The sequence below is a fragment of the Lates calcarifer genome, linkage group LG5 (genome assembly GCF_001640805.2).
Source record: "Lates calcarifer isolate ASB-BC8 linkage group LG5, TLL_Latcal_v3, whole genome shotgun sequence".
NCBI lineage: Eukaryota > Metazoa > Chordata > Actinopteri > Centropomidae > Lates > Lates calcarifer.
The window spans coordinates 5,095,190-5,383,547 of NC_066837.1; the positions used below are offsets into that span (position 1 = coordinate 5,095,190).

Consider the following 288,358-nt stretch of genomic DNA (forward strand, 5'->3'; position numbering starts at 1 on the left):
AGCAGAGTTGAGAAACTACTAGGGGCATTGGAAGCAGCATTAAACATTTTACATAATTTATATGACCATTTATCTAAATTACTAATTAAGTAAAACTCACTTGAGCAAAAGGTGTGACAATAAAGTCCTCTGCTGTGTGCCTGAGAGGAAGAGGAGGAGGAGAAGGGACAGTTTAAGGAGTTGGAAAAGAGAGAGAGAGAGGGATCAGAGGTGACAGGAATATTTGAAACAGTAGTTGAAAGTATCAACATTTAACTGCACACATACAGACTCTCCCTTCCTCTCACTCATTCTTTCAGTCTTTCTTCGTGAGCCTCACCCTTCACTGGCGAGGGAGGAGTTACGTGAGACCGTCTTGGGCGACATGTCGTAGTCCGAGTCGGAGCGGTAGAGGAAGGACTCTCTTCTCTGGCCCTGGGGGAAGGAGGTGTGCAGGGTGAGGCCCGGACTCTGCGAGCCCAGGGGGGTGTGACCTGGCGACACGCCATTCTCTGCTTCATAACTGGAACACGAGAATGATGATTAGGGAGGACAGAAATGAAACTTCCTGCAGAGCGTTCTGCAAGCTGAAAACAGTAGAGTGAGGAAAAGTTTAATAGCTGTGTGTAAACCTGTCAGCATCTGCTTGCGTGATGGAGATGCGTGGTGGGATTCGGAGAGGAAGAGTTGTGGGACGTGACATGTTGCTGAGGACCTCTGGTGAACGGGTGCGATCCCGAGGACGGAGCCAGCAGGGCACCTGTACAGTTAGGAGTTTGTATTATAGAAAATGATGGACACCAGTCGCTTTGCAGGAGCACAGTGCAACTTGTACCATCAGCATCTCTTCCATCCAAGCCCAGATTATGACCAAAGCAAACAACTTCCCCAAATCCACAAAATGTTCAGCGTCATCTGGTCTAAAGTAATCAATATTATACAAATGTATTAATAGTGCTACACTGCTGCTGTAATTCTAGTCTAGCCAAGATGTAAAAATGTGTTTCCAAGTTTGAATATTTTCAAATACTTTCAATTAAGTTTTATATTGTTAAAAGTATTTTTATGTACTTCTAGGCAGCCATTGGTTTCCATTCTTTTACATATGGTATAAACAGTTTTAAAACTCATTTAATGCAGAGTTAACACTTTAAAATCAGTGCAACAAACTGTAAACAACAACAACAAAAAAACAACACTGACAGAATGCCCTATTATAAAGTTGCATGCTAGCCAGTTAGCTACTTCCACACTAAACTGAGACAGAGTAACATTACCATTCATTTGGCATCACATTTGTGTCTACTTGATTAATCTAAGTCTAATATTCGCTCTTCTTTTAGCTTTGTTTTGGTCTCCACAACCTCTTAAAATAAATCTCTCTTCAGCTGATAAATGCTAGTTCACCAGCTAGCCGCTAACATTGTCTGCTAAAACAAAACAGTAGAAATGGAGGCGATAGAAACAGAACAAGTGTTAGGTGATGTTTGTCTGTTTCTACGAGGGATTGTTCACATAATAAGCTGATCTATTGTTACTATTAAAAAAAATAATGATTAGTGCAGCTTCAATCCATCACAGTGAACATCGAGCCTGCATAAAATGTTCTCAGTGTTACATTACTGCTGCATGGTTACATACTGTATATTAAGCACAGACTGATTGCACTGCATTTTTTTTACAAACATTTACAGCACATATTGCAGGGCATATGCTCCTGAATAAGTCTGTGTTTACTTGGAGGCACTTGGAGACAGGTTACATATGTAGAGCAGGAACAGGAAGCATGGCTGTCAACAGGGGCCAATGGCTCATTTCTGCCCCACAGCACCTGAGCTGGTTAATGCGCCCAAGCTTCCTGTCAGTACCTGGAGACTAGACGAGAGTCTTCTGCTCCTCCCTCTGCGTAGCTCGGCCCCCAGCGTGGCTCCAGACGTATAGGATCGGCTGTAGCGAGATGACTCCGCCTTCTCCCCAGCACCTGTTATATCTGTGTCATTACCCTGTGAGGAACATGGGGAAATGGAGCGACAGAGGTACACCTTCAGAGGATAAAACAGCATCTGTACACATTGGATTGTGCATCTAACAATAAAAAAAATTGATTCAGTAATACAATTTTTTGTCATTTTGTCAGGTTTGTCATTTTGGCACATCTATGTTGATGTTTCATATTTGAATACAGATGAGAAAAGAAATTCCCACAAAAACACACACTATAAATCATCAATGTATGTGTTTTTGCATGTGTGTGTATGTGGCTGTGGCGTGTGTTCGGCTACATGCGTGTGTGTCAGTGTGTCTGGGATAAGGCCTCTACAGACTGAGCTCTTGGAGGCTGATCTGCACTGCAGTACCGTAGCAACAAAACACTGGGGGAATGGTAGCAGTTGCTAGGCAACAGTGCCGTGTTGCTTCCATGCTGCGTTTGATGTCGTCCAGACCCAGATGTGGAAAGATGCTCACATTCACACACACACACACACACACACAGACACATACAGTACACACACATATTCACCAATGTATGGGCACCCGCTCAGCATAATCAATAAAAGAGCCCTTGAATAATGCATGGAATTATGTCCTTCAGCCAAGACGTTACCTTCTAAAAGAAAACTGCTCATTTACATAGAGGACTGTGACTGACTGAGCAGTTCACACTGTGTGAGTGGAGGCTGGAGGAGACAAACTGTCCACTGACTTCTGAGCGTCTTCACACATATTGACGACAAGAACAAAGGGAGCTGGGACGTGTGAAAGTCACGAGGTTTGTATGTTATGGTGGCCATTCAAGAAAACACACACACACACAGCTGAGTGTGACAGTCTGCTCTGCCCTGCATCTACTCTCACTGTAAAAAGTAACAAAGTTAGCAGGGTTTCTCACGTACATCCCAGATTGTTTACAGACTCACCTCTTCTCCAGTCACCGACAGCACGCTGCGGCTCTTCTTCATTCTGATTGGCTCGTTCTGGGCCCCAGGGCGGAGCGTTCCCGAACCCAGGCAGCAGAGCAGGTGGAGAGCCAGGACCGGAGAGGTCAAAGGTCACTGCAAGGTCAAACCGGGGTCAGACCGGGTCACAACCGGCCCCCATTGGAGCTGACTCAGCCAGCCAACCGCCTCGCTCACGTTCTGTCCACACCTCAGACGGCTAAAACCGAGCGTCCTCCTGCCGCAAAACAGTAATGGTGCATTAATGTGCCTCCTCAGAGGCTCCAGGTTCAGTGTGAGGTCAATGACCTTTGTTTTGACCGGCTGTTTTGTTTCCAAGCCAAAGATGGAAGAAAGAAAAATCTCACTCCATTTTAGTGTAAGCTACAAGTTTCTAGGAAAAATTACATCTGCCTTCATGTCGTCTTCCGTTGGCTAAACAAGCCATTGGGATATCCCAGTCAGAGTTCATGATGTCGCTGCTGAAGAAAACCTTGTCCCAAGATTTCTAAAACAATCATCCAACCTGGAGTATTGTTCACATGATGCTTCCCAGTTGTAAACCTGATCCCACATGAATGCAATTTCCCAACAATTAAAAACCCCAAAAATCCAGAGGAATTGTGGGAAAATTTGCACCAGATCTTTCCCGTCTCAGATCAGTTTTTCCATCATTTAATCAATCACGTGGATCCAAATTCTGCACTGGGAAAAGTGGTTGAATATGATCAGCTCATCTGAGAAGTCCAGATGTTAAAACTCCAGGTTTGATTTGCTGGGATCAATCCTTGCACCGGACTCAGTGTATCCTCTTCTGTGTAGACTCCCCTGTCAGAAAACAGAAATTAAGAGTTAGTGTGGGAAAAAAAGCGAACTAATTTTCTCTTTGAGTCATCTCTCCTCCCTCGATTTAGAACTAACTGTCCCGCTTTCATGTAATGAATTCATTTTATGCATCATCAAATGTGAGAGAACTCTTTACCCATGCTCTTTACTCTAGCATGCCTTTAGTAATACACACCACCTTGGAGATATATTTGGGAACAAATGCCAATTGTTTATAACAATGCAAAGACTAAGAAGCATTAAAAAACACTGAAAATGGATGAAATACGTCAATAAAAATCCCAATTTTTTAAACTATGTCCAAACAAATGGTTGGTCGAGTCATAAATTAATCAGAGAGAGGACAGCCCTGAGAAAATATTTTGGCTGCCGTGGCCTTGCAGGAGCTATACCTTCAGTTTGGCTAATTCTGAGCAGATACTGCAACACCAAAGCTCTCTGATGTTATATAATTACTCTGAGCAGTCCGAGCTGACCTAATTCCATTGGATAGGACAGATTCAGCATATCGGAGTGTTTCTGATTGAGCTGGTGCACAGACAGATAGTGGTGGAGACGACTTTTACCAGGGTCACCAAGAACACACCCACTCAACGAAAAGGACTTTCACACCAGAGTCTGCAGAGTAAAAAAAAAAACAGGTCTGTGCAGAGAAATCAACAAATACACAGTGACACAGTGACACATATATATGCACAGACAATGAGGAATTTGAGCACATACACACACACACACACACACACACACACCATGGCTGCCACCAGTACCACCTCCAATACAGATAAAGCAGCTTATAAAACCAAGCAGCAATGCATCAATATGCAGCTCAACTAGCAGCCGGTTCTTCTGGTAAAAAAAAAAAACACCCAACACACACACACACACACAAGCCACACACATTGAAAACATGCATATGTGAGGACTGCCCTGCCATCACGCCTGCCTGCACACGCACTGCAAGAGATATGTCTCACACACACACACACATACACACACACACAGTCAGGCTGCAGCATGTAAGAATAAAAACACACTCACCTTGATCGCCTCAAGATCAATGGCAAGATGGGCTGGGCCTTGTCTTGCTTTCACTTGTCTCCTTCCCCTCCTGTCTTCCCCACTCCTTCTGTCTCTCCGCAGACTAGCAGTGTGTCACCACGGCGAGAGGAAGGGAAAAAAAAAACACTTGGCGTCTTCATGAATATCCGCGGCTTCACCAGCTTCCCTCCCTCCCTGACTCTCCTCTCCCTCTCCCCTGCCACAGTGGTCTCCCCCAGCCACCCCCCACCACCACCACCTCAACCACCACAGCCTCCGTGGAGAAGCCCATCTCCCCTCCCCTCCCCTCCCATTCCTCCTCCCGCACAGACGCACAGTGTGTCCATTAATCCCATACAACAGCCTCCGCTCCTCCTCTCTCCATCGGTACCCCTGCTTTTTTTCCCCCTCTGGCAATGCCTTTTATTTTTTCTCTTATTGGCAGCCACACGCCGATTCTCTGCTTCAACAGTCAGGCGTCATGTCTCTCCATCACACTCACCCACACACACAGCAGATTTTTATTGGAGCACACTGCTCGTATTAAAAAAAATCACAATAAGGATTCATGTCTCCTGTTAGTCACTCTATTTTCTCCCACTCCTACTGACTATGTCCTTTTACAGTCATTCAAGGACATGCAGAACGTTTGTCCGTTTAAGCCCTGAAACTGAAACAGTTTGAAATAAATGTGAATATGGACACTAATCTTCCCACAGCTGAAAAGACACACAATTTACATGGTTTGTATTTAAGCTACACTTGATGAATTTACTGCTTCAATAACAAACAGTAGGGTTGCAGCTAACAATCATATTCACTATCAATGAATCCTGTTGTGAAAACTGCCAGTTTCAATTTACCAGAATCCCAAGTTGACATTTTAAAATAGCTTGTTTAATCAGTTCAGCGGTGCAGAACTCAAATATATTCAGTGTACCATCACTGAAGACGGAGAAAACCAGCAAATATTCACTTCAACTGGACTTCTTTGTAAAAAAATTACTTATTAATCACTAAAATTGTTGCACATTAATTGACTAATTGATTAATCAACACGTCGTTTCCGCATTTCAAATCAAGACGCCATAAAGCAAACTAAGGCTGAAACTGTTACCTTATTGTTCTTATTGTTCATTGTTATTAAATTATCATGGTTTGATCTATTACATGTTATAAAATGGTGAAAAATGCCCATCATAAGAGTCCAAGAGTCCAAGATGACATCTTCAAATTGCTTGTTTTGTCTGATCAATACTTCAAATAACTACTTAGTATATAATGTGACTGTAATGTAGGGCAAGTAAAGGAAGAAAATCTCCATATCTGAACAGTTGTAATGAGAATATTTGACATTTTTGCATGTAAAAGGACTTGAATTGATCATTTATCAACATGGGTGCAGATTAATCTTTGGTCGTTCAACGAATTGATTAACTGACTAACTCTCTCAGCTCTACAAGACAGAGACTGTGTGTAGAGCAGCCTCTGATGATCACTGTATACATTCAAAAACTAAACCTGCACTGACTAATGCTCAGCTGCAGTCACACATTGATGTAAACTGACCATCAGCACACAAATAAACACACACAAGCAGTTCTACATGAAGCTGTTCTGTTAGCCTCCCTTTGGCTTTTATAGGCATTATCTAGATTTGATTTATGCCCTGCGCCTGCGCTGATTGTTTTCTATTTACAAAAGTGACTGCACAAAGAAGCTTTGCCTCAAAAAAATCCTGCACAGGCCACTAAATCAAACCCACCAATTAATTATGAAGGAGAGAGAGGACGAGAGAGCGACCCAGCAATTAATTATGCAAGTGAAAAAGAGAGAGAGAGATGGAGAGAGAAGTATGGCAGGAAATGAGTCAGGATTCACAGCGACCAGAGGAGAAGTTAGTAAACTGAACAGAGACAGTTTGTGAACAACAAAAATGAAGCCTGGTTTATTTTACAAGTTCTACAACACAACTTAAAAACAATCTCATAACTAGGAGGATAAATAGAAAATGAGACGTACTGCTTGTAAAACCTCCACACAAAAACTATTAAGTTACAAAGCAGCAACAATAAACCTGTTTTATTTGGACAAACTCTTTTTGATCTTAAAATCATTTCTAGAATTTATGTGATTAATCAACTAAACCATCAGTGGATCAAGATTAATCAGCGACTATTCTGAAATTTGATTTATCATTTCAGTCAATTTTCAAACAAAAATACCAAAAAAATCTTTCTGGAAAATCTTTGGGTCTTGAACTGTTGGTTGGACAAATCAACCTGAAGTTGTCACCTTTGGTCTTGGGAAGCTGTGATAGGCAGTTTTTCAAAAATTTTTGGACGTTATAGCCTGAAAGATTAATCGATTAATCAAGAAAATAACTGAACAATTCCCAAACCTAGGCTCAGGCTTTGAGATTAGAATTGAATCCAACTGACAGGTTTACTCTGAGATAGCTGAAGCTCCTATTACAGCCATGACCACTAAGGCTGATACCAAAACACCTGATAATGGAATGTATCGGCTAATATTCATGTTCACTATTCACAAGACTTCTGACAGTCACAGTCAAAAGTTAAAGTTCACCTAATTAGTATTTAACGCAGGGCTGCTGTAACCTACAGTAAGGTGTCTGTCATTGTGTCCACTAAACACAAGCCTACAGATAAGTTTGAAAACTCTGACCTGAGAACCCTAAAGGCAGAGAGCTTTAACAATTTGACTTTTACACACACTTTGTACAAACTGTTGGTTATGCTCCTGTCATCTCAGGACCCACTGATTTTGCCTGGTATTGATTACAAATGGAATCATCAGAGGACCTGATATTTATCACTATTCACCTTTCATGCTTCTGATGTCATTTATAGGCTGCATGTCCACAAACAGACTTGGGATGGCGCTGTTGTCCACAGTAGCACAGCAGTAACCACACTGTTCCACCTGTAAGAGCCTGAGAGGAGATGGTGTCAGACGTATGAGCCAATGTCTCAGAGATCTTATAAAAAAAACAGTTTTTATTCCAGTTGGTACAACTAAGAGGCCAGGTGCATTGGTAAGGTTTGTGAAAAATGTAAAAAGAGTTTGTTTTCTGATCTTTCAAACTGCTCTGACTTCACTCAGAGGTGTGAGACATATCTATGGTTTTAACATTAAAATAATGTACTGAGCAAAGTTTGAAATTTACACAGTATAGTGTTTTTCATATTTGGACATAAAGAAGCAATCTTCAAAAATAAAATGAGTCGATCAAAAAAATCAGACGGTGTGGTGGCTTTTGCAGAGACTCTTGTGTGAAAACTTTTAAAATGATTAATGAATAATAATTGTGTTTGCTATCAAACCTGCACCCTGCTTCTAAAGACATTAATTCAGTAACAACCTTCTACAAAAATATAAAAACAGACCCTAACACTAACCACTAACCTTGAATCTTTTATGCAGCTGCACAAAGTAGCTTAAAACTAAAAGAACATTGCAAATCCAGTCTAATACATACATTTCTTTTTAAATCACATGGTTCAGTCCTCATGCTTATTAAATATTCAGATATTTAAAACATTTATACATTATACATTTTGATACACATAGATTTAATATTACCTAGTATACCTAAATATTATGACTATGCACATTATGTTGTATGTATGAACAATTACTCACACACTGTTGGACCCTGACACATGAGCTTTCTAATACAAACAAAGTATTTGAGACATCTGCAAACAAATTACACAGAACACAGAGTCATTGTAAAGAGATGGTGTGGGTCAAAATGGCAGGAAAGAACAAGTATATCAGTTCAACTCAACCCCAGACACATTATCCCCCTGCCTTTAGCCAATTGTTTAGCTTCATCCTTCTACTCTTAACCTTCTTCCTCATCTTCTTCGTCCTCTTCGTCACCTTCTCCTGAATCTGGTACCCACAATCCAGAGTCAATGCACCTCCTCAGGTGGTATCTTCCTTCCTGTAGAGAGAAACACAGTGATGTCAGTTCAAGATAGAATGAATGAATGAATGAATGGGTGAATAAATGTTGACTAGAAAATACTATTTCAGGGTGAGTCCCACTTACAAACATACTCACCTCAAGGTCCAGTTTGTTGATGGCCTCCTGCAGCATCTGAATGTTCTTCTCATCAAAGCTCCTTTGTATTTCCTAGAAAATGAAAACTGTCCAAGTACTAATGTGATGCAATGAACCCAGTGAACTGAATCTGAATGAGATGAGGAGGAGAATGCTTTCATTGTCATCTTTAAAATCACTTTAATATGGACCTCGCTTTTCTCCAGTTTTATTAAATTGGGCTTAATCTTGTTGTTCTAAAGATTTCCGTAACAGTGAAAACAAACCAAAGCGATTTACCGTGTACAGAGAAAACAGTCCATACGGCTGAGCTGCGTATTGACTTCTCTGGTTATTCAAATGGCATCAATAGACTGAGCAAACACTGAGTTCAAAGTTACAAACAACAATCTGATGTCTGCAAAAAAAAGCAGTCTCTCGCACCAAGTAAATGTCAAAGTAACATTTTTGTTTTTAAACATGTCGTTGAATTCTGTACAGTCTTTAAAACCCCTTTCAAACACATATACCCTTGAAAAGAACGATTTCAAAGACATGTATGAGATGTAAGGCATCAAAAATATATAACATAATACAAAACTTTATAGCAAGAACATACTATGATATTTTGAGACTTTCATATTTTCAGGGTCAAATCAAACAAACTCATGGCTCAGGAGGAACAGAAATGTTTCCAGCCAAACCTTCTAACAAAGGATGACTGGACTGCAATTGTCCATGAAATAAACTGTACAGAAAAGTGACCTTTACCTTGTGACTCAGATATTATCAATAGGTGAAATCCTGTAACAATAGATTGGCATGGATCTAAATTCCTTCTTACACTCTGGACACTATTGTAAATAAAACAAATCTTATGTGTATTTTAGAAATGAACAACACAGTAACTTGTAGCCAGGCGGCTAATGCTACTGTGTAAAGGCTCATCTGCAGTATTGACTTTTCTGTCTTGTAGCTTCAGTTGGTGCAACAAGACAAAGTGTTGGATTTGATGTGCTGTGTAAACTGGATGAAATGGGAGACACACTAACAGGTCTGCTGTTTTCTCTCACTGCCTCGAGGGATGTGGAGCAGGGCAACACACACTTTTTTTTACTTGCAGCATAGAGCTACATTAAATCTCACTGTTACAGTGGCTGTGGAAACCTCCTATCTAAACATGCAATGTTAGTTACTCGATGGAAAGAGATTTACTATGCTACAGTCTTTAAGGGATTTACTTTATATTAACATGCAGATATCTATATAACAACATCATATATTGTGATCTGCTCTACTGAAACACAACACACAAATGGTCACAGAGACAGAGACGCTGAAGTGGGTAGAATAGCCGACCCCTAATCTGCCAAAAATAACATTTTTGGAGTTACATTTTTCTGACTGCATTCACCTTTGAATAACAAACACCGCTTTGTAAAAATAATCTTTTCTTTCATTTCTTTCCGTCCATTAAGGCATATTAATCTGCTGTTTTCACACACCATTCACCTGAAAACAGAGCTGACATCATTTTCTCCATATCAAGAAAACAGCAACATGTCCCTGAAATTCTCAGAGGTGTATGTGTGTGTGTGTGTGTTTGTAGTTACCTTTGGCAGTGACTCATAGACCTCTACAGGGTCTAAACCACCTGGGCCCAGTCTCTTCTGCCTCTCCTCCTCCTCCACCTCCTTCATGGCGCTCTCCATACGAATCTGTGCACAGCTGCATACGCGCTCCTTCAGCAACTCCAGCTCATGGTTGAATGCATCTTGATATGGCTTATCTGCAGTCTGACATGGGGTTATGAAAGGAAGCATTTAATTTCTTCTCAGATTATTTCTACATATTATCCTCTCTTACAGTGACGCAGAAACATCTACTTCCCTGTTCCCTAATATAAAGAGATCTGAGTATTGAATATATGAAAGACAACCGGCAGGTGGCTTTAGGTTTGATTAGATCTGCCTTTACATGTAACATATTAAGGGAGACTCAGTGCAAGATCCTACACAGGCTGCAGATCACTCCTGTTAACATGCACATAATAAATCAGACTCTTTCTCCTGTATACATTAACTGCCACTCAGATATTTTGGAATGTAAACCACCTTCTAGGATTCTGGGTATTTATTTTCAGGGAACTCAGTAGGGAAAAACCCTGAGCTCCTTCCTCTTCTCCTCCAGGGAACTGTATCTCTTCTCGTCATGGTACAAACTTCCTGATAAGTGAACCAAAGATACCACACCTAATGTTACTCTGGCAAAGAGATCTTCCCATATGAAAGAATGTGGGAGGAAAGGGAATGATGGGCTGTTTCTAATTACTTAGCTCAAGACCTGAAAACCTTTCTTTTAAAAAGTCAGTCCTCATTAGAGTGGAAGACTAACCTCAGGCACTACATGATACAGAACATGATGTGGCTCCTCATGTCTGGTTATCTTATACTCAAATATATAAAATGGACTGGAGACTGTATGGATTTGTTTTATCAATTTGTTTATTGTCTATTTGTGTTTAATATATGAGACTTTTACTTTGTTTTTTGTTTGTTTTTGGTTTTTTTTCTCGTTGACTTGGTTGTGTGTAAATGCGGTTTGATTCTGTTGGATGTGCTGACTGGCTCTTGGGGTGGGTGTGGTTACGGGGTTGTCATGCTTTGTTCTGTTGTATGTGCTGCTTTCTTCTTAAAGTCAGCTAAATTTGAATGGTTAAAAAAATCAGCAAATATATAAAATTAGGTCTCAAAATCATGGAAAAATGAGGAGCTCTCTCTGCTCTGAGAGGCTGGGGGTGTGTCCGCTGAAGGTGCTGAAACCACGGCGAACGCTGCAGCTCAGTAACTATTAGTACCCTGTTAGCACCATGACCTGAAAAATAGATACTAGCAGCCTTGGAGTTGAACAGACGGTAATATTTGAGCCACCTGAGCCAGAGTCAACTTTGGAGCCTGAGGACAATTTGTTGTTGATTTGGGATGTGCAGAAATTGTAGTTTGCAGGGAGTGAATTCCTGTAGTTTCAGGTGAAAGTTTGTAAAACTAACTGGAGTGAAACGGTAACGGGTGTTAGTGGTGTTCCTCAGCTCTCCATCAGCATGGCTCTTCACAAAATTGATCAACCTCCTCTTAATGACTTTGAAAATTTAAATGAAGCAACCACTGAGCTGTTCTGCAAACTCTGGCATCCAGGGAAGATGCATTTGTGGGACGACAGCATAACTAGCTAGCATAATAACTTGGGGTCGAGCAGGAGAAGTACTGATGCTGATGCAGCACTAATATTTATATATAGAGTTTACAGACTTTATACATGTGTTCAGGAACTATTTTCTGATATAAATAATTTGTTTAGAGACAACAAACAAAAATAACTTTTCCTTGGGAAGTCACAAAGAAAGATGCAGGACTTCACATTTAATTACAGACCTTGATCTTAGAGAAGAATTTCCTGAAGCAGCCTCTTGGGTCAACCTTCAGCGTCCGAGCCAAATCCAAGATGAACTGCATGACGATGGCCTGGTGGGCCACCTGCTCCATCAGTGCATGTTTCTACAAGCACATGGAGAATTTACAGGATGTTACCTGGGTGAATTAGTTGTTTTTATCCAGAGCATGCATCCACACTTATCTCACAGCACTCACCTCATCTATCTCAAAGTCAATACAGATGACAATGAGGCAGTTAGCAGTCTCCTCGCACACCAGATGTGGGTTGTCTGACAGATACTTCTGACTGTCGTCCCAACGCCGCAACATACCTGGTGCACACACAAACAAATCAAGCAAAATGCTACTTTCAACTGGACCAGAGGGATTTTTTTGTCACGAGAAGTCAGGTAAGTTCAGTGTTCAAATGGCTTAGGTCATGAAGACACTCTTGCTTCCCTGTTTCTTTTTCATCAATGGTGATTTTAGCATCAGACTAGGAACAAGAAAAGAGTAATAAAGAGAAATTGGTTGTAAAACTAAGGGTCATTTCACTTGTCATTCAAAGTCATCCTCTAAAGAAGCTTTGTCGAGTCTGAAATATGATCCTTGACAATATCATCTGGGTTATCTCAGCTTGGGTTTAGGGAGCACACATTTTTACAAGAAAGCCTGAGTTACAAGCTAGAGGTGCAGAATTTGAAGGATGTGGGAGTTTACCAGGAAGGAAAGTTCTCTCCCCATTCAGGGGGGAGATTTAGTTGTTTACGATGGTGAACTGATTCTGCCCAGGTCATTTCATGTAAACACTACTGAGCTGTAACATGTGAAACTGAGGCTCTCCAGCGCTGAACTAATTTCAGCAGAAAAACAGTGAAGGAGGGATGACACTTGGTTGCAGTGAGAAAGTGTTTGATAAGACGCTGTATAATTTACAAACCATGGAATGCTGTTGTTAGCCTGCTGGCTAACCTGCCTCACATCTTAGGTTTAACACTCAACCAAAAGTATTTCCTGTTCCACTTGCTGTTTAGTGCACATCATACAAGTATATCCCAACAGGCAAAATCCTTTCTGACCACACCTTTATGAAAAAATGCTATTGATTGCATCATGGGAAATGATAGGATCATGGGTTTTTTGAAGCTTTACTCATAATAAGGATGACTGCAGTGAAGGATATTCCAGAAAGCAGGTTTAGTGAAAGCTTTTTGTTAACCCCAGAGTTGAAGGCAAGTCAGAGGTTTCAGTTCCAAAACAAAGATCACTTTAACTCTGGCTCAGTTACTGTGGTAACTCACTTTGTGAATCTAATCTGGCCTTTTCTGCACTAAACCCTGAATTTCTCCCTGTCTCCTCCCCTCTGCTGAACCTGTAGGAGTCAAGTCAGAGAAAGACAACATTGAAAATACACAGTCCACATCAAAATGTAAGCAGTAATGTCTGACAGAGCATTTCATTTCCTTACTCACAGAATTGGCGTCAAAGAACATATCAGACCAAATTAATTTGTAGACGTTTACGTCAGGAGATGATGAAAATGGACATTAATAGCTTGTTACTCACGCCTGTCTTTACTAACACTTCTGCTTTAATGATGAGTCAGTCATCACTGTCAGGACAGATCAATCAGTTCCCATGCACTGAAACATTACTGCAGTAACCTCTGTAAGTCCAGGCCCATCTATGAAGAATCCTCTCTCTTCTTTCATGTTGTGATTGGCTGTGATTAGGGAACATTCCTGTCACAGTCATATGATCATACTGGAGATTTTGTGAATCTTTCTGGGTGATTGAAAAGAGCTGAGTGAACTGATTCTATGCAGCTGTCCTGGAAGCGAAAGCCCTGAGTTTCCAGTTTTAAGGTTAGTCAACTCCAGAGTTCAGAGTTTTCAGGACAACTTGGCTTCTGTTGCCTCAGTCTTTTTTTATCTGTCTATTTTGAGTACTTTATGGAAGTGAAACAATAAATTGCTTGAGTTACTCTTTAAAACCATCTGTCCACATCACGCCTCATTAATTTGTAGCTATCAGACTTACAAAGTTATAAATACCCAATAATACAGTAAACACAAACCAATGTAAGGACACTATATGCCACAAATAGAGTCAATAAACCCTAAAAAACACACATTTTACAAATATGTCCTAGAGCCCAAAACTGTTCACTGTTTGCTTTGTATTATGTTTCTCACTCTGTAGTGTTGTCAAACTCCACTGTATATAATGGAGACAATTATCCAACAGTCCAACATAAAAGGTTGTAAGAGACAACTAGCATCATAGATTGCACACAAACAAAAAAGGGGATTGGAGAGAATGATTGAGTGTATAAAATATTTTTTTCTATTTGACCCAATGGGCATAGAACTCACTATACAGTGAGTGGGAAATAGTGAATGAGTTAAATATTTTCAGTCCATGAGATTAACTGGTGTTCTTGAAAATCTTGGGGCATCGACTAGAGATTAAAATAAAGGGAGTTTGTACAACCCACACCTCCCATGTCTACATAACATGAAAACTGAGTGTGTGGGGTTTAAGATGGTTTAGCATGCAGAAGATGGCAGAGTATATTTCAAATAAAAGGACAATGTGCGTAACTAAAGCGTACCAAAGTGTTTAATTTCCTCTGCATGCTTCTCCACAAAGGTCTTGTGCTTCTCGACCTTTTCCTCTTCTGTTTCCTCTTTTGTCACAGGCTTGATGTTGAGTACACTCTAGTAAACAGGATAAAAAAAAAACGCATGAATCAGCATAGTGACAAGTCATGCTAAATCTTGGAAATCTCATGACCTCACGTTGCACTTCACCTTGCTGAAACCCTCTTTGCTGATGGTGTCGACATTCCAGGGCTGTTTCTTTTCTTCTCTCTGGTATTCCTCGATCATTTTCTCAAACGCCTTTTCATCCTTTTTCAGTTTTTTCACCTCAGCCTGGACTTTCTTCAGCTCAGCCTCTCTCTCCTCATCCTCCTCTCCCTCCTTCCTTCCCTCTTTTAGCTCTCTGAGTCGCCCCTGGGCTTGCTCTAGTAATCTCTTGCACTCAGCAGAGTTGTTCTCCAGGTCTTCCCCTCTCTGCTGAAACTCAGCCATTCTCTCCAACCGGGCCTGTTGAGGCGAGCCAGAGAGGACGAGAGCAAAGACATTAAATAAAAAAGAAACATTTAACACCGGTGGTGGGAGTTGAAATGATGAAGGATCACAAGTGAAACAGAGAGGAGACAATGAACACTGAAGGAGATCAGGCAGGGAAAAGTTAAATTAGGATAAAACTGGATCACACACATTAAAAACAAAAGTGTGCATGACAGGAAACTACTAAAATACTGAAACTAGTCTCCATGACATGAGACTGAAACAATAACTAAAAGCTCCATCTTGCATTGCGCAGACTGCTTGGTTTATTTAAAAACTACATTCAATCACTGCTCGATGTGGGAAAGGAATCTCAAATATCGTGTAGATATGAGGTGTTACTGACACACAGTTAAGACTGTCTCTACAACACACAGACAGCCAAATATGTACACTCACAAACTGAAACTACATTTCAGACATGGCAGCCAGTGGTGTTATTTGAACTTTCTCACATCTCACATTCCCATATCTCCACATAAGCTTTGAGTCTGCACAGTTATCAGATTTAAGAAGTGCAGGAATGAAAACAAAAAAAGAAAAGAAAAAAAACAGGGGAAAGCTGGACAGTACAAGACTGTCAAGACTTAACAAGTCACGTGACAGCTGAGCACCAACAAGTTAAGCTTATTACCCAGAGTCAGAGCCAAACAAACAGAGCCTGACCATCACAGATGCTGTAGCAATGATAGTAGTCACATAATTTACACATTTTTTTCCCACTAACCTCTGACGTTTGCCTCATTTTTTGGTCTCTAACAAAAGTGATAAGGAGCCTGACAATCAATGCATATACAGTTTATTTAAATTACGTTAGTTAACAGCTGAAAAATAAACTTGTCAGTGACATCTCCACTTATTAGCTTTTTCCAGAGCTTTCCACTGCAGCTAATCTTCACTGGTGGATGGAGACAGACAAGTGATGAAGACAGCGAGATTCTGTGGAGAGTTCTGGAAAAAGCTAGTAAGGAGACTGTGAGATGTAGTAAAGAGCTAGTAAGTGGACCTTCAGTGGAGATTCTTTAGTCAAACACTAAAGTATTTGAAAAATAAACTCTCATGCTTTATGCCAAACATAATTTTGACTTTTCTGTACAGCAATTTCTTATTTGTCTGCTGACTTATACACCAACACAATACAAAATATGGGATATGCTAAAACCAGCCAGTAATAACAGCTTGGTGGATTTTCCCCTACATAAAATGCAAAACCAACCATAACTGTGCCAAACAATACGACTTGACTTGAGCACAGCAGTTTCAAACCAGGCCCCATAATATTTAAATGTGGTTATAAACTTTGATGGCTGGTAACAAATTGTGCACTGTGTTATCAAAGATTGTGACCACATGGTATTTAAATATGGTGCCTATATTTACAGCTGTATCATCAGAAGCTGGTAGCCACCAGTAGAGTCAATACTGTCAAACTTTTAGTCTTTTTCTTCTGATTTCTTGATTTTATAACTTATGGCCTAAAGTCTACTTGTTTTCAAATGTTGTCCTCTCTTCCATCCCCCTCTCTTTCCTTTCCGTGCGACACATCTGTTTTAAAAAGTGATTGATAAATAGTTTCCTTGCTAGTTTTTAGCTAGCAGATCCTTTAGCTGCACAAGATCAGAGGGGTCACAGATTTCTGTGTAACACCTGCAGGTCAAACCCCGTTTGAATGGACCGCTCTGGTTATCAAACTGTTACTAAAAGTCACCTCTACTGTTAAAACTAACCAGGTATAAGACTCCAAACTTCACGGCTACAACAAGTTTCACTGCTGACCCGGTGTCTCATTCTGAATAAGCTCGGCGTGTCGACAAACGGACTGGTAATATCTTCGTCGTCTGACACATAGATGTGATCCCAGGCGCTGTAGTCGACGCCCGCTCGAGTGCTCATTTTCCAGCCAGTTTCTGCCCCCTCTCTCTCCCCGGGGTTTTCCAGTTTCAGTTACAGCGGAGGGGGAAACCGCAGGGGGCTGACTGTTCAGCTGAGACACTACACCGACGAGGCGTCGCTAAAGTGAGCAAACGAGACAGGAATTGATCGTTTCCCAATCCTCTTAACGAGACAGACTGCCATCAGCCGTTTACTGGAATCCCCACTTCAACGGGCAGCTGCGCGCGCAGCCAGGGAACCCAAACAACAGACGTCATTAAGATGGGCAAAATGTTTGTTTTGTTTGTTGTGTTTTGTCTGGCTTTGGCTGTTTTTACTTTGTTTTGTTTAGTTTTAGTCAGATGTATGTGAGTAGGGGGAAAGTACACCTCTGCGAATACAATAACTGGCAAGGCGATAACACAACTCCCCAAATACCCTGCCAGTCATTTATCGTCACCACCGTAGGCTTACACAAAGGCATGACCTTTTGCCACCATAAACACAGCGATACATTAGGAAAGAGGACGGATGCACATGTGTTTCCTCTACAAGTGTTTTCGCTTTCTGGATTAGTGATCATAGATATTAAGTCATAGTTTGCAAAAAAAAAAAAAAAAAAAAAAGTGACCTGTCATTGCTCCTCAGCTGTAGGCTTGTTGAGCATGACATTTAATATTATAGATACTATAGATAATAAAGCCTACAGGTAAGTAGGCAGCAGCAGCAGTTGGGTGACAGCACAGATATTGTGGCTTAAGGCCTCATCAGCTATGACAGTCAATAGATTATCTGTTTTCAACATTTAAGAATAAAATAAACTGTTTCCTTATGTCCTCCTCTTTTCCTCCCCTCATCCAATTTGAATGTCTTCCCAAAAGAGGAGGAGTAGCAGTACGAGGAGGAGGAGGAGGAGGAGGAGGAGGAGAGGGGGAGTAAAATATTTCTGGGCAGCTGTGGAGTTTCCCGTAAAAGCCTTAGAGATCCAGAGTTCTGAGGAAGTTAAGCTGGCAATAAAGAATCTGACAAACAGGAAAACTGTAATTACTACATCCACTTCTTTCAGTACATCTGGAGTTTACTATAATTGACATTTTGTCACACTGTTTACCTCTGCAAGAAAGTCTGACAATTTATACATGAAGCAAGGTCAGATTCTTACATTCAATGACTAAAAAAGGCCAATCTCTGACTGTAAGATTTAAAGTTACATATTTAGAGGGGGAAAAGCTGATAATAGAGATTACTTTGTTCCATGCAACTACTGCAATAAAATATCAATGAAAGAGATCAGGAGGAAATGCCATTTATTCATGCTTTAAAAAATGTACTTGGTCAAAGCTCATACTTCCTCATTAAAGTTCCAGTGTGACGTTCATCATCATACTGCTTCTGCTAATTCCTTTTTTTTTATTGTCACTCAGCAAGCCACACAACCATAGCACACACACATACATTTATTTATACACGTACACAGGAACTAACCCACAGCCACTGACTGCTGGTCAGTGGCTGTGGGTTATTGCAGAGTAACGCTCAAGCTTTCTGCAGTTTAACATACAGCTGTGAACACTGAATTTTCTAAATGTAGCACCTCTCTAAATAGTTATAAAGTTCGTTGCAGTGACAAGACCAAAATAAAATAGTGAGAAACAGTAAGACAGCACGTTCATGCGAACAAATGAACAACACATATTACTGACTTGTTAACGTGGATGTTTATCTCTTTTACTATCCTGTAACTAAAATTTGTTACATGAATGTAGACTTCTTTATTTATAGACTACTTCCACTCTTGAGCCTCAGCTATATACATAATACTATACTTATTATCAAACAATCTGCACCATTTAGCATACTTACAGAACTTCAAATTTAGTCTTTGAATACTCTACATCCACAATAAACTGTGATCCTGCTTAAAACTGCAGCTGAAACTGGAGCTTATTTGACAAAGCAATAAAAAAGCACATTAATCTACATTTCTAGTGCCAGTGTTGGTCAAAGACTGTTTAGACATACAGACACAGAACAGTAAGAAATAATAACAGCAGCTGCAAAAGAAGCAGTGTTATCTTTAGTGGAAAACTTGCTGAATGGCAGGCCTTCTTTGTAAGTACCAAACTCATACACCAGTTCAAGCATATGGCTGGTGGTATTCATAGTTTTCTAATTACATTTTCATAAATAGACCAACACAGGGTGCTAATTTTACTCAAGGCTAAGTTACCGCGAGGCTCCAGAGCATCAGGGGCCTCGAAGAGGTGTCTGTGTGGCGATTATTTTGTGGTAATTAGTTACAAAAAATACACCACAAAAGCACAGTTATTTAACCTAAGTTAAATAGGAGGCTTAATTTTGAGTAAATACAAGAATATTTACAATTCACTCTAAGGCCTGATACCTAAGTTTAACCAGCTGTGGGTTAAACTTCAGACACAGAGACTGTGCTTCAACAGTAAACCAAAGCGCCTGCAAACACTCCAGGAGAGGCAAGTGCCTTGTTCCATTCAGAGCTTAGGTTACATGAGCTGAAACTTGACCTGAAGTCTCTTTTAACATATGATTTTTTATGTCATCTGATAGCGTCAGCAGAGAGGTGACAGGAAATGAGGGGAGAGAGAGACTGGTCCCCAGCCAGGCTCAAACCGTGGACGCTGCAGTTGATGGTCGGCGTCTTAAACTCTGATGCTGTTCACGTGACATCTTCTCCAGACTGTCCATACACCTCTCATATCTTCTCTATAATGGGCACGGCAACATGTTGTGCTTTCAAACGAAAAACGTCCTTCATACTGTACTTTCCCATCCGGTAGCGTTTGTAGTACAGTATAACTCCTATTAAAAGGCCGCTGATAACCGCGAGACCAACCAGTGCTGCGATGGTTACAATGAATGGGATGATGTTGGCTGCAGAGAATTGGGTGAGGGGTAGGGGTAAGGAAAAAAGGAACAAAGAATATTAGACGTCAAACCAATGACAAAATTAAAAAAAAAAAAAAAACACCAAAACAGTCAGAATGAACTTCCTTCTTTATATCACATGAGTTAGAGTCAATTCTCAACAACTGTGAGAAAGCAGTACTGAAAACAATGCTGTGGGGTTTTTTTTCCACTGACTTAGTGAGTCAGTGGAAAAAGAATCCTAATACTGAAGGCTGGATGTTACAAAAAGCTCACACTTACGTTTGACATCCACGTGAAACATCACAGTGACATCCCCCATTATGTTACTGACTTCACAGGTGTACTGGCCCCCGTGCTCAGAAGCTACAGATTTGATGGTGAGAACATTGCTGTTGGAGGGCAGGAGGCTGGATGGTGGGAGCACCCAGGTGTACGAGGGGCTGGGGTTTCCAACAGCTGTGCAGTTCAGCTGTAGAGGGCTTCCTTCTGTGATGGTGATCTGATCTGGATGTGGTGGGACCAGTAGCTGAGGCTTATCTGTGTGTTGATGGAGGGGAGAAGAAATGCGACACGTCATTACAGCAACATGGAAACAATTTTGAAAGAATAAACAGCTTATCTGTCAACACAATACAATGTAAAAGAGTGGTGGTGGAAAGTACCAAATTTCTTCCTCCACAGCACGGTCCCCACCAAACTGTTTAACTTTCAGTTTCTGCTACATTTCAAAAGAAAATCTCCTAAATTTAGCTGTAGTTAAGAGTTACCTTACTTTTCATCTCACTGTATTAAATACTGTAACAAACTGGAAGTGACATGTTAGGAGTTATCATTATAACCTGGCTCTGCTTTTTGGTCTCCACTAAATGTTCCATTGTGTTCACCAGCCAGTCACCAACTTTGTCTGTCAGTTGTTTGCCTGATGAGTGGGTGGTTTTTACAGTCTTTTAATCTGATAACTGCTGTTACCAAAAATGAGGCTGATGGGAACACTGAGAATAAACCAAACCAGTAAAGTTGAGGGTCCAAAAAAACAAACAAACAAAAAAAAAAACAAAAAACAAAAAACAGCAGTGAGATAAAAGATGCTGTAGGTTGAAGAGATGGAGATCCAGGTGATAATTATTACACTACTATACTTACACTTACACTACTATATAAAAATATGTTTAGTGCAGCTTTAAATAACAGATAAAGGAGGCCAACATGATAACCAAAGACAGTTTTTTGAAAAAGTTGTGTGTTATAGGTTTTGTTTGTTGCAGACATATGATAAGTTTTACTTCTTGGCTGAAAACTGAGGTGTGTGTTTGTTTGCTGTCAGACTCACAGAGGACAGTGGCACGGATACGTTGATGTGATGACAGCACTATAGGGGGCTGTGGTCCTTCAGGTCCCAGTTCCAGTTCGGCTTCACACCAGTACTGGACTCCATCATCCTCTTTACTGGTGTTGATGTTCAGAGTGAAGATCTCAGTCACTGGTTTCTTCTCTGTGTTGTTGGACTGTAGTTGACCCAGTGCTGTCTGTCCTCTGTAGAAGGTCACAATGAGGTTTTCAACAGGAGCAACGTTGTGTACTTCACACTGCAGAGTGTACTGATGACCCTCTAACAACGGTCCAGAGTGATTCCTAAAGCTGAAGGACACACTGTCTGGAGGCTCTGTGGAGGAGGGAAGAAGAGATAAGCTGAGAGACACACACACAAAGCAGTAGTATAAATCCTGTTAACTGTATATTTGAAAAAGCATGTGAATGTGAATGTGAATACTTTGTCCAACAGGAAGTTAACTTACTGTACACAGTTATAGGCAGCGTGCTGCAACACTGGTGATCAGCATGTTCATAATAGCACATGACAAATATGTCCCATTCAGTCATGTTTTGAACCTTCCATAAAATTTTTGTTCCATTTGTTGTAAGGTCTCCTTTGGATTTTTCCAAACTAAAAATCTCATAAACATTTTTTACAGAGCAGGTGGCAGAGGTTGGGTCACCATGTTTCACTACCAGTCTGGACGGTGTGAACACAGGTTTATCTGCACAGTTTTCATCTGTAAAAACAAACACACAAACAAAGAACCACTGTGTTGGGATTTTAAAGTTTCATGTAAAATATGCAAATAAATACACTATGAAAGCATGTAAAACACTTAACAAACCATAAGTTAATTAGTGCTATATACTGAGTCTTTTACCAGAATTTTTCTTCTAAGAGTATTTTTCTTATAACAGAGTTTTTGTTTGTTCATTCAGCCTGTCCTAATTATAATAACCCTCTCATTTATTGCTCTAATGGTGCGTTGCCAGGCAACTTAAAATGGCCCGTGAACCTAACATTGGCAGTTGTCCTGCTTTCATGTCAACTGGTGCGTACACACTCACAATTTTGAAGGTATTTAACAACACTTTCATTTCACATCACGTAGCCACGTTTTTCCGAGTAAATCATCTCTTTTCTGATCAATGTTTGAATCAGTCAATAAGGTTATAGGTTATAGATCTATGGCTATTTTCCACTGATTTAAACAAGTCAAACCTTTCACTGACTGTTACATGTAAACGGCAATCCAGTTACTTTGGGTTAGTGATATAAAGATATTGCTATCTAGACCTACACTGCGACTGTTTTGATAATCTATTCCAAATTCAAATTACAATTATTATTAAAATTATACAGTTAAGTGGGCTAAAGTTCTGCCAGACTCGGTTGTAGGTTTACAATAAGTAACCTATAATGATTCAAAATGTAGCCTTAGGAAAGAAAGATATGTAGTTTGTACTTTACCACACAAACTATAAACACTATATAATACTATAAACGCTATAGATCACACACTACAACTATATATTAAACCACAAAATTATGGAAAAACACATTTGGCAACACATCCTTAAAAAAAATGAAAGGATATACGATGAAACAAAACGTGTTTTAAGCATTAGGCACCAGTTATCACTCCATCTGGTAACAGGCGCTGAAAATATAAAGTAAAATATAACAATGGCAGAAAACACTCACCACAACTGGACACATGGAATCCGGGCAGATAAGTCGCCAAAGAAACAATCAAAAATATGTAACACAAAAACATGGTTTCCCGTTTTAGAGAGCCGTGCCCGATGATATGACCGGTCGAGATCGAGTCTGGTCAAGAAGTGTGGTGGGATTTGAAAGTAAAAGCAGATAAATAATGACCGCTGTTATTTTCAATGGGGAAGAGGCGGAGAATCTGAATGTCCCACAGCAGGCTGCGCCCTGAGTACAAGCCTTTAAACTGAAATTGAAAATGATCAGCATTGGGGAAATCCCGGTACTATCACGAGGAATGAAATCACTGAAAATTTTCTGACATCAGGGGCTCTCCTGTTTCGTAGTGGGACAAACTGACACGGTAACACCTTTTTTAGTCAAAAGTGTGAACGACCACAAGCGAAGGCTGGTGTGAACACAGATAATCGGAAATATTTCAGTCGAAAAACCCTTAGAAGTGTCCTTACATTATAAAGCGTTATAAGCCATTTATGAAATAGACTGTTGCTGTTCAAGCTCAATCCTTCTTATTTGTGTGTAATGACCTAATGTAAATCCCCACAATATGTAGCTTTGCAAAACTCCAACTTGAGTGATCAGACACAGCTGTGTGGATGTTCAGCTGCTCTATTTTATGAATCAGTCACGTGTTTTTGTAGGTATTCAGCCAAAAAGTGCAGTGTTTGACCCACTGGGGTAGAGAGTATCCAGGTAAAGTACAAGTGCGTCGAACTGTGCTGGAGTGTTTCACAGTTTTCCACTGCTCTAGTCAGCACTGTCATTCCTGAGAACAGTGTCTCCTTCCTTCCAGAAAAACAAGACAAGGACTCTTAATCACCTTTATCCTGTCTCCCTACATCTTCCTCTGATCCCTCCCTTCATACTCCAAATATTATCTACGTGTTTTCTCATTTATTCTTTGCCACCAGCTAGTTATTTTTAGTTTGTAATAACCTACGCTCCAACTCCAGCTTGTAGCCAGAGGAATGCAGGGGTCCATATCAGAGGCCCAGATATTTTAACAGCACTTGGTGTAAGGAAAAGAGCAGCAGAGCCACACACCCAGAACACAGAGAGGTGGGATGTGAAGTCTGACTTCCACCAACCAATGAAAACCCTCAGTGAACTGTGGTTTGCTGTATGTCAATGATTAAATGCATCTGAACCACTCCTTACCGGAACCAATTTCTAAAAAAACACTCTTTATAAAGGGTCATTGGGTTGTACTAATGGCTCTACAAGTCATTAACTTTTTTAATATTCAAAAAAATGTGAGCTGCCAGGTCGTGAAAGATGAATTTGATTTGATTTAATAATGGATGGAAAACAAACCACAATAAAATTTGCTTATTATTATAAAATAGAAGATTGATACTCTCACATCTGTACAGTAAATGTGAAACTACAGCTGGGAGACAGTTAGTTTAGCATAAACACAGGAAATGAGGAAACTCACTTATCAACACGTTATACCTAATTTGTGTGGTGAGTTCAAAACAAAAAACGTGTTGTGGTTAAGTAGCTGACATGCTTCCCCCCATAAAAGCACATCATGACACTTCCTCTTTGGCTTCTGTTCAAATCTAAATGAATAAGCCTTAATGTCTTGGTAGAAAATCAAATAGGAAATCAAGACTGTTTCTAATGGGTGTTGGCCTCTGCCAGGGTTGTCATCAACCCTGTCTGTGGTTTTCAAGGACAGGATTTCAAGGCACAGCAAAGGGAAGGAGAATGTCCGGTTTGGAGGCCTCAGAACTGCCTCTCCACCATTTGCAGACAATGTGATTCTGTCGGCTTCACCTTCAGTGTGTGCTGGGTTGGTTTGCAGCCAACTGTGAAGTGGCTGGGAGGAGAGTCAAAATGTCCAAGTCAGAAGCCATGGCTCATGGTCAGAAAATGGTGGATTCTTCCCATCGCGATGGGGCGGAGTTCACGCCCCAAGACTTGGCAGCATCAGCAGTAAAACAGGTGTTGTACCAGACCATTGAGGTGAAGAGGGAGCTGAGCTAGAAGGCAAAGCTTTCATTTAACCAGTTGATGGTCAAGGCTCAGCCTTAGATATAGGACGAGGAGCTCTGATATCCGGATAGATGGAAGAGAAGAGAAAGAAGCCTTCAGGTTGCTGAACACCTCACTTAATCAATAACCTGTCACCTCACTTCATAATAAATAAGATCTAATTCTAGCTCCAGAAGAAAGCTTGCCTCTGCAAAATAACAGGCTCAACAGGCAGCCGTTGTACAAACCAGGTTAAAACTCCATTGTTAATCTCCATGTCTGTCATTTTATTACTCACTGACCTTTTCGAGCTTGCCTCTACATGTTCTTTGGCTGAAGGTGGTGTAATTAGGTGTATTCCAGTCAGGCTAACAGTCAGGATTTAGTTGGAGCAGGGGACAATCGAAAGAGAAGCTAAATCAGATATGACTGTAGATTTTCTCTTCCCCTGCATTCATGTGAAATGACTGGATAAGTGAACTTTGAACAAGGAGTTATATACAAAAAAATACATCTCTCTGCCTGAAGTCAGTGTTAACGTTAGTTACTGTAAACACCTTGCATGGTTTATACATTGGGAGAAGTGGCTAACCATTTCATTCTACCATCATTTTGTTGATTCTTTTGGGATGAAAGTAAGAAATTCAACAGAACTGCATGCATTTGAATTAATTCGGGGTGATAATCTCTACAGTATAACGTATGAAGTTTCCAGTTCTTCACAGAACATAGAAGTGATACATGCTCTTAGATGCACCATGGGGAAGTTGACTGTGGTTGACATTTTGCCATTTAAGTGTCAGGGGGGCGTGGGGGGAATTTCATAGGAAATATTACTTAACTTCACTGCCTGAACCGGACAGGAAACCAGCATGCTGTTCAAACAATCCAACAGCTAAATTTATAGTCATGCACAACATGTATTACTGCAATGTCATGTCACAGACTGTGTATTCAGTGAGGTCATATAGTTTAGTCATGAGTACTACATCAACTCTTACTCAGAATGATGAAATTTAAAGGGAATATATGGATATTTTTTACCATGTTGTTTGTTTTTTTAGGACCAACTGAAAGTTTCCATCGCTTACAGCATTTTAATCTCTGGCTAAGGTCACGATGTACTTCATTACATGGCTTTTCTAATGGACCAAACAATGACCTACTGAGGTCTAGCTTGTTATAGTATTCTCTCTGTGCTCTACCTGCCTGTAAAGCTAATTATTACTCTAGCCCTCCATCCTAATTTCTCAAAGTCTTAGATACACAATTAATTTTGTAATATTTTTCTTTTACACTGATGTATTATTGAAGAGGCCCAGTGGGCACAGGGCAAGGGACCTGAGGTCAGGCACTGAAAGAAACAAACCAACTACAAAGAGGTGACAAAATAACCACAATGACGAAAAATAGATGCAAAATGACTTCACAACAAAATGACTGTAAAGCAGTACAACATGACCACAAAGAGACACAACAAACCCCAAAGAAATAAAAAAAAAGAAAAGGATAAAAAGAAATAGACCCATAACAACTAGAATGACTACAAAGAGATGCAAAATGACCAGAATGAGATGCAAAGCAGCTTAAAAATTAACATGAAAAGATTAAATATAGATGCAAAACAACCAGAAAGTGTGGGTGGTCTTTTGCCCAAGGGCCCACTGTGTCACGGTCTGCCCATGGTCTTTTAGTACAGCCTCAATGGCACACTGCATTTTACTGCATGTAGGCTATTGCCAGTGTATGTGACAGATAACACTTTGAATCCTGGAATCATTACATGAATCATTACATATCTTATTAATCACTGTGACTGTCTTTTGGTGAAACAACACAATTCTAGATAACTGGAGAGGTAAGAGGGGTGAGGACTGTACCAGTCACAACGTGCCCATTTTCCACTTGATTCACATGTGTCATTTACTCAACATGAGTCACATGAGTAGACTTCTTTCATTTCTTAACTAAGTTTTAAATTACAATTAACTATACTGAAAATGATAGTGAGAAGAAAAAGTCATAATCAGATAGTACGTTTATAAAATGGCACCCCCCAGTGGTAGTCTGAATACAGACACTGTGGCAGACGGCTGATTGGAGGGGAAATCCCCACTCCTGTTATAAGTTTACAAAAACCACAAAACCTTTTCTGTCAAGTAGAAGTAATGATGTGAATAATGTGCTTATTGATAATATTAGTAAAAGAACTGAGTTTTATGTATGCACAGCCATGCCTAAAAACTATGGGACAAGAGCACAATCATGTTTATTTTTTAGCCAGGGAGTAGTTTGGCATATCAATGACAGGAAATGCTTTTGCTTTTATGTAACTGTGTACTAGCTGTGCTTTGATTGTAATCTCAATTCAAGATTAGAGATTCATATTAACTGTTGGTGTGGATGAATACTGAATGAAAATACAGTATTTAACTGAATAAAACATAAACAGGATGCATTTTCAAAGTTAGGAAAATAATTGTGGCAATGGAATTGCGCTTACTGACTGTATTATTATTTTTTAAAATAATCCTTTTTGTTTCTTTAACTTGACTTGTGAAGTTGTGAATCACAGCACCTCTCCAATACTTACATTTTTCATTTTTACTCTATGTATTTGATTCACTGTAAATTATTTTTAATCCAATATGAAGGTGTAAAAGTTTTTTTTTTTTTTTTTTTTTTTTTACTTAGCATCAATTGAAGTTCCTTAAAAACATTCTTAGTCAAGATTTTTTTAAAGACTGCTCATTTATTTTTTGGATCAAATTTCCTGATTTAAATAACAACACCGTTGTAACTTTAGATGTTATTTTATTTCAGAAAAAATCCTTATTTATTACTTTTTTAGTTTGGAAAATAGGATCAAAACACATTGTATGACGCTGCACAGGCACCAGTACCCATACCAAGTCCTATCCTTTTATTTGTTATTAATTTTTTGTCTGGCTAAATATACTAATACTATTAAAATGTAAACGTCTCACACATTGCTAAAATCCTCAATTTCCGAGGAGAAAAAATACGAAGGACATGACCTATTATCTTACACACTGTAAGCTTAACACTTAAACACTGCTCACTTTGCAGATTACAACACAGTAATATATCAGTATTACATGGTGGAAAATACGTTTTCTGTTCCACAGACAGCAATATTTTGACCGTGTTTTTCCAAAATCAAAAACAAAAAATATTTTAAAAAAAAGGAATTAAGGAATTTTTCTGAAATGAAATGCATTCTGCAACATTTTTACTGTGATTTCAAGTAAGCGCTGGTCTACATGAACAGTAATTCAAGAAAAATATTGCATCTAAGTGAATTTGTATATGTATAAAAGCCATTACTATTATTTCAAAAACTGCTCATGTTATAGATTACACACTACAGCACTCTAGTGGTTGAATATCAGTACTGCACTGTGAAAACAAATGGCTCACAACAGGTTGCGTTTTCATTTGAAGAACAGATTAAGCTATGCTGGAGATGGTGGCTGTTTATCATGTTATAGCTCTGGAAACAAACTGCCTCTTAATAACTGTGTGAATGAACTCAAACCAGAGAAAAGGATAAAAGCATGAAGCACATACTGAAGCTGGGAATAGGTGTTGAACTGGTACTGGGTATGGTCCAAGGGGAACTGAATTTTTCTGATGTCACCACCAGAAGGGGCTGTGGTCCTTCAGGTCCCAGTTCCAGTTTGGCTTCACACCAGTACTGGACTCCATCATCCTCTTTACTGGTGTTGATGTTCAGAGTGAAGATCTCAGTCACTGGTGTCTTCTCTGTGTTGTTGGACTGTAGTTGACCCAGTGCTGTCTGTCCTCTGTAGAAGGTCACAGTGAGGTTTTCAACAGGAGCAACGTTGTGTACTTCACACTGCAGAGTGTACTGATGACCCTCTAACAACGGTCCAGAGTGATCCCTAAAGCTGAAGGACACACTGTCTGGAGGCTCTGTGGAGACAAACAGAGAGATGTAGAGAGACAGACATGAACACAATAAGATAAAGGCTGACAACAGCTGACAATTATTATCACTCATTTTGATTATAAATGATCAAATCATCACTCGCAGCAGTTCTTTGTTCAACAGGAAGTTAACTTACTGTACACAGTTATAGGCAGCTTGCTACAACAACAGTAATGAGTAGCATTAATATGACAGCATTTGGTTAATGTCCTCCATTCAGTCATGTTTTCAACCTCCCATAAAATTGTAGTTCCATTTGTTGTATGGTTTCCCATAAAGTTTACCAAACCCAAAAAATAGTCTTGGTAAGACTGGCGTATCGAGCATGTGACAGAGACTGGGTCACCATACTTCACTACCAGTCTGGATGGGTTGAACACAGGTTTATCTGGACAGTATTCATCTGTAAAAGAAAGACAATAAACAACTTGATATAAAATTAGCAATTAGATACACTAAAAAACACATGTAAAACTGTAATTCTACATAGTGACATTGCCTACCTCATTTAGCCTAATTATTTACTATTGTATTGTGTACAGAACACCTCAAATAAACCACATAAAATCAACTTTTAATGTAATGTAATTATGCTGCATAGGTTTTTATTTATCCAAGATATTTACTTGTCTCCGATCAATTAATCAGTTGCTGAAAACCAATTATATACTCACCATGCAGTGATTACGAATCCATGTGCTACTATTATTACAAATATTGATAGTCATAGTCATAATAATAATGATAACTACTTACTTTGTTGAGCTTTAAAAGAACTAAATTAGAACTTAAATAAAATACAGGAGGATAAATGTCCAAACAAATCACAAAAAGAAGAGTACAATCTCTATATAGGTGCTTCTGAGTTTTTAAGACTAAGATTCAGCAGCAACAGCACAGTTTTTCTCAGAACAACCAGTATTGATCATCATACTAATAAATAATAATCTAATTTATACAGGGAATAACCTGATGACAATAAAACCTTTTTTAAAGGTGGATTACAGATGGAAACTCTTCACTTACCACAACTGGAGACATGGAAGTCACACAAAAAATTCATCAAAGAAACAACCAGAAGGATGAAAAACATTGTTCCAAGTTATTCTCTTCAGAAGCACGATTTAAAGAATCATTAAACCACTTAAAATCAAAGGTGGTCAGAGAGTGAAAGCACTTTAACAATTCACTCCCTCTAATTTCCTACTGCAGTAGAACAATGCTATCAGTACAGCCTGTTTTCATATTACACATCCTGTCTAAATTTTTTCCACAGTAATTTCTTCAAAGTTGGTAACTTGTGGAAATGAAAGTGCTGCATTGTACAATTACAGATAAGATAAGACACCTTTAGAAGTTCCTCCCTTCCTATTCATTTTTAAAGGTACTTTCCATAATATACATATCAATATACATATCATCTTTAATCCACTGACTCTTATCTTATCTGACTCTTAGCCTAAAAAAGAGAAAGAAAATCTAAAATATGTCAACATTTATTTAGTTTAAATACATTTCAATAGCAGTTTTTTGTTTTAAAAAAAGTGAAGTGTCTGATTTTGCTGCCCACATCAGCCATGACATGATGGCATTTCTACTAGGACAGAAGCTACAAATCATCTTAAGGCCAATTCAAGGAAGAATGATACAAAACCCTGTCCACATAATCAAGAAATCAAGAGGCAGAAACCAGAAAAATATAGGTCAAAAGTCAAAGGAAAAAACAACATAATTCAAATTAGAGAAAGAATCCATGAAATACAAATCTGATTCAGGTTACATTACACTTTATGAATGATACAGATGTAATTTCTCCCACCTTAAAAGCTGAAGCAAAGTTAACAGGAGACTGAGGAAGATGTGAAGGACACATGGAAGCCTCATCAAATCTCATTAAACAGAAAAACATTATTTGCAATTGCAGTCTTGTACAGTCTTGAAGTGGAAGTGCAACAAATATTATGTCAAGTTGTCATTATTTCCCAGTGATGTGTTCAGTTTTAACAACTACCACAAACTGTCACAGACATATTGAAGTTTTTGTTTTACATGTGTAATGAGAGGAAACATGCTTGAAGAATAATGTATGTGTATATTAGATATGCCATGACTGTGATTTCAAATGATTTAACAGAGAATTTTTACCTTGAGTTCAAGTAACTGTCAGTCTACTTGAACAGGAATCATTGCATGTTGCATTTAAGTGAATTAGCATGCATAAAATCCATTATTATTACTTCAAACATTGCTCATGTTGTAGATTACAAACTACAGCACTCTAATGGTTGATTATCAGTATTTCATTGTGAAAACAACTTGTGCACAGCAGATATAAGCTATACAGGAGAGTGACTGTTAATCATGTTACAGCTCTGGAGAAAACTGCCTTTTAATAACTGTGTGAATGAATTCAAACCAGAGAAAAGAATAAAAGCATGAAACACATACTGAAGCTGGGAATAGGTGTTGAACTGGTACTGGGTATGGTCCAAGGGGAACTGAATTTTTCTGATGTCAGCACTAGAGGGGGCTGTGGTCTTTCAGGTCCCAGTTCCAGCTTGGCTTCACACCAGTACTGGACTCCATCATCTTCTTTACTGGTGTTGATGTTCAGACTGAAGATCTCAGTCACTGGTTTCTTCTCTGTGTTGTTGGACTGTAGTTGACCCAGTGCTGTCTGTCCTCTGTAGAAGGTCACAGTGAGGTTTTCAACAGGAGCAACTTTCTGTACTTTACACAGCAGAGTACACTGCCTGTATTTAAGCATCCGGCCATAATTAAAGCCGATGGACACACTGTCTGGTGGTTCTGTGGAGATAAACAGAGAGAGATGTAGGGTGTCTTATAGTATCAGGCACTAAGATGTTAGCAGCAGATCCTTAAAGTCCTGTATGCTGTGAGGTGGGGCCTCTATGGATGGACTTGTTTTTCTAACATATCCCACAGATGTTCATTTGGACCGAGATCTGGAGAATATTGAGGACAAGTCAACACCTTGAACTATTTATCATGTTTGTCAAATAATTCCTGAATTATTTTTGCAGTGTGGCAGGGTGCATTATCCTGCCACTGCAATCATTTAAATGTACTAATTTAACAAATGCTTCTGTTCAAAGTGACTTACAAGTGATGAACAATACTAAAGGTTCAGTGCAGTAAGAAACCTTAAAGTAAATATTAAGTGCTAATCTATAAGGCAAAGTGCAAGGAGATAAATTAAAGAAGTGCACTACAAGTGCATAGTAAGTGCTATTGTGAGGAGATACTCTCAAAGAGATGAGTTTTCAAGAGATTCTTGAAGTTAGGGAGGGATGTTCCTGCTCTGATAGCATTTGGTAGCCTGTCCCACCATCTGGGAACCACAAATGAGAACAGTCTGGACTGTGAATGCCTAGTATGCAGGGATGACAGTACCAAACGGCGAGAGAAAAACATGACCTGTTGGGTTGCATGCTGAGACAGGTAAGGCCTGATTTTTCTTATGTTGTATTGTGTGAAGCATCATGACCAGGAGACAGATGCAGCATGGTCAAGGATGGATAGCTTGTCATCAGACATGACACCTTGGTTTCTAATGACCTTGGCTGGAGTGAGAGATGAAGAGATGATTTTGATTTTGATATTGTGATGGACAGATTGATTGGCTGGGATGACAAAGAGTTCAGTCTTGGAGAGGGTTAATTGAAGGGGGTGTACCTTCATCCATGTGGATAGTTTGAGAGACAAGCTGAGATTCTCACTGAGACAATGGGGTCATCTGGTGGGAATAGCTGGGTGTTGTCTGTATGGCAGTGATATCAGGAGCCATGCAAGCGGCTAATTCGACCCAAGGATGTGGTGTATATTGCAAACATAAGGGGCCCCAGTACTGATCCTTGGCTACCCCTCTTGGGGGGTGGGATAAGGATGTTTGTCATTGCCAAGACACATTGAAGGAGAACCCAGTGAGGTAGGACTCAAACCAAGAAAGCACTTTGCCTGAGATGCCCATATTGGACAGGACAGATTGCAGGATGTGTTGGTCCACCATGTCAAAGGCTGCTGATAGGTCCAACAAGATACGAATGGAGGACTGAGCTGCAGGTTTGCAAACTAAATAAAACACAAAAACGAGACAGATGTGAATATAGCTAAACTAAGCTTCACTGAGAGAATGGAGAATCATGGAAAATATTGCATTCAAGTGAATTTGTATGTATATATTGTAGATTACAAGCTATAACACTCAAGTGGTTGAATATCATCATTTCATTGTGAAAATGAATCTCTCACAACGGGCTGCCTTTTCATTAGAACAGATATGAGCTATACAGGAGATTGGTGGCTGTTTATCATGTTATAATTCTGGAAGCAAACTGCCTTTTAATAACTGTGTGAATGAACTCAAACCATAAAGAAGAATAAAAACACGAAGCACATACTGAAGCTGGGAATCATGGGAGTTGCCCCAGAGGCAGTACTGTTCACAGTGGCACTGATTTTTTCTGACATCACCACTGGAGGGGGCTGTGGTCCTTCAGGTCCCAGGTCCAGCTTGGCTTCACACCAGTACTGTCCATAAAATTTCTGTTCCATTTTTTGGAACTCACTTTCCAGTAAGAATCCTAACACTGAAGGCTGGATGTTACAAAAAGCTCACACTCACCTTCAACATCCACGTGAAACATCACAGTGACATCCCCCATTATATTAGTGACTTCACAGGTGTACTGTGCCCGGGGTCAGAAGCTACAGATTTGATGGTGAGAACATTGCTGTTGGAGGGCAGGAGGCTGGATGGTGGGAGCACCCAGGTGTACGAGGGGCTGGGGTTTCCAACAGCTGTGCAGTTCAGCTGTAGAGGGCTTCCTTCTGTGATGGTGATCTGATCTGGATGTGGTGGGACCAGTAGCTGAGGCTTATCTGTGTGTTGATGGAGGGGAGAAGAAATGCAACACGTCATTACAGCAACATGGAAACAATTTTGAAAGAATAAACAGCTTATCTGTCAACACAATACAATGTAAAAGAGCAGTGGTGGAAAGTAATTTCTTCCTCCACAGCACGGTCCCCACCAAACTGTTTAACTTTCAGTTTCTGCTACATTTCAAAAGAAAATCTCCTAAATTTAGCTGTAGTTAAGAGTTACTTTAACTGGAAGTGGAAGTGACATGTTAGGAGTTATCATTATAACCTAGCTCTGCTTTTTGGTCTCTACTAAATGTTCCATTGTGTTCACCAGCCAGTCACCAACTTTGTCAGTTGTTTGCCTGATGAGTGGGTGGTTTTTACAGTCTTTTTTTAATCTGATAACTGCTGTTACCAAAAATGAGGCTGATGGGAACATTGAGAATAAACCAAACCAGTAAAGCTGAGGGCTAAAAAAACACAGAAATTAGATAAAAGATGCTGTAAAAGGTTGAAGAGATGGAGATCCAGGTGATAATTATTACACAACTATACTTACACTTACACTACTATATAAAAATATGTTTAGTGCAGCTTTACATAACAGATAAAGGAGGCCAACATGATAACCAAAGAGAGTTTTTTGAAAAAGTTGTGTGTTATAGGTTTTGTTTGTTGCAGACATATGATAAGTTTTACTTCTTGGCTGAAAACTGAGGTGTGTGTTTGTTTGCTGTCAGACTCACAGAGGACAGTGGCACGGATACGTTGATGTGATGACAGCACTATAGGGGGCTGTGGTCTTTCAGGTCCCAGTTCCAATTTGGCTTCACACCAGTACTGGACTCCATCATCTTCTTTTCTGGTGTTGATGCTCAGAGTGAAGATCTCAGTCACTGGTTTCTTCTCTGTGTTGTTGGACTGTAGTTGACCCAGTGCTGTCTGTCCTCTGTAGAAGGTCACAGTGAGGTTTTCAACAGGAGCAACGTTGTGTACTTCACACTGCAGAATGTACTGATGACCCTCTAACAACGGTCCAGAGTGATCCCTAAAGCTGATGGACACATTGTCTGGAGGCTCTGTGGGGACAGGGAAGAAGAGATAAGCTAAGAAACACACACACAAAGCAATAATATAAATCCTGTTAACTGCGTATTTGAAAAGGCAAGTTAACTTACTGTACACAGTTACAGACAGCGTTCTGCAACAGTGGTGATCAGCAAGTTCATAATAGCACATGACAAATGGGTCCCATTCAGTCATTTTTTCAACTGTCCATAAAATTTCTGTTCCATTTGTTTTAAGGTCTCCCAGAGATTTTTCCAAAATAAAAATCTCATAAACATCTTTTACAGAGCAGGTGGCAGAGGTTGAGTCATTATACTTCACTACCAGTCTGGACGGTTTGAAAACAGGTTTATCTCTACAGTCTGGATCTGTAAAGAAAAAGACATTAAAATTATCAACCAGATACACTATAAAAATATCTACAACTGTAATTCTACAGTTATGACAATCAGAGCTATTTGTCTTTGTAGCTTTGTTTGTTCATTTTTAGATGTATTTCCTGCACGGTAAAGTTGCCTGGCAAACTGGCCAAGTCTTTCATGACAAAGTAAGTACAAACAAAAACAATGCCTATGGTAAGTATTTATTCAGCAGCAACAGCGCAGTAAAGGTAATTTTCTTTGTAGGAACAATCATTACTGATGATCATTCTAATATTTAATAATCTAATTTATACAGGGAATAACCTGATGACAATAAAAGCTTTTTTAAGGTGGATTACAAGATGGAAACTCTTCACTTACCACAACTGGAGACATGGAAGTCACACAGAAAACTCATCAAAGAAACAACCAGAAGGATGAAAAACATTGTTCCCAGTTATTCTCTTCAGAAGCACGATAAAAAAACCCACTCAGAGAATGAATGCACTTTAAGAATTCACTCCCTCTGATTTTCTACTGCAGTAGAACAATGTTATCATTGTTACCTGTTTTCGTATAATACATCCTGTCTGAATTCTTTCCACTGTAATTTCTTCCACAAGTTCATAACTTGTGGAAATGAAAGTGCTGCATTGTACAGCTGCAGATAAGATAAGACACCTTTAGAAGTTTCTCCCTCCCTATTCATTTTAAAGGGTACTTTCCATAATACACATATTTTTTATCTTCTCTGACTCAGCCTAAAAAAGAGAAAGAAAATTTAAAATAAAGCACAGTTTATTTAGTTTAAATGCATTTCAATAACAGCCTATACTAGGACAGGAGTTACAAATCATCTTAAGGCCAATTTAAGGAAGACCTGATACAAAACCATGTCCACATAATCAAGAAATCGAGAGGCAGAAACCAGAAAAATATAGGTCAAAAGTCAAAGGAGAAAACATCTCCATTCAAAGTAGAGAAAGAATCCATGAAATACAAATCTGATTCTACAACTAATACTTCAATTTAACAGTTCAGGTTACATTACACTTTAACAGTAAGAATGATACAGATGTCATTTCTCCCACCTTAAAAGCTGAAGCAAAGTTAACAGGAGACTGAGGGAGATGTGAAGGACACATGGAAGCCTCATCAAATCTCATTAAACAGAAAAACATTATTTGCAATTGCAGTCTTGTACAGTCTTGAAGTGGAAGTGCAACAAATATTATATCAAGTTGTCATTTTTTCCCAGTGATGTGTTCAGTTTTAACAACTACCACAAACTGTCACAGACATATTGAAGTTTTTGTTTTACATGTGTAATGAGAGGAAACAGGCTTGAAGAATAATGTATGTGTATATTAGATATGCCATGACTGTGATTTCAAATGATTTGACAGAGAATTTTTACCTTGAGTTCAAGTAACTGTCAGTCTACTTGAACAGGAATCATTGCATATTGCATTTAAGTGAATTAGCATGCATAAAATCCATTATTATTACTTCAAACATTGCTCATGTTGTAGATTACAAACTACAGCACTCTAATGGTTGATTATCAGTACTTCATTGTGAAAACTACTTGTGCACAGCAGATATAAGCTATACAGGAGAGTGACTGTTCATGTTACAGCTCTGGAGACAAACTGCCTCTTAATAACTGTGTGAATGAATTCAAACCAGAGAAAAGAATAAAAGCATGAAACACATACTGAAGCTGGGAATAGGTGTCGAACTGGTACTGGGTATGGTCCAAGGGGAACTGAATTTTTCTGATGTCAGCACTAGAGGGGGCTGTGGTCCTTCAAGTCCTAGTTCCAGTTTGGCTTCACACCAGTACTGGACTCCATCATCTTCTTTACTGGTGTTGATGCTCAGAGTGAGGATCTCAGTCACTGGTTTCTTCTCTGTGTTGTTGGACTGTAGTTGACCCAGTGCTGTCTGTCCTCTGTAGAAGGTCACAGTGAGGTTTTCAACAAGAGCAGCTTTATGTACTTTACACAGCAGACTGAACTGCCCGTATTTACGCATCTGCCCATAATTAAAGCCAATGGACACACTGTCTGGTGGTTCTGTGGAGATAAACAGAGAGAGATGTAGGGTGTCTTATAGTATCAGGCACTAAGATGTTAGCAGCAGATCCTTAAAGTCCTGTACACTGTGAGGTGGGGCCTCTATGGATGGACTTGTTTTTCTAACATATCCCACAGATGTTCATTTGGACTGAGATCTGGGGAATATTGAGGACAAGTCAACACCTTGAACTATTTCTCATGTTTGTCAAACAATTCCTGAATTATTTTTGCAGTGTGGCAGGGTGCATTATCCTGATACTGCAATCATTTAAATGTACTAATTTAACAAATGCTTCTGTTCAAAGTGACTTACAAGTGATGAACAATACTAAAGCTTCAGTGCAGTAGGAAACCTTAAAGTAAATACTAAGTGCTAATCTATAAGGCAAAGTGCAAGGAGATAAATTAAAGAAGTGCACTACAAGTGCATAGTAAGTGCTATTGTGAGGAGATACTCTCAAAGAGATGAGTTTTCAAGAGATTCTTGAAGTTAGGGAGGGATGTTCCTGCTCTGATAGCATTTGGTAGCCTGTCCCACCATCTGGGAACCACAAATGAGAACAGTCTGGACTGTGAATGCGTAGTATGCAGGGATGGTAGTACCAAACAATAATGTCTCAAGGAACACAATTGCATGCTGAGACAGGTAAGGCCTGATTTTTCTTATGTCGTATTGTGTGAAGCGTCATGACCAGGAGACAAATGCAACATGGTCAAGGATGGATAGCTTGTCACCAAACATGAAACCTCTCTCACAACAGGCTGCCTTTTCATTTGAAAAACAGATATGAGCTATACAGGAGATTGGTGGCTGTTTATCATGTATAAAAGCCATTACTGTTATTTAAACCATTGCTCATGTTATAGATTACACACTATAGCACTCTAGTGGTTGAAAATCAGTACTGCATTGTGAAAACAACTCGTGCACAACAGGAAGCCTTTTCATTTGAACAGACTAAGCTATACAGAAGATGGTGGCTATTTATAATGTTACAGCTCTGAAAACAAACTGCCTCTTAAAAAACTCTGTGAATGAACTCAAACCAGAGAGAATAATAAAAGCATAAAGCACATACTGAAGCTGGGAGTTGGTGTGGAACTGGTACTGGGGGTAGTCTCAGGGGCAGGAGTACTGTTCACAGTGGCACTGAATTTTTCTGAGGTCACCACTGGAGGGGGCTGTGGTCCTTCAGGTCCCAGTTTCAGTTTGGCTTCACACCAGTACTGGACTCCATCATCTTCTTTTCTGGTGTTGATGCTCAGAGTGAAGATCTCAGTCACTGGTTTCTTCTCTGTGTTGTTGGACTGTAGTTGACCCAGTACTGTCTGTCCTCTGTAGAAGGTCACAGTGAGGTTTTGAACAGGAGCAACGTTGTGTACTTCACACTGCAGAGTGTACTGATGACCCTCTAACAACGGTCCAGAGTGATTCCTAAAGCTGATGGACACACTGTCTGGAGGCTCTGTGGAGGAGGGAAGAAGAGATAAGCTAAGAAACACACACAGAAAGCAATAGTACAAATCCTGTTAACTGTATACTTGAAAGAGCAAATAAAGGAAACCATCACTGGCATAGTTTAGTGTAAGTAATTTGTTCAACAGAAAATTAACTTACTGTGCACAGTTACAGGAAGGCTGGTGCAGCACAGGTCTTTAGCAGCATTAATATAATAGCATATGGCAGATGTGTCCCATTCAGTTATTTTTTCAACTGTCCATAAAATTGTAGTTCTGTTTATTGTAAAGTCTCCCACAGAATTGTCCAAACCAAAAACATCAGAAATATGTAATACAGAGCAGGTGGCAGAGGTTGGGTCACCATACTTCACTACCAGTCTGGGTGGTGTGAATACAGGTTTATCTGCACATTTTGGATCTGTAAAGAAAAAGATATTAAAATACTCAACCAGATACACTATAAAAACATCTACAACTGTAATTCTACAGTTATGACAATCAGAGCTATTTGTCTTTTTAGCTTTGTTTGTTCATTTTTAGATGTATTTCCTGCACGGTAAAGTTGCCTGGCAAACTGGCCAAGTCTTTCATGACAAAGTAAGTACAAACAAAAACAGTGACTATGGTAAGTATTTATTCAGCAGCAACAGTGCAGTAGTCATTTTCTTTGTTGGAACAATCATTACTTATCATCATACCAATATTTAATAATCTAATTTATGCAGAAAATAGCCTGATGACAATAAAACCTTTTTTAAGGTGGATTACAAAATGGGAACTCTTCACTTACCACAACTGGAGACATGGAAGTCACATAGAAAACTCATCAAAGAAACAACCAGAAGGATGAAAAACATTGTTCCCAGTTATTCTCTTCAGAAGCACGATAAAAAAACCCACTCAGAGAATGAATGCACTTTAAGAATTCACTCCCTCTGATTTTCTACTGCAGTAGAACAATGTTATCATTGTTACCTGTTTTCGTATAATACATCCTGTCTGAATTCTTTCCACTGTAATTTCTTCCACAAGTTCATAACTTGTGGAAATGAAAGTGCTGCATTGTACAGCTGCAGATAAGATAAGACACCTTTAGAAGTTTCTCCCTCCCTATTCATTTTAAAGGGTACTTTCCATAATACACATATTTTTTATCTTCTCTGACTCAGCCTAAAAAAGAGAAAGAAAATCTAAAATAAAGCATAGTTTATTTAGTTTAAATGCATTTCAATAACAGCCTATACTAGGACAGGAGTTACAAATCATCTTAAGGCCAATTCAAGGAAGACCTGATACAAAACCATGTCCACATAATCAAGAAATCGAGAGGCAGAAACCAGAAAAATATAGGTCAAAAGTCAAAGGAGAAAACATCTCCATTCAAAGTAGAGAAAGAATCCATAAAATACAAATCTGAAAAAACAATTGAATAATGAAGTGAGCCATCATCAATGTTAGTTACACATGTGTTCTGCCTGATGTGGCAGGTGAAAATGGCTGCAATTAAATTTTCACAGTGTTCAATGCCTGGTAAGATCACAAATAAGTAAATAGGATCAACCATGAAGTATTACAGTTACAATCAGATGATCTGAGAGGAGTAATACAATTAACAAAGCAATGAAGTTATCTAGAAACATAAAGGTCTACTGTACATGAAAAGACATTATTATTACGATGGTTTCTGTCTGAAAATATTTTTAAGGATGAACTCTATTGAGGCAAACAGTTTATTAGTATTAAATGATAATAATTTGTGGCGCTTCAGAGCTAAATGTCTTTGTAGCTTTGTTTGTTCATTTTTAGATGTATTTCCTGCATGGCAATGTCGCCTGGCAAACTGGCAGTTGTCATTCATGACAAAGAAAGTACAAACAAAAACAATGACTACAGTAAGTACATTTTTCATTTTCTTTCTTGGAACAATCATTACTGATGTTTATACTAATAATTAAAAACTGAATTTCTACAGGGAATAGCCTGATGACAATAAAACCTTTTGTAAGGTGGATTACAGATGAAAACCTTTCACTTACCACAACTGGAGACATGGAAGTCACACAGAAAACTCATCAAAGAAACAACCAGAAGGATGAAAAACATTGTTCCCAGTTATTCTCTTCAGAAGCACGATTAAAACATTTGGAAATGCATGTATAAAAGCCATTACTGTTATTTAAACCATTGCTCATGTTATAGATTACACACTATAGCACTCTAGTGGTTGAAAATCAGTACTGCATTGTGAAAACTACTCATACACAGGAACAGGAAGCCTTTTCATTTGAAGAACAGATTAGGCTATACAGAAGATGGTGGCTATTTATAATGTTACAGCTCTGAAAACAAACTGCCTCTTAAAAAACTCTGTGAATGAACTCAAACCAGAGAGAATAATAAAAGGATGAAGCACATACTGAATCTGGAAGTTGGTGTGGAACCGGTACTGGGGGTAGTCCTAGGTGCAGGAGTACTGTTCACAATGGCATTGAATTTTTCTGACCATCTCACCATCTCTCACCATTGTAGGGGCTGTGGTCCTTCAGGTTCCAGTTCAAGTTTGGCTTCACACCACTACTGGACTCCATCATCCTCTTTTCTGGTGTTGATGCTCAGAGTGAAGATCTCAGTCACTGGTTTCTTCTCTGTGTTGTTGGACTGTAGTTGACCCAGTGCTGTCTGTCCTCTGTAGAAAGTCACAATGAGGTTTTCAACAAGAGCAACTTTCTGTACTATACACAGCAGACTGTACTGCCCCTATTTACGCATCTGCCCATAATTAAAGCCGATGGACACACTGTCTGGTGGTTCTGTGGAGATAAACAGAGAGATGTAGGGTGTCTTATAGTATCAATCACTAAGATGTTAGCAGCAGATCCTTAAAGTCCTGTACACTGTGAGGTGGGGCCTCTATGGGTGGACTTGTTTTTCTAACATATCCCACAGATGTTCGTTCGGATTGAGATCTGGGGAATTTGGAGAACAAGTCAAGTGCTAATCTATAAGGCAAAGTGCAAGGAGATAAATTAAAGAAGTGCACTACAAGTGCATAGTAAGTGCTACTGTGAGGAGATACTCTCAAAGAGATGAGTTTTCAAGAGATTCTTGAAGTTAGGGAGGGATGTTCCTGCTCTGATAGCATTTGGTAGCCTGTCCCACCATCTGGGAACCACAAATGAGAACAGTCTGGACTGTGAATGCCTAGTATGCAGGGATGGTAGTACCAAACAATGATGTCTGGAGGAACACAATGGCCGATAAGGAGCATAATCCTGTATGACTGAGTTCAAGTAGATGGGTGCAGACCCAGAAGTGACTCTGTAGGCAAGCATTAGTGACCTGAATTTGATTCTGGATGCATTTTGGACCATTTGCAATGGTTTCACTGCCCATGAAATAATCTCATTAAACAGAAAAACATTATTTGCAATTGCAGTCTTGTATAGTCTTGAAGTGGAAGTGCAACAAATATTATATCAAGTTGTCATTATTTCCCAGTGATGTGTTCAGTTTTAACAACTACCACAAACTGTCACAGACATATTGAAGTTTTTGTTTTACATGTGTAATGAGAGGAAACAGGCTTGAAGAATAATGTATGTGTATATTAGATATGCCATGACTGTGATTTCAAATGATTTGACAGAGAATTTTTACCTTGAGTTCAAGTAACTGTCAGTCTACTTGAACAGGAATCATTGCATATTGCATTTAAGTGAATTAGCATGCATAAAATCCATTATTATTACTTCAAACATTGCTCATGTTGTAGATTACAAACTACAGCACTCTAATGGTTGATTATCAGTACTTCATTGTGAAAACTACTTGTGCACAGCAGATATAAGCTATACAGGAGAGTGACTGTTCATGTTACAGCTCTGGAGAAAACTGCCTCTTAATAACTGTGTGAATGAATTCAAACCAGAGAAAAGAATAAAAGCATGAAGCACATACTGAAGCTGGGAATAGGTGTTGAACTGGTACTGGGTATGGTCCAAGGGGAACTGAATTTTTCTGATGTCAGCACTAGAGGGGGCTGTGGTCCTTCAGGTCTCAGTTCCAGCTTGGCTTCACACCAGTACTGGACTCCATCATCTTCTTTTTTGGTGTTGATGTTCAGAGTGAAGATCTCAGTCACTGGTTTCTTCTCTGTGTTGTTGGACTGTAGTTGACCCAGTGCTGTCTGTCCTCCGTAGAAGGTCACAGTGAGGTTTTCAACAGGAGCAACTTTCTGTACTTTACACAGCAGAGTGTACTGCCTGTATTTAAGCATCCGGCCATAATTAAAGCCGATGGACACACTGTCTGGTGGTTCTGTGGAGATAAACAGAGAGAGATGTAGGGTGTCTTATAGTATCAATCACTAAGATGTTAGCAGCAGATCCTTAAAGTCCTATACGCTGTGAGGTGGGGCCTCTATGGGTGGACTTGTTTTTCTAACATATCCCACAGATGTTCGTTCGGATTGAGATCTGGGGAATTTGGAGAACAAGTCAAGTGCTAATCTATAAGGCAAAGTGCAAGGAGATAAATTAAAGAAGTAGACTACAAGTGCATAGTAAGTGCTACTGTGAGGAGATACTCTCAAAGAGATGAGTTTTCAAGAGATTCTTGAAGTTAGGGAGGGATGTTCCTGCTCTGATAGCATTTGGTAGCCTGTCCCACCATCTGGGAACCACAAATGAGAACAGTCTGGACTGTGAATGCCTAGTATGCAGGGATGACAGTACCAAACAATGATGTCTGGAGGAACACAATGGCCGATAAGGAGCATAATCCTGTATGACTGAGTTCAAGTAGATGGGTGCAGACCCAGAAGTGGCTCTGTAGGCAAGCATTAGTGACCTGAATTTGATTCTGGATGCATTTTGGACCATTTGCAATGGTTTCACTGCCCATGAAATAATCTCATTAAACAGAAAAACATTATTTGCAATTGCAGTCTTGTATAGTCTTGAAGTGGAAGTGCAACAAATATTATATCAAGTTGTCATTATTTCCCAGTGATGTGTTCAGTTTTAACAACTACCACAAACTGTCACAGACATATTGAAGTTTTTATTTTACATGTGTAATGAGAGGAAACAGGCTTGAAGAATAATGTATGTGTATATTAGATATGCCATGATTGTGATTTCAAATGATTTGACAAGAGAATTTTTACCTTGAGTTCAAGTAACTGTCAGTCTACTTGAATAGGAATCATTGCATATTGCATTTAAGTGAATTAGCATGCATAAAATCCATTATTATTATTTCAAACATTGCTCATGTTGTAGATTACAAACTACAGCACTCTAATGGTTGATTATCAGTACTTCATTGTGAAAACTACTTGTGCACAGCAGATATAAGCTATACAGGAGAGTGACTGTTACAGCTCTGGAAACAAACTGCCTCTTAATAACTGTGTGAATGAATTCAAACCAGAGAAAAGAATAAAAGCATGAAGCACATACTGAAGCTGGGAATAGGTGTTGAACTGGTACTGGGTATGGTCCAAGGGGAGCTGAATTTTTCTGATGTCAGCACTAGAGGGGGCTGTGGTCCTTCAGGTCCTAGTTCCAGCTTGGCTTCACACCAGTACTGGACTCCATCATCTTCTTTTTTGGTGTTGATGTTCAGAGTGAAGATCTCAGTCACTGGTTTCTTCTCTGTGTTGTTGGACTGTAGTTGGCCCAGTGCTGTCTGTCCTCCATAGAAGGTCACAATGAGGTTTTCAACAGGAGCAACTTTCTGTACTTTACACAGCAGAGTGTACTGCCTGTATTTAAGCATCCGGCCATAATTAAAGCCGATGGACACACTGTCTGGCGGTTCTGTGGAGATAAACAGAGAGAGATGTTAGGTGTCAGGCACTAAGATGTTAGCAGCAGATCCTTAAAGTCCTGTACGCTGTGAGGTGGGGCCTCTTTGGATGGACTTGTTTTTCTAACATATCCCACAGATGTTCGTTCAGACTGAAATCTGGGGAATTTGGATGACAAAGCAACACATTGAACTATTTGTCATGTTTGTCAAATAATTCCTGAATTATTTTTGCAGTGTGGCAGGGTGCATTATCCTGATACTGCAATCATTTACATTTGCTAATTTAGCAGATGCTTCTATTCAAAGTGACTTAGAAGTGATAGAAAATACTAAAGCTTCAGTGCAGTAGGAAACCTTAAAATAAATCTTAAGTGCTAATCTATAAGGCAAAGTGCAAGGAGATAAATTAAAGAAGTACACTACAAGTGCATAGTAAGCGCTATTGTGAGGAGGTGCTGTAAAAGAGATGAGTTTTCAAGAGATTCTTGAAGTTAGGGAGGGATGTTCCTGCTCTGATAGCACTTGGTAGCCTGTCCCACCACCTGGGAACCACAAATGAGAACAGTCTGGACTGTGAATGCCTAGTATGCAGGGATGACAGTACCAAACAATGATGTCTGGAGGAACACAATGGCCAACAAGGAGAGTTCAGTCTTGGAGAGAGTTAATTGAAGGGGGTGTACCTTTATCCATGAGGATAGTTAGAGAGACAGGCTGAGATTCTCACTGAGACAATGGGGTCATCTGGTGGGAATAGCTGGGTGTCGTCTGCGTGGCAGTGATATCAGGAGCCATGCAAGCGGATATTTGGACCAAGGATGTGGTGTATATTGCAAACATAAGGGGCCCCAGTACTGATCCTTAGTTATCCCTCTGTGGGGGTGGGATAAGGATGTTTGTCATTGCCAAGACACATTGAAGGAGAACCCAGTGAGGTAGTATTCAGACCAAGAAAACACTTTGCCTGAGATGTCCATATTGGACAGGACAGATTGTAAGATGCATTGGTTCACCATGTCAAAGGCTGCTGATAGGTCCAACAAGATACAAATGGAGGACTGAGCTGCAGGTTTGCAAACTAAATCAAACACAAAAATGAGACAGATGTGAATGTAGCCAAACTAAGCTTCACTGAGAGAATGGAGAATCATGGAAAATATGAATGCACTCAAACCAGAGAAAAGGATAAAAGCATGAAGCACATACTGAAGCTGGGAATCAGTGTGGAACTGGTACTGGGGTTAGTCCCAGGGGCCGGAGTACTGTTCACAGTGGCACTGAGTTTTTCTGACGTCACCACTGGAGGGGGCTGTGGTCCTTCAGGTCCCAGTTCCAGTTTGGCCTCACACCAATACTGGACTCCATCATCTTCTTTTTTGGTGTTGAAGCTCAGAGTGAAGATCTCAGTCACTGGTTTCTTCTCTATGTTGTTGGACTGTAGTTGACCCAGTGCTGTCTGTCCTCTGTAGAAGGTCACAATGAGGTTTTCAACAGGAGCAACGTTGTGTACTTCACACTGCAGAGTGTACTGATGACCCTCTAACAACGGTCCAGAGTGATTCCTAAAGCTGAAGGACACATTGTCTGGAGGCTCTGTGGAGACAAACAGAGAGATGTAGAGAGACAGACATGAACACAATAAGATAAAGGCTGACAACAGCTGACAATTATTATCACTCATTTTGATTATAAATGATCAAATCATCACTCGCAGCAGTTCTTTGTTCAACAGGAAGTTAACTTACTGTACACAGTTATAGGCAGCTTGCTACAACAACAGTAATCAGTAGCATTAATATGACAGCATTTGGTTAATGTCCTCCATTCAGTCATGTTTTCAACCTCCCATAAAATTGTGGTTCTATTTCTTGTATGGTTTCCCATATAGTTTACCAACTCCAAATAATAGTCTTGGTAAGACTGGCATATCGAGCATGTGACAGAGACTGGGTCACCATACTTCACTACCAGTCTGGATGGGTTGAACACAGGTTTATCTGGACAGTTTTCATCTGTAAAGAAAAAGACATTAAACACTGTGATTTTAAACAGCTTGATGCAAAATTATTAACCAGATACACGATAAAAACATGTACAGCTGTAATTCTACAGTTATGACAATCAGAGCTATATGTCTTTGTTCCTTTGTTTGTTCATTTTTAGATGTATTTCCTGCATGGCAAAGTTGCCTAGCAAACTGACAGTGGTCCTTTATGACAAAGTAAGTACAAACACTGACTACAGTAAGTAAAGATAATTCTCTTTCTTGGATCATTAATCATTACTGATCATGATACAGTAAAAGCTTTTTTAAGGTGAATTACAGATGCAAACTTTTCACTTACCACAACTGGAGACATGGAAGTCATGTAGAAAACTCATCAAAGAAACAACCAGAAGGATGAAAAACATTGTTCCAAGTTATTCTCTTCAGAAGCACGATAAAATAAGCAAAACAAAACAAAACAAACGAACCCCCTCCCCCCCCCCCCAAAAAAAAAAAAAAAAAACACAATTTAAAAAATCATTTAAACCATTTAAAATCAAAGGTGGTCAGAGAGTGATTGCACTTTAACAATTCACTCCCTCTGATTTTCTACTGCAGTAGAACAATGCTATCAGTACAGCCTGTTTTTATATTACACATCCTGTCTACATTTTTCCCACAGTAATTTCTTCAAAGTTGGTAACTTCTGGAACCGAAAGTGCCACATTGTACAATTACAGATAAGATAAGACACACTTAGAAGTTCCTCCCTCCATATTCATTTTAAAGTATATTTTCCATAATATACATATCAATATACATATCATCTTTAATCCACTGACTTATCTTCTCTGGCTCTTAGCCTAAAAAAGAGAAAGAAAGTCTGAAATATGTCAACATTTATTTAGTTTAAATACATTTCAATAGCAGTTTTAAAATGACTTTGTTTTTTTGTGTATTAAAAAAAAGATTCAACAAAGTGAATGATTTCGCTGCCCACATCAGCCATGACATGACAGCATTTCTACTAGGACAGGAGTTGCAAATCATCTTAAGGCCAATTCAAGGAAGACCTGATACAAAACCATGATCAAGAAATCAAGAGGCAGAAACCACAAAAATATAGGTCAAAAGTCAAAGGAGAAAACATCTTCATTCAAAGTAGAGAAAGAATCCATGAAATACAAATCTGATTCTACAACTATTACTTCAGTTTAACAGTTCAGGTTACATTACACTTTATGATACTTTATGATACAGGTGTCATTTCTCCCACCTTAAAAGCTGAAGCAAAGTTAACAGGAGACTGAGGAAGATGTGAAGGACACATGGAAGCCTCATCGAAGGATATAAGCTATACAGGAGAGTGACTGTTAATCATGTTACAGCTCTGGAAACAAACTGCCTCTTAATAACTGTGTGAATGAATTCAAACCAGAGAAAAGAATAAAAGCATGAAGCACATACTGAAACTGGAAATTATGGGAGTAGTCCCATGGGCAGGAGTACTGTTCACAATGGCACTGAATTTTTCTGACGTCACCACTGGAGGGGGCTGTGGTCCTTCAGATCCCAGTTCCAGTTTGGCTTCACACCAGTACTGGACTCCATCATCTTCTTTTCTGGTGTTGATGCTCAGAGTGAGGATCTCAGTCACTGGTTTCTTCTCTATGTTGTTGGACTGTAGTTGACCCAGTGCTGTCTGTCCTCTGTAGAAGGTCACAGTGAGGTTTTCAACAGGAGCAACGTTGTGTACTTCACACTGCAGAGTGTACTGATGACCCTCTAACAACGGTCCAGAGTGATCCCTAAAGCTGATGGACACATTGTCTGGAGGCTCTGTGGAGACAAACAGAGAGATGTAGAGAGACAGACATGAACACAATAAGATAAAGGCTGACAACAGCTGACAATTATTATCACTCATTTTGATTATAAATGATCAAATCATCACTCGCAGCAGTTCTTTGTTCAACAGGAAGTTAACTTACTGTACACAGTTACAGGCAGCTTGCTGCAACAACAGTAATCAGTAGCATTAATATGACAGCATGTGGTTAGTGTCCTCCATTCAGTCATTCTTTGAACTTCCCATAAAATAGTGGTTCCATTTTTTGTATGGTTTCCCATGAAGTCTACCAAACCAAAAAAGTAGTCTTGGTAAGACTGGCGTATCGAGCATGTGACAGAGACTGGGTCACCATACTTCACTACCAGTCTGGATGGGTTGAACACAGGTTTATCTGGACAGTATTCATCTGCAAAAGAAAGACAATAAACACTGTGATTCTAAACATCTTGATGTAATATGAACAGCAACAGATACAGTACATACATATGTAAAACTGTAATTCCACACTTAGAACAATCAGAGCTATATATCCTGCAGGTTTGTTTGTTTAATTTTAGATATATTTTTGCATGGCAGAGTTGAGGTACAAATAAAAACACTGACTAAAATAAGCATTTAATCTACTTTAACATATCTTATTTAGCCTAATTATTTTGTACATATACACAGTTATGTACAGAGCACTTTAAATAAATTATATAGAATAAACATTTGTCATGTAATTGTAATTATGCTGTATAGGCTTTTTAACCTATTATATACGCACCAGGTTTACCAACCCATTTACAACAACCATTACAAATAATAATGATAATAATAACTACGTGCATTTTTCTTCACGGAACAACCAGGACTGATCATTATGGTCCATCCATTACCTATACTGCTTATCCTTTAAGAGTCGCGGGGGACACTCTGGACAGGTCTCCAGTCTTTCCACAACCACTCACACCTACGGGCGATTTAGAGTCTCTGGTTAACCTAACCTGCATGTCTTTGCAGTGTGAGAGGAAGCCGGAGAACCTGGAGGAAATCCACGCACAGGCACAGGGAGAACATGCAAACTCCACACAGCAAAGCTCCGGGTGAACCAGGGTTCAAACCTTGAAGCTTCTTGCTGTGAGGTGACAGTGCTAACCACTGCTCCACTGTTCCCCCTCAGCTGATCATCATAATAATAACTAATTATCTAATCTATACAGGGAACAGCCTGGAGACAAGAAAAGCCCTCTAAAGATGGATTACAGATGGAAAACTTACCACAACTGGAGACATGGAAGTCACGCAGAAAACTCATCAAAGAGATCACCAGAAGGATGAAAAACATTCTCTTTAGAAACACGAGAGATAAAACCATCAGACATTCAAAATCAAAGGTAGCCAGAGAGTGATTGCGCTCTATTTTTTACTGCAGCAGAACAGTTGGCAGCGCAGCCTGTTTTCACTTCATTAATCCTATTCCAGCTATGTCTTTTTTCATAGTAATGTTGGTAAAATTGGCAACTTGAGGAAGTGAAAGTGCTGCGTTGTACAGTTGCAGATATGGAACTACGCACTGTGCGTAGGGCCTCGTACAATCATGCGCGTCATAGTGTCACCAGCAAGGCCTCCAAGTGAAATCAGCTGAGCGAGTCTGAGACGAGAGGGCAGGAAGCAGGGGAGGTCTCAGGTCTGTCATCTACGGTATCGCACGCATTGCTTCAATGACTGACATCTGACCAATCAGTGATCAGAGCAGGGCACTACTGCAGGAGAAGAGATGTCGTCTAAGACGCAGTTTGAATCCGTCTCAAGCCAGAGAAAAAAGAAAGTAAAAGAAGTGGATGCCCGAGCTTCACTCGAAGATGAATATGTTGTTTATGTGAAAATGTAAACATCTGGTCATGTTATGCACTTCAGCTGCAATACAAACATTTTGGTTAAAATAGTTAATTGACAATCTGTTTCTGTAACATTTTTGAGGATTAAACCTATCGAGGCACATAGAAAGTGGAGCTTCTGCCCTCGCTGCATGTTTGGACATGAATAGTATGACTCAATTTGAATCCAACATATTATTAACTTGAACTTCCTCATGTCTGTTTATTATTATTTATACTAAAACCATCTTAAAGGTGCAGTACCACCAACAGGCTGTGGTGAACTGTAAGTGCTTTCAACAACAGATATTCTGACACAAACAGAGTCTGTGACAGTTTGTGGTAATGAGAGGAAACAAGCCTGGAAAAATATTGATCTGGAATGATTTTACTGAGACTTTGTATTTTTATTTCAAGTAACTCTTGGTCTACTTGAACAGGAACCATGGAAAATATATCTTTTAAGTGAATATGCATGTATAAAATTACTGTTACTGTTATTTAAACCATTGCTCATGTTATAGATTACACACTATAGCACTCTAGTGGTTGACAATCAGTACTGCATTGTGGAAACTAATACATAATAGGAAGCCTTTTCATTTGAACAGATTAAGCTATACAGAAGATGGTGGCTATTTATAATGTTACAGCTCTGAAAACAAACTGTCTCTTAATAACTGTGTGGATGAACTCAGACCAGAGAAAAGAATAAAAGCATGAAGCACATACTGAAGCTGGGAATAGGTGTTGAACTGGTACTGGGTATGGTCCAAGGGGAGCTGAATTTTTCTGATGTTACCACTAGAGGGGGCTGTGGTCCTTTAGGTCCCAGTTCCAGCTTGGCTTCACACCAGTACTGGACTCCATCATCCTCTTTTCCGTTGTTGATGTTCAGAGTGAAGATCTCAGTCACTGGTTTCTTCTCTGTGTTGTTGGACTGTAGTTGACCCAGTGCTGTCTGTCCTCTGTAGAAGGTCACACTGAGGTTTTCAACAGGAGCAACTTTCTGTACTTTACACAGCAGAGTACACTGGCCGTATTTACGCATCCGCCCATAATTAAAGCCAATGGACACACTGTCTGGTGGTTCTGTGGAGATAAACAGAGAGATGGGCTTGTTTTTTTAACACATCCCACAAATGTTCGTTCGGACCAAGATCTGGGGAATTTGGACGACCAGTCAACACTTTAAACTATTTGTCATGTTCCTCAAACAATTCCTGAATTATTTTTGCAGTGTGGCAGGGTGCATTATTCTGCCACTGCAATCATTTACATTTACTAATTTAGCAGATGCTTCTATTCAAAGTGACTTACAAGTGATGGACAATACTAAAGCTTCAGTGCAGTAGGAAACCTTAAAGTAAATACTAACTGCTAATCTATAAGGCAAAGGGCAGGGAGATAGATAAATTAAAGAAGTGCACTACAAGTGCATAGTAAGTGCTACTGTGAGGAGGTGCTCTCAAAGAGATGAGTTTTCAAGAGATTCTTGAAGTTAGGGAGGGATGTTCCTGCTCTGATAGCATTTGGTAGCCTGTCCCACCACCTGGGAATCACAAATGAGAACAGTCTGGACTGTGAATGCCTAGTATGCAGGGATGGTAGTACCAAACAATGAAGTCTGGAGGAACACAATGGCCGATAAGGAGCATAATCCTGTATGACCAAGTTCAAGTAGATGGATGCAGACCCTGAAGTGGCTCTGTAGGTAAGCATTAGTGACCTGAATTTGATTTTGGATGCATTTTGGACCATTTGCAATGGTTTCACTGCCTATGAAAGAAGGTCCGCCAGAAGGGCATTGCAGAAGTTGTGTGAAGCGTCATGACTGGGAGACAGATGCAGCATGATCAAGGATGGATAGCTTGTCATCAAACATGACACCTTGGTTTCTAATGACCTTGGTTGGAGTGACGAGATGAAGAGATGATTTGGATTTTGATATTGTGATGGACAGATTGATTGGCTGGGATGACAAAGAGTTCAGTCTTGGAGAGGGTTAATTGAAGGGGGTGTGCCTTCATCCATGTGGATAGTTTGAGAGACAGGCCGAGATTCTCACTGAGACAATGGGGTCATCTGGTGGAAATAGCTGGGTGTTGTCTGTATGGCAGTGATATGAGAAGCCATGCAAGCGGATAATTGGACCCAACGATGTGGTGTATATTGCAAACAGAAGGCCCAATACTGATACTTGGCTACCCCTCTAGGGAGGCCATGGGATAAGGATGTTTGTCATTGCCGAAACACAATGAAGGAGAACCCGGTGAGATACTCAAACCAAGAAAGCACTTTGCCTGAGATGCCCATATTGGACAGGACAGATTGTAGGATGCGTTGGTTCACCACGTCAAAGGCTGCTGATAGGTCCAACAAGATACGAATGGAGGACTAAGCTGCAGGTTTGCAAACTAAATAAAACACAAAAACAAGACAGATGTGAATATAGCTAAACAAAGGTTCACTGAGAGAACGGGAAGTTGACCTTGATTCTGAGAAAGATATTACTTAAGTGATGTGTGTGTGTGTCTTGAATGAAGTCTGGGGATTTCACTGAAAGTTTTTACTTTTTAACAGGTATAAGATATACAGGAGATGGGTGGCTGATTATCATGTTATAATTCTGGAAGCAAACTGCCTTTTACTAACTGTGAATGAACTAAAACCAGAGAAAGGAATAAAAGCATGAAGCACATACTGAAGCTGGGAATCAGTGTGGAACTGGTACTGGGGGTATTCCCACTGGCAGGATTACTGTTCACAATGGCACTGAATTTTGCTGACGTCACCACTGGAGGGGGCTGTGGTCGTTTAAGTCCCAGCTCCAGTTTGGGTTCACACCAGTACTGGACTCCATCATCTTCTTTACTGGTGTTGATGTTCAGAGTGAAGATCTCAGTCACTGGTTTCTTCCCTGTGTTGCTGGACTGTAGTTGACCCAGTGCTGTCTGTCCTCTGTAGAAGGTCACAGTGAGGTTTTCAACAGGAGCAACGTTCTGTACTTCACACTGCAGAGCGTACTGATGACCCTCTAACAACGGTCCAGAGTGATCCCTAAAGCTGAAGGACACAGTGTCTGGAGGCTCTGTGGAAGAGGGAAGAAGATACAAGCTGAGAGATGCACACACAAAGCTGTAGTATAAATCCTATTAACTGTATATCTGAAAGAGCAAATAAAGGAAACCATCACTAGCATTGTTTAGTGTAAGTAATTTGTTCAACATGAAGTTAACTTACTATGCACAGTTACAGGAAGGCTGGTGCAGCACCGGTGATCATTATGATCATCAAAATAGCACACCCAAAATGTGTCCTCTTCAGTAATTTTGCTAACTACCCATGCAATTTTATATTTGTTTAATATAAGTGGTCCCAGAAAAATGTCATAAGAATGTAATGTAGAGCAGGTAGCAGAGGTTGGGTCACCATGCTTCACTGCCAGTCTGGATGGTGTGAACCCAGGTTTATCTGCACATTTTAGATCTGTAAAGAAAAAGACATTAAACACCGTGATTTTAAAACAACTTGATATAAAATTATCAACCAGATGCATCTACAACTGTAATTCTACAGTTATGACAATCAGAGCTATATGTCTTTGTAGATTTGTTTGTTAACTTTTAGATGTATTTACTGCATGGTAAAGTTGCCTGGCAAACTAGCAGGGTCCTTCATGACAAAGAAAAGTAAGATTTTAAGATGACTATAGTAAGTGTTTATTCAGCAGCAACAGCATTTTCTTTGTTGGAACAATCATTACTGATCATCAACCAATAATTAATAATCTAATTTATACAGAAAATAGCCTGATGACATTAAAACCTTTTTTTTTTAAGGTGGATTACAGATGGAAACTCTTCACTTACCACAACTGGAGACATGGAAGTCAGACAGAAAACTCATCAAAGAAACAACCAGAAGGATGAAAAACATTGTTCCCAGTTATTCTCTTCAGAAACACGATAAAAATAAAAAAAATTAAACCATTTAAAATCAAAGGTGGTCAGAGAATGAATGCACTTTAAGAATTCACTCCCTCTGATTTTCTACTGCAGTAGAACAATGCTATCAGTGCAGCCTGTTTTCATATTACACATCCTGTCTAAATTTTTTCCACAGTAATTTCTTCCACAAGTTCGTAACTTGTGGAAATAAAAGTGCTGCATTGTACAGCTGCAGATAAGACACCTTTAGAATTTCCTCCCTTCCTATTCATTTTAAAAGGTACTTTCCATAATATACATATCAATATACATATCATCTTTAATCCATTGACTCTTATCTTATCTGACTCTTAGCCTAAAAAAGAGAAAGAAAATCTAAAATAGAGCACAGTTTATTTAGTTTAAATGCATTTCAATAACAGCCTATACTAGAAGTTACAAATCATCTTAAGGCCAATTTAAGGAAGACCTGATACAAAACCATGTCCACATAATCAAGAAATCAAGAGGCAGAAACCAGAAAAATATAGGTCAAAAGTCAAAGGAGAAAACATCTCCATTCAAAGTAGAGAAAGAATCCATAAAATACAAATCTGATTCTACAACTAATACTTCAATTTAACAGTTCAGGTTAATTGTAAGAAAAATAATAAATAATGAAGTGAGCCATCATCAATGTTAGTTACACGTGTTCTGCCTGTTGTGGCAGGTGAAAATGTCTGCCATGAAATTCCCATAGTGTTCAATGCCTGTTAAGATCACAAATAAGTAAATAGGATCAACCATGAAGTATTACAGTTACAATCAGATGATCTGAGAGGAGTAATGCAATTAACAAAGCAACCAAGTTATCTAGAAGCATGTAGGTCTACTGTACATGAAAAGACGTTATTACTTTGATGGTTTATGTCTGAAAATATTTTTAAGGATAACACCCATTGAGGCAAACAGTTTGTTAGTATTAAATGATAATAATCTGTGGAGCTTCTGCTTCAAATGCATGTTTTGACATGAACAGTATGATTCAAACTGAATCCAACAAGTTATCAGCTTGAACTTCCTCACATCTGTTTATTATTATTGGTCCTAAAACCATCTTAAAGGTGCAGTACCAACAAACAGGCTGTGGTGAACTGTGAGAAACACTTGGCTTCAAAGTGAAGTGTGTAGTTTTCTTGTCTGCTTCCTGTAGGCTTGTGAATGTGCTTTCATGTGTTAGTATTGGCATGGACCACTGTCCTGGCTGGTTAGACCTCTGTACAGGTAGAAGGTGGGTGAGCTATATGTTGGTTATTACATAAGGTCACTGGATATTGTACCAGTAAGAATGATAAAGGTGTAGTTTCTCCCAGCCTAAAAGGTGCAGCAAAGTTAGCATGAGACTGAGAAAGATATGAAAAACATTTTCAATTGCAATCTTGTACAGTCTTCAAATGGAACAATTGTTTTGACAGTGCTTTCAACAACAGATATTGTATCAGGTTCTCATTCTTCAGTTTCAACAACTACCACAAACTGCCACAGACTTCTGTTTGTGACAGTTTGTGGTAATGAGGAAAAAAGCTTGAAAAATAACGTACTGTATGTGTAGATTAGATATGCTATGACTGTGATCTGGAATTATTTCACTGAGACTTTGTATTGTGATTTCAAGTAACTCTTGGTCTACTTGAACAGGAATCATGGAAAAGATATAATTTAAGTGAAAATGCAGGTATAAAATTGCTCATGTTATAGATTACACACTATAGCACTCTAGTGGTTGAAAATCAGTACTGCATTGTGAAAACAACTCGTGCACAACAGGAAGCCTTTTCATTTGAACAGACTAAGCTATACAGAAGATGGTGGCTATTTATAATGTTACAGCTCTGAAAACAAACTGCCTTTTAATAACTGTGTGAATGAACTCAAACCAGAGAGAATAATAAAAGCATGAAGCACATACTGAAGCTGGGAGTTGGTGTGGAACTGGTACTGGGGGTAGTCCCAGGGGCAGGAGTACTGTTCACAGTGGCACTGATTTTTTCTGACGTCACCACTAGAGGGGGCTGTGGTCCTTCAGGTCCCAGTCTGGCCTCACACCAGTACTGGACTCCATCATCCTCTTTTCTGGTGTTGATGTTCAGAGTGAAGATCTCAGTCACTGGTTTCTTCTCTGTGTTGTTGGACTGTAGTTGACCCAGTGCTGTCTGTCCTCTGTAGAAGGTCACAGTGAGGTTTTCAACAGGAGCAACGTTGTGTACTTCACACTGCAGAGTGTACTGATGACCCTCTAACAACGGTCCAGAGTGATTCCTAAAGCTGATGGACACATTGTCTGGAGGCTCTGTGGAGACAAACAGAGAGATGTAGAGAGACAGACATGAACACAATAAGATAAAGGCTGACAACAGCTGACAATTATTATCACTCATTTTGATTATAAATGATCAAATCATCACTAGCAGCAGTTCTTTGTTTAACAGGAAATTAACTTACTGTACACAGTTACAGGCAGCTTGCTGCAACAACAGAAATCACTAGCATTAATTTGACAGCATGTGGTTAATGTCCCCCATTCAGGACTCAAACAAAGAAAGCACTTTGCCTGAGATGCCCATATTGGACAAGACAGATTGTAGGATGCATTGGTTCACCACGTCAAAGGCTGCTGATAGGTCCAGCAAGATAAGAATTGGGGACTGAGCTGCAGGTTTGCAAACTAAATAAAACACAAAAACAAGACAGATGTGAATATAGCTAAACAAAGGTTCACTGAGAGAACGGGAAGTTGACCTTGATTCTGAGAAAGATATTACTTACAGGATGTGTGTGTGTGTCTTGAATGAAGTCTGGGGATTTCACTGAAGGTTTTTACTTTTTAACAGGTATAAGCTACACAGGAGATGGGTGGCTGATTATCATGTTATAATTCTGGAAGCAAACTGCCTTTTACTAACTGTGAATGAACTAAAACCAGAGAAAAGAATAAAAGCATGAAGCACATACTGAAGCTGGGAATCAGTGTGGAACTGGTACTGGGAGTTGTCCCAGAGGCAGGAGTACTGTTCACAGTGGCACTGAATTTTTCTGACGTCACCACTGGAGGGGGCTGTGGTCCTTCAGGTCCCAGTTGCAGTTTGGCTTCACACCAGTACTGGACTCTATCATGTTCTTTTCTGGTGTTGATGCTCAGAGTGAAGATCTCAGTCACTGGTTTCTTCTCTGTGTTGTTGGACTGTAGTTGACCCACTGCTGTCTGTCCTCTGTAGAAGGTCACAATGAGGTTTTCAACAGGAGCAACGTTGTGTACTTCACACTGCAGAGTGTACTGATGACCCTCTAACAACGGTCCAGAGTGATCCCTAAAGCTGATGGACACACTGTCTGGAGGCTCTGTGGAGACAAACAGAGAGATGTAGAGAGACAGGTATTCACACCTTAAGATAAAGGCTGACAAATACTGACCACATGAAAGATCTTCAACTAAATACCCAAGAATGTTACTCTAAGTCCCTTGTCCTCTCTGCTGCCTGCCTTCCCAATTCGTCAGTCTTTTTTCAGGCTTAGTATCTTGTATATCTTTTTTAGATTATTTGAGATTGTTGTTTCAATGTTCATTTATTTATTTATCTATTTATGTGGTAAGTACACCCCTGGTCTGCAAAGAAAATAAAAGTCAAAGACAGATGTGAATGTAGCTAAACTAAGCTTCACTGAGAGAACGGGTAGACCTTGATTCTGATGAGAATATTACTTTTGTGATCTATGATCTTGAATGAAGACTGGGGATTTCATTGAGATTTTCTTTGATTCCAAATAACTGTTGGTTTACTTGAATGGGAAACATGGAAATATTGCATTTAAGTGAGGTTGTACAATGTACAAATAACATTTTCCAATGGGAAGGCTTTTCATTTGAAAAACAGATATAAAGTATATAGGAGACAGGTGGCAGTTTGTCATGTTGTAATTCAGGAAACAAACTGCCTCGTAACAACTGTATGAATGAACTCAAACCAGAGAAAAGAATAAAAGCATGAAGCACATACTGAAGCTGGGAATAGGTGTGGAACTGGTACTGGGTATGGTCCAAGGGGAACTGAATTTTTCTGACATCACCACTGGAGGGGGCTGTGGTCCTTCAGGTCCCAGTTCCAGTTTGGCTTCACACCAGTACTGGACTCCATCATCTTCTTTACTGGTGTTGATGTTCAGACTGAAGATCTCAGTCACTGGTTTCTTCTCTGTGTTGTTGGACTGTAGTTGACACAGTGCTGTCTGTCCTCTGTAGAGGGTCACAATTACGTTTTCAACAGGAGCAACTTTCTGTACTTTACACAGCAGACTGTACTGCCTGTATTTAAGCATCCGGCCATAATTAAAGCCGATGGACACACTGTCTGGTGGTTCTGTGGAGACAAACAGAGAGGGATGTTGGTTGTCTTATGGTATCAGACACTAAGAGGTTAGCAGCAGATCCTTAAAGTCCTGTATGCTGGGCTTCTATGGATGGACTTGTTTTTCTAACACATCCCACAGATGTTCGTTTGGACTGAGATCTGGGGAATTTGGAAGACAAGTCAACACCTTGAACTATTTGTCATGTTCCTCAAATAATTCCTGAATTATTTTTGCAGTGTACACTGCAATACATTTACTAATTTAGCAGGTGTTTTTATCTAAAGTGACTTACAAGTGATGGACAATACTAAAGCTTCAGTGCAGTAGGAAACCTTAAAGTAAATACTAACTGCTAATCTATAAGGCAAACTGCAAGGAGATAAATTAAAGAAGTGCACTACAAGTGCATAGTAAGTGCTATTGTGAGGAGAAACTCTCAAAGAGATGAGTTTTCAAGAGATTCTTGAAGTTAGGGAGGGATGTTCCTGCTCTGATAGCATTTGGTAGCCTGTCCCACCATCTGGGAACCACAAATGAGAACAGTCTGGACTGTGAATGCCTAGTATGCAGGGATGGTAGTACCAAACAATGAAGTCTGGAGGAACACAATGGCTGATAAGGAGCATAATCCTGTATGACTGAGTTCAAGTAGATGGGTGCAGAACCAGAAGTGGCTCTGTAGACAGTTGTATTGTGTGAAGCGTCATGACTGGGAGACAGATGCAGCATGGTCAAGAATGGATAGCTTGTCATCAAATATGACACCTTGGTTTCTAATGACCTTGGTTGGAGTGAGACATGAAGAGATGATTTGGATTTTGATATTGTGATGGACAGATTGATTGGCTGGGATGACAAAGAGTTCAGTCTTGGAGAGGGTTAATTGAAGGGGGTGTACCTTCATCCATGTGGATAGTTTGAGAGACAGGCCGAGATTCTCACTGAGACAATGGGGTCATCTGGTGGGACTGACTAGCTGGGTGTTGTCTGTGTAGCAGTGATATGAGAAGCCATGCAAGCGGATATTTGGACCCAAGGACGTGGTGTATATTGCATAAGGGACCCCAGTACTGATCCTTAGTTATCCCTCTGGGGGGGTGGGGTAAGAATGTTTGTCATTGCCAAGACACATTGAAGGAGAACCCAGTGAGGTAGGACTCAAACCAAGAAAGCACTTTGCTTGAGATGCCCATATTGGACAGGACAGATTGCAAGACGTGTTGGTTCATCATGTCAAAGGCTGCAGGTTTGCAAATTAAATAAAATACAAAACGAGACAGAACTGAATGTAGCCAAACTAAGCTTCACTGAGAGAATGGAGTATCATGGAAAATATTGCATTCAAGTGTATTTGTATGTATATATTGTAGATTACAATCTATAACACTCGAGTGGTTGAATACCAGCATTTCATTGTGAAGATGAATCTCTCCCAACGGGCTGCCTTCTCATTTGGAAAACAGATATGAGCTATACAGGAGATAGGTGGCTGTTTATCATGTAATAATTCTCGAAGCAAACTGCCTTTTAATAACTGTGTGAATGAACTGAAACCAGAGAAAAGAATAAAAGCATGAAGCACATACTGAAGCTAGGAGTCGGTGTGGAATTGTTACGGGGGGTAGTTCCAGAGGCAGGAGTACTGTTCATAGTGGCACTGAATTTTTCTGACGTCACCACTGGAGGGGGCTGTGGTCCTTCAGGTCCCAGTTCTAGTTTGGCTTCACACCAGTACTGGACTCCATCATCTTCTTTTCTGGTGTTGATGTTCAGAGTGAAGATCTCAGTCACTGGTTTCTTCTCTGTGTTGTTGGACTGTAGTTGACCCAGTGCTGTCTTTCCTCTGTAGAAGGTCACAGTGAGGTTTTCAACAGGAGCAACGTTGTGTACTTCACACTGCAGAGTGTACTGATGACCCTCTAACAACGGTCCAGAGTGATTCCTAAAGCTGAAGGACACACTGTCTGGAGGCTCTGTGGAGACAAACAGAGAGATGTAGAGAGACATCTGAGGAAGATGTGAAGGACACATGGAAGCCTCATTGAATCTCATTAAACAGAAAAACATTATTTGCAATTGCAGTCTCTCACAGTCTCTAAGTAGAACAATGCTTTCAACAACAAATATTATGTCAAGTTGTCATTATTTCCCAGTGATGTCTTCACTTTTAACAACTACCACAAACTGTCACAGACTTATTGAAAGTTTTGTTTTACATGTGTAATGAGAGGAAACAGGCTTGAAGAATAATATATAGGAATAGGAATCATTGCATATTTATTTAAGTGAATTAGCATGCATAAAATCCATTATTATTACTTCAAACATTGCTCATGTTGTAGATTACAAACTACAGCACTCTAATGGTTGATTATCAGTATTTCATTGTGAAAACTACTTGTGCACAGCAGATATAAGCTATACAGGAGAGTGACTGTTAATCATGTTACAGCTCTGGAGACAAACTGCCTCTTAATAACTGTGTGAATGAATTCAAACCAGAGAGAATAATAAAAACATACTGATGCTGGGAGTCAGTGTGGAACTGGTACTGGGAGTTGTCCCAGAGGCAGGAGTACTGTTCACAGTAGCACTGATTTTTTCTGATGTCACTACTGGCGGGCGCTGTGGTCCTTCAGGTCCCAGCTCCAGTTTGCGTTCACACCAGTACTGGACTCCATCATCCTCTTTACTGGTGTTGATGTTCAGGGTGAGGATCTCAGTCACTGGTGTACTCGTTGTGTTGTTGGACTGTAGTTGAGCCAGTGCTGTCTGTCCTCTGTAGAAGGTCACAGTGAGGTTTTCAACAGGAGCAACGTTGTGTACTTCACACTGCAGAGTGTACTGATGACGCTCTAACAACGGTCCAGAGTGGAAGAGGGAAGAAGAGATAAGCTGAGAGATGCACACACAAAGCAATAGTAAAAATCCTATTAACTGTATATCTGAAAGAGCAAATAAAGGAAACCATCACCAGCATTGTTTAGTGTAAGTAATTTGTTCAACATGAAGTTAACTTACTATGCACAGTTACAGGAAGGCTGGTGCAGCACAGATCATCATTATGATTATCAAAATAGCACACCCTGCTCCCTTCAGTCATTTTTTCAACTATCCAAAAAAATTCAGTTTTGTTTATTATAAATGGTCCCAGAAAAATGTCATGAAAAATTGGTCTATAGCAGGTGGTAGGGTTTGGGTCACCATGCTTCACTGCCAGTCTGGATGGTGTAAACCCAGGTTTATCTGCACATTTTAGATCTGTAAAGAAAAAGACATTAAACACTGTGATTTTAAAACAACTTGATGTAAAATTATCAACCAGATACATCTACAACTGTAATTCTACAGTTATGACAATCAGAGCTATAGGTCTTTGTAGCTTTGTTTGTTCATTTTTAGATGTATTTACTGCATGGTAAAGTTGCCTGGCAAACTGGCAGAGTCCTTCATGACAAAGTAAGCACAAACAAAAACAGTGACTATAGTAAGTATTTATTCAGCAGCAACAGCATTTTCTTTGTTGGAACAATCATTACTGATCATCAACCAATAATTAATAATCTAATTTATACAGAGAATAGCCTGATGACAATAAAACCTTTTTTTTTTTAAGATGGATTACAGATGGAAACTCTTCACTTACCACAACTGGAGACATGGAAGTCGCACAGAAAACTCATCAAAGAAAACACCAGAGGGATGGAAAACATTGTTCCTAGTTATTCTCTTCAGAAGCACAATTTAAAAAATCATTAAACCACTTAAAATCAAAGGTGGTCAGAGAGTGAAAGCACTTTAACAATTCACTCCCTCTGATTTTCTACTGCAGTAGAACAATGCTATCAGTACAGCCTGTTTTCATATTACACATCCTGTCTGAATTTCCACAGTAATTTCTTCCACACGTTCATAACTTGTGGAAATAAAAGTGCTGCATTGTACAGCTGCAGATAAGACACCTTTAGAAGTTCCTCCCTCCATATTCATTTTAAAAGGTACTTTCCATAATGTACATATCAATATACATATCATCTTTAATCGTATCTTATCTGACTCTTAGCCTAAAAAAGAGAAAGAAAATCTAAAATATGTCAACATTTATTTAGTTTAAATACATTTCAATAACAGCCTATACTAGGACAGGAGTTACAAATCATCTTAAGGCCAATTCAAGGAAGACCTGATACAAAACCATGTCCACATAGTCAAGAAATCAAGAAGCAGAAACCAGAAAAATATAGATCAAAAGTCAAAGGAGAAAACATCTTCATTCAAATTAGAGAAAGAATCTACAAATGACAAATATGATTCTACAACTAATACTTCAATTTAACACTTTGTGTTAATTGTAAGAAAAATAATGAATAATAATGAAGTGAGCCATCATCAATGTTAGTTACACGTATTCTGCCTGTTGTGGCAGGTGAAAATGTCTGCCATGAAATTCCCATAGTGTTCAATGCCTGTTAAGATCCCAAATAAGTAAATAGGATCAACCATGAAGTATTACAGTTACAATCAGATGATCTGAGAGGAGTAATGCAATTAACAAAGCAACCAAGTTATCTAGAAGCATGTAGGTCTACTGTACATGAAAAGACGTTATTACTTTGATGGTTTAACACCCATTGAGGCAAACAGTTTGTTAGTATTAAATGATAATAATCTGTGGAGCTTCTGCTTCAAATGCATGTTTTGACATGAACAGTATGATTCAAACTGAATCCAACAAGTTATCAGCTTGAATTTCCTCACGTCTGTTTATTATTATTGGTCCTAAAACCATCTTAAAGGTGCAGTACCAACAAACAGGCTGTGGTGAACTGTGAGAAACACTTGGCTTCAAAGTGAAGTGTGTAGTTTTCTTGTCTGCTTCCTGTAGGCTTGTGAATGTGCTTTCATGTGTTAGTATTGGCATGGACCACTATCCTGGCTGGTTAGACCTCTGTACAGGTAGAAGGTGGGTGAGCTATGTGTTGGTTATTACATAAGGTCACTGGATATTGTACCAGTAAGAATGATAAAGCTGCACCATAAAAGGTGTGGGAAAGTTAGCATGAGACTGAGAAAGATATGAAAAACATTTTCAATTGCAATCTTGTACAGTCTTCAAATGGAACAATTGTTTTGACAGTGCTTTCAACAACAGATATTGTATCAGGTTCTCATTCTTCAATTTCAACAACTACCACAAACTGCCACAGACTTCTGTTTGTGACAGTTTGTGGTAAAACAACAGTCCAGAGTGATTCCCAGAGCTGATGGACACATTGTCTGGAGGCTCTGTGGAGACAAACAGAGAAATGTAGAGAGACAGGCATTCACACCTTAAGATAAAGGCTGACAAATACTGACAACATGAAAGATCTTCAACTAAATACCCAAGAGTGTTACTCTAAGTCCCTTGTCCTCTCTGCTGCCTGCCTTCCCAATTCGTCAGTCTTTTTTACAGGCTTAGTATCTTGTATGTCTTTTTTTTAGATTATTTTAGATTGTTGTTTCAATGTTCATTTATTTATTCATCTATTTATGTGGTAAGTACACCCCTGGTCTGCAAAGAAAATAAAAGTCAAACACAGATATGAATGTAGCTAAACTAAGCTTCACTAAGAGAACGGGTAGACCTTGATTCTGAGAAGAATATTACTTTTGTGATCCGTGATCCGTGAAGACTGGGGATTTCATTGAGATTTTTACTTTGATTTAGGGATAGACCGATTATTGGCCCGGCCGATTATTAGTGCCGATACTTGGCATTTTGACACATATCGGCATCTGCCTTTTGTTTTAATCTGACTGCCGATAAGAGATCAATTTAAAACTGGGTTACTTTGGCTCTGATGCAGCCGCGCCTCTCTGTTTGCAGTCACTACTCTGTCTCCAGCATTGTCCCACCCACAGCACCATCTGATTGGTTACATGCAAAGCCACGGCCATGAGAAAAAGTTTGAACTTAAACAAAAAACAAAGATAAGTGATAAAATAATATTTCAGTTATATTGAACTTTTGGAAAACTTTATTTACTGTAGAAAACTTTAGGGAGCTATTTATTTGTTTAAGTTTTCATTTAACTTTATAAGACATGATGCTGAGCCTGGGAGCTCCCTGCACTTTTTGTTAGAATTTTAAAACAAAGATGTCTATTTTCTAAGATAAAAAAAAAAAAAACTTTAACATGTTGCAAATCTGAAAAGCTGTTTAATAAACATATGCTTAAAGGCTTTTAAACGAAGTTAAGTGTTAGAGTTTGTATTATTCAAAATTTTGACGCCAGTATTTTCACTTTTACTGCAAATGAATATCGGCTCCAAATATCGGTTATTGGCCTCCTTGACTACTAATAATCGGTATCAGCCCTAAAAAACCCTATCAGTCTATCTCTACTCTGTAGGTAACCATTAGTGACCTGAATTTGATTCTGGATGCATTTTGGACCATTTGCAATGTTTTCACTGCCCATGAAAGAAGGCCCACCAGAAGGGCATTGTAGAAAATGAGGCGAGCCATTACTGTTATTTAAACCATTGCTCATGTTATAGATTACACACTATAGCACTTTAGTGGTTGTAAATCAGTACTGCATTGTGAAAACAACTTGTGCACAACAGGAAGCCTTTTCATTTGAACAGATTAAGCTATACAGAAGATGGTGGCTATTTATAATGTTACAGCTCTGAAAACAAACTGCCTCTTAACAACTGTGTGAATGAACTGAAACCAGAGAAAAGGATAAAAGCATGAAGCACATACTGAAGCTGGGAGTTGGTGTGGAACTGGTACTGGGAGTTGTCCCAAGGGCAGGAGTACTGTTCACAGTGGCACTGAATCTTTCTGATGTCGCCACTGGAGGGGGCTGTGGTCCTTCAGGTCCCAGTTCAAGTTTGGCTTCACACCAGTACTGGACTCCATCATCTTCTTTACTGGTGTTGATGTTCAGACTGAAGATCTCAGTCACTGGATTCTTCCCTGTGTTGTTGGACTGTAGTTGACCCAGTGCTGTCTTTCCTCTGTAGAAGGTCACAGTGAGGTTTTCAACAGGAGCAACGTTGTGTACTTCACACTGCAGAGTGTACTGATGACCCTCTAACAACGGTCCAGAGTGATCCCTAAAGCTGAAGGACACATTGTCTGGAGGCTTTATGGAGACAAACAGAGAGATGTAGAGAGACAGACATGAACACAATAAGATAAAGGCTGACAACTGGTGACAATTATTATCACTCATTTTGATTATAAATGATCAAATCATCACTAGCAGCAGTTCTTTGTTCAACAGGAAGTTAACTTACTGTACACAGTTACAGGCAGCTTGCTACAACAACAGTAATGAGTAGCATTAATACGACAGCATTTGGTTAATGTCCTCCATTCAGTCATGTTTTCAACCTCCCATAAATTTGTGGTTCTATTTCTTGTATGGTTTCCCATATAGTTTACCAACTCCAAATAATAGTCTTGGTAAGACTGGCATATCGAGCATGTGACAGAGGCTGGGTCACCATACTTCACTACCAGTCTGGATGGGTTGAACACAGGTTTATCTGGACAGTTTTCATCTGTAAAGAAAAAGACATTAAACACTGTGATTTTAAACAGCTTGATGCAAAATTATTAACCAGATACACGATAAAAACATGTACAGCTGTAATTCTACAGTTATGACAATCAGAGCTATATGTCTTTGTTCCTTTGTTTGTTCATTTTTAGATGTATTTCCTGCATGGCAAAGTTGCCTAGCAAACTGGCAGTGGTCCTTTATGACAAAGTAAGTACAAACACTGACTACAGTAAGTAAAGATAATTCTCTTTCTTGGATCATTAATCATTACTGATCATGATACAGTAAAAGCTTTTTTAAGGTGAATTACAGATGGAAACTGTTCACTTACCACAACTGGAGACATGGAAGTCATGTAGAAAACTCATCAAAGAAACAACCAGAAGGATGAAAAACATTGTTCCAAGTTATTCTCTTCAGAAGCACGATAAAATAAGCAAAACAAAACAAAACAAACGAACCCCCCCCCCCCCCCCCCCCCCCCCCCAAAAAAAAAAAAAAAAAAAAAAACACAATTTAAAAAATCATTTAAACCATTTAAAATCAAAGGTGGTCAGAGAGTGAAAGCACTTTAACAATTCACTCCCTCTGATTTTCTACTGCAGTAGAACAATGCTATCAGTACAGCCTGTTTTTATATTACACATCCTGTCTACATTTTTCCCACAGTAATTTCTTCAAAGTTGGTAACTTCTGGAACCGAAAGTGCCACATTGTACAATTACAGATAAGATAAGACACACTTAGAAGTTCCTCCCTCCATATTCATTTTAAAGTATATTTTCCATAATATACATATCAATATACATATCATCTTTAATCCACTGACTCTTATCTTATCTGACTCTTAGCCTAAAAAAGAGAAAGAAAATCTAAAATATGTCAACATTTATTTAGTTTAAATACATTTCAATAGCAGTTTTAAAATGACTTTGTTTTTTTGTGTGTTAAAAAAACGATTCAACAAAGTGAATGATTTTGCTGCCCACATCAGCCATGACATGACAGCATTTCTACTAGGACAGGAGTTGCAAATCATCTTAAGGCCAATTCAAGGAAGACCTGATACAAAACCATGATCAAGAAATCAAGAGGCAGAAACCACAAAAATATAGGTCAAAAGTCAAAGGAGAAAACATCTTCATTCAAAGTAGAGAAAGAATCCATGAAATACAAATCTGATTCTACAACTATTACTTCAGTTTAACAGTTCAGGTTACATTACACTTTATGATACTTTATGATACAGGTGTCATTTCTCCCACCTTAAAAGCTGAAGCAAAGTTAACAGGAGACTGAGGAAGATGTGAAGGACAGATGGAAGCCTCATCGAAGGATATAAGCTATACAGGAGAGTGACTGTTAATCATGTTACAGCTCTGGAAACAAACTGCCTCTTAATAACTGTGTGAATGAATTCAAACCAGAGAAAAGAATAAAAGCATGAAGCACATACTGAAACTGGAAATTATGGGAGTAGTCCCATGGGCAGGAGTACTGTTCACAATGGCACTGAATTTTTCTGACGTCACCACTGGAGGGGGCTGTGGTCCTTCAGATCCCAGTTCCAGTTTGGCTTCACACCAGTACTGGACTCCATCATCTTCTTTTCTGGTGTTGATGCTCAGAGTGAGGATCTCAGTCACTGGTTTCTTCTCTATGTTGTTGGACTGTAGTTGACCCAGTGCTGTCTGTCCTCTGTAGAAGGTCACAGTGAGGTTTTCAACAGGAGCAACGTTGTGTACTTCACACTGCAGAGTGTACTGATGACCCTCTAACAACGGTCCAGAGTGATCCCTAAAGCTGATGGACACATTGTCTGGAGGCTCTGTGGAGACAAACAGAGAGATGTAGAGAGACAGACATGAACACAATAAGATAAAGGCTGACAACAGCTGACAATTATTATCACTCATTTTGATTATGAATGATCAAATCATCACTAGCAACAGTTCTTTGTTCAACAGGAAGTTAACTTACTGTACACAGTTACAGGCAGCTTGCTGCAACAACAGTAATCAGTAGCATTAATATGACAGCATGTGGTTAGTGTCCTCCATTCAGTCATTCTTTGAACTTCCCATAAAATAGTGGTTCCATTTTTTGTATGGTTTCCCATGAAGTCTACCAAACCAAAAAAGTAGTCTTGGTAAGACTGGCGTATCGAGCATGTGACAGAGACTGGGTCACCATACTTCACTACCAGTCTGGATGGGTTGAACACAGGTTTATCTGGACAGTATTCATCTGCAAAAGAAAGACAATAAACACTGTGATTCTAAACATCTTGATGTAATATGAACAGCAACAGATACAGTACATACATATGTAAAACTGTAATTCCACACTTAGAACAATCAGAGCTATATATCCTGCAGGTTTGTTTGTTTAATTTTAGATATATTTTTGCATGGCAGAGTTGAGGTACAAATAAAAACACTGACTAAAATAAGCATTTAATCTACTTTAACATATCTTATTTAGCCTAATTATTTTGTACATATACACAGTTATGTACAGAGCACTTTAAATAAATTATATAGAATAAACATTTGTCATGTAATTGTAATTATGCTGTATAGGCTTTTTAACCTATTATATACGCACCAGGTTTACCAACCCATTTACAACAACCATTACAAATAATAATGATAATAATAACTACGTGCATTTTTCTTCACGGAACAACCAGGACTGATCATTATGGTCCATCCATTACCTATACTGCTTATCCTTTAAGAGTCGCGGGGGACACTCTGGACAGGTCTCCAGTCTTTCCACAACCACTCACACCTACGGGCGATTTAGAGTCTCTGGTTAACCTAACCTGCATGTCTTTGCAGTGTGAGAGGAAGCCGGAGAACCTGGAGGAAATCCACGCACAGACACAGGGAGAACATGCAAACTCCACACAGCAAAGCTCCGGGTGAACCAGGGTTCAAACCTTGAAGCTTCTTGCTGTGAGGTGACAGTGCTAACCACTGCTCCACTGTTCCCCCTCAGCTGATCATCATAATAATAACTAATTATCTAATCTATACAGGGAACAGCCTGGAGACAAGAAAAGCCCTCTAAAGATGGATTACAGATGGAAAACTTACCACAACTGGAGACATGGAAGTCACGCAGAAAACTCATCAAAGAGATCACCAGAAGGATGAAAAACATTCTCTTTAGAAACACGAGAGATAAAACCATCAGACATTCAAAATCAAAGGTAGCCAGAGAGTGATTGCGCTCTATTTTTTACTGCAGCAGAACAGTTGGCAGCGCAGCCTGTTTTCACTTCATTAATCCTATTCCAGCTATGTCTTTTTTCATAGTAATGTTGGTAAAATTGGCAACTTGAGGAAGTGAAAGTGCTGCGTTGTACAGTTGCAGATATGGAACTACGCACTGTGCGTAGGGCCTCGTACAATCATGCGCGTCATAGTGTCACCAGCAAGGCCTCCAAGTGAAATCAGCTGAGCGAGTCTGAGACGAGAGGGCAGGAAGCAGGGGAGGTCTCAGGTCTGTCATCTACGGTATCGCACGCATTGCTTCAATGACTGACATCTGACCAATCAGTGATCAGAGCAGGGCACTACTGCAGGAGAAGAGATGTCGTCTAAGACGCAGTTTGAATCCGTCTCAAGCCAGAGAAAAAAGAAAGTAAAAGAAGTGGATGCCCGAGCTTCACTCGAAGATGAATATGTTGTTTATGTGAAAATGTAAACATCTGGTCATGTTATGCACTTCAGCTGCAATACAAACATTTTGGTTAAAATAGTTAATTGACAATCTGTTTCTGTAACATTTTTGAGGATTAAACCTATCGAGGCACATAGAAAGTGGAGCTTCTGCCCTCGCTGCATGTTTGGACATGAATAGTATGACTCAATTTGAATCCAACATATTATTAACTTGAACTTCCTCATGTCTGTTTATTAATATTTATAATAAAATCATCCTAAAGGCGCAGTACCACCAACAGGCTGTGGTGAACTGTAAGTGCTTTCAACAACAGATATTCTGACACAAACAGAGTCTGTGACAGTTTGTGGTAATGAGAGGAAACAAGCCTGGAAAAATATTGATCTGGAATGATTTTACTTTGTATTTTTATTTCAAGTAACTCTTGGTCTACTTGAACAGGAATCATGGAAAATATATCTTTTAAGTGAATATGCATGTATAAAATGTACACTATAGTACTCTAGTGGTTGACAATCTAAAACTAGTACACAACAGGAAGTCTTTTCATTTTAACACATTAAGCTATACAGAAGATGGTGGCTATTTATGATCTTACAGCTCTGAAACCAAACTGCCTCTTAATAACTGTGTGAATGAACTCAAACCAGAGAGAATAATAAAAGCATGAAGCACATACTGAAGCTGGGAATAGGTGTTGAACTGGTACTGGGTATGGTCCAAGGGGAGCTGAATTTTTCTGATGTCACCACTGGAGGGGGCTGTGGTCCTTCAAGTCCCAGTTCCAGCTTGGCTTCACACCAGTACTGGACTCCATCATCTTCTTTTCTGGTGTTGATGCTCAGAGTGAAGATCTCAGTCACTGGTTCCTTCTCTGTGTTGTTGGACTGTAGTTGACCCAGTGCTGTCTGTCCTCTGTAGAAGGTCACAGTGAGGTTTTCAACAGGAGCAGCTTTCTGTACTTTACACAGCAGAGTACACTGCCCGTATTTACGCATCTGCCCATAATTAAAGCCGATGGACACACTGTCTGGTGGTTCTGTGGAGATAAACAGAGAGATGTAGGGTGTCTTATAATATCAATCACTAAGATGTTAGCAGCAGATCCTTAACGTCCTGTACACTGTGAGGTGGGGCCTCTATGGATGGACTTATTTTTCTAACACATCCCACAGATGTTCGTTCGGACCGAGATCTGGAGAATATTGAGGACAAGTCAACACCTTGAACTATTTATCATGTTTGTCAAATAATTCCTGAATTATTTTTGCAGTGTGGCAGGGTGCATTATCCTGCCACTGCAATCATTTACATTTACTAATTTAGCAGATGCTTTTATCTAAAGTGACTTACAAGTGATGGACAATGCTAAAGCTTCGTTCGGACTGAGATCTGGGGAATTTGGACGACAAGTCAAATGTTAATCTATAAGGCAAAGTGCAAGGACATAAATTAAAGAAGTGCACTACAAGTGCATAGTAAGTGCTATTGTGAGGAGATACTCTCAAAGAGATGAGTTTTCAAGAGATTCTTGAAGTTAGGGAGGGATGTTCCTGCTCTGATAGCATTTGGTAGCCTGTCCCACCATCTGAGAACCACAAATGAGAACAGTCTGGACTGTGAATGCCTAGTATGCAGGGATGGCAATACCAAACACTGACGTCTGGAGGAACACAATGGCTGATAAGGAGCATAATCCTGTATGACTGAGTTCAAGTAGATGGGTGCAGACCCTGGAGTGGCTCTGTAGGCAAGCATTAGTGACCTGAATTTGATTCTGGATGGATTTTGGACCATTTGCAATGGTTTCACTGCCCATGATAGAAGGCCCACCAGAAGGGCATTGCAGAAGTTGAGGCAAGAGAAAAACATGAACTGTTGGGTTGCATGCTGAGACAGGTAAGGCCTGATTTTTCTTATGTTGTATTGTGTGAAGCGTCATGACCAGGAGACAGATGCAGCATGGTCAAGGATGGATAGCTTGTCACCAAACATGACACCTTGGTTTCTAATGACCTTGGTTGGAGTGAGAGATGAAGAGATGATTTTGATTTTGATATTGTGATGGACAGATTGATTGGCTGGGATGACAAAGAGTTCAGTCTTGGAGAGGGTTAATTGAAGGTGATGTACCTTCATCCATGTGGATACATCTGAGAGACAGGCTGAGATTCTCACTGAGACAGTGGGGTCATTTGGTAGGACTGATAGGTTTAGCTGGGTGTTGTCTGTGTAGCAGTGATATGAGAAGCCATGCAAGCGGATAATTGGACCCAAGGATGTGGTGTATATTGCAAACATAAGGGGCCCCAGTACTGATCCTTGGCTACCCCTCTTGGGGGGTGGGATAAGAATGTTTGTCATTGCCAAGACACATTGAAGGAGAACCCAGTGAGGTAGGATTTAAACCAAGAAAACACTTTGCCTGAGATGTCCATATTGGACAGGACAGATTGCAGGACGTGTTGGTTCACCATGTCAAAGGCTGCTGATAGCTCCAACAAGATATGAATGGAAGCCTGAGCTGCAGGTTTGCAAACTAAATAAAACACAAAAACGAGATAGATGTGAATATAGCTAAACAAAGGTTCACTGAGAGAACGGGAAGTTGACCTTGATTTGGAGAAAGATATTACTTACATGATGTGTGTGTGTCTTGAATGAAGTCTGGAGATTTCACTGAAAGTTTTTACTTTTTAACAGGTATAAGCTACACAGGAGATAGGTGGCTGTTTATCATGTTATAATTCTGAAAGCAAACTGCCTTTTACTAACTGTGAATGAACTAAAACCAGAGAAAAGAATAAAAACATGAAGCACATACTGAAGCTGGGAGTTAGTGTGGAACTGGTACTGTGGCTAGTCCCACTGGCAGGATTCCTAAAGCTGATGGACACACTGTCTGGAGGCTCTGTGGAGACAAACAGAGAAATGTAGAGAGACAGGTATGCACACATTAAGATAAAGGCTGACAAATACTGGCCACATGAGAAATCTTCAACTAAATACCCAAGAATGTTACTCTAAGTCCCTTGTCCTCTCTGCTGCCTGCCTTCCTAATTCGTCAGTCTTTTTTACAGGCTTAATATCTTGTATATCTTTTTAAGATTATTTTAGATTGTTGTTTCAATGTTCATTTATTCATTCACCTACTTATGTGGTAAGTACATCCTTGGTCTGCAAAGAAAATAAAAGTCAAAGACAGATGTGAATGTAGCTAAACTAAGCTTCACTGAGAGAACGGGTAGACCTTGATTCTGATGAGAATATTACTTTTGTGATCTGTGATCTTGAATGAAGACTGGGGATTTCATTGAGATTTTTACTTTGATTTCAAGTAACTGCTGGTCTACTTGAATGGGAAACATGGAAAATATTGCATTTAAGTGAGGTTGTATAATGTACAACAAAAATTGTCCAATGGGAAGGCTTTTCATTTGAAGAACAGATATAAAGTATATAGGAGACAGGTGGCAGTTTATCATGTTATAATTCTGGAAACAAACTGCCTCCTAACAACTGTATGAATGAACTCAAACCAGAGGAAAGAATAAAAACATGAAGCACATACTGAAGCTGGGAATCAGTGTGGAACTGGTACTGGGTATGGTCCAAGGGGAACTGAATTTTTCTGATGTCACCACTAGAGGGGGCTGTGGTCCTTCAGGTCCCAGTTCCAGTTTGGCTTCACACCAGTACTGGACTCCATCATCCTCTTTTCTGGTGTTGATGCTCAGACTGAAGATCTCAGTCACTGGTTTCTTCTCTGTGTTGTTGGACTGTAGTTGACCCAGTGCTGTCTGTCCTCTGTAGAAGGTCACAGTGAGGTTTTCAACAGGAGCAACTTTCTGTACTTTACACAGCAGAGTACACTGCCTGTATTTACGCATCCGCCCATAATTAAAGCCGATGGACACACTGTCTGGTGGTTCTGTGGAGATAAACAGAGAGAGATGTAGGGTGTCTTATAATATCAATCACTAAGATGTTAGCAGCAGATCCTTAACGTCCTGTACACTGTGAGGTGGGGCCTCTATGGGTGGACTTATTTTTCTAACACATCCCACAGATGTTCGTTCGGACCAAGGTCTGGGGAATCTGGAGGACAAGTCAGCACCTTGAACTATTTGTCATGTTCCTCAAATAATTCCTGAATTATTTTTGCAGTGTGGCAGGGTGCATTATCCTGCCACTGCAATCATTTACATTTACTAATTAGAATTTACTAATTGCTACATTTACTAAGCAGATGCTTTTATCCAAAGTGACTTACAAGTGATGGACAATACTAAAGCTTCAGTGCAGGGATGTTCCTGCTCTGACAGCATTTGGTAACCTGTCCCACCATCTGAGAACCACAAATGAGAACAGTCTGGACTGTGAATGCCTAGTGTGCAGGGATGGTAGTACCAAACAATGACATCTGGAGGAACACAATAGCCGATAAGGAGCAAAATCCTGTATGACTGAGTTCAAGTAGATGGGTGCAGACCCAGAAGTGGCTCTGTAGGCAAGCATTAGTGACCTGAATTTGATTCTGGATGCAGTGGGGTCATCGGGTGGGACTGATAGGTTTAGCTGGGTGTCGTCTGTGTAGCAGTGATATGAGAAGCCATGCAAGCGAACATAAGGGGCCCCAGTACTGATCCTTGGCTACCCCTCTTGGGGGATGGGATAAGAATGTTTGTCATTGCCAAGACACAATGAAGGAGAACCCGGTGAGGTAGGACTCAACAAGGTCCAACAAGATACGAATGGAGGCCTGAGCTGCAGGTTTGCAAACTAAATAAAACACAAAAACAAGATAGATGTGAATATAGCTAAAAAAAAAAAGGTTCACTGAGAGAACGGGAAGTTGACCTTGATTCTGAGAAAGATATTACTTACATGATGTGTGAGTGTCTTGAATGAAGTCTGGGGATTTCACTGAAAGTTTTTACTTTTTAACAGATATACGCTACACAGGAGATGGGTGGCTGTTTATCATTTTATAATTCTGGAAGCAAACTGCCTTTTACTAACTGTGAATGAACTCAAACCAGAGAAAAGAATAAAAAACATGAAGCACATACTGAAGCTGGGAGTCGGTGTGGAACTGGTACTGGGGGTATTCCCAGAGGCCGTACTGTTCACAATGGCACTGAATTTTTCTGACATCCCCACTGGAGGACGCTGTGGTCGTTTAAGTCCCAGTTTCAGTTTGGCTTCACACCAGTACTGGACTCCATCATCCTCTTTACTGGTGTTGATGTTCAGAGTGAAGATCTCAGTCACTGGTTTCCTCTCTGTGTTGTTGGACTGTAGTTGAGCCAGTGCTGTCTGTCCTCTGTAGAAGGTCACAGTGAGGTTTTTAACAGGATCAACATTCTGTACTTCACACTGCACAGCGTACTGATGACCCTCTAACAATGGTTCAGAGTGATTCCTAAAGCTGAAGGACACATTGTCTGGAGGCTCTGTGGAAGAGGGAAGAAGATACAAGCTGAGAGATGCACACACAAAGCAGTTGTATAAATCCTGTTAACTGTATATCTGAAAGAGCAAATAAACAAAACATAAATAAAAAAACATCACTAGCATTGTTTAGTGTAAGTAATTTATTCAACATGAAGTTAACTTACTATGCACAGTTACAGGAAGGCTGGTGCAGCACAGATCATCATTATGATTATCATAATAGCACATAGAAAATGTGTCCCCTTCAGTCATTTTTTCAACTTCCCATAAAATTGTTGCTTTGTTTATTATAAGTTCTCCCAGAAAAATGTCATAAGAATGTAATGTAGAGCAGGTAGCAGAGGTTGGGTCACCATGCTTCACTGCCAGTCTGGATGGTGTAAACCCAGGTTTATCTGCACATTTTAGATCTGTAAAGAAAAAGACATTAAACACTTTGATTTTAAAACAGCTTGATGTAAAATTATTAACCAGATACATCTACAACTGTAATTCTACAGTTATGACAATCAGAGCTATAGGTCTTTGTAGCTTTGTTTGTTCATTTTTAGATGTATTTACTGCATGGTAAAGTTGCCTGGCAAACTGGCAGAGTCCTTCATGACAAAGTAAGCACAAACAAAAACAGTGACTATAGTAAGTATTTATTCAGCAGCAACAGCATTTTCTTTGTTGGAACAATCATTACTGATCATCAACCAATAATTAATAATCTAATTTATACACGGAATAGCCTGATGACAATAAAACCTGAGTTTCCAACCGAAACTCTTCACTTACCACAACTGGAGACATGGAAGTCACACAGAAAACTCATCAAAGAAACAACCAGAAGGATGGAAAACATTGGTCCCAGTTATTCTCTTCAGAAGCACGATTAAAAAAAAAAAGTTAAACCATTTAAAATCAAAGGTGGTCAGAGAATGAATGCACTTTAAGAATTCACTCCCTCTGATTTTCTACTGCAGTAGAACAATGCTATCAGTACAGCCTGTTTTCATATTACACATCCTGTCTAAATTCTTTCCACTTTAATTTCTTCCACAAGTTTGTAACTTGTGGAAATAAAAGTGCTGTACAGCTGCAGATAAGACACCTCTCCAATTTCCTTCCTGCCTATTCATTTTAAAAGGTATTTTCCATAATATACATATCAATATACATATCATCTTTAATCCACTGACTCTTATCTGACTCTTAGCCTAAAAAAGAGAAAGAAAATCTAAAATAAAGCAATTTATTTAGTTTAAATGCATTTCAATAACAGCCTATACTAGGACAGGAGTTACAAATCATCTTAAGGCCAAGACCTTAAGCTACAAAAACCATGTCCATATAATCAAGAAATCAAGAAGAAGAAACCAGAAAAATATAGGTCAAAAGTAAAAGGAGAAACATCTTCATTCAAATTAGAGAAAGAATCCACAAATGACAAATCTGCTTCTACAACTAATACTTCAATTTAACAGTTTGTGTTAATTGTAAGAAAAATAATGAATAATGAAGTGAACCATCATCAGTGTTAGTTACACATGTGTTTTGCCTGATGTGGCAGCGTGCCATGAAATTCTCAGTGTTCAATGCCTGTTAAGATCACAAATAAGTAAATAGGATCAACCATGAAGTATTACAGTTATAATCAGATTATCTGAGAGGAATAATGCAATTAACAAAGCAGTCGAGTTATCTAGAAGCATGTAGGTCTACTGTACATGAAAAGACGTTATTACTTTGATGGTTTCTGTCTGAAAATATTTTTAAGGATAAAACCCATTGAGGCAAACAGTTTGTTAGTATTAAATAATAATAATAATCTGTGGAGCTTCTGCTTCAAATGCATATTTTGACATGAACAGTATGATTCAAACTGAATCCAACAAGTTATCAGCTTGAACTTCCTCACATCTGTTTATTATTATTGGTCCTAAAACCATCTTAAAGGTGCAGTACCAACAAACAGGCTGTGGTGAACTGTGAGAAACACTTGGCTTCAAAGTGAAGTGTGTAGTTTTCTTGTCTGCTTCCTGTAGGCTTGTGAATGTGCTTTCATGTGTTAGTATTGGCATGGACCACTGTCCTGGCTGGTTAGACCTCTGTACAGGTAGAAGGTGGGTGAGCTATATGTTGGTTATTACATAAGGTCACTGGATACTGTACCAGTAAGAATGATAAAGCTGCACCATAAAAGGTGTAGGGAAGTTAGCATGAGACTGAGAAAGATATGAAAAACATTTTCAATTGCAATCTTGTACAGTCTTCAAATGGAACAATTGTTTTGACAGTGCTTTCAACAACAGATATTGTATCAGGTTCTCATTCTTCAGTTTCAACAACTACCACAAACTGCCACAGACTTCTGTTTGTGACAGTTTGTGGTAATGAGGAAAAAAGCTTGAAAAATAATGTACTGTATGTGTAGATTAGATATGCTATGACTGTGATCTGGAATTATTTCACTGAGACTTTGTATTGTGATTTCAAGTAACTCTTGGTCTACTTGAACAGGAATCATGGAAAAGATATAATTTAAGTGAAAATGCAGGTATAAAACTGCTCATGTTATAGATTACACACTATAGCACTCTAGTGGTTGAAAATCAGTACTGCATTGTGAAAACAACTCGTGCACAACAGGAAGCCTTTTCATTTGAACAGATTAAGCTATACAGAAGATGGTGGCTATTTATAATGTTACAGCTCTGAAAACAAACTGCCTTTTAATAACTGTGTGAATGAACTCAAACCAGAGAAAAGAATAAAAGCATGAAGCACATACTGAAGCTGGGAGTTGGTGTGGAACTGGTACTGGGGGTAGTCCCAGGGGCAGGAGTACTGTTCACAGTGGCACTGAATTTTTCTGACATCACCACTAGAGGGGGCTGTGGTCCTTCAGGTCCCAGTCTGGCCTCACACCAGTACTGGACTCCATCATCCTCTTTTCTGGTGTTGATGTTCAGAGTGAAGATCTCAGTCACTGGTTTCTTCTCTGTGTTGTTGGACTGTAGTTGACCCAGTGCTGTCTGTCCTCTGTAGAAGGTCACAATGAGGTTTTCAACAGGAGCAACGTTGTGTACTTCACACTGCAGAGTGTACTGATGACCCTCTAACAACGGTCCAGAGTGATTCCTAAAGCTGATGGACACATTGTCTGGAGGCTCTGTGGAGACAAACAGAGAGATGTAGAGAGACAGACATGAACACAATAAGATAAAGGCTGACAACAGCTGACAATTATTATCACTCATTTTGATTATGAATGATCAAATCATCACTAGCAGCAGTTCTTTGTTCAACAGGAAGTTAACTTACTGTACACAGTTACAGGCAGCTTGCTGCAACAACAGAAATCACTAGCATTAATTTGACAGCATGTGGTTAATGTCCCCCATTCAGGACTCAAACAAAGAAAGCACTTTGCCTGAGATGCCCATATTGGACAAGACAGATTGTAGGATGCATTGGTTCACCATGTCAAAGGCTGCTGATAGGTCCAGCAAGATAAGAATTGGGGACTGAGCTGCAGGTTTGCAAACTAAATAAAACACAAAAACAAGACAGATGTGAATATAGCTAAACAAAGGTTCACTGAGAGAACGGGAAGTTGACCTTGATTCTGAGAAAGATATTACTTACAGGATGTGTGTGTGTGTCTTGAATGAAGTCTGGGGATTTCACTGAAGGTTTTTACTTTTTTAACAGGTATAAGATATACAGGAGATGGGTGGCTGATTATCATGTTATAATTCTGGAAGCAAACTGCCTTTTACTAACTGTGAATGAACTAAAACCAGAGAAAAGAATAAAAGCATGAAGCACATACTGAAGCTGGGAATCAGTGTGGAACTGGTACTGGGAGTTGTCCCAGAGGCAGGAGTACTGTTCACAGTGGCACTGAATTTTTCTGAGGTCACCACTGGAGGGGGCTGTGGTCCTTCAGGTCCCAGTTGCAGTTTGGCTTCACACCAGTACTGGACTCTATCATGTTCTTTTCTGGTGTTGATATTCAGACTGAAGATCTCAGTCACTGGTTTCTTCTCTGTGTTGTTGGACTGTAGTTGAGCCAGTGCTGTCTTTCCTCTGTAGAAGGTCACAGTGAGGTTTTCAACAGGAGCAACGTTGTGTACTTCACACTGCAGAGTGTACTGATGACCCTCTAACAACGGTCCAGAGTGATCCCTAAAGCTGATGGACACATTGTCTGGAGGCTCTGTGGAGACAAACAGAGAGATGTAGAGAGACAGGTATTCACACCTTAAGATAAAGGCTGACAAATACTGACCACATGAAAGATCTTCAACTAAATACCCAAGAGTGTTACTCTAAGTCCCTTGTCCTCTCTGCTGCCTGCCTTCCCAATTCGTCAGTCTTTTTTTCAGGCTTAGTATCTTGATTATTTTAGATTGTTGTTTCAATGTTCATTTATTTATTTATCTATTTATGTGGTAAGTACACCCCTGGTCTGCAAAGAAAATAAAAGTCAAAGACAGATGTGAATGTAGCTAAACTAAGCTTCACTGAGAGAACGGGTAGACCTTGATTCTGATGAGAATATTACTTTTGTGATCTATGATCTTGAATGAAGACTGGGGATTTCATTGAGATTTTCTTTGATTCCAAATAACTGTTGGTTTACTTGAATGGGAAACATGGAAATATTGCATTTAAGTGAGGTTGTACAATGTACAAATAACATTTTCCAATGGGAAGGCTTTTCATTTGAAGAACAGATATAAAGTATATAGGAGACAGGTGGCAGTTTGTCATGTTGTAATTCTGGAAACAAACTGCCTCGTAACAACTGTATGAATGAACTCAAACCAGAGAAAAGAATAAAAACATGAAGCACATACTGAAGCTGGGAATAGGTGTGGAACTGGTACTGGGTATGGTCCAAGGGGAACTGAATTTTTCTGACATCACCACTGGAGGGGGCTGTGGTCCTTCAGGTCCCAGTTCCAGTTTGGCTTCACACCAGTACTGGACTCCATCATCTTCTTTACTGGTGTTGATGTTCAGACTGAAGATCTCAGTCACTGGTTTCTTCTCTGTGTTGTTGGACTGTAGTTGACACAGTGCTGTCTGTCCTCTGTAGAGGGTCACAATTACGTTTTCAACAGGAGCAACTTTCTGTACTTTACACAGCAGACTGTACTGCCTGTATTTAAGCATCCGGCCATAATTAAAGCCGATGGACACACTGTCTGGTGGTTCTGTGGAGACAAACAGAGAGGGATGTTGGTTGTCTTATGGTATCAGACACTAAGATGTTAGCAGCAGATCCTTAAAGTCCTGTATGCTGGGCTTCTATGGATGGACTTGTTTTTCTAACACATCCCACAGATGTTCGTTTGGACTGAGATCTGGGGAATTTGGAAGACAAGTCAACACCTTGAACTATTTGTCATGTTCCTCAAATAATTCCTGAATTATTTTTGTAGTGTACACTGCAATACATTTACTAATTTAGCAGGTGTTTTTATCTAAAGTGACTTACAAGTGATGGACAATACTAAAGCTTCAGTGCAGTAGGAAACCTTAAAGTAAATACTAAGTGCTAATCTATAAGGCAAACTGCAAGGAGATAAATTAAAGAAGTGCACTACAAGTGCATAGTAAGTGCTATTGTGAGGAGAAACTCTCAAAGAGATGAGTTTTCAAGAGATTCTTGAAGTTAGGGAGGGATGTTCCTGCTCTGATAGCATTTGGTAGCCTGTCCCACCACCTGGGAACCACAAATGAGAACAGTCTGGACTGTGAATGCCTAGTATGCAGGGATGGTAGTACCAAACAATGAAGTCTGGAGGAACACAATGGCCGATAAGGAGCATAATCCTGTATGACCAAGTTCAAGTAGATGGATGCAGACCCAGAAGTGGCTCTGTAGGCAGTTGTATTGTGTGAAGCATCATGACTGGGAGACAGATGCAGCATGGTCAAGGATGGATAGCATGTCATCAAATATGACACCTTGGTTTCTAATGACCTTGGTTGGAGTGAGACATGAAGAGATGATTTGGATTTTGATATTGTGATGGACAGATTGATTGGCTGGGATGACAAAGAGTTCAGTCTTGGAGAGGGTTAATTGAAGGGGGTGTGCCTTCATCCATGTGGATAGTTTGAGAGACAGGCCGAGATTCTCACTGAGACAATGGGGTCATCTGGTGGGAATAGCTGGGTGTTGTCTACATGGCAGTGATATGACGAGCCATGCAAGCGGATAATTGGACTCAAGAACGTGGGGTATATTGCAAACATAAGGGACCCCAGTACTGATCCTTAGTTATCCCTCTGGGGGGGGTGGGATAAGGATGTTTGTCATTGCCAAGACATATTGAAGGAGAACCCAGTGAGGTAGGATTCCGACCAAGAAAGCACTTTGCCCATATTGGACAGGACAGATTGTAAGATGCATTGGTTCATCATGTCAAAGGCTGCTGATAGGTCCAACAAGATACAAATGGAGGACTGAGCTGCAGGTTTGCAAATTAAATAAAATACAAAACGAGACAGAACTGAATGTAGCCAAACTAAGCTTCACTGAGAGAATGGAGAATCGTGGAAAATATTGCATTCAAGTGAATTTGTATGTATATATTGTAGATTACAAACTATTAACATTCAAGTGGTTGAATACCAGCATTTCATTGTGAAAATGAATCTCCCACAACGGGCTGCCTTTTCATTTGGAAAGCAGATATGAGCTATACAGGAGATAGGTGGCTGTTTATCATATTATAATTCTCGAAGCAAACTGCCTTTTAATAACTGTGTGAATGAACTCAAACCAGAGAAAAGGATAAAAGCATGAAGCACATACTGAAGCTGGGAGTTGGTGTGGAACTGGTACTGGGTGTAGTCCCAGGGGCAGGAGTACTGTTCACAGTGGCACTGAATTTTTCTGATGTCACCACTGGAGGGGGCTGTGGTCCTTCAGGTCCCAGTTCTAGTTTGGCCTCACACCAATACTGGACTCCATCATGTTCTTTTCTGGTGTTGATGTTCAGACTGAAGATCTCAGTCACTGGTTTCTTCTCTGTGTTGTTGGACTGTAGTTGACCCAGTGCTGTCTGTCCTCTGTAGAAGGTCACAGTGAGGTTTTCAACAGGAGCAACGTTGTGTACTTCACACTGCAGAGTGTACTGATGACCCTCTAACAACGGTCCAGAGTGATCCCTAAAGCTGAAGGACACATTGTCTGGAGGCTCTGTGGAGACAAACAGAGAGATGTAGAGAGACAGACATGAACACAATAAGATATAGACTGACAACAGCTGACAATTATTATCACTCATTTTGATTATAAATGATCAAATCATCACTAGCAGCAGTTCTTTGTTCAACAGGAAGTTAACTTACTGTACACAGTTATAGGCAGCTTGCTGCAACAACAGTAATCAGTAGCATTAATATGACAGCATGTGGTTAATGTCCTCCATTCAGGACTCAAACAAAGAAAGCACTTTGCCCATATTGGACAAGACAGATTGTAGGATGCATTGGTTCACCATGTCAAAGGCTGCTGATAGGTCCAGCAAGATAAGAATTGGGGACTGAGCTGCAGGTTTGCAAACTAAATAAAACACAAAAACAAGACAGATGTGAATATAGCTAAACAAAGGTTCACTGAGAGAACGGGAAGTTGACCTTGATTCTGAGAAAGATATTACTTACAGGATGTGTGTGTGTGTCTTGAATGAAGTCTGGGGATTTCACTGAAGGTTTTTACTTTTTAACAGGTATAAGCTACACAGGAGATGGGTGGCTGATTATCATGTTATAATTCTGGAAGCAAACTGCCTTTTACTAACTGTGAATGAACTAAAACCAGAGAAAAGAATAAAAGCATGAAGCACATACTGAAGCTGGGAATCAGTGTGGAACTGGTACTGGGAGTTGTCCCAGAGGCAGGAGTACTGTTCACAGTGGCACTGAATTTTTCTGATGTCGCCACTGGAGGGGGCTGTGGTCCTTCAGGTCCCAGTTCTAGTTTGGCCTCACACCAGTACTGGACTCTATCATGTTCTTTTCTGGTGTTGATATTCAGACTGAAGATCTCAGTCACTGGTGTCTTCTCTGTGTTGTTGGACTGTAGTTGACCCAGTGCTGTCTTTCCTCTGTAGAAGGTCACAGTGAGGTTTTCAACAGGAGCAACGTTGTGTACTTCACACTGCAGAGTGTACTGATGACCCTCTAACAACGGTCCAGAGTGATTCCTAAAGCTGAAGGACACATTGTCTGGAGGCTCTGTGGAGACAAACAGAGAGATGTAGAGAGACATCTGAGGAAGATGTGAAGGACACATGGAAGCCTCATTGAATCTCATTAAACAGAAAACATTATTTGCAATTGCAGTCTCTCACAGTCTCTAAGTAGAACAATGCTTTCAACAACAAATATTATGTCAAGTTGTCATTATTTCCCAGTGATGTGTTCAGTTTTAACAACTACCACAAACTGTCACAGACTTATTGAAATTTTTGTTTTACATGTGTAATGAGAGGAAACAGGCTTGAAGAATAATGTATGTGTATATTAGATATGCCATGATTGTGATTTCAAATGATTTGACAGAGAATTTTTTACCTTGAACTCCAGTAACAGTCAGTCTACTTGAAAATGAATCATTGCATGTTGCATTTAAGTGAATTAGCATGCATAAAATCCATTATTATTACTTCAAACATTGCTCATGTTGTAGATTACAAACTACAGCACTCTAATGGTTGATTATCAGTACTTCATTGTGAAAACAACTTGTGCACAGCAGATATAAGCTATACAGGAGAGTGACTGTTAATCATGTTACAGCTCTGGAGACAAACTGCCTCTTAATAACTGTGTGAATGAATTCAAACCAGAGAAAAGAATAAAAGCATGAAGCACATACTGAAGCTGGGAATAGGTGTTGAACTGGTACTGGGTATGGTCCAAGGGGAACTGAATTTTTCTGATGTCACCACTAGAGGGGGCTGTGGTCCTTCAGGTCCCAGTTCTAGTTTGGCCTCACACCAGTACTGGACTCCATCATCCTCTTTACTGGTGTTGATGTTCAGAGTGAAGATCTCAGTCACTGGTTTCTTCTCTGTGTTGTTGGACTGTAGTTGACCCAGTGCTGTCTGTCCTCTGTAGAAGGTCACAGTGAGGTTTTCAACAGGAGCAACGTTGTGTACTTCACACTGCAGAGTGTACTGATGACCCTCTAACAACGGTCCAGAGTGATCCCTAAAGCTGAAGGACACATTGTCTGGAGGCTCTGTGGAGACAAACAGAGAGATGTAGAGAGACAGACATGAACACAATAAGATAAAGGCTGACAACAGCTGACAATTATTATCACTCATTTTGATTATAAATGATCAAATCATCACTAGCAACAGTTCTTTGTTCAACAGGAAGTTAACTTACTGTACACAGTTACAGGCAGCTGGCTGCAACACAGTTCATCAGCAGCATTAGTATAATAGCAATTGGCAGATATGACCCATTCAGTCATTCTATCAACCTTCCATAAAGCTGTGGTTCCATTTCTTGTATGATTTCCCACAGATTCCAAACTAAAAAAGTAGCCTTGGCACGACTGGCATACAGAGCAGGTGGCAGAGGTTGGATCACCATACTTCACTACCAGTCTGGATGGGTTGAACACAGGTTTATCTGCACAGTTTGCATCTGTAAAGAAAAAGACATTAAACACTGTGATTTTAAACAGCTTGACGCAAAATCATTAACCAGATACACGATAAAAACATGTACAACTGTAATTCTACAGTTATGACAATTGGAGCGATATGTCTTTGTTCCTTTGTTTGTTCATTTTTAGATGTATTTCCTGCATGGCAAAGTTGCCTAGTAAACTGGCAGTGGTTCTTCATGACAAAGTAAGTACAAACACTGACTACAGTAAGTAAAGATAATTTTCTTTCTTGGAATAATCATTACTGATCATCATACAATAAAAGCTTTTTTAAGGTGGATTACAAATGGAAACTCTTCACTTACCACAACTGGAGACATGGAAGTCATGTAGAAAACTCATCAAAGAAACAACCAGAAGGATGAAAAACATTGTTCCCAGTTATTCTCTTCAGAAACACAATTTAAAAAATCATTAAACCATTTAAAATCAAAGGTGGTCAGAGAGTGAAAGCATTTTAAGAATTCACTCCTTTTAATTTTCTACTGCAGTAGAACAATGCTATCAGTGCAGTCTGTTTTCATATTACACATCCTGTCTAAATTTTTTCCACAGTAATTTCTTCAAAGTTGGTAACTTCTGGAACTGAAAGTGCTGCATTGTCCAGTTACAGATAAGATAAGACACCTTTAGAAGTTCCTCCCTCCATATTCATTTTAAAGTATATTTTCCATAATATACATATCAATATACATATCATCTTTAATCCAGTGACTCTTATCTTATCTGACTCTTAGCCTAAAAAAGAGAAAGAAAATTTAAAATAAAGCAATTTATTTAGTTTAAATGCATTTCAATAACAGCCTATACTAGGACAGGAGTTACAAATCATCTTAAGGCCAATTTAAGGAAGACCTGATACAAAACCATGTCCACATAGTCAAGAAATCAAGAAGCAGAAACCAGAAAAATGTAGGTCAAAAGTCAAAGGAGAAAACATCTCCATTCAAGTTATAGAAAGAATCCATAAATGACAAATATGATTCTACAACTAATACTTCAATTTAACACTTTGTGTTAATTGTAAGAAAAATAATGAATAATAATGAAGTGAGCCATCATCAATGTTAGTTACACGTGTTCTGCCTGTTGTGGCAGGTGAAAATGTCTGCCATGAAATTCTCAGTGTTCAATGCCTGTTAAGATCACAAATAAGTAAATAGGATCAACCATGAAGTATTACAGTTACAATCAGATGATCTGAGAGGAGTAATGCAATTAACAAAGCAACCAAGTTATCTAGAAACATAAAGGTCTACTGTACATGAAAAGATGTTATTACTTTGATGGTTTCTGTCTGAAAATATTTTTAAGGATAAAACCCATTGAGGCAAACAATTTGTGAGTATTAAATGATAATAATCTGTGGAGCTTCTGCTTCAAATGCATGTTTTGACATGAACAGTATGATTCAAACTGAATCCAACAAGTTATCAGCTCGAACTTCCTCACATCTGTTTATTATTATTGGTCCTAAAACCATCTTAAAGGTGCAGTACCAACAAACAGGCTGTGGTGAACTGTGAGAAACACTTGGCTTCAAAGTGAAGTGTGTGGTTTTCTTGTCTGCTTCCTGTAGGCTTGTGAATGTGCTTTCATGTGTTAGTATTGGCATGGACCACTATCCTGGCTGGTTAGACCTCTGTACAGGTAGAAGGTGGGTGAGCTATATGTTGGTTATTACATAAGGTCACTGGATATTGTACCAGTAAGAATGATAAAGGTGTAGTTTCTCCCAGCCTAAAAGGTGCAGCAAAGTTAGCAGGAGACTGAGAAAGATATGAAGCATGCATAGAACCTTCACAGAAATCTCATCAAAGACAAAAACAAAAATACAAAATGGAAAAACATTATTTTCAAATGCAATGTTGTACAGTCTTCAAATGGGACATTTGTTGTGAGAGTCTGTGATAGTTTGTGGTAATGAGGAAACAAGCTTGAAAAATAATGTACTGTATGTGTAGATTAGATATACTAATACTGTGATCTGGAGTGACTTCACTGAGACTTTGTATTTTTATTTCAAGTAACTGTTGGTCTACTTGAACAGGAATCATGGAAAATATATAATTTCTGTGAATATCCATGTATAAAAGCCATTACTGTTATTTAAACCATTGCTCATGTTATAAACGACACACTATAGCACTCTAGTGGTTGAAAATTAGTGCTGCATTGTGAAAACTACTCATACACAGGAACAGGAAGTCTTTTCATTTGAAGAGCAGATTAAGCTATACAGAAGATGGTGGCTATTTATAATGTTACAGCTCTGAAAACAAACTGCCTTTTAATAACTGTGTGAATGAACTCAAACCAGAGAGAATAATAAAAACATGAAGCACATACTGAAGCTGGGAGTCGGTGTGGAACTGGTACTGGGAGTCATACATATGAAAAGTTTTACTTCTTGGCTGAAAACTGAGGTGTGTGTTTGTTTGCTGTCAGACTCACAGAGGACAGTGGCACGGATACGTTGATGTGATGACAGCACTATAGGGGGCTGTGGTCCTTCAGGTCCCAGTTGCAGTTTGGCTTCACACCTGTACTGGACTCCATCATCTTCTTTTCTGGTGTTGATGTTCAGAGTGAAGATCTCAGTCACTGGTTTCTTCCCTGTGTTGTTGGACTGTAGTTGACCCACTGCTGTCTGTCCTCTGTAGAAGGTCACAATGAGGTTTTCAACAGGAGCAACGTTGTGTACTTCACACTGCAGAGTGTACTGATGACCCTCTAACAACGGTCCAGAGTGATTCCTAAAGCTGATGGACACATTGTCTGGAGGCTCTGTGGAGGAGGGAAGAAGAGATAAGCTGAAGAAACACACACACAAAGCAATAATATAAATCCTGTTAACTGTATATTTGAAAAAGCATGTGAATGTGAATGTGAATACTTTGTCCAACAGGAAGTTAACTTACTATACACAGTTAAAGGCAGCTTGCTGCAACACTGGTGATCAGCAAGTTCATAATAGCACATGACAAATGGGTCCCATTCAGTCATTTTTTCAACCTTCCATAAAATTTCTGTTCCATTTGTTTTAAGGTCTCCCAGAGATCTTTCCAAATTAAAAATCTCATAAACATCTTTTACAGAGCAGGTGGCAGAGGTTGGGTCACCATGTTTCACTACCAGTCTGGACGGTGTGAACACAGGTTTATCTGCACAGTTTTCATCTGTGGAGAAAAATACATTAAACACTGTGATTTAAAACAGCTTTATATAAAATAAGCAATCAGATAAATGATAAAAAACATCTATAACTCTAATTCTACAATTATGATAATCAGAGCTATATATATATATATATATATATATATATATATATATATATATATATATATATATATATATATATATCTTTGTATGTTCAGTTTTACATGTATTTCCTGCATGGCAAAGTTGCCTGGCAAACTGGCAGTGGTCTTTCAGTACAGATGAAGTACAAAAACAAAGACTACAATAAGCATTTAATAACTAAGATTCAGCAGCTGCAGAACAGTAAAGGTCATTTTCTTTCTTGAAACAACCAGTACTGATCATCAAGCTAATTATCAATTATTAATAATCACATTTATACAGGGAATAGCCTGATGACAACAAAACCCTTTTTTAAGGTAGATTACAAATCACTTACCACAACTGGAGACATGGAAGTCATGCAGAAAACTCATCAAAGAAACAACCAGAAGGATGAAAAACATTGTTCCTAATTATTCTCTTCAGAGTCACAATTTAAAAATCATCAAATATTTCAACTCAAACTGGTCATTCCTCTTCTTCTCTTTTTCTACTGCAGAACAACACTGCTACGATACCACACATCCTGTTTTTATACAGACGCATATTCGAGGTTGGTAAATTGAGGAAGTCAAAGTGCTGCATTGTTGGAGATAGGGGAGGCAGAAGAAGCTCCCTCCTCTGACCCCACTCCAAATTTATCTTGAAAGTGCTTTCCATAATCTTAGTACTACCTCTATCATCTTTACTCCACTGACTGTTAATATATCTGACTCTTAGCCTCATAAAGACAGAAAATCTAAAATCAACATTTATTCAAATACATTTCAATAACAGCCTGTGGATTTACCTTTGAAGTTCTTTATTTGAATTTGCTTTAAAATCTACAACTAATACTTCAATTCAACATTTCAGGTTAACTGTAAGAAAAATAATGAGCCTTTTTTAAGGATGAAACGCTCATCTCAAAACTGAAAAAAGAAAAAAGGCTATTTACAAGTCAAGATGAACAGATCATTACTATTAAATGATAATCACGTGGAGAATCTGCAATAACTGTGTGTTGTGTGTTCCAACATCTTTCTCATGTCTGTTTATTATTATTGGTCCTAAAACAGGCTTAAAGTCAAAGTACCACCAACAGGCCATGGTGAACTGTGGAGAGCCGCGCAGAATTGTCATCAAAAGACATGATAAGAAGTATTAAATGGCAAGAAATCCTGTTCAGTTTTGGTCTTCAGTCTTAACTTGAAGAACATCGACAAAAGGAAGAGGGCCTGGTTTGGAGAGGAAGCCACAAGGAGGAAGCCACTCCCTCTAATAACCCATAATGCAGCTAGTGGGATTCTTATCACATAAAAAAAAAAAAAAATAAATAAAAATAAATAAAAGACACAGAATGAGGGCATATTCAGTTCTCAAAAGATAATATTATCTCAACAGTCACTATGAAGATTTCACAACTCAAGATGGTTTCAGATTGTTTCAAAACCATGTAAAATGGAAAAGTACAATCAGAAATGCCACACAGTATAACAAAAATGTTTAGTTCAAAATCAGTGGTATGGTCCTTTAACAGAAATCAAAAAGAGTCCTGTTTGGTACATCAGCACTGGCACAACATCTCAGTTTTTATTATTATTTTTTATTATCAATGTGTAAACTAATCATTAAAGAAAAATTTGAACCCAAAAACACAACGTGATCCTTCCCTCCCATCACATCATGTATTAGGCTAAATAATTTAATAGTACTGCAACCCTGATTACACTGTTATTAGGATTGCTTTGGAGACTTTAAACAGCCCTTCTCTTCTTGAAAACTGTGTGAAACACTTTATTAAAATTTACATAAACAAGTTCCTCAAACTGCCGACACAACCTTCCGGTGATAAAAGTTTAGTGTTGCATCAAAGGGTTTTACCAGGCTGTGGTGAAGAATAACGTAACTGCACATTAACTACTGTAGGTCTACACTGTGGCCTTGAATCAAGAAGGGAGGATGCATTTAACTTCTAAGGGGAGTTGGGTTAGAGTCTGGGGTCGGGGTTAGGGTTTAGGGGTAGGGGACGGGGTTGGGGGTGTGCTTTAAGGGATTAAATTTTATGCCTTTAATCAAATTAATTAAACAACAATAACAGCTGTAATTAAAGCCAATATTGGACAGTAAACTTCATCACAGCTGCTTGTTGGATGGTCAAATACCTTCAGAACCTACACAGCCCCACACTCCACCTCTCTGATTTAAAGGATGATTTGAATGTCTTTCTGAGGCTGTCTTTTTTTAGTTTGTTACACAACTATTTCTGTCATTATCACGTGTATAACCAAGTGCAACACTGTCCGCCTAAATTGGCCTCATCTCAACAGTGATTAGGTGGATTGCTATTGAGTTTTGTGCAAACATTCATGATCCCTAGAGGATGAATCCTAATGACTTTGGTGATGCCCTTTCTTTTTCTGTATTGCCAGCAGCAGGTAAAAGTCCTCACTTATTTTGTAAAATATATCAACACGTTTTGGACACCATTGGCACAGAACTTAGTGGAAACATTCACTGTTCCCAGATCATGTATGGTAATTACTTTGGTTCTCCCCTGACCTTGCCTTAGTGTTGATGTAAGGTCAGAACTTTAATTTGTAAACATGGTAAGCATTATACCTATATATTGTGCTGATGTTAGCATTTGGTTCAGCACAGCCTCACAGAGCTGCTAGCATGACTGTATAAAGACTAACTGTTCAATAAAGTATAACCAGTCTAACTTATCGATTATTACTTATCAGTATATTCTGTTTAAAAATGCAGAAAAGCAAAAAACATTTAAACACAGCTCACTTGCAAGATAATGTCCTAGTGGTTAAACATCATTATTACATTGTAAAAAGTAAGCACTCCTATACAACAAGCTATCATCTAAGTGTATTAGGAGAATTGCCTGAATGTACATCAAATATGAGTTATACACCTTGACAGCTTTAGAGAGATTACATGCAGCTGTTTCTTCTCTGGGTATGAACTCAAACCACAACAGAGAATAAAAGCATAAAACACATTATGAACCTATGAATCAGTGTGCTGCTGGTGCTGCTGTTTGGTGTGGTTGTTGTCATTGAGGTTGTAGTTATTGGTGGCAGTTTGGTTGAGGTTAACTCCAAACCTATGGACAAAATAAACACAGAACATATGACGCCATCAATCAATATCTTGTCTAGTGACAGACATCAAACATGTTTTTTCTTTTGTAATTTTTTTCTAATTTTTGACCTGTTAGAGGTGTATTGTGTCACCTACCAGTGATGGCAGGTCTTTAGATTATCATATTTGCATTCATGTTGCTGGTAACATAATATGGAGCCGTGAAACTGACAAAAGGCAGTAAAAGGTTATTAACACAATGTCCCCGTAAGTTAGATATTTAAAAGGACTCTAAATATTTTTCTAATCTGTTGGTAAAATCAAGAAAAGGTTTTTATTTACCTCACATAAGTTAATAAAATAAATTTTAATTTATTTTACTGTCATGTTTATGACTGTATTAGAGGCATTCAGTTCCAAAATAATAAAAAAAACAATTTAATATATTATATAATATTTTAATATATGCTATTCAGATTACCTTTTTAATGCAATTATTTAAGTCAAACAACACAAAATCAAATTTAAAATGTTCAAATTTACCTGTCTAGTGACACACATTTCTGCCTATTGAGGCTTTTCAAGCATCTTTTGAGGACACCATCAGAATGGTAGCAAACTTCATATGGAAGCTCAACAGCTCAAAATGAAGAGTCAGTTTATAGCAAAAACTGTAAAAATCAACTTAGATAAATTATCTTTTAATCTGTTAATCCATCCATAAAATTTTCTGCTGCTTATGTAGGACCAGGACAGATTATTATTGTATACAGTTGAGAAGTACAGACAAAAATGTGATACATATGTCAATAAATACATTAAATTAATTAGATTAATTATTCATTATTCCAAGCTTTATCCAGTACTTGTGTTCCCTAATGCTTTTGGCTGGTGTAACTGAGAAAACATTATTAAACTGCATTTTCTGTGAGTTTAAAAAGTCTTAAATTTAATTAAGTGAACACTGCAGAGATCTTATTTGTTTGTTATTGGACTAACATTGGACAGTGGTGTTGATTTTTTCCTGACGTCACCATTGGAGGATGCCACATTGTGAAAACTGGAACAGGAACCCTTTTCATTTAAACAGATTAAGCTATACAAAGGATGGTGGGTATTTATTATGTTACAGCTCTGAAACAAACTGCCTCTTAATATCTGTGTGAATGAACTAAAATCAAAGAATAAAAGCATGAAGCACATACTGAAGCTGAGAATCATGGGAGTTGCCCCAGAGGCAAAAGCATTGTTCACCAGTGGCACTGATTTTTTCTGACATCACCACTGGAGGGGGCTGTGGTCCTTCAGGTCCCAGCTCCAGCTTGCCTTCACACCAGTACTGTCCATAAAATTTCTGTTCCATTTTTCGGAACTCACTTTCCAGTAAGAATCCTAACACTGAAAGCTGGATGTTACAAAAAGCTCACACTTACCTTCAACATCCACATGAAACATCACAGTAACATTCCCGACTTTGTTACTGACTTCACAGGTGTACTGGCCCCGTGCTCAGAGCTACAGATTTGATGGTGAGAACATTGCTGTTGGAGGGCAGGAGGCTGGATGGTGGGAGCATCCAGGTGTACGAGGGGCTGGGGTTTCCAACAGCTGTGCAGTTCAGCTGTAGAGGGCTTCCTTCTGTGATGGTGATCCGATCTGGATGTGGTGGGACCAGTAGCTGAGGCTTATCTGTGTGTTGATGGAGGGGAGAAGAAATGCGACACGTCATTACAGCAACATGGAAACAATTTTGAAAGAATAAACAGCTTATCTGTCAACACAATACAATGTAAAAGAGCAGTGGTGGAAAGTAATTTCTTCCTCCACAGCACGGTCCCTACCAAACTGTTTAACTTTCAGTTTCTGCTACATTTCAAAAGAAAATCTCCTAAATTTAGCTGTAGTTAAGAGTTACTTTAACTGGAACTGGAAGTGGAAGTGACATGTTAGGAGTTATCATTATAACCTAGCTCTGCTTTTTGGTCTCTGCTAAATGTTCCATTGTGTTCACCAGCCAGTCACCAACTTTGTCAGTTGTTTGCCTGATGAGTGGGTGGTTTTTACAGTCTTTTTTTAATCTGATAACTGCTGTTACCAAAAATGAAGCTGATGGGAACATTGAGAATAAACCAAACCAGTAAAGTTGAGGGTCCAAAAAACCCCAGAAATTAGATAAAAGATGCTGTAAAAGGTTGAAGAGATGGAGATCCAGGTGATAATTATTACACTACTATACGTAAACTTACACTACTATATAAATATATTGTTTAGTGCAGCTTTAAATAACAGATAAAGGAGGCCAACATGATAACCAAAGAGAGTTTTTTGAAAAAGTTGTGTGTTATAGGTTTTGTTTGTCGCAGACATATGATAAGTTTTACTTCTTGGCTGAAAACTGAGGTGTGTGTTTGTTTGCTGTCAGACTCACAGAGGACAGTGGCACGGATACGTTGATGTGATGACAGCACTATAGGGGGCTGTGGTCCTTCAGGTCCCAGTTCCAGTTTGGCTTCACACCAGTACTGGACTCCATCATCTTCTTTACTGGTGTTGATGTTCAGAGTGAAGATCTCAGTCACTGGTTTCTTCTCTGTGTTGTTGGACTGTAGTTGACCCAGTGCTGTCTGTCCTCTGTAGAAGGTCACAATGAGGTTTTCAACAGGAGCAACGTTGTGTACTTCACACTGCAGAGTGTACTGATGACCCTCTAACAACGGTCCAGAGTGATTCCTAAAGCTGAAGGACACACTGTCTGGAGGCTCTGTGGAGGAGGGAAGAAGAGATAAGCTGAGAGACACACACACAAAGCAGTAGTATAAATCCTGTTAACTGTATATTTGAAAAAGCATGTGAATGTGAATGTGAATACTTTGTCCAACAGGAAGTTAACTTACTGTACACAGTTATAGGCAGCTTGCTGCAACACTGGTGATCAGCAAGTTCATAATAGCACATAGGAGACATTTCCCATTCAGTCATTTTTTGAACCTTCCATAAAATTTCTGTTGCATTTCTTGTATGGTTTCCCAGAGATTTTTCCAAACTAAAAATATCATAAACATTTTTTACAGAGCAGGTGGCAGAGGTTGGGTCATTATTCTTCACTACCAGTCTGGACGGTGTGAACACAGGTTTATCTTCACAGTTTTCATCTGTGAAGAAAAAGACATTAAACACTGTGATTTTAAACAGCTTTATATAAAATAAGCAATCAGATACATGATAAAAACATCTATAACTCTAATTCTACAATTATGATTATCAGAGCTATATATATATATATATATATATATATATATATATATATATATATATATCTTTGTATGTTCAGTTTTACATGTATTTCCTGCATGGCAAAGTTGCCTGGCAAACTGGCAGTGGCTACAATAAGCATTTATTCTCCTTCAACATATAATAATCTTATTTAGCTTAATTACATTGCATATACCTACGCATAGTTACATAGAACACCTTAAATAAACCATATAGTCTGTATAGGTTTTTATTTATCTGAGATATTTGCTTGTTTCTGATCAGTTAATCAGTTAAACAATTTATTTATTCTTTCAATTAATCAAACCCATTATGTACTCTCCAGGTATTAATTCCTAACTTATTTAATGGTACTATTACAAATAATAACAATAATAATGATAACAGCGATAATAATAACTTTGTTCTCACTTTGTTGAACTTAACAAGAACAAAATTGGAGTGGAAATAAAATACAGGAGGATGAATGTCCAAACAAATCACAAAAAGATTAGTACAATCTACAGATTAAAGTACGTCTTAAACTGCACAGGATCTTCTGAGTTTGTAAGACTAAGATTCAGCAGCTGCAGAACAGTAAAGGTCATTTTCTTTCTTGAAACAACCAGTACTGATCATCAAACTAATTATCACATTTATACAGGGAATAGCCTTTTTTTTTTTTTTTTTTTTTACCTTTTTTAAGGTGGATTACAGATGGAAACGCTTCACTTACCACAACTGGAGACATGGAAGTCGCATAGAAAACTCATCAAAGAAAACACCAGGAGGATGAAAAACATTGTTCTCAGTTATTCTCTTCAGAAATGCAATAAAAAAATCATCAGACATTTAAGTCCAAAGGTGGTCAGGGAGTGAACGCACTGCAAGACTTCACTCCCTTTTAATTTTCTATTGTGGTAGAACAATGTTGGCAGTTTTTGTTTCCATATTACAAATCCTGTTTTTTTCTAGTCATGTCATCAAGGTTCATGACTTGTGGAAGTGAACAATTACAGATCAGGGAGCCACTTTTGGGAGCCACCCCCTCACTGCTCTCACGTCATTGTAAAGTCTATTGTCTTTACTCCACTGACTGCTCTGACTCTTATCCGACTCTGCCTCAAAAAAGAACGACAGATTGGGTTTGTGGCAGAAATCTAAAAAAAATTGTGTATTTGAATTTACATAATAGACCCTTGAAGCCCAGGTTTTATCTACTTGCACTACATGGCAAGTTACACTCTGGAAATATTGGTAATGTCTCTGTCCTGGGTTAAACCCCAGTAGAATAAATCGATGCCAACAGATGACAGTGTTGGCAGTGTACACAGCAGCAACTTGGAGGGTGGGTGGTACCCTTCCTTCCTTGCTACTGAGCTTCGGAGCGATGAACTACAAACCACCAAGTTACCTCACATTACACACACTGATCTGTGCAGTCCTGTAAGTGGACTGTGCACAAGCAACAGAACTGAAAGTATGGCAATTCAAGACAATAAAGTGGAGGAAGTTCGTCTGGAAATGGATCCAAGTGCAGAACAGTAAGCAAACAGGTCTCAGCTTCCCGGGGATCTTTATCGCTAAGTTTCCTGGCAGACCTCCTTTGGCGACTGGGCAAGGCCACGCTCACCACTCTTCTATCAGTTATTATTATTCCTACCAACTCTAACTGTTCTGTTCTTAACATATCCCCATGTCTCTTTGTCCTCACAGACAAGGAAGACAGAACTCTATGAGCAGAAAATATTGTACTTTTTACTCCACTACATTTATTTTACAGCTTTATTTACTTTACAAATTAAGATCTTTTACATTTAAAACATAGGCAAAGGTTATAAAATATGTTTTGTTATAAATGAAATTACCCAAAGGTACATTTAATAATTTCTCATGAAAAAATACCAACACTGAGGTTCCAGCTGCTCACACGTGGGTTTTTCTGCTTTTCCCTTCAATAGTTTTTAATTATTTGTAATAATTTTTGAAGCGTGGGCTGCTGACAAAACAATACATATCCTGATCCTTTTTAAATCAAGAATCTGATTCAACTTACAGGAGATGTGTTTTCTTGAGTAGCTCCTTCAGATGTCCCTTCAGCTTTAGTCCATATGTAGACAGGTGACAAATGGAAAACCTTAAAGAATCAAAACAAAAGACAGACACTTCCATACAAGTTAGGTTTAGTACATAAGGTACTCTCCTTGTACTGGTACTCCTCACAATTAAAGTCTGAAACAATGCCCACATCCCAGTCAGTGCTACTCCTTCAGAGGTATCCCGTGGCTTTTTTGACTAGAAGTAGCACTATGGAGCAACGTTTTGATGAATCAGTCCCCGATTTGTTTGCATCTTGTGACAGTTGACAAGATGCTGGAAGAATCATGCTACTCTGCTGATTAACAAGTTAATCTCATGTCAAGAAACACAGAGACCTGCATGAAAAAAGAAGACTGCCAGCTAGCAAACATTAATGTCAACAGTATAAGTTTCAAGACATAGAATAAAGAAACAGCTTTGCAAATTCTTTAAGCGGTAAACATATGTACTCAATGTGTTACTAGGCCTAAAAGATACCCACAATGCATTTTGGTGAGAAACAGTGAATGTACTTGTTTCAAAGAAAACTCCACAAGTTCCCTTGTGCAATATGTGCATTTTTGCTAGCCCTGCATAGCCAATACAGATACAGATAAGACAGATACTTAAGTCTAGAGGAAACGTTGCCAGTTGAGCAGCAAACTCCTGTCCTTTACTCACCAAAAGCTGTCTTCAGCAATGTTAACTTTTGTTTTGTTTCTATTTCTATCACTTCTTTTCTTCTACTGAAGTTAGCATGCTAACCAGCTAGCCCCAGCCCTTTCTGTCTCATAATACTTTGTGATAGTGAGTCGCTGTAGCGTCCAGGCTGCCCAGAGGTCATATTCTAACCTTGTGTTTTGTAAACACAATGACTGCTGAATCTCTTGGTAAGTGAACAGCAGTTAATGCTAATGTTGCTAATGATGCTAATGAGTTTTATTTCTTCAGAATTCAATGGCCTGAATCCCATCCTACACTACACTGGGCTGCAAACAGCTCCAGGTTGGCTGCACGCAAGGGATGTTTGTCCATGAAAATACAGGATGGGAATCAGTGACACTGCATAACCTTGGTGGAGCTCAATGCCCTCTGAGATCATGTTTGGCAGACTGACATCTTTCAAAGCCTTCCAGTAAAAACCTGGGGCCCATCTCATCAAATTACACCCTGCCACAAAGAAATTCACATTGCTCCTCCTGAGTCCCAGTTCCTCCTGAATTCAGCAACACTTTGCTGCGACACAAACTTAAGTCAAGAATGTCATGTGATGCATTTTTATTAATTTGGAATACAATAAACCAAACAAACAAAGAAATCCCTCTTCTGTAAAACCAGAATTGATGACATGAAACGTTTTTTAAAATTACATTATTTAAGTATCAGAAAAGAGTCTGACTACTGAGCTTCTTGAGGCTTAAACTTCAAAAGCCTTATGTACCTAATGTGATGCCAGGAGAAGCCAGGTTAAGGCCAAGTGCAGGTCAAGTGAGGCAGACGAACACTTTCATGGTAAACAGTTGTTCCAGTGACGTTCGTTGGGTAACACCTGACTGAGCCGCAGGCAGCAGCTGATGGTTGGCTCATAAAACACTGTGTCTGGATCCTCAGTCTTCACTCCTGTCTCACTTTTTGTCTGGTGCACAGTGTGACCAAACAGTGTGGGCTTAGGACCTTTAACCAGAGTTTTTTTGGTCACACAGCCCATGTCTATAAGTGCCTGCAGACGAGAGTGGGATCATTAGGCATTAATCTTGGTAAAATGCTCTCTTCCACAGAATACATTTGTGAAAACACATTCAAGAGGACCTGACATTACATAATTAATCAGTTCTTCTTTTGCTGTATTCCTGATCAATGCTAACCTGCTGTCAACAAAACAGCAACATTCCCTGATGATTTTCACACTAAATGCCTACTTTTAAACAGAAGGCTGAAATACTTGTAATGTGAAAATTCTGGAAGAAATGTTGGGGAAAAGGAAAAGTGGAACACCTGACATGATTCTTGCTGTTGGTGCAATTATCAATGTGGAAATGGACTCTATACTGGATCAAGGAAAATTACAAATAAAGCTCCAAATAAAGGTAATTACCTGGGAACTTGTCTGAATGTGTTGATCTAATGAAGATCTTAAAATAAAATGTAAGCCTATGCATGAGAGAGTATTTCTGTTTACCTGCACGAGGTCCAGCACTGCCAATGGCTGCAGCACATCTTTGTAATGTTCCACCAGCGTCTGCTGTGTGAGTCCAGGTTGGTACATGATGTGGTAAAGCAAGGCTTCTAGCATGCCTTTGCACACCTGCCGGTTCAGCTTACCGTCCACCATGCGCCACGGCCGGCTGATAAAACTCACATTTTCACTGTGTGGGTTTGAAGAGAGAAGGAGATTACAGAGAAGAAAGAAAAGGAAAATGCACAGTTAACTATGATAAGATAATCGGAGTCAATCCTTTACAGTCTGTACTTACTCAACATCAACATCAGTTAATCCTGCCTGGGGAGAACATGCTTCTTCAGCTCTTTCAGCGTCTGTACTGTCCCCTCTTGCTCTCTGCTCTGTCTGTTCTTCCTGTCTCTCCTCTGTTTCTATCTTATCTTGTCCTGCCTCCTCCTCTCTTGTCTGCTCTGCTCCCTCATCTTCTCTCAAGTTTAACTGTTTGTCTCCACTTTCCTCATCTTCCCTCTCTTTCTGCTTTTCCAGCTGTTCTCCCTCGTTCGTCACGTTGCTTGGCAATCCCTCCGCATCCACTCTGTCTTTGCTCTCTTGTCTGTCCACGGCAGGTTTTTTAGCTGGTGGCTCCTCTGTCTCCTGTCGGGTTTCTCGTCTGCATCTCTTTCGCATGAAGGGGATGTTGTGCTCATTCTCCAAGAAGGGGAGTTTGTCAGATTTGAGGCGTGACTGGGACCACTGTTTGGAGTTTACAGTCAGCAGCCACGGGTCAGCGTGCTGCATGAGCACCCAACGGACGCCCAGACCGCCAACTTTTAACACCTGGCCTTCTTCTTGTAACTCCTGGAGCAAGAAGGGAGGACATCAGGCAACCACATAGAGAAGGAAAAAACTAGGAAAGTGACTGTTTGCTACAACTCTCCCCCAAACACCAATTGTCCAGTCATATATAGTGACTGTATCAAAGATTTCTCAACAGGTTGACGCAGCGACCTTTGACCACCACATTCAAATCAGTTCACTGTTGCTTGTGTTTACCTTCATGTACTGCTGCATGCTCCTGGTGCGTCCACACTGTGGCTCCTCCTGTTGTGCGAGAGCCTCGTAAAGTTCATGTACATCCAAGCCAGTCTCCCCAGCTTTGTCTAAGCTCCTCCTGAGCTGAGCACATGCTTCTATGTCCTGAGGAGTGTATCCTCTTTGCTCTACCAAACACCTGTCACACTGCTCCACACTGGGTGAAGAAGAGGAGGGACGGAATGAGCAGGTGAGCATGGACGGCAGCAGAGAAGGACCACATTTAGTGAAGTCCGGTGGTGGAGAGTCTAGTAATGGAGAAAAAAGAAAGACAAAGAATTATTTTCTTGCAAATTAAAAAATCTGCTTGTACATCTTGAATGTGCTGATACTCACTCTCCATACTGAACAAGTGGTGAGCAGGTGTGCTGCGTAGCTGCAGCTTCATAATACATGACTCCACCACAATGTTATCATTGATGTTGAGGTTACGTAGTTTGACTAGAAACACAACAAAAAACAATTTTACAAAATTGATTCATTCAGATTAATTTTTCTTTCATTTTAAACAATCAATGATATTAAATTTACAATGACTTCAACCAGAAACAAACAGCAAATCATATTTAAGAGATTAAAATCCGACTGTTTACTTGACTTGAACAACTTTTAATTTATTAATTAACTGTCAAAACTATAGTTGCTTACCTGGCTGTTAATCAGCTAATTGCTTAATTGGCTATTTTAGCTCCAAATCTAATTACACATATGAGCACATGTGTCTGTTTTGTATGCATTTGCATCAATGTTGTGGGTTTTGTTCCTGTAAATAAGCTGTAAATCATAGTAATAGCTTGATAAACTCACAAATTTATCCTCTTACTGTTGTTTTTTGATACAAATAAAAAGTGTATTGAAACACTTACACTGATTTACAAAGAAATAGGGAGTGTCCTATTTAATTTGTGTGTTTAACACATTCATATCCATCCACATTATTAGCTACAGTTTTTACTAAACTAAACCACACAAAATATCATAATTTAATCCAGCGCAAGTTGATTCAAATTAAGTTACTGAAGCAGTTTAAGTGAGACAAAACTGCACATTATAAAAGCAGAAAATATCCATCTATCCCAGTAGAAAATAAAGTAAGTAAGTTCAAACTGTACCTATGCCTGGACAGCAGTATCCTCGCATCATCAGGTAGTTGGTGTGTGAAGCTTGATGTGCCTTCACCTCCAGCTTCTTTCTCCCCTCACACTCGTCACCGTCATCATCATCATCATCCTCTTCCTCCAATGCTGCCATACTGGAAAGCCACAGTACAACTCAAGTTTGATTTTCACAGAAATCTGAACAAATAAGGGCTGCAACTATTAATAATATTAAATGATATTTTATGTCTTGGCTTCACTTTTGAGCTGACATGTCGCTGGGCGTGCACCCTGCAGTGACAGTTCAGAATAGATGAGTGACAACAGAGAACGGACAGGCAAAATGAAAATAAAATGTTTGGCAGAAGGCAAAGAGCTAGATGATGCACTTTGAATAAGAACCAGTCTTATTTAGATACAATAATAAGTGTAGTAAAAATATTTTGTCTCTAAAATCAGTGTATAATAGTGATAAATAATCCTGATTATCATTTTGGCCATTATCGTATTTTAAAATAATGTTGTGACTAAAAAATTAATAATATAAATAATATCTCACCTCTTGACTACATCGTTGTCCACGAGATTGCTGTCCACCACCACCATCTGCTTTGGTATGGACACATGCACACTCAGCAGTCCCAGAGACATCAGGCTGAGAGAGACCACACAGGCTCCACCTGGGGAGTCCAGAGAGAACTGCAGCATGCCCGACAGATCTGGAGGATCATCTGAGACCTGAGCTGCTGTGTTTGAGGCTGCAGCCACTCCTGATGGCCCCTCTTCAGGCAGATGATCGTCTGTCTGCTCTCCACTGGATGGATCTCCACCAGAGGCAGCTGTAAGGCAATTTTCTGGGGTTTTCTGTTCATCTGATTTGTTCACATCCACCTCCATCAACTTTTCCTCTCCTTCCACTTGCCTTTGGTCGATCTCTCCTTCCTTTGATGACTCAATGTTTACCTCCTCTGGTTGTGCCTCTAGATTACTTTGTGGTGCACCATCACCATCATTCTTTCCTCTGCTTTGTTTTTCTTTTCTTTTTGACCCTGTCGGTCTCTCTAATGCTTCCTCCTCATTCTCTAGCCTGTTTTCAGTTTCATGGTAAAACGCAGTAATAGATCTGTCATCTCTTGTCCCATTGTTAATTAGACTCCTCAAAAAGCGGAATGAATCAGTGCAGAGCGAGTGAGGAAAGCGCCAGGAAAAACACCTATACAAGAAAGAATGGGAGGGTCAATGCCCTGCCAACGAACAGCAGGTACACACAGATTTCTTTTCCACAAATTACACAAAACTTGCGTTTTTTTGGAGCTGGACTAAACTCACAAGAAAAAATGTCATGTCATGTTGTCTGAAAAAAGACCAAGGTGTTCCTGAGACATCACTGCATTATAGAAACAGGAGTTTCTGTTATTTTGTGCGCCTCATTTATATCAACAAGGCTAGGCTAATTAACAGAACACCTATCTTAGACTGCATTAGTTTTAGCTAGCTGTTTCTAATAAACTAAATATGTGAGTGTATGATCAATCCCTGTCAATAAATGCAGGTGACCAGCAAACTCTTAAATGAAACAAATTATCCTTTACAATTAAATCAAATGATAGAATAGTAGTGCAGTAGCCTTTTGCAAGTATTCACAGTATCGTTCCTCAGGTGGTTGTGTACCTGTAATAGGACTGGGACAGCTGGTAGGACATGGGCAGGATGGGCAACGCTCGGTTTTTCTTCGGCCCAAACGACTGATTGATCCGACGTCGGTTGACCAGACCCCTCTTCCTGCACTGTATGAACACTTGGCACAGCAGCTCCTGGTTATACTTACAGTATATGTGGAAGGTCTAAGAAGGAAGACAGAATAATCAGAAGCCTGTGTGTGCTTTGTATTTGTGTGTGTACGTGGAAACCTATTTTATGATGTTTTTATGGTGGCCTGTCGCCGTATTTTGTATTGCGTGATGTTCGACTCTTGAAATGAGCCGTACAAATTAAAGGGAGACTTTGTGAACAGAGGGATCTAAGAGGACGCTACCTGAAAGGATCTGGAGGACTTCATCTGACTGTTGGTCATGGCCAGAGTGCTCTGGATCAAGTTATGCAACACTATGGCGTGAATGTCGTCCGTGCTGCAGCAGACAAACACACACAAACAATTAACTGCCATCATAAAAATCCAAATTCCAGTCAATGGAAAAGAAACTGACAATCTAACTGAATCATTACCAGGTGAGAACATCTTTGCTTGACACCTGCTTTCGACTTTCTATTGTGGAAACCTTAAACCTGTAACACACATATGCACATCATTATATCACACACCACACTCAGCTATATGTCTTCAGTCAACACATCAAACCTCCGCCTCTTGTTACCGTGAGAAGAGCTGCTGTTTCGTGTCAGGCATGATCATATCATGAGGGTTCATCACAGTGCTGAACTTCTGTCTCAGAAGCTTGGCATACTCCAAGAAAGCTACAGCACAATCCTAAAGCAACACAGATATTCAACTGTCAAGTCAGAAAGTCAACTTTAAACGAGAGAGAGAGGCAGGGAGAGAGAGAAAAACCACCTCTGGTTTATCAGGATCTTGAGGTTTTTTTTCCTCCAACAGTCTCATCAGACTTTTATCCTGGTACACCTCAGCCAGACAGATCCTACAACACATAACTCTGGATGAGTGAAACTTCACAGGTGTCTGTTTTAAAATGTTGTGCGAATGTGTAATCTGTACTAACCTGTAGTTCAGAAGCGTCTGAGGATTCTTGAGGATGTATCGTGTGCGACGCCCGACAGCAACAGATGTTTTATCCATTGATATCTCAAACTCCGCGTGGAGCAGGTCCCTCACCCCACAGTAAGGTACAAAAGGCCTTTTTAACTACAACACATCAACAATATAAACTGTATGTTTCCTTTCCAACAGATAAGTAAGGGATAACATGGCACAAATATGGCACAAATCTTTGACTTAAAAACAATGAATCACCCAAAACAAAACATCACTGATGCAATGATGTCCATGCAAAATGTACCTGCCTGTGTTCACGTGTTTGTGTGTGTGTACCTTGCTGTTGAGCAGGTGCGAGGCCACACTGCAGAGCATCATCAGTGAGTCTTCCTGTATAGACCAATAGACTCGTTGTCTGGTCATCATTTTCAAAGCCCGGTGGTCCGCCTCATCGTGGGCAGGGCCGCGTTTCCTTGGCTCTTTAAAGCAAACAACACACGAACACAATTTGTCAGCTTTCCATTTTCAGTACATCAGATACATGCGTTTATATTGTATGTTCAGCAGTTCTGCACCTTTCTTCTTCTTGCGTGCGACCTTGACAACCTCCTTTTTGCTTCTTTTCCTCTTCTGTTTCTTTCCACCGACTACCTGCTGGTTTCTGGTAGCAGGTTCTATGGCCACCTGGTTACAAAGACACAAGAAAACACAGTCTTAAGTTAACACAAAACACCTGAGCCTACACTTTACATAATCACTGTCCATTGTAATAGATCACTATCAGACATACCAACAAACTAGACTAAAATATATCTGCTGGAGCCTACAGAGCAACAGGTAAAGCCATGTTTTTCTGACAAAACCGATATGTAGCAAGTACATGTTGTGGAGTGTCCTTTTTGACATTAGTAAAACTGATATTTTAAGGAAACAGATACAAAAAATTTAAAACATAAGCTCAGTTGCCAATTTATTATGTATATTTTGTTAAATCTAAAGGCAGATTTTTCTATTGTTTTGTCCACCCCACTTATATCAATGAGGCTAAATAACAGAAAGACCTCTCTGTGTAATGCAGCATAACTCAACAGCATGACAAACTGCAGCCTCCTAAATGATCATTTGATACAGTCAGCTGAGCGTATGTAAAGATAATAAAACAATAGAGCTTGTACCTCAACATTTTCTGCCACCAGTGGTCGTTTGGTGGTCAGGTAACGAGGTGCGGTGGATCCTCCTGTTACACACAGACATATAAAATTAAAAAGTATAAAATATTATTGATGAGAAGCAGCAAAGAGTTTTGAAGGTTAAATTTGGAGGAAATCAGAGGGAGTGAGGCTGTAAACGCTCCTCTCATGTGCCTCAACGCATGAGATCCAAAAAAACCTCAAAACTGACAATGAAATTAAAATAGCAGCACAATGACAGCATCACCGAGACTCTGTTACAGTATTATACTCATATTCATTCACTTACTACTCATGCTAGAGGGGTTGTTAATGCTGGATTAAAGCAAGAAGTCAGTGTGCTTTGTTATGGTTTTAAAAAGAAATGTGTTATGTCCAAAGAAACTCACCGGCTTTAAGAGCGATCCTGAGAGCGTTTTTACTCAGCAAACTCTTCAGTCTGATTTTGTTTTCCTTTGCTTCCAAACCAGTTGGGTCCTGAAAAAAAAAAAAAAAAAAAAGAAACTCATAACCCAAAACGCCAAAGGATAAATGTTAGATATATATTACATGTACCTAGTACATGTTTGTCTTATATTTTGTTTACATACCGTTTTGACAGAAAGTAGGTGATTGGTCCACAACCAGTTGCGTTTAAGATGAGCGAAAAATTCAGAATGCAGACCTCCTGCTCCTTTACCGTCTCCCTGGTATTGACCCGTCATCATTCACTTCACGACTGCCCCTGTGTGATTGTGTGTGTATGTGCACATAATATAATAAACGTAATAATATTACAACTTCAGTCCTCTGGCAGAAAATTGGTACTGCACTTACTTCAGCAGGTACGCCAGTCCTACGAACACGTTGCGCTCGTGCACAAAAGAAGGAGCAGTGTCATTGTCAGTGACATTTCTCTTATTGCGGATTACCCCTAAAACACAAACAGAGAGAAATGATTTCTCCACATGATTCCCAGTGGGTGTGAGTGATTCTGCTTTTTATATGTATATATATATATATATGTATATATGTGTGTGTGTGTGTGTCTGTGTACCCAGTGGTGTATTGAGGCAGACACACATCAGGTCAAACCAGTAGTTTTCAACATCCTCAGCAGAGTTAAACGTGTACTGGCGCCTGTCAAAGAGTTTGTCCGGTGACTCTGTGACCAGCCAGTAGTGAGGCTCAGCACTGGTGGTGTCAACAATGGTAGTGTTACGCCTCAGGTACACAAACACCTGGATTAGTGCAGGTGTGGAGAAAGAACATGGGACATATGAAAAGAGAATTGATTTCGGTTTGACCAAGTAAAGAACTTTTTTTTCCTGACTCTGATGATTCATTCCTAAATTATTCAGACCTACATCAGTCACTTGGATTCACAGGTTTTTTTTAATCTACGAAGTCTTTTCACACAAGCAGAGAGTACTGAAGGATGTGACAAGTGCTCATCATTTCTTAGCCAAAACAGATTATTTACACAACTTTCTTAAATTACTTGAAAACAAAAAATGCAGAAACATTATTTATCATTTGTCTGATGTTAAACAATCTTAAATCTTTAAGCTCACAAGTTTGTAGCTCTGCTTTTTCTTTTCTCATTTTTATGACTGGGTTTACATTTTTTTGTTTTTTGTTCCTCTTACATAGATTTGTTAAGTTTTATTTTAAACCTTAATCTGTCCCTTGCTGAACTCAATATTACTTGTATGTCTGTGCAGTTGTTCTGTTAAAGGGGCAAAAGAAACAAACAAAAATACAAACTGCAAATACTTAAAAATGTAAATATTTAGTATATTTCACATTCACTAATTTAACATTGAACATCAAGACAAAAATCAAGGACAGTATTTGTTTTCACTCTTTTCTGTATCTGTTTCAAATGTTATGATGATATTTGTCTATTTGAGTGCAAACAATACCCAAATGCACTTCTGTGTTTTATCAGAGAAGCAGAGCAGCCATCAGATGATGACTCGATTTGACATGATTACTTTGTACCTGGTCTTTCTCCATGAACTTCTCCAAGGGACCAAACTGCAGCAGACCCATGTAGACCAACTTCTGCAGGTTCTCATGAAATGAGAACAGGTATTTCCTGACATAAAGAAGCCATAAACACCCAGTTTTAGAATTAGAGTTATGATGTGGTAAAGAGAGAGGGCAAAGGAGAAAGAAAGTCACCGTCTGTAAAGCAGTTGTCTTCTCATTCTGGCGGGCAGTGCTCTAACAAGATGATGTTGCTTCACAGGGTCGTTGAGATATTCCTCCAGTCCATCCACCTGTGGGCACAATTCAGAAAATGTGTCTTTGTGTACTGCATGCGCTCTCTTTCCTTGTGTACTGCAAGTTGTGCTGAGTAAAATACCCCAACCTACATCCTCCAAAATGATCATAGCGTTGAGTCAGTGTCTCTTAAACAGCTTAAATCAGCTATAGTCTTCACGAAAGTAGGATTTATTGCAGGACTGCCGTGTTAGACTCCACTGGTTACAGCAAGGTATACCTAATATAAAAATTAAATGCTAAAGAAGTTTACTTTCTGTTGGTTATGAGTTTCTTTATTATGATTCTAAGTTACTTACAGACACTTAGAAACACAGAATACACGTACAGTTTATGCCCATATCAACATTTTTCATGGAATTCTTGTGATTCCATTGTTTGTACACATTTAGAGACAAAATATCTTTGAACTGCATTAAGTCCATTTAAAAACACAACAAAATGTGTGCTCACCTTATAGTTGATTTGTATGACCTGAACGAAGATGGAGAGAGGCAGACAGAGGAGCAGGTCACCCACCATCGCCCAGCCACTGCTAAACTCTTTGTGTACACGGACAGGAGGAATGAATTTCTTCCATGACTCTTCGTCAGCATACACTATCACAGACAGACAGACAGATTACAGAAAAATCAAGGTGTTTAGGTGGGAAAAACTGAGAGAGCAATCTTGTTCAAAAACTATACAAGAAGTGTCAATATATAGTGATAATTAATGGTATGCAGAAGTCATTTAAAAAGCCGGTTCCACACATGATGCGCTAACCTCTCATGCCAGATTCATCTTTCTGCTCCTCCTCTTCATCACCTGATATCAGGTCCAATTTAGAGGCAGCAGAATCTGCGGTTTGTGGGTCTACAGAGCCGGCGGCAGCTTTTTCAGACGACTGTGTTTGTCCGTCTGTGTTTGTCAAGGTTTGTGTGTCTTTAAGATCCTGGTTTTCATGGTTGTCTGGGTGTTTGGCTTCAGGATCAGAGCTGTGTAGGCTTGCTGGCGTTCCACAGGATGAGTCAGGGTCAGTGGACACGTGTTTAAGCGGGTGTCCGTAGATCACGTACCAGAGGAAGTTATGAACAACTCGCAGACGATGCATCTTAGGCTGGAAGCCAAAACTCTTACCCAGTCCTCGAACTATAAGGACACAGAGAGACAGAAAACAAATAACAAAACAATGAACAACAATGAACATCCAACCCAAGTAACTTGTCCCGCTTTGTATTCTTTGGTAAACAATCAGACAGAACCTGTCGTAGGCTTGAACTCGTCATCTTTATTGCTCGATCTCTTCTTGTCAGCCTTGCTCTTTTGACCCTTAGAAGTGCTGGGGGTTTCCTCCTCAGACTGTTTTTCTTGTTGTCTGGCTTTCTCTTCAGCGTGTTGCAGACTGAGGGACAACAGAAGACAAAAGACAGTTGAGCAAAGGCCGAATCAAGATACAAGACATATACCTGCTCTTAACAGACAAAAATATAGAGAAGCCAGGCAGTGGGACAGCAGTGAAAATCAGAGGAAACAGCTTGACACTTGACTGAACCAAGCTGACAAATAGTACTCAGACATCCTGTAGTTCTCACTGACAAGTTTTAAAGGATTTGGTTTTTGCTCACCGTACAGCTGTGTAAGAGCTCGAGATCTTGAAGCGAACCTGCTCAATAACTCTGCGCACTATGTCATCATTGGGCTGAATGGACGGATGAGCGACCATCTCAAGCTGTGTGTGGAAGAATGTAAGGCAGAGAGGAGATAAAAAAGTTAATAATTCCTTTCTAGTCTCCTAGTTTTAGCCTTTGCTGAATAAAAATAATCTGAGAGTCTGAGAGAAACTATTTCCAAATGATGACAGGTATAGAAATGACTGGAAATGTGTGCTTGTACCTTCTTGGTGATCCCATCCTGTATGACAGTGGTTGAGTATATCTTCAGCAAGCCCTCTCTACACAGACTGTGGACGAGACGTAAAATAGTTTTCTTGCAACACTTTGAGCTGACTCCACTCTGCTTCTCATCATCATTGATGATCTTCTGTAGCCTGGAAAGAGACAGTAAGTTGGCACTTTTATTTGCTCTTACACTGTGTGATAAAATGCTTTGGCATGAACTGATGTAACATGAAGACAAACTGACGGGAAAAGGCCCTCGATGATCTTGAAGTTGCGGACAGCCTCGACGATTAAGTTCTTCCTCCTCAACAGGCGGTACGTCTCATGAGACCTTTCTGAAGACCTCTTGGAGTTTTCTCGACTGGGGTCCTGAGGGAGGCCGATTGAGCCGTTACTTTCATCTACTCATCTCTGACAGATTAGCTTCAACCTGGGCCCCATTCCTCATACGTGGATAACTGAGTAATCCTGATTAGATCGTTGACGATTTGACCACTATCTCAATTTTATGATTCTTCTATGATGTTTTAAAATTTACCTGAAGCCTTAAGCAGCACTGCTGCAGAAGTGCAACTTCTATAACAGTGGATAATTTTAACCTTTTAACAGCATGATAACCTGAATTAGTTGAACCTGATTTAAAGAACAGGGCCTGTTCTGGCTGGATAAAAAAAAAAAAAAACAAACCAGTGAAACCAATCCTTCAGACTGACCTGCTGCTGACAAACATCTTTAACAACCACAATGTTGGTCTCTGCTGGGTTATCTGTCGATGTCTCACTCTGAGGCAAAGAGCCGGCAGCAGTTAAGTTGGACTGTTCTCCCTCCTCAGTTGCTGTTTGCTCTGATTGAAGAGAAAATAAATATGGTCAAATAGAAAAGGGGTTCAACACGTGGGCACTGTAACTGCCCAAAACCAAACAGCAGACAGACAAAATTAGTGAGTAGCTGGTGAATACAGTGGAGCATTTAGGCACATAAGAGATGGAAGTTTCCCTCAGAAGTTAGTGGATAGAAAAACAGAGCTAAGAAAGAGAGTGAATATTGTATTTGCATTCATCAGATGGACAGAAACATGACTCCAAATAATAATGTTGCCTGGTATCTGCTAGATCGATTTAAAAGGTGATAATATGTCAGAAAAATTTACAGCCGCTTTCTTCAGATGCTTGACGTGTGGAAAAAAAGTTATAACAGGTTTAAGATTTATGTATTTTCAGCAGCACTGTTTACACCAAGGACAGTAAGACTTTCCCTTTGAAAACTGACCATTGCTGAAAAGAGTGTAGCAGCTGTTTAGGACCATTTCTGGAAATTACCTGTTGTGAGAATGTCAGGTGTCACAGTGGTCTGGGATTCACTGCATGTTGGAGTTTCACCTAAATGATGACAGAGATTAAAATAGAGGGTGATACAACATAAAGAGCAGTAACTGTCAATCAAACCAACTCTATGATTGCAATGTAGATTCTTTTTTTAAAGATCACTCACATTCAGCTGGTGTAGGTTGTACTGTGGGGGCATCAGGTTGTGTCTGCTTCTTTGTCACTCCACCTTTCTTCCCTGTTGACTTCCTTCTTGCTCCTGACTTTCTTCTTGCTTTTCCTCTGCCTCCATCCAACCCCTCCTCACTTTTTTCGACTTCTTTAACACCACGTGTCTGCTCATCTTCCTTGACATCTTCGTCTCCTCCTCCATCTGCTGTTTCAGTCTTTGTTGCCGCAGGAGTTCTGGTGTTTCCTGTTGCTGTAGACGTTGAGGATGATGGTGTTGTAGGGGTGGCAGGTGCAGTATCTAATGTTTGTGGTGCAGAGGAGTAGAGAAGTTTCTGGCGTTCCTGCTCCTGTGCAAACAGCTGGAGCTGATCACTCCCACCGACACACCTGCCGAGAACAGTTAGCAAAGCAATATTATTGATACTAAAGTATCTGATATGTGTGTGTGTTGTTAAAATGAAATTTTAGATATGTATTCTTATTTATAGATATGCACTTATGGCTGATAAATTTTGTAGTCCTCTGCCGGCCCTCATCCTCCATGAATCCCTGCAGGATGAAACACATCACACGCATAAAACTGAGACGCTTTTACTTACTAAAATTATATGTAATAAAATAGCCCTGAATTAAAAAGTACATAATTGGAAATACTAATAAAATACTCACACATAAATAGCACCAGCATAATAATTTGCAACACATTTGTTTTGTTGGTAAAAACCTTCTCTATATGAGAAACACTGTGTCTGCAGATTTGGACTTACCTTAATTAAACCTTCCCTATCCATTCTTCGGCAGAGCATCCGAGATTCAAGTTTACCAATGTTCAGTCTAGAGCCAATACCAGACTTGGGGATTCCCGTTGTGCCACAGGATAACACTGCATTACAACAAAAAACACAGGCAAGAATTAATGCAACAATCATTTGAAGGTGAGAAATGGTATGTGGATAATTACAGTGAAATCCATAACTTCTTGGATGAATTTTTGTTTTGTTTATTTTTTTAGATCAACAACTTGACATTTGTTCACAGTGTTTTATGTTTTTTAGCTACCTTATTTTTTGTGTGCATAACAAAATATAATCAACAAATAATATATTGTAGTTCATTTAAGTTAAGTTGTATTTTTGGAACTTTTAATGAGTCTGACCTTGCAACATTACAGTCGTGACTCTTAGGGGAAAGTGACTTGGGCACTGACTCAGAGACGAGACCAACATGTATGGTTATGTGACAAAGTTGATGTCTGAAAGAGGCTTCTCAAATGGGCTTGTCCACTGTTGTTGTGAACAACCTAAAACATTACTAAGGTTGAAAGGGCTGTTACTTCAGTCACAGTGTCACATCAAATCTAATGTTCTGAAGCACAGAAACAAAACAAAGAAAATGATGTCACTGTCCAAATGTTTTTGGACTTCAGTGGAAAATCTCAAACTAATTTGCTTATTTCTGTTTGCTGGCAAAAACAAATGTACAACAACTTAAAGCCTAATAAATCTGATCTACTTTATTTCCCTGAGTCTTCAGTTTCCTGAGAGTGGGGACTGATGAACCATACCAATGTGATAGGCCTGTGACAAGACATCCTTCTCCATGATTCGCCCCTCTGGAGGAAAAGCTTTCCTTCTGGCTCCAGTGTCATCTTCATCATCCTCATCATCGTCGTCATCATCAGTGACGCCCTTCTTTGTATATGGCTTTAACAGTCTCAAGCAGCGCACAAGTACTTTATTGCCTGGGAAACAAATGTAAAATAACTCAGTGCTGTCAAATGACACACTGCTTACCACAACAATAACTAATACATCAATGATAAAATCAAGAATTAAAAGTATTTTCTAAAGTGGTTTGGTTTTGATTTGGACTTTACTTCTGATAGTAAGATGTTCTTATTTGATAAAATTGATATTACATACTCTTATGTTGTGCTTATATTAACTGGTGCTTCAGTGACATGTTACCTTTTTTGTTGGTGCAGGGCCCAGCGCTGGGATCTAAGTCCTCCAGAGGGTACTGGCAAAACTCGACCAACTTGGCAGCTCGCATGTATTGAATTACACGCTTGTAAGTGCCTTCATTTACTCTCTGCAAGAAAACACACAATCATTACCACAAAACAGACAGACAAACACACATAGTCCAACAGACACAGAGGGATACTGACCAGATGTTCTTTGAGCATCATCAAAGTGGCAAATTGACCAGGTAACTGCTGGAGAAGGTTGGACACATACTCCATCAGTAGGTCATACTTAGTCCTCCTGAAAGTGCAGAAAAAGTTAAGAGACAAAGAAGCACAAACATTGGCTTTGTTCCTCCTAAACGTTTGTACTTGATTATCATGTCTGCAGCAGAGGAAAGACAAACTGAACGGAGAACAAACTGTTTGTTTCAAATGACTGCAAATGAGAAGGGGACATGATTTCAGGGTTTCAGTATATCTAGATTATTTGTATACCAGAGAAGCTGTCTTCAAAGGGGGTCTTCAAATGACCCTAAACAAACCTGTTTACGTGGAACCGTTTGAGCAGCAGAAGTATCGAGTGTTGCTGCTGTCCTGACTTCACTCGTGTGACATGAGACTGCATGCTGATGAGTCCATTTTTGACAAGAGACTTCCTCATGTAGTGCAACTTTCGAGCATCGGTCCTATTGAGACACAACACTGGTTGTTATGCAGTGAACAGCTGAGTAAACACAAAACAGCAACGACCAAGAGCTAAATGAATGTGCATGTGCAGTATCTCCTACTTGAAAGAGCATCCGTGTAGATCACTCTGTAGCTCGCCTTGCCAGCGCGCTCTGCCCACTCTTTCCAACAGACAGTAAGACTCGTCGGTTAGTTTTAAATCAGGGTCGCTCTCGCCACCAATCAGAGTCCGGAATCGCAAAATCTGAGACGCCACCACAACAAGCTTTCGGCCGTATCTGAGGAGGAGTGGAACACGAGACAAAGGTACAGTAACACTATACTATCATTTTCACCCACAATATTTCGAAGCTCACTTTGATTCATCTCAGATGTGATTCATTTAATAACTTATGCAGCCTTTGTTTAGATATTTTTAGGTTTTTGAGCGACAAAGAGGAAAGTCAAAATGTAAAATCTGAAGTCTAGTGTAATAGGGTATTTGTCAGAATGCCAGTGAAACAAAGAGAGAAAAGTAAGTATACGGATATACTGTACAAACATACGCAAACATGCATTGGATTGAGAAGAGTGTAATCTGAAGAATCAGTTAATTTCATTTATTTACATACAATGAGGAAGAAAACACTTATAATTCAAACAGACTCCATGATTTTTTTGTTACAACAGCTTACTATATTTAATTGAGCAAGGTCAACTTAAAACGAACAATGTGGACAATTTTCCGTTTCTCTCTGCAATTCATAGTCATTGCATTGCATTCCCTGACCTCAGCTTATTGCTTCACCCAAGCCACAGACAGTGTTATTGAACTGCACAATGCTTTGACTGAAATCTATTTAACATTCCTTGCCACAAACCTAATTAATAATAACCTGAAATTTACAAGAGAAAAGCTTGTTTTCATGGTTCAGGTGACTTCAAGGAAAATCCCTTACAGAGGCAGAATGCTTAAATCACTGCTTTATATACACATTCAGTTGTCCATAACAATTTTATGCTGTAGGTAGTGGATAGCTTGGAAATAGCTGTGACTCCACTGAGCACAGTTCAAACAATCTATACCAACCTTTCCAAAGCCTCCCCCAGATTGATCAATGCAGTGAGGGATTTGGAGCGGACATGCTTGGTGATGTCTTTCCTCTCCGTGAAGAAAGCACATGAGCCCTGTATCCCTTCCTTGTTTTCTAGGATAATATGGACCGGGTAGACGTCTTTCTTTCTGTCACAAAACTTCTGTGCTGTTACAATGCCTGTCTCTGGGTCGATGTTCTTAAACCTGAGGAATCAACACAGGGATACAAGCACAAATTCTATGTTATGGTATCAAGAAACTAATACAAAAAATACATAAAACACCCCACTAAGAAATACGATCCAATATATTTTTTCAGCTCTTCAGATCGGCTCTGCAGGGCAGTAATTCTGCAGTTGTGGTTTTAATCTTAATTCTACTGTTATCCTCAGTCTGCTGTAACATGACAATCAATTAAGTCAATCTGTCTATCATGTTTGCAGTGTGTTCTGTGGAATATCTTGAATAACCAGAGCATAGTTAGGGGGTAAGCGGGGCAAACAGCATGTAATACTATCTTAAAATAAACTGGGCCGTTTATTATAAAAGCTCTATGATAAACTCACCTGTCCGACAGCACAACATCATCTCTCTCCTGTGGGAGCTCGTAAAATTTCAGGTCGGTGTTGCTGATAAGTGACTCCCAGAGCAGCTCCTTGGTGCCGTCGTCGAGCTTGACGGGAAACTTGGGCTGTCTATCCTCCAGTCGTATCCACAGAGAGGGAATAGTTATCCCGTCCAGTCCCTCCAGAGCCACTTCATCCGCGGCAGCACTCCACGGATCCATAGCTTAACACCGCCTGGGCTAACGCTGTCAGCTAGCTAACATGCTAACTTTGCTTACCAACAGCTAGCTAGTTAGCGGCGTGCGCGTTCGTCCCGGGCTCATAAATTCTTTTCATATCAAAGAAATATTAAATATGTTAAACAAAGCTGATTCGCGTTGCTTTCGAGTCAGATAAATGTGTTAACACAATTTACAAAAACATAAAAACTAAATAAACTTGTTTATGAAGCGTTTCCCCCAACTACGTTTCCCAACTAATGCGCGTCTGCGGACGTGCTTGCGTCATATTTAAGCTTAGACCACACGCGTCGTGCGTCAACTCAGATAAACAATAGCCACAAGGAGGCGTTCACGTACAGTTTGTGAATTATCCTCATGCACTCATCGTGAGAGATTATTTTATTATTTTTAATAGACACAGATGCTACATTTTAGTCACACACATTTTGCTGGCTTTACAGTAGAGTTACCCCTGAAAAATTACATAGCTAAGCAACGCTGGATTACAAACTAAAAACCCCAAATTTACTCCATATAATTTGGGTCCACATCTGATTGATTGAATCTAATTAATTTGCACCGCTGAGGTATAACATCATCTATGACAGGTCCTCCATCCTCCATCTTGTGGCCCTGGTGTTTTATTTTATATTGGACTGATTTGTTATGAAGTAATGTTTTATCATATTGCTTGCACTGTGTCTGTTTGTCAAGTAATTAACACACAGAAAAAGACAATAGGTGTTTATTAAAAATATATTCATTGTGTGTGAGTAGTGAGTAAGACAAGTAAATTAATAAAGAAAAGTAGGTCAACACCTGAAAAAATAGATGCGAGGAGGGGTTTATTCAACATCTTTATTATGAAGTACCTTTTTAAAAGAAATGTACAAGTGGAACCAGCACAGTGACATCTTGGTGTTTACCTTTGAAAAACAGAAACACCATGGACATGTGGTGCAGGTCTGAAGACACGTATGAAATGATAATGTACATATTTACAGCAAAGAGTCTATCAGAACAGAAGTGAGCAAGCATTACTGCGGCTAAAAATATGATGGGACTGACTGAGAAATAAAAACTTAACAATAAAAGCATGGATTGGTTCAATAAACATTTTTGAAAGATAACATGATAAAGGCACTGTGTTTCACACAAATCGACAACACGACAGACGCTGTTGTTTCTTTTGTTCATCAAATCATAATCACAAGAAACAACTGTTTACAAATGTTGTCATTAAACTGTCCCTGGGCATTCTTTCTAACAAAACATAAAATATATCAGAGGGCTGTAGCAGTTCGCACATAAACATTAAAACAAAATAGATAATTCAACTCATCAGGAAAACATTCCTTATAAAGAACATGCTTGGTGATTATTAAAATTACATTTTTTAATAAACAAATACATATCTAAATTTTAAATTTCATATTGAAGGCAAAATGGGTTGAAGTAAGGACAAATATGTTTTACGATCCTATGTTTCCCTTACTGGGGAGAAACCCCAGGACAAATTGTATTTGACATTCCTGCAAGACCTTCTGTAGGACCCCCTTTGTTTGACAAACACATTCAGTTAACTACCAGTGGAGATAACACAAATCACTCAGTCAGGCCAACAGTTGGAGATCAATACTGAAGGTACACTCAGGCATGATGATATGACAAATGAAGGAACTTCCTTTGAGGATATAGCAGGTACAAGTTTAAAAAAAAAGTAAGATTACATTCAGCTTACATAGCTGGTGTGTTGTCAGCGCAGTGTGCACTGAGGTGTTAAGATGTTCTGGCCCTGAGGCCTCGCTGCTGTACTCCAGTGATGTGAGACGTTTAAAGGAAGGATTCAACACTTTTGGAAATTAATGTTTTTGCTTTCCTTAGAGTTAAATGAGAAGATCCAAAACCAATTTCATGTCTGCTTATTAAATATGAATCTGCAGCCAGCCAGCAGCCAGCAGCCAGTTGGAAACAGGGGGAAACAGCGAGCCAAGCTCTATCCAAACGTAACAAAATCTGCCTACCTGCACCTTTAAAGTGCACAAATTAACATGTTCCAGTTTCTAAATTATGACAATTTGCTGCTTTATTTCTCTTAAATGACATAAAACTGTTTGTTCAACAAAACAAGCAATTCTTACAGGTTGTATTCGGCTTCAGTAAAGTGTGGTAAAGTGTAATTTTATAGACCAAACAATTAATTGGGAATAATTAGAATAACTGTCAGATCAAATTGATAAATAAAAACAATCATTAGCTGCAGTCATAGTTTGTTTAATCTGAACAAAAGCTAACCAACTGCTTGATGTGGGCTTCATATTTGCTGTATAGATTTAAAAGCAGTATCAATTTCCTCACCTAACTCCTAGCAAGAAAACGCAATAGTCGCATTTCCCAAATTGTTCAAACTCTTCCCCTAAGATAAGCTCCAGATTTTAAACTCAATGTTAAGCTACAATGTCTGAAGTTTGAGAATCTGCAAGAGGAATAAGAGATTCCCTTCTGCTCATGATGAAAAAATACATTTGATACTTGTGGACTTGGACTGCACTGACACACGCATGTAGGCATATGGGACGTACGATATGCTCTTTGGCTGAGTTCAGACAAAACACGACCGACACGGGCTTCCACACTCACCAACACGCTTCAGAATAAGCATTCTAGATAGTAATGGCACTGGCCAGGCACGCAGGCAGGCAGGCATGTAGAGTGAGCTCGGAGTTACGTACACAGGCTCTCGATATAGAAAAAAAAGTTACGAGATACACGAGGAGACAGTGTGACATGTTTAAAAACAACGGATACTGTGGTCAAAGATGGTGCACGTTTACTGTGCTCTCCGCTTTTTCATGAGAATTTTTGAGGGTGGGAAAAAAATATATCCTATGATTAAAATGTATCGCGCAGGAGAACAGAACTGCAGTCGCAAAAAAAGGTAAACAGTACAGAACTGAGGTGTGTGGATGTGGTTGAGAGGAAAAAAAACAAAACGGCTGCCCTGAAATGACTAATGAACTAGCTTCAAAACATACACAATAATACAAAATTAAGTTGAGATATGACAAAATTAGGCTGCATTAGTAAGTAATAGTACCTGCCTTGTACATAAACGATTCAAATAAAATGAAAACAAGTAGCTAGGATACTTGTTTTATCAAAAATATGTAGCTTTGGTAAACAAGTTATGTAGAGAACTGTTGTCTGAACATGTTGATGTGAGAAATCACTACGTGACATCTAGGAATCAAGGGTGAGAAAGTTTCTCTTGTGTTTGAGGCCATGAAGTCAATGAGAGGAGAAGCAGGTGAAAAGTTCCACTCCCCAAAATCCTCTGTCCTCTCCCCTTGTCACCAGCTGATGAGGAACAGAGACAGCAAAAGGCAGCAAGACTCCCGAATGGAACAAAACTGCTTTCTTTACTGTCCCGAGCACCGATTGAAGAGTTTCCGTGGTAATGTAGCAGCATCGTTAATGGTCTGCGGAGGACAGACTCCTCCAGAGCAGAAGTGGAAGACTACTTGATCCTCTCTCCTTCCAGCAGTCCCCTCACCCTTTTCCATCCATCGCAGTGGAAGTGGAAGACTGGTCAGACATCAGATTTTAACAGCCCTCCTCTGATATCCACAGTCGAGACGAGACAGGTGAAATAATTTATGTTCCTTTCCTCCGTTACGGTTTCATCTGGCCAAGCTTCTTCGCTTGATGTGGGTTTGATCCAGGCGCTGACGCAGATATCCAGATATTCCATAATAATAACTGCCTCCTTAATACTTGAGCTTCTACCATGCAGAGCAATCTCCCTTCTGACACATGTCGCTCCTTCCATCTTTCTACTTTCTTTCGTTTGTTTTTCTCACAGCTGTATTTCAATCCAACCCGAATGTTCTCTTCCAATCTCCTCTTCTCAAATGATTTTTTTTGCGATTCTGTTTCGTCTTCCTGTTCCCAAATTTCAGTCAACCTTTTCCACCTTCCCGATGATCTTCTCCTCGAAGATAGGCAAGATGGCGTCATCGTCGCGAACTTCCTCGAACACTACACCACAGTCAAACTCGTCACTCACTTTCTTGAAGTAGAACCTGCACAGAAAAAACAGACATGTCAACTACATTTATATACATACCCAAGGGGCCAAATTAAATTTCTGCAGTTGTATATACTTGTTATTTACAATTAGGGTGGGCAGTATAAACAGCATAGACAGTACACAACTATCAATTTGCACTAGCGTATGGACCTTAACTACACCTTGCTGACTGGCAGAGGAGCCCAAACAGATATAAAGTTACCAACATTACCATATGAAACACTATGACTATGAAACACTGTGAATTTCAAATATATGCATCAGATATTCTCACCTGTAGTGGCCCTTTTTGGTAAGCAGTTCCTTGAACTGGCCCAAAGTCACCACACGACCTTTAACTGATGTTCTATATGGGATCGGTTCTCCACAGAAGTAGTATGCGACCGTCATGTTCTCACACACCTGGCGCTTACCAGACTTATGCCTTAAAGAGAACAAGACGCATGTCAGAACACTTGAATAAGAACCATACACAAATAAGACACACAGGTTACAGACCTGTGGCAAAATGTTATTTTAGCCTATGTACATAAAGCCAACTTGACATCTCACCTAGGCTTGGCCTGCTGTAATGCATTCCTCCTCCTCTCCTCCTCCAGCCTCCTCCTAGCCTCCTCCAGCTGGGTAAGGGGGTTGGGAGCCGGGTTGGGGGGCATAGCTGGGTCCTGGATGAAAGGGTGCGAGGGCTGGACCTGGGTGGACGATGAGCCAGAGATGGCGGCGGACACCGAGGAGGGGTTGTTGCGCAGCTGGGCGGAGACCCAGGGGTGCACAGCTCCAGGTCGCTCCACTGAAGTTGGACGTGGCGACTCGCTGCTGGTTCCCGTCCTCCTGGAGCTACTGGTGCTGCCGCTGGAGAAACGACATGGAGGGAGAGAGGATGAATGTCAGGATTCAACTAAAAATATGCAGAAGAATGTGTCGCACTCACTGAAACTTGCTTCCAGCTCAAGAAGCAAAGCATTTAGATTAATTTCTTACACAGCTAGATGATATGATTCCACTCAATCTTGTTTTCTGAAGGAAAAGTAACTGATAATGTGGTAGACAAAGCACCATACACAAAGAATATCTTCATGATAAGGTAAAGCCAAAACATTTTTGGCAGGCACAGGTGGAGATGTGGTTTAAGTGTTTTTTGTGACATTTGGTGCAGAGACTAGCCAACTGCAGCTGTTTAGGTTTTCACTCTCAGCACTCTGAGTCTAATTTTTTCAGCAAAATGCTTGATACCAACCTGCTCCGTACCCAATAGCAGACCAACAAAGTCAAGAGCTTTAGCAGCTAAAGAGCTGGAGATTTCCCTCAGGAGCTGGCAGCCAAAACAAACTAAAAGGTGAGTGAATACTGGGGGCTTATATTCATCAGATGGACACAAACCCCACTCTAAATGAATGCTAGCGTTGCTCTACATCTGGTAGATGTTTTGATAAAAATACTAAACATGAATATACTTGATCACAAGGAATGTATTTTTTTGTTATACATGAGTAAGACTCACCCATGAGAGCTCTTCCTTTGCCTATCTCCTTCCATCATCCACTGCAGGATCTTCTGGTTTCTCTCCAGATCCTCCAGTGGCACCTGGGTCTCCAGACCACGCCCACTCTCATCACCTTTGCCTGACGTCTCTGAAGTCTTCTTACAACCTCGCCGTGATAGCGTGCTGCCTTTACTACTGCAGGATGAACAGGTAACACACACACATACACACACATTGAGATGGTCAGAGTAAATGTCAGACCTAATAAGTATCAGCTCATACAACCACACTGACTTACCTGTAACCCATCCCCTCAAGCGTGCTGGCTCCAGCCCCATCAGCATAGTTACGACTTCTCCCTGCATACTGGCCGGCTGGGTCTCCGTTCCACAAGAAGTTGGACTGAGACCTAGAGCCCACCTCCTCCTGTCCTTCTCTTCCTCTGTGGTGGTACAGCTGCTTGTGGTGATGTATACCTGACACAGAGATCAGGGCGAGATCCGTTAGTGACATACTAGCCTCTCTTCAGCAGACAAAAAACGCCGCTGCTGCAGCTTCATTTGACACCCACAGCACCCACTGGACACGTCTTATTCATTCTTTATATAGCTAGGACTGTGGCTTCTCAAGGTCTTTGTACAAAATTTGGAACAGGATTTCCAGTGTGGATTTTCTTGAACATCAACGCTGAGAACAGTAATGGCCACCAGCACTGTCAGGCTGTCAGGCTATTTCACACAGAAAATTGCATTGATGCTCATCATGTGTGTTTGGGAGTTTACTCTCCCTGCATTTCAGCCTTTCAACCCCCCTCTCCTCCTTCCCCTCAACAGCCTCTTACCTTTGACCCCGGCAGCAGGCAGACTGTGACTTCCCCCTCGATGTGGGGGGTAATGAGGCGGTCCGATCCCCCCGTCAGGTGAGCGTGATGATTTGGGAGGAGTGTGTCGACCCCCTCCTCCTCCTAAGGTGCTGTTGGTTGCTCCCGGCGACTGGCAGCCCGGTGTTTTCATCACGCGCGATACATGTTCATCCAAAATAGACTCCGGGTCGTCATCGTGGGAATCCTCCATGGCAACCAGGCCGCCGTAAGTGGCAACTGTTGCCGTGTTAGCAGTGGTCTCTGAATAACGGGCACCGTAGAGAGGTGGGAACGATGGAAGGGGGAGTGGTATACTATGAGAAGACATGGAGGTTGTCATGGAGATGTCAGCATCGTCCCCCTCTTCTTCCTGATGGGAAAATGAGACAAATAATTTATCTTTAACTGGACATCAACATTGTATAAACCAGTGTGAATGCACAAACACAAAAACTGAGAAAAAAGAAAAAAAAATGCCTGAATCAAACTTGTATGTTCTGGGAAATTTCACACAAAATGTTATTATTATTATTGTTATTATTTTATTTTTTAAGTACTTGAAGGTTTTATTTATCTTAGTGGTGGATAAAGATCAGTTTGGCAAACCAACATCAATAAAGTAAGACGTACCCATATCAGAATTTTATGAGTTGGCTGAATATCGGGTGTAATACTTTGAATATCACTGTTTTTTGTCATTCTGCTTTTGCAATGCACCTGATTTTGATAATCTGAGATGTGAAAACATCAGATTGCCACACTGTCAAAGAAATAAAAAGTGTGCATCCTGGCCACAGTTCAGTTACAAAATGGAGTGTGTCTCCACTACGCTGAACTCACTGTGAGCAGCTGACCATACAGCAGTTTGTCGTTATTAAAAATATAAAACTGCTGAAGTTCTCAATGTGAATTTCACTCAAAATTCAAGAATTTTTGAAGAAACAACATCAACACTGTAAACAAAAAGGAATGACCGGCAGGTTAACTCACAAAATAAAAACCTCGATCATACCATGAGACGCACAAACACAGTTACACACTCACCAGTCGTACTCTCTTCAGCCTCTCTTCGAGCCTTTCCTGAGCCTCTCTCTCTCTGAGAACCGTCTCCAGCCTGCTGATGAGCTCCGCTGCAAACCTCTCAGGCTCTACGTGGATGTCCTTTGGCATGCGGTACGTGCGCTGCATACAGACACATGAACGAAAATTAGAAGCCTTGAATTTTTACACACGTCTGCTGCTCTAAAATTTAAATGGCAACTTATATTAACATGTAACTGACACGTGTAAGGTCATAATCATTAAATGGCACAAAAAAAGAGCACTGTGATTTAGATAAAGAAAATATTCTGAAAACTCAGTTATTTGTTTATCTCAGTCAATATCAATGTAACACAACTGCTTGACAAGGTAACCCACCTATAGCTATTTATTATTGTCTGCTGCAGTAATTATTACAGCTTCATGTTCGTTTACGTGAATACAGCTGTGCATGTAGACATGGGGCCAAATGAATAATGTCTGTTTAACTCACAGGTATATGAGGTAGGGGCACACGTCCATTGGCTTTGGCACTTTCATGCATCTCTTTACGATGCTGCTTCCGATATCTGTATGGAGGAATACCATCTCTGCACAGACAGACACAGACAAACAACCATCAAACAGAAAACTTAACAGCTCATTAATGACTATTGAGGCACATTACTGTTATTAAGCACATTAACATCCTGTAACAAGGAGTGAATGAAGTAATGAATGTGTGTAGTAATTCCGGGTAGATCTGTGTGTACTCACACACTGCTGTCGGTCAGCGACAGTGTGTCTGCATCACTCGACATGCTCTGCTGCTCACTGTCGTTGGCACTGGTGGCTGGAGCTCGAGCGTAGCCCATGTTTGCGTAGTACGGGTTTACCGGCTCCCTCCATGGTCTGAGGATGCATAGAGATTTTTATGTAGTGAGCTCACATTAAAATGTTGATGCATGTACATATTCATTTACATACAGGCCAAGGTCAGCATAATGCCGGAGCAATCCATGAATTTCCAGGGTCTTTTTCCATGACATTAAAACACAGTGTATGACCAGGACATGTCTCAGGACTCTTAATGTTCAGTTGCTTCTAGTTCAGGTGGTTTGATTTCTTGCTAGTTTTATCTAACTTACTGATACTGTATTAAATATTTTCTTAAATATTCAGATAATACTTATTCATACATAATAGATGTAACGAGCTAACAAAAAAGGTTAAAGTAAAAAATCAAGAGTTTTCCTATCATGAAATATGGTCATGCACTTTGGAAGTGTTTGACACAGATTAAAAATGTATTTTAAAAAATCAACAGCTAATAGCAGATATGGAAATGGAGAAGTGTTTATGAGACTTTATTTGCACCAAAATTCACATTTATGGTAAAATGAGTGAACTCCACTGGTGTGGACAAGACATGACATTAAAACTAAAAGGAAAAATATCACCACCAATATTGTCTAAATGACCAATGAAATGTTCCAGTACTAGTGTAAAAATATTTCAAAATAACAGAAATGTGATGGGAAATAAAGTCTTAGACATCACTGTCTTCCCTGTGAGTTCAAGAACCTTGAGAGACAAGACACACGGACACACACGCATGTCCACACACAGACACACACACCTGTACTCCCTGCTGTCCTGCCTCCTCCTGCTGGCCGTGGCTCTCTGCGGTACTGTCTGCATCAGCAGGCTGTGAGTCAGCCTGCCAGCTGGTGTGTCTCCACACTCCTCCTCATCTTTTTCTTCCTCCACCTCCCTCACTCCTCCTGCCCCACACCTAAGATCATCAGATGCATTCATTTAAATATTTCACAAGTTATGAAAATGTTTTAAGTTTTGGTCAGTGTTGCACTCAGTGAGTCAGAAAAGTGACACAAAGTCTAAAGCTCCTCTCACCTCCACTCCTCATCCTCAGCGAGAGTGGGTAAATACCCAGGCACAGGCTTGGCTGGCCCCGATGAAGGACTCTGATCACTGGGGTTAGGTTTGGGGCTCTCTCCTCCTGTCCGTGTGTACTCCAGGTACAGATCCGACTTGAGGAACAAAGGGTAAGTGTTCTCCTCCATCATGGCCTGGATCTCAGTCTGGGCCTGGAGCAAACAAACAGTGGTCACATATCTGGACTCACATTTGGTACAAAACCTATGCAATGATCACTCCACATAATTTCTAATAACCAAATCAGTGAACCATCTCGTCAATGAAACATTGTCTTTTCAGGCTGAGGCAAAGACTAATGGTCTTAACTTTGCTCTTGACTTAGTCTGAACACAATTGCTATGCTGCTTAGCATTTACAATTAAGTGTAAACACAAGCCACAATAATCACCCCACACTGGTGTTCATTGTGAAAGGGTCAACATACATTACACAATCTCCTAAATAGGTTTGATGGCAAATCAGATGCCATTTTGCTTTGGTGAACCTGTATTCTAATTATGGAAAGAACTTTACCAACATTTAACTGACTGCTAGAATCTTGTTTTAAAAAAGCATTAGAAAAGGAAGCAAGAGAGTGCTGGGAAAGGTTGGCTGCAGATAAAACTAAAACTGAAACTAGCTTTGTTTGGTTCACTGGGGTAATTATGTAATCTCATTCTGAGTAATTTTGTTATTAAGATGTGATATGTGAGGCACTATAGTCGGAGATTCGAGCCTGTGCTAACAAGATGTGTGATAACAGTCTCAGAGGACCCATGCCGTATCAAAAGAGAGTAAAGAATCAAAGGAGTGAAAGAGGGCACAGGTGGGTGAGCGAAAAACCTGAAACTAAAACTTGGTTTGGTTCTTTATTGTGGTTTACTTACTAAAGAAGAAAAACCCAATAAAATATTAACATCAGTGACTTTGAAGTGTGTGGAACATAAAACTGCATCCTTTTACTGAGATATATTGTAAAATACCATCTGAATTTTACCACAAAGCCATAGCAGCCCTTTACGACCACATGAAAACGTTTGAGAACCAAGAAACCTCTCGAGGTTCTCAGGTACTACAACTGCATCTCAGCAGCAGAAGCCTGGGTGCAGTCTGAGTTCCTAAGCTCCTTAAAAAAATCTCTTACGTGAAACAGCACATAAGTAATTAATTGCAGACTATTTATGACTGTGTCTTCCAATTAATGTTATGAATTTTCCATAGAAAATTAATATGTACGCAAGCCGACTATATCATTAATCAACATTTGACACGTTCTTCAACAGATATGCTCTCTACAAATTCTGGCCTCGTTCAAAGTCCAGCGACACCAGTTCAAATGAAAGCAGATGTGGCTGTTCAAGTTCCTCAAATGTGGAAGTAAAACTTGACATACAACTGGGCTAAAATGGGTTTATTAGCATAAACCAATAACACTTGGCCTATAAATGCATGTTGTGGAGAAGAGCAGATGCTCTCTGTTTTGCTGTGGGGGAAAAAAGAGGAAGTTCTCAGCACCAGGCTGCAGACAAAGACAGCTGCTGTCAAAGCCAATTGTGGTACTTTCTGGGTGCCATACATGATCTTGCCAACCGACATAGTTCAGGTTTAGTTGCTGTATTCTGCCAGTCTGCACAGCAACGCTGCTTTCCACTGGCTGACAACTTAACAGCCTGAATTTTCAAACCTTTAGCCTGGCTGAACCTGACAATTTTAAACAACTGCGACTGGCAAAATATAGTCTGAGAGACCTCTATAACATCCTCCACTGGAACCTTTACAAACATGAAATCAGTGTCTTAAATACCTGTTCAAACATAGCAGGGTCTGGATGCGGCCTTCCCACACAGTCTCTGATGAAGCTCTTGGTGGCTGCTTTGATCTGCCTGGAGACAATCCCACTTCCGTCTACAATGTACTTCCTGTAGATAGCCTTGGCCAGCTTTGCCCTCTTCTCTTGGCTGGTCTTCCTGAACCCCGAGCAGGCAAACCAGAAGTCCAGAAGGTCTGCACACCCTTCCTGGCACAGGAAGTTTCGGAACAGCTGGATGCCTTCCTGGTCATCTAGGAGTGAGTGAAGTGACTCAGCCCACTTCAGGTAAGGTGGAGTTGGTGAAGCCGAGCCCTCAGGTTCATACCCCAAGTCCAGATCAGGGCGACGTGGAGTCGCAGACGATGAGGAGGGTGTGTAACTTGATGAATCCCCCATTTTAGATAATGAGGATGACGGGGGATAGCCGAGGGTTTGGGAAAGGGCGTTCGGACGGGTGTTAGCTGACTGGACTGGGGGGTCCACATCAGACCCCTCCTCACCAGGAACTGGGGGTCGCGGCGCATCCTCAGTAAAGTGGGTTGGGCCGCTCAGAGAGGCCACAACCCCACCACCACCCCTGTACCCAATCCCATGTAATTCTCTGACAACACTCATGTCTCTGATTGCACAAGGCAGAGGTCAGATCTTCGCCCCGAGCAATGATTCTGCTGGCAAACAATTCACCCTGCAATGGAAACAAGAAAAGCGGTTAGATGAAGCAGTGGGAGTTCACACAAAGGAAATAAACATTATTACTGAGATGATAAGAACCGACTGACTCATCTCTCACTCCCTTCACTGTTTCAGACCACTAATGCACACACACACACACACACACACACACATATATATAACTAAGCAACAAAAATGAAACGAAGAACAAAACAGATACATTAAAACAAAACAGAGCAGGAGACAAATGTAGCTGACAATGAAAAAAATTATATCACAAAACTAAATATAAATAACGCCGTCTTAAATTAGCACGTAAGCTTGCTAACTGATACATTTTACAATTAAAAGTTATTATTGCCATCGGCTACTTGCAAATACCAGCTGAGACCCCAGTCTGAACAACAACAATTTAATTCTGTGTGCGTAAATCTTCAAACTGAAGTTCACCAGTAAGTTTTTGTCGTTAGTTTAACAGCTACATTAAAATCCAGCGACAGCAGCTGTCAAAACAAAGCTCACACTTGGCGCAATTAAAACACAATTTTCTAAATAACCAACAAATGTTAACGAGCTAAGATAGCTAGCTAGCCTTGTAGCAATGCCACCACCAATGCCAGTGCTTTAAAGTGAGAATCTCATTCATCTTGGCCTGCAAAGACGGTGGGGGATGGGTACAGAAACAAACTCTACAACCACACAAGACGGGCCTGCATGCAAAACACTTCCACACAGGCGAACTTTGTACATTTATTCGTGCGAAGCAAACTCGTACAGAAGCAACGCCAACTTTCCAACTGATTAACCCCGAGAAATCAGCCGATTTAAGATCAAACAAAACAAGAAAGCGAGGGCACGTTTTCCACTCTGCTGGCTGCAGTGCCAGCTAGTTTTGGTTAGCGTGCTAGCTGGGCTAGCTTAGCTAGGTACGTTAACGTCCCGTGTTTTCCCCAAAAGTGTCCGTCCTACCGTCTCTGAAAGCCCGTTCCCCGTAATCCGCTGCATTGGGGATACTGGCGCGAACTGTGTGCTCCAAAACGCAGCATATGGATAGCTTTCCTAATATTAAATATTAACGAAAATAACCCGTCGTCTTGCCCTTAACTCCCCATGGTGGCTGGTTTCAATAATACGGAGCGAGAGAATACGTGCGTGCGCGCCGACGCTGTGCGGTGTGTAGCACGTTTATAGATCTGCAACGGATAGAAGCGACACACAAAGCGTCTCAGCAGCGATGGAAGAAATATTTAGATTGTTTGTATAAGTTAAGTTAGCAATATCACGATTAACGAAAACACTATTACGGATAGATCTGCATTCAATTTTACTTCAACAAAAGTACATAGGTATTATGAGCACGTACAAGGAATATGAAAGTAAAAGTACTCACTTTGCAGGCATATTACTCTCGATTAATCGAATAGTCAGAAAAAAGAGTTTGCGACTATTTTTTTGTTCAGCAATTTTTTTGACGTTTCACTTTGCAGGTAAATTTAGGGATGAAACACTAACTGATTAGTCAGCAAAAAAGTAATCTGCAACTATTTTGATACTGGATTACTAGTTTCAGTCATTTCAGTTGAGCCAAAAATAGTGAAGATGTCAGATATTTGCTGCTTTAAAAAAAAAATCATACATTACTGTAAACTGCACATGTGAGTTTTTTTGAAGATGTCTCCTGCAGCTCAGCAAAATGTTTTGACAGTTTTATTAAGGTTTCATAGACTAAATCATTAAGCAAAAAAATAACTGGCTAGATAGTACAATATTTCCTCCAAGATACACTGCGGTATAAATACAAACAGTACAAGTGCCTCAGAATTGTACTTGAGCACAGAAGTTGAGTAAATGTACTATAATGTACTGGTAGAAATCTTTAGATTCTTTGTATAAGTTAAGTTAGCAATATCACAATTAATGAAAACACCATTATGGGTAGAAGGTCTGCATTCAAATTTTACTTTAGTAAAATTACAGCTTACTGAGCTGAAGTAACATTACACTGACAGTGTAATTAGAAAGACAGTGCTTGCATGAGCAGTGGCATAGCATTAATAGTAAATCTAAAGTTTGCAATATTTAAAGAAATGAAAACTTAGGATCTAGTTGGTTGGAGTCCTAAACACATTTATTAATTTGTAATAGAATGTATCTAAGTTCTTTTAGTAACCATAGTCTGCAGTGGATGAAGTAGATAAGAGATAATAATAATAATAATAATAATAATAATAGTAAATTAAAAAAAATACTTACTACAAAATACTTTGTCACAAGGAAAAGTCTTGCTTTAAAAGTTTTACTAAATTAAATTAAATTACATAAGAAATATAGCAAATGCACTTATCAAAATTACCCTTCTGGCAGATTGGCATACATCAGTGTTTCATTATTATATATTATATTATCGGATTATTATTACTGACACATTAACATGTAAGCAGTGTAATATATGGTTTTTTTTTAATAACGAGTAACTGTGGCAGTCAATAAACGTACTGGAGTATAACATATAATTAATAATGGGGCAGAAATATACAGTGGTATAAAATTAACCTATTTAAGTAAAGCACAAGTACCATGATATTTTTAATCACGCACTGTACTTGAGTAAATGTACTGAATTACTGTCCACCACTGGGGGCGCGTCAAACACATTGATATCAAACAGATTTTATTGATCAAATCGGTTCTATCTGTCGCAGTTCTATGTAAAGATAGCGAAAAAAAATCAAGCAACACCGCCCCCATCGACAACAACAGGTCATTACATAATTTGACAAAATAAAATGAATTACCATATAAACGTTATCTTTTTAAATATACTCTAATGAAAAATAGGACTCATGACAAAGCGCAAGTTCCACACATATAAAGATGAAGGAAAAGGCAGGATGCATTTTAGTTGAAAAATAAAGAAATAAAATAGAAGAGACAAATATAGGAGCATCACCACAGACAGCATGACCAGGTGCAGCTTACTTTGCTCCAGGCAGGCATCAGCCGGTCTCAATGCGAGACAAACCCGAGGCAGCCCACATGTTCTCGTGAGAAACACTGAAACAAAACATTGAGTCGCCTCACCTCGGATTTCTTACCTCTGAACAGGTGTTCAGTTAAAGGAACCCATATCCACCAGCAGAGTGACTGACAGGACAGAGAGAGTGCGCCGCCACAGCCGCCACCTGAACATCCCGCTTGTCACTCCCCTCCGCCGGGCTGTCAGTCAGTCAGGAGCACCGAGCTGCCACCGGTTTGTATGCGAGAGAGAGGGAGAGAGAAGGAGAGAGAGAGGGAAGGAAAGAGAAAGAGAGAGAGAAAGAGAGAAGAGAGAGAGAGAGAGAGAGAGAGAGAGAGAGAGAGAGAGAGATTAGACTCTTATTTTCTCTCAATATTACAATAGATTCAACATATTTCTTGCCAAAAACACGTGAAATTCATATTTTCACACGGATTGTCCCAAAACCACTTGAGCCTCATCACTATTTACTATTCCACATGCATTATATATGAAACAGGTATTTTCATATGTGATGCTTAAATTTTACATGAGAAATACTATGATAATAACATGTGCTCATATGTGTTTTTATCATGTGAAATGGTCTCCCAAATAAATAAATGAGAAAACAATCTTACTAGAATGTCAATTTAGTGGTTATTCAGGAGTTTTTGAGCATATCACATGATCTTCATGAGCAGATGGAGATTGCCTAGTTGGAATCGTAAACAATCAAATTTATATTTACATCTAAATTTGCTTTAATGTCAGAGTAAATTAGAAAATGTGAAAATACTGCAGTAAAATCACAATGTCACATTCTGTGTCTCATGAGTTATTTCATCATTTACTGACTTCAGGGCAGGATTTGTCTTTAGATGATCATCACTAAAGTCAAAATATGAGAATTAATCTACAGAATATTAATTGGGGGGTAAAGCTTTTCAAACTTAATACTAATTGCTCCACAGTTATGTACAATGTTGTACCATGACTCCTGTGAGCTGTCGAGGCTAGCTGGCCCATGTGGAGAGGGCAGGGTCAGGTGGCTCAGGTGAGGTCCAGACACCTGTCCTCATCTCAGTCCACCCGTGGCTGGACTGACTCTCCATGATAATCTGAACCTGGGAATGATAATAATATCAAAAAGAAAAACTATTACAATAGTAATAACAACAAACAGAATTAAAAGGACTATTTTTAAGTTAGCGGGTGGTGGTGATGGTCGCTTGCCAAGAGCTTCAGCCATTGTTGCGGTGGTTAGAATACGCCCTCTGAGCAGCGCTACTTCTTCAGGGTAGTCTAGACTACAGTGAGTCACTATCGGAAAGTGATGAGACAGGTGGTTGGGCTGAGGCTAGCTAGTTAGCATGCTAAAATCAGACTGTTGATGCTAAAACTTACTAGTTTGTTAGCTCTTTGACTCTTTTACCCACTGAATTACATTGCAGCAGTTGTTTGTAGTGGCCAGGTGCACTGTTGTTGCTCAATACCGCACAGTTTCTGAAAGATTTTTGTCCCTGTCAACAATTTACAATCAAAAACATAGGAAAATAAAGATTTAAGTTTCAAGTATACCTGAGTTATCCTTTAAAGGCAACTTTAGATTCAAGTGATGCCTATGTTTTGGACTATCCTGACTAAAAAGTTTGCTTGATCATATCCACAATATAAACTATTTTCTTCAGGGGTATTTTCTCATCTGAATGCTGCAGTAGTCAATATTGACATACAGTGATATCATGTATCTAGATATTTATACTTTTGGTTAAAAAAAATCCCAGAAAACATAGTCTTAAATAGTCTTAAAAGATCTGTCACACTAAATTTGGCTTCATTTAGTCATTGTTCAGTCAGAGAGCTAGAGGAGCCTTTCAGAGGGCAGTAATGAAGACAGAGCTGTTCACAGCGGTGGCTTGAGAAAATGATGATGAAATATTTGGCGGTGTCTTTGATTGGCAGACGTTACAGCCACAAGCTAAACACACTTCATTATGGAAATGTATTCATATCACTTTGGCTTATATCCTCAGCAGTCAACACACATACACACATGCATACACAGGTTCCTGCTGCAACAGGCTGGTGTTGTTATGGTTGCTGCAGTGCCCCCAGAGACAATGAGCAGAGAGGGAGGGGAGACAAAGAGAGAATACTGAGGAAGATGAACTTGACCTTTATGATGTCTTGGTGAGGAGGGGTTGGGGGCATGTTGGTACTTATGAATCTATAATGAATCTCGACTATGTATGTGTGTGAGTCTGTGTGTGAGAGAGCATTGTAGAGGTCTTAGCTGAAGAAAGGTCATCACATGGGGGGAGGCACTGATACACCTGACCTCCTGCTCTCTATCTATCTATCTATCTATCTATCTATCTATCTATCTATCTATCTATCTATCTATCAGATCAAGTCAGGTGACATACATAACACCATGATATGAAAGACCTCTGAGATATTTTAGCACACTCACAATTACAATGCTAACATGATGGTATTCGGGAGGAGTGATGTTTGCCATGGTCATTAGTTTTGTGGGTCTTTGATGGTGGACCAAAGTACTAGACAAATGTTATATTTTGACCTGATGATGGCGCTATATGGAACAGAAAGAGATGACCAATGCATCTTGAGGGAAAAATGAACATCTGCACTAAATTTCATGGCAATCCATCTAAAAGGGATATTTCAATCTAGTCCAAAGTTATTTTAGGGTTAGGAAATCTGACAATATATATCAACTGTGAGACTTTACTATAATTGTGCCACATTGTTAATGTCAGGGTGTATATTCCTTTAATATGTCTGGTTGTGTCCCAGTAAGACAATGAGCAGCATGCACAATACCAGGACCCTGAATCTGAATCAGCTAAATAAATTCAGCCATCATTCATTTTAATATCTATTTTGCTTTTCCCAAAATGAAATGTCAAAAAGGTTGGATTTTATTATGATTTTTACATCAATCTGATAAAGTATAGCGTATTCAAACTTCTAATTTATAGAAATAGCTAAAAACTTTTTAAACAATTTGAAACTTTAAACTGTTTTCCTGGATGAATTTCTATAAAATATACTTTTTAAATTGATATATATCATTATTCTGACAAGAAATTCTATACACTCTGATAGGAGGATTTCATCCAGATTTGCTATTCTTAGTTACTTTTGTTCTTTTTTTACTTTGTGTGCTTTGTCTCTCACTCTAGGAGACTTCATGCTTTAGCCAATGATTACGTGTAGCAGAAAATTCTAGGTTTTGCAGCACTGAATACAATGCAGTTGGCGGTGGTTAATTACAATGTCATTGATCTATGAGGCTGCTTTCAGGATCAAGTGATGACCCTATCTAGTTACTCTGAACTATTTGCACAGTCTCAGTAAAAGACAAAGAACCCTGTGAATTACTCTTTAACAACTGTCAAGTGTGTGATGAAAACAACCACTTCCAGTGAAGATAAAAGTGGATTATTAATTCTTAAATTGAGGCAGCCCCCTTCAGACTGCTGAGATGGAGCTTTTGGTCAGTGTGCTGGTCGAGCTCAGGGGTCCCTTTGTTCCAGCTGCCACAGCAGATTTAGGCGTCTGTACGGAGGCCTGTCAGAAACAGGCTTATCTCTTGGGGGCCTCCCAGCACAAAGACCCATTTAGATACTCACAGAGAGTGAAATCTTCATTATATACCTCTTGAAAGAGAAACAGACCTCTGCTCTTTAAGAAAATTAATTGGAGACAAGTAGTTTGTTTGGCTGCAAGGAACGCTCCCAAACAAAGGGTCTTGTACAGTGGACCCTTTTGTTATGTTTGGTATATAGTGAGAAAAGTGACTGACATTTTGTGTCTTCCTGTTTACTATAAATGAACACATAAATATTGTTATGGATCTATGAAGGACATTGAAAGTTGAACCTCTGTTTTTGTCTTAATCATACAATTTCCCCTGTTTTTTCTTTTTCTGAAAATACTCTAAGTTGCATGAAAGGACAAAACAAGATCTGAAATGGAGGAGCCAAAGTATCCATATCAAGGTTTTCTATCCATCCATGCAATCATCCATCCATCTATCTCTCTATCATCCATCCACCCATCCGTCTATCCACCTGTCCATCCATCTGCTGGCCTTTCCCAGCCATGCCTGTAGTAAGAGTGTCAGTATATCTGCCATGGCGTCCTGCTGATGTGTATTGTGATGGAGCTGAATACTCCAGCTACCAATATGGCCTGCACCAATACTGGATTAGCCACAGTGGATTAGCTGGCTGCCCTCCTGCTGCTTATTCAAATATTGTTTCACGTATTGTCATCATTGGGGCAGAGCTCTGGCCCAGTAGCCTGCAAGCTACAGAATATTCTCAAAGAAAACCGCAAAAAAAATGTCTTTGCTTCCATTTCCCCACAAAAGCATCTGATTTCATTTTTCCGCGAATGTGGAATCTGGACCAGTGAGGGTTGGGGAGAAAACGTCGATGGGTTCGTAGTGCGTCTGCAGACCGAGAACAGGGAGAAAAAGGAGGATGGAAAGATGATGGAAAGCAAAACCCAACCAAGGCCAAAATCAGGCATGAAAGCGTGCCTTGATCTTTGATACATGGTGTTCTTCTTTTTTTCTCCTCTCTCCCTTTCTCTCTTTCACCCTCACACATACACTTGGGAGTCAAGGCAATTGATGTGCTGCCTTTGATGGCAAAGAGAGGCCTATATTAACAGCCAAAAGACCATGATGAAAGGGCTGAGAAAAAGAAAGAAAATGGGTAGAAAATGTGTTATTATAAAGAATGGCAACTCATGATAAATACTTGGGATGGAGTGATGGTAACCAGACATCGGGGCGTTGAAGGTTTGATGGTTTAACAGCAGCGGAGGAAAGGCTAAGGTAGACGGAGAGCTTACCGTGCTAGCCCGGCGGTACTGGTGGCTGATGTTGGCTTGGTGGTTCCAGTATGTCATGCTGGTGGTCATCCTGTTAGAATAAGGGAAGTGAATGCACTTGCTGCACGGCCTGGGTTCCTCCTGGTGATGCAGAGGTCCAGACGCCAGTGGACGTCCCATAGCAGAAGCAGTCGCCATCTTTGTCCCGTTGTTGTCTTGGATATCCTCTCCTGCGTCTTCATCCCTCCCTCTCTCCTTTGATCATGCCTCCCTCCCTTGCTCTGTGCCGTATGACATCATCACGCAGCGGTATCGACAAGCATCAAAGAACCTCTGGGCAGGACTGTGTATCTGTCGGTCTGTGCATTTGAAAAGGGTGTAAATATGGAGCATAAAGAGTGCTGTAACCCCCCCGCTCCCCGCATCCACTATTCTCCTCTCCCTGCAGATGGATGGTTTATTAGACCAATACAAAACTAAACACACACATGCACACACCCACACCACCCATCTCTCAGACGGGTGTATCCCGAGGCCCCCTGCTGTGCCTGCAGCGTTTGATGATGTGTTTAACGGCTTCATTCATCCCCAAGGTTGCCTTCTTTCTTCCCCATTCATTTCATCCTCCTTATCCATCTTTCAAAGCTGTTGCAGCAAACACAACCGTGTTCTTAGTCAAGTTTGGGGCTAAATGACAGTTAATTCCTTCTCAAACTGATCTACCAACACTGCTCCTCGAGTAGCCACCCCTCCTTCCTCCCACTTTGACTCTCATCCCCTGCTCTTTCTCTCTTACCTCTTACAGCTGGTCGGTACCATTTCCAATCCTGTTAAAAGTTGTATGTCCTCTTAAGGAGCCCTTCTGTCTGTCTGTCATCTGCCTGAAAATCACATATACATGTTTCACTGTCACACTCTCAGTCCTCGCCTGCAGCTGTTATCCAATCCAATCAGATCTTCCCCTAAAGAACACACATAATTAACAATAGATCTATGTAGCATTTGTCCAACATTCATGTACCAACAAACAGATTCTCTTTAACTCTTTAAAGTTCTTCACCACCATCAGCATGTCTTTGACGTACATTTAATCAATTAACAGTAAACAAACAGTATTCCTGTATTTGACCTACAAAGGCAAAGTTAAGAAAATGACTTTAAGTTTTCAGGCTGACTAACAAACTGTCTAACAGATTTTGTAATGTCTTCATTTTATGCTTTAAGGCTGATTATGTTATCCCACCCTGACATTACCAAATCACAGTAATACTTTACTGAAGTTAAAAGCTAGGATGGCAGAATTCACCATTAGCCACTGCTACATTAGCTCTACTTTAGTAATGTGGAATAATAATAAAAAAGATCAAGCTGTCACCGAAATCAAATTTGATATTTTTTAATTACAAAGGAAAAAAGTTTTAAATGAAAAGCTGAGGCTAACAGCTGGCTTTCCTTGGAGTAACCTTCTTGTTTTTAAGTATGTCGTTGGCTGTCTCTCTGTGTTACTGTGGTTTGGATTTCAGGTTTGTCATGTAGTTACCAGAAAAATGTACTTGTTGTTTTCACAGAAATTGTTTATTTTGATGGCATATTTTTCAATATGGTGAGGCATATGTCAAAAAAACTGAGTAGGTTAGTTCAAACTTTATATTTAGGTATAGGCGACATAGTCCACCGTGCCCTATGTCTGCCATATTATGAACACTATTATCTCTCTAACAGTTAGAGAGTTTATAGGCCTAACTATAACTGAGGAGATGATTCTGAAATACAGTTATATTAATATTACTGGCAACCTAATTAGAATTGAATGAATAATTCTAATACTGTGTAATTATGCTCAGACATTGTCTTCATGTGCTTCACAGAGTTAGAAAAAACTTTTTTAAAACTCATTTTCCATTTTAGTTTCTGAGGCACAACTTATAAAAAGCTCATAACATGATTGAAAATGTACTAGCAAAGTAGGCTACAGTGTTCACCTGAGAATAGGGGTTTTTAAAGATAATGTTACCTGTGGAAATGTGATTTCTTAACAATTATACTGACACAAATTACATCTTAAGAGTCTTGGTGCCATTCAGTTATATGCTGAGCTCTTCTTGTGTAGTCATACATCTGTGTTAGGCTAAGATCAGATCAGGTCTCATTAATGAAATGGTCCAAAGAAAAGTAATTAAAGCTTTTTAGAGTCACACAGCTGATGTCCCAGTTCTGCTGAGCCTCCCATTCTTCAGTTTCTCCCAGGTTTCTATTCACATCTTTGCTCCGTGCGCTGCCCTCCTGCCTCTCTGCCCTCAAGTCCCCCCTGCTGTCTAACTAATTGTCAGGGTTCTTGTTAGCATTATGCTAAAATGCGTCTCTCTGCAGCAAAAGCCATCTAGTGATATGGAAAGTACCCTCAGCAAGGACTACACCACTGATGAGAATGAGTGAATAAATGTGAGGGTGTGGATGGGAAAAACTACTCCTAAATTTGTTGTTCACTCATGATTTCTCCTCTTTCCATCTTGTAGTTCCCTCTCCACAACTCTACAAACTGTTTCTAAGCTGTCCTAACACTGAGCCCTCTTTCTCTCTCCCACGTTTCAATCACATAAACAGTCATTTACATTCAAAGAAGCAACTTCATCTCAGGTATTAAGAAAACTAATTTCACCACATTAATAGATCCCTTAAAAATGGCCACTTATTTCCTCCATAAATTACTTACCATAATCCTAATCAACTAAATCCGTCTGCTGATTGCTCCCTTTCTGCAGGGACAAATAGGAATGTCTGGAATCAATTCGAGCACTCTTGGCCTACCTGTAGGATTGTTGGGGTAACGGCTAATAGCAGTGAGCTGACAGGCTGTAGAGGGTTGATAAGCATTTCTCATTATCGAACCCCATTCACATAGCTGGCTGACACACACACATAATACACACACAATACACACACACACACAAAGTCACACAATATTGCAGAGAAATAGATGTTCTCCAAAACATATTCCCCTCATTGTAACAATAGATATAAATAAATAAACTAATCATTGGTGTATGTGCATCTATTGACTGTGCATGTGTGTGAGAAAAGGGAAAGCATCTGGAAAGCTACAAACTGATACATACCTAGAGAGGATAGAAAAAATAACAGGAAAGCTGTATTATACAATAGCTCTGCAGGAAAATTCTAGTTTGGCAAAGCTCATAAGGCCATAATTTGTTATCAGGAAAATACCACATTTAGTGTCCTTAAGTTAGTGTTGGTCCACTTGTGATAACTTTGCAGAATTTCTGAGACTTTAGCTTTTATATTGCATACATTTGCAGTGCTTGTGACAAATATGGACATGGCAAATGTTAATGGAATATTTGGACTATGAAAGCAGCAGCATCATATTTTTATCTTATGTAACCGAGATCTCTAAATCACCTTCCACATTTCAGATCTGGAAATGTACAGTCACTTCAGAAAGTATTCAGACCCCTTCAATTCATACACACCTAACCATGCTGTAGATTTAATTCCGAATAGATAAAGTTGCCATTTCCCCATCAGTTTATACTTAGTAACTCCTTAACGACAAAATGAATACATGTTTTTAGATATTTTTGCAAATTCAATTAAAAACTCATGAACTGAAACCTCACATGTGCAAAAGTATTCAGACCCTTTGCTGACACAGTGAACTATCCTTTAGATGTGTCTACAATTTGGCTGGAGTCCACTTGTGAAAAACAGAATTAATTGGACACAGTTTAGAAAGGTACAAACCTGTGTATATAAGGTCCCACAATTCACACTGCATGTCAGGACAAAAACCAAGCTACAAAGTCCAAGAAACTCTCTGTAGCTCTCAGTGGTAAAACTGTGGTGAGGCATAGATCAGGGCAAGGGTATAAAACCATGTCTACAGCTTTGAGTATTCCTAGTAGCACAGTGGCCTCAATAATTATGAAATGGAGGAGGGCACCACACCAGTACTCAGACTCTAGATTGACCATCTGACCAAACTGAATACGGTTCACCTTTAAGCACAACATTGACCCTGAAGCTTACAGCCAAGACAATGCTGGAGTGGCTTTGGGAAAGGTCTCTGACAGTGGCCCAGGCAAAGCCCAGACTAAAACCTCACAGATCATTTGTTGAGACCTGAAGATGCTTCCCATCCAGTCTAACAGAGCTTGAAATAATCTGCCAGGAAAAATAGGATAAACTGCCCAAGGTGTGCAAAGCTTGTAGAAACTTACTCAAGAGGACTTTTACAAAGTACTGAATTTCCCAGCAGACATTATGCCACCATTTCATTCAAGGGTCCCAGCACAGTAAGGCAGGACAATGTGACAGTGAGCCAGCATGCATAACACCAACACCCTGAAACAGAAGCAGCTAAATGAAATTCAGCCATCATCCATCTCATTATTTACACCAGTGCTTTCCTACTGTGATGTGCCAAAATGTCCTCTGTGAGAAAGGTCTATTATGTAAGCTAGTGTTCAAGTGATTGGGACCATCCTGTAAGATTAAGGCAGTCAATTTATTTAAGGTAAATCAACCATAGTGGCCTACAAAGAGATGAAATTAGATTAGTTGATGATTGTAATGAAATAGAAACACATATATAACTTAATGCTTAAGTTTTGAAACCAAATATTACAATTTAATACTCATTTGGCCACAGGTAAGTGGGTGAAATTGGACCTGGAGTCCATGAAAAGCTCTGACGTTCAACAATTTGAGCCTGTTCATTCTGCACTGAGAGAGAGGAGGCTACAGTTGTGTGGGGGTTAAGGCCATTGTTCGGGTAAAGTGAGACAAATGAGACCCTGGAGAGCACTACTTAGCCACTCATAAAGGTCAGATATGGAGCCACACCAGTGGATGCTAATCCTGACCCTGGGGACTGTGTGCACATGCGCCTGTGGATGCAATTGTTTCACAGGCCTGTGACATTTAAACCTGAATGAGTGTACGGTCCTGGGTGGCAGAACAGTGCGTACGTGCTTGTATGTCTATTTGGCTGAAAAGCAATGGGCTTTAGTGCCCACGGAGGTTTAATTAGACATGGCCTTGGGGGCAATTAAAACATCAGAGGCTATTTTCTCATGTAGACAACACCACGTGGTTACCACTGTAAATATTCTCTTGATTTTGATTATGCTGTTCCTGGCTAAACATTTAAAACTGTCAGCTTCCACAGAATGCTTTTAATGAACTGAATGTACTATCTGTTTTTTTTCCCCAAAACTCATTCAGTAATATCATCTATGGGAAATCTCATTATTACATCTGCTATAAAAATTTCACCTGACAGCAGAGATATCATTAAGATGCCGCCACTGTGATATTATTATGAGGCATCACTGCACATTAGCCATTATGTAGGCTAGGCACACAGTCTAATTGGTATTGTACTAATAACACACTGGCAGGCTGAAAACATGTAATCCTTTCCCCCCTGTGTTAGAGCTATAAGCTTGTCAGCAGGTCACACTGATTGGGGCACCTGAGAGCTAGTGGCAATGTAATTTGTGAGTTTTAGTTGAATGCACCGGAGATAATGACTGGAGGGTCATAGCAACAGTTCAGCCCAAGTGTAATGAGCAGAAAAAGAATTCACAATTCAGTTAATGCATGTGTGTATGTGACAGAAACAGACAGCTGTATATACTTCTCCATACAATGATTCATTTCATCACCATATCTAAGACTTTTATGCTGTTCTATTTTTGCTTTAGAACAAACACAAAAAATTTTTTTTTCTTTAAAGTTTCTCATAATTTTGCTCATTCTGTTTTGATGCGTCTACGCTCAAATCTATAAACAAAGCCAAGTTCTCCTGGTGATATCATCAAAAGACAAACCATAAAACTGTCCGTGACCTTTGCAGACAGGCTCAGTGGATGCAGAGGAGAGACCCAAGATAATTCTACAGAAATATGAGCACATGTTCTGGCTTAAACCTGCAGACGGAATAGATATAAAACTCTGACAGACTCACAGATGCAAGACTTGTGCAAACACGGAGAGTAAAAAGCAGAGAAAGCAGCTCTCATATTTTGCTACATGATCAGCATGGATCTAGAGATGGAAATGTCCATCAGCTGATTTGATCCAGACTGAAATACCTCAACAACTACTGAATGGATTGCCATGAAATTCAGTTGATACTCATGCTACCTTGGTGATCCTTGACTTTTCATCTAATGCCATCATCAGGTCAAAATTTCACTTCTTTAGTTTATGAGCATATACCTGTAAAATTAATGACATTCCCATCAGCCTCAGCTGCACCTTGTTGTTGTTTAATGTTAATAAACTAAATATTAGCATGCTAACAGGCTAAACAGATGGTGAACATTGTACCTATTAACATCAGTATGTTCACATTGTCATCGCGCGTGTGTTGGTTAATATGCGTTAGCATTAGGTCAAAGCACAGCCTCACTGTGGACTCTTTGTCTTGTTACTTCTCTGACTGTTCTGGAAATTTCTCAAGTTCGCAGAAATCTGATTAAACAATAACGCATCAAAAAATATACATAAAAGTTTACCACATCTGTCATAAGACATTATATTAAGGTGTGTAATCTTTTAAACCAATGTGAATGCCTTTAGTCTTCGTGAATATAAACAATTGTGAGACATTTCAAGTATTATTTGAAAGATATGTAACTAAGACAATGAGTAAATCTTACCGATATTTAAGGTTTTATGATAAAGTATTTCCCCATGAGCAATAACCATAGTTTTGGTCACACAGATATCCATTCCTCTACAAAATGAGGCATTAACTCCATCTTGTGGTGAAGAGACAAACTGTCAGTTCAAGGATGATTGTGGTGTTAAAAATAACACAATGTCAAACAGGACATGATGTGAAATGCAAAATCTGCGATGCTCCATGGGAGTGATTCATTGTGTTCATTATGTTTAGGTAGCACTTTTTGAATTCCCTCTCTCCTCCTCCACTTTCCCCATACTGTGCCAATCACCGAAGCACATTATATCATTAAATGACAAAAGGATACAGTCAAAAAACACAGGCAGCTTTAATTCAAGTACTGCTTTAGGAAAGAACATTTCTTACAAAAACAGCCTATTACTACATGTGACACACTCGCTGACCTGAACCAAACTCTGTTTTCATTTAAAATGTCAAAAATAAAATGACAAATTAAAACAACAAAATTCAGCATAAAAAATCCTGTTTTGTTGCAGAATGGTGACATGTACAGTTAATTCAAAATCACTAGTATTTAAAATGGACATCTCATTGAAACTGGTAGTACAGATATCTTTATGATGAGAAAAAAAACATTAAATTATATTAGGATCCTGTTTTTGTTGAGTTATGTTATCAGTCATGAAAAAACGACTTAGATTTCCTTCCATTTAAAACAAAAATACAACATAATGCAACTTAAGATGTCTGAGAAATTGTAACTGATTCACCAACTGAAAATCTGTTTCTTTAAATGCAACCCCTTATTCCCCCTCACCTTCACCCTTATCAACCTCCTTGTTGTCCTGTGGCACATTTTTGTCATTTTCCTCTTCACCTTCCTGCTTTGTCTCCTCTGAAATCTGTCTCTCCTTCTGCTCAGGTTTGTCTGTATCTGTTTTTGCTGTGGTCACATTGGGCTTTGGTGCATCCTCTTTTACGACTTCTTGAACGTTGTACTTTCTATACAGTGTATAGTCTTTTACCACGCTGATGCAGCACACAGCTTTTATGACCTCCACGATGACCGTCAGTTCTGGGTTTGTCAAATCCACTTTGTTTTTGGGGTTCAGCTTTCCCACAAGACCTGCAACGGTCAAAAAACAAAACGTCAAATCAGTTTTATACACTGATCATCAAAATGGTTTTCCATCTGACAAACTGTCAGATCATTATTAGCTGGATTAAATACACTTAACACTACCTGCAATTGATTTGATGATTTCGTCTCTCTTGTTGTGGCTGCTGTTGCGGGCCTTGAAGGCGATCTGGTAAGTAGCACAATTTGGAGTTTTGAACCAAGGCTCCAAGAAAGTAGTCAGGTACTTCACCATATCATCCTGGAAGGCCTTGCATGTTCCAGTTACCTGAATTGGACCAAAATAATCACACACTATTAAACAGTACTGTATTAAACTTTAATTATTTTTGATACTTTTGACTGTTGAGAAAGGCTGCACCTTATTTAAATGAACACAACAGACATACTAATTAATGATGCAGAGCTACAAGACTCTTTAAGTGAATAAGATGTGTAACATTAGAAGTGTTATATCAGCAAATAAGATCAATTAATGAGCCATTTTCAAAGACATCAGCTTATTGTAATAAGCATACAAGCTAATTAGGTTTAAGTAATTTGAAAGTTAAACTGGTCCAGAATCCCTCAACCTCTTGGATTATAACATCTGTCTGTGCTGCATGTGTTAAATCACCTGCACCAAATTAAACACAGTTAGATTGACTGTTATGATTTTAGCTTCTCACTGGCAGCATTCGAAGGATCACACGGGACTTTTTCTTCTTGGTGGTGTGGAGATCAGACAGGATATGATGGACCAACTTGTCAGCCTCTAAGAGAGAGCAGAACAAAAAAAAACAAAACAAAACAATTATAGCCATACTACAGAGGCATAAACCACAAACTCCTCTTTCAATTAAATTCTTACCCAGATTTTGAGTTCTGATGAAGATGACATTGTTTGCTCCGCTGTCCAAAGCCTGGAAGCGCCGCTCTTGCTTAGTTCCAGATGCTTGCAGCTGTGCCACTTCCTTCTTCAGTGCCACATCAACATCTTCTTCCTCAGCCTCATCTTCTTCACTGCTGCTCCCAGTATCATCTTGCAACTGTGATTGTGAGAGTACCACTTTTTAAATACCAGATTATAACTGCTACTGACAATCATTTTTGTTACATTTCATTTTTCGTACTTGAATTTGAAGCATGGACATTAAAGGTATATATCACAGTACATTCATTTTTTCTTACTATTTCAAAATAAATGCTTCTGAAGGGGTAAAGCACTGGTATGGCAACTGAATGGCAGCTATTACTGTACTGTCAGGACATATTTAACATAACAGAGGTATTTTAAGAACCTTTCTTGTGCAAAGCTGCAACAATAAATAGAAAAAAATACAGAACTCCTGTTTGTACATTTCTCTGCACTTTTTGAGCTTTTGGTTAGATCCTAAACTGCATCTCAGTGTCTCATTACTGCAATGACCATACAGTTGAATCTAATCTAAATTAGCCACTCAATCATTAGTTTACACTTCTGTTACAATGTGTAAATCACTTGTTAAACCTGCACAGAAACTTTTGAACACAGAACTGACATCAAAATGGCCTTTAGTTGTTAAATGCAGAAAGAGATAAACTACGTTCTCTGATCACATAACAGAACAAGAAACACTGAGGTGTCTCTCGCTCACCTTCTCGGGTCCATAGAGTTTATCGGCGTATTCATTGAGCAGATTGAAGGCCTCCGCGGTGCACTTCCTCTCGTTCATGTTGCATGTGATGAGGATCCCCTCCATACCCACCTCCAGCTCTCGAGAGCCCTTCCACCGCTTGTTGTGGTGGCCACCCCCGTACCGCTTCTTGCTCCGTTTCCTCGACTCGTTTTGCACGGCTGACATATTAGCAGAGAGGCTTTTCGCACGGGTCACGGCACCTCGTATTTAAACCCAACAACAGCGGGCTACCTCCTTGTTTTGGTTACTCGCCTTCGGCTTTATTAGCCGTTAGCTTAATAATTGAGGCTAACGCGCGCTTTTCGAGATTTTAAAACCGCGGCGACTACAATATATTAGCCACGAGAAGATAACAACTTACTCAAAACATGCGTTCAAGTTGAAACTGTGGCTGCTTCAGGTTACGACGAACGACGTCTCATTCAGTCACAACATAGCACGTTTTTGGTAGTCCTATACGGCGTGCGTGGAGGGACAAAAGTCCTAGACATTTTCGCGAATCGCAAATACAGTTGATTGCGCGTACCGAGCACTTTATCTGGAGCAATTTTAGGTAGGACCTCCCTTTGCACTCAAAATAGCCCCAATAATTCGTGGCATAAGTTTAACAGTGTTGGAAACTTTACTTTGAGATTCTGCTTCACGTTGACATGAAACCTGTTTGAGGCGACCCTTGTCTCAGGTGTTTCACCAACACATCAGCAGTTTCAGAAGTACTTAAACCAGGCACCAACAATCACGCCAGTCAAAATCACATTTTTATCTCCCACTCTGTTTGATGTGAACATTAACTGAAGCTGATCTGTATGATTTTATGCACTGCACTGGTTGACTGAATTAATGCATGAATCAGGTGTACACGTCTTCCTAATAGTGTTTCATATGAAGACAACGCTCAAATCAAGAAGCAAACACAACTGTCTCTATTATTATTATCAAACATGTAATTTCATTTCTGAAGCAGTAACATTTATGCTTAAGCATTTAAAATATCAGTTAAATAGAAGCTGTGATTTGACTACTGTATATCTTTCATAACAGGAGAACTCTCCAATATCTTGTGGCAGTGGAATAAATAAAATGTCCTTCATTATCTCCATCTTTGTGAGACTTGATTATTCTTTGATTTAAAAATATCTCAGTGTCAGTGTGGGTGCTGTGGTGCAGCAGGTGTAGCTCTTTCTCCAATACATTAATAGCTTTTTCTTAGTGTTGATCTCTGTTGTGGGATGACAGTTCAGAGTTGAGTTGAACTGACAGAGTGAAACTGAGGACCTGGCAGCAGGAGAGGCCACCACGCTGCTCTTCATCAGAGCCGACTCCCATTTGAAGAACTCGCATCCCTTCTGGATCCTGCCTCCGCTGCCTGACCGGCGGACCGGACAGCAGTAAAACCCCCGGCCGTGGTTTGGACCACCGTTGGATACAACCTGTCGCTTTGCACGGCGGCCGCATGCGCACAGTGGGGATGTGATCTTCTGTCCTCCTTTCATTGTCACAGGAATGGAGGAACAGTTTGTGCGTGATGAGAGTGTGTTGGTTGACAACGAGCAGAGGACGTTCTTGGGGGTGTACAGAGAGCTACAGGAGGAAGGATGTGAGGTCGCTGCAGTCTGTTTTGCTCGGTCACTGTAGATGGTAAAGGAAGACTTAGGAGTCTCTTTGTGCTTTATGTTTTGCATGATGACTGGTTTAGGTTTGGCAAATGAGGTATTAGGTGTGGAGGTATTTTCTGGGATGAAGGGTTGGTTTCTGAGCAGACAGGGTGTGTTTGTCCTGCAGTTTTTTGCAGCTTCATCTGACTTCTCTTGAAGTTGTAGAGATGTTTTAAGTCCTTTTTCGCGGCAAATTGTTTTGGAGGTCCTACTAACAGGCTTAGGCACAGCAAAACATGTATCTGGCTCTGAGATCATTGACTTCTGCCCCATCTTATTGAACTGATCCGTCCTCATCTTCATTGTAGATACAAAAGTTGTAGATAACTCACTGCTTTCAGAGTTGTCTCTCAATGTGACCTGACCCCTTGTTAAACGTGAATAGTCAGGCTCTTCACACACATAACAATCCACTGTCAAAATCTGACATGTACTCAGCATCACATTCTCCATCACCTTCATTCATAACATCATCACCCTCCAACACCACATCATCATATGATGGACCACACCTCTCCTCTGTTTCCACTAAAAGTTCTCCAGTCTCCTCTTCCTCCACACGTTCCACTGTTGCTCCTGTTTTTGAGAGCTGGTTTGGGTGAGGTAGATGAGAAAGGCAGCCCACAGTAGTTGAACACAGAACAAGGTTTTTGCTGCTGTTACTGTGTGGTGAAGTAACGTTTATCATAACGGAAGAGGAAAGGTTAGCGACAGCCTCTGAGGTAACTGACCTCCTGCTGCGTCCCCACAGCGATGTAGTTGTGCCATTCAGAAGTGTCCTGGGTGAAACCAGGCTCTGACAGATTTGAACAGATTCCTGAACTGAACTTGAGCTTTCCTTTGTGTCTGAATTCATTGTGTTGTTCTCTGAACATGACTTTATTTCACACAATTTAGGAGGAATCTTGGATGATGAGGGTTTGTTTTTGGTTAGCGTATTTTCCTCTTTATTGGTGTTGGGCTTTCCTTTCTTCTTGTCTGCATTTGTGTTTCCAAACATGGGTTTGGCGATGGATGTGGTCTATGAGAAGATGAGAAATATAATCAGCAACTCATACAACATAACCCATTCCTGATTTTCCCTGAAGCTGTATTGTCAAATGAAATTGTGTGGATAGTTGTTGGTGCTATATTCTTATCTTGCTCTCTCTTCTCTCCCAGTCTGAAGAAAGATGCACTTTAAATTTTATGATTTAAAGCAGTCCACTCTTATATTTGTTTATTTATATTAAAAACCTTCACAAAGAATATAAAAATTCTACATGTAAAATCCCTCTGAACCGAACAAGCTTCATCCATGAAGATTTCCATATACTGCAGTCATCTTATGGAGACAGAAGGGGGCAGGTATTATGAGCTGGGATGCATCGTTGGACGATGGCCACTCACCCTCTCAAGGCTTCTAGTGATCTTCATCACACACCCATCCCTCATCATCCTCGCTGCCAGCTGTGCTGTATTTCGAGCATCATCCAAACCTGAGACCAAAGAGGAAAAACAAGATACACAGGTTTAGAGTATGTCTATTTTCTATTTGGGCCAAATAACTTTTGCTCATTTTTTGTACCTGAATGTTCTCTTCCTGAAAACTGTATTCCGAGATCTTGCAGTGCCCCGTTCAGGCCTTTCGGTTTCCTGTTGTAAAAGAGCTGGAAAGTGCAGAAAAACGTTTTATTACAACATGAGGGTCAAAAATAATTAGGACTTAAAAAATTGATTAATTAACAGGCAGAAAATGTTACTGATAAAAAATGTTATAGTTAATAATTTATTAAATATATTCTGTTAAGGCTTCTTAAATGAGAAAATTCCTACTTTTCCCTGCTTTAAATTGAACACTTTTAGGTTTGTTAAAATTTGGTAAATCGGTGAATCTAGTAACTGGATTTGTCATTACTATAAAATAAAATTTAAAGAAAAACAATCATGAGAATTATAGGTAGATTAATCAATTACAAAATGTATTGCTCGGTCAAAACCATAGGTGAGGCAGCATGAAAGAGAGTAGATGTCAACAGAGAAAACAAGTGAGTTTCTACTTACTCTGTATGTGCTTCTCAGGTCTATCCAGCTGTTGAGTACATCAGGTTTATGGAGCTGCTTGCGTTTACACTCGTACTGCAAACAAACTCCAAGATCCCAGTCTGATACGCAACGCAAACGGCGGCGCATTAAAAATTATAATGTCACTTCATTTTCCATATGACAGTGATTTTCAATAATTTGAGTAAGATGAGAATAAAACCCATGCTATTCTTGTGCTGCAGTGTGATGATGTGTGTTACATTTGCACCTACAGATCCAAAGAATTCAAGATTCTTGTACAAGAACTGTTATGTCTGAAGATAAAAATGGTATTTCAGTCGGCATTTTGTGCAACTTTTTTTCCAACACAGGAAACACAGGCGGCTTACAGGGCTCATTACTATTATGGTACAATTTATGGTAACACTGAACAAGCCTTACCTGACCATGTGAGGAAAGTACACAGTTTTTGAGAAGGTGAAGGTGCAGAACATCTCTGTTGTGTGTTGGGAAAGACCACACCCTTCTCAAGCTGCAGGTTTTGCAGCCAACGGCAGAACCGAGAAAGACAGATCTGGAGGGGGATCCCTGCCTCAACTTGCATCTGTAAGACAGAGAAATGAAGCTGTCAGATGCAACGTAAAACTATATACAAGTAAACAGAACAAGACTGTGCAGTGGTCTTTGTAGTTGTTTATTTTTGCCAATGCACAGACACCTGCGTAATCCCGGTCAGCTCGGTGCAGAACTCGGACAGAATGGGGCGCTCCTGGGGTTGAACATATGTGTGAAACTCAGACTCGATGTCCCCTGAGGAGGTGTTAAGCACAACAGCAGGAAACTCAACTACAGAAAGGTGGAAAGAAAAGAGGGACAAATGTTATTTGCAATAAAGTGGAAAAGATAAGTGATCCCACAAGAAATATTAAAAATAGTGAAAATAATCAGTGCTACTTACTAATTTCCTGGCTGTAGTTGTTTTTCTCTCTCCAGCAAGTAGACTCAAAATCAATCACAATCAAGTATGAAAATATTTGATCTGAGGGAAAGCAGACAGTATTACACTACTGCCACGAAAATCAAATTTAAACTCTGTATGTACACATTATCAATTCAGACGATCACACTCACTTGATACCAGTGATTTCTTTGATCCAGAAGAAGACTGACTCCGCTGCCTCAATAATCCGAGCTCTCTGTAGATAAAGAAAAACACGTATAAAAACACTGCAAGTTCATGCTGTTTTTGCCAGAACTATTTCTTTTTACTGAATAAAATGTGTGCACCTACTGATTACCTTCAAGACTCAAAACACTTCATACACTAATTCAACACAAATGTTTAACCTAGATATTCAAACGTTTCTTTGTCTTTCCAGTTTGTTATTTGGATTGGCTAGTTAGTAAGTTACCAGGCTAACGGCTTGCGGTTTACTTACTTTGCCAGTTTCTTTGTAGACATAATAACAGTTTCATTAATTCGGAAACCGATGAGAATTTTGTCACTAATCTTACAGAAAACAGTGAAACTATGAAATAGTCTTGGCAGTTGCTACTTTCTTAAACGCAGCAGGAATCGCGCTGTTTTTTAAAGACCACGCATCCATGATTCTGAGCTCGATTAGTTGTGTCTGGAAGGCATAATCAACGGCCGAAACAAATAGCCGATCATAGAAAAGCCACGAAGTTTGTCGAAGCTGAACGAAGTGTACTTCCGGTTTTACTGTTTTCTAACAAAACAAAAGCATAAACACAAATAAATAAATAATGACGATATGGTGTCAGTTATTCTCTGCAAAGTATGACTTTCCCACACTAAATATATTCTAAACTACTCAATTATAGCCAAACATTTTGACTGTAAGACATCACAACATCAGCACATATGTTTATTTTTAAAGTTAGAGTTCGGAAGTAGTAGTGGCATTCATTAGCTTTACAGTGTACCGGTGTTGTAGCCATGTGTCTCTAAACTGCAACAGTGGTGGATACTGTAAAGTTGGAACCAAATGGACCAATAACCGCCGGTATTTACACATTTTTGCTATCGTTTATGTTCTCACGCGCATATTGAACTTTTAAATACTCCTAAATTGTAAATGTAATTGTGTGAATTGTGTTTTTTTTAACGTGTTGTTAGTTAGGTGTTAAATGTTTCCTGTGTATCGTTCAAGTAATGAATTTCAACCATTGAACCTGAAAAACACTTGTTTGACACCTTTAAAAGTTCATGTTTCCTGTTGTAATACGGAATAATATACCACAAACACTGTATTGCTTTTTAGTTTTAGTAGTCTATGTGAAATCTAATGTGAAAGTCTAATGATCTACCTGTAGCTACAGATAAAGCTGAAACTTACTGTATGCACTTGGCATAAAGCAGGCACATTATTATTAAGTCATTCTACTTAATTGCCCTACTTCTCTGCCTTCATATGCCCCTTAAAATCAACGCTAATTTACAGGAGAGCGTTTGTGAAACTTAGGTGTACATAAAGCTGTGTTGGAAATTGATAAAGTTCATCAGTGACGGCCAGAACTCATTTCAAAATTTGTTTTTCTCTCCCAGTAGAAACATCAGCTTGAACATGGAGCCTTCATCATCATCAGCAGCAGCAACAACAAGCAGCAGAGAGAAAAGAAAGCACGGTGTCCCCACAGCACATGAGACGGCCAAGAGGTTAAAAACTGAGCAGGAAAGTGAGGGGGTGGAGGAGGGTCCACATATGCCCCGCTTACCGAGGATCTCTGTGCTGCTCGACCGCCTCCAACATCCAATTACACTGAATGAGCTGACAGAGCTGCTGCATTATGCCGCTCTGGGGAAGACAGGTGGCATCAAACAGCCCAGGTAATGACTTTTGTAGCACGATGTGATCTATTTCATGGACTCTCATCAAATAACTCTCTGTAACTGTGTCCCTGTACTTCAACAGTCATAAAGACATCTAATTAAAGTCTTTCATCTTGCAGACTTATATCTTATCTCATTTTTCTGTCATTGTCCTCCTGTCTCTGTGCTAGTTGGTGTCGTCTCCACCACCAGAGGAAAGTTAAAAGTGTGAATGTTGTCATCGTGCAGGGTCTGACCCAGAGTCACTTCTACAAACACTACCTCACCATGAGACACCTCAGGACCAACTACAGCTCTGTAAGTATTCAGAGGGGATGTAACTGTAGTGACAGATTATTTAATGAGAAACATTCTATACACTGTTTTGTGTCTGCATTTTATTGGACTGTTGCAGAGGGTCACCTTCACTCCATCATCTGATAACGTGGCATCTCGAATCTTCGGCAGTGAAGTTCCTAAATCAGACGATCCATCACATTCCCAAATACGCAACGACAGTGGATTACACACAGGTGAGAATCATGTATGTGGATATGTTCTGATATGAAATTATTACATAAGATTACTGTCCTACAAATAGCTGTCATAAAACCACGATAAAGCCTACACGACTTTGACTTTTGCTAAGAGCAATGGTGGAATGTAACAAAGTACATTTACTCTAGTTCTGTACTGAAGTACAGTTTTGAGGTACTTATACTTTACTTAAGTCCACTACAGTTCAGAGAGAAATACTGTACTTTTTACTTCACTACATTTATTTTACAGCTTACTAGTTACTTTTTATATTATGATTTTACATATAAATATCAACTTGATTTCAACTTTGTTACAGATTCAAGTACTGTTATATCAAATCATTAAAATCAGCTTTATTATTCTGCACTGTGAGTCCTATCAATACTTGAAGTATATTTTACTTCATGGACTTTTACTTGCAACAAAATATTTTTATAATGTAACATTACTACTTTAACTTTAGTAAGTGTCAAAAATATTATTAATATCTCTCAGCTTTGGTTGGTTGTTTGTGTTTTCTCTCAGTGTTTATGTTCTTGTTGTTAACTGTGAGTGTCTGTGTTAATTTGTGTACCGCTGCAGCACTGCGGACTCACCCAGTAATCACCAAGTTTGGGACGCAGAGGAGAGGACTGACTGCGTACGTAATCACCCAGGAGGAGATGATCAAAAGACACTTCCCTGTCAAAGGTGAATCTCTTTCTCACTAGATCCGCAGTAAACCGGCTAAATCTGAAAAGACAGTTTACATGTGAAAAAGACGTACTTCCATGTTAGCGTTTTCAGGTTTTACTGCCACTTTGTTTCTGACAGTGTCTCAGCAGGAATATGTCATTGTTTCCCCCATCCTCATAAAACTGCAGTGTTTTTAGCTTTATGTACTATAAACAGTAATGGAGGGAAGGCCTCAGATTAAAGCCAATTTAGTGTAGACATGGTCTCACTCTCTCTGTCTCTGTCTTCATCTCCACCTTCTCACTTACTGTTTCTTTCCACACAGGAATGCCAGGTTTTGAAGAATTTGTGTGTACAGACAGCGTTGACTGTGTGACTGACAGCAGCCCTCTGTATGGACTTGACTGTGAAATGGTGGGTCACTCTTAATTATTCTTCTGCAGTTTCAGACTGTATTGATAACATAATGGTGCATATGACTTTAAGGAAAAATTGGTCTTTAGTCAAGGAGAAATAATCCATCTAAGCTAGTATGAACTAGTCGTATTAATGTGCTTAGAAACAACATAGCCACTTTTATCAAGTGTTTATTGTGACTTTTTCCAATTGCCAGAATGCTACTTAAAATGTAAGCATATTTATGTTAGTGCTAGTCTGTTTTGATAGATATTTGCCTCCTTACAGGATAAGCTGCATCACTTTAAAGCAATTTTATTCCACTGCTGCTCATCTGAAGAGCAGCTCAAATTGTCAGACACCCCCTCTGGCCACAACTGTCGCCCTGCATAGTCTGTGAATAACTATTCTGCTTCACCCCTACTTTTTTTAAAAACTAACTATGGATCAAGCTCCCTGTTTTAAATATTTTCTTCATCAATTGTTGCTCTGTCTCCTTTTCTTTCATAGCATCCTGTGTAGTCTGTATAGCATCCGATATAGATACACTTTTGTTGACAAGATCTTGTCTTATTCCAAGATGTCCATCCCAGTTCTAAACAGTGCATTATGGTTTTAATGTTGCGTTCCAGTGTCTAACAGAAAAGGGATACGAGCTGACTCGTGTTTCTCTGGTGGATAGTGATGGGAACTGTGTACTGGACGATCTGGTGAAACCTCAGAACCGCATCTTCAACTACCTCACCAAGTACACGCGCACACACACACACACACACACACACACATGCTGTTGTATTATAAAATAACCCACATCACATACTACGTTCAAATGTTAAAGGATATTCCTGTGCGTCTTCTGATAGGTTCTCTGGCATCACCGCGGCGATGTTGCAACCGATCACGACCACCCTGCGGGACGTTCAGGAAAAGATCAAGGCGCTGTTGCCGCGGGATGCTGTTCTGGTCGGCCATTCACTCGACAGCGACCTCATGGCTCTGAAAGTGGGTGACCACTGACATTTTGACTCCTGCTGGCAACAGCAATGAAATTATCACAATGAGCTTGAGTTTGAGTGTGGTCTCATCCTGAGTTTTGGGATTGTTTGAATCTTTCATGAAGATGAGAAGGAGAGGAGTGTGTTAACAGCATTTTCTCTCTGTCTAGTCTTCTAGCCTTTAATTTTCTGTTACTGAAGGGTAATAAAACTGAATCTCACTATTGCACGTACAACCCCGGGATCCAAACAGAGTTTCATTCTGGAAGGACTTCACAGCATAGACACATGTTTTTCTTAATAAAAAGAGGTTTTGACCTTGTCTCTGTGCTCCCTGCAGCTGATCCACCAGCATGTAATCGACACCTCACTGCTGTACAGGAAAGAGTTTGGACAGAGGTTTAAGCTCAAAGTCTTGGCAGAGACAGTGCTGAAGTAAGTTTTCTCTCTCTTCCTCTGCACTTGTGTCTCTCTCACCCACTGTGGATAATAATTCAATTTTCCACTTGTGTCCCAGGAGGCAAATACAGACTGAAGAGCAGCAGGGTCATTGTTCCATTGAGGATGCTGTGGCAGCCCTGCAGCTGGCTCAGTACTTTATTAAAACAGGACCTCGTCAGGTAACTCATTGCTCCCCAACACACACACACACACACACACACACACACACACACAAGCATAAGCATACACAGAGTTGATGCAACATTTTCTATGTATGCTCACTGTCAGGTTGTAGAGAATTATCTGGAGGAGCTGTGGGGATACAGAATAGAGGAGGAGTTCACCGACTGTGCATCTGCATCCACACCAAGCCACAGGTACAATACCTTATACAGTCTGTATACCTAAGCCAGTAGACCATATCCTTCCTCTGAGTTTTTGGACAGTACTTCTCACACTCCCCGTGATGGAACGGCACAGAAACATAGCCCTTGCATATTGGTAAAATGTTGCTTTTAAAAAATAGTGACATAAACCTTATCACAAATGAAATGTGAATGAATGTTTCATAAATGACCTGAAGGTTACACAGTGCACAGACACAGAGTGGACCTAGTGTAACCTTTCCTGAAAATCCAAATGACATGTTTTTTATCATTAATGAAAAAATTTAAATCCTGTTGAAAAATTCTTGCACATCTGTGTTACAAATAATAATCTTCATTCATAATGTTAAATCCATCTTATCACACATTCTGGTGCAGATGTTTTTGACAGTTTCTCTGTCTTTCCTTCTTGTGTAGGTTTGCCAACATTTTACAGACACTCGGCCAGTCAGTGGCCTTTTTAGGGAAGCGCTCTGACGTAGCCCTGGATCTGTCCAATCAGCAGTGGCACAGCTCTGACAAAGAGGTTAGAAGTGAGGTGGTTTTGACTCAGGAGTCAGTCTGCTCTCAACTGATCAGTCACAATGTTTACATGCACAAAATATTCAGTTTTTTGCCCCCATTCTGAAAAAGACAATATTCCTAATCAGCTGCTTATATGGCTAATGAAAATGAATATTCCACTAATATTGCTGTTGACGTTCAGCCGTGCATACTCCACTTGCAAACGGTTGTCTAGTTTGTTTGTGTACAACAAACAGCTGACTGTAAACAGGCAAGACTGTGTGTTGCTGCAAAAACCCAGATTGAGATGCATATTCCAAATGCACTGTATACACGTCCAAAGAATTCTCCTAAAATCTGAATAATATCACCAGGATCTCTTAATCGAAAAATGCTAAAGTCGGAATACGTTCAAATTCTCATTATTGTCATATTTGGAATAATAGTGGAAATTTTTTTGTGCATGTAAACATACTGAGTTTTGCTGCAACCTGAAATTAGCTGGGTTTTGTACTCAAACCCTCTGGTGCACATACCATGTCCTCCCCAATACATTGTAGAAGTGTTACCTTTCTCCTCTTCTCTACCTCTGAAACTGTATCCTCTCTCCCTCAGGTGTTGGCCTCCTTCACGGAGAAAGCCCAAGTGTCCGTTCCTCTCGGTGCTCCAGTTCTCCTCCTTCTCAGACCACCTGAAGGACTGTGGTCCTTGTCAGGAGCTGCAGTACAAGAGGGTGAGTCGCTCATTCAAAACATCTTGAATTTAAAATGGCAGAGTGTTAGTTTGATAAACTATTTACTGTGTGTGTATTTATCCTGCAGGTGTGCGCAAACCTTCGTGATTTGTGTGTAGTATTTGCAGGGCCGTTCCCTGTAGGTTTCTCTGAGAGGGAGGTGAAGCGGCTTTTTCGTTGCTGTGGACCCGTTCGGAAAATCAAAATGCTGATCACGACTGTCAGGGTCTGTCTCACCTACATCATGATCCTTCATTTGTTTCAATTTTCCATTTTATAAACTGTTGTTTGTTTTATTTCTGTCACCATTTGACGAGAGAACTGAAAACCTCTTAAGACATGGTGACAGTTAACTGGTACTGTTCATTTATATAAAAAGGAACAGTGATGGGATGTATTAACAAAGTCTCTCTACGATGACTCTGCCTCAGCTCCATTGTTTTTTTTTTTCCCTCTCTCTGGATGTGCTTTATTAATTTTAGTTGTCCTTGCTGACTATGTTTGGCCTCCAGGTCCATGCAGAGGTAGAGTTCGAGCTGCTGGAGGGAGCTGTGCTGGCATTAAAAACTCTGAATGGATTTCATTTGCAGGGACAGTCCATCAAGGTAACTCTGTCTCCATTTTTCTTGTGCTTTTTGTTGCTTATTCTTTTTACACTTCAGTTATTATTCCTAAACTTTTCTAGACCAACTTTTCTATCACCAACATGTTTGCTTGTTTGTGCATTTTCTAGGTCCAGAGACCTGTTTATGAGTCAACGCTGGACCTGGATCTGACTCTTGATGCTTTGATGGGTGACACTCTCAACACCAGTCACCTCTATGCTGTTAAATTAAAGCCCAGTATGGCTGACCGCATAAACATTCCTACAAAGGCCAATGGACACACATTAGACATTAAAACAGCAAATCAGATGCTCCCTGCTAAAGCAAACGGTAAACAGTTGAAACTCACCACCACAAAGTCTGAACTCTCACAGGAAACAATCAGAGAGACGTTCAGTCACTTTGGGACGGTGGAGAGAATCATCCTGCCTGCCAAACCTGGAAAACATGCAAGACATGCATTCATTAGTGAGTAAAAGAGCTACAGGTTTCACTATCTCTTGTTCTGTTTGTTGGTGTTTGCACAGATTGTGAAATTCTCTACCTCGATTGTGTCTGGTTGACAGAGTTTGAGAGTTCAGAGGGCAAATGGGCAGCCCTCAGCTCCACTGAGGATCTCTTGAAGGACGACTACATCATCTGTCCATCGCTGACTCCGCCCCACTTGGGTTCATGGGTTTCCGGTACAACAACGCAGTCGACAGTGGATGCTGAGGGGGAAGACAAGGAGAGGACGCACATGCACACCACCTGTCAGGTATGAAACAGGTTGTGTTTTATCCAGTTGGTTGTCATGCATTCTTAAAACTGCGGTGTAGAAATTGAGCTGCTAGTGTAGTTAAAGTCTTGTACACTTGGCTGCTCTCTGTCCTGTTCTTTGCAACAAAGGCAACAGCTGTTTGAACATCATGGTTCAATGATTGTTCTTTCTTTCAGCTGCCAGCCTCAGTCAATTCTCACTACATCTTTTCTTCACAAAAATCTCACTTTGGAAACTGAGCCTTTCAGATTTAGGGTGGCTTTATGAGGCTCATTTGTCAGGACATTTCTGTCTGACAGTGTAATTATGCTTTGTGTCTACTCTCACATTTCTTGTCCTGGATATGTGACTACTGACACTTCCTGAATCTGAGGGACTGGAGCTGTTGCTTACAAGAAAGTTACAAGTACATTTGTGATTTGATTTGTTCAGAATGTTTTTGATGTTTAGCACACATGAAATGAAGACCCCAATGTGTATTACCTACAGGAGCAGGAAGTGGAGCTCATGATGAGGAAGTTGGACCGCCGCCTCAGGAAGCTCTTCAGATCTCTCCCAGACTATACCTTGTCTGTGGTTGTGCTGCTTGGACATACCAGGTGAGGACCCTGGCAGTGTCTGGGAAGAACTGCTACCAAGTTAAATATTTCTAAACCATCTCCTTTCTTCCCCAGTGCTCAAGGCCACTTTCCTGGTTTGTGCTTTATGGAGGTGAAGAAAGGGGAGAACAGTGATCCAGCTGTACAAGCATAAGCCTGCACTAACAAAATCTCTTCCACTGCAATGATGACGGATCCTGTGGATCACCTATACCAGCTGAAACCCATGAAGATAAAAATATGAAAAAGAAAAAAAATGAAAAATAAAATACCACTGACTTTGTATTTTAGTAAAACCCCCTTTATGTCTTTACATCTCCTGCAACCTTGCACACACAGCTAACATCAAGGCTAAGGGCACAGTAGACATTTGGCAGGAGATTGCCAAGCTGAAGGCAGAGGTGCTGGAGCTGATTCTCAGATCCATGAGTTTTAGGAAGAGGCCTGTGCATAAGCATAAAATGGTAAAACAAACAAAAACTTGCAATTAAATTCATTATAGTCAAATGACTATGAAGGCACAAGTCTACAAAATAAATAACTAGAGGGAGACAATCAAAGATGCTTGGCCAATTATGCAAGTTTTACCTTTGCGTGCAAAATGTTTCCACTTCATCATTTTATCCTTTGAAATTGTATGAAATTTTGTCATAATTAAAGATTGAATTGTTGAGATGTGCTTTGTGAGGCCACAGTGACCTTGACCTTTCACCACCAAATCCTAATCAGTTCAACTGAACATTTGTGCCAAATTGGAAGAAATTCCCTCAAGGTGTTCCTGAGATAGTGGTCATGAGAATGGAACAGATGGACAGATGAACATCCCCATAACAGAATGCCAACGTAGAACTAGTAAAAGTTCCTAGAACAATATTTAAGTGTCTGTCTATTAAAGAACTGCTCTAAATGTGAGAGGTTACAGTGCAGTGACTAACAATGGAGAATGCTCCTCAGTTCAACTGATCAGTTTGACAGAGGATACAGAAACAGGGATACTAAGAAACATTCTTTAATTTTTTCCCTTTAAGGAAATATTTAAGGATTTTTAAACTTTATCTTATACAAAAATGTATACGTCATCTTAACGTTTACACCTTTTGCATTGGAACATACTTTGACATTGTTGCAGATTGACACAGTTACAAAACATTTAACACAAAAGTAAAGAAAAACAATTCTGTACAAAAAAAAAAAAAAACACAAGCACCTCATGAAGGGTCAAAATGCCACCAATAATAAATATCACATTATCATTGATAAGCTTATATACGTCTGATAAAACTGGAGGAGTTGACAGAACTTATGTTTTTAAAATGGAAAAAATAACTGGCTGCGTTAAAATACTAAATAACCCTGACATTGTAAACTACAGGACCTGTCGAGTGGTATTTTATCTCACGATTTATGAAACAGATTCACAGGGAAACAAAGACTAGAGAAAAAGTACATCTCCCTCACATGCACAAACTCTCACACAACTCGCGTTCACAAAATATAAGACTGACTAGAGGTGACGGGTCATTAAAATTGATGAATGGTTCCAAAGTGATGGCATGGCTGTGGTGGCAGATTCCAGTCTGATCACATCAGAGAATAAATGAACATTTCTGTAGTTAAGATTTTCAAGATCTCATGGTATATGTGTGTGTGTTTACCCAGAAGAGTTGCCTGCTCCTCTGGTATAAGATCAAAATATGGCAGCTGTCGTTATGGCTTGTGTTCTCTCTTTCAATAGTCCAGTCAAATAGCTTGGCTGGTAGCTTTGGATACAGTATCCACAGCTTTTGAGTGAGCAAATGAATTTAGGGCATGCACTGCTCCCAGTGATGTACGACCTTACAGGAGAGCGCCCCCAAGTGCTTAGGAAGAGACTCTGCGCAGGAGTCCAGTGTGGGACAGTGGCCTCTCCACTCCTCACCTCTCGCTACCAGACTTCTGGAACTTCAAACAGCGATGTTGTAGATTCAGCTGCTGTGCAAAAAAGAAGAGACACGATAACGTAAGAAGAAGACGCAGCACACTTCAAATACCTTGATTTGCAAGTGATCGCACAGAAGTCTTGTCTATTTTGAACATTTAACCTTTTGAATCAAACCAATTGTATGGATTGTCGTGAAATTTTGTACAGATATTCATGTTCCCCAGAGGACTTGAAGAAAGGATGAAATGTGGTACAGACATTCAATGATGCATCTCTGGTGATCCCTTAATGTTTCATCTAATGTCTGGCAAACTAATGAAATTTACCGTCCGTTTCAGCTGTACTTTGTGTTTAGTGCTATTCAGCAAATGTTAGCGAGATGATGCACACATTAAACATGACATCTGCTAAACATCAGCATGTTATACCATCTGTGAGGATTCTGGTTTTAGCATTCAAATGTTGGCAACCTCAGAGCGTGGCTGCAGACTCTCAGTCTTGTGCTCAGTTCTATCTCTTTATGAACAGGTTTTGGCACAGTCACTACATACCTCTGCAAGTCATTTTGTTTTAAAGAAACATCTGAAGGAAGGAGGAATATGGAGGCAACATAATTTCTGTGGTTTCTAGATGGATTAATGGACATTTATATACACTGAACATCAAATTTAAATGGTTAACAAGCCCTGACAAACACACCTTCTGACTTCTTTTTCTTGTTCTTTTGACCTTTCCTCCCGTGGACCGTCGTGGCTTGCTGCCAGGTGACCGTCCCCTCAGCATCATTGACTGGGTCTGTGCCCTCGGGACTTTCCTCCTCATCAGGGACTGGACTTAACCCTGCTGAATCGGATGTATCTCTGCAGGGCACAGCAACCATTAAGAGGCTTTAAACTACAGCAAATAGGATAACACAAAGCACAAATGATCATCTCCATTTCACTTACGCTGTCTTCAGCCATCCCTCTGATGTCTTGCTCTCAATAGCGTCAACATTTGCCTGTCCACTTGCATCTAGGGAACAAAATGACAAGTGGAGCAGATTAGACCTCCTTATACGGCATGTACATTTTACATAGTAATTCACAGAACACACAAGCACAAAATACAGCAAAATGAAGCTTAGACAGCCTTTAAAGTTTAGAGGGTTACACTCAGTGTGCAACACTAACCACCACAAAACCTCAGCAACTTCAAAACCAAGACACAGGGTTAAAACAGCTCAGCCACGTGAAAAAAAAAAAGCTACTTATTGTTGAGGAAATCTTAAATTGATTAACTGAGACATATCCTAGAACTACAAAAGGCTGGAAGAAAAATGTAAAAAATTGTGATGATTTAAGACTCACAACAGCAACATCAGAATATAGCTACAAATGAATCCTTGTCAATAAAGATCTGAATGAAAAGAAAACCTAAGATGTGCCATTGAAATTACTTTCTGAGCTTCTGCAGTTGAAATGAAATCCTATAATATCAAGCAAAAATGTGTGTGAAGACAATGTTGTCAGTACAGAATGCATCTGACCTGTCTGTTCTGGAGCAGGTGGCCATGAATAAAATATAAAATCTGATGGTAAACTAATTGCTCAGCCTTGGTTGTGATGATTATTCAAAATGCCACCTGCCCTCTTCCTCAGGGCACACTGCATCTCTGCTAAGTACGTTCCTTTGGGAAACCTGCATGTTACCACCCTGCAAGCAGGAAAGTACGTATGCATGCGTGTGTTCACACACCATCAGTTTTCATCTTCTTGCTGCCTGTGCTATCTGGGTATGAGTAGTGACTCCAGCCGTCTGTAATTAGAGGTTCTCCGCTCCCCTGCTCTCCCTGAACCGGACTGATGCTGCGTTTCCTCAAACCCCTGGAACAAAAATTAGGCCATACATACAGCAATATAAAAAGAAACTGTGGATATCGGCAGAAAATCCTCTGCAACAGGTTAATACACAGAATATTATGTTAAAAGAGAAATGCAGTATGCAATAGCACAGGCATACCTGGAATAACCAAAACCACTAGAAGTAGTGGAGGGCGTAGTGAGGTTTCACCCAGCCGTCCTCTCCCCAGGTTTTGGTGGTTTGCCCAAGCTTCTCCTTCTCCTGCTGTTTGCCCTGGATGTACTCTGCATATGTCTGGATCCTGTAACTCTCTGCGTAGCGGCTGGTGTTCATAGCTTCAGGACAAGAGGCAAAGACATTGACAGATTGCTTCAACATTTTGTGCAGACAACAGAGACCAGTCTGATGAGAGTAACGAGGTCAAACTCACCTATCTGGACCTGGTCTGTTTGACTCAGGGACACAAATGCTGATGTGTCATCTATCCATGAAACCTGGATGTTCCCTGAGTAGATAACAGGAGTATAACGTGAGTGATAACATATGGGTCATTGTTTGCAAGCAGAATTAACATGAGAAAACATGTCTTACCAAAGGCACTAAAGAGCTGGTAGAGGTCACTAGTCTTCCATTCTTTTGGGAAAGTGACATACAGGACATGGTCTCTTTTGGGTTGCACTGTGGGAGCAGAGGAGTAGAGAACCGGCAACAGTTGAGAGTTGAGAAATTAAAGCACTGAGAAGGCTAAGAAACACAGATGACAGAATAACAGACCTGAGGTTTTGTTTTTTTCTGGACCTAGTGGTCAAAATCACTTAATGCAATTTAAAAAGGAAGTCGAGTTCTGCTTTTTGTATTCAAACATGCTGAATGCATTTCCTTTCATATATAACATCTGCAAGCTGTGCTACAATGTTTTACTCACAATCTGGTCCTGTGATGTTGAGGTAGGGAATATCTATTATCCTCATCAGGAAAAGCCTTGAGAACAGAAAGTAGAAGCATTATAATCCTTTCTTTGAAGTCTTTATAATGGTCAATAAAAGACAGAAAATAAATTTAAGTGCTTCTCTTACTTGTTGAAGAAAGGCTCAATGAGTTTAGATCGGGCTGAGATGTAGGCTTTGGGTGGAGTCAAGAAGGAACCTGCAGGGAGAATGTGAACAGCTTAGACGATATGTATTTGGACACATTTTTATATTTGCAAATAGGAACAGTGTGATTGTGTGTGTTACCCAGGTAGTTGGCCATGGAGATGAAACAGAGGCCAGTGATGTAGGCATCGTAGCCTGCCTCATGGAGCTGCTCCTGGGCTGTGTCATAACTGGGGAATCCCTCTGCCGTTGCTGAAACAGTATGAAGGGGAAGAGGTGTCAGCAGGAATTTGTTCAGTGAATTTCAGGCAAACATTAGTATATTTACTCACCAACTTGTGGTGATTTGAAGGGGCTCTCTTTCAGCTGTTTCTCCAGCTCTGCCAGAGAGGTGTTAGTGATCAGCTCCTGCAACACAAAGATAAAATGAACTTGTTATTATTAAAATTTAGTGATGCAAAATCATGATTTAAATCATGGGAGTGATGTAGGGGCTTCAGCTACTTATCTGCTGAAGTTGCACAGTATATTATCATACCCGATTAAATGCTAGGCTTTTAATAAGCACAACTTCCTCTAAAACAGCTTCACCAGTTAAGTATGTTGACATAAGAGAAATTTGCTTCACAGTAGTTCTCAATACAATAGACAAAGATAACAAGCTGCAAGTTAAAATGCCTACCTTAAATGGCTGAGTGGAAGCCATCAACTTTGTGTCCAGAATTCTGCAAGTCAATAGGTAAAGATAAACAACACTGAACAACAAAAAGGCAAAGAGCAGTATCTGTTGTGAAGACCTGAAAACAAGTTCAGCAAAAGAGTGTGAGAATGTTACCTTGGGAAGACACACATTGTGACCTCTTTAAAGTCTTGAAGATCCTGGAGAAAAACAAGCAAAGCATCTGTATAAATAATGCATAGAGGACTTTACACTGTTTTTTTGCTTGTAGCAGAAAGAGATGAATATTTATCTATGCTGAGTGTGTACCTCTGGAAGAGGGCAGTAGAACTGGTGGATGGTGTGCATTACATCCAACAGCATGTTGTGGCCAACCACAAGTTTACCCTGTGGGTCAGATGAAATTGATTAGGGGTGCAAGTCAGATTTACCAAACATATTTCATACAACTGGGGCACTATGACGTGACCATAAAGAGATGTAATGTAGTTAAAGAGGCAAAACTACAAGCAGAGTTGAATAATGCATCTTATGAACTAGTTTTCCTGATTCATAACAGTCTATTGTTTTGGATTGTCGCTGTTTACTGATTTTTTTTGTGAGAGTGCAATTCAAAACTTGTAACTATAGCAGGTGCTTAAACAGAAAAAGAGGTTGACTCACAGATTTTGAAATGGCGTGGATGACCCTGGAGAAGCCAACAGCATCATTTAGCTCCTCCTGTTGGGGGAGAGAAATTTGGGTTTAAAAATATTAGATGTAGTCATAAAGTACTGCATTCTCCTTAATAACAAGGTCACGCAAAAAAATGGGGGACAACAAAGACAACAAACAACAAAGTGTGCATTTCTGCATTCAATCTTGGTGAATAGAAAAAGATTATACTGGAATATCTGATGTTTGTCTTAAGCCCAAATTCACCTGCTCTCTCTCCAGTTTCTGCTGCTCCCTCCTCTTCCTCTCCTCTTCATCTACTTTGCTGACCTGGATGTATCGCTCCTTCTGCAAACACAGAAAATCACATCCATAATTTTACACATAACAACACAGGAGGCAAGAGAAGTTAAAATAAAACATGTTCTAACCTTTTCTGTTTCCACGGTTTCCACATGAAGCCCTTTGGGAAACCTGTGAGAGCAGGAAAAATGTTAATTCACTACAAATCAACACAGTGACAACAATAATAGCTAAGTGGTAAGCGACACTCACTTCCAGTTCAGGGTCTGGTATATCAGCTTTCTCTGAAACCTGGTAAAGAAATGTAAATATGAGCAGAAATTAAGATACAGAAGCGTCATGGTAAATACAATCAAGGTTGATGTGGCTTTTTGAGAAGAGCTAAATTACCCAGTACATGGTTCCAAGTCCAAGGTCTTCTCTGCATTAGTGAAGAGAGCCTCAACCTTCTCTCTGTGTGGGGGAAAAAAAAGAAGAGTAAAAATTATTAAAACATAGAGGGTGAGACACTAATGTAATTGTGAAGTTGTATTTGGTTGAGGTTTGGGGTCAGAAAATCTCATCTATCCATGAATTTGTAATCCGTGAGTCAGTGTCACAGTGGCAGACTTGTGAGAAGAGCAGCCTGAATGTTCTTTTTTTTGAGTGATCCCGCCTACGTCCTTCTGAACACTCAGCTGCTCCCCAGACAGTATAGAGATGTAGTATGATTATGGGTCTATTCATTTATACCAGGGGATCCTGAGGCAATGTTGGGTTGGGAGGGTTCTCTTTAAAAAGACTCACTATCCCCAATTTACCTCAGAAGAAAGGCAACCAGAACATCTCATCTAGGTCCTATCAGTGTAAACAAACTAAGCCGCCACTGCCAGTATGATCAACTTCCCTCTCAGTCCTCTCTCACACGTACAACCCTGTCACTACCCACATCTGTTTTTTTTTTTTTTTTTTTTAAACCACCATGGTCTGAAACAGGAGCCCCAACACTGTTGTTACTGTGTACATTTTACTCACACTTGGAATCTGGGATAGTCCATATGTACTTAACACTTACATGACCCTGTTGATGAAGTCTTTATGCTCCTCAGGTACATGTGCAGGGCCTTTGGAGGATGACGGTGAGATGAAGGACGGTGTCCCCACACCATTAGCATGTTGATTCCTCCTCTCCTCTGTCTGCTCTCTCAGCTGGGCCTCCTCTTCTTGATTTAGATATGGGATTCCTTTGAAAACCAGAAAGATCTGAATGTTACTTCTGTGCAGTGACTGTAGTTCTGCAGGTGCTCTACCCACTGATCATCCCAGAGCAGCTGCAAAAATAAACAGTATTTTGTATTAATTGCATCAAATTTAACTTTGTGATACAGAGTCCGTGTACTGGAAAAATTTCCTGCAAGATGAAAAAAAAAGTTGCTGAACATTAGTTTTAGGAAGATGTCAATGTGGTCATCAACAACATCAACAGCACTGGGAAATACAAGAGAACCAGAGTAATCAATGCTCCTGCAGGTTCTGCTAAACCTGTATAGCCTGTATGTGTAATTACATTTTTGAAGGACTGAAATTAAAGACTGTGTCCAAACTGTAAAAATCAACTACGTTTCTTCAAAGGCTGAGGCTTATATTCACAAGTCTGAGTGAAGAGCAAAAAGGCCCAGAGCCAGCTGCTCCATTACTGCGAACAGATGAAAGCTTTTCTTACATTGCACTGAGGATGGATAATGTACAAAGAATTCTGAAATACTTGGGCAAAAAACATAACCTGAAAATAAATACAAACACATTAGTAAAACTTGCCAAATGTTGTCTTAGAACATATTTGAGAACTTTGCCCAAATTAACAGCAATAAAACATTAAGAAGAGTCTGATTTAAATCAGCTTTACTTATACAAGTTTGATATGTGGTGCTATAAGCTTAAATCTGAATCAAATCAGATAGGAACCTAGCACTACACATCATGAGACAAAAGGACATTTCACATTCATTTTGTGCTATACTCACCATGACAGAACACCTTGTTGAAGTCAAACCCCTGACTGGCCAGGAAATCGATACTGGAACTCTGAAACAACAAAGACAATCTTCAAACTTTCAAACAAAAACTCTGACATCAAAATAATCTTTTCACAGCTGACCAAGCATGTTGTATCTAAAAGTCATTTATCTCAGTTGTTCACAAAGATGCAACACAATTGCCCTGAGGACTAACACTGACTTACTTGGCAGATGAACTTTATGTCGGGGGACGTCCTGTTGAACGGTTTTGGGAATATATAAAAATTAAAAGGCTTCGTGATATACCTAGAGAGACACAATGGGAGCAAAAAGAAGAATGAGGATAAAAGCTGGATCACTTCCATTATTAGTACTTTGCTGACAAATGTTTTTGCATAAAACTGAACAATGGCATTGGCAGTGGAACCTGGGGCAGTTGCCCACTTGGTAATCCAGCCTTGCTTAATTCAGGAAATGGTATAAGGAGTACTTGTTATTTGTCAGTCTGACAATACACACAAATTTATCTTGTCCAGGTACTGTGTCCAAAAACTGCCTCCCGAGGACTCGCAACAAGTTGGTTATTTTTTGTGCCTGATGAAGAGCCAAGTTGTTCTCAAAATATTACAGCTTTTTTAAATGTAACAAGACAAATTTAATACAAGCAGATGACAGCATTGGGAGGAGACAGTACATCGAATTTGTCACAGAATACCAAAATCATAATTGAAACTCTTGTTTGTTCAGCAGATATCACTCACTTTGACTGTGCCTGGTCATACTTGAATGTACATAATCCAAACTGGAACAGCAGAAAATCCATGGAATGCTGGTGGACAGAAAGAAAGTAGATTAATGAGATAAAACAAACAACCAACAACAGACTGCTGCAGGGCCATTGGGGGAAACTGGGAGGCACTGCATCTTTGTCTCACAGGAGTTTCAGCCTCTCCTGTCTGTCCTTGTCTCTCCCTCTATGTGTCTGTTCCTTTCTCCTATGTGTGTGAATAATGTGCTCGAGTTTTGCCAAATATAAACTTTTTTTAAAATTATTTTTTTAAACACACATCGTCCTCTGATGCACCAGAACACACCATCAGGGATGTTTCCTGTGGTCATTGGGCTTTCAGGTCTTTCTTTCTACTTGGCCTCTGGTCTTCCCAGGGAACAGCAAAGTCTAAGAGAATGATCAGTTCGGAGACCTGAGAAATCAGAACCATGTCTGGCTTTGGTGTTGTTGGGGCAGCAGTTTCTGGGAACTTCAGTTGTTTCCCAGGTCAGCCCCTTTCAGCCACCAGTCTCATGCCATTGCTAGCAGGCCAAAGTATGTGGTCCTTACAGTCCATGTTGTCATCCTTAATAACCATACTGTAAATCTATTTTGTTGCTCCATTCTTCATGGAGGAGGGATTCCCCCTCTGCAGCTCTTCCTGAGGTTTCTTGCCCTTTGCTCTCCCTTTAAAAAAATCTGTGTTTCTCTCCTCATCTGTTACGAGGGTGTAAAGATACAGGGTGTTGTATTCTGTACAGATTGTAAACCCCATTGAGATAAATTCGTGATTTGTGGTATTGGGCTCTAAAAATAAAACTGACTTGGCTGACTTTACTGATAAAGTCTGCAAACCTTTTTAAGCTTCGTGTATCGCTCCTCTGGTGTGTCCAGCCCGTTGGTTAGTGCACTGACATTAGGACCGTCGCTTATCCCTAAGAAAAAAAAAAAAAAAAACAACACAAAAACACGTCACACTTTGCAGACACAGCGTTGCCTTTTTCCAATTCCCCATTTCTGCTCGAACTCTTACACGGTTACCTGAAAATTCTCCATCGATGGCAAGAAAGTCAGCCTCCTCAATAGCGCTGTACACCGTGTTTAAACAGTCTTTATAATCTGGGAAAAGTGAAAGTGCATTAATAGTATGCTAGCACGATGCGCAAAGCGTGCTAGCCAGCAGAGGAACACACAAACCCGCAGCCGTGTCTCTTCCCTCGCAGCTACCTAGCTAGTTAGCTAGCTAGCAGCAGCACAAACACAATAAAAGAGCCCTATCCGTTATAAATATATATTATGTCACTGTTCTGTTGTACATTTTAATGATGTATAAGGCGAACTAGAAAATTTCGATGTACAAAATGTGGCTAGCTACTTACTTTTTCGTGTCACCTCCATCCCTGCACAATGACTGAACCCGGCTGACAGCTAACGCTAACTAGCCTCCGTCAACTGGCTTTTAACCGTTTTACAAACACTTCCGGGCCGCTGCTGCGAGACAAACCGCCGCTGTGAAGCTCCGGTGTATTTATACGAGCTATACGTTCGGTGTTTTAGTTATTTTTAATATAACAAAATACACTCACTACATGAAATATTTCCGGTTATTTGTTGTAGCACGCGCTGACTGCAGTTTTATAGAGAAATGATAGTGGAGGGATGTAACTAAGTAGATTTACTCAAGTACAAATAGGGGGTACTTTTACTTCACTCGACTGTTTTCTTTTCGTGCCACTTCATACCTCTCCTCCGCTACATCTCTTATCTAAATATTATACATTTCACTTCACTGGCACCTTCAGTTATTTTACAAATATTTTTGACTTGTCTATATAGATACTGTATGTTGTGTTCATTCTTGTTACTGTATGTAGCTATGTATCTTTTTTCTCATCTACTGGCTTGTACATATATATATATATATATATATATATATATATATATATATATATATATTGTCTTCGCACAGATTTGTTGTCCTTATTTTTGCTATACGTCCATGTATACCTCCTTGGAACACTGTTATTGGTGCTGTGTATTGTGTATAAGTAGCCTACACCGAGTCTGATCTGGATCAGGAAAATGTACTTATAGTATGAGAAATAAAAGTACTCAGTGCAGAAATGTACATATCACTACATTATTATTACGTATGCATTAATTTGTAAGCAGCATGTTAATGTTGTATGAGATGGAACTAATTTGAAGTCTTCTAAATAGGACTGCAACTATTATTATTTTAATTTTAGATTAATTTACTTTTTTCCTCAATTAATCAAGTGGCTGCCTCTCTTCACCTCACTGTGTCTCTTCTTGTATTATACCCTTTGTGCAACATCTAGGGATAGGTTGCATCAGATAACAGATGCAGGGAACAAAGGGAAACCAAGAGAAAAGGTTTAACTGAAGAGACCATACACAGAGTTCATTTTACTGCTCATGTGCCCAAAATAACCAACAAGGTTCATTGGTTTTACCTTCCTCAGGATGACAGGAAGCTGTAGAAAACACACTGAGACTACAGGGTAAAGAAACATTCTGGATAAATCCAACACAGTGCTGACATATTTATCTCTGGCATATTCCTACAACGATCCACAAAAGCTGCCTCACACAAGAGCATGCTCTGTAGATCATGATTGTATCTGCTACATTCATGAGTTAAGTTCCTGACGTGGTGTAAGGTGGCGTCTCTGAAGTCCGCCTGGCAGTGCAGCTGCCACAGACATTCAAAGAGATAGAACAGTTCCTACAATTATTATCTACACTTTGTATTGTGTGATGAATATATATATATATATATATATATATATATATATATATATATATATATAAAAGTCTTTTTCAGGAGAAAATGTCCTCTCAGTGAAAGCAGGGGTGAGGCGTTCTCTCCATTGAAATGCAAAGATGACATTTCAAAAAGTTCAGACAGGAGGATTTTTTTTTTTCTTTAATGAAGGGAAGCAAGAAAAACTTTTATGTCTAATGTTTTCTCCAGAGGAATAAAACTACATTTTTTGACAGAATCTCACAAATATGGAAATCAAAGTCTTTTCTAGTCTCCAGCTTTGAGGCTTTTAAACACACAACATAAACCTATATTATCTTACTGCAAGTCAAATTTAGTTGTTTATGCACAGAGTGAGCTGCATTTTGTCTGCCTTTTTGTAGAGTTTATTACCTTGGACATAGACAGGCTATACACTCACTCTAGATTATTATTATGCCTGCTGCGCCTCCAGTGCCTTGGGTAAAACAAACAAACAAAAAATAAAAACCAGGCAACCGTGGTAAGCCTAATGGGTCATCAGCTGGGGACCACCAATCATTGATGTTTCACTCCTTTAACCCCAGTGCATCTCCTGCTGTTGGAGCAGTGACAGAGATTTCTCCCTGTTATCCCCTGCCAAGGCCTAAGTGTTGCCTGACCCCAGCACTCCTTTGTTTCCTCCTGAGCTGCAGCCAGAAGCTGTCCTTCCCGCTCTCCTCAGCCAGATCTTTAATGAGTTGTCGATGCTTTGCCCCTGTGACTTCCATTTCATTGATAAGCCCAGATGCTGAGGAGCTGACGAAGCTTTGGCATCATCTCCACCTCCACAGGGTGAACAAAGCCCACCAGCCAGCCTCCCTACACTCTGCTGTCAGGTCAGCCTACTTTGACAGCTTTCACTCATAGGCCCCATAGGACTGTGAGTTCTATGAACAGGATGGTCTTGGATCTCAGTTTTGGCGATGACAGAATGGTCTGCTGTTTTTGTCCCGCCTGCTTGTTACTCATGAGGAAGCTGTTCCATCCTTTTGGCCATGATAGAGAAGAAGACTCTCCCCTCTACATTCAGTTGAGCAACTGCTCCTGAACTGGCTGATGATACAACAGGTCTGCACCTTTGGAAGACTGTGATGGCTCTCTGCCGCTCTGATGGGATGGGTTGATTTTTCCATGCAGCTCTGATGAGGTTCATGAGCTTGTAGAGCTTGTATGGTATCCCATTGGGGCCTGGAGCTGATGCTGCTATTGCCTTTCTGATGACCTCTGTCACCTCACAAGCAAAGATATCAGTGGCATGTTAAAAATAGATCACAGCAGCACTCATCATGGTGACAAATTCTTACATAAGTGATAAATGACGAGGCAAATTAAACAGATTTAATTAAATATGGTTGATGAGTGGGTGTGTGTGTGTTTATGTGTGTGTGTGTGTGTGTGTGTGTGTGTAGAACCCCAGCAGAGGGCACTTGGATTACAATTGATCTACGGGATACCTTTATTTTTGAATGACCTTTAAGGCGTCATTTCAGATTTATTACGTTATGATTTTTCTCCCACACACTCTGCAGCAAAATCTTGAAAACTCTGATGTATTACTGAAAAACTGCAAACATACTCAGATTAGTCATACTTTACTTTTATTAGTCATAATGTAGTTTTAAGGTCTGTCACACCTGTGAACAGAAATGTCACCTTTAACAGCTGAGCCTGAACCTGAATGAGTCTCTACATTTCTAAAGAAAAAAATATACCCTAAAAGGTTTCCCATTCTTTTCACCATCAGGCATCAGTGAGCTGTTCTGGTCAGTGAGTAAGTGATAACACACTCGCTCTAGCTTGACTCAACCTGTTCCCTATCAATCTCAGGAGATCAGTTTCTATAAATGACTTTCGCTCTTTGTTGAGCAGTAAAATGTGTAATATTGAGAAAACCTGAGGCTTGGTCAAAACATTTTGTGCTTTTAAAGCATAGATTTTTTTAAAAATATAGTTTGTCTTAAAGCAGTACTGAGAAGCCTGGACTGCACGTACACTGTGATACTTTTCCCTCTGTTCATACTGGCTGCAAAGAAATCCCATCTTAAAGCAGTTTCCATGTAAGTGAATGGGGGCAAAATCAGCAGTTCTTATTCTGTGCAAAGATACATTCTAGCTAACATGATATTTCAGCAATCTGAGTTAGAGAAATGTTGTGTGTTAGTTACTATGGTTTTGGTACCAAACTTCGCCTTTGTGTCATTATGAACAAGGGAACACAGTCTGTGGAAATGCAGAGTAATTTCATACTAAAAACAGTTTAACTCTGGAAGATACCCACGTTCTTTGGTAAACTGAGACTACTGAAGCTTCAGCTGAGCATAAAAAGCTATTTGTACACAGAGTGAAGATTGGAATTTGTCCCCTATCACCTGCATTGAAATTGCTTTAAGAATAGAGGTGAAAATCATAAATGACTTCACTGATTTGAATCACTTCTTTCAGTTCAGTTCAAAGATTCATAATCAGTGACTATGTAGTTTGCTCTGAAGTTCAGATCAGTACAAAACTAGCCTATAGAAGCACTTCAAATAAGATGAATTGCTCAGCAGCTTGCCTTTATCAGACTCTGATTGTCTTTGACTGTCTTTTAACATACTTTCAACCAGTAACAAATGCACTGTGAATCACAGATGAGCTGAAAACAGTGTTCTCAGTCACCATAGCTAAAAGCTGCTGATTTGAAAACCATTTGAAGTCTGACTTGAGCTTTATTGACTCAACTGCAATGCTTCAATTTACAAATGGGCACATCAGTATTGTTTTAAAACAGAATCTGTCCTTTAATGGACAGTGACGTTGGGCAATGACAGGAAATGAGAGGAGAGAGAGAGCGATGGGGAGTGACACGCACCTAAGGTTTCTAGCTGGACACGAACTGATGCAGTCACACGCTTCTTGCCCACTTCAGAATCAAGGTCAGTGTTGCATGTATAGCACCTGTAAATGTGTACAGAGTATAATGCAGTAATATGATATGTGTTTTACAGTTGGTAACATTACAGGGCCTCAGGGCAAAACAAGCTGTGTGCAGAGTGTGTGTAGCCAGACATCTGTCACTCAGTGTCAGTCAACCTCGGTGCACATACCAGAACACACATGACAGCATCATTATATTTTGCCTGGAGTCCCATATCCAGCCAGTCCTGCTGTGGTGGAATATTAATTGGCCCCATGTTTTCAATGTTTGTCAAATTAGTTTGTGGTCATTTCATTACACATAAACATAATTAGGAACATGCACCATGTTGGTGGTCAGATAATGAAACTAAACTACCATTTTTTTCCACTTTATAATTCAGTCAACATTAAACTTGTTGTAGTTTATAGGTTTAGTTCAGCTAATATTATAATAATGAGAAACTGTCATTTTGATGTTAACTTGCCCTGGTTGAATTATTTCATGTTGAGGCAGGTTATGAAAGTGCAGATAGAGCTCTTCAAAACAAGGCAGGTTGGATCTTGACAAACTGATAATGAAACAGCAATCTCAGGGACATATCGCAGAGAGGACATCAGCTAAGCCTTGTGTACTTGGTACAGGTGAAACAATGAAACAATACAATGTAAAATTCTCAATTATCTTGCCTGTGTTTTCATCACAAAACAGGACAAGCAGTTTAGAAAGTGAATGGATTAGAAAATTTAAGTTTCAGGCAGATTTTAGGAGGTGAACATGCAACCGTTTTATATGAACAAAGGGGATGACTGTTGGTGGTACTGTTGGTTTGTTTTATTTAAACTTGTTACAAACCACTCAAAGTAAACCACCTACACTTAATTCTGTAATTTAAGCTTGGGATTCACTAATCAGTGGTAAAATTTACCTAAGAACTTTTACTGATGTACTGTCCTTAAGTACAGTTTTGTACTTAAGTGTATCCATTTTGTCAGACTTTGTATAAGTTTATCAAATACAGCACATTGTTAAAGATTAAAGAAGTGGTTGCAACCTTTTAGCCTGTGATCTCCTTACAAAAAAAGCAGTCAGATTTGTGAATCTGAACTTTTATTTTCTTCTTTCTTCTTCCATTAAACATCTCACGACCCCTCTGATTTATCCTGTGACCTTTTGGACAGGCCTGACCCTTAGTTTGGGAACCACTGGACTAAACTGTGTACTAAATAGTTCAAATTAGCTCCACCTCAACAAGCTCAAATAATCTAATAATGTCACACATAATGCTATAAGAGTCACAAGTGGCTGGCTCACTGAACCCACTCTTTTGACACTACTACTACTTTGATACACCTTCACTTTTGAATGCATACTTTTATTTGGTATGAAGTACCTTTACATTGTTATATTGGTACTTTTGAATGAAGGATTGGAATACTTCCTCCACAGCTGGATGTCATAATAAAACAAAGTCTGTTTTATTTATTACATTGCAGAAAACAGGCAAAACGCTGCACAATTACTTGAACATGACCTTCTTCATACCCTCAGTTTCACACCTGCAGGCCTAATTAGAGAGTTTTACTAATTTCTTTGAGATGACTTCTACACCCATTTACATCTGTCCTTGTCAGCATTGTAGGTAAAAAAAACAAAACAAAAAAACTTGCCTAAACTTCATAAAGTGTCCTTCAGGTTTGAAAAGAGCTGTTGGTTTAATTATAATCTGAGCTGGACAATCACCACAGGGGGGCGCTATACTCCAGTATTTCAGATGAGTTGTTATCTTGCCTTTAACACACACACACACACACACACACCACACACACACACACACACACACAACCACATAGATGCATGAGCTCAATATAAAAGCTCTCTACTCCCTCTATTTTTTTCTTTTTCATTAAAGGACATCATACCTTTTACAGTCAAAATGAGCACAATGGGGAAACCATAGACTGGGGAGAGTCAGGAAGTGAATGAAAGACAGAGAAAGAGGCAGCAGAGGTGGGATAGCAGGGGGCGGGCGGCTGCAATTTAAGGAAAAAAGCAGGCTGAGGGGAGACCATTAGCATCTGTCAAGTGAGGGTGTCCGAGTGTGTGTGTGTGATGTTTGTTTGGACATCTCCACAATCAACCTTTTTTAGAGCAGACAAAGAAATTGAAGAGAGGCCACCAGGGATAGAAGAGGCAAAGAATGAAAATATGTTAGTGAAAGAGGCAATCAGGATGGCTGGATGAAGGTCAAGGGGGACGAGAGGCCGGAGATTTGTAATCCAGCAGGTGTATTAAAAAAGGACACTTAAGATTGAAGGAGCAGGTGGAAAAAACAAAGAGGGAGTCTAGTTGTAATGTGACAGTTAGTGGTTCAATAAACATTGGCTGTCACACATATAAAAGCTTACACACACGCACACAAACACAGAGAGAGAGGAGCTTCCATTTTTATAACCTGCTCAGACAGTCGTGTTATTGCTCTCCTAATCATGCGTGAGATTAGGTGGCAACACACAAGCAAAAACCTGCTGTTGACACGTCCTATGCCATTTCATCTCTCCCTCTCTCTCTCTCTCTCTCTCTCTCTCTCTCTGTGTGTGTGCGTGTGTGTGTGTGAGAGAGAGAGACTCACACACACTGTTTTAACTGGTCCTCCTGTGAATAGAAACTGATTTGCTTTCAGGCCAAACAGAGGAATGAATAAGTGTGGTTTATCACTCTATAATTGTGGGGTGGGGATGGGAAAAAGGAACAGAGACATAGCCGTGAAAGGGATAAAAGTTTTTCAGAGTTGTGGAAGTGTAACAGATAAGTAAGAACAAAGACTAAATTGATGGCAATTTAGAGAGAGGAGCTTTGCTGGCTGCCTCTCTCTGGTCTGGTTCTTTGTTTAAAAAGAACTTGTGGGAGGATGAGGGGTTTGACTCAGATGAAAAGAAGAGCTAGAGTGAATCTCAGCTGTGGAGACAAGGAGGAGGAATTTTGACTCCCAGGGGTGAGACTCATATAATCTGTACCAACCACTTCCCACTATAGCAGTGTATAGAAATGGCTTAATTTATCATATTTTGGACTCTAAATATATCATGATCAAATGATCAAAGAAGCGCTGCTACTTCTGAAGTCTGCCAGAATTTCTGGGTTCCCGTTTGTTTGCTGTCGAGGCGACTGAAATCTCAAACCAAACACATATGTACAGTATCAGAATCCAAATTTGTCCAGATGACTTTGGAGCAGAGAAATTCAACAACCCATGGGCACACAAGGATAATAGAGAGACAACACTTAGTTGAAAGGCAGAGCACGGGGCACACAAGAGACACGATGTATATCACTTCATAGAAGTTATATACACACGCTGCATGCTAACAACTATTTAAAAAATGAAAATATAAAAGAATATAGCTTTTAAAGCTGCACTAATAAATATTTCTAAATTAATAATGGGTCAAATAACTATATGTAATATGACAGAGGTTGAATTATCGCCTGATTTTGCAGTTTCCAACAGCTCCATAAAGCATTTTAGCATCTTTAAGCTGACTGTTTTGATTCTACAGTCTACAACTTCAGTTTTACCACTCTCATCAGTGTTGTTTCCAGACTCAGAGAACAACTGTTGCCATTATATACCACCTTCCCAGCGTCAAGAGGCAGACAGGCAAAGATAATGACAAGCTTATTGTACAGCTTTTTCTTACAAATGTCAGTTGCAAGTTTTTAAACTTACAGCTCAACTCTTCAGTCTCACTGTTCTGTCTTACCCTGAACTTGGACTGTTAGCTCATGTTAGCACTGTGGGTGAAAGTGGCCAAAGTCAGATTTTGTCCCTCATTTTCTGAGTCTGTGTAATGACAAAGGGAATGGGATGATAAATCAAACTGATTGTCATTTTCAGTACTGATTGGTGGCAATGTGACTTAAGTCAAGTGAGGTATAATGAGGTGTGGAGCCTTATTATTATTGGGCTTCATTGCTTGTAAAACTCAAAGTGACATAACAAGGCCACAGGAGAGTGTGGCTGCAATGTCAAGGCCAAATTAAGAGCCTTAAAACTATGTTTAGAAGCTAAAGATGTGGTTGGATAATATTTTGTACTGAGCAGTTTTATGTAACAAAGTCAGCTATGATGTGATGACACAGTGTGAGCATTAGACTTGTTACAGCTTTTGTGTTGTTTTATTTTCCTCCACATACAGGTCAGTACAGGAGGGTAAAGCACAATGTGAATAATCGCAAATATGTTGGCCTTGAATTTGCATGTAGGTGTCAGCAGTTGTTCTCTCTGTGTTATATATGAAACACAGTCATCAAGATTGGGATTTTATTGACTATAACTTTTAATAGAACCCACACATAGACAGACCTTTACACACAGACACACACACACACTTACACTGAGCTGAGCATTGGATGATGATAATCTCAGCCTGTGATGGCACTCACTGCCACAGTAATTTTATGAATCACTTCCAATTTCCCAGGCCTCTGACTCTGCAAGATAGGAGGCAGTTACCATACAGTTTTCTAAAATACTCTGTGTTATCCCCATTCTAATGCTCAATACTATCTCTAGCTGCAAAGTACTGTAGATAGATAGGTAGGTAGATAGATAGATAGAGCCTATACACCTTACAGACAGCTCTGTATTACACACTCTTTCATCATTCAGCTGTGTGAAACACATACAAAAGCATGTGCTCCTGCTTGCTTGCTCTTTCAGTCTCTGTATCTTTCACACAAGCAGGTATGTGCACTGATGCATGATCCTGGTCAATGCTCAAAACATAATTACAATAATGTAAAGGTTAATGACATACTGTACAGTAGCCTTGGGACAGCAAAAAGTAGCACAGAAGAAGGCGAAAGAGCATCTTGTGCTATGTATGGTTGTATCCAGCTAAACACTGCACATTTTTTGGACACCTGTGGGCACAATAAAACACACTATCACCTTAAAAAGTTGTTTTGGTGAACATGTCAGCAAATGTTAGCATTTATTTGCCACTAAATAGTCCAATATTCACTCTTTGTTAGCTGTTGAATCCTATCACTAGCTAATTGGTAACTTTGTTTTTGTCAAAAAAAAAAAAAAAAAGAAAGAAACTAGATGGCAGGAAAATAGATTGATGTGAGTTGTGAAAGGGAGACTGAGGAATTTGATGATGATCATGGTAGGTTTGCCTCCACAACCTAGTCCTTTAGTAATTAAAAAATATTAATTTGATCCAATATCTCCAAATACAGCATTAATGCATGGACTCTGATATCTACTTTAATGCTGTCAACCACAACAGGTATGACCCAACAGGCAGCCTGATCAACATTTGTCAATAATACAGTACTGAGAGAATCTCCAACTGGATTCAAAAACTTAATTACTTGAGGGACACAGTGGTATTTTTTAATAAATCAGCTCAGCAGTTTTCAAAGGAATATGTGGTTTAAAATTATGGGTTTGTTAAAATTATGACTATTTCACGCCTTGGTTCTGACTCTGTGGCCAAGATTCAAAGTTTAAATGGAATTCTTTTAAAAAATATTTCCACAGAATGGAAAAAAAAAGTTTCTGTGTTGCTACTTCATTTGACTGTGAAATGGCTTTCAGGCACTGCTTGGTCTAGATTTCTGGCTTGTCCTGGCAGGATAGCCTTGATGAATTAATAAATTAATAAAAAAAACAAAAAACAAAAAAAAAAAAACAAAAAACAAAACAAAACAAAAAAACACAACATTTGAGAAAAATTGTTAAATTTTGAAGGGGGTCCAGTCAACAGAATTATTTTGATAAACCAGTTTTTCTTTAGATCACCACCAAACCATTCCTAAGCACCCACTTATGAATGTTTCTGAATGGTCATATTAATAGCTATGTGTAATAAAACATTCTAATTTTGGTTAAAGTCTTTAAAACCACTATCACAATTAAAATGTTCGTTATGGGAGAAAAATAACTGTATGGTCTCCATCTCACATTAGAAATTAAAAATGGGCTACCTTTCAATCCAATATAGTAATACCTCTAACTACAGCCTCAAAAAATGACAGAATCAGCCACTCTCTAAGTGTCAACAGCAAAAATGAATGAAAAGCTTGGTCTCAACAGACAGCAGCAGCCCAGCAAAGTTAATCCACACATCCTTGGTAACTGGGTGGTTTTTGTAGCTTGTTGACATCAGAGCTGTTTGCAGTGCTATAGTTGGTAAACTCCTTTAGCTGGTGAGCTAATGGCAAACATGCTAGCAAGTCACAAAAGCTTTCCAAGCTAGCTGGCTCAGGTAACAAACTAACTACACAATAAGTTAACACAGAATACTTAAGAGACATGGAGCAGTTTATACTACAGCACAGTCGGGTTCACTTAAGTTGAACTCAACACAAAAGATTTGACAGATTTACTTTGCCCTTGCCAGTAGATCCACTGAGTAACAGGACTTTTTTTTTTAACCAAAGACTTTGACATTTCACTGTTGGAAAAGCACAGGTGTGAAAGACTAAAATGAATCATTTAGCTGCTTCAGTTTCAGTTGGTACTGTGCTGGCTCACTGATCACACTGTCATGGCTTACTGGGACACTCGAATTCCACTGAGCCATTGGTAATTTTATTAGTAACACCCAAGCTTTTCCCACAATGACAAGTCAAAATGCTGGCTGTGAAAGGCTTAGTCCACTGAAATCAATTGATTTCATATCAAAATTTCATGGCTTTGAGCACTAGTGTGACAGAGCCTTTTTACCTCATTCATGTCAAGTATCTCTTATTCCTGTTTTTTGATGGTTAAAGACACAATTTTAACTCTGAAACTCTTTTTCTATCAGTCTTGCTCACGGTATCTGACTTGATAGACATCAGCCAAAATCTGTTGTTCAGGTGATCAAACCCAATTTAAAGACCCCACACATGCACAGTCCACCTACACAGGTGTTTTAAGTAATCATGTTGCTCGACCTCCTCTCTGGACTGTCAGGGTACAATCAAGAGCCTCAGTCCTCAGTAGAGCTACATCTTCAGGGCAGTGATGCTATAATGAGTTGCTATTGGAAAGTGATGAGATGGGCCAGCCAAGCCGGAGCGTGGTTAGCGTGCAAACTCCAGTAGAAGAAGTGATAGAAATAGAAGCTAAACATTGCAGTTGCTTTCCACGGCTAGAGACAGCTCTTGGCAAAAAAAGGAATTAAATTTGATGCTTAACTTGTTCTAGTGATAGCAAAACTTACAAATAGCTCCTTTTGAACTTTTTATGGTTATTGTTAAGCACTCACAGCTCTTGGTTAAGTCTTAGGAAAGATTGTGGCCTGGTTTGATACAGAAAAAGTTCACAATAAGAGCAACCACAAACTTTCCCTAACCATGTGAACCCTGATGTATGCTTTATCCACCCCGACCACCTCATGGTAACTCAGCTGCTGTTAATATTAAATGTAGGGCTTCATTTATTCATATAGTCATTAATTTATTGCCTCTAAACATAATCCACAGCCACCCATTAAGCTTCCTGCAAAACATATTTGCTGCTACAGTTTAGTTGTACATAAACATAATTTCTGGGAGACAGAGTTGAAAGCTCACAGAGGAACTGATTAAAACTGGAAGAAAAGTTTATTTATTTATTTATTTTTGCAGGAAGTGTTGTAATACATTACACAGGTGTATCTAATTAAAGGGTAACAGGCATTTCCTGCAGTTGTGTACTTCATTCTGGCTCAATAACCTCCTTTGCCGATTTACCATCTAAAGTCTGGCTCCAGGTACACGACATTGTCAGCTTAGACAAATCCCAACGACCTGGGATCTTAAACAGGCCAACTGAAGCTCACAGTCACTGACTGTGTTTACATGGCCTGCGACAGTCTTTCTGTCCCGTCACTACTTGCAAATTTCACTTTGATCTGTTTTTTTCTGTGGCTATGTAGAGATGAGAGTTGATTCATGCACAGTAATAGCTCATGCATCATCATGTAGCTGGATTGCTGTATGTGACGCAAAACGCCATGAAAACTCTATGAGTCATAGTTTGGTAAAGGCATGTACATGTCTAAAGTGTCCTTCTAGATAAATGGGATTGATTCCTCTGAGCCTCTAATTCAAAGCCGTGACCTTATTAGGGTTAAGCTAATTAGAAACTGATGTTTACACTGCAATTTCTTACTGAGAGCATTGTTTGAATTGGATTAATGTCAGAATATTACTATCCATTTGAACATTGTCACTTTTTCCATTATACCTTCACATTGTGGGGGTGGATGGTAATCAGATAATCAAGGTAGGTGGGCTTCTGTATGTATGTGCGTATCAAAAAGTGAGAGAATATACCTTAATGAGGACAGAAGTTGTGTGCTTGAGCAATGGTTTAATGAAGCCTGTGTGTACTGATGCTCTATGTATGAGGCATAAGTGTATTTTGTGTATGTGATGCCACTCAATTATCTTCAGCTGGTGCGTGGGCAAAGCATGAGAGTGACACCAACATGAAAACACTGTGCATTATTTATAAAGAACCTGCTGTTACAGAGTGTGGTATATGAATGCATACACAAGTATGGACAAGTGCCTTCCCACGCAGTGCATTAGTTGGCCATTCAGTCTGAGGTCAGACAGTCCTTCAGTCAGACTCAGGTAGCTGAGGAGCCAGACGCTTTGATGTCAGTCATTTCATCACTTAGTCAGTCATATCATATCAGTCTTGCTCACTTTGTATCCATGCAGCATTCAGGTATGGCAATGTCAGTCTGTCAATTGGTTGGATCACCACTTTGGTCCAGACTAAAATATCTCAACAAATACTTGGTTGGTTTGCCATGAGATTTGTTACAGACATTCATGGTTCCCAGAGAATGAATCTTACAGACTTTGGTTAACCCCTGACTTTTCTTCTAGCACCACCATGGTGTTGAATGAAATGGCTGAACAAATACTGACTGGATAACCATGAAATTTTGTGCAGACATTCACAGCAAGGTTTCACCTATCTTGTAAAATACCTTGGTTTCTGATCAGTAACCCTCACACTGACATTTCCAGCTGTGGTTTGCGTTTAACACCATTAGGATAATGTGGGCATGCAACAACCAAAATGTGATGGCATACATTTTTGTGTGCAGTAAAATGAGACAATCCTGACAAAAATATCTACCTTTGCTGAAAGTTTCACAGTCAGTGAGAGGAAACAAAAACTAAGACAGAAACTCAAACTTTATCATCAAAAAGCTCACAGTGCTTACCAGTGCCGTACTGTTTGACTGCCAAGTCATCTGTGGAAAGTGAAGAAACACCAAAGCAACGACTGCTTTTCATCACTGAGGTGATATAAAGCACTAAGATGGGGGGAAAAAAAATATGGGCAAGATTACTAGATCATAGACCGCTCATGAATTTTTTCAACCACTGCGTGAAATGTATTGATTCAAAAATTTTCTAAAGTCTTGTTACATCATTTGAAGTCTGTGTGTGTTTGGTGTCCTCACTTCACCTCCTTTGTCTCTCCCTGCTAACCTCTTCCTGTCTCTGTCCTCACTCTGTGGTATCAACTGCTCTTTTTTAACATTTATTTATTATGATCTACTTTTCACTTTTCTCTTTGAACTCAGGTCTGTCTGTCTGTCTCAGTCAGTGTCCTCAAGTGTCACTGCCCAAACAGCTTCTCAGTTAAAGCCTGAATTATTTCTGCTTCATAGTGTATGGTGGTCCCATTGTGGATGCCTCTGGGATAGGAATTTATTTACAGACAGATGGGTTGAACTTTCATTCATATGTGATATATAGCAATCACTGGGAGTTTTTCCTTGCCAGAGACTGAAAACTGTCGTACAGTCTTTAATAGCTGAACTATTCTTGTTTATATTCCGTCATTTGCTCTTGGACAGAAAGGTGTGATTTATTTGTTTTGGGAAAAGTGTCATTTAAAAGGAAAAGATTACTCAGCCTTCATTCATCTTGTTTGATGCTGTCCTCAGTATCAGTCCCCACAAGCATAGGATACAACACCAAAGCTGACCAATCGCAATTCTTGCAGTCTCCACAGAGCACTATCTTTGTAACCCGGGTAGACTTGAAGTCATATTTTTGAAAAGGTACACACCAGCTAATCTCTTCCTCATGGAAGCTCTGTTTGTATGCTGTAGCCACATATACACAATCATAAATACAGCTTAAGGGGCACCTGATAGCCCAGGGGTAAAGGTAAAGACCATTAACTGCAAAGAATTTGGTTCCTGTCATTCTCCATATCTCTTTCCTCTCATTTCCTGTCATTTCTTGGTTATCCAACAAAGGCATGCAATGCCCCCAAAATAATAAATACAGCTTAAAACTCTATGTGATAACTTGTCACAATAGTGACACACTGGACAGAAACTCAGCACTTGCAGCCAGTGAAGAAGGTGGAAGGTATAAAGTGACACATCTGTCCCACTGATATCATTATAACGTCAGCTGAAACTGAGGCTGAAGCACCAGTTGAGGAGGACCATTTTTGTGCCACTATTTTTCAGAGATTTAGCTCAGAAGGAAGATGACATCCCTATTAAAATCCCACCTACAAAGCTCTGCTTGTTTGTCCAACCAGAGGAACAGCCATCAATAAGCACAAGAGGTCTGGAACCAGGCGAGCAGTCCATCACACTTTTGATGGACTTAAGCACTTTTGATGAGCAGATATATGCTGCTTGGTATCATATCAGTGACAACATCTATCCTTTCTCTTCATTATATGACAACAAATCCTGTACAATGCTATGATTTTGTACTATCCAGTACACTGCACATCAGAATAACCAGTAGTGCCTGGAGTTAAGCTAAATGCTTTGTTACATCCTGTAGGACAATTGCAAAAAAAAATCTGTAATTAAAATGACTATGAAATTCGTCACATAGAGCTTTAGCCATACCTCTGCTGCATGTATGCCCACAATTCATCTTCCTCTGTTACACAGTGGCACGAGTTACGACAAGCATTCAACAGAAACAATACGGTCCTGTTTAATAGTGGCAGTTAAGAACACAGGAACAGGAATTCCTGCCAAGAAAAAAAGAGAAAAAGTGAAATAAAACACATGCAGGGGACAAAAACCAATCATTCAGGCTATGCACACACACACACACACACACACACACACACACACACCTGTTTTATTATTTTCACCACAAAGCAGATAAAAGCAGTTTTTGTCAGTATAGACTACATACAAATAGGCTCATCTGTCTATCTGTGTGTGTGATGCAAACTGAGAGAGAGCAGAGAGGAGAGAATTTATGGTAAACACACACACACACACACACACACACACACACACACACCACAGTTAATCTCATACGGCCTTGGGTTGAGCGAGGATTCTGAGGTAGCTTGAGTTCAGCCTTGAAGGGGAAGAGAAGCAACTGTGGAGGAATGATGAGAGAGAAAAAGGGAGAGAAAAGAAATGAGAAATAATGAGAAGGGGATCATGTGAGGGTTTGGGGCTGTTCTCATTTTATAATGTGGCAATAGCAGACAATTACACACACACTCAAACCCACATGTACACACATTCATGTCCCTTTTTTTCCCCCTTTATCTGATATGCACAAACTAGACATAAAACTTATTTTGTTTTCTTGGTGGTTGGCGTTATTTACTTGTAGGTTTACTCTGTGAGTTTGTTGATGTATGTTGAGTGTACTTAAATTATTGTCATGTAAATGTGTGATCATACATGTAAAGACTTTATTACACATGCTCAAAAGAAGGATTGATTATGTCCCGTAAAGTGACACCCAACACATCGTGGCCTTGACTTGCAGCATCAGACACGAGCAGGAAATGAGATTGTGTTTTACTAGCATGTCACTCGAGTGCACACATATACAGGCAATAACACACAGATGCGCACACACAGGAGAGGAGTCAGACTCTTGCTTCTATCTGAGAGACAGAATTCAACATTCGCTCATTAAAATCACTGTCAGAAATGTAATACGATATATAGTGCACAAATTTGTCATTTCATACACCGTGTAAAAGGGAGAAAATTATCTTGTGTGAGTGGGCATGTAACTTCTATAACAGACGCTTGTCTTATTTGTCTGCTCCCTTTCAGTTTTTTCCTTCATTTAAAGTAATTGCAAAACATTTTTTGTGAGTTTAATTTGAGCTCACTATTTGCTTTAAAGCTAATCTTCTTTTACTCCCAGTGAATTTAATACATTTTGTCTCCTGCTGCCTGCAACAATGTTTTACACCCATTTTGCTGTGAAGGTCCATAAAATGAATCTTTTCACAGCCAACCATTTTAGAAGGAGATGAAATCTATTTAAATGAAATACCAGCTTTAGTGAGGATTCCTTTTGGCTAGGGAGGTTTCTAAACTGACTCAGGGCCAATCAAGATGATGCTCAGTGTATGAGTAAAGTGAAAGCAAAGGATACCATTTGCATTTTCAAAACTAACCACACACATCCTCTCCAAACCAAAGATGATTCAACATTTGAATATTTTAAAATTTAATTTAAGATTGTAGCTTCCATGTTCAGTTCGAGGAACAATTTGGCAGTGAGATCCAGGTAGGTACAGTTTAAATAAAATCAGTATAATGTAGCTCACAGTGATAATGATAGATGTAAATTATTTTTGCACATTCTGGTTCTTATACTGATAAATTAAAAAGTAATAGCGTTACAGGTTACAATTATAAAGAAGGCTTAGTAGCAAAAAATCAGACATAAAGGAGGTGAAAGAAGCAAAAAAGATAAGAAGTGTCACAGTATACTGCTAAGATTTTAGACAAAATTTAAGGCTGTGCACACTTATGGTTCACCCACAAAGGTGATTACACTTATTTTGGTTGGTTACATCTTACACATGTGGACAACTTTGCTGTCCTCTCTCAGACTGAGCTCCCATGATGAACAGTTAGCAGTGTCCATCGCATGTAAACATCACAGGTCCACTTACTAACTTTGTTCTCAGGGTTTTCCGCTGCATCTCACATCTCCAGCAGATAGAGTTAACTGAGTTATCACAACAGCTGAGCCATCTCCATGACAACTGAGTGACTCCATCCCCTGATGAAGACTGTAAAATATAGCTGAAAGTCCCTGAAAATGCAAATAAGTGGACCTTGAGTTGAGTTGAGATTTTTCTTCTTTCTCAAATTTTTAAATCCACTCTAAAATGAACTGGAGGCCAGTGTAATGAGGCCGTAATAAAGTAATTTAAAAGTTAATGATTTGTAAAAAGTCTGGCTACAGAACACTGAATGAACATTATGATTATTGTATTGCATAATAATCTAATGAATAAACGTTATAGCATCACTTCAGAGGTCACTGAAAGAACACCTGTCTTCATAAACTATAGGACAGTTACAGCAATAAAGAAAGTATCTAAGTGATGGACAAAGATACAACTTAGTGCTGTTAAGAAATAAGAAGCCTAGCAGTTTTCTGCAGAAGCATTAAATCTTCAAAAGAGATTATAAATAGAAGGAGATCACAAGACAGGTAGCTGCCATTACAACCTTGCATAGAATAGCACAGCAATTTAAAAGATAGTTTAATACAAAACTGCACTAAAAGCGTGTTGAAGCTAACATCAAGGCCAGAGGATGAAGCTGGGGAACTGATATGTGTGAGATCCACAAACCAGACTCCTGAAGACTTTCTTGAATCCTAATTTTCCAAACATTGGTATGAACCAATGACTCACAGAAAGCAAAATTATTAATTGTCTCCCAGCCGATGAAATCAGTGCTTATTCTAGTCCACTGGGCACAGACATAACTCACAGTTTGAACCAATAATACACATGCTGACCGGGGCTGGAGGCCCAGGCCTCTCTTAATTATTACACCACTCATGCCTGCGTAGAGCAGGCTGAACTGTAGCCTGTGAGCAAACACACAAACACACTCAGAGAGCAGCTTAATTCCCTGCACACACAGTGCACTCCTTGTTCATAAGAGTGGAAGGTGAGCTACACTGAGGATTCAGAAGTCCCAGTGCGAGCTGTTTTTCATCCCAGATGAGATGCTCTATCCTGGGCATCTCTTCTCCCAGCAACCCCTCCTCCCAGCAAACTAGTCCATATATCCTCCCCTTGACATTTATAGCATGAGCTGCTGTCTCTACTCTCTGCACGTTCTGTTTTTCTTTTCCACATATGCACATACTGCACAAGCACAGAATAACATTTATATGATGAAGAAAGCTGTGAAAGATCTCAGATCATAAGGATGAATATTAAATCCTGTCTGTAGTGATTTTCTTAGATTATTCCGATTGGCAAAGTTAATATATTCATGACTTCTATATAGTATTATCATGTTATTTTATGGCCTCCATTTTAGGAATCAGATCAGACTTTAACAAAGATGAACAGACTGATAAAGCAGGAACTTCATTGGGGAATAACGTCTATAAATTGACTAATATTGGTATGATTTAATTGCAATCTCCTGGAAAGTAAAGGAAACAATGATTGTTATACTTCCTACATATTTTGTACAGTTTTAGTCAAATACAATACTCTTTCCTCACATGCTATTTTGGTTCTCTCTCTTTGCCCACAGACTAGCCACAGTAGCTGCTGCCCACCCTCAGAGCAGCCGTCGTGGCAGTTTGTGAACTGGAGCGTGTGCAGTACCACATGTGAGGGCATGAATTGCAGGGGATGAATCGAATAAAACCTTGAATTTTGGTAAATTGTCATGCAGAGAGAGAGAGATGTGAGAGCTACTTCGTGAGCAGATATGCAAATGTGCTGCTTTTGAGTGTCAACGTGTCAAAGGAAGCCCCAGTCAGTATAAATATATATATAAATTAAATAGGAACTAAATTGTTGGTGGTCTTTTAGACTGGGCAGCAGAAACTAACCATGCAGCTGCTCAGGCTCTGCTGTTAGAGGAAACACACCAGTCGATGCTCAGTGGAGGTAAAAAAAAAAAAAAAAAAAAACAAACTTCAGTGAGTTGCACAGAAAAATGAAATTATCATACTGTATGTCTGATGATAAGTAAACCTATTTGAACTGCTGCTAATGTCACATCATAATGGCACAATGCAAATGGGATGTATGTACATGACAACATGATGTGCATGCTAAACAGATTTAAAGGATCAGTTTACCCAAACTACAAAAAAAAAAAAAAAAAAAAACATTTTCTCATTTACCATAGTGTACTTCAGTTCAAATTAGATGATTCTGCAGCCCAACATTCAGTTTCAGTGCTATGTCTTTTAAACTTCTTCCAACTCCCCCTAGTGTTTCAAAGTGGTATTACTGTTGGCTGCCTCTGTCACAAAGGATGGATTGCTTTCCGTTCTGCTACTTCCTGATCTAGTAGAAGTAATACCAACTGAATGTTGGTTTTGAACCATCTCAAGTCTCCAAGCTCTCTCCATCGAGTGAATGCCCATCTGAGGGTCACTCTTGTTTTACTACAGTTTCTATCACCCTCCCTCTTTGCCTTTTTTTTTTTTTTTTTGCATCGTTTTCGTTTCCACAGTTATTCTGGCTGTTCCACTATCAACCTTTTCTGTTGCCTTGGGAGAGCTACCAGTAGCTACCAGGAAGATAGAAGTGGGCTACTGTGTCCTCTTCCTATTTTGGTTGTGCAACAGCAGAGGCACTTCCTTTGTGCCATAAATCAAGCCTTCATTTTCCCAGGAAATTCTGTGTCCAGTAGCAGACAGAATTGCATAGTGAAAGCAATGCTTATAGGGAACCAATCTAAGTGATAATTCTCCACAAGTACATTGTCACCTGAAGATATTGATAATAACTTTAACCAAAACGACAGTCTTTCCTTAATCTCAGTCATCCTGTAGTTACCATGCACAATTATGCTTCCTTTGAACGTAGCCTGGAGGTTTGCAGAATCAAGAATATTGGCACTATCACTGAATCACACAGATAATTTCAGTTTTATTTGTTCAGGTTTGGAGATATGTTCCTCTGTCGACACAATGGGGGTGACTGCAATTTTGTTTGTGCTCTTCAAAATAATGAAAAAACGACATTTACCATTTCTATGGCAGAGAGTATATCCAATGAAAATTGTGATGACAGTGATGTCTGTGGAGTAACCAGGACATTGTTTCTGGAGAGAGATGTTTCAATACTTTGTCACAAATTAAATTCCACTTACCTCCATTGTATTGCCGTGTAGGCAGGAACAGCCTACCTGTATGCCACTGGTGATAAGCAAGAAAAAGTTTTTGTGGTTTAGTTGAGCCAAATACTAAAGAGATAGATTTTACAAATTAAAGGTTACTATTTATTGCCACTCTGGAAAGAGCTAAAATTGTCAGAGGACTCATTTTGTAAATTGTAGGCACTTGGGATTCCTTCACCAAAGCAGCAAGGCAAAGATCACTGATATCTCTGAAAGATTCTTGGATATTATAATCAGAGGACATCTGCTGCTACTAATGCTCTCCCTGAGGACTTACAAGAACTGAATATTAAGGAATGAGTGGTGCTGCTGTAGATTATGAAAACACTGAGTTTATATTCAATCATATTCATGTCTGAGCTAATATTGAAGCTTAGGAGGAAATAAGATATGAGAGAAAAACACTGTAAAAGTAAAGTAAATCACACACGCTCATAAAATACTCATAACATTGACCTTCAACCAAACACATTTACAAGGTCATACAGTTAATAAGATGTCATGGTTGACAAATGACCTTTAACCTGTGAACTCTCCACCTGAAACCCTGCAATCTCAGAAAGAGCCGTGTTACACACACATACACAGACACACAATTCACATTTGCTACTACATTTCCGCATCAGTGGTACCAACATAAAAACTGGTACATTTATATGTTTGTTCACTGTTTAAAATGTAATACAACAGCCTACAGCTGAGCGTTTCATAACTGCTGCCAGTTCACTGGAGCCGCAATTCAATCTATCTTAATATTCAGCGTTAGAGTGTGTGTGTGTGTGTGTGTGTGTGTGTGTGTATGTGCGTTTGAGTGCCAAAGTGTATTGCAATTAGCCAAGAAAATGTGGTTACTCTGTGGCCTCCAAGCTCAATTTCATGCAGCTAACAGTTTTATTTTCTCACAAGTCCTGTTGGACAAAGATTCTGTGCACCTCCTCTGTGTGTGTCTTTGCAAATACAGTACAATATGTGTGTATGCATTGGAAAGTACAAATCGATAGATGGACATTAATCAATGATTCTGCTGAAGTCTAATTTGCTAACAATGCACCACCAGAGACACATAAACAATGCTGCAAAGATACACACATTACAGAACAAAAATCATTGATTATTGTGTATTGATTTATACTTCAAAATACACAGATGCAACACTTGTACACACACATAAACACACACAGGCTGGGTGCTGGTGCTCTACATCCCTGTGAGTGCATGTAATTTCAGTAAAAATACATTGCAGCACCATACAGTGTAAGCCTCTTACAATATAATTAACAAACAAACAGCACTCTAGAATAGAATATGATGATATGGCACATTTCTCGAATGTTCCTTCCAAACACAAAGCAACCGTGTACCATTTGATAAATAAGCCTAATAAAATAAATAAACACTGTGCTCTGATAAACAGAAATGCTGTGATCTTGTAACTGGATGCGAAACAATTTCTGTGATCATCGCTGAACTCTACTGTAAAGAAAATAGTGTAATCTGAAAAGGAGCTTTACTTGTGTAGCTGCAGGCTATAAAGTGTCGACTGTTTATAGGGAAAGCATGTTAATACAACAGACTGAGGTGAACGGTGGTTTATATGGCTTTCTGCCTGATCAAAAGTCATAAGAAGTTTTTTTCTTATTGTATTTCTCCTCTTTTTATTGTCTGCAGTGTATTGTCCTGATAACTTTGCAGCACTGAAATGTGTTTTCTTTCTGGATATCCCATCACAGCTTCCTGAAGCGAAAGCCATTTTGAAGCCTGAGTTCTGTTCCAATCGAGCCGGAGGTTCCTGCCGAGGTCCGTTCTCAGGGCATGGAAGAAAAAAAAAAAAGGATCTCTGCCATTTTAAGTGCGGCTCCAATCAGTAGGGGTCATGAGTGATCACTGCTAAGGTGCTTTCAATTTGCTGCAGTGTTACCTGCCACAGTAATTTTAGGGGAAATGGAAAGGTTTTTTTGCCCATTAATGCATTGGAGCTTGGTGCTATCACAGCTGATAGAAAAGTCGAATTTATTTATAAGACACAATGCATATACTGAAGCAGGTTTAATGGCAGGTTACATATGAGAAATAGTACCGTACATATAGATTATTTAAAAGTGAAATGAGAATATATATGGATTCATACCTTAAGGTAAGGTAAGGTTAGTGTTTATATAATAAGATTTAATAAAATTATTTAAAGAGATAAGTCATATAGATAGATAGAAAATAGAGATGGAATTGGATTAGAGGGCTCACACACACACACACACACATACATACGCACATAAGAAACACTAATTGAGTCTACATAAAGGTATTGATTTTAAGATGAAGGTAAAGCCTATGATGACTTTGGCTGTCATGCTTGTATCATGTTGTCAGAGCACCTGTGAGTCTAGAGCTTCAGTTAAAGACTGAGTGACATTCTGCCTTTTATGTATGTAAAGTATCTGCCACTGAAGGTCACTGGTAATGCAGAATTAAATAATGTCTTTTTCTACAAATGGCTTCTGGTGGACAGTTAGTATCATAGTGGCTTTTTATTTACGCCTGACGCCTGTGATGTGAGTAAGAACATGATCCTTTTGCAAGCAAATGAAGAGTTACTGTAACCTGTGTCCCAGAATTACTGCTTATTTAAACTAGCCTCAGTGGTATATACTTTTGGAAAGATGTGCACATGCAGGTGGTGACTTTGGAAAGCTACACTGCTACTTTCATTAAAAAGTTTTAGATTTTTCTGGAACTGTCTCAGGAGTGTCCACTATGTATTTTGATGGTATCCATTGCATTATATGAGACTAGTGTCGTCAATTTAAGGTATAATATTATCCTGCAGGAAATTCAGTTTGCAAGTAGCTATTAATACATAGGTCACAGGAATACACAGATGACAATGAACGGCAATAATTTTTCTGGCTATTTTTTTCCTTTACCAGATTGACAGACAGCTGACAAGAAATATGGAGAGAGGATGTCTAGCTGAATTATATGATCAGCTTCTTGACCTCTAATGCCATCAGGATGTCCCGAATTAAGTTAATAAAAAAGACATCCGTGCAGCGTTCAGGAACTGGAAATACCAAGCTGCTTGATTTGCATTCATGGCATAAGACATCAAGCCCTACCTTGCGGGGAAAAATAAATATCTGTATTTCTGAAGTGAGATTGATGGATAGTTGGGGCCACGTGTATTAGAATTCAGTAGAGGAATTCACATGTAGCTGAGTTTAGGTGTTTTTCCCTCCAGAGATTTGGGCACATCATAGTGTATGTGTGTGTTTTTTAATTTCCAGTATTTAAATCCATAGGGAGAGAGGTGGGTGTCAAATCTTCCCTAATATTCCTTTATGAGATTCTGTGTTTCTCTGTGTGTGTGGGTGTAGGAGGGTAGCCGCAGGTAAACCTCAGGGGGCGTAAGCATAACTGAAAAGCCACTGTAAGCTGAAAGAAAAGTTTCCCTAAATGCTGTTAAAATGCTTAGCCAGGAGTTTAACTGGGGAAAATTACTCACAAAGGCACTCAGGCCAGTAAGGTAAACCAGAGATACTGGGACAGAACAATTAAAAATCAACAGCAAACCTCTTGAGAAATACAGAAAAGTTGGAATAGCATTACACATTCAATATTATGGTTACTTATAAATATTTTTCCATGTCCATTTCCTTGAGAGCGTACTAGCTGTTCTGGTGCTTTTGATATGTGATATCATATTATCACAGTTAATGTGGGGAGCATGGGAAGGAGGACCTAAATGCAGAGAGACAGGCAGGCGGGTGCAGTGTAGAGTTCAATAAAATTAAAAAGACTTCTAGATAATTGGACAGGCAGGCAGTCACATACACCAAACAGGTTCATGTACAAAAACAGAGCAGGTAACTAGAGTCCACAACACAATGAACACAAGGGACACACATTCAATCATCTGGCAGGGAGTAGGTGTCTGGCTTGTATATACTGACCGGGCTGATGGGGAAACTGGGAACACGTATGTCAGCAGGTGGGGAGGGTCAGGTGACTTGGATTGGAGGGACATTCCAGGCACCTCTGGGTGCTGAGAGGAGAAGAGAAGAAATGTATGAAATGAGGAAGTGGGAATGTGGCAGAGGCAATTTCAAAATGTGTGCCAGTGATACAGCAATCCCTCCCATGTCCACATGACATGAGACTTCCTTTTAATTTTATAAGGTAACTTTTGGCAAAAAGCACTTTTTGAAACTAGTAGCCAGATAAGTTAAGTTAACTTAACTAACTTAACTGGGTTGAGTCAGTAGCTAATTATGCTAACCATAGCTCCATAAGTATGTATGTATTTGATAGTAACATACATCAAATGATGTGAAAAAGGTTGAGGCTCCAAGCAATTAACAATCCATATCTATCACTAGTTAATGACCCATGTAGAAGACATGTCAATAAATGAACACTGGACACTGGAGAGTATAATGAATGTGTATAGAGCTAGTCTAATATTTTTAGTAAGAAAAGGGAACATTTAAGATCAGACTGTTTTGTTCTCACAAAACCCTGTCTGGCTGCTCAGCTCACCTACGTGTTTGGATTTTCAAACCATATGTTTTCACTTTTAATGTTACAAGTGAAAATGTTTTTCAGGTTAGATCAAGACAGTGTGTTTGATCTCAGGCACTGTTGGCTGTGGGTATTGGAGGAAGCTTCCCCAAATCCAGTTAAAAGCAGAGGGCAGAGCTGCTAACGTTACCCTACCCTAACTTTCAGGACCAGTTTCCACACACACAGGGAAATACTATGCAGCGGATGCGCTACCGATGTAGCTGGTTAATGATATACTAACTCTTATCTTGAGGTAATGTTAGGTTACTGTTGTAGGAGGTATCCTGACATGCTGATGATTGCAGCTTATGTTACAGCAGATAAACACTGTTTATCCCATTACTTACATGTTTGCTCTTGTGCTTCTGATTTTGTAAAGCAAAAACAACAACAACAACAATAAAAAAAAACCCCACCACCATCCAAACTCTTTAAATGCCAAGTATACGCTCGCACACCGCTTCACCATGTGGAGAAATCAAAAGCTTGACAGGCCTGCTGTGCCTCGTTAAAATTACTAAGCTGATGATACGACAATCGCTGCTCGGGGAAAGGGTTTAGTGAACATTCAATTGAGTCATTTGCAGTTTGAGCATAAGACAATACTATTGGTTTTAATGAGTTGAAATACCTTATCACTTAAATTGTTCAAAATTTGCCACTGCTCTCTCCTCCCACACATACAGCACAACCACCCACAACCCATTTTGGTTGTGTCTGTTCTTGTAATTCTCAGCCTTTTATTTGCTTCATGGCTGTATTAAAAAATTCCCTGGTTGCCATTTATTGAGATGATAATTTGCAAAGCTTGGCATACACATCAGTGACTTCTCTCAGTGTCCTGGTTTTGCTCAAGTGCAGCAGCATTGACTTCATCTACACAGTGTTACTTATGCACTACACTACATGCAGAGAGTGACGTCTGAGAGATGGAGGGAGAGACTAAATTATATTCATCTCTTCCAGCCAGCAAATCCAAGGCTACCAGCACTTGAATTAAACAAACAGAAAATTTGAGCAGCGGTTTCAGATTGTGTTGATTGCCACTGGGAAGGATTTATTGAGGGCAGAGAGCGGTGACAATCTATTGCTGTCCCCTAAAGAAAGGAGCGTTTGGACAGGCTGGATGGGGATTTTGCCTGAAGCCCTACTAAGAAACAGAAGGAACAGCTGTCCTTGACACATACGCTGCACACAAATACCCGTGCAGGCACGCAGACAAAAGGCATGTACATGGACACGTTCATGCAGAGCGCACGCACTTGCACTCAAACTAAGCCTGTCTATTGTTGCCTGAGGGCACATTTTTACAGGGAGAGAAAAAACAGGATGGGCACAGGAGAAGCCCACGAGGCCAAAGCACTCATATCACCACCTCATACTTCCTGCACTGTATGACAGGTGGAAAAAACCTCACATGCGAGCCTCAAATTATGTATGCTTTTTATTTAGGCCTTTGTTCAAACACAACCACTTTAATCCTTGTAAAGTTCTGAAAAGAAAACCAATCTCTCAGTGGTACTTTCTGTCTCTCGACCTCTATTTAAACAGCTCCATAGCTGAAGAGTCCTGCAGCACTTGTTAACATAGTAAGCCATTAAATGGGTTCATTTAAAACAGACAAGGCATAAATCGTCTTGAGAAGAGATAAATCAGTGTCACACTGATACACACATAAACAGGGTCTTATGGGAATGGTTAAGGTGCTGGTGAGTTATAGCAGCCATTAGATTTTCACATGAGGGGTCTCTTGCATATTGGTTTTCATTGCCCTCATTGAAACAGTTCTTTCTTTGCCTAAAACCAGCAGACGCTTTAAAAAAAAAAAAAAAAAAAAAAAAAAGCAAAGCTATAAACAGATTACTTTGATTAATGGAAACAGTTTTTGCAAACAAGTTTACCACATGGCAGCGTTGTGTTTAAAACTTAAAGACCATATAAAGATGGTGATATAGAGCAAATCTTTAAATAAGAAGCAGAATGAGACAGGATTTTGTTGTACTGTAAAAAAATAAAAATAAAAGATAATCACATTACAGATGTTACATCCCACACATTCTAATTCAATCAGCTACAACCAAAACCATTTAAGTTGGTGATCTCAATTTTTCAAAATGTACTGTATAAAAGACTTTAAGTTGTTTACTAGCTTGGAACATAAAACTTTATCAGGCATTGCAAGATTTGTCTGCATTTGTACACAGATAAGTAGAAGCTTGTTGGAAAGAGTCCAGCCAAAATAATGTTCACAGTGTAACCAGGAACACAAGAGAAAGGATCCAAATGCAGCTCAAAGATTTATTTAACAATTATACAGAGAAGGCTTACTCTATGGCGAGGCAGACAATGGTCAAACTGGACTCCAAAATAAAGGTAGTTCAAAGAAGGCAAACAAGTCCAGTCTGGGGCAACAACAACAGGCAAAGAGTCCAAAATGATTCAAGAACTGAGGCAAAAACAAACTGAAACAGATGAACTGATAAAGAGTGAGGGGTGAGGGAACAGGTGAAACTAATTAGGGCGGGGCAAGCAATCACACAGGCAGGAAAAATAAAGACAGGAAGTAAAACCATAACAGACACACAAGGATGATAATATCAGAATGAAACAGGAAATAATAACAGAGTCCAGGCAAATGAGGAGATGAAACTTTATTGATCCAACAAAGGGAAATTTTGGCATTGCAGCAGCAAGTTATAAACAAGAATGCAAAGTCAGGAAAGGAACAAATTTGTGCTGTTAACTGTGTAATAATTCACCTGATGGGTCGAGCGTAACTGATACAAAAACACACAGTTGCTTGTTTTTTGGAGAAGGAAGTCTTTGTGAGGTGAAAAGATTTCAGTTCGATACTTACATGGCTTCCTGGCTTCCACAAACTCAAACTGTGGCCCATGACCTCCAACCACACCAAAGCTTAACATCCACAGACTGATATGACTGACAGAAAGAACTTTACTTTAAAATATAGCCCCAACTACATGTCTATGAAGATGCTCAGTAATCCAGGCAGGATATCCCAAGAGCTAAATCAGAGGCAGCTGGATTGAAAACATCTTTCATCTAGACACACCTGCACGTCCAGCTGCCTTGGGCTCAGAAGCATAATTTCCCACCCTCTGGGTCACGACCCACGGAAAGAGTTGTGAGATGAATTGGAGGGATCACAGGGGGATCAGAAAATATGAAAAAGATTTTTTTTTTTTTTTTGCAAGGAAGTGTTTAAGTAAAACAGCCTGTGAAGGGAAAATAAATGATTAAATAAGCTGTTAGCAAATCATAGATGTGCAGTGCTTTGGGTTTGGAAGGTTTGGAACCTTTGTACTTTTCAGTGTTCTATGAAATAGTCTCCTATGTGGATGAAAATCATTGTAAATTGATTAAATATCATCCAGAGTTCAGTTGTGCCTTTAGCTCTGCTGCTCAGTGAACTGCCAGTATAACACCTGTGGGGATTTACAAACTGGCAGGAAGATGGACAGTCAAGTGGACATAATTTTGGAAAGATTCCCCAACAGATGCTTATGATGTTGTTCACAGTTAAAACAGCCTGAAACTTATGTAGATCTTCCACATACAACTGCAGGATTACAATAAGCCAGATTTAGAGTTCCTGTACTTTCAAGACCAAGAAAAGGGGTTTTATTTGGAAGAATGTGAGAGTCTGTTTGTATGCAGAACCAGCTAGATTTCCTACTTGGGCAACCATGTGCTGCTAGACAGAGTGCTGATCCCTGGAGTGACTATGATTGATTTTTTTTAAAATCTTCACCCTTTTCTGCTTGGATTTAACCCTCAACTTTTTGTTTTTGCTTTACTGGATTTTTTATTGGCATCTCTTTTCGCTTCTCACAGACCTACGACACTGTTTGGCCTGTAATACACTATCCAAACAGGCTCTGAACTGGGCCAAGGCCTTATATATTTATGTGTTTTGGCTATTTTTCTGATTATTTCAATACAATATGCCTTGCTTTTTCTTTGACTAATTGTGTTTTTGTCAATTTATCGTTTGTTTATTTAGTTGGTTAGCATGCATCTTTGTATTTGTGTGCATATATCTTCAAGCTACAGGTATACACATCTTTTCTGTCCCTGAGAACACCACCACCTGCTTGTATGGAGCATTAGCCACTCTCAGTTCATTGTTCTGCTTTTCTGGCCCACAACTTTTGGTTCTCTCTCACTGCTTCAAGTGTTGTTTTGACCACAGCAGGCAGCTGTTTTCAGAATAAAGGGTCTAAAATCCACCATACGTTATCTGCTTAGTACCAAATGGCAGACAGACAAATTTAGTGATCAGCTGGTGAACATATCGGAGCATTTAGCAGCTAAAGAGCCTGATATTTCCCTCAGGACTTGGTAGAGACCAAAAAACAGAGCTAAAGTAAGAAAGTACTGGACATAAATTCATCAGGGGGAGACAAGTATGACTCCAAATTAATGACAATGCTGCTGTGCATCTGCTGGATGTGTACTGGTAGCTGAAGTTTGCCATATCATTGTGAAATCTGACAATATGTCTGTGTTTTCTGGTTTCCACTGCCCCTCAAGCAGCCAAAAATAAGTTAATGCAGGTTTCAAGTGCAAACATAACTAACATTAATGAGCATTTAGTGATTAATGTGGCTGTCATCATTTAAAAGGGATTGTTTGATATTTGAAAAATAGGCTTATTTGCTTTCTCACTGTGAGTTAGATGAGGAGATCAATAGTCTGTATGGTAAATATGTGGCTGGAGCCAGCAGTTGGTTAACAAGGGGGAAAAATAGCCTGGCTCTGTCCAAAGGTAACAAAATCCAGCTACCCCCACCTCTGAATCTCACTAATTAGCACCCTTTATCTTGTTTGTGTAATCTGTATAAAAAACAAAGTGTAAAAATGTCAGTTCACTGTTTTATGAAACTTATGTACTGGACTATTTCTTGGCTGGGAGCAGTAACTTCTTGCATTTTCCAGTGGTAGCCTGCCAACTGCCAAGAAATAGTTCAGTTAGCTAAGGCTAGCTATTTCCCCCTGTTGCTACTCTTAATGCTAAGATAAGCTACCTGACTGCTGGCTGCAGCTACAACAGATGTGAGAGTGGTATCAGTCTTCTCATTTCCAACATGTCAAACTGTTCCTTTAACTAAGGAAGTTACATGATTAGCAGCAAATTATGTAGGCCTACACTACAGCAGACGAGTGGGCTTCATTCAAACACACATGCACACGCACATGAACACGCACACATCCTCTGGTGAATATGTATGAGAGTTGATGCTTCCTAGTGGGATGACAGACTGTTTTCAACCCCCTTTGATCTGTATGCCTGCTCCCATATCCCCCCACTTCACACATACACACACACACATACATACATATGCACGAACACACAAACAAACACACTGTCCCTTTGAACCCTGGCCAAGATAGTGGGTCAGGAGCACACTGTGTCCAAACAGGACAGGAAATGGAGCCATGTAGAAAACGGCATCAACAAACTCCTGTTTACATGTTACAGAGACAGAGAGGGAGAAAAGATGGACACAGAGAGGCAGGGACATGGAGCAGAGGACAATGATGGAAAAATAACAGCTGAGGAGAGTATGATATCTGTCAAGCCTTTCTAGTACTGTTACAGAGATTCTTTGTTGAGGGTTGACAGTAAATGCAGCTAAGTATATTTTACGCGTATGCACAGCTTGTGCATGCGCGGATGTGTGCGTTTGAGCTGCTCTCAGTGTGCACATCACTGCGAGTGTTTGTGTACTTTTTACTTGTGTGTCTGCATGTGTCTGTCTGTTGAATAGGCTTCTTGTCATTGACCTAAAAACAGTGCGAGAGCCTGCCAGTGTCGCTTAAATCCTCTTTTCTTCTCCATTCCCCCAGTCTCTGTCTTCTAGTCGGCACACACACTCGCCTGTGTGGTGTCTATGTGTGAGCGTTTCTCAGAGTGTGTGTGCGCACGCGTCAGTTGCTGTCTCTATTTAAACATCATACAGACTCACAAATGGCGTTCCTGCCAACAGAGATGAGAGCATACTGTTCACAAAGACTCTTACTCTCCCACTCTTTCTCTCTCCCACTCTCCGTCTTCAGTCCCTCCTTTATACTTTGAGGTACCCATGGGATATCATTAGTGTTATTACCGTATTGAGATAAATGAGTGCATGCGTGTATGTCTCTATGTGTGCGTGCAGTTACATATGTGTGTGTGAACAGTGTGATAGAGGTGGTGAGATGCTGCTTGTCCAAACCCACCCTGAAGGGTTGGGTGTAATTACAGAGAAAGACCGATTACAGTTGCTGCTTTCAAGATTTCAAGTGTTATTTTTTTCCCCTGCATCCTGCAACTCCTTCACTCTCTCCTCCATTAAGAGCATGTATACATGTCTGTATGTGCATTTATTTATTTATTCTTTTTAAAAAAAAGCTTCACTAAAGGTGCAGTGAGGTGCTGCTTTTATTATCAACCTCATAAAGGAAGAGTGATGTTGCATCACCAAATCTGTCCTTAAGGGGTGAGGGTTAAGCATAATTACAGACGCTGCTTTCATGTATTCTCTCGCCTCGGCTAGTCTTCGCTGCCACCGCTGGCCTTTCGTTCCGTATCAAAGGAGACTTTGGTCCTCTGGGGCTGCAGACCCAGACACACATTGACACAGATTAACACACACACACACTCTGCTCACACATGCACATATATACACATTCATCAGATTTCCTGTTGTAATTTCGGTTCGGTTCGGTTCGGTTCTGTTTTTATTTTATTTTCAGGACTAAGTCTTGTGTGACTGTATCTTGCAAACTGTACGTCCTGAGGTAACTGAATTATGTTACTGTAAGACTTTATGTATCCTGTAATGACTGTATGTGTTTGGACTGTGGGAGGAAAGCTGATGTACCTGGAGAGAAACCACACAGGCACAGAGAGAACATGCAAACTCCACACGGAAAAGCCCTGGGCAAAGTGGAGTTTGAACCTGGATCCTTCTTGCTGTGAAGTGAATAGTGCTAATCACTGTAGCACGATGCCGTGGGTCAAAAGTAACCTCACAATACCTGATACACTTCCTCCTCACCTCCATCCTCCTCTCTTCTGCTGTCAATCATCTCAAATCTTCCACCTGCATTTCTTTCTTTCTTTCTGTCTGTCTGTCCGTCTGCCCGCTCGCTCAGCCTGTCAGTCTGTTTCTCTGTCGGTCTCTGTTGGCATGACAGCACTAACTGCAGGGTTGTGATGGTGTGCATGTGTATGTCTGTAGCTCACCTACGATAATAATATGTGTCTGTACACGACATATATGGAATCTTAATGTCAGTGTAAGTGATCAATACTATATGGATATTTTGGCATGGGTTAAGATTTCATTTTATATTTCATATATTTAGTATATTTTCACATGTAAGGGAAATTTATTGTATATTTTACCTTATATAAATATGTAAAATTAGGTTTTTGCTATTCTGGTTGACATATATTTATAAGGTATAAATACTTACAGATTTATATACACAAAAACCTCTATTCTACTATTTTAGATATGGCTCATATAATGAAAACATACTGTATATTCTTATTATGGCAATGGCTTACAAACCTAAATAAACATGTTGGGCTTGACTGTTTCATTCTTCATGACCTTGATTAGTCGATGGAGTTTGCTCAGTTGTCATAGAACGCCTCAGGACTTACAACTATTAACAAATACATCAATTAACTCTTAGAAATGTCCTTGTATCTCCTTACAACTAGCTTTAGTAGTGTGATAAACCATTTGTTGTGTATATTCTACCAATAAATGTTTAATAAGGGGTTAGCGTGTTATCTAGAAATAAATATAAAATGTTAACAAGTTATGCAAGTAGCATAACTGTTTTCATTGTGTTAACAGATGTGTTCATCTATGTTACTGTGCAGCCCAGCAGCAATGTCAAATTATATGCGCTGTGGTTGTACAACAAATAATTTCTCTTGGCTGTGTTTATGTGTATAAATAATAAATATGAGCACATGTAGTTATTATTTGTGAAGGTCTACATGGGTTTGGGACATATATGTTACATACCTCACATGTATAATACATTTAGTAACATCATTTTCAACCATGTTGCATTCATATGGTTCAAAATATATGAGATGCAGATACACTGTATGTTCATGTAGTAAACTACAGTTACAATAAACTACAAATATGTACACATATCTGATTTCCATACGTGTGTGTGGACTTTTTTTTGGCTATTACACTTCACTCACAATTAATCAAATCACAGTCTGTTGAAATGATAGTATAGCCCCTGCAGTCATACTACACATTTGGGTCAGTAAGATCATGTCTAATTAATAACACAAATGCACACATACATGTACACACACACAAACTGGTCAATGTCAAGAACTGGGACAGCAGCTTCGTATATAATGACCTCTGATGACACAAAAGACGCTGCTCAGAGGAGAATCTGAGGATTTTAGCAGCGTTTGTTGATCCACTTTGCTTTCCTGGGTCCGTTTTGTTGTTTACTGTTTTTGTGTTTCTTGTTCCAACAGAAAACTGGCCAAAGGTAGCAAAATATCTTGATGTGATGTGACATCACATCAACATGTTTCCAGTTCTAGCTAAAGAAGAGTCTGAAAGTTTTTTTCCTTTTTCTGAGACATGACTAGTAACCATCAGATTGTGGTGTCTGTCGTCCAGCAACAAAGAGCAACAGCCATTCTCCATAATTAACATTTTTCAGTTATGTTCAACAATCATACAGGAAGAGATGCCAATGCCATTCACAGCCACAAAAAAATCTCAATGCATGACACATTTTGAGTTAGGGGGCATCAAAGCTCTTACTTTTGAGATACTGGAGCTGTTAAAGTCCTGTCATGTATGACTCACAGCTGTGGCCACAACTTCCTTCCCTTTTTTGGGGGGGTGTTTTTAATAGTCACTACGTAAACTGTAAAAACAAACCCTGAATGATGGAGACAGAAGAGGCATGGTGAGAAAAGTGCGACAACAAACTGTTACATAAACACCAGGGGTGCAAATCATTGGTTTAACAGTGCATAAATTTGATCTCGCATCTTGACTATTCAAGATGGATTTTTATTTTTCTTTCTTTTGATTTCGGAAATGATAGTTCCATTCAATAATGATTAGGTGTGGTAAAAGAGTAGATAGCAGATTTTTGTTTTATACATTCAAGTAAGAGTTCAAAATTTGTGTTTCATCATTTTCTGGAGCTTTCTACTCCTTAGCTCACTCTTCTTAAATGGATGCTGTTTGGTCAGTTGTCATGGTGATAAGTCAGTTATCATCAGGTGAGTATGAAAACTCTGTGTTGTGGTAGGAGGTGGTCATATAAATGTTTTTATCATTTAAAAAATATTGTAATTATGCTAAAACATCTGTGAATAAATGGAATGGTTTGATTTTTAAAAAGAGTATTCATACTGACTATTGCTTTAAAAAGAGCCTTGTGAATTGATTATGTCTGTTAATAGATGTATGTATTGAATTGGGATAATGTATAATCAATGCATTGATGCAGTGACTGAATCATTACACCTCCCACCCAACCCTCTTAGTGGCATAACAGCAACCAAGGGGATGACCTGAAACATGGCAGAATGGCAGCTTCAAGAGCCTGAAGTGCAGTCGTTATAACAAACACCAAACGCTATTTATAAGTCTTGATATTTTCAAACTTTCCTTGCTGGATATCAGAGATGAACGCTGATTTTTAATGATGTCTAAGTCTTTTTAACTGATCTACAGTTCACCATTTTTCTTGAACTTACTGGGCCTGACTCCAGCAGTTTAAACTGCTGACTATTGCTCAGTTAGAGGGAGATCGAAACGACTTATCAAAGTACAAGAACAGATGATTGGAGCGTGGAGTGGGAATGACAGAAGCACCATTCTCCTATTACAAGTCAGTGTGCCATCAAATGATTCTGGTAAAATAGTTACATAATAGTTACATAATGTTGCTTTAAAACATATTTTGTGAAATTAAATTAAAGACGAAAACAAACTTCAATCAGCATATAAAATACCTCACTGAGGCCTCACTGTCCTCTGGAGTAGCAACGTCCCGGCTGTCGTGACGATGTGCTTCCTGTAACAGCACCATGGCACCACCACAGATTAGAAAATGGTATCTGACTTTTATTTCTATCAATAATAATATGAAGATTCTTTATATATTCATCCCCTGTGGAGAAATTATCCATCAGGTCAGATGTCAGGTCAAAGGTCAGCACCCCCCCAGAACAGACGCAAATTATGTAGTGTTATTCATGGATACTTCAGCATGGTGTGCCTGATTCTATTCTATTCTATTCTCTCTGGGTATAGCCACAGAGACAGACAGCAGGAGGGATTTCTGTGAATTTACGATGTCTCTGTTATGTTTCTTCCCTTGTTCCCACTCTGACCTCATCTGCCTCTTATCCCCCTAATTCCTAATTACTAAGTCATGCATTATGAGGGTCACCAGGGTATGGTTCACTCCAATGTCAGCCATCACCTACAGCCATATAGCAGCAGATTACAGAGTTTATATATAGTCTCTATATCCACTAATGCGACATATGATGTAAGCCAGAGGACATACAACTGTGGATTTGCAGGACTTTGAACAGGAGACATGTTTTTTTTTTACTACAAAGCATGTACATGTTGGACTGATAATGTGGTTGATGCTCATTTCTCTTTCAAGTTTAAATTTATCTTCCTCCACGCCCATATATGTGTATGTGCATGCGTGCCTGTCTGTGCCTCTACTAAAGAGGCAGTTAATCTGACCATGTCTGCTGGCAGGACATCAGGTTGCCCCATAGTGCATTTAGGCAAACAGCCAACCTCAAATAACATTGGACTGTTCATTCTGGTGAGCTACTGTAGCTCTGCCTCCAGGAGCAGAGACCTGATGCATCCACCAGCAGCTGGAGTGCAGAGAAATGCCCAGAAATGTGGATTCCCATCACTCCAAAAAAATAAAAAAATAAAATACAGCGTTTCTCTAATGCTGTGGCTGTAGGCTATGGCTGTTTCATTCTCTCCAATACTCCAATAGCCTGAATTTCATACAATTTCGTCAAGAACTTTCCCAGTTTGGGTTTGATAGTACAGTACTTATCAGGCTATCTCGCTCTCCAAATGGGAAAGTATCTAATCTAAATGACTGTCTGCGGCGCTTGAAGTGCAATGCAACCCTCTCTCCTCCACCGGAACAGCTGGCTGGCGGTCGCTTCAGTTCAGAAGAGAAGCGACGGATTGAGGTTGATTGAAGCACATATAGAAAGAGGAGGAAAGAGAAAGAGAGGGAGCAGAGAAACTGAATTCCAGCGAATTAATCACCGTCTGTTCCACTGTGTGTGTGTGTGAGAGAGAGAGAGTCAAAGACTGTCAAATAGAGGGAGAGAGAGGGAGAGAGAGAGAGAAAGAGAGAGGAGGGGGGAGTGGAGCCTGACGCAGTGTGAGAGGCAGAAACTGAGAGGAGAGAGACAGAGAACGAGGGAGACAGAGGCGAGGAGGCAGCACATCACATCAGGCGCCGTTTTGCATCCCAAAACCTTGACGCGGGTGAATCGCCACACTGGCTGCTGCTGCTGCTGCTGCGAGCACCGAGTCCCTTCCCGGTCACTGCTCTTCACAGAGACCGCAGAGGAGACAGGAGCGAGCTGGGATCAAATCAGTGACAGACAGAGACTAAAAAAAGAAAAGAAAAAGAGAGAGAGAGAGGCATATCAACACAACCACACATACTACCAGAGGCAACGAGCGGACCGTTTTGCTGAGGAGAGACCCGCGAGGCGAAGCGGCGTCCTCTTCCACGTTGGCATCTGGAACAGGTAAAGTGAAAACCACAGGCGAACATCTGTAGATTGCGCACAGAGCTTTGGCTTCGTTTCATGTGCCTGCCTTGTGATGGCTGGACTCGCATTGCGTAGGCAACTTTGAAATACGCCAACAGCTCTGGCATTCCTGCGGTTCTGAAATCACCGACACTGAACCCATCCGTGTGTGAGTGTGAGTGTGTGTGTGTGTGTGTGTGTGAAAGAGAGAGTACAGTCGTGATGAATGAGGGGCAAATTTGCTGGTTGGCTTATTCTCAGGCAGCCTTGCTTGTCTTATCTCCATCCCTGTGTATCCATTGATAATGCGGGCGCAGATACATAGATTCGGATTCACATTATTGGCTCCCGGTGAACGTGTGCGGTGCTTGAATATCCCGTGCTCCTCCAGTGTCTGCAGCCTGTAACTGTTCAACTCTGAGTCTATTCAGCTTTTAAAGATATGTCTGGAACGTGTCAACATTTAGACTGGCCATTTAGTACCAAACCAGTGTTTTGTCCCGAGACGGGCTGCAGCTCCAGAGTGAGAGACCGGCATGGTTTAACCTCATACCCGCATCGCAATCCAGCAGGCTGAGGGTTCAGCACCCTGGACAGCGGCTCCACACACTCCAGGCTGCAGGCAGTGAAAAAAACACACCCCGTGAACTCCTCTTTTAAAATGGTAGTTTCATCTGTATGTTCTTGTCAGCAGGTGTCTTATTTTAGATCTGAGAAGTCTGTGGAAGGAAAAACTTTAACGCGTCGGGCCTAAAACTACATCACACATATTCTAAGCTGCCAGGAGAGAGATGTATTCCCTCCATAGATCTCAGTGGAACTATGCACAGGTCTTAGCATGCCTGTTTTTCCTGATGCCAGTCTCGACGCGCAGACCCACAAAGAGCAGAACATTCCACCACGAGTGCTTGTGCATGCAAGAGACAACCATGTGCAGACAGGTGACAAATTAAAGGGGCACTCCAGCGATCTAGTTTCCATTTTCATAATGAATTATATTATAATTGAAACAGCAGAAACCCCCTAACACTGGGCTCTACCGTTCCCATAATACACATCATCAGGGTTATTTTTTCAAACTTTGGAAAGCTCCCTCCAGATCCACAGAGAACATTATACAACTGTACATCTCATTACAAGTACACTGAACTTTGTGTGTGAAATTGGTGGAGTGCCCCTGTAAAGGAAAAAGCTGAATAAATGAGTGGAGAAAGATAATGAATGTAGATGCTTCTATATAGGTCACAAGGGGTCACTAGATGGTTTAATGAGCATGAAAATGATGTGAATCATATGCTATAGCTTTCACAGTCACCAGATCTCAACCTAATTAAACACCTATGGGAGATTTCAGATGGACGTACTAGATGGCGCCCCTCACCACCATCATCAAAACTACAAATGAGGGAATATCCTTTGGAGAAATGGTGCTCTTCCCTCCAGTAGAGCAGACTTCTAAAGTCCAGGCTAGGAGGCATGTGGTGATGGCCCAAGGCTTTACCAAGAAATTTTATGTTGGTTTTTCACCCATCTGTACTGTAAAGCAGCACAAACACCACTTTGGCATAAATGCAGAAGCATTACCCAGTTAATATGAGGCTATGCAGCCAAAGTCCAGGCCTGTTAAAACCATCTTGATGTGCAGTTAAAACACAGTAGCCCAGTGAGTGCATGTGTGTGACACAAAGTCGCTCAACCAGTTAAATTTTGGCTGCTGTGCCCTGTGCCTCCTGCCTACTGCCCCACTATCTCTTGTAACGGATGTTGTTGCCACTTTGTCCCATAGGGCATGGACTACTAACAGAGTTTTTCCACTGACTGACTCCAATTGTTGGCTGAGTGCCACAGAGGGAGAGAGGGAAAGAAGAGGAAGACAGAACGATTGATAGAAAGAGAGAGAGAGAAAACGGGTCCCACTCCTAGCACCATGAATAGACATGAGGTAGAGCCAGTAAAACAGAGCAAGCTTCAAAGACTCATTTTAGGACATTATGTGTTTGGGTATGAGAAATGGTTGGCCAGCTTTTGTCAAGGCCTGAGATCATCAGTCACTGTGAAGACTTCAGTTGTCCTGGGAATTCATTGATAACTATCTTAGAGGTTGCTCATCTTGCTTTCATCCTGCATTAGTACTGCAGTGCTTGCAGTGCTGCAGCACACTTCTTGAGTCTCCAGAGTTGAAAGAGCAGGACACTTCTGACTGCAACAAAAGAGTTCCTAAAAACCTGTGGTTACCAAACTGCTGCGTTTGATTTTTGAGAGCTAAAAACTTTACCAAACAAAACTAAGCAACCTCTCTCTACAAGTGTAGCTACACAGTGAAAGCTTTTTGTGCTGCAGCAGCAGAAATGTCAAAAATGGTGGAACTCTAATGGTTACATCTGTAATAAGGCAGGTGGCAACATTAAAAATCAGCTCTAATGAAAAGTGACAACTTTAGTAGAGAGGAACTGCCAGAGTGTCTGCAAGTACAAAATGAATGAAATGTGATGGGTTTAATGTCTGTGCTGTCTTGTCATTGTACCAGGTTGTTGCTCTGAACCTTCAGTTAAAGCAGAAGGGTTTTTTCTTTCTTCTCTGTATCATTTACTGTAGACTCAGGAGTGAGCTATCCATCCATGGTACAATCTAAGTACCTAGAGGCATCACTGTGGGGCAAGTTCTCCAGGAATTCTAAAGAAACACTGCTGCATAATGGGAGATCCCTCTTCGCTCTCCCATCCATTTACTGCATTTTTCACCCCTTTAGCTGCCACTGCAAGGAAGCGACATGGAGCACGTATCTGTTGAAATCCCAGGCTAAATTTCAGAATCAACCAGTCAGTTGTTATTTGTCAAAGCCATCCATATTTCAACAGAAACTAGCTCCCCATATTAAGCATGTCGGTGCACAGAGAGGCAGCAGTATCTCTTGTCATAATGTTGATCTTTGTTGAGAGGGAATACCCCATGGTGTGGAAGCAAATCTGCATGCATAGTTAACATGGCACCTCCCTGCTGACTGGGTCTGAATGTGAAGATATATTTTTTTGCTGTGCTATTGTTCAGAAATTGTCTACTGTTACATTTATTCATTCTCTGTTTTGTTACTGAAATACAATCAGAATACAAATAAGTTGTAAACAAATCTTAGATTAGGCTACTTGCCATGAGAAAAGTAGCCAATCACATACGCACAAATAATCCTGTGAAGTGTTTTTATGCACAAACACATCTCCATGCTCCTAACATGACATTATGAGTCTAACATACACATACACATATATAGTGCGATCAAGGCATCTGTATAAGAGGGTAAGAAGGATGTTTGGAGACATGCAAACAGACAAGTGCATGCACAAATGTGGGTGTACACACACACACACACACACACACACACACGTGCGCTGCAGACTCACACTTCCCAGCATGGGATGCACATGCTCAAGCAAACACATGGATTAATAATGCACCATATTCCCTGTAGGAGGCTAGTTAGCATTTCAGGAAGATTGCACTAGCACTGGGGAACTGTAATTAGGAAGTTATTGTTACAAGTTGCAACTCACGCACACACGCTCACACACGCACAGTATGCAAATAGTGAAGCAGTGGGAGGGGTGTGCTTTACTATCCGTTACTCCTGGTCTGCATTTTATCTGTCTGTGTGCCATGTACTTTGCCTGCTTTTTCTGCTGTTCTCAAACTGTACAGGAATACAAATTTCACCTAAATATGTAAAAACATTCTTAGCGCAGACAACAACAGAAGACAAGCAGCAAAGTACATAGTCACAGTAAGAATTACACAGACATGCAATTTATAAAATTTCTAATGCAGTACTATGAAAAACTTTACCCAAGAAACAACTTAAATAGTAATTTACAAACAACCCAGGAGCTGTCTACATGAGATGAACACATTAAAATTCAAAAATATCTAAATATCTAGAACAGCAGCAAAAAAAAAGAGTTCTGCAGCACAATACAACATAAGTGAATATAGTTTGTGGTGTGCAGAGCACTGAAAAATCACATTTAAAAATTCAACAGTAACATCTCTTTTCACAAAAAGCAAAAAAAAGTCTCCCTGTCAGAAGAAAGTAGTTCCAGTTAAGAGAAGTTCCATTCATCATATTACAGTGGTCGCAGAAGTCCTAAACATAGACCTCAAAACCTTCCAAACTATATGGACACTATAAGAGGTAAGTGAAAACATATATTTTCTTTTATATGTGGCTGGACTGACCATTTAAGATAGTCCAGATATACATGTAGGTAATTTATGCGCACAGATCAATGCTTCCATAATCTGGAATTTTACCTCATTCCCTGTGCTGACATGGTGCCTAAACCTTTTTGGCTCCAGGCTCGTCAAATTTTGTTCTCTTTTCGCCTGGGAATCCTAAAAACTAGAATGGTTTTGAGTCTCAAGCTGTAGTTTAAGAATCCCCGAGAGTCGGTTTCATTAACCAGAGTGTTACGTTTTGAAACGATGAGACAACCTAACGGTGACCTCATACCTCATGTTCATAGCGTGAATGATGAATGAGCTGCCTAATGTATGCTGACGCATGTCTTGCTGATGCCAGCACACCAGAACTGGAGCTAATCCCTGCCTAAACTCTCCAGCGAAGGTCCCACACCTTCTCTTTTTCTCTCTATATCCCCTCCCCATACACCTTTCCCTCCTCCCCCTTTTTCCTCTCATCTCTTTCCATCTATGCCTCCATCTTTCCATACTGCCACAATGCACACACCCTATTCATGCAGACTGTGTGTGTATATGTGTGTGTGTGTGTATTGAGTCAGCTAGTTTGTATGCCGGCTGCTGCTATACCAGCCCTCTCTGGAAATCAAGGAGAGATCGTGGTGTGTATGCTGAAAGAGGCAGAGGGAGAGGAAGAAAGAGCAAGGGGAAGAGGGAAGGTGAAAAGGGCGAGAGGTGATAGAGAGAGAAAAGAGAGATGGAGAGAGGGATAGGGATGCCATAGGGTGAAATGAAAAGGCAGAGGAAAAAAATAACAAAGGGTGGGATGAGAAAGTGTTCAATAGATGTGTTTTCTTCCCAGCCTGTTCGTCTCAATTCTGTTTCATTACCTCTGCCCTCTGTTCTGCAGACAGCACCGTCTCTGTGGCAAAGGTAGTTTTGAGACACTGTGGCCTGGCAGAGACTTGAAAAACCCTCTGATGTCCTGTTCTGAGGTGCTCTTCAGGGCCAAGAGGAGAAATCTCGCTGGCTGTCCCATTAACTACTAGAGACTGGACTATTGAAATGGTATTACCTCCCCTCACTGAGCAGCACATCAGCTCTCCCTCCATTTCCCAACAAAGATCTGCTGTTCAGAGCCCCAAGATATCGGAATCAGGAGAGCAACAGAGAGATTGTTTTTTGATTTGTCGTTCCTCTCTTATCTTTCAGGCATCTCTCTGTTTTCTCTCTTCTCTGGTGACAAATTTCTCTAGGGTTTGGGCATCATTTGTATCCCCTTCCTGTTGCTTGAAATATCCTGAGAGCAGCTCCAACAGAGACGATGATAGAAGAGAAGGGGCGAAGATGATTCTCTGTTAGCTAACAGATAACTTTCATATTTGAGGGACCGTTTGAATCCTAAACTGTTTTTACTCCCTGCTTGAAAAACCATTAGTGGGTCCATTTCATACCCAGAAGCTCCTTTTACAACCAGCTGATAATCTATTGCTCTTTGTAGAAACAAGATGTAAAAAAATATACAGATTTTCTTCTTGTGCTATATGCTGTTTTAGCACTAGAGACCCAGTTTTTAATGTAATATGTTTTGCTAGACATTCGGAAATGGCAATAGACCATTAGCTAACCTCCTCCCCAACAACAACTGCTTAAGTATAGCTTAGCAACTGCTATTTTGGTGTGGGAGTTGAATTCCTCTGCATGTTGAAACAAAGTGCATGGGGCTATTGTAAAAGTATTGCTCTGCATTCAAAGAGTTTGAAGGATTGTGTTTTTTTGTTTTTTTTTTGGCTTTTCAAAGCAAATAATGGAAGACCAAAAATGTAAGGAGCGGATTGAACAGTGTGCATGCTGTAACGTATGCTACAAACATTAGCAAGTCCCCGCTAACTAGCGAGGTTATGAGGTTACAAGTTATAGTGTGGTATGTCCCCACAGTATGGAGGCTAGTACAGAATGCTATCACAGTTTAAATTAAACTTAGTGTCTCTGTCCTGCTCTTGGATTCAGGGAAGGTTAAACTCCAACGACAACAGCCAAACTCCTTATCTTTGACAGTGTTGAGTTTACCGTACACACTGGTTAGGTCGCATCCTCGGCCTTTTCTCTGTTAAAAGTGAAACACATTATTTGAAAATACAGATGATGAAGCATAAATGTTAGTTGTCTTGGCTGTCTTTATCTTAGATTGAGACAGCAGTCAGATTTTACTCATCATCAGTGATTGCTTGGAGTCGAGATGATTGACATTAAGATGTCTGATTGGCCTTTACAGAGCAATACAAGAACAATGCTGTTTCTTTATTTCCATGTCTACTTTTACATAGCTCATAAACTTGTGAGGATGCTGACTTTTGCCTGGAACATTTTAGTACATTATCATTTATTGTAGCCATCAGGTGTGTATTTAAGAGCTCTTTATAGGGTCCATTTAAAAACATTAAAAAGTCAGCCAGACTGTTTTCAACCAACTGCTAACATTGGCTTAATTAGTTAGCTGCATCTGATAAAATCCCCTTGTTGTCTCCCAGTTGTCATTTCAGTAGTCTATCCCTGTCTGAAACCAAGAACCAATTATTTCAAGAGTTACAAATAGTTTGATGCTAAATCTGCCCGTTATCACTGTAAAATGCATACGTACTGTGCGAGATTGCAAAGCTTGACAGATGTGACAGAAACTAAGGGGGTGAACAAGTAATAATGGGCAATTTATAGGAAACTGCAATTATTAGGACAACATTAAAACCTGAGTATGGTTGGCAAGTAAGATCTTTCTTTCTTTTTCTTTGTGTTATGGTAGAAGATCAAAAGGAATCACTGAGGGACTGAAGAAAGTGCTTATGTGCATTTGTGGTACATGTGTGAAGTGGGCATCTACAAAGAGAAAAATCATATTTTTTGTGGTTTCAGTCTGTCAAGTCACGTCATGTCAAGTTTGTTTGTATAGTCCAATATCTTATTCAGTGTCTCAATGGGCTTTACAGGCCCACAACAGCAACGGCTCTGAGCCCAGGCTTTCTAAGAAGACAAGGAAAAATCTCCCCCAAAAATGTTATCACATAAAAAATGGAACAAACTTTGAGAGGAAATTTAAAAAGAGAATCTACCTCCTTAGCTACCATATTTATGTCAGCGGCAGAAAACTTCAGATGTATGTGAAACTGATCTATTATTTGAGTGTTTCTATGTTACGTTTGTATTACTGTGTGAAATAGCTTGTGCAGTCCAGTTTGAAAAGTGGCTCAGGCGTGTGTCACTGATCATGACATTTCAAATCATCAAGTCTGAAAGTTGAGGCAAGGTCAACTGTGCCGTTGCTCCAACTGTGCCACGACGGTAGTTAAATTGAAATGAATTGATTCATGATGAAGAGCTACTGTTGGTCTCAGTGCAGTCTAACTTTAGCAGTGACGTTCGCCAAACAGTGACATTTACTTACAAACCAGTTAAGATGAAGGGCAGCACATAATCTTGTCATGAAAAAGAAAACAACCTGAGTCATAGTTTAATGTCTTTAAGATGATAGTATCTACTGTACATCGCAATCTTAATCGCACAAATATTTTGTGTCCATTACTGAGCCGTATAAAGCCCCTTTTTAGAAACATGCAGGGCAAGTACCTCAACTGTATAGAATCATAATCAAGTTTATGGGCCACATATGTGTGTGCATACAAGGTATGTGACTGTAGTTTCTAGTGGTAGTTTAGTTTCAAGAACAATTTTCAGGAAGATAGAAATAGACATGTGGTGAAGCATAAATCAGAGCAAGGGCATTTTAAAAGCTTTGATTTTCCTAGGAGCACACTGGCCACAATAATTGTGAAATGGAAGAAGTTTGGAACCACCAGGACTCTTCTTAGAGTTGGCCATCCGGCCAAACTGAGTAACCAGACAAGAAAGGCCTTGGTCAGGAAGGTGACGAAGAACCCAACAGTCACTCTAGCAGACCTTTAGAAGTCGTCTACAGAGAAGGAAAAGCCTACTGGGAGGAAAACTATCTCAGCAGCACTCAATCAATCAGACCTTTATGGTAGAGTGGCAACACAGAAGTCACTTTAAGTAAAGGGCATATGAGAGCCCATTTAGAGTTAGACAAAAGCCATTTTAAAGGACTCTGAGAACATGAGGGAAAAGATGGTCTGTACTGATGAGACAAAAACCGAACCCTTTGAACTCTAAGCTCAATATCTGGTGAACACCAGGCACTGCTCATCACTTCACACTTGATACCATTCCTATGGTGAAGCATGGTGTTGGCAGCATCATGCTATGGGGGTGATTCTCAGTGGCAGGGACAGGGGGCTGGTCAGAACTGAGGGAAGGATGCATGCAGCCACATACAGAGAAGTTCTTGAAGAAAACTTGCTCCGCAGTGCATTTGACTTGACACTGGAATGATGGTTCACCACAACAATGACTTGAAACAAGCAGCTGAAGTGGCTTTGGAACAAGTCTCTGACTGTCCTTGAGAGGCCCGACCATGCTCAGTCTTAAACCCCATAGAACATCTGTGGGGAGACCTGATGGCAGTTCACAAACACTTCCCATCCATTTAAGATAAAAAAGACTTTTGGGGCATTAAACAACAATTATTTGAATTCATAAAATGTAGAGATGTAGTGCATTTTAATGCAAAAATAGCACCTGCAGTTTATAAACATAAGAGTGTAAAAGCTGATGCATGGTGATGCTGATATTTAATGGTAATGAGATATTGACTAATTCTTACTGCTGCATGGTTTTTTCAGGTTCTCTGACTAAACATTGCCAGTGTTTCCACATCATTGATGTTTTGTTCTATGCAGTTTCTGTATCAGATTTTTTCCCCTGTTTTTTGTTCAGTTTAGCACCCCAGTTATATTCACAAGCTTTGTGAAATCAGCCAATTGGCAATCACAACAGGGGCTAAACCATACAAACCTTTTGTCAATTAGCACTCAGTAACACCAGGGGGAAATACCAGTGCTTAGCAGCCAAGTGTGCATGTGTATGTTTGGGGTGGGGAGTGTGTGTTTGTGTGTCTGTGAATACGTCTGTTTTGTGTGAATCATTATGTGAGTGTATGAGTGGGTGGACATCTTGTTTTTATGTGTTTGAGGGAGGTCAGAGGTTAAGTGTGTATTGTATGTATATGTTTATGTCAATTTGTGAATATAATCTGTGTGTGTGAGTGTGTGAGTGTGTGTATGGAGACAAACTAAATATCTCTCCTTGTATAATCCTTTAATTTCCCAGAGCGCTGTGTATTTTATCCAGTTTTTGTAGCCAAGTTACAGACGTACTTAAATCTGTGTGTGTGTGTGTGTGTGTGTGTGTGTGTGTGAGAGAGAGAGAGAGAGAGAGAGAGAGAGAGAGAGAGAGAGAGCATACAGTATGAGCATGTATCTGAGAGAAGAACCAGCAAAAAGAAAAGGAAACAAGAAAGGAACGGCATACATATCTGACAGCCGTTGGCAGTATGTACTCTAGGTGTTGGAAGTGTGACATGCTCTGTATTTCTGTGTGTGTGTGTGTTGAGGCATATGCAGGATGTTAAATGTGTGAGTGAAAGCAATATTAGGTGTATATGATTTTATAATGGTTGCCTGTAGTCAGCCTATCATTTTCTCCCTTTGTCACTGTCACTTTTTTGTCTCTCAGGCTTTGTGTTGTGATGTGACATGTTGTCTTCAAGTATTTTCAGACTGGTTTTGTTTGGAGAGTTTCACACAAAACCTTAAGAATTTACGCCTTAATTTCAGCTCATCTGAGGAGATAAAAACATGCTGTTCGGAGCTGTGAGCACCAGAACAGCAGCTATCCAGACGAGGACTGCCACTAAAGATTTCTTTATCAATGAATCTGTCAGTTATGTTCTCGATTGATTAATTAAGTGTTTGGTTTATAAAACATCAGAAAATGCTTGAAAAAAGAAAAAAAAAATCTCCATAATTTTTTTTCTCAGAGCCCAAAGTAACATCTTCAAACATCTTGTTTGGTCTATTCAACAGTCCAATAAACAAATCTATTGAATATACAATGAAATTAAACAGAGAAAAGCAGCAAATCCTCACATTGGAGAAGCTGAAACCATGCTTTTTAAAAAGAGCAAATCTCACATCAGGAATATAAAGGCCACCATTCTTGACATTTTGGGAAACAGTTTTTTCTCAGTGAGAGTTACACGAGAAGACTGTGTCTGTACAGTAAACATGAAGCTACACCCAACTCGTTAGCTTAACTTAACATTAAGACTTGTTGCCTTTGCAAACAGCAGGTGCCGTTTGCAAAGGCAGGTGCCGTTTGCAAAGGCAACAAAATCTGAAGCCCGCTGAGTAAAGTGTCATATCTTTGTTGTTGTACAGAAACCAAAGCGAAAAATTACAACTGTTGTGGTTGTACAGAGTGTTATATGTCAGACTTTCTTGGCTGAGTGCAGTAGCCTAAGTAACAACAACACTCCAGTATTAAGAGTTAAAAGTTTCACAAGTCAGTTTTACACTTTTACACACACAGTAGTTACCTTTAAACAGAGCCTGGTAAAACTGTTTTCCATTTAATGGGTCAATAAGATGTTGAACTATTCCTTTTAACATTCTGGACAAATACCTTTGAATCTGTTTATTTTCATTCTACACACTCGACAGTTTCTGTACTTGTAAAATTAGTTTTTGGACATAAATAGAAATGAGATTTTGTCAAAAATTTGAAAAAGCAAAAATGAAAAAAAAAATGTTTCTATTGATAATTAAAATTGCAGCTAAAGTAGGCATCCAGTGTAGCAGCACACATTTGTTAAGACTGCAGAAATGAAATACTCTGCAGATTACACAACATCTTTTGAAGGTGGGAACAAAATGAAAAGAACTTAGGCAAGGCAAAGGCAAAGAGTTTCTAAATGTATCACAATAGCTCAATGTTAGATGTACTCCCATCCTTATTTCTCTATCCCCCTTAGATCTCCCACAGACATGCATTACCATGACAACCCTGAGAATCCTGGGTAATGACAAACAAGCAGCGCTGTCAACCGCTCAGGACTGTTCTAGTAATCCAGATCTACGGCATGTATTGCTCTACTCAGTGATACAGAGAAACTTACCAAGGCCCACATTTTTTACAATTTTTTTAGTTTGTAGTTTTTAGTTTGACCTTTTTTTAAATGATCATTTGTGAGCGGCAAGCTACAATAAGCATGTAATACCTGAAAGCCTACTTATATCAGTTCTACTAGACTGAATAACACTGTGACATGTTCCCATTTTCTGTAAATTCTTTTTTTCTCTGCCACTTCACTGGGAGTACAAAGTCCAAATTATTAGGTGCCAAGATGTTGCAAGTCTGACTTGTCTTTTCTGCAAAGTCAAGCCCATAAGTTATCAAATCTATCAGGAAAGGAATGTGAGATCATTTTAAGACTGAAAGTTCATTCTTGACCTTGGAAAGAGCAGCCGACAAAATAGTCTTTCCAAGATGTGCTGATTTTTTTTTTTTTAAATTTAAATTTTTAAATAAAGTTTTGTTGTTCAAAAGAAGGTAGACATACCGGCAAGTTATTTACATAGCACATTTAACGGCAAATAAAGACAGTGTGCTTTAAATTAAAAATAGCAAATAGCAACACTAAATAGGCTAACATTTAACAAAAGAAGCAAGAGGTAACATGTTAATAAATAACATGAGAAAGGATGTAGGGATGTTACTGAGAGTGCTATATACATAACCCAAAAAACTTCAAGTGTTGCACAAAACACTAATGAATACAGTAACTTGTTGCTTAGCGACACTGGCTGGTGTACAGTGCACTGTCACACAGTACGCCTGTTCTTGAACGAGAGGAGCGGAACTGGTAGCTGAATGGAAAGTTGGCGTCCATTCAGAATCACATGAAAACAAAGGAGTTTTAAAACATAACATGTGACTTGAATATGAACAGTAATTTTCTTAATTGGAGGGAGGCTTAAAACATCAATCAACACATTTTCATATAAGTTAGACCAAGAATCTGCTCTGAGAGCGTGAATGTGCAGTTAATGTTGGTCAACCACTGCCTGACCTTTTGTTCTGCCTTCATACCTTCTGTGTTGATGCTGCCTTCCTCATGAATATTTCTTACATAAGCAAGGAGAGCAGGCTTGTTTTAAAAGGTAGAGTATTTCACCATCTTAAGAACCAGCAGTGCTTTACTGGTGCTTTTATTTCTAAACCCCCTCAAATATAAGAATTTATGATAGCCAAGAGTAACTTTAGAGAGCAAAAATAATACTTTGATTGTATTTTCCACCATGCTCACAAAAATACAAAGATGCAATTTTAGCTCAGCTTCCAGATAAAATCAGAGTAGCATATCATGAAGCACTCACACACACTCACACACACAGACACGCACCAGCATGATGATGTCAGGACCAAAGTCACATCATCTTGGAGAGAAAACAGGCCAAAATCTCATCACAGCATCCTGAAATGAGATTACCACCCCAGCCTTGCTTTTATATAGAAGTCAATATATCATTCATCCCTCTCTGCCTCCTTCCCCTACAAATTGTATTAAATCCCAGATATGTCCCTTAGAATCAAGACCGGATTGCTGGGTGGGGTGTTCGGGCGAGAGACAGAGAGAGAAGAGAGAAAGAGAGGGAGAGATGTGAGTGCTGGGGACTTTACAGAGCGCAGAGCTTCTTTGTGCGTCACTCAGAGCGAGCTCAGTCAAGGACACATTGAGACGTGTAAACTCAAAATATCACACACGGGAGGTTGTATCTGTTGTGTGTCTGTGTCTGTATGCATGTCACACAAAATTGGATGCACCATTATGATGTTTCTGTACCACACGCACACACACACAAACACACACATGCCACACATTTACACACAGTTCTGATTCTCTGAACAAAATTGCTGCTTTCAAATCCCTGCACTCTCACTGACTACTGATACACTAACTGGCCAAAAGTATCTGGACAGGTATGTTTATATACTCACACATGAAAGTAGATACAAGGCTCCTCCTTATCCCCTCTCTAGATAACAAGAGCTGAAAGAAGAGGGTCTTTCTGTGAAACTCTGAATATTATTACCTATGATATTGAATATACTGAATCAGAAACTTTCCTGTTTTGGTGTTTGCTGTTTTGAGCTTCGACTGCAGCTAGCATCTATTTTCTCAATCAATCAACACGTCTATAAAATGTCAGAAAACAGTGAAAAATACTCAATATGATGTCCTGCCTTGTCTTATGAAGGGTCCAAATCCAGATACTCAGTTTACTCATCATATTTAGTAAAGAAGAAGATTGAACCAACAAATGAAAAAAAGACTAAAATTATAATTTGACTGCAAAAATGATTACAGAATGATTCACTGATTAATGGTTGCAGCCCTAGTTTGGACAAGGTCACCTACCTCCAGTTAAGGGACATCTTAATGCTTTTGCATACAGTGATATTTAAGACAACAGTAGTTGTAGAAAGGTGCTTTCCTTCTTCAAATCACAGTTTGCCTAGTTTGTTGTGGAAAACTAGTTTCATATTCTTTTTAAGTCTGTCCTAAAACCATAGTCACATATCTCTGTGTACAATGAAATCATTTTTGGTCGATGTAATCGTTCCTTCTGTCTGCATTGGCCAAGAAGAGATCCCTAATATGAGCTGATATGAGACTTTATCAGTGTCGGTTAGACAAACCAAGTAGCTATTTTCAGTAAGTTTCAGCACCAAATTTTGTCTTTGTTACTATTCCTCCACCAAAGCTCAGGAAACACTGCCTGGAGACACAAAAAGGGGAGTTTCATACTAACAAGACTGTAGCTTTGGAAGATTCAGACTGCTGAAGCTTTATATTTACACAGAAACAGGACTCTCAGGATTTTCTCTCTTATAATAGAATTGCATTAGGAAGGATCTGTTTTTGGCCAGAATGAACAAGAGGAACATGCAATGGGAGATGCTTGAGATAGACTTGTGAAAATGCAAACCTAATCCTTTGCCAACTGTGTGCCAGGCCTTATCGCTACACATCAGTGGCCAACCTCACTGATGCTCTTGTGGCTGAATGGGAGCAAATCCCTGCAGCCAGCATCCAAACTGTCGTAGAAAGCCTTTTCCAGGAGACTGGAGGCTGTATGTCCATATACTTCTGTCCATGTGATATTTTCTATTTGATTTAATTTTTATTGTATCAGATCAGTCTCTTGAGATTGGGCTCTTTTTCCTGGCCAAAATGGCACCACAGTTTACAGACAATAAAACCATCACAACAGGAAAAACAGTAGAAAACAGATGAGACAAAGCACCATGCAGACATACAGCTCACTGTTTCCAGCCACAGAGAACATATCCCCACAGGAAGAAACAGAAAAAGTCTACTGTCCTTACACTGTACCTCATCACACAGCAGTGTGACTCACCCACCCTTCTCTTCCCTCACTGCTCTACAGTTGCCAACTCAGCTATTTAGCTCACGTCTGCCCTCTCTGACCATGCATGGCCTCACCCCTCCTTTCTCTTCCTCCTGTTCTCCTCTGTTCTCCTCTCTCTCTATTGGCCTTCTGCTGCTCTATAAGTCTTAACAAAACCACTCACGCACACGAACACATACGTGCCCACACTGCGCACACACACACACACACACACACATGTTTAAGGCACTTTATATACTTAAGATGCAAATGCAACATAAAAGAGTGTCCTGATCAGCAAAAGGTCCTGAAGCCAATCACAGTAATGAGGTCCTTAGGGAGGCATGTGCATGTGTAGATATGTTTGCTTGCATATGATTGTGTTTTGCTGTGTGTATGTGTGGTTGTTTGTGTGTGCTCATGTGCTCTGTGTGTGTGAATGGAGCTCTCTATAATGGCTAAACAGTTGAGTACTGTCCGTCTGTCCACGTTTTCTACAATTAGAACTGAGTGACTGTCGGAATATTTGGCTCCTCTCCTTTCCATCCTCAAAGCCCTTTGATGTGTGCAGCCAGCAGCTGTGTATCTGTGGGCCAGGAGCCAATCAGAAGCCAACTAGGGCTCCTTATACTTTGGCCCAGTACTGCAAAACACTGGACTCTTTGATTTGAGTGACATGATCATTTTGTGTTCAGAGGATGATAAAATGGAACAGAAAGTGAGGTCAACTGTGGATTCAGGACTTTTTGATGAGTCTGTGTACGCAGTGTATTTACCACGTCTGTTGCCCACATCTAGCCTCTATTTATAGCGATTTGGCAGCCAGAGCCTTTCTGCACAGTATATAAAGTAGAACCATATATGCATATTATTGCACAAACATACTATAGCCCACTTTAATTAGCGTCTGGGGCTTTCTCTATAGTCAGACTAAATAAGCCACAGTGGTGTTGCAAAAGGCTGGCAAGGCTACTAAATTCAAGTCTGGAAAACATCCACAAGAATTGACTGAGCCCAGCTAAATACTGTATGTGTTGAACAAATTAATGAACTATGGGAAAAGTTTAGATGATGATGATGTGACTCAGACACTCTCAAAAATTCTGTTTTAAACTTGTTGATTCAAGGAAAATAAATTCGGCTAGATCGCTGTGTCTATTTCTTGCCTCAGCTTTACTGAGGATCTGATTTTGGTGGATGTCTTTGGAAAAATGTCACAGTGTTTCCAATTTTTTAAATTTGTTTGCCCAGAAGAATGAGAATCTGTCACATATTTACTTTCAAATTTGCAAAAGCATCCACAGAAGGAGAGCATTTTCCTGCATTGGTGGCTCCATGCTTCAGCATGGCTGGGAGTCAGATGGTAGCTGTTTTATGGAGGATTTGGGCTTGACTAATGGCATTTTCCCTGGAATTCTTCCTTCCTTCCCGTTTAAAATTATTTTCTGAGCAGTATGAAAGGGGGTGACCATAAATCAAATTTAAGCAGCATTCAGTAGAATATCTATACAATGTTTTGTGTTAGGAGCTAACTGCAACTTAACTCAAAATAGCTTGCAAGAGTCCTAGAGTGGGGAAGAGAACTACTACTACAGCTTGTTTAAAATTTGTCTTTTAAAAAAATGCCACCAAGGAAACTGTGAGCTGGCACTGCCAGGCAGTATAGCAACAGTTCATTGTAAAAAATAGAAAAAATAGCAAAATATACTCTTTTTTAATATGAGTGCAACTCGTGCTTTGTATTCATATAACAACCAACTCTCTCGTGCCATGTTCAAATTTCACAGAAATGGTTACTATTTGTTTGGACATGTTTTCTGCTCAGCTCAAAGACTTGATGCTCCCAAAACCTTGAGACACGCAATAATATCTGAGTGTACTGTTGAACCTGGGGCATTGTGGTGAATAATGATGTTAACAGGGTCCAATAAGCCACAGAGGCATTCAGATTTTCTCCAAGGGACTTAAAAAAAGCTTAAACTTTCAAAACACACATTCACAATACACAGTACTGAGATACAAACAGCATTTACGCGCACAAAATGTTTAAAATGAGCATGCTGGTCTATTGATGCAGTAACATGACCGTAAATTAGGTTATTTCTTCATTTTTTTTTAAAATAAACCAGTCATTAATCACTCATCTTCATTGTCCATCCATCATTGTGAAAATAATTATATTCTAATTCACTTATTATATTTTGGGGACAAGGGTAAAGATGATTCTTTACTTAAATGAAAGCTGGGAGTAGTAGAAGGAGTATCTTTGGGTGTAGTAGGCTATTGTGGGCCATACTGCAAGTCACTGAGTAGGCTTTTTATATCAGTGTGATAAAAGTACTGAGATCTGGGGTATTTAATTTGCTGGATTATCCAGAAACCTCACAAGTGTACCACTTGTGTGAATGTCCGCAGTTATTATTCCACCACTGTGCGGGGCTCTGAGGGAAACCAGAGACAAATCTGTGACTGTTAATGCTCATCTTTTCCACATCAGCTTGTATGTGCATCACTTTGGAAAGGTCAGCCATTTCCTGTAAACTGACCTGTTTTCTCAACCTGTTAAGTTCACACTCGATCAGTCCTCTAATGCCTCCCCCTGCGGCTGGCTTTCCGGAGCAGATACCCCTGAACAGGTCATCCTAGGCCATCTGCTGCTTGTCACTAGTTGATTACTGCGCCTGTCTTCCTGCTTTGTCTGTCACCTGGCTGCTAGAGAAATGGCATGACTTGACCGGGAGCATCTAGGCTGCTGAAGCGTCCTTGAGCAAGGTACCGACTTCCTATCAGCTCTAAATGAGGCTACTGCTCTGTAGCTGGAGGGCAAACCGAAAAGAGAAACTCCCTAGAGGGATAAACTGAGTATCACATTATTGCTAATTATTATCAGTGGCCCTGATGTGCCGATGATGAACACCTGATTTAATTATCATTGAAGAGTCTTTTTCTTATCAGTCTTATCGCAGCACTGAGGTGTTAAAAGAGCAGGCAAACTAGGAAGTAGATTTTGGATGTGCTGTTTGCCTGCTTAACAGTCTGATCTCTCAGCCTGAAATGATCATCTTTAAAGGGAACTTGTCACATATTGCATGATGGCCCAATAAATACAAATTACTAAATGCGCAGATCAAATAAATGCCAAGGAAACGCTTCCAGTCTTTGCCCGTATGTGTCCATACTTAATGAAGTAGCAGTACTCTGAGAGAGGGGACATAGGTCGAGCTTAGAAAGACTGGCATTGCCATAGGAACCAGCTGCACCCACGCATTCATGGAGGGAAGGCAGGGAGAGCCACAGAGAGACAGGGAGAACAAGAGAGTGAAAAAGAGAAAGAGAGAGGGAGAGATGTGATGTCTTTGATGTGACTAGCAGCCCCAGGTCTCTAATCTCTTCCTTCTAAATATTTTTCTGCTTATGTGATGAGATTTACCCTCTTTTTAAAATTCCCCCATTTACATGTTCTTTGCATCCGTGACAGATGTCCTTGGGCAGAGTGAACATGGAGATGGGAGTTGAGTCAGAGATATAGCGTGGTTTAAAACAAGAAATCATGTCAGTCAGTCCACCTCTGTGTGCTGCTATGTGGAGGGGGGAAAGTGATGATACCTGCAGGGTGCCTCGAGCTGGAAGAAGCCTTCAGGGAAGCAGAAATACACAGTAGGATTTTATATGCATTGGACATGTGGCGGCCCATGTGTCACATCTTATCAGGCTGCCCAGAGTATCTTAGCAGCCGCCCCGAGTCTAGTGCGTGATAGCTCTGTCTGTCACATACTGTAGCTGTACTGAAATACTGCGCTGTCATTTTGTCTGGCTGTACATTGATCTCTCTCATTTCGCTCACAGCAAACCCATCAAAAATTCCTTTTATCAAATCCAAGCTTCCATCAATCGCTAACTAGGCCTGGGAGCAAAACTTAGTTTTTCTGTGGGCTTTATCAATTCGTTTGCATAAAGTACAGACAACAGTCATGTTTTAGCTTTAACGGGATATTTTTGTGAACTCAGTGGGCAGTATCTCATTCCTGCAAAATGAGACTATGGATGATTCTGAGCATGGCTGCAGATTATGTGGCACCAGGAATAGGGTCTATTGAAGCTCAGTACTCTGTAGGTACCAACCAAAATATTGAGAGGTTATGTACTGACAGATGGCATCAAATGTCTGCTCAAGCTCTTTAATCTAATTTTTGCTTATTTTTCTCTATTGCTTTGCATCCAAACTCTCATCTTTTTCATCTAAGTTCTCTAATCTCATATAATTTATTTCCAACTTTTTTCAATATTACTATATATTTCTTCTATCTCACTCCTCTTTCTCATCTCATTTCTTGGATCTCATGTATCTATCTCACTTCTCCATATTATGTAATTTCTTGCACCTCTTTATCTCATCCCATTTCTTTAACCCCATTTTCTCTCTTCTCTTTCATCATCATTTTTGTGTACATTCTAATCGCTCTTGTGTAATTTCTCTTAAAATACATGGCTGATGAACTAAAAGTTGAAAAAAGTCAAATGAACACTTTTGAGATATCAGATTTTCATGTGGCACTGTGATAGTCTGGGAAAAAGTATGAGAAGAAAGTGGTGAATTGATAAGGAGGATAAGAGAGGTCAGTGGGAATGATAAAGAGGAAGTTCGATGTAGTTCTGACGCCCGAGCTGACGGGACCATCTGTCAAACGCACCTATCACCCAGCTCGCCTGCAGCCACTTCACTCATTGCCATCACTACAGCCTGATGGATAGACTTGTGTGGTGTGTGTATGTGTCAAGACTGAGTCAACACCAGAGTGACTGTGTGATATGCCGGGTGAGACAAGGGACAGAGTGCTTCCAGGAGGTTTTGTCATTAGATAATTGTGCGTATGTTGTTGGCACAACACAACACACATATGCTTCAGGGCAGCGTTGGTTATCATTCCCCCGCTCCTTTGTTCTCACTCCCTCATGCTGAAAGGTTCATGCCCTTTGCTTTCCTTTTCTCTCTTTTCTTTTCCTTTCCTTTCCTTCCTGTTCTGGCCTGTCTATTCCTTCCTTGCTTTAATTTCCTTTTCTTTTCTGTCTCATCCAGTCCCTTCCTTTTACCTCTATTTAGTTTCCTTTCTTTAATTTTCATTTACTTTCATGCACTTTTCCATTCCTTGCTCTCTCCCTTCCCTTCCCTTTCCTTTCTCTTGCTTTCCTGTCTTGAACCTCTTTCTCTTTCTTGTCTGTGTCATGTTTGGCGAATTCAATTAAAAATGGATGTTGAACTTTTTCAGTGATGAAGTTCCCTGCACAAGCGTCTCTGCTTAGTGATTAAACTTGTGTCTGACAGAAGCTTTTTGAAATTTCTCTCCCCTGAGGCTGAGAAAATGACAAAAACAAATATTAGGAAAAAGATTTGGGTCATTCACTTGTCACAGAAGAACTTCTATGTTGCATTTGTTTGCTGAAAAAAAATCCTAGGTTTAAGATATGTTATTTGACCACCTGAGCCAGTTGTCCCCTCAGGTGCTCGGCTTCTGCTGTGGATTTTCACATGTCAGATTTATGCCATAGGTGGTTTATGAAACGTTACTGCCACTGCTGTTTATTTGAGTCCCAATGAAACACCACAAGATCAAATTGTACTACCTCATTAATGCTCCTTCTTATTCTCTTTGACTCATCCCACCCAACTCTTTTACTTTTATCAAAATACAGCATTTCTACTGCTGTTCTTTTCCCACAGCCTCTCTCTATGCTGCTCTCTCTCCCATTTCCAGTGTCTAAACCTACCTCCTTAAAAGTGATCTATACCACCAGAGGGGTAATTTGCTTTAGCTCAAATCCTAGATGAAAGCCATTTTTCACCCAACAGAGTCTGGACAGCTACATATTCAAGTGCTAAAAGCAATATATTTCGCAGAACGGGGGTGCGAACGGGAGGAATTGTAAAGACCAATGGGGGAAGGGTTCAGAAAAACCCACAGTTCAGAATGTGCTTCATAGGATCGGGGACATTCTGTGCCACTTTCTTTTCTTTCCTAACATCAAACAAAATAGACAGCATTGTTTTTGTGTGTTTTACTGGTGACGAGAATGTGTTAATTAATCAAGGAACGCCTTTGCAATCATTTGTGGAGAGAGAATAATGAGGAGGAGAAACACTTAGACATGCATTATTCATTAGGGGAACCATTTTATTTTGTACTCAAATTTAAAGTCCAGAAAGTAAAGCATTGGTCTGGGGTTTTGCTGCAGTCAGAGATTGACTTTCTGCGACTCTGGTGGAGAGGGTACTGTAGGTCTTCTGTCTACATATTGGCTTTCATTTCACACTCCACGTTAGTAATGTATAGGCGGTCACAATAAGGTCCAAATCATCCTGCAGCCCAGGGAGCGGCTGCTTTACTGCTGTGGTGAGAAAGAGTTATTATAGCCTCCTCTCTTCCTGCTCCAGTATTGGCACTCTAGAGTGATGTTGGGCCAAATGACTTTACATATTTAATGTATTGCCACAGGCTGGAAGGCAACAGGCATCCACTCCTCACATTGTCCCTTATGCCTCCTAACAGCAGACCTAAATGATGCTGCTGGAGGGATTCTCAGCTCTGCCCTGGGCTTGTCCACATGCCATTTTAAAGACTGCGCTGTGGTTTTAGGTTTGAATATGAAATGAAAGGAACATTAGCAGATGTGCATGTTCTCTGGCTGAGCGAAATCAAAGTGTTTTGCTCCTCACGGAGTGTCACGACTGAGCTTTAAGGCACGTGCTACTCATTTGGCTTTGTGCTCACTGGAAAATGATTGTTAACTGCCTGTGAGATTTTCAAACTGCAGCTTGATTAAATCAGGTATTGTTCAGCTCATTCTGTCTTCCATGCTCGGGTCAGATTTTGGTGTATAGTGTTTTACTCAAAGATGTGCAATGTTAGCATATGAAGAGTATCATAAACACAGGACAGGGCTGAGGAAGGGATGTTATTACTTTCTGCTTCTCTTATCTCTGTACAGAAGATGAGTATTACATTGCTATCTCTCTGAAGACCCGTGTGTGTGTGCATGTGTGTGTGTACTTATGAGTCTGTGCACAGGGTAAAATGTGTGTTACACATCAGACCAGTGGTCCTTGACAGTCTAACATCTGACGTGCCCACACATACTCATACACACTCATGTTTGTATTTCTATACTTTTGAGGATCCTCATGGACATGGCTTTCCGAAGCCTCTAACCCTAACCTAATTCTAGCATTAAACTTACAACCAGCGGCGATATTTACTAAGCTTGTCAAAAGTTAAAGTCACCACAATCTTTCTATTTTGTTTTCATTCCCTCCTCCTATGTCTTACCCTGATAAACAGGAACACCTTAAGATACATACGAGCATGAGCCTGAGAGAATACACTGCAATTTTCAGGGTTTTTCTGTGCAAAACTCTCTGTGGTCCTTAAGTAAATAAGAGAATTGGACCTTTTATTGGCTAAACCATGGCCACATAGCTTTTGTTATCCCCCTAAAGTGTAACCCTGAAGTAAAATGAGTTTGAAAAAATGTTCAAAAGTTTTCTCACTCCCAAAGTCCAAAACTTTGCTCCCCAAAAGACATACTTACATACCTAAGTCACACGTTTGCATAACTATACTAGAGAGAATCCTCATTGGCTGCATTGACATGTACTTAAATAACCAGGTTACATTTGGCTTTCTTCAGTAAACCAATTTCTTAAATGTCATGTAAATGAGAAACCTGGTTTCTGTAATTGTGGTGGGGGATCAGAGAAACCTGATTTCCCCGGGTAGATTTCTCCTGGAGAATGCTGATGTATGCCATTTATAAAGGTAATCGGGTTTCTAATTTGCTTTTTACAAGTGTGCATGTGCATGACAAAAAAATGGCAGACAGGCAGTGAAGCGGAGTGGAGAGGCTGGATGAAAGGAGAGATCACTACAAGGTGCGACGCATCCTTGTATTAAAAATAAGTCCGCCTTACGTTTGACGAAAACTGAAACCAACACAAAGTGGCCTGTAGACGTCTGAATAAGTCAGTATTCACTGCTGTCAGGAAGCAGCATCTTCCTGCTCTGCAGTTAAAATCAGTGAGCCATGCTTCCAAAACAAGTCAGGGGTAGATGAGAAATCTGGTTACTGATCTGCTGCATGTGTACGTGGATTTACAATAATCAGTTTACTACAGTGCATGTAAACATGTGCCCTGACTACCTGCATAACCTGATTTCCCAGTGTAGCCTGGCTACTAATCTAAACCCACTGACTGACAAAGCAGTCGGTCATCAATAACACTGGACTTAAATGTAACCATCACAGCTGGATGCCTAATCCCAACCCACATCCTAAACTATAAGTTAAAATTCTCAACATTTAAAATATAGTTACAGTGCTTAAAATTCTGGTCATTGTTGATTAGATTTGGAATCATTTGTGGCTCCATCAGTGAGGGCATTTTAGTAATACAGAAGCCATGGCTCTGTTCTAAATGACAAGTGTTAGTTCACAAACAATCAGCAGCTTCTCTGTGAAAAAAAATCAGTTTAAAGCGCAGCCAAAGAAACCACAGGCTGATTTGTTGCATCAGATGTTTTTAGACGGGCTACAACTTTGTGGGCATCATTTTACTGAACTCATTATCAAAGTTTCATTCAGAAACCTTTAAAAAATAGTAAAAACGACTCTATAGGAGGTAACTACAGAAAATATGTGTCAACTCCAATGAGCAACTCACACATACATCAAGATCACCTGTTTTTGTGCGTGTTATAGTAACATACATGTGCAGATCTAAAAGACCGGGTGCAGTGTGAAGGACACAAAACTCAATGAGTCAGACAGCAGCTTCTGTTACAATGGTTTTTTGCACAATAGAAAAGGCAAGTGGCATTAAAGAAGAATTCACCCTCAGAGACTGTTGCATCATTATTTTCAGCCATTAAGTGTTGATGTTCAGTACATTCCAAGAATTATTATGCGATAAAGTGCTGTAATTTGCTCTCCCCTGCATACCCTCATGTACTTTTAGTTCAGTTAGCAATTTCCTCTAGAGACACCAGTATGAATCGGTATTATTCAGCTGTGGATTACACAGTACAATATGTATCCCATGAGTGAGATTTTCTGGTCAAGAAAACGTGAGAGTCACACCGTTCACAGATGAGGAAACGTGCCTCGTAGCTGCATTATATTTCAGTCTGTCAAAGCTGCTCTCACAAGAGAAAAACTGGTTTGATTTTCTCTTTTAAAATGGATTTTGTAAGATTGCTCTGTGAGCCCAAGGAGGAAGAGTCCTTTTCTGCATTACTTTCATTGCCTGGTGGCTTAGATAGCTGAAACATATTTGGTGTTGACTACATTCAAAGCATATTATAATTCCTTAAAAGTACAGTGCTTGTTGTAAATATAATATATTGTAGGATTGTGAAATCTGGAACTTTCTCCCTCATCTCATTTGTGCCCCTTGTGATTGAAAAAAAAGAGCCCGACTGAAAGATTTCCCCCCGCCTCAGAGATAAATACATGATCAATAAAATTCCTCTTCATATGGACGACTGCTCGAGTCTACTTGGAATACATTTTGGGTTACATTCACCCCAATATCTCACTTCAGCACTAATCCGCTCCCGTTTTCTGTTTTATTGTTTTGCCTGCAGTCTGATTGAATTCTCATCCTTTATCTGGAATTTGAGGAGCAACTTAACTCCTCACAGCCCTAAGCAGAGCATTATGGAAGCACTTTAAGTATTGAAATTGCAAATAAGTCACAGTCACTGCTATATGTAATGCACTGGTGACTTACAGCAAATGCAGTAAATTGGGTTTAGGCTGAGATGAGCCATTTGTTGTCCATTCCAAGATGCTGATTGTCCCATTACAGTGTAGAATTAGAGATTTTTGGCTGTCAATCAGTGATTAATGATTTAAAAATAAAATAAAATAAAATAAAATAAAATAAAATAAATAAATAATAATAATAATCCTGAAATTCCATTCTGTGTAAAATATCATAACAATAACTAAGAAGTTCATTTTCAGTGGAAATTCCCATTTAAAAGCATGCCTTGGCCAAACTGATTTAATGAGTCAGTCAACTGTATGTAAGTAAGTAAATGATTGAACTGAATTCTAATTTAAGTTATTAAAAAATGACTCATCCCATGCAATTACACTATGGAACATACATTAACTATTAGAATTTCTGACTATAAATATTCTGAAGATAAATAAATTACAGCACACCATGTATTTTGCATGTGCCTGTGAGACCTATATACTGTACACAAATATAACACCACTATAACTACATTTATATGTCCATACTTTATTTAAATCATCTCATAATTTGCACCAGTGACCTTTACTCTAATCTGACCTTGAGAAAATTGTCACTTTAAAGACATAGTACATGCCTCACAGTTTTCAGCATTCAAACTCCATAGTTTTTAAAGTAAATTCTGCAGAGGTGACTGATGTATTTTTAAACTTAATTCTTACACATGCTTGCAGACTGAAATGTTCAACAACTTCAATTTCAATTTGTTCAATTTTTGGTCTCCAGAGGATGAGTCCTACACACTTTTCTTTTAGTACTACATGGATTTAATGTGTTAAAAGCTATGTCCTGAAATATGGTAAATTTGTTCCCCCACTGAGGATTAACTGTTAGAACTTTGGTGACCACTTCACCTTTTCTCCAATACCTGCTAAACTAATGACATCCCCATCAGCCTCTGCTGTACTGTGTTTAGTGCCAATTAGCAAATGTTAGCATGCTGACATGCTAAACTAATCATCTCTCCATAAATATTACTGTTTCAATTTACTCTGTGATGCAAACATCTTAATTGTCATCACTGTTCATATTTGGAGTTTCCAGTCTCTGCTATTATAAGCAACATTATGATTAAATAACTTACATTTTTGTCTTGTATGTTTTTAGGCAGGATATAAAGGGTAAAAAGTTCAGATTGTAAAATTGATACCCATCTCTATTTGAACATTTTGCCAATAATGCAGGAGCGTTGGGTAGTCACAGAAAATCTACTGAGCTCTGACTGATGTATTTTTAAAGTAAAGTCAGGGTAAACTTTTCAAATCATCCCTTTTGATTCGTTTTTGGACACACTCCATTGTGAAGTACCACTATGATCACTGCACTTGGCCTGCAGCGCAGTGTCTTCACACAGAGTCTTCTGTGACTGCTTAAAGTGATCTGCCACCCACAAAAACACACTGCTCACTTCTGGCTGGTTGTGTTTGGACAGTAGTGTCATCATTCTCCTAAATGTCCCTGTTAGCATGTTTCCCCCTGCACATGTTGCTGTGTGATATGTCAGTAATTACTCTCTCTGAATTACATGTTGTGACAAGAGTCTTTTTGCAGCTAACGCAGGTTACTAAAAAATGAATGATTACTTGTGGGAAAAGGATCACAACTGAATGCACAATTAGGTGAATTATAAACATTGTAGCATTAGATGGTGCAATGGTTATGCAGCTCAGTATTCAGATATCACCCCTGCGCCTCGGGGTGACTCAGTCTGAGGATAAAAGCTGACTTATGTCCCCTGAAGACAAAAATGACAACGAAGAGGTGGTCTGCTACTCAGTCACTGACGTCTCTCTAATGTTCGTCTCTGTAAAAGAGGCTCTCAGAGGTCTGGAAAAATTATTTTCACACTAAAAGGGTTACATGCTGATTTTCACATTCAGCATCATTAAATGGCTTGGAAATCATTTGAATGTAGAATTTATTGAAAAGACTCACACAAATTGGTCCCTTGTGCGTCAGAATGACATCTGAGAGTGATGTAACACTACAGCTGCCAAATTAAAACAACTGACCAGAAATGTTCAGGTAATTTCACACATGGAATCACACCAGGTTAAGACAACACCTGCTGGGGATTTTTAAACTCTATCAAATATTAAAATGTGGTTAAACCTGCAATGCAGAACTTTTGTCTCCCCCTTCTGGCAATGAGAGTGATTACAGAGCACTGTTGCATGCTTATGTCAAATACCCATACTTCTAAGACGATAATACATTATTTAGTTAGAGTAAATTCATGGTTGTCTGCACAGAGCCTAGTGTATACCCTGCAAAAGACGAAATCTATGTAATGTGGACCCTCGCATACTCAGATTCAGAAAGTATAACACTGGCCAGCATTGTGTGAACTCATTTGGTAACGGCTTGAATGTAACAGATGTTCATTTACACATAAAAGTCCAACACTCCAGCTTTTATTTCACTGATTTCTTCCTTTAGAAATCAGTTAATTACATGAATTCAATCAATAATACTGCTTTTTACTATGACACTAACTGAAGACAATAGAAAAAATATCACTACAATCCACTTATCTATGACTACTCCTATGGGATACCAATGACATTGTACGGGCCATTTCAGAAGATCTTTGCAGAAGGCGCAAGAATTTAGCTCTTTTCACAACTTCTTTGTTTTATTCTATGGCAAACCAAAGGCATGCAAGTATGCACGACAAAAGAGCTCTTAACTTCCGCACTTTTCAGGAAGATCAGAGCAGAGTCTCAGCCGACTACCTTATAATCTTATGAGCTGTTCGTGTTGCACTATGTGAGTTCTAAATTTGAGAGGTAGGCACCTTTTAACTCAACTACACCCCATATGGCCTGAGTTCTGCCTGTGCTCATCTCTATCCCAGAATATTCTGCTCTCAGGTCCCCATGGAGACCAGGCACGAGATCTACAACATTCTGTTTGAGTGTGTGCATTTGTTTGTGTAGTTGTGTGCTTCCATTTCAGTGTGTGTGCATACTGTATATATGTGCTTATACTTTTGATAAATACAGTTTCAATATCTGACATACATGCACTATGCATAAAGAATGGACAAAATTACAGAAACGCCTCAAAAATGTATTAGTCATTGAAAGAGTTGTCATATTACTTAAATAATACACAACAGCAGAAGCAATTAGTTACATTACTACTCCATTACTCAGTCCAGCTCAGTAAAAAGTGCCCTAAAGCAACTCTAAAGCTCCTAAACATCAACATCAACTTCTGTATTTAACACAGGCATGCATGTAACACACAACTCTGTGGTTTAACAAGCAGCCAGCCTGCAGTTTGGACTCGTTTATTAAACACCAACAATTCAGTTAGCCTCAGGTGTAGAGCACAGCACTCTGAACAAACCCAGGTGATTCCTGACAGTAAGCTCACTCAACCCCATCCCCCATCACGAGACAGAATGGCAGTGCCAATATTTTACTCGTGTTAAATAGCATCCAGTTTATAATTCACAGATAAGAACATATTTGAAACATGGTGGGTGTGGGTGGTTGAGTTCATCTGACAGGGCTGTGGGGGCACATCTGACAAAGGAAGTTGGGAACCAGTGGTTTGGGCAACTAAAACACTAAGATTAGGGAAAGGGAAAAGCTGGCATTAATTGCAGGGCTATGGTGGGACAAGAACTGCTGACACCTGCATGAAAGTCAGACATGCATTTATGCAGTGGGACTGGGTGTAAATTGTGACCTATGGTAATCATGTGAGATCTATATCAGATATGAATGCAATTCTTAGCATACTGGGCTGGATTACCAGTAACCAGCTAAGAAAAAATAACATGTAAATTAGACAGCTCTGGAGTTGCCAGAGGGCGTATTGCTCCTTCTTCACCTGAGGCTACTTCCCGACCCTTTAACTACAGCAGCATATTCCTGAATCAGCCTCTCTGCTGAATGAGACAAAATAGATACAAGTGCTCCTATATAACCCCTGGTAAGACTGAAGTTAAGGCGCATTACTGGGATTAGTAACTGTGATGTAAATACTGAATTTTAAATTGTTACACCCAGGGAAAAGTAATTACGTTACTGTAACTTTCTCAACAGCTGTCTTTTCTTACGCTGACATCTCTCTGTCTCCTCCTTCCTCTCTGCCCTGAGACTTCCTTCTCCTCCTCCTCCTCCTCCTCTCCCCTGCAGCCTCTCATCTCCAGTGGCTCTTATCTCCCATTGTTTTTTTGAAGTGTCCAGTTCAACAATGGATTTTATCATTTCTATGACTGTAATGAGGGGTTAAATATTCAGATTTTACAAAATCCAAAACACACAATGTGTCGTCTCTTTGTCCTTGAGGTGGTGTGACCTGAGGAAAGAGTTGTGTCTCTCCTTCACACACATAGGCACTTGCACACACTTTCACAAGAGAAGTCTGCTAAGTGCCCCAGTTTCAAAGCACAGACCAGGAATCTGATGCCCTGATAGCTTCTGATCACCAGTTGTCTCCATCATCTGAGTGCTGACACACTCCTGTGTGCCCCCAGACACCACTAACACTGACTGGAGTGTGACTGAGAGCAACAGCACAATACACTTCAACCAACTCTGCACTCAAAGGCTTTTTCTGTTTTCAACTGATCTCCTCTCCTCCAGCTCAACTCTCCCTCCCTCCTCCCCTCTCCTCTTGCCCGTCCTCTCCTGTCCCTCCCGTCCCCCGTTGTGTACTGCCCTCTCCTCTCCTTTCCTGTCCTATCCTGTCCTTTCCCTGCCTTTTTTTTTTCTCAGCATAACACCTCATCCACCCACACCTCAAGACCCATCAGAGGCATTTGTATGTCTTGTCTCCTGCAGAGAGCTAAACCGAGAGAGGTAGAGAGAGAATCAGAAAGTGAGAAAGTTTTTTTTTTCGCGAGTGCAGATGGCTTGATTGAAGTGAGCCCTCATTCTTCCTCTGGTCCCTGTAGTGGTGAAGAGCAGACGAGAGATGGATGCGGGAAGGTGGGAAGGGAGGAGGAGGGGGAGGAGGAGAGTGGGGAGGTGACAAAAGGAGCACTAATTGTGACCAAGAGTGGAGGGGAAGTGGGTCTTTCTTGGTGCAGCATACTGATGAGGGATGTGATTGGCTTGAAGAAAGGTATATGAATGATGTTGGTTACATGGTGTGAGGATTTAGCTATTCTGGGATAACAGGCAGGTTCTTTCTCGAGGCATAAAGGATTTCAGTGAAAGGATGCATGCCTTGAAAATAAAGAAGGTGCACCTTAAAACACTGCAAAACCACCACAGAAGAGACATTAAACAAACCCATGTTTCTGCTCTCCTGACAAGTGACCTCTTGTGAATAAAGTGATGGAGGGCCAGTTCATGTCATGTCCACGATCAGTCAGAGTCGGGTTCTTTTACACATGACCACTATCCTTTCCAGCCTTGAATAGGCAGTTTTGTTGCCTAAATCGGGAAGTGGTGGAAGAATTAAAAAGACTTATACAGGTTGTTTTTGGGATGGTCATAAAAGTCATTTTGGACAACACAGAAAAGAGACCTATTTTGTTGCTTATATAAAGGAGCAGCTTAGTAATGAGATGTCAGTTAAAAAACAAGATGAGAGTATTAACAGCAACAGGTTTTGCCAATTAGATGAATATAAAGCATGTCCATAAAATGCAGGTGTATGAAGGTAGAATAAAGGACAGGACCCATGGATTTGAACTGGATATTGTATTTTAAGACCGTGCCCCAGTCACTCAAGTGGAAAAAGCTCTTCCACGTTTTTGGGCACTTGCATATTAGAATTTTTCTCTGGCTGAGCTGGCCAACTTCCCACACACACGAACGGATAAAAATAATTTACTGATGCAGAGCTGTGAGAGTTTTTAATTTTTGTTGGATGTAATGGATCAAACTGTGAAAATGCAGTATTACAGCCCAGAGTAATCTCTGTAGTACTTTTATGGAGGATTGTCCTCATGAAAAATAAAAGCATTGGTCGTTTGATTAAACACTTAAAATGACTTATTTTTAAACTTGTCCTGATGAGGATCTCTTGTGGCCGCGTGAAGATGGATGGTTGGGTCATGGATGAATTACCAGATGGGTTTACCGGGCACAGGCCCAGGGGCCCCTGGGCCAGAGTCTCTGTGTGAAGTGAGTGATGTTAATATTTCTTGTTTGAAAGTCATAAAGCTCAGTTAAAAGACACAAAACGACCATAAAGAGAGTTAAAATGACCACAAATCGGCGCGAAAGTTACCATGAACTGACAAAATGATAATAATGACACACAATACGACTACAAATGACGCCACTGCTTGTAGTCATTTTGTCATTTTGTGTAGGAATGGTAGAGGGCCCTAGGACCCATTTTCTCACAATCCGTTCATGGGTTGGGTCAACACAGTGTAATTTTGACACAGAAAATCAGAGCTTGCATCTCATCTTCTATCAATAGTTAAGTTTTGTTCATTTTAATCAAGATTCATGGTCTTTATTTAACCGTGATCAAATCTTAATGGCAGATGAGTCCATGACGACAGCTAATTTTTCATTAACATTTTTCATTAACGTTAGAGGACGTGATGTTTTATATCTGTTTCTTTTGAAATGGTTGTACATATGAAAAGTCTCTTTGTGCCCAACTCTGGGCCAAACACTTGCTCTTCCTCCTGAACAGGTAGAAGATGAAAGCTCTTTGGTTGAAACTCCCACTAAAACCCACAGATCATGGTGGTAATTGGGGCTCTGACTGAATCCCAAATAAATATTTAAAGCAACAAAATGTAACTTTGCTGATCAACAGCACCCTCCTGAGACAGAAGTGGTAATTAATTCTGTCAGGATCTGATTCCGAGTGGTTCAGTGGTTTCATGCAGACTATCAACTATCCTACTCACTGGATTGAAACAGTCAAACGGTGTATATTCCTCATGATATGCTGTTGCGTGAAGGTTCTAAGTTACCTCGCTGGAGATGAACACTGGTTTTTAATGAACTCCAAGCATTTCCAACTAATCTACTGTTCGGCATTACTCTAGAACTTGCTGGGCCTGATTCTGGCCATTTAAGCTGCCGACTATCACTCAGTTATCCACTTATCACAGAAGATCGTCCTTGCTCACCAATGTTACATAGTGTAAAAACAGTTCAGGGTGACAGAGGCACCACTGTCCCTATTACATGTCAGTGTACCATCAAAGTGATCCTGAAGCTGTTTCATAATGTTGCTTCAAAGCTGATAAAAGGTGCTCAGATATGACAATGAAAAAAATTGTGAAGGAGAAGTTGGACAGTGTGGGAGAGTGGCAGTAATAGAGGCTGGAAATGTATCTGACAGCAGAAACTCATAAAGAGGGAGCATAAAAATCACTCAACTTTTGAAACAGAAATCATCAAAAGAATGATTTTAAATCATCTTTGAATTGCAGTCATTATAAACTGTGATTTAAAACAGTGCAAAAATGAATGTGTGCACAAAAGTTGAAGAGAGATAAAACAAAAAACAAAAATAGTCCAGTTTGAAATCTGTATACCAAATGCACAAACACATGTGTGGGCAGGCACTCACTTACACACACAACACACACACAGTAGAAAGTGCAGAGTTGGCAGGGTGGACTAATTTATGCTTGAGTGCGGTTCAATTAAGGCAGATGTAAAGAACTGTTCCCCAGTCTCAGCTTGTGCTACCCTGTTAAACGCAATGCAGAGCACACACATCCTCTCCCTCTCTGTCACACACACAGACATACATTCATACATGAAATACACGACAATATGGAGGGTTTTAAAAAAATTCACTGACTTACATAATGAAGCTGAAATTGTTCACCGAGCTATAGGATGTGTACAAACACAAGAATGCCATGGCAACACAGAGCACACGGTGCCAGAGCACTGGAATTCAACTAAAAGGCTTCGTGACTGGACTAGATTATAGCTCCGGTCTGTCTGAAATGCTGGTGTGAAGCTTTGACACAAAACAGAAAAAAAGCAGCAAAGAAATGTTTGTTTTTCATCTGCTGTGTATAAAAAGCTAAACATCGTCATTGATTAAAGAGAGTGGAACGACGAGGTCAGTGGCAGCAACATCACACTGACCAAACTCAAATTCCAGACCAACCGTAGGAAGCTTGTTATTGACTGTGCTCGTTGTTGCCAGTCTCAAGTGTTACTGACCCCCATTATTCCACCAGAGTAATTATAGTGTGTTTTCAGTGATAAAACGGTCTGAGACTGAATAAACACAAAACAAGCAGTGACTGGATCTTACAGTCCCTGCTTTGAGTTGATTGAGTTTCACCTTGTTACTCTAAGTCTGTGTTATATATTGGAGACCATTTGCTGTTCATATACATTTACTTTTAAAGGTGCTTTATATTTTTGCTAAACAGGATGACTGTCCACCATGTTGGACAAGAAGCTGGATAGGTGAGAGGAAATTCATGATTTTATACTTTTACACCACAGAGACGATGTGCAGTTTCTAAATTACGTTAGACAATTTATTGTGCAATAATTTGATCAAATATATATGTTAGAAAAACAAACAGATGGCCCAATGATTCATAAGTTAATTAGAATAAAGTGTGTTTTTACCAATATTCTTTCTTCGGCTGAGACACTTAGCCAGTTAAGCTTAGTGTAGCACATTTATGGTGATATTTTCTAACCAATAAAACACAGTACCAAATAAATAAGAAAATATTTTTGGCCATACAAGCAAATGAGGATATTCTACCTTACAATTGCACCAGTTTTATATCAGACATGTAGGTATGAATGGCATGTTTGTGTGAGGTTGGGCCTAGCTTGTGCCTCTCATGTATTACAATTACATTTGAGTCGCAGAACTGAGTATTTGGTTTTCACCAAAAATAATTCTCTATTTGAAAAACCAAAGTGATTTCGTGAGCCTGTGTATAAATAGCAATCCACCCTTAAGAGCACTTTGCATGTCATGTCTACGCATTTTAATCTTTTCATTTGGTGATAACAGGTTGGAAAAAAATTAGCACATTGTTTTATACAGAAATAAAAAAACTGTATTGAGACATCAAAATAACAAAAAATATATATCAGGAGATTTTTCCTTTCACTTCTCCTTCATCCCTTTCCAAAGTGCTACCAGTGCTGTCATAACTTCTGCCTTCTGTCGATGCCAAAGAACTGTTGGAAGTTCAGGTTAGATGAACTTTGGCCATAAAGCCTGGCAGAAAATCAGGGCAGCATGTGGCCACTGCCTTAGAGAATGCAGCCGCTCACTCCATTAAAGAATAAAACCTCTCTCTGTTCAATGTCACACTTAATGGTCGGTGTATCTGGCTCTACAATATCTCAATAATCTGCACTTGATCTGCATATGAGTGACCTGAATTACCACTGAAGCTGAATTAGTGTTGTTGTAAAAAGCGACCAAACCCTATAGAATCAGTGAATGTGATCTTTTCTACGACAATAAACCATTTCTAACAAAAGCATTCTATAGTGAAGCTTAGTAGTTATAAATAATGGAGCAATGAATGTTTAGCCTTTTCTTACAGCAGCTGATTGTATGCAAACAACATCCCCATCCACTTCTTTTCACATTTTTTTCCCTTTCTTTGAACATAAATAAGTGACATACTTAAAATATTAACACTTTCCTCCTTCAGCCACTCTTTCTTTTCATCCATCTCTATCCACATACTCGTATGTCCTTGTTATTGTACAGTTTTAGTTTTTCTAGGTCTTACTTAATTCCCTGCCTCTCGCTGTCTTTCTCTGTCTATCTCTTTCACCGCTCCCTCCTACAGCTTATTGCTCAGAGCAAACAATTACTTGTCTTGTTTGAGATACTCTGGACTAAAATAAATCTGAATAAATGTAGGGATCTCAGTCGCTACAGAGATGTAATGTGGGTGAGGAGGAATGGATGAAGGAAGGCAATAAGAGGTATACAAAGAGAATGTCACTGCTGCTGAATGTCATAATAGCCCTCCCTGTCATTTTCTGCCTCGCACTCTTAACATACAAACACACAATTATATATGTCCACCTATTTCTGAAACAAAGCCTTGTTTTAAAGAGAGTTATATCCCTACAGGCAGAGAGGAAATAGTGTTTTTTCTACTGGATTACTAAAGAAAACATACAATCTTGTCAGACCTGAGGGCTTTTTATTGTTTCTGGGGAAAAAAAATCTAATTTCTTGCCTCTCTCTTTTATTTTCCTCTGCATATTCATGTTTTGTTTTACTGTAAGTTATTAGTGGATCCCCTGAAATCAGCAATACTGGTCCATCATTTACAGTGACCTCCATTTGAGACTGTTTTCTCCAACTGTAATTCTAAGATCTTGGAAGAGATTTAAAAAAGCTGGGAGGATTTAAATTGCAAATAACATCCTGCAGGACTCTTGAGGATGCATATGTACGATTATTTAAAACATTTATGGCATTTCTGGCTTTTATTGTACTCTGTACAGTAATATGAGAGAGAAAAGAATGGGGGAAGAAGAAGAAAGAGTGTTGGAGGATGTTCATGGTAATGAATTAGGTTAGCCCTTTAATAGTTTTGGGCACTAAAAACTTTTTTTTTCCCCCCAACTAATTTTCATTTAAATTAGAGCCATGTTGAGTAGAGATGTCCAGTTTCAAGTAAGAGTACACTCTCAACAATCTGCATTAATTTTTTCCCACTTCACTGAAATAAGACATTTTTTAGTTACAAAAGCAATGGGTGAATAATAAATCATTTCAAATATCATATCATCTGTAGTTCACTACTCATAGAACCAGATCAAACTCGCTCATAGCAATGGATTTGTGGTTTTCCACAAACCATCACTGACTTGCACCACACACAGTGATCAGAGTAAGATTAACCAATATCCATAAACTGTTATTGTGCTTATTTTTTGCTTTTTGAATCATATTATCAACACAGTTGGTATCACCAAATATGAATAACACAGAAATTTCCTGAAGTCATTTCACGTGTTATCCCTTCGCATGTCACGTGTTGTCATTTCTACGAGCCTTTAACTCTCCACCTAACCCTAACCAAGACCGCGTTAAATGACATTTCCTGATTACTGACTGTATTTTCAACTAAATCATTTGTATTAATATAATCATATTACCACTTAGGAGCTGATAAAACAAAGCAAGATTACTCTATGGACTGTACGCTTCACATAAAAATTACTAACCTAAAGCACAAGATCTTGTTCATTTTCTTTCATTCAGGTCTTTTAAATGATAAATATCATAATGCTGCTTTTTCAGTTTATGGTAAGATACAAGATTTCCACAAAGATACAGGATAATGCCGCATTTCTGCAATTCCAGAGTGGTTGTGTACGTGTGTATGTGTGTTATTTTGTGCCGATAATAGAATCTTAATTGGTTGATTAGGGAGGATTAAGGTCATTGATTGGATAGAGCTCAGGGCTCACCTGCTGTTCCCTGCATCTAATTGGTTGGCTAAATAACATTTCAATGAAAGGCTGGGAGCCGCACCAGGCGAGCGTTCACACACTCGCACATACACACACACACACACACACACACACGTGCAGAAACACACACATTAGAGCCGAAAGGGAAGGAGGGAGACAGATAGGAAGAAGGAACAGGGGATGAGGGATGGAGGGAGAACGAGAGGGAGAGGGAGAGAGAGAGAGAGAGAACATCCTTTTACATCCGAGCGTCTCAGCCTTTCTGGATGACAAAAATATGGTCTGTCAATCACAAAGCAGGGTGAAATTGTATGTGTGTGTGTGTGTGTGTGTGTGTGTGGGAGAAGGATGCTCACAGCGTACAAGGTGCAGGTGTTCAGAATAGACCGTTAGTAACCTAGGTGTCAGCACACACACTGACACAAACTGGCTCACACACACACACAGAGCCACACACGGCGCTGTGTGCGAAGTGTGATAGCTGCAGTGACAGTGACAGGTTGTGGAAGATGAGACTAATAACTGATTGACTTTGGTGTCCTTGCAGCTGTATCTATGTTTGTATGTGTATGTATGGATTTTGTGCAAGTGTGTGTACGTGTGCCTGCCTGTGTGTGATTTGAATGTTGAATTTGACACAGTACTCTTTGAAAAGAGCACGCATCTGTGCAAATGTGGATTTTTGTGCAGCTGCTGGTGGTGAGCATGCTGCATGCTACAGGCTGTTAGAGGATTATTGAGGTGTCTGCTTGGCAGCTACAGCCTGTATCATTATTATGGGAGACCTTAATGATGGTGAATTATCATTACTGCAGAAGATGCTCCCCTGCACAGTGGGAAGGAGGCACATAAACAACATATTCACACACAGGAGGTTGTAAATCCCACTCCAGATATTTCTAATGTGCTGTGTATAGTGATGTACTCGCAGAAGCAGCAGCACAGACGCAAATCTGTCTGTGCATGTTGTCTGGCATACATCCAGGAAATGCAGCAGTAAACAAAATCTAAAAAATGGTGACCTATGTACTGTAAATTCTCACTATATTTTATAGAACATCAGGTGTGGGAACGACCAACATTTTTACTCTTTCAGAAAAACTGAAATTAAATTTAGGACTGCTTAAATATTAAGGAAATTTATGCAAATAATGGCCTAACTGAGGTAAATTAATTAAGAAATTCTAAACAAAATTTTATGATTCAAGAAACATTATAATCTAACTGAATTTACCTTCATTGGTGTTTTCAGTGAATAAATTATCTGAATTTTATAAACTGAAAACAGCTACAACAACTAATGACACAGAACTAAACATTCAACCAATCACTAAGCTCATTGCCAGCTCCAAAGTCCACAATCTTTAACTGGTAATGTAAGGGACAATACCTGACAAGGTTTACCTTGCAGGATTGGAGTGAATAAATGAAACAAAATAATGTGTCACATTCAGCAAGCAGCTATTTATCTTCTTTATTTCTCCTTTTTTGGAATAGTTACCCCAATAACCCAAGCTCCAAACTCTTTAGCTATGCTTCATCACTGATGTGAACTGCACCTGCGTCACAGGTGTCTGGTTAAAATGACAATTAACTTGTTTTTTCTTGTGTAAAATCAGTGGAGTTCCTCTTTCAGCTCTCTCCTATAAATTAGGTTCATATACAAGTAATCTGTGGCAGCAAATGAGTTTTAAAGGGAAAGTAATTACAACTATTATGTCTTTTTGTTATGTAACGAGTAAATGTTATTAACTTACGTATTTTTCAAGTCGCAAATATGTTGATATTAAACATATCAGTAAAATGTTTCATGTCATTTTTGTTTTTCCCCGAATTATGCAGTCTTGCAGTACATTATCTCCTCATAGTGAATAATGCATTGTGTTTAGGCATGCATTTGGTTACGATTAGGGAAAGATCATGCTCTGGTTTTACACGGACAAAGTTCACAATGATTTCAGACATAATATGTTCATTTACATTTAGCCAAAACCACAATCTTTCCCCGATCTTTTGTTGCCTAAGCCGGACCACAGACAGGACTGTGAATGCAAACTTAGGTCCCTGCTGTTACAGTCATGCACCATCCACCCCAATCACCTCCTGACAACTATGCTGTGGTTAATAAATGTATTCAGTAGTATGTGATGGTAATTTCTAGAGGACAGGGTTGCCTTTTTAAATACTAGTTGCATACATAACAAATCACATGTCCAGAATTTAATTGATTTGGGAACATGTAATAATGTGCAGTTATTGCACACTGAGTCACTAGAGATACTTGAAAGACAAAAGGACATTAACAGCATCATATTGTGAATATTCTTCATATTGATATTAATTTCGATTGAGCTGTTAAGGCTAATCTGATAAGGCTCTGTGTCTCTCTCTCATTAACACACAGATGTGCGCACAAACACACCCAGACACAGACAGACACACACCGACTTGTACTATGTGTGTGTGTGAGTGTGTGGGTGTGTCTAAATAGCTACAGTTAAAGAGCTGAGTCAGGTTTGTGCTCTCACCCTACTTAGTATGGCACGACCATTGGCCAAAAGGTCAAAGCCTTGCAGTATAAAGTGTGTGTGGTACAAGAGTGTGTGTGTGTGTGTGTGTGTGTGTGTGTGTGTGTGTGTGCGTGTGTGTGTTGGGCTCTGCTTCCTCATTTGCCATATTGTTCAAAAGAAAGTACTTAAAACCATATGGATATCTCTCTCTCTCTCTCTCTCTCTCTCTCTCTCTCTCACACACACACACACACACACAGTCTTCTACAAATTGAGTATGCATATTTATAAGATGAATCACTGAATTATTGAAAGGTTTGAAATGGAGCCAATGAAGGTGCAGCTATATGCGTGTGTGCATGTATATAGTGTATGTATATGTGAGAACGTGTGTATTTAAAAAGCAAATGAGCCAAAAATCATGACATGCATGACTCTGCAGGTACTGATGCCTTTATCAGCTACATGCATGTACACACACACACACACACACACGCATACATATATATATACACTACACTACACTACACTACAAACCTGCACTCACGCTCACAAACAGTATCTCTCGAACTCCTTCTACTGTATGGGAATGGGTTTTTAACAATTTATACTTTTCCTGTTTCACACACTCAGAGGTTGCATTCATAAAGTTTAATGCTCACTAGAAAAACTTGGTCATTGCTCCATTAGCTCGAGCCTGGCTTCTGGGTGTCAAATATACAAAGTTGGTCACAGCGTTATTACTGGACTGGACTAGAGAGTAAAGATAATGGCAATTGTACTTAAGACCATTAGGGTGCATATTGTCACGGTCTCTAACACTGCTGTAAAATCTTTGATTGGTCTTAAAGATACCAATTTGTGCTTTAGTCTTTGTAAATGCACATGTGTACGTGATTGTGTCTTTCCCCTGTTCACATATGCAGACCTAAAGTGGCAGGCTCCTCACACAAGCCTTAAGCTTGTTTGAAGTATTTTTATGTAGCTGAGTGGAGCAGAAAACAACTGTGCTTCCTTTTCCAGAGGGAATCAAAACAAGCATGACTGGCTGTCTCCAGGCTGTAGCTCCCGCATGCCAGAGGAGTTTTCAACATATCCCCTTTAGTACAAAGAGTTACAAAAGTAACGTTGTTAAGCATTAAGGTTAGAGGATTATCATGGTTTCTAATTCTATATAAGATAACAATGGATATACATTTGATAGGCCACTAAACTCACTTATAATGGGTTTATAAGGCATGAGTCTATGTGTGGACTGCATAGTGTAGACACTGTATGGGCCTGGTGCTGAGTTTAAAGGCTTGTCAGATACCAGAACACTGTCCAGCAGTTCACTATTACAGAGAATTAACAACTCTGGAGAGTTATTATGGCAGCAATAATTGTATCCTTTGTTTTGACAATTGTAAAAGAAATAGTAGAAGTCTGTTGTTAGTAACTTAGCAGGATTGTGTGCTTGCATATGTTGGACTGGCCAACGTGATATGTTGCTGGATGACAATACATTGCTTTGGAGCAAAAGTTTAGTCAGATTTAACTTATTTTGCACTGTATCAAACCACTAAAAAGACAGTGCTACTGTCTGTCTAAACACAAATTGAAACAAATTTGGCTTTGCTTTGATTTCCATTTTAGTTTTAAATTTAAATACAGTATGTAACTACTTGTCCTTGATTAATGTGTGGGTTCATCTTGAAGGAAAAAGAGGGAATGCTGAAGGCAAGAACTGCTAGAATGCAACTGCTCTGCTTAATATAATATAATAGTTAATTGGTGAGTAATTTATTACATAGATGCAGATCTGAGTTTTCCTTCTACCGTCTTTAGGAGGTATAAATGTTCACATGACTTGACCAGCCACCCCAGACCAGCTGTCCTATTCTTAGAATTTTAATGAATACAACCCAGTTTTCCATCTTCATATGAATCATCCAGCTCTCAGACTCTTTTCACTATAAACACCCTGTGGTAGTTACTCAGTGTTAACTCGAGAGCTTACAAAAACATGAGTTAGTCATTTAAAAGCTCATGATAACAAACCACATCAATCCAATTTACATTTTCAGATGTCAGACATTTTGCAAATTTCTGCCTCTGAAGACTGCTTGCTGCACAGTTGTGTACACTCACTAGTTATGAGACAGCGCAGTTTGTACATTTTGATGAACTGAATTCAGAATCAGTTAGTACAGTATGTGGGCTGCTCAAAAATCCACATACTGTATGATTCTTTAGCCCGGGGCTCAAATTAAAGCCCTCTTTACTCTGGTAATCACACTCAAAAGGCCTGTGCAGAACACAGACATATTTCTTCCTGATCTTCTCTAACTTATTGTCTTCCATCGGCTGTACAACGTATCATCCCCTGAGAAGACCACTGTTAGTCAAAAAAAGAACATGTTTGAAGCACTTACATACAAGGTAAATGGAATATGATGCAGAGTAAACTAGGATGTTGTGCTATACTCAGTGGTTGCCATGACATCTGTAGCATCCAGCATCCGACTAAGCACTAAAAAATTCTCATGTCAGATACTTTTAAACAAAACATTACAGCAGGATCTGAGGCTCAGGCTTCAGTCTCTGAGGTGAGTTGTCAGAGGTGTCACTAGCTATTTGTTGAGAGGGACATGACAATTTGTTTCAAGCAAAAGTTAAAACTGCTTTATAATTCTGTAGTTAAACAAATGTCTATTGGTCCACTTTCCACCAAAGTAAAAGGGTTCAAGATCAGTTGTAAAGCAGCACTGACTCAAGCGACATAAAATTACAGATGGTTTGCATCTAAACCAGGTCTACAGAAATAAGGAACACTTGTAATATCACTTTGTGATAGTGAGTGACTGTAACGTCCATTCTGCCCTTGGTCCAACACGAAAAGATGTGGAAGTAGCACTGCACAGAAGGCGCATTCTAACTTCTTGCATTTTAAATGCAACAATGGCTAAAGTTCTTGGTAAGTAAACAGCTCTTATTGCTAATGTTGGCTATGCAGCAATAGCATCTTTAAGTAGAACATGTCTAGTCTGGCCTTCACAGTGCAGGATATGTGTGAAACAGGGAGGGTCGAGGAATTGTTTGCTGCTGAGTCAGACAACTTTGGGATGAGCACAAACATACTGTTTGCATAAGTTGAAATATTCTCAATATAATGTATGCCCCTTTGCGCCAGTCATCCCGCCTAGAATGAATTCACATCCACTGGAATCTAGAGGGCTGAACTTGGCCTTTTTGGATATGCTTTTGCTTGTAGAAGGTGTTTATTTATTTTATTATTTAAGAGAGCCTATCAGAAAAAAGAAAAACAAGGACTGGTGACCCTTGACTGTGTTGCACTGCACTAAACATGACAGTATTGCTGTAACCTTCACCCTAAACTTAGTAAAGTCGGACTTGAGAATCAGTTTGACTTTTGGTTCAGACCTTCAGAGGGTTTACTCTGTATTGTGAGGAAGGTGATGTTGATAAACCAACTCTAGCGTGTAAGATGACATTACAGATTACAGCCATAAAGCACTGAAGCATGAAAATTATTATATGACTGACAAGTGGTTTGAGGAGTTGCAGGGTTGAAGGTTTCATGGAAGAAACCTTGAAAATAGGTCCTTTTCACAGCAGACATTTTGATTTGTCATAGTAAAAAAAACCTCAGTGTTACTAATAACATTAACAACCGCTCCCTTCTATTCAATTGTCCCGGGAAGCCATAACAGTGTGACAGGGAGCCGGCATGCACAATACCAGGACCCTCAATTCAAAGAAGGTAAATGGAATTCAGCCATCATTAATCTTATTATTTACACCTGTGCTTTTCTTACTGTGACATATCAAAATGTCTGCTGTGAAAAAAGGCCTATGTTTTAGGTAGTGAAGTGAGATAGTGTTGGGCTTTTGTTCGATTCTAAAATACAAACATGGTGTGAAAATGTAACTTCCAGTTCCCTGGCTGCTTTGAATGGACTTTACTGGCGCTGCCAACCAGCACAGGTGGCTGGTTTTTGTGTTTTATGATAGAAGCTCATTCACTAATGTTTCCAGCTGAGTTATGTATGGATGTACTTTCATTGTCTCTGCTCAGATGTCTTATCTACTTCCACTTTCCTTCACTAGACTTTTAAGAGAGCATTATGTAATTTATGACCGTTATCAACAATTACCCAGCTCCTTGCCAAGTACAGCAGCATCCACAGGTCTGAGTGAAATAAAATAGGTTGTTTGTTTTAATGGCTTAAGAATCAAATGTGATGTAAGGCTCACTTTTCCATCTTTAAAAAGTTTTCTGAAGGTGTGTGTGTGTGTGTGTCGACTATGACAAAAATGGATTGTGGAGGCCAGAAATCTTAGCGCTCATCTCAGCATCTCAGCATGCAAAGTAATCGTTAAGTCATTGGTATTGATTAAAGCTCCTGCAGATATATTAGGGTCATTTTATGCGACAGTAAAATCTTACTCAGTGCACCCTCAACAACTACATACATTTTAGAATCATATTGCAGCGGACACAAATGAAAATCCATAGCACTAATATCGGAAAACCATCTATTGATTGGGATTGTTTTTTGTTTCTTAGCCTCTTGTACTTTCAGAGCAGTGCCTACTAAATGAATACCCTGCTGTTTCATGTGAGGAAACAAACTCTGAAATATTAGTAAGATAATGGGAGTCGACAGATCTGGGAGAGACGAGAGCAGGGATCAGCATGCGAAACCAAGAACAAGACTATAAACACTTCGGGGAATGAAGCCCTGGCTGTCTCTTCTGGATAAGTGAGAGCCTTGTTCCATGTTTGTAAGTTCAGACTGAAGTGATCAAAGAGTAACAGGTGGAGCCTTAAATTGAAATTGGCCTTTTAATAAGCAGCTGAATAACAACTAGGGGAAACCAGCTTAGCACATCTTACATGCCTCCCAGCTGGGACAACTTAATCATTTGAACTGGTGGTTAGCATTATGACTAAAGTGCTCAAATGAATGACACTTAATTATAATATCTTTATTTATAAGGCTAATGGTGTAATTATTAGAATGGACCTTTGTGTGTGATACAACTGCTTAGGTGTTTTGCGTTGTATCAGTATAGACAAAGGTATTTAGATTCTTTTCTTAAGTAAAAAGCAGTTATACCAAACTATATAAAAACTCCACTCAACTCTACAAATTAAGAGGTATGAATTTCAAATTTAAATTTTTTACTTAATAAAATTAGTATATATTGTCTACAAAATGTTCTGCCTGATTAAGCAAGAGAAGGGTCCCTTTAAGTGTTATATTGTTATTATATTATTATTACTGATGTATTAATATGTACGCAACAGCTGGTATAGCTGTATTGTAGCTGGTTGAGTCAGAATGAATTATTTATCAATTTATTAATTATTTAATTATTTTACATCATTTAGTGATAATTGTGATTAACTAGCATGCTTGATTATGAAGCAAGTATTTAAGTAAATATTCATGTTACCTTTGGTCTGATGTTTGGATCTGTGGTGAGAACTTTTGGTCATAGCTATTCTTAATAGTCAAAACAAAACAAAACAAAAAGAAACACCTACATGTTCTCTTAGTATAACAGTGTTATTGCCACTCTGCAAATACTAAATAGAACAACAATTGAATGCTTGATGTAACAATGGAGCAGCTGTGGCTCAGAGTTTGGCCATTAAATGCAAAAATGCAAGGTTGGTGATGGTTTGCTTCTCTAAACCTGTCCTTTCTATGTGTTTTATCTAAGTGCCCTTGGACAAGACAGTGAACTCCAATGGCTCCCAATTTGTTTATCTATAGGGAAAATATTTAAGTTACTTAAGATAAATCTTACAGAAATAATACAATAATCTGGCTAATGTCGAAGAGAAACTTAAGTTTTCAACCACAGACATATATAAAAAGTTAAATGTCTAGACATCTTCTGACTGGCAGGGAAACAAATCAATTCTGTGCCCATTCTCTGGTGTTTATTTGTCTTTTATCTGTGCCAATAACACCTTTGTCAGGACAGGAGATGATGAAACTGAAGATGATGAACTATTGAAAAGACAGCAAAATTACAGGCAGGAAGGTTTTCATATATTATTGACACTGACAGCTCTTTGTTTGGAAGACTGGGTGTCTAGAATTTGCTCTATTCATGTGAGACACATTATACAGTCTTCCTAATTGTTATGGTTCATATTCATTAGGTTTTTTTTTCTATTATAGACTGACTGAAAGTGTCATTTACTGCAGTACCGGAGCCCTGGCTGTTAGTGAGTGTGCTGCTGTGCAGCTGCAAATAAACTGCAGAGGGACATGACGGCAGAGAACAGGTGGCGTTTAAATGCCTTGTATTACAAAATGAGGATTTCAGGGGGAGTTATATGGAGAGACAGCTCAAATGTGTGTTTGCTGAAAATGCAGGCACTACTGAACATGAGGGTAGAGCAGAGAACATCTAAAACCTTTATAAGACTTTATGAAAATTACTGGGGTGGGGAGGGGGGTTCAATCTTGTATTCACTGCAACATGAGGTCCTCCTATCTAAATGACCACATAGGTTGCTTGTCCCTAACCTCAGATATGACCAATAGAAACATACCAGACCTTTACCACCAAGGTAACAGTAAGTACATTGTTAATCTCACTGAATGGTCATAGTTTGGTCTGGTTTAGGCACAAATACTACTTGGTTAGGGTTAGGAAAAGATTGTGGTTTGGGTTAAAGCAGGGGTGTCAAACTCAATTGCACAGGGGGCCAAAATTCAAAACACAGTTTAGGTCGCGGGCCGAACAAAGTTCGAGCCGCATGTAGATGGAGCTGGGGCATTGCTGTGGGAATGGAGTGAATAAACTGTGCAGGCCCTGCAGTGTCGTACTTTGCCTTTAGTGTCCCATTACACTGCAGCTCAAACCACTCCATCTGAATCTGCACAGGTGCAGTTTCCACGGCAAATGGGTTGCGAATCAACTCGAAATTCTTTTTTTGTGCTTCAAAGTCACCAAAGCGCTATGCGAACTCAGTGTGCAGTGCACTCAGTTAATCAGCAAAGTGCGTATTTGATTGCACGCCGGGCCGGATGTGGCCCGCGGGCCTTCAGTTTGACACGTGGGTTAAAGGAACAAAATGTAACTTTGCTGAGAAACAGCGCCCTCCTGTAGTGGTAATTCACTCTGCTGGGCTCTGAGTCTGAGCCGTTAGGCGGTTTTCATGTACAGAAAGCCTATCAGTCGTTTGACCAGAGCTCCGACTGTGTAATCCCACTCACTGAACTGAAACACAGGCAGAGTGGTGATTATTCCTCATGATCCCCGGAAGTGGTGTCACTGTAACAAACACGCCAAACTCCATTTATAATTTTTTATATTTTCAAAGTTTCCTCGCTGGATATCGAAGATTAATGCTAACAAGATTAATGACTTCCAAGTCTTTGTAACTGATCTACAGTTTGGCATTACTCTTGAACTTGCTGGGCCTGATTCCGACAGTTTAAGCCACAGGCTATCACTCAGTGAGTGGGAGATCATACCCATTCAACAAAGTTACATAGTGCAAGAACAGGCATTTGGGTTCAGAGTTGGAATGAAAGAGGTATCACTTCCTATTACACGTCAGTCTACCATCAAAATGATTTAGAAGCTGTTATTTTAACATAAAATGGTTACATAATACCCTGAAACAATGACAGGATTGTTGTACTGTGCGCGTGATAGTGCACATTTATGACCCATTGTGCACACTAAATCTTCCATTTGTGACTATTTGATTTGTTCTTGCAGTGGAAGGCTGTGATAAATGTGGATTGAGTAAACATTAAAAGACCCACCCTGCTCTCCCAAAAAAAGTCAGACTACCTTCCCCTTACCAAAGAGAACATTTTTTTCTACTACTTTTTCTAACCTGCTTTTCCCCCTAACAATTTGAGTACAGTCTCTCCGAGCAACAATGATGTGTTACTCTGCAAGAACAAAAAGCCGAGAGACACTGAGAAGCTGGAATATCAGATACAGTCATTGGAGATTTTTTTCTTCTTTTTTCTGATTTTACTGCCTTTGAGCTTTCTGGAGAAGATTTTACACATCCTCTGAAGAAACAGAAAGACCAAGGCAACATTCCTGCCTTATACAACTCCTTACCTTATCTATCAAAATGTAATGGTACCCCATGAATCATGCAGCATGCACTGCAGCCACAGCATGAAAAGTAACTTGCAGACCAACAGCTGGCCAGTAAAGATTCCCCACAGAGGTTTTTCAGACATGCACAGTGTTCAAGGACACCTGCGAATGTGAAAAAGTTAGATATGTCTCTGCACACCGAGATGGAGAGAAAATTCCCCATGGTATCTCCCTGCTTTCTCCATCCTCTCCTGCTTTTCCCTCTCTGTCATGTTTCTACCAGTGCTACAAGTCTTTACCACCCCGCAGTGTTTGTATTATGTTTGTCTATTAAATCTGTGAAGAGTGAGTGTCCGTGTGTCAGTCTCAGAGTTTCTTTCACATCTAATCGTCCACCAGCTTCCTCCATTAGAGATACAGTATGTCAAAGGAGCCTCTGGGCCTTGTGGGTATCTGTGTGTGTAACTCTGTGTAAATGTGTGTTGTGCTGTTAAGAGTTTAGCCATGAGTCCTGTCAAAACCTTGAGTAAACACACACAGAAGCTCATTTGCAGAGGACGCTTGACAACTAAAAGACAAGACAAGACAAGGCGTGAAACATAAAAAGACGTTATACAGTACAACTGTTTGGGGTGTGTGTGTGTGTGAATCCTTTGTGTTTGTGTGAATCCTCTGTGTTCTGGCCTTATTTAGACTCATTTACAGTAAACAGATGAGTTAGAAATTCTGTTTATCTGGTGTCAGGGGGGTGGAGGGGGTAGTTGGAGATGTGGGAAAGACAGAGAGAAGAGGCAGAGCAGCTCCTTGCATACAATGATCTATTTATCAATTCCCCATCCTGTTTCTCTCCTCTCCACCCATCCTCTCCTCTCCTCCTCCTCTTTCTCCTCCTCTCTTGACTGGCCTACTTGCTTATCCTCTTCAGAGCAGCTTTAAATTCAACTTAACACTTTTTTTTTTTTTGGCTATGGCATCGTTCCTCTCCTTTTTGCCCCCTTCATTTAATTTCTGTTCGATTGCTCATCTTCCCTGGTACAAATAAGATACAAGAGAGACAATTGGCTGCCTCTATCTCATTGCCGTTATTACTCCATCCAAACGTGTGTGTGTGTAAATGTGTTTGTGTGTGCAGTTTGTTTCGGAAAGGAAGGAGCAATGAGGACAATACAGCGGGCCGTAATAACCATGGAGTTGTTGTTCTCAACAGTACACTGCTGCAATGCTTTAATTAATGTCTAAATATAGAGCCTTAAATAAATGCTTAGAAGCTGATTTGAAGAAATGCATGCCAATTTCCTGTAGGCATATTGCTTAATTAAAAATGTTATTTTCGGAATTTAAGATTATGTCAGTCTGTAAAATGGAACCAGAAACAGGGAAAGAGAGAGGGCAGGAGAGACGGAGAGAGAGAGAGAGGAAGTGAGGATAGAGAAGAAGAATAAGAGTAGGGCGTCTCATCTAAAAGTGTGAACTTTTGAAAGATATGTTCAAGCAAATCCAAGAGTTATGTTAACAGCTCTGTGAGGCTGCACTTAGGCACAGCAGTGCTTTGAGCTAAATGCTAACATCAACATGCTATTTTTACCATGTTCGTCATTGGCTAAAGTACATCTGAGGTTGATGAGAATGTCATTGCATTTTTTGCAGGTTATTTGGTCATAAAACAAAATTTTGCACAAACTGGAATTTTGACTTGATAAAGTCAATGCCAACCTGTGCACAGTGCTATTTGTAAAAAAAGTCAGGGAGTCACCGAAAAGCATTAAAATTCATCTTCTGGGGACCATGAACATTTCATGACTAGCCTTGATCATGGAACAACCTTAGAGCCATGCTACTATCATGGCTAAAAGCATTGGTGTTATTCTATTTTTCTTATCATCAGCATCATTATCTTTATTACTGATGAGGAGGAATATGTCTGCTTTTGGAGGACTACTTTCAGCTGCAGATTACTACATATTTGGTGTACTTGTGAGTATCTATTGCTGTAAGATGGTGTATGTTGGCCTGATAATAAGACTGAGTTGCCATTTTGGTTCCCTTCATTTATTCAGGATGATATAATTATGCTGTTATGCTAGCCAAATTTTTGGAAGAAGCAGTATTTTGTTTTGTTGTGTTCTTACTAAACAAAAGTGAGTCCTGATGCTGCCTTTTCCAGTCAGTATAGCTTTGCAGCGGTTGCTGGGAGTAGTTAGTTTTTCATTATGATTGCCAAAATGTTGAAAGTATAAGAATTATCCATGTAAGTCAGCCTCTAACCTGAACAGCTCTGTTGATCCGATCCACTCTGGTCTGTATTTTTCATCATTTTCTGTCTGAAACTATTTTTTGTGGATGTAGCTAGGTACCTAGCAATCCGTGCAAGACGATAGTGCCGACCATCTTAATCAGCCACTGAACCCAACACCAAACCTAACAGTAATTTAGAGGTCCAGAATTATGCTGGATGTAGAGCACATATATGTGGCATTGACTGAAATGAATCCGTGCTGACCATGCTCATGGTAGTACAGGCACATGTCACCTTATGCATAATTTAATAGCTTTGGAGAGTGGAGCTTTAAGGCACAGAAGAATAATCTATATCCTGCTTTGGCAACACAGACAATGCTTGTTAGTAAGATCAGTTCATTATTAGTTTTGGTCTTCTCATGGGATTTGCTGAAAATAAGAAAAATATAGAATATCACCAGACTTGTCCTTTAGTGAGAGAAAAGGGGGAAAGAGGGGAGTGTTCTCTCTGTCAGTTGTGATGATTTGTAGGATTGTTCTGATAACTATTTGATCCTCTTGCATCAGGACGTGTGTGTGTGTGTGTGTGTGTGAGAGAGAGAGAGCGAGAGAGAGAGAGAGAGAGAGAAAGAAAGAGAGCAAGAGAGAGATGATAAATCTGTGTCTCCTCATTTTCTGTCAGAAATTGTACATCCTGCCCACAGTGGGTTTTGTTTTTGTATGAACAAACAGTAATCAGAGCAGGAAAACCCAGTGGGGGGGCAGGCAGAGAGAGAGAGAGAGAGAAGGAGAGAGAGAGAGAAAGGAGAAGGAGAGAGAGAGAGAGAGAGAGAGAGAGAGAGAGAGAAAGAGTGGGTGAAATCATTACTGAGCCTGCTGCTGTTTGTGCTTTTCAGAGAGAAAGAGAGGAGGAGAGAGAGAGAGAGAGAGAGAGCATGAGGGAGATTACACTGAAGGGATAACTCAAAGCTGATTGAAGGCCGTGGCGGGACTGGAGCATGTGACTGGCTCATGTTGATATTATGGTGTCATCAAGATCATAGTTCGTTTCTCTCTAACACCCTACAATCAGCAAAGCTGCTAAAAGCATGTGTTCAAGTGTATATTTAGCAACACTGCACCACTGGTTTCATCCTTCATTGGCACGAAAATGTCAAATTGGTCCATGTCAGAGAGTAAAAACTGTGGACATAAAGTGATTTGTAGAATCTTTGATTATTGCCAAATCATTCCTTGCAGACTGTTAGGCTTATTACAGAAATGGGGAAGAGGGGAAAGGCTCAGGGGGGAAAATTACTAATGCATGTAATTTAGTAATTTGTGCTCTCTATTTTGACCACATTTTCACCTGGTATTACCATGCACTCTGTATATGGATATCTTAGCTGGATAAATAAACAACACACATATAAATACAGAAGGAAGTAAACACTGAAAACAATCAGAATACAGAGGGAATTGATTGGATCTCAGGCAGCCTAAGTACAGTCTGTACAGTTTGGCCACATTCTTAAGAAAAAAAATCTGCCCAACAAATTAATTACATGCAGGACTTTTTCCCTGCTGAGTAAAAGTCTGGTGTTTAACCCCCATAAAACTGCAAACTGTCAATTTAAGACTTTGGTTTGTGTATGGATTAAATAAACAAGATACAGCGTGTCAATTAGTAAGCTTTAGAGAAGCTGGTGGGTGGATTTTGTTACCTTCTGAGAGAGCCTAGTTATCAGATTCACCCTTTTTCCAGTCTTTATGCTAAGCTAAGCTAATTGGCTGCAGGCTCCAGCTAACACATTAACTGTGCAGACATGTGAGTCTAACTGTCCACCAGAAAACACATACTCATATTTCCTAAAATGTTGAACTATTCCTTTAATGGCAGGTGTCAAAGAGGTAATAGAGTCAAGTTACTGTAAGTCTCTACTGTAGTTCAAGGTTCTTTTGTCTTCTCCAGTCAGTTAAAGAGGAGCAGCCAAAGTGCTAGCAGCAGGCTAGAGTTTAGGTCTTGAGGTGCCCAAAAAATACTGACTTGACTGCTTCATATTAATATCCTCTGATTTTTTTCATCCATTACATTCGTCCTTGTCCCCTTGACACTGTTTATGCAGTTATGAAATGAAATAAAAGGGAAAGTAATCTAAATCTAAATAAGCCACTTAGATTTAATTACATTTTGATTAAATTTGGAACAAAAATATGTGGATTCACTGATTCTACTTGTTAAACAATTATGTGCTTTTCTAAAATCTCACTGTAAAAAAACTGTCAACAATAACTTTTAAAGTTATGATCTGCTGAATTGTTCACAACAGTCAAGAGTACAGCTAGGTACCAAACCTCAGCATTTATTTAGTACTTTTTGGAAATGCATTAGTATAAAAACTGTAAAATACTTAATTCTTTATAACTTATTCAGTGACCAGATAGTTATTTCTAAGCTTCTAAAAAACTTTCTCTCTTTAAGCAAAGTTCTTGTACAGTTGTTCTTAGACACTATGTAACAAACAGAGAACAAATTTGTATATTCTCCCCGTGAGATTTACCGGGCTCTAAACATCATAAATAAACAATGTCAATAAAAAAATCCTGACTTGATGGCACCTCGAGTAAGTCCTCCGGGGGAGGAGACTAATGTCCTCACCCTCTCAGAACAGGACGCCCATTCTGCTGTGAAATAACCTGGGAAAAGAGTGAACATGACACACCAAAACAGCACTGTTTATTTATGGTGCTGTGCGTATGTGTGCGTTTGTGTGATGTACGGGAAGGTCCCGGCTGTATGAGCTACTGCAGCTATAAGGCTCTTTCTCTTTTGAGAGAGGGAGGGGGGTGAGATGGGGAGAAAAATAGAGAAAGGGGAGCGGGGTGACAGAGGGAGAGGATGGTGTGTTTTCAGCTGATCCACTTCCTCCCTGATGTTGGCTCTCATTTGTCTTGGCTGGAAACTGAGTACAAGGCTGGAATACTGATGACTGCTACTCCTCACCCCTCCTCTCCTCCTCCCCTCTTTCTACCTCTCTCTCATCTTCACCCCCTCCATTTATCCTCTCTACACATACTCTACATTCTGTCTGCTCAACTGATTTCCTGCCTCCCGTCTCTCTCCCCCCTTTTTACCCTCCTCATCTCGGCTCTCTCCCGATGCAGCTGCACTTCGCCGACCCAAATTTCCCTTCCACCCCTCCTCTCTTCTCCTCTCCTTCTATCCATCTCTCCATCTGACCTCACTCTACCTCTCCCACTGCTCAGTCTATCACTTACCGGCTACATTATCCAGCTCCATTCCTCCTCCCTCTTGCCTTTTTCGCCCTTACCAATTCCTCCTCTCATTTCGCCCTGGGCACCCCCCTTGCATCTTGCTTGTCTTTTCTGCTTCAGCTTTCTGCTTCCTCTCATTTAGCGTCTGCCTCCTGTCCTCCTTGTTTGGTCTGCCTCCCGTCACCTTTCTGTTTCTCTTTCTGTCTCTCTGTCTCTCTCTGGCCTGTGTGAATTAGTACCTGGTCTATGTGGGTCATGGGGGTGATGAGACGTGAAATCAGAGGTGTGTATATGTGTGTGTTCCTGTGACAGAGAGCAAGGGAGAGCGGTAGAGGGAAACAGGAAGGAATGTAAGAGAGAGAAAAAAAGAAGACTACAGAACAGCTCCGACTCTGCACAGGTGATGTCCAGGCAGGTATTGTGACATTTTGTGAAATGCTGTCCTTGTCGTTTCCACACATACAAGGATAAAATTTATAAAATAGTGGCAGTTTCAAAAGTGAATACCTTGCCTTCAGAAGCAAATATTTACCTATCCTCAAGCTTGACTTTCACAGCAAGTCCTCCAACCTAAATGATCATATAGGTCATTTGTTCCTACCCTTGGTTATGACACAGGAGCATACTAGTTTACCAGAACGTTGTTGTTACGGTTACACTAATAAACATGCAGTTATTGCTGTGGCTTGGCTAGGTTTATGCACAAAAAACACTTGAGTAAGTTTACAGAAAAATGTTGTGAGTTAAAATGAGTACTTCCAAAATTCCCCCACATAAGCTGTTTTAGAAGGCTCGTATCATTTAGGTGATATGAGGCTAAGTCTTCATATCACTTATGAGGACTTAGCCTGTTGTCACATGACATTCTTGCAGTGGGGGAGCTTAGTCTTCACATCACTCATTACTGTATTGCATAGATCATTGTCACTTAAAACTAATCATAATGCTGATGATAATGAATACTTGACTCTGAATAAGTGAGTAGAGTTTGTGAGTTGTATAGAAATTAGAGACCTTACATACAGCCTCAACTTAACCTCCTTTAGTTAATTACTGTACATACTCGATTCAATTATAATTCTAGTCACAGATGCTATTTTACAGCGTAAACTGACATAAGGATCTTATGTATTATATATCTGTTCAAGGTGCTTATTCTTTAGGTTAAAAAAGAATCTGCATCTTGTTGCAACGTGAGCTGTTCCCCTCTACCGTCAGTGAGAGGTTTATTCTGAAATGGAAAGAATGGAAAGTACATGGTGCATATCCTAGTATCTTTTGAATTTTGTCTCTCCGGCCGTGTCACATTAAGGACAATGGGAAAAGAAATGCATTTCATTCTCAGTGTCACCTAAATTGCCTTCTTTCTACAGTCAGGGCTCCCTTGGTGACCAGGTTTGTCAATGGCTCTCTGTCTCTATCTCACACTATTCCATAAAAAAATGACATGATTTATGAAAAATGTCATCAGTGTTAGCACAGAGGTACAGAGGAGCAAAGCATCTCACCTCACACCGAGTGACTTCAATTTATCACCTGATGACCAGGGTACTGTGGTATTCAACCATCAAAGTAGCATTGTTTGTTTCCATTTGAGCTTTTGTGGTGCAGATTGATTCATTGATTGGCTGTTTGACGGACTGGTTTATTGAATGAGCATGACTAGGTTGGCAGCTTCTCCCTCCAGCAGACTGTTTGTGTGAAGCAAACCCAACAAAACAAAGCAAAGTTTGCTTTAAACGTGACATTAACTACCCGTGGAGAGCTTTTGCTTTACCCGGGATGATCTGTTGTCGCTCTGATGAGGTTTGTCAGCGCTGTCTGTCAGCCTCTCTCTGAGTCTTCTTCCCTTCTCATTTCTCTGCACCAGCGTGAGGCGAAGAGCAGCCATAAGGTTGTCTCTCTCAGAGCTCATTTTTACAATCTCTGAATTTAATGAGCATCTGCAGCGGAGCAGTCGATGGTTTGCTGATGAGCAAGAACTCGTTTGTTTTGATCATTCGCTATCTGGAGGACTTCAAAGTTGGAAGTCTCAATAGATTTTCTATGGGATGGTGTGGCAGGAGATCTCCACAGCAGTGATGAAGAAGGGACACTTTCCTGAAATGTCAAATCAAAGATAAAAACTCTAATTTTCCATGAATGACTGAAGTGAAAGAGAAAGCAGAGGTGATAAAGGCCGAGAGGTCAGCTGGACGACAGCTCATAGAAGTCTGATGAAGTGACTTCTTGACTCATGGAAAAAAAAAAGTTTTCTTGCTTAGAAAATCTAACTTTTGTATTTAGTCAGTTTTCTGTTTGTACTGAGGCATTAGCCACTGTGCTTGTGCAGTAGGATTCTCTATAGAGTTTTCATTGTTACACCCCTAGTAGCATTCCAGTTGAACAAAGGAAGGTCTTGAATTACAGCCTAATGCTGTTTGTATCCTATCCGTTCACTTCAACAAATGCCGAGAAAATAATTTACAACTCATCTGAATCGTGACTCTATTCACTGGCTAATAGCACCAAATCCTAAGTGAACTTAACACATAAAAATAAATCCAAAAACCTTGCAAACACATAAATTCATTAAAAATACCTTGTTGCCAAGTGGAGCTAAACTCAAATTACATTCTCAATAATAGCTCTGTAAGTTACCATACTGTTTACTTTTCCAGTTTTTGATCTGAATTAAGCTCGCTTCAAAGTAAGATATCTCTGTGTTTAAAGGACATAAAATAAAAACCATGAAACTAAATGAGCACAATCTTCAATCCAAACACTTCCATAATTTAGTTGTGCTTTACCTTTATGAATGTCTTATTTGTTCATTTTCTTTTACCTATTTCTATTTGATAGCACTTTTTCAGCCATTAACCCTGTTGCAGCATGTTTGTAGAAGATGTTTGATGCATGCAGACTAAAAATTGCATTCCTTTTGAGGCTGTGTTTGTCAGCTAATCTGGACAAATTCATTATGAGAGGAGTCTCAGTTCTTCCCCAGAGGAGATCCATTAGTTGATTTTAATCAGAGGAGGTAAACATTTTGTTTTCAATTTAGATTTCAGCTTTTCTCAATAAGTGCAACATTCATTTTTGGCTCAGTTTAGTGATCCTTATTTTCATTTCAAGGTGAAATGATTTAATTTAGTTAAAGCTACCTTTCTCTCATGAAATGTACAAGAAATATTTTTCCAATTGGGTTTTTACACGATTAACTGACATTTAAAACTGTAGCTCAGTGGCATCTGGTGATCCTCAAAGCAGCACCAAGTTACATTTAACTGTGTGCATCAGTGATGTCTCTTTCCGAATATAACGACATGTTTAATCACAATAATCAGCAGAGTGTGGTGTGAACAGGGTCTTATCTCTGCATGGGGAGCGTGCACACAGCGTGCAGATGTTGGTCTGGGTGAACTACAACTTTAACTAATGACAGTGGCCTGTGCATAATGTAGGTGCCATGTGTCTTTATAAATAACATTTCCTCTGTAGTGTCATTCATGTATATGTATTCTTCCATTCTCTTTGAGATCTGTGGATTCCTTTTCTCACTCCATCCCCGCCTCCCGCTCCACTCACACTCACCCACCTCCCTCCTCTCTGTCCTTCCCTCGGCCCCCGTCTCTGTAATTCAGATTATTTTAATTCATATTTCATCCTTTGCCGTTTTATTCTAACGTAATCTATTATTCACGGCCTGTTTTAAAAATGTAACAGAACGAAGGTCACTGATCCGTGCTTGCTCCTCTCTGGCTCATACCATGCACGTCCACACACACATGCACACACACTCACATACATACACAAACACAAGAAACAAACACACTAACACACATTCAAATGTACACAGAAATGTCCACAGAAATTATGCATGAGGCATGAGACTGAGGTTTTTCAGAGTGGCCATATGAAAGATGAGGATGTGTCGTGTGTGTATATATATATATATATATATACACATATACATACATATATATATATATTCATTGAGTATTAACATATGTTAATCTATAATCATAGTAAACCTCGTGTGTATAGAGAACACATTAAGTCCTAAATGACAGGTCACTGTGAAACAGTCTGATGATATTGGTGTTATTTGGTGTTATTTATCAGAACTGTTCTCAAGTGTGAGCCAACAGTAGCTATATAACTGACCTTTGGATTCCACCTAACTGTGTGAAAAGTCCTTGTGCAAACATTTTGTTTTCCAACTGATTCTAAGCCTTATTTGTAATGGTTTGACCATCAGAATAGGCAAGCTTAAGTAGTGAGGTTAACAGGGGATATGTGATTTCACAGATGTCAACTTCTGATAGCACCACAGGACAGACAGAGGAGGAGGATTATTCTGAGAGAGTTACTGACCTGCTGGTAAAATATTCTAAGCACCAGGGCATTGTCCTTTAGTCTAATTTTTCTGCATAAAGCGTACTCGCTGATCTTTTGAATGAATATAAGATCTCGTGAAGACCTTCATCCTTCAGACTCATCTTTTAAATGCTACCACATACAATGGCACTGCAAATGGCAGGGTAGAAAGGAGCCAAAAATTAGGCCAAGGACAATTATTATCCTCCTGGCGCAGCTCTATTGGACAGTGTGCAACCTCCTGGTGGACAGAAAGTGGCCATGCATATAGTAAGGTAAGCAATGGAGAGAGAAAGAGATAACTGCCAAAGAAGAAGAAAGGTACATCAATCACTGGACTTTTACCACAAAAGTAAAGTTCAATTCTATTCAGCCCTTAAAAGACAATGCCAAGTAGCAGATTACCTGGACACCATAGGCTACCAGAGACTGAGAAAGACACAAACTAAATACAGATTTAAAGACTCTACTTAGCCATTAAGACGATGGACAAAGACAAACCTGGCAATGCAGAGTAGCTGTAGACACAGAGGTCCACTACAGCCTGTATAAAGACATAAGAACCAACTCAAATACCAAGAATCTGACATACTGTCAAAATTGATCAGAATGTCAAAGCCTGAAGGAAAACCAGCAGGACGACACAGTCTATACTGAGTTGTACTTGATTTTTATCTCATCCCCTTTCTTCCATGGTCCTTTCTCTTTTTTAATAGGGTTTCATTTAATGATTTGTTTGCAATGGTTAGTTTTTCCATATGGTAATACCCTAGTATAGTGAGATGTGGTGTGGTATCATATATATACTGTACCATCCTCTTTATGGTTTAATAAAGGACCCTGAGTTTTTACAAATAATGATTGTTTACCTTTAAAAACTTAAGTTATAAACTAAATATGAATTTGAGTGAGGATGAAATGACATCACTCAGACAGACGGACAGAAGGAGAGACATTTCTGAGGGAAAGACTGGAAGAAAATGAGAATAAGAACGAGGGAAAGATGGGACGAGGGTTGGACAGATGCTGCATACTGAGCCAGCAGATGGTTCAGTTGGAAGGAAAAAAGGGAAAATGGGGAGAGAAGGAGACAGAGAGACAAAGAGAGAGAGACATCAACATAGAGCAGAAGATGAGGATGAGGAATAGAGCGAGAGAGAGCAGACGGAGAGATGGACGTGGTTTTACTAAACTGGAGAGACAGAGAAAGAAAAAGAAGTACGGGGAGAAACACGTAGCACGCAAAGTAACACAAATGTGTGTACACACCCACATTACACACACATTAGGTAGCAGATCACGGACCAGTTAAATAGGATCATCAGAATTAATAATTTAAAGAAGTGAGTGACATGCCAGCGGTCTCCCTGCGTGTGTTTCACTTTGAAGCCCACACTCTCACACATAATGTACAGAAACCAACTCCCTGACTCTCCTTCTCTGATCTATGCATCTATGCACTGAATTCTAATTGCCTCCTTTACCAGCCAATTAAATGGCTGTATCTGTCACCATGACAGCTCATTAGCAAATCAGCATTCAGTGTTCAGGCAGTGTGTTTTCAGACGTGTTTGTGTGGATGTGTTTGTGTGTTATTCTGTGGATGCACGCAGCAGTAATGCCTCATAACTTTGCTCAGTGTGCAGCAGCCTATCGCTGACCCAACCACGTGTGCGTCTGTGTGTCTGGGAGTGCTGCTATTAGCAGGAAATGGAAAATGTTTTGTTTTTTTCCCCCCCGTGACTGTGCATGCAGATAGACGATAGAAATGTGAGCTCTGATTCGTGGAGGTTTTCTATCTGCATCCATTTTAATTTCTTTGGAGGAGAGATCGGCTCCACGTCGTCAGCAATGCAGGGGAGAGGGTTTGACACCCTGCCAGACAGGGAAAGACCCAGCAGAGCATGCTGGGAGTAATGACTAAGAACAATGGCATTTTGCCTCATACCAGAAGGAGCTCAATTATGATCTCTACTGCCTCAACTCTCACTGTATTTTATATTAAAGTCCAACTGAAATTAAATTGCAATGTTTATTTTTCCACTTCAGCGTACAAATCTTTGTAAGATTAGATTACGAAAAATTCACTACTCAAATGAAAGAAATTAATATTTTATATTCTTGGGTTTCATTATTGCGCCTGCTGTCTGTGGATGAACCAGTTTGAAATTCATCACATATATCCAGTCAAAACATTTTGGTATTTGCATAAACCAGTCAATAATACTTTTCTGTGACAGTGACACAGACTAACAGCTATGACACAAAAAGAGCCACAAACTTTGTACAGCAACCCACTTTAACTTTCTAAATACTATGATCCTTTTATTTATGTGCTTGGAATCATTTCTTGTCCTGTGCCACGGTTTGTTGAACAATCTACCAAACAAACATTCACCGGGGGAAAAGCACACAGCCAACGTCATCGTGCTGCCAAGATAAAAGTCAGCTGAAGCATTTGGACCAGCTTAAAAAAAACTTGTACTCGCAAATGTTAAGATTGGTGTTTAGATTTGGATCAGTCCTTTTTGTTTAATAGAGTGAAAAGTAGCTGCTCCCAGAAGTATTTCTGCAAGTCCTATTTTCAAAGTGAGCTCCTCAATATGCCATAGATTTATTTAACTCATGAACCTCATGGACTTCTAAATCACTTTATTTCCACGAGTTTGGTATTGTTATATACCAAACTTGTATTACTATGACTTTGGCATTACTATGATTTTGTCATTGAAACTGGAAAAAACACTGCACAAAATTGCTGATTTCATCCAGATTAAACCAAGAATCCACAAGTGAACAAATTTAAACCATCAAGTTTCTACAGATCTCTGGCCTCAATTTGCTGTGAACAGCACATGCAAAAGACATTTAAAGTCAGCGACTGGATGTTCCTCAACAAAATGCACACTTGTACTGAACCTGTGAATTTTTAGTTTACTTGTAACAACAACAAAAAAAAAACCCAAAACAAAAAAATCCTTTGTACCGATGATATATTCTGGACACGTTAATGCCATCCAAGCATTAGAATGCTCCAACTGCCAGTCAGCAAATGAAAGAAACTTGCATGAAATCTTAGATGCCTAAAATAACTCCTCCCACATCACCACTGTATGTCACTGCCACTGCTAACAAAATGCTGCCTGTCCTTGACTTGTAAGCTGCAATTACCAGTGCAAGTTCATTTACATTGCGTGTCCATGTCTCTGCCTGCTCAGCTGTCAGTCTGCCCACACAGAGGCTCGGAGGCTACAGAGGCATTTGTGACATATCTCAAAAGAGATGCTTTTTTTGTTTCAGTAATAAAAACCCATTCACAAAGGACTGACGCTTATAATTTCAGCTGTCCTACAAAAAGCGACCCCATAGGTCATCTGTGCAATCACCTTATTACAAGCCTTAGTTATATTTTCCTCTAGCGTCTGTAGTAACATATGACAGGAGTAAAGGAGGAAGTGAGGTGATGTAGTATTTAGATCTTCAAAGTCCATGGTACGAGGAGGCTGGGGTGGAGGAGTTAGTGCCCTAACTGAATCAAACTGAGTGTTCCATAACATCGATCACGTGTTTATAACTGTTACCATGATGAGGAAGATCCGCTACACCTGCCACTAGTACGCTCCTATGGACCTATGAGTCATATCCATTATATCCAAGTGTAGGGATAAGTGACCTACAGTATATGGTTGTTTAAGTTGAAGGACTTATTTGGACTTTAACACAACACTGCCTTATGTATCACCACAGATTATCAGTATATACTCGTGTGGTTGTGGAGTGGGAAGAGAAGCATCATCCACTCTAAGTACCAATTCCTAGTCTGCATGAAAATTTTACACGCTAACTGTTTCCCCTGTAAGCAGTCCACTTGTTCCTCTCCTGGTTTGGCCTGGCTGCCTGCTCGATTGTTCTCATCACACTCCACGCCTCCTTCAGACTGTTTTTGCCGTAGATTGCTCTCTGTCCTCTCCTGGTAGGTGTTCTTCCCATCCTCCATTCTCCTCTTTAGCTCCCTCTGGACAGACTTAACTTCCTCTCTGTCCCAAAGCCCTGAGAGCTCTCTTCTTCCTATTTAGAGGGGATTTGACGGCTTTTGTTGTCCAGAGTTTGTCCTTTGGAAAACAGTTTTTTTGTTGGAATCTTAAGTGTCCACACAGGCAGTGAAGTAATCTGTAATACCGTGGGAGAGTCCTTTGATGTCCCACAGAGCAGGTTTGAGTCTGTGCATTCATTAACAGTCCTGTAGACCGTCACACACTCCTGAGACCAAACTCACAGTCCTAATAGGAATGGCTTTCTGCTTGACAGCAAAGAAGGATGAAGTCATGGTCTGATTTTTAAGTAGAGGAAGGAGGTGGTGGAACTCCACAAGTAAATTCATGTTCTGCTTCTGCATGTGCATGAATAAGTGGCCACTCAGGGGCAATGAAACCAGCTGTAAACACAGTATTCACATATCATCACCTTATAACGTTATTAAGGTGAACGTCCTCAGCTAACAGCGGCTTATATACACCTCCAACAGACACGAAGTAACATTTACATTTCTTTGGAGTCTCCTTTTGATGAATCTCAAAGTCAAACATTCACTCTGCTTGTGGCCTCTGGTTTGGTCTTCATCAATCACATTTCTATGTGATTTTAACAGCCTTTAGCCTTAACTCATATTTCAGTGGTTTACACTTTAGAGTGAGTGAGCTCCAACACTCAACTGGTGCCATATTGCCACCACTCACATGCCACTTATGCCAACCTGAATGAATGGCTCAAGGTGGAAAGTAAACAAAATGCCTCTTGTATGAACAGTATCTGTAACGACACAGACTAATAAACACATATTTCATATTGCTTGTCTTGGCAGATCCCAAATGGAAAAGGTACTGTGGTGTCTCTACCAACACTTAAAAGCTGTGAAAAGATGAAATTAAGGTTTACCACAGCATCTCCTCCACCTGCAGTTGTTTGATTATCAGCTGACAGGGATTCAGCATCATTATTTGCCACCTGATATGGCACATTTGCACAGTTTAAATAGGTTTCCTCTGCCCTTTCACACTAGCGTGACAAAATGGTGTGAAGCCAAAAATCTTTCACCATGTATATCCACTCCAGCATCAAGCTAGTGTGTCATATGAAGAAAGTATAGTTGCATAACTGAGTAAAGTGTGTGCAAAATGAAGGAAGGGAAGATGAGGATGGAGTTGCCAGAGGCAGAAAATGAGGAAAAAGGAATTTTGCTTTATCCAAGCAAACACACACTGCAGGATGAGGAAATGAAATCAGGGTGGCTGAAAAGGGTTAATCCACCAATTTAACCCTCTGAAGTTTCTGAAGGTTCACAAGTCTTGTTGTCACATATTAAACAACACATACATTAAACATATATCACACGCTAAATTACACATACACTGCTTTGCAGTCAAGAGAGGTGACATTCAGAAGACTCAGACTGAGGCTGCCATGACCGGCTCAGCGCGCCCTGAGCTTGCCCGTGGCCAACCTGATTTTTTTCTTTTTTTTTTCTTTTTCTCACAACAAATCAGATATCCCACACTGCAGGCCTCCCACTGATGGAGACCAGCTGAGTCTGACTCACTCACACTGCTCCTGGGCTCGCTGGTCACTGTGTTTTTAGCCTTTACAGACACTAGTCTGTGAGGATAACAATAAACACCCAGCTCCTCTCTCTGCTGTCCTCTCCATTCGCAGTCAAGGGGACTACAGAGGAACAAACGCACTGCTGATGCATAAGGAATAGCTAAAGAGTGCTGTGTGTGTTTGTTTCTCCCTCTCTCTCTCACTGTGTGTGTGTGTGTGTGACAGTTCAGTAGTAGTTTCTATGTTTAGCTAATTTGCCAGCAGTAATGCATCAGAGCCTGAGTTTTTAGTTATTCTTTGTTTTTCTGCAGGCTTCTCATCCATCTCTCCCCCCGTGTTTTCCTCTTTGTTTCGCTTTTGTTTTTCTTTTTTCTCTACTGAATCTACCACACCTCCTCTGTTTCCTCTTCCACTTCATGCTGCTTCACCTGAATGATTTTCATGTCTGTTGTCTTCACTGAGTTTTTAATGTCAAATGAGGTAGATAATAGGCAAGTGGACTGGAGCCAAAACTTCCAGGACCAAACTGCCTTCATGGTTGATGGTACAGTAAGTGTGGAGTTTGTCTCCATTGCCTGCAGTGATTAAAGAACATTTGTGATGTTTGTGATGAAAAACTGATCTCTGCAGTAGAGATCAGAGCTCGGGAGCTCAGGGATGTTGAATGAATGTCTGACTGTTTGTTCTATCCAGCGGGCTCACAGGACTGCATGGACACACAGAAACATGTCAGAATCACTACATGTGTTAGCAGTATCATTCAGCTGTCAGTTACACTCAACAACTTTTCATCTGTAACAGTATTCTACCTGTTCTTCTTCTCCCATTTCCCAGCTTCTTTATCTTCCTCATTCAGTTTCTCTTTCCCTGTTGGTTCTGTCCATCTTTACTTCCTCAGGCTAAAACAGCTCTCATGCTACTAAAAGAGCAAAGCTGCAGTCTGTGGATGCGTGTGTGTTGCTGTATGTTCAGTTGTGTAGCAGGACTGTTTATTTCCATAATTCTTCTTGTTTTCTTTTCATTGTGTGAGTAGCAGTAGACTTAACAGATTTAGTCCGAAGCAGCTGTAGACTTTAGTCCTAATGACTTGACTTCCTGCTCTGGCACTTGACTCCCTAAAGGCTTGACTTGATTATAAACTTGAAAGCAAAAACACTGAAGTCTCAAGTAAGTGTTGACCTGATGAAATCCAGGAACTTTGCCACACATTCAAAGTATTTATTCATTAGGTCTGTGCATTGAAAGGACAAGGCCTCAGCTGAGTGAAAACACTATTGCTTGACCACAGACAGAGGACTTTAACATTTTTCAGACAATGTTGTAAGACCTGAAACAATGGCATCTTGACTTGTACTAAGATTTGACTCAGACCAACTGCAGCACTTTTAAACTATGGTTTGAATTATCTTGAATTTCCTCCTAACTATGCCATTTCTATACAGTCATATTGTTCAATATGATGCTGTAGAGATGGTATTTATTATAGTGCAGGGTGCATTATGAAAGTTTGTGTTATTTAACTCTAATGGCTTGTTTGCAAATACATGAAATGGAAATATTGTCAGTATTTCCTATTTCCAATATTGTTTTTTTAAGATCTGGATGAAAAAAGACATTCAGGAATCATCTAGTTCTGTTTAGAGTTGGAGGGTGTGCAGCTGTGCCTCTGAGGTCAGGACTTCTCCAGAGCTGTGTGTAGTCAGTAAATACAAACGATATAGAGTCATTTAAAGGCTGCATTGAAGTAGCCGACAGCTGAGTAACGGAAGTTATCATTAATGTAGCACAATACCTTTGCTGCTGAGTAATAAGTAAAGCAATGTGACTACCTTTTCAGTGGCTAATGTGCAATAAGTAACTGACTGAGTGAGAAGCTGAGAGGTCAGCAGTTAAACACAAGGTTCTTTAAGTTGGTAACACAGTGGAAAATCCACAGACTATTCATATCAGGTGTCACTGCAGTAAGAGTTTCATATGCAAACTCCATAGAGTATCTAGCATTTAATTCCTTGTCTGAAGCTTTAGCGTTTGCTTGCTTTTACATGTCTGTTCTGCACTGACAACAGGTATTTCAATGAATCAAATCAAAAAATAAAAGAAAGATTGATTTTGGAATCACAGCACTGCTCAGATGACAACCTTTGCTCATCAAATTAAACCAGAACAGATTTTGATGCAGAAAAGCACCTCGACAGAAGACTAGACCAAACAAATAGTGCATGCATAATATAAACATCCAGTCAATTTGCACTGAATTATCCTACAAAATGAGATAATCTGATTATTATTTTCAAATCTAATTTATGATTCTGCAAAGACACTTGACATTTGGAAATGTGCTGCAGGAGAATCAAATAACACTTATGATTATGAGGACTGGGTTTAACAGACTTAAAGGGGTGGACAAAATATCATGAACATGAGATAAACTAATTCTAAGAGTCACTAAACCCTCCACCATGCAGTGATTTCGCCAGCATGTTAGGAGAGTTTGGAGGGTCACCTAGCCTTTCCATCCCTAAACTGTAAGGAATAGGATTAACAGTGTATCTGCCTGCTCTTATGTTAACATGCTAGGCTAACTAGCTTATTAGGGCAAGGCTCATGCCATTAGCTAAGTGCGTTATTAAGTGTGGTGAGGTTAAGTAAAAAAAAAAAAAACACTTTTCAGGACGGAAACATCCATTGTGTAATGATATCAGCTCTGTCCTGCCCTTTATTTGGTTTGGGGAAATTTACGCTCCAGCAGTGGCAGCCAAAGTGAGATAATGCTACATTTGCCAACCTTAAATCCCTCAAATCCTTTTCTCATGAAAAAGTAATTCACTGAGTTTTAGTGTTAGCATTAACCTACGCTCGCAATCTACGGCTGATACACTCAGCTAGCTATAATCGTCTTTTCAGCTGACAAAGTATACAGAAATCAGAAACCTGCTTGTGTTTGTTTGTTTGTTTGTGAAATTAAGGACCTATTTTATAAACTACATATGTGCTGTATCACAGCAGAAAATCTGACGGGCATAACGACAGTGGGCAAACTACCTGGGGACAGGATTCAATTGTGTCTTTATGTAGTTTAGCATTTAAGTGTGTCCAAGGTGTTTTTGGATCCATGGTTTGTTGTGTTGTATCACATTGTAATAGGCTGCAAGGAACTGGCCATGTGTAGGTGGGGGCGGATAAAATAATAGGGACACTTTACTGTAACAGGTAGTTTTCTTTTGCAGGACTTTTGCAGGCTTACTTTTATTGTTTTGTCCACTGTCTGAATTGCTGAGGTCTTTTTTATGTCCCTTCAGCCCTTCAGCCCTTCAAACACACACACACACACACACACACACACACACACACACAGAGGTCTATTTGACACTCAGGGATGGAGGACGGAGAAGGTTGTAAACTCTCTTCGTAAGAGATTGCGTTTTTCCTGTGAGGCAGAGCCTCAGATTAGCCTTGGAAATAGGAGCTCTTTCTCTCCATCTTCCTCTCTCTGTCCATCATTGACTTGCCAACTGTCAGATGCTGCTGTCATCCTCAGCCGTCCCTTCATCTGTCTCTCTAATGGGAATCCCCCTCTGTTTTCTCTTCACACAGCCCTTATTTCAACAATCCCTTGCTTTTTTTTCCTCTTCTGTGTCCTATTTCCCAGTCTATCTTTCCTCCCCCTCTGACACACATAGAGCTTTGAGGTGTCCTAATAATTGTGTTATATAAATCCAATTTTTTATTATTATTTAACGAGTTTCACTTTACCACAGTAACCAGAGGGAAAAGCTGAGTCCAAGCTTAATTTCCACTCCTGGGTTTTTTTCCTGATGCAGCCTATGTAGCTGCCCCTGTTTCAGACTTTTAATGTGGCAGACTGTCAGTCTCTGCTGCTGCCAAACGATCTTCAGATATTTCTCACCTTTGTCATTCTAACCACCCTCTGTCTCCACCCACCCCTTCTGTTTCCTTTCCCCCCTTTTTCTCTCTTTTTGATAGTGATGTGAAAAGCGCGCTGAGACTGAAGGCTCAGCTGGTTCGGAGAGGTCCTCCATCTGCAAAGGTAAAAAGTTTTCCTCCTTCCTCTTTGCCTCTGTCTGTTTCCCATTCTGCTCTCTGTCTCTGCCTGAACGCCAACCTTCTCTGCTAGGTGAGAAGACGTCAGCAGAATACAAAACACTGCTTTAAGTCCGGACAGAAAAAAGCATGCAGCAAATATTAAGAATAAACTTTCCCTCTATAGCATGCTCACAAGGCCTCCATGCACATGTACACACATGCATGCACTAGAGTGAGCAGGATATTCATCATGTGATTTACCCTTTATTTCCTTTGAGAAAACATTCATGACACAAATACACAGGTGTATTTTGTATTGTGTGATTGAATGTGCGTATGTGTGTGTGAAGGGACAAAAAAATGACCATTTTCTTTTCCCTTTATGAGAAATTGTAAGCTGTCAAAGGATTTAGGATTATAGCCACCTACAGAGAGCAGGATTTGTAACAGAAAAACAGAGCTGGTTAATGTACACTCTGCTCGGAGGTGTGCGTATCGAATGACAACATCACAGCTGATCAAGATTGTTGAACATTACATTGAGATAGTAATGTGTATATTCTCATTTGTAGCATCTCACCAAGGTCTGTTTTTTTCCCCCAGTCTTGTCTCAAATAAGCATCAGTCAGTGTGGCAGTATGAAATGCAGCTCATTGTGTTGTGGCTGTGAGGGAGGAGCACCCAGTGTTAGCAGCAGGTTAGCAGCTGTGCCTTTGTGTTGAGGTCCCCTCAAATTACCAAATTAATTCTCTCAAATTAATATTGTTAAGGTGCCAGTTACACAAATTCACACCTGGAAGCTGCCCAGTACAACCACAGTCTGATCAGCTGGCTGCTGAGCAGTGTGGTGCAGTTGTTAGGGCAGGTTAGGGGCCTCGCTCAAGGGCAAGTCGACAGTGGTAATGCTGCTCTGTCACTTTCCCAACCCAGATTTGTCCTGCTAGTCAAGGGGCAGAGCTGTAGCCACCACTGAGGACACAGACACCATGTCCTTTGTATTTTTTTGTGTTTTAGCAACATGGGGCTAATGACTTTCTGCATTTGAAAAAACAGTAACACTTGGTGGATATTTTATGCTGATTCCAGTATGTTTAGACTGATTTTGACTCCTTTCTGGTGAACATTCAAGATTTATTCACCACAATGTTAATTCCTGCCAGTATGGAGAAGACTCTGAAACAGCCTTCAAATTTCAGAGCATTCATGTTTGACCTTCATCCTTGGAAATAAAATGTTAAATGTAACTGAACAGTTAGCAGTTTACTGGGTAAATAAAACATGAAAAATTCTGCTCTATGCGGGGGATTGAAGAGATGATCAATAACCTGCTTCACTAACCTTTAGGCTGCTGCTGATATAGTGGATGTTGTTTCAAGTCTCTCCTTTTTAATCTTTACTATTTGTTTTCTTCTGATTTTAGGCTATGAGTAACAACGGATCACATGACTATTGTATGCAAAAGGAGTTGCAAGTGGTAGTGGAGTCTGTGCTTCCCCTCGTATTTGTTTGTTTACGGCCCGCAACTGAACTGTTCTGGTTCATTCTCACCGCTCTCACAGTTCTCTCTAAATCTAAATCCATGTTAATGCTGCTCAGTATCTGCAGTGTCTTCCTTCTACAGCTAATAAGCAATAAGAAGGGCTTGTTGTCAGGTCAATACACATGGCGTTTTGCTGCTATAGCCTTACTTGGTCTGGAATGACAAGTAAACTTTAAGTAGATATTGATGTGTTAAATGACAACAGTGAGCCAAATGACTGACTCGTTGACTCCTGTCTGCTTATGCTAACGTTACACTACATTTTAGTATTTACCGTTATCTTGTAATTGCAATTTGTGGTCACATTGGCCGCTGTTTGATAAAATCTACATAGAGCCGCTTTAAAAGGTGACAATACAGTAGGTAATGCACATAAACCAAATGCCAACACCAAATTCTACAGCACTGTTCTGAGGCATCTTGAGGGAGGACATTCAACACAAATGACTTGAACTGTGGCAGGATGGCAATTGTAAGCTCCATCATGACACCACACCTGCTTACAAGTTATTCAGCAACACAGATGCAACTATTGCTCCCCACCTGGCCTACTCGCTGGGTTTCACTCCCTGTGACTCTTTCTTTTTCCCCAAAATGAAATTCAAGCTGAGGGGTTTCTCTTTTGTCACAGTGGAGGAGATCAAGGTGGAGGTTCTTGATGCACTTAACGTACAGTATTTAACAAGATAAGAAAAGATTTTCAGGTCTGCTAATACATACACACCGATAGTTCACCCATGGAATACCATGGATACAAATTGAAATTATTCAAATGATCAAAAGTATTACCCCTCAAATCCGCCAGGCTCTGATGTCTATCAGAGCTGTGCACAAATAAAGATTCTTAAAACAAATTTAACAGCAGGAGATTTTGCAGATCTTGTTACGATAATATCTACCCAGTCTGCCGCGATCAATAAACTCTTCAGCGAAACCTTGGGCTCTAAGCTGCAGTCACAGTTGCACCACGGGAAGTCGTCAGTCAAACCTGGAATTATCACGGAGGCCATCAACAACATTAATGTGCGTCTGAAAAACCATACTCTTCTTCACTGAGGGGAGGGACGAGATAACGATTGAGAGAACATCATCATTATCATTATCATCAGTTTCATCGCTTATGTTGTCACCGTGACCTTCATCATTCATCAGTTTAATCATAATCATCATCATTTCAGCCTCCACAAATGTGCTCTCCATTGTTGCCTACATCCATCCCTCGGTTATTCCCGTCGTCTCTGTGCCAAACAGCGTCTCTGATCCTCCAGAGTCACATGTGGCCCCCTGCCCTCGTCTGTCAGCATTTACACACCAAATGATGTTTGACCAGGATTCAAGGGTTTTCTATTTCCATCCCTAATGCATGTGAATGACCTGTTTGTCTGTGTCTGTCGGGGTATGTGCATATGTGTGTATGCGGCTGTGAGAGGCGATGTGTATCTGTAAGGATGTGCGTAATGAGGTGATTTTTATTCGTCCTCCCTGTCCTCTTGCCCTGTCAAGACCACAGATTCAATTTGTGTGTTGAGATAGAAAAAGAGAGATAGTGTGTGTGTGTGTGTGTGTGTGTGTGTCTGAGGGAGAAAGAGAGAGAGAGAGAGAGAGAGAGAGCAAGAAATTTCTGCCAAAGGATTCTCATCTTTGAGCCCAGAATCAGAGATGGATGCAGAGATGAATGCTATTTTTGCCTGTGTGGCTGTGTGTTTACCTCTGTGAGTGTGTGTGGGAAAGGAGATGGAGAGCTCAAATTTAACAACTTGGCAGGAGCTTGAATGTGTGAGAAAGAGAAGAGAAGAGATAGAGGAAGAGATAGAGGAGGAAAAGAGGCCATGGGTGGTTAGGTGTGAACAGAGGAGTGCGTGGAGGAACGAGTGGTTTTTGGGAAAGTGGAATTTCAGATTACAGCAGGGCAGATAAATCTGACAGGAGAGACAAGTGCTGCTGTGTGTGTCCTGTGAAGCCCAGCGGGGGGATGAATAAATGATAGAGATGCACAAAAACAATGCATATGCAATTTCCCACCGGTGATAGCGTGTGTACCATCATACATACTCATGCACACAGACTGTTAAGTGATATGGGATTTGGGAAACATGTTAATTTGGTGCAAATTGGTAACACTTGACATTAATGACCCTATTTAGCAGTCTCAAGTCTATAATACAGATGTTCCAACCACACCGCAGCCATCTTCAAACCTGGCCTTCATTTTGATCTCAACCACAGACCCGTAAAGTTTCATGACTGTATCTTGCACAGTTGAGACGCTATCGCAGTGACAAAATCTGTACACAGACGTGAAAAAAACACCTGCCAAAATACTCAAAACTGCCTTTGTTGTAGTTTCTGCTACAGTAGGTGTCTGCAGGACCACATTTTACGATCACACACATTTTTCACAAGGTGAAAACAATACCAGCCCGCTGTCACAGCTGGTACAAAATGTTTTATGACGCACTATAATACCGTTGTAAGCAGATGTAAGTGTTTATTAATGCATTTGTCAACAACTATAACCCCCATCCACTCATGTAAGTGGATGCTGGTGTATAAACAGATAATGTCTGACAATATAGTAAAACAGAGTTGTAATCATATAAAATATGTCTTCACAGGAGAAGTTATTAAATCATTGACAAAATACTTTGCATCAATAAACACTTTCTTCTCCTATCTGCATCAAGCCTGGACTCCAGTGTCTTGTGCTTAAATACTTGCATCATCCATGTGTGGTTCATTAATACAGGGCTTCATTCAACTGAAAACTGAAAAATGTTGCTTATGAACATAAAGCAGGGTGAAATTATGTTTCCCAGCTTAACGTGATCTTTATAAACGTTACCTCTAAGGTTGAGAAGGGAAGGCTTGAATTCAAGCTACTGCTGAGTATTCATATAAGAAATCTTAATAGCACATCTCTTAATACCTTACATTCTGCATTTGCCATACTGACCCTGTGCTATGCAGAGGAAGTCAAATAACGAGGATTTGAGCCTTGACTTGGACTTGACTGTGTTGAGATTTGTCTTGTTTTAGAAGAAGAAAAAAAATTAACTAGCAGATTTCAAATTTTGTCCTGGTAAGATCCTGGAGCAATATGAATAACTACTAGAGCACTAAAAAGGCCTTGTATGGTTACAGCCTGAATGTACTTATTAGGCCTTTGCTCTGAAAGCGTTCTCAGTTATATAAAAACACTAACACAGCTGTAAAAGAAAAATATGCAGCTGCCATGTCATTTTAATGATCAACATCACAAGATCTGATGTGACTCATGCTGGTAGAACATGAAATAAGCCTGCAAACAGTTCTGGGACTTGGTAATCAAAGTATTACCAAGCAGTGCCTCCAGTGGTCAGAAACTCCACAGTGTCCCTTTAATCTTTTCACAAGGTTGAGTCATGAGGTCTCAGTAGAGGTTCACACGCCGTCATTTCTACAAGCTTGATTTTCATTGCAGCTGGAGTAAATAGCTTTATTCACTGTCAGTCCAAATGTGCACTAAAACACACATTGGATCATAAATTATGCTTGCTCCTGAACAATCAATCACAAGGCTGTTAGGACTCACAGTATGTAATGGTGCGTAATGATACAATGGCTGCTCCGGGGCTGTTAGTGGATGCTGACTATGCAACGCTGAGGACAAAGCAAGTCTTATTTTCTGGCCTGTGATGATGATTTAAGTTTATGCTCAGAGCAGGTTTAATGGGCGAGTGTCAACAATCAATTTTGATGGAGGCTGATTGAGTGCTTTTTTTTTTTTTTAGCTCATATAAATGAACAAAACATACTAATTTAACTATCTGTGCTTTCTCTTCACTTTACTCACTAAAATCCGGGTGAAAATGAGGTCAGGCTAGTCCTCTCTATAAATAAAAAATAAAGAAAGAGAAACAATGAAAGTAGTAAAACTAAAAGTAGTTTAAAATAGAGAGAGAGAGCATTTTCTGGGAGAACTCGTTTTAGGTTTTAACTTTCTGGAAAATACTGTCCATGCATGGTGTAAAGCTTTGTGCATACACAACTTTTCTTGCTTCAAATCCTGTCTTTTATGCGTCTGACCGACTTTCTCATAGTCTTTTCCTCGTGCTGAGAGATGGTACGGAAGCAAATATAAAGAGCAGAGAATTTTCCTTTAACACAACTCCTTAAACTTGATAAAGTTAGAATAAGTGCCCACAACCTGATATGACATCATTAGAGTCGTCTGACGTCTCTCAGGTTGGGTGTAGGCTCCAATAAACATCCAAATTAGAGGAGTCGGCGCAGCATGCAGAGCAGATCCATCTTGGTTTATTGATAAGGTGCAGCTACAGCAGAAGACGCATTTCAGTACTCAGCCATCATCAGCGCCACACTCTAATTATCCATGTATCTACCTGACTGAACAGGTGCTACGTGTGCCATTTGTAAACATCGATATATTTTTGTCAAATTAATTACCATACCTCAGTGTAATTACAAATGGGACCATGGTAAAGACGTTAAAATAGCCTCTATTTTCCTTGCTTCTGTTAAAATTAAGACCAAGTTCCTCATAAATATTCTTCTAAAGATGCTGTTTTTGTCTTCCTGCCTCTCCCTGGTATATATCTGCATATATTTACTGTCTCTTTAGATTTTCTCCAGATGATAAAGATGTTGGAGTTTATTTTACTATAACCTTTTCACTCCTTCCACCATCTACCACAGCAATAAACCTGTTTATCTGCACTGCAGAAGTCCATGTTTTCAAGCCATTAATTGTCCTAAAAGTCCTCTTTTTGAAAACAAGCAAAGAAATCTGCCAGTGTGGTGAATTAATTTCAAGTGTTACCAATACAAATGATCTGTTTTTCAAAGACTGTACAAGATCAAGTGTTACAGTATTTGTATTCATACAGGAAGCTGGTTTAAAGAATCTTACTGCACTAGTAGATTTTTTGTGATCTGTTTTAAGAAAACAAGATATTTATGACACTGTGGTTCAATAACACACAAAAATTGGTCCAAAAATATAGTGCTCAGTGGGAAAATGATGCAGTAAACAAACAGCGGTGCTCTTGAAGAAAAAGGGTTTAAATCTTTAAACATGTACAAAACAGCAAACTTAGGACACTGATGGAATAATGTGGAGTGCCGATTAAAAGGTTAATTGTTTACATGGTTTGTTCCAGAAACAGTTAGTTTCAACTTAATGAAGGACTATCCAAAGGCAAATATTTTAAGCAACAACTATTGATTATTAAGAATAGAGAGTTTAACAATGGTTAAAGGTGCTATACGTAAGTTTTTTGCTATCCCTACATAGCTAACATTAGCATTAACAGCTGCTTACTTACTTCCTCATTCTCTCATATCAGACTGAGGGCAGACTTGACTCACAGTCACAAAGTGGTATTACAAGATGGGATGTTCCAGGGCTAGCTGGTTAGCATATTAACTGCAGTAGAAAAAGATTTAACGTCACTTACCACCACTGGAGACAGCTTGATGACAAGGAGACAAGCATGATGCTGAACTCATAATGTTTCTGGACTGGTACGTAAACAGCTGTTAATGCTAACTACTAAATAACTGTAAATTTCCCCATTGTGTGGACTAATAAAGGATTATCTTATCTTATCTTTTAAACTTCAGGCCCTTTTTGTGACAGTATTTTAATATATTTTAATAATAATTACTCACGCACTGTACATTGTGATTTTCATTTGAGTCATTAACTATGTTTACTTTAACTTTCTATTTAAGATTTATTGTTTGGAGTATTGCTGATTTTTCTTAATGACACTCATTATCTCCCCTCTGTCGTACCAATTATCCAATCAGGACAAACCTCTGAGTGAATGCATAAAAAGGTCAGGTTCAGGTATTGTCTCCCAATTTAAACTCTGATTAAGCTGGTTTAATTGTTTCATGAACGAGCCAGAATTGCGTGTGCTCTCCTGCTGTATATTGTATTGCCTGAAGTTAGCTCTTTTTTACATGATGGAAAGACAGTAATACAGCAGACATCCCACAAAATCCAATCCAGAGGCACATGAAGGCCAATCCTCTCTGTTATACTGTTGTTTGTTTGTACTCATTATGTTAACATCTCAAAATTAAGGTGGTAATGATGTATTTATTCTAAAATGCTAAGCTTAGTGAAAGCAATAGCACATGCACACAAGTTAAAAAAAACGTCCCAAGAAGATCCTGTCACCATCTGTGTAGTTCATTTGTCTCCACAGCGTGGTGGTGACAGGTGTAGAAAGAGAGACAGACAGAGCAAAAGACAGACGGAGAGAAGTCGATGCACAGCCCGCTGACAGTTGAAAGAAAATCAAAATCAGCCACATAACTTCTCGCTTCAACACAGGCCCACACATCCACGCCGCACGTGCATAGACGCCTCCGAGATGTGACAGACGATCGTCTAGCAAACCGATGCACGAGGAAAAACAAAACTGAAAACAAACAAAACGAATCACAAAGTATGAGGGGGTGCATTTCATATGCAGAGGAACTACCAGGAACAAGAGAGAGGGACAGAGCCTAACAGATGGAGGTGCGTGTGTGTGTGTGTCTGTGACTGAATGTGTGTGCAAAATGGAGGGGGTCGGATAACTTGAGACAAAAGTGCTTCTTATCCACCGAGTTCTGCAAACAAGAAAAAACCAATGAACAAACAATATAAACTCAGTGATGAACAGATAAACAGGAGTGCAGCTGGAAAGCTTTCTGGCTGAGGGTTTACCCTTCATTCACACCCACACATACATGCCCTCCACAGAAACACACGCTCTTTAAACGGTTATGGTTTATTTTTGAATTAAAATCAGATTTCAAAGAGCGTACACGTTTTGGGGCAACAGAGATTAGCCTCAAATAGGCGATTACTTGTTGGAAATTAGCATCTTTGCCTGTATGTGTTTGCAAAAGTCTGTTTGTGTGTCTTGTCCTAAAGCATCTAATTTGAATTCTTCAAATGTGAAATTTGCAAGGTGGGACTCACACTCACATAAACAGACAGATGTCTCTTGGGATTATGCAAAACGGTCATAAATCTGCAGCCTAGTCAGATCTTTTCCACCCAGCACCTAAAACCATATTAAATCTCCCCTGGTACATTATTTTGGTGAGGAAAAATGACTAATAGAATAATCCCTCATCGTTGCTTTAGAACCCGACTCTAAGCTCGTCACAAATCCAAAACAATGCCAGTCTGAGGCAAACCAAAAATAAGCTGTCAAGATGCTGTTTTCATGGCAGAGAAGGAAGGTGAGGCTACGGTGAAAGGAAGAACTCTTTTCCACTATCAAGTGGTGTTTGAAAGATAAGTCCCGTGATAGCAGGCATAAATGTGAGGTACTTCATTTCAGAATAGATTTGTAGTAGCCATGTTTCATCACATTGATATTCATCTGGGAAAGCTCCTCTGTTTAGCCAGTGAAGTATGAAGTATAAATTCTCTTGATTTTAAAAGCTTTTTTGGTATGGAGTGATAGAGAAGTACTCAGATCTTTACTATTTAGCTGCTAACAAGCCAGATATTTCTCTCAAGAGGTGGTAAAGACTTAATTGTCAGCAGGTCAGAAACATGGCTCCATATTCATGCTATTGTTGCTTTTGTTTCAGGCTGTTACTGTTAGCTAACAAGTCGACAATATCAATTTTACAAGGTGATAATGTGTCACTGTTTCCACTCCTTCCAAGTGTCCAAAAATGGTCACACGGTTAAGAAAGAAGTTTTGATGTGTAAAATCTGTGAAAGTATTAAAATGCTCAGTCACATGCAGCCGTAATCAGACACTATGCCTCTAAATGAACTGCCAAGACTTCTGTAAGCCGTAATTAACTACAAGACAGGAACTGTTACTCTCTTACAATAACATATCGATAAAAATCTGACCAAAATGTAAATGACAATTCTGAAACATTCTGTTGGAAGCATGTATGAGGAGGTGGTTGGTTGCTTCCTGCTGTCTCTGATTCGGGGTTGAACGAGGGTCTGCCTCCTCAGTTGTGGCCATTGCCACATCGCCACCAAGCTACAGTTAGCTACAATCTGTTACCTGTGGTTGGCCTGGCCATGCATCACTCAAAAAACTGTCAATCAGAGGGGAGGCTCAGAGGCAGACACAAAACCTGCTCTTGCTAGAGCTCCAGAGAGAAGCGTTAAAAAGGACGTAAAACTATGTTAAACCCACAAATATATCTTCTTGTGGATATCAAAACTTCAAATAAAACACCTGAAAAGTGTAAAATATGAGGCCTTTAACAAAAGTAAAATTACTCATTATGTAGCAGAATGGCCCCATCACTGTATTCCATGCTAATTGTTGCTGAAGCTGTATAAGCAGTGTGTGGTTAATCATACTGAATCTAATTTACCTAGTTTATATATTGTGTAGTAATTTAATCAATAGCATCATATTATAAAAACATTCATGTGTAAAATCATATTCTGCAAGGCAAGTAGTAACTAGTCGAGTAAAAAGTACATAGTTTACTCTGAAATAGAGATATTCAAGTAAAGTACAAATACCTCAGATGTACCAAGTTACAATCCAAAACTGCATTTGAATCAGAGCATATTGTTGTAATATTAATAGCTACATGTTTAAATATACAAATGTAAAGGTCACTTGCTGCTATAGGAACAGACTGGTCCACTGGTACATGACAGTGTTTGGTGTGTGTGGTGTGTGTGTGAGATCTGGGAGAATTGATAAAGATGGATTCATATAATACTCAAAGGGAGAGACTTTGTAAGGGTGTGTATTACAGTGTATCACATGTTTTTCAGGGAAATGTGACACCTCAAAGATAAGAGCAGCATTTTCATTAAATGTAGTGGATTTTCCTGCTGTTCTACAAGTGTTAAAGTTACAATTTTCAAGCCTGTCAGAGCTGAAACATGAAGAAATATCAACAAAATGCATCTAGAAACAGTCTGAAGTCTGACTTCTATCAGGGACTAATATGTCAAACACAGCTGGTTTTATCTTTGAAGGAAAAATAGATATGTGTTTGGTTGATTTATGGGCAAAAACATTGGTGCAAAACATTATAAATCATTAATAAGAAGTGTAACTTGATGGAGAAGATGGCCCAAAGAAGAAATGTAAACAGTTATGTCTTATTCCTTTATTTTTTTTGTTCAAATCTGATCAGATTTGACAGTTGTTTAAGTTGATTTCAGGCTCTGTTTGTGGTTTTATGACTGAATGCACTTCAGTGGACATATGAAAAGAGCAGCACTGATTTCAGTGCATCTGATTGGCAGTGAATGGCCCTTTTTAATATGTGCATGTTCGCCAAGTATTCAATTGCAAAAACATAATACAGAGAATATGAGGAGGTTGACAGAACAAAGAAGGAAGCGGTGGTGAAATATGACGGTGGTCAAACAGATTATTAGCAGCTTGTTGTGTCTGAGTGGAACTATAACCGTGAAAATGAGGCTCTGATGCAGCACCTCCTGCTCACTCAGAGATGTCAATCAAACTGTGTGGTACTGGTTGAGTAAGCAATTCTTCTGAGTATTTACACAAAGACTGGAGGAGACAAATGATTTCTTTGCTGTTTTTGAATGTAGAACTGTCTGATTGTATTATTTTGGTAAACTATTTGAAGTGCCTTTTCAAGAGAAACATCACATAACTCAATAAGACCATTTTGCAATTCCATAGCTTTACTATTTCCTAACCTCATCAGTTTACTATCACTGAGTAATCCATACTCTGTGTGGTCAAAAGTATGTGGACAACAGAACATTAAATCCATATGTAAACATTTCCAAAATCACTACAGCCTCCACTCTTTTAGCTCTTTACGAGAATCTGGCTACATGGATTTGCTCCCATCCAGCACTAGTGAGGTTGATCACTGATGATGGGCATGAGAGTTGGGGTGGCTGCTCTGTGCAGGATAGTCAAGATTTTCCACACCAGACTGGGAAAACTTTTTCTTTATGGAGAAGCGTCCTCATACAAAGGCTTCTCATACTAAAGTACTAATGGCTTCACTAAAAAAGACAGAGGTAGCAGGGAGAAGGCAGACACTGTGTAGACACCCCTAACCTACATGAATATTTGCATTTGTCTGCACTTTTCAAATACCCTACGTTTTACATCTCACAATGTCACAACCCCCTCCCACTGCTTTTTTTCTCTTCGGCTCTACACTGATCTCATACATGGCCTCTCTGGAATCCAAATGAAGGAAATCCGTAGTACTGACAGGGAACTTTAATTCCTGAATATAGCCCCTTTATCAAGTTACTCACAGAATGAGCATTAATTAGTGACAGCTAATATGACAACGCTAAAGGCTAAATATGAGAAGCTGCTAGCTCAGTGTTTTCTACACTGCTTTGCTAATGACTGTTAGCATCAGAACCTGGTTAATTTGTGTATAAGTACATGAAATGATCCATTAAAATATGCCTGGATCAGCCCTGACACTTATCTTTACAATCAGTGTGGACATCTTGAGTCAGAATAAAATTGAAATTTTTGTGTTTGTGATGACTTACAGTAGAAGTAAAATAGTGCTTTATAGTTGAAACAGTTGTTATGGTGCATGATAAGCTCTAAAACTTGTGGCTGTATTACTCAAACTATACTTTCCGGATTGTGTTTCATCTTCTCACCACTACCTGCAGCAACATGCTGATACGAATGTCGGCCTGTGAGTTTTTCTAAACAAAGTCTTACTTTGCCATTTGAATGTAGCCTAAGAGGTTTTGTGGCAGTATGACATCATACTATTTTTACCTCTGCTACTGAGAGAGGTCAGTCATTGTGCAAGAGGTTGCATCCCGGAAAACTTAAAAATAAGTCATTTTAAATGTTTGAACAAAGGGTTTTTGATACTCGCAAAATACAGCTTCAAAAATACACAAAAATAACAAAGCACCTATTCCACATACACAGAAACATCTCCATTCATTCACAATTTCTCCTTCCTCTGCCACTCCTCATTCTCTCTCTGCTTCTCTTTCCTTCTCCTTCCTTTTCTGTAACTGCATGTGTTTGTGCATGTGAGTTTGTGTGTGTGTGTGTATACAGGTTAGAAAAACACATTTATCACACTGTGCTAGCCGTGGCTTGCTGCCTCCTCTTTCCTTTCCAACTCATGTGTGAATGTGTTTGTGTGTGTGTGTGCGCGCACGTGTGTGTGTGTGTGTGTGTGTGTGTGTGGGGTGGGGGGGTCGGTGCATGAGTTTTCTTGTGCGAAGGTATTTTGTTTACATGAAAATCATGTTTTATGTATGTATCTGTTAGCATGCAAACATTCAAGCTGCAACGCATGTCTTCACAAATCAACAAGCTATGCATTAAAACTGTGTGTTTATACAGTATGTCTTTGTATGTGTGTGTGTGTGTGTGTGTGTGTGTGTGTCCTGGCATGAATGTCAGCTTTTTATTGGCCAGTTCAGTGAAGCAGTGTCCTTAGGTCAACAGATTTCATGAGGTTTAGACAAAAGGTTTACAGAGTCTCATCGGATTTGTCACACACACATGCCTACAAACACACACACACACAACCTCTCCATGCAGGGTCAGTCCAATCACACTTCTTGAGTCACTGTTGTTATGAAATGACCTTGGCAAGCTTTCTGCAGGTTTGCATGCAGTCAGTTGAAGCTCCAGCATGATGAGGTGTTGACCTCAGCTCCTGCCTGATTGGTAGCTGCTTTGTGTCTCATGTCACAGAGCAGCTTTCCCACACACACCCACAATACAAGTTAGGAGGCGGATACACTGTTTTTTTTCCCCCATCTCCATACACTGAAAATAATGAGGCTGCTGGTTCCCATGATGCCTGACTGGTCGGGTACCCCTCCCCTCACAGCCAATGAAGTGGCAGACACTCGCTCATTACAGCTTAAGGAGGCATGGACACACTGATGCACACACACACACACACACACACACACAAACACACACAGAGTCTGATTTCACCTAATGCTGATTTAGCAGCACATACCATCTGTCTAGAATGATTAACCTTTCCATCAATCACTGGTTTCTCCATTTTCTAGACACACATTTACCAAGCACACACACACGCTGACTCTCACAAGTACTGAGTGTGAACACCATCACATTCGTATAGACAAGAAATAAGGCATTTTGGTTTTATCCAAAACATTTTTAAGAAATGTATTAGCATCTGCTACTGATACATGTTCATGGAATATTTAAAGTGAATGAGTCTTTGTAAGAAAAAAGCTCCCACATGAACACAGTATTATACACAGAAATAGATAGAGATTTCCGAATTTGTGTTTTGTCTGCTCGTGTTCAAACTACATTGACGTGGATGGAGCCCTGTTAGAAACACATCAATCAGAAGCTGTCAGACCTTGAGCTGCTATTGCTGCATCTTTCACTCAATAACATTTGTGTTCTGTGTTTGAATGGCCTGCAGTAGGTGCAGCTCCAGTGCAGCTACTACCTACGTCTGAACTACAAGCTGAAATTGTGAAATTTATGCTCTACAGGAGTACCATCAAAAATTCCCATCGATGGATAGAAGGCAGCAGTGTATGGCATATACTTACTCAAACAATCCCACAACACCGTATATAGATGCAAAAGTAAACAGTTCTGTGTCAGGATATTGTGGTTTCTGTAAAAACATGTTTTGAGGTACTTTACGTTATTAGCTGAATCCACTCATTCATTTATTCTTCTAGTCAGCACTCAATCATGCTCATTTACTTAGATGGGCTATAGATTAAATTAGGCTCCTGAGGGTCGTTTTGATGTTGCTAAAACCATGTGTTTATGTGTACGTGGACTGTATGTTTACTGCACGTGCATTTTCTGTGGACACACAACAATATTTGCATACATGACCAACCACAAGGGCATACTAATGTTTCAACCCTGGTCTAATTATTCTTTGTGTGTGTGTGTGTGTGTGTGTGTGTGTGTATGGATGAGCACATCGTCCACTGTCCTGTTGTGTCATTGAGACTGTACCCTGCAACTACTGAACTACTGTTTGGAAATTTCAGCATAGGTTTAGTGCAGACCAGAGAACAATATACTGCTAGATTCTGAGAAAGACAAGACACTCCATACACAGGACCAGTGACAGCTGATATGACGCCCAGGCAACACAGACGATCGAGCATGCTGCTGGAATTGTCTTGATCTCAGAGTTTAGACATTTGATGAAAGCAGAGCAGTATTAGAGAAGAATTCCAGACTAAATGAGACTCACTTCAGCATCAGGACTAAGTTTCAAAGTAAAACAGCAAAATATTTGTGAGATTTTTTTACATAATATTTTAATGATTGCTGTTCCCTCAGTATGACCTTTTCTTTTTCTTCTCAACTTAAATATCTTATAAAAGTTCCCTATCTGGGGTCCAAGCAAAGCCCAGTAATTTCACTTAGGGAGATGAGTCAGAGCTCCATCAACTGAAAGCTGGACTTTACAATCAGTTAACTGACATTAAGTTGTATGATTACTTGGCTTGGTATTAAAGCCCTCCAAATTGCCAGTTAGCAAAATTGCAAGTGCAACTTTAGACCAAGCACTAAAAACTACAGATGAGTTTTAATGGGAGTGCAGCAGAGGCAGCTGCTGTAATTTCATTCAGTGGCTGGATCCCAACTCTGGGGCAAAACTGTAGGAGGTGCATTATGACAAAAAACAGGTGGGACAAAATGTTAAGATACAACATTAAAGCCAAATGACCAGACTGATGCTGAAATGTTATTACCACAAAACAAAGGCCTGTTGTACAGCCTCATTTTTATGTTACCTGAGGGCCACCCGTAGGTTCTCCTGCGTGCGGGTGGGAAGGGAGGGGTATTTAGTTGGTTGCAATATACAACCACACCAGTAGATGCAACTAAATCCTACACACTGCTCCTCAAAAGCAGAGACAGTTCACGTAATGCCGTAGGGGTCTGTGCATCACTGTATCTTCAAAAAAATTAATGGTATAATGACTGCCACTAAGCTAACTAATGTCAGGACATTAAGGATTTCAGCACACAGCAGCACATACTAAAACACATGAGAAACAATAGGAACACTTGTATTACAACGGACTAGATCAGTGATCTCTAACCTGGGGGTCACGCCACCTCAAAGAGGTTGCGAGATAAATCGGTGGCGACACATTATAATTAATGGCACTGGGAAGGAAAAACAGTGCACGCTCTGCTAAACGAAATTACATTAGTCATTTCAGGCCTTGAATAATTACTCAAAATAAGCAATGTGCTTTCACAAAAGCATGGTGAAACCACTAAGAAATCAATAGAAATGTGCAACTTGTAACATGTAGGTTGCTTCATTTTAAGGGGTCACAAGTTGTTTGAAACCACTAAACCAATAAATTGTCAATAAAAGTCAAATTGTTTCCGCTGTGATTGACAAATTGCCCACCTTGGCTCCACACTTAGCCTCAGTCTTTCTTCAGCTTCAAAAATGAACCCTTGACAGCAACAATAAACTGTCTACTCACTTCACATCATTTAGAAACCATTAGATGAAGCCACACTGATTTTATATCCACTATTTCCTTCCTTTAAGTACAACAGTTTGTTGTTAAAAAGAGTTATGATGGTTTCGAGAAGTCAAATTCCATGACGCGTCCCTGTGTTGGTGGTTGCTGCACAAAATATAGTTGAATGTGTGCCATTTGTTGTTTGTGTGTGAGTAACAGAGATTGTACAACTGTGAGAGAGACAGAAAAAAAAGGTAGTGCCATGGTGCCATTATTTCCATCATTTATCTCAATTGCCATTCCCACCATCACTGCAGAGGTTATCGCTATCTCTGTCAACACAGCAGCAACCTGGAGAGCAGGTGAGCTGCATCTCCATTACGTCGACCTCCTAAATTCAGTCAACAACTCACTGGTGTCTGTCACACACAAACACACAGGCAAGCACAAGCAAACCAATCAACAACCAGCTGACAGGCCTGCAGAGAAATATGTCCTGAAGGCAGAGTTACAGGTCGTATGAATACTTTTAACCATAATGTGTTTATCAGGAAGTGGCAGTGAACAAAAGTGGTTATGATGTGTGTGTGTATGCGTGTGTTTGGGCATGTGCTCAGCGGACACACTGATGTTGCTTTTATAACATTTTACACTTGGCTGCATGTATCAAGACAGGAAGGAAATGAACAGCTTGAGGTGTCTGAGTGCTGCCTCTTCAGCTGCTGCTAGCTGTGCGTGCTCGTGTATGAGGGAGAGACAGATAGAAATAAAGAGAGAGGGACTGAGAGAGATGCTTTCCACTATGAGTTATGGTATGTAGCCCCGGTCATTTGTCTGGTGAAGTTCTAAAGCCAAACTTTGCAAAAGTTTTCAGACAGGCCATAACACGGTCCACCTACCAGAGCACATAAGCTCTGCTTTCTATTACTAAGAAATCTCTCTCTCCCACATTCGCTCACTCTCTCAGTGAAGAGGTCCCATATTTTACTGCATGCTCTGAAGACAACAGATAACTACAGTAGAGCTGCTTGTTTGGAAAAAATCAGTCCACTTTTCAGAGAACTCTGGAGACTATTTTCTGGAGGAACATTAGATTGATCCATAACTCGCCTGGGCAACTCTAGCTCGCAATTTTCTGAGTATCAAATTCTCA

At 39.8% G+C, this 288,358-nt stretch overlaps 14 protein-coding genes across 23 annotated transcripts in view; 2 read left to right on the forward strand and 12 right to left on the reverse strand.

The window, feature by feature from the left end:
* Positions 1-5,085, reverse strand: part of LOC108893416 (cAMP-specific 3',5'-cyclic phosphodiesterase 4B) — a 16,054-nt gene extending 10,969 nt beyond the window's left edge. The window contains exons 1-7 of one of the 3 annotated variants that reach the window (XM_051070486.1): positions 4,800-5,085; positions 4,238-4,379; positions 2,898-3,743; positions 1,848-1,982; positions 612-739; positions 320-502; positions 101-140 (exon numbers count right to left, since the gene is read on the reverse strand). In XM_051070486.1, the coding sequence (XP_050926443.1) occupies positions 101-140; positions 320-502; positions 612-739; positions 1,848-1,982; positions 2,898-2,939 (528 nt within the window). In that variant the 5' untranslated portion in view covers positions 2,940-3,743; positions 4,238-4,379; positions 4,800-5,085. The remainder of the gene's footprint in view (positions 1-100; positions 141-319; positions 503-611; positions 740-1,847; positions 1,983-2,897; positions 3,744-4,237; positions 4,380-4,799) is intronic. The other 2 variants (XM_051070487.1, XM_018691421.2) reach the window with 2 other exon arrangements.
* A 2,714-nt stretch (positions 5,086-7,799) lies between these two features.
* cdc37 (cell division cycle 37 homolog (S. cerevisiae)) lies at positions 7,800-18,465 on the reverse strand. Of its 3 annotated transcripts, none has more exons than XM_018691381.2 (8): positions 17,216-18,465; positions 15,116-15,412; positions 14,917-15,022; positions 12,519-12,634; positions 12,303-12,425; positions 10,485-10,667; positions 8,893-8,964; positions 7,800-8,772 (listed from the first exon to the last, which is right to left on the reverse strand). In XM_018691381.2, the coding sequence occupies exons 1-8, from the start codon at positions 17,330-17,332 to the stop codon at positions 8,671-8,673; spliced, it is 1,116 nt and encodes a 371-aa protein (XP_018546897.1). In that variant the 5' UTR covers positions 17,333-18,465; the 3' UTR covers positions 7,800-8,670. The 3 variants fall into 3 exon arrangements, with proteins under 3 accessions (XP_018546897.1, XP_018546916.1, XP_050926451.1); XM_018691400.2 differs by having other exon boundaries at positions 17,167-18,465; XM_051070494.1 differs by having other exon boundaries at positions 8,893-8,978; positions 17,167-18,465.
* Positions 18,466-18,601: 136 nt separating this feature from the next.
* LOC108893370 (intercellular adhesion molecule 1) lies at positions 18,602-23,483 on the reverse strand. The gene is made up of 5 exons (XM_051070493.1): positions 23,241-23,483; positions 22,015-22,272; positions 21,549-21,881; positions 20,498-20,755; positions 18,602-20,221 (listed from the first exon to the last, which is right to left on the reverse strand). The coding sequence occupies exons 1-5, from the start codon at positions 23,311-23,313 to the stop codon at positions 20,043-20,045; spliced, it is 1,101 nt and encodes a 366-aa protein (XP_050926450.1). The 5' UTR covers positions 23,314-23,483; the 3' UTR covers positions 18,602-20,042.
* Positions 23,484-24,539: 1,056 nt separating this feature from the next.
* LOC108893361 (uncharacterized) lies at positions 24,540-96,103 on the reverse strand. Its single transcript, XM_051070258.1, has 17 exons — positions 95,709-96,103; positions 94,615-94,872; positions 83,503-83,889; positions 82,463-82,849; positions 80,493-80,852; positions 78,419-78,799; positions 58,579-58,938; positions 56,493-56,873; positions 37,227-37,618; positions 36,297-36,301; positions 35,922-35,926; positions 35,289-35,546; positions 34,857-35,189; positions 33,919-34,125; positions 33,202-33,315; positions 29,360-29,626; positions 24,540-29,207 (listed from the first exon to the last, which is right to left on the reverse strand). The coding sequence occupies exons 1-17, from the start codon at positions 95,773-95,775 to the stop codon at positions 28,804-28,806; spliced, it is 4,566 nt and encodes a 1,521-aa protein (XP_050926215.1). The 5' UTR covers positions 95,776-96,103; the 3' UTR covers positions 24,540-28,803.
* LOC108893378 (uncharacterized) lies at positions 41,193-64,101 on the reverse strand. 5 transcript variants are annotated; one of them, XM_051070490.1, is made up of 7 exons: positions 63,877-64,101; positions 54,467-55,797; positions 48,875-49,141; positions 46,103-46,489; positions 44,545-44,904; positions 43,040-43,399; positions 41,193-41,768 (listed from the first exon to the last, which is right to left on the reverse strand). In XM_051070490.1, exons 2-7 carry the CDS (start codon positions 54,531-54,533, stop codon positions 41,713-41,715), a joined length of 1,497 nt encoding a protein of 498 aa, XP_050926447.1. In that variant the 5' UTR covers positions 54,534-55,797; positions 63,877-64,101; the 3' UTR covers positions 41,193-41,712. The 5 variants fall into 5 exon arrangements, with proteins under 5 accessions (XP_050926447.1, XP_050926448.1, XP_050926446.1 ...); XM_051070491.1 differs by lacking the exons at positions 44,545-44,904; positions 46,103-46,489; positions 48,875-49,141; positions 63,877-64,101 and adding exons at positions 51,327-51,686; positions 53,299-53,685; positions 53,838-54,083 and having other exon boundaries at positions 54,467-56,435; XM_051070489.1 differs by lacking the exons at positions 54,467-55,797; positions 63,877-64,101 and adding an exon at positions 49,996-50,313.
* On the reverse strand, positions 67,366-69,880 carry LOC108893407 (vascular cell adhesion protein 1). The gene is made up of 3 exons (XM_018691411.2): positions 69,594-69,880; positions 68,473-68,739; positions 67,366-68,320 (listed from the first exon to the last, which is right to left on the reverse strand). Exons 1-3 carry the CDS (start codon positions 69,688-69,690, stop codon positions 67,911-67,913), a joined length of 774 nt encoding a protein of 257 aa, XP_018546927.1. The 5' UTR covers positions 69,691-69,880; the 3' UTR covers positions 67,366-67,910.
* Positions 86,097-89,208, reverse strand: LOC127142451 (uncharacterized). Its single transcript, XM_051070495.1, has 3 exons — positions 88,980-89,208; positions 88,261-88,518; positions 86,097-88,126 (listed from the first exon to the last, which is right to left on the reverse strand). Exons 1-3 carry the CDS (start codon positions 89,044-89,046, stop codon positions 87,651-87,653), a joined length of 801 nt encoding a protein of 266 aa, XP_050926452.1. The 5' UTR covers positions 89,047-89,208; the 3' UTR covers positions 86,097-87,650.
* A 1,023-nt stretch (positions 96,104-97,126) lies between the features above and the next one.
* LOC108901175 (general transcription factor 3C polypeptide 1) lies at positions 97,127-115,758 on the reverse strand. Its single transcript, XM_051070488.1, is given in 41 exon segments — positions 97,127-98,771; positions 99,231-99,417; positions 99,526-100,070; positions 100,266-100,552; positions 100,641-100,745; positions 101,417-101,556; positions 101,961-102,614; positions 103,073-103,245; positions 103,437-103,530; positions 103,628-103,687; positions 103,777-103,889; positions 103,974-104,058; positions 104,140-104,282; positions 104,469-104,611; positions 104,708-104,816; positions 105,308-105,369; positions 105,712-105,799; positions 105,913-106,008; positions 106,010-106,046; positions 106,139-106,235; positions 106,359-106,542; positions 107,306-107,402; positions 107,489-107,586; positions 108,044-108,189; positions 108,356-108,721; positions 108,835-108,974; positions 109,198-109,301; positions 109,466-109,619; positions 109,715-109,839; positions 110,184-110,314; positions 110,790-110,849; positions 110,962-111,353; positions 111,463-111,515; positions 111,734-111,849; positions 112,531-112,707; positions 112,934-113,057; positions 113,137-113,233; positions 113,478-113,621; positions 113,724-113,900; positions 114,692-114,901; positions 115,264-115,758. Coding segments are annotated over 41 exon segments (6,747 nt in total). The 5' UTR covers positions 115,485-115,758; the 3' UTR covers positions 97,127-98,558.
* Positions 115,759-116,328: 570 nt separating this feature from the next.
* On the reverse strand, positions 116,329-128,515 carry LOC108901170 (axin-1). 2 transcript variants are annotated; one of them, XM_051070497.1, is made up of 13 exons: positions 128,329-128,515; positions 126,682-127,372; positions 124,854-125,047; positions 124,579-124,734; positions 123,717-123,851; positions 123,454-123,550; positions 122,964-123,101; positions 121,899-122,289; positions 121,356-121,533; positions 121,076-121,249; positions 120,127-120,426; positions 119,849-119,998; positions 116,329-119,566 (listed from the first exon to the last, which is right to left on the reverse strand). In XM_051070497.1, exons 2-13 carry the CDS (start codon positions 127,300-127,302, stop codon positions 119,440-119,442), a joined length of 2,661 nt encoding a protein of 886 aa, XP_050926454.1. In that variant the 5' UTR covers positions 127,303-127,372; positions 128,329-128,515; the 3' UTR covers positions 116,329-119,439. The 2 variants fall into 2 exon arrangements, with proteins under 2 accessions (XP_050926454.1, XP_018558106.1); XM_018702590.2 differs by having other exon boundaries at positions 121,076-121,252.
* A 13,727-nt stretch (positions 128,516-142,242) lies between these two features.
* On the reverse strand, positions 142,243-145,111 carry thumpd1 (THUMP domain containing 1). Its single transcript, XM_018702591.1, has 5 exons — positions 144,654-145,111; positions 143,888-144,065; positions 143,706-143,791; positions 143,143-143,305; positions 142,243-143,025 (listed from the first exon to the last, which is right to left on the reverse strand). The coding sequence occupies exons 1-5, from the start codon at positions 144,858-144,860 to the stop codon at positions 142,703-142,705; spliced, it is 957 nt and encodes a 318-aa protein (XP_018558107.1). The 5' UTR covers positions 144,861-145,111; the 3' UTR covers positions 142,243-142,702.
* A 139-nt stretch (positions 145,112-145,250) lies between these two features.
* Positions 145,251-150,021, reverse strand: eri2 (ERI1 exoribonuclease family member 2). The gene is given in 10 exon segments (XM_018702592.2): positions 145,251-146,752; positions 146,754-147,371; positions 147,740-147,828; positions 147,918-147,999; positions 148,394-148,494; positions 148,817-148,979; positions 149,094-149,221; positions 149,334-149,414; positions 149,507-149,571; positions 149,815-150,021. Coding segments are annotated over 10 exon segments (2,280 nt in total). The 5' UTR covers positions 149,838-150,021; the 3' UTR covers positions 145,251-145,822.
* Positions 150,022-150,264: 243 nt separating this feature from the next.
* rexo5 (RNA exonuclease 5) lies at positions 150,265-159,045 on the forward strand. The gene is made up of 19 exons (XM_051070259.1): positions 150,265-150,402; positions 150,945-151,226; positions 151,400-151,526; positions 151,624-151,741; positions 152,331-152,438; positions 152,749-152,837; positions 153,452-153,567; positions 153,683-153,821; positions 154,155-154,249; positions 154,332-154,434; positions 154,544-154,632; positions 155,059-155,167; positions 155,761-155,922; positions 155,967-156,104; positions 156,391-156,483; positions 156,612-156,951; positions 157,050-157,240; positions 157,733-157,842; positions 157,918-159,045. The coding sequence occupies exons 2-19, from the start codon at positions 150,964-150,966 to the stop codon at positions 157,994-157,996; spliced, it is 2,469 nt and encodes an 822-aa protein (XP_050926216.1). The 5' UTR covers positions 150,265-150,402; positions 150,945-150,963; the 3' UTR covers positions 157,997-159,045.
* On the reverse strand, positions 158,836-168,748 carry parn (poly(A)-specific ribonuclease (deadenylation nuclease)). Its single transcript, XM_018702593.2, is given in 27 exon segments — positions 158,836-159,813; positions 160,463-160,623; positions 160,711-160,777; positions 161,501-161,628; positions 161,765-161,796; positions 161,798-161,940; positions 162,036-162,110; positions 162,197-162,283; positions 162,531-162,586; positions 162,682-162,751; positions 162,841-162,951; positions 163,032-163,107; positions 163,382-163,424; positions 163,535-163,578; positions 163,688-163,765; positions 164,042-164,098; positions 164,300-164,380; positions 164,464-164,506; positions 164,588-164,626; positions 164,726-164,788; positions 165,390-165,558; positions 166,339-166,399; positions 166,557-166,638; positions 167,094-167,161; positions 167,957-168,036; positions 168,143-168,220; positions 168,481-168,748. Coding segments are annotated over 27 exon segments (2,058 nt in total). The 5' UTR covers positions 168,500-168,748; the 3' UTR covers positions 158,836-159,766.
* A 35,897-nt stretch (positions 168,749-204,645) lies between these two features.
* LOC108901176 (protein ELFN1) overlaps positions 204,646-288,358 on the forward strand; it is a 103,918-nt gene continuing 20,205 nt past the window's right edge. Inside the window, exons 1-2 of the mRNA XM_018702596.2 lie at positions 204,646-205,353; positions 271,160-271,223. The gene's annotated coding sequence lies outside the window, so the exon portion shown is untranslated. The remainder of the gene's footprint in view (positions 205,354-271,159; positions 271,224-288,358) is intronic.

What these genes read in the sequence shown, in the direction of transcription:
- cdc37 (XM_018691381.2), bottom strand. Translation starts at nt 17,332, where the DNA reads ATGAGCACTCGAGCGGGCGTCGACTACAGCGCCTGGGATCACATCTAT. An exon ending in TTGACTTTGAGATAGATGAG is followed by an intron (nt 12,426 to 12,518) that starts GTGAGTGCTGTG and finishes ATGTGCTTGTAG; the next exon opens with AAACATGCACTGATGGAGCA. An exon ending in TCAACAAACTGGACCTTGAG is followed by an intron (nt 8,773 to 8,892) that starts GTGAGTATGTTT and finishes TTCTCTCTACAG; the next exon opens with GAAGGAAGATACCACCTGAG.
- rexo5 (XM_051070259.1), top strand. Translation starts at nt 150,964, where the DNA reads ATGGAGCCTTCATCATCATCAGCAGCAGCAACAACAAGCAGCAGAGAG. An exon ending in GGTGGCATCAAACAGCCCAG is followed by an intron (nt 151,227 to 151,399) that starts GTAATGACTTTT and finishes TCTCTGTGCTAG; the next exon opens with TTGGTGTCGTCTCCACCACC. An exon ending in CGACAGTGGATTACACACAG is followed by an intron (nt 151,742 to 152,330) that starts GTGAGAATCATG and finishes GTACCGCTGCAG; the next exon opens with CACTGCGGACTCACCCAGTA.
- thumpd1 (XM_018702591.1), bottom strand. Translation starts at nt 144,860, where the DNA reads ATGTCAGCCGTGCAAAACGAGTCGAGGAAACGGAGCAAGAAGCGGTAC. An exon ending in CATCAGAACTCAAAATCTGG is followed by an intron (nt 143,792 to 143,887) that starts GTAAGAATTTAA and finishes GCTCTCTCTTAG; the next exon opens with AGGCTGACAAGTTGGTCCAT. An exon ending in TGATCCTTCGAATGCTGCCA is followed by an intron (nt 143,306 to 143,705) that starts GTGAGAAGCTAA and finishes GGTCCAATTCAG; the next exon opens with GTAACTGGAACATGCAAGGC.
- LOC108893407 (XM_018691411.2), bottom strand. Translation starts at nt 69,690, where the DNA reads ATGGTTTTATCTCTCGTGTTTCTAAAGAGAATGTTTTTCATCCTTCTG. An exon ending in CTTCCATGTCTCCAGTTGTG is followed by an intron (nt 68,740 to 69,593) that starts GTAAGTTTTCCA and finishes TTTCTTTTGCAG; the next exon opens with ATGAATACTGTCCAGATAAA. An exon ending in GCTGCCTGTAACTGTGTACA is followed by an intron (nt 68,321 to 68,472) that starts GTAAGTTAACTT and finishes TTGTCTCCACAG; the next exon opens with AGCCTCCAGACAATGTGTCC.
- LOC127142451 (XM_051070495.1), bottom strand. Translation starts at nt 89,046, where the DNA reads ATGTTTTTCATCCTTCTGGTTGTTTCTTTGATGAGTTTTCTGCATGAC. An exon ending in CTTCCATGTCTCCAGTTGTG is followed by an intron (nt 88,519 to 88,979) that starts GTAAGTGATTTG and finishes TTTTCTCCACAG; the next exon opens with ATGAAAACTGTGCAGATAAA. An exon ending in GCTGCCTTTAACTGTGTATA is followed by an intron (nt 88,127 to 88,260) that starts GTAAGTTAACTT and finishes CCTCCTCCACAG; the next exon opens with AGCCTCCAGACAATGTGTCC.
- LOC108901170 (XM_018702590.2), bottom strand. Translation starts at nt 127,302, where the DNA reads ATGAGTGTTGTCAGAGAATTACATGGGATTGGGTACAGGGGTGGTGGT. An exon ending in CAAAGGAAGAGCTCTCATGG is followed by an intron (nt 120,427 to 121,075) that starts GTGAGTCTTACT and finishes TCGTTTCTCCAG; the next exon opens with CGGCAGCACCAGTAGCTCCA. An exon ending in TTACAGCAGGCCAAGCCTAG is followed by an intron (nt 119,999 to 120,126) that starts GTGAGATGTCAA and finishes GTTCTCTTTAAG; the next exon opens with GCATAAGTCTGGTAAGCGCC.
- LOC108893361 (XM_051070258.1), bottom strand. Translation starts at nt 95,775, where the DNA reads ATGTTTTTCATCCTCCTGGTGTTTTCTTTGATGAGTTTTCTATGCGAC. An exon ending in CTTCCATGTCTCCAGTTGTG is followed by an intron (nt 94,873 to 95,708) that starts GTAAGTGAAGCG and finishes TTTTCTTCACAG; the next exon opens with ATGAAAACTGTGAAGATAAA. An exon ending in CACACCTATTCCCAGCTTCA is followed by an intron (nt 78,800 to 80,492) that starts GTATGTGCTTCA and finishes TTGTCTCCACAG; the next exon opens with AGCCTCCAGACAATGTGTCC.
- LOC108893370 (XM_051070493.1), bottom strand. Translation starts at nt 23,313, where the DNA reads ATGTTTTTGTGTTACATATTTTTGATTGTTTCTTTGGCGACTTATCTG. An exon ending in ATTCCATGTGTCCAGTTGTG is followed by an intron (nt 22,273 to 23,240) that starts GTGAGTGTTTTC and finishes TTGTTTTTACAG; the next exon opens with ATGAAAACTGTGCAGATAAA. An exon ending in TATCCGTGCCACTGTCCTCT is followed by an intron (nt 20,756 to 21,548) that starts GTGAGTCTGACA and finishes ATCAACACACAG; the next exon opens with ATAAGCCTCAGCTACTGGTC.
- LOC108893378 (XM_051070489.1), bottom strand. Translation starts at nt 50,092, where the DNA reads ATGGTTTTATCTCTCGTGTTTCTAAAGAGAATGTTTTTCATCCTTCTG. An exon ending in CACACTGATTCCCAGCTTCA is followed by an intron (nt 44,905 to 46,102) that starts GTATGTGCTTCA and finishes TTATCTCCACAG; the next exon opens with AACCGCCAGACAGTGTGTCC. An exon ending in AACACCTATTCCCAGCTTCA is followed by an intron (nt 43,400 to 44,544) that starts GTATGTGCTTCA and finishes TTATCTCCACAG; the next exon opens with AACCACCAGACAGTGTGTCC.